Source organism: Pipistrellus kuhlii, unplaced genomic scaffold, assembly GCF_014108245.1.
Source record: "Pipistrellus kuhlii isolate mPipKuh1 unplaced genomic scaffold, mPipKuh1.p scaffold_m20_p_5, whole genome shotgun sequence".
Taxonomy (NCBI): domain Eukaryota; kingdom Metazoa; phylum Chordata; class Mammalia; order Chiroptera; family Vespertilionidae; genus Pipistrellus; species Pipistrellus kuhlii.
In genome coordinates, this window is record NW_023425551.1 from 70,574,466 (window position 1) to 70,798,494 (window position 224,029).

At 41.3% G+C, this 224,029-nt stretch overlaps 4 protein-coding genes across 13 annotated transcripts in view; 2 read left to right on the forward strand and 2 right to left on the reverse strand.

Annotated features, from left to right (window-relative positions):
• Positions 1-430, forward strand: part of ADGRF1 (adhesion G protein-coupled receptor F1) — a 45,188-nt gene extending 44,758 nt beyond the window's left edge. For all 5 annotated transcript variants that reach the window (XM_045573029.1, XM_045573030.1, XM_045573031.1 and 2 more), the window contains exon 16: positions 1-430. This exon is cut by the window's left edge and continues 87 nt beyond it. The gene's annotated coding sequence lies outside the window, so the exon portion shown is untranslated.
• A 29,885-nt stretch (positions 431-30,315) lies between these two features.
• On the forward strand, positions 30,316-130,727 carry ADGRF5 (adhesion G protein-coupled receptor F5). Of its 4 annotated transcripts, none has more exons than XM_036413555.2 (22): positions 30,316-30,553; positions 75,179-75,304; positions 81,856-81,910; positions 94,903-95,073; positions 97,203-97,379; positions 97,510-97,616; positions 99,320-99,378; positions 100,137-100,279; positions 103,197-103,418; positions 104,551-104,754; positions 112,081-112,251; positions 113,948-114,067; positions 114,217-114,426; positions 116,421-116,633; positions 118,279-118,437; positions 119,270-119,478; positions 121,491-121,670; positions 123,474-124,865; positions 126,148-126,189; positions 126,287-126,346; positions 126,968-127,052; positions 128,874-130,727. In XM_036413555.2, exons 2-22 carry the CDS (start codon positions 75,203-75,205, stop codon positions 128,951-128,953), a joined length of 4,161 nt encoding a protein of 1,386 aa, XP_036269448.1. In that variant the 5' UTR covers positions 30,316-30,553; positions 75,179-75,202; the 3' UTR covers positions 128,954-130,727. The 4 variants fall into 4 exon arrangements, with proteins under 4 accessions (XP_036269448.1, XP_036269447.1, XP_036269446.2 ...); XM_036413554.2 differs by lacking the exon at positions 30,316-30,553 and adding an exon at positions 59,764-60,076; XM_036413553.2 differs by lacking the exon at positions 30,316-30,553 and adding an exon at positions 128,182-128,248.
• A 10,846-nt stretch (positions 130,728-141,573) lies between these two features.
• MEP1A (meprin A subunit alpha) lies at positions 141,574-167,410 on the reverse strand. Of its 3 annotated transcripts, XM_036413558.2 has the most exons (15): positions 167,300-167,410; positions 167,193-167,217; positions 167,040-167,090; positions 163,349-163,389; positions 162,777-162,852; positions 159,845-159,962; positions 157,057-157,234; positions 156,053-156,056; positions 153,605-153,820; positions 151,710-151,859; positions 149,325-149,540; positions 147,489-147,956; positions 145,960-146,130; positions 145,154-145,451; positions 141,574-142,380 (listed from the first exon to the last, which is right to left on the reverse strand). In XM_036413558.2, exons 1-15 carry the CDS (start codon positions 167,366-167,368, stop codon positions 142,224-142,226), a joined length of 2,238 nt encoding a protein of 745 aa, XP_036269451.1. In that variant the 5' UTR covers positions 167,369-167,410; the 3' UTR covers positions 141,574-142,223. The 3 variants fall into 3 exon arrangements, with proteins under 3 accessions (XP_036269451.1, XP_036269450.1, XP_045428933.1); XM_036413557.2 differs by lacking the exon at positions 156,053-156,056 and having other exon boundaries at positions 153,605-153,826; positions 157,059-157,234; XM_045572977.1 differs by lacking the exons at positions 156,053-156,056; positions 167,193-167,217 and having other exon boundaries at positions 153,605-153,826; positions 157,059-157,234; positions 167,300-167,364.
• A 25,253-nt stretch (positions 167,411-192,663) lies between these two features.
• On the reverse strand, positions 192,664-199,219 carry ANKRD66 (ankyrin repeat domain 66). The gene is made up of 3 exons (XM_036413209.2): positions 199,052-199,219; positions 196,965-197,193; positions 192,664-193,595 (listed from the first exon to the last, which is right to left on the reverse strand). Exons 1-3 carry the CDS (start codon positions 199,212-199,214, stop codon positions 193,394-193,396), a joined length of 594 nt encoding a protein of 197 aa, XP_036269102.1. The 5' UTR covers positions 199,215-199,219; the 3' UTR covers positions 192,664-193,393.
• Between the last annotated feature and the right edge of the window lie 24,810 nt (positions 199,220-224,029).

Sequence of the window (224,029 nt, forward strand, 5' to 3'; positions counted from 1 at the left end):
ACAGATAAAGCATTGCCAACTGTGACATTTATGCCAACCAGATGGGAGGCAACACCCCTTTGGAATTCTGACCTGATGCTTGAAACCAGAGCCGAGGAGCGCCCCAGTGTGATGTGTTGTCAAGGGACACACTGCTTCTGTGGATAAGATTTCCTGGTTGTTAGATCTCAGCCATGTCCCCCAACAGGGCACGGGCAAGGCAGCTGTGGATTCCAGGACAGCACGAGCTGGGCACTGCCAAGGACAACGCTCTGTGGCCTGCAAACTTCGCCTGGCGCTGGCGATATGTGATTTTGTTTCCCTGAAGTCAGCTGGGCGGGGAAGCCAGCCCCACCTGTCCTCTATTTCACCTGATTGTGGAAAATATTACACAGCCCCCTCCTTTCTGTGAATTAAACAACAAATAAATAAGTTGCATTTGTGGAATCACTCCTAGACTTTGTTGACAATATTTTATACAGTAAAGTTTACAACACATGAAATGCTCATATCCCGCTTTCTCTTAAATTAAAGTAAGGACTCTCTAATGTACCTCCCTAACCCCCACCCTCAGCAGAATCAGGCTGACCTGGAACTTGTTAGAAATGCCAATTCTTGGACCCATCCCAGACCTCCTAAATCAGAAACGCAGGAATGAGGTTCAGGATCACCTGTTTTTTTTTGTTTTTTGTTGTTGTTGTTGTTTGTTTTTTTAATCTCACCTGAGAGTATGTTTTTATTGATTTTAGATAGAGGAAGGGATTTAGAGAGAAAAACATCGATGTGAGAAAGAAACAAAACCCATATGCCATGACTGGGGATGGCACCCTCAACCTAGGTGTGTGCCCTGACTGGGAATCGAACAAACCCTCCAGATGACCCTAACACAGCAATTTTCAACTTGGTGTACCACAAGAATTTTTGAAACATGTGATACCTGACTATTTAGTCAAGGGGATGGACCTCTTTTTCCTTGGATTGTCAAATTAAAAAAAAAAAAAATGACAACAGCCAACACAACAATAGCCATCTGGTGTGAATTGAACCAAATTATACCTTTTCTTTGGTGATATTGGAAAAAAAAAAAAAAAAAAAAAAAAAAAAAGCATCTTACATATTAATAAACATGTAAATTGACTGTACCTCTGCTATACCACCAGCCAATCAGGAGTGATATTCAAACTAACCCAACAAAGATGGCAATTAGTTTGCATACACAGGTGAAGAGTGAAGTGGGGAGAGGGGAGAGAGTTCTGCCCTCCTCACCGCCCCCTCCCCAAGGCTCTCAGGGCCTCTGGGCAGTGTTAGAAGGCAGGGCCGGAGTGGAAAGGCGGTGTAATCTTTGTGCATTAGGCTTCTAGTAATTATATATAAATATATTTTTATTGATTTCAGAGAGGAAGGGAGAGGAAGAGGGAGGGAGAGAGAGAAACATCAATAATGAGAGAGAATCATCGACTGGCTGCCTCCTGCACACACCTCACTGGGGATGGAGCCCACAATCTGAGCATTAGTCTTGACCGGGAATCAAACTGGAGCCTCCTGGTTCATAGGTCAATGCTCAACCACTGAGCCATGCCACTGGGCGCATAATATATTTTTTGGTGTCCGGCGGAATTTTAGTAATTAGGTTATGTGTACCATGAGATAACTAAGTTTGAAAATCGCTGCTCTGATGCCTGCTCAAATTTGGGAACCACTGACTTTGAGAACTCAGAGAGGGAACTTTGCGACAGGCTCCCATCCTCCCCTTAAGCAGGAGGGCGAGGAGTGGTGGGAGTGAGGACCTCCTGCAGGTTCATTTTCTGTTGCCAACACTTCTGTGAGCCTCAGGAGTGAAGCAAGTCTATGGAATGGTGAGAGCGAGCTGTGTTTAGAGCTGATGGCAGTGCTCTGGGTGCTGTACTATAACTGTTAGGAAGAACTACGTGCATCAACTTGGTTACATGACCAAACCTTAGCCACTCCATCTGTCAGCGAAGTCACTGTTGGGAGATCATGAGAGAAGCCTGAACATTACTAGCACACTGCGTGGTATTTGGGAAGCATCTAACAAATGGTGGCCAATAATAATATTCAGAATGTTAATAATGAAGGATAGAACATTGGTACTTGTTTCAAAGCAGTGAGCTTAGAGAAAAGATCCAGTTTTCAGGGACCATAGACAAAGGTTCAAATTTCAGTTCTGCTACTGACACTTGGATGGGCTACCTCAGTGGTCAGCAAACTGTGGCTCTCGAGCCACATGTGGCTCTTTGGCCCCTTGAGTTTTTAGCAAAGGCCAGCTTAGGAGTGCCCTAATTAAGTTAATAACAATGTACCTACCTATATAGTTTAAGTTGAAAAAATTTGGCTCTCAAAAGTACTTTCAATCATGGTACTATTGATATTTGGCTCTGTTGACTAACGAGCTTGCTAACCATTGAGCTACCTGATCTCCCTCACTTGGTAAAATGGGACAGCTGACATTTCCCTTGCAGGTTTCACTGGGAGACTTCGGTGGGGAAGGAAGAAAAGCAGCCTGAATACTAGTGATGCTGGATGCCTTTTCTCTTCCTCTTTTTTACTGTGGGAAAATACACCCAAATGTTTAGGAGTATGAAGGTCAGCATGTCAGGGATTTACTTAAGCAAAACACATTGGGGCATTCTATCCAAATGGCTTAGAAAATACCCATTAAAAGGCGAGGGAAAGACTGGAGGGGGCTGTGAAAGAGGCAGGAACCCCTTTGTATATTGCTCTTTCTTGTTCATTATCCTATAGGAAAATTCAATGACCCCTGACAAGAGGAAAGAAAATTAGCCCAGGAAAAGAAGTTTGTACGAGGAAGAATGCTGAAGTCCGACTAACCATAAGACATTTCTAATTATTTTTCCTTGTTAACATACCATAGAACTTAAAGTATATCCAAGCGCATGGCTGTAGCTTCTAAAGAGGGCATTTCCAACTGAGCAGTGCTCCAAGGTTCCTGAACGTCAACCCCTTTCTGGCCCCTCTCTTCCTCTGCCCTTTGTTTTTTACTTGAAGGAAGACCAGCCACCAGCCTGAGATGTCCTTTTCCGGCCTCTCTTCCTTCCGCCCCGCCCTGCCATCGGTGTGTACACGTGGCCTCATCCTGGCCCTGCAGCTGTTGGGAGGGGCTGTGGAGTACAGCAATATTCATTTGATTGAGGGTTTAAATGAACCAGAGTTTATATGCAAGCATAAGCACAAGATGTATAGGAGGTGTGACTATGAGGTGGTGAGACTGACACTTTGTTTCTGCAAAAGGAATCTTAAGTTTTATTTTTTTTATTCATTGAGGAGGTGTGGTAGAGTGGCCAGGCGTATAGGATCTGGGCTCCACATTTGCGTTATAGCCTTACACTTAGCCTAACATCCTCTGGCCCTCCAAGGCCTCGGTTTCCTCAATGGTAAAATTGAGACAGTGGTGGAACTTACCCTTGGGGTTGTTATGAAAATTAAATGCAATAGTGTATGGAGCAAAATTCATAGAACATAGTTTGTGTTCAATAAATCTTAGCTATTATTACTTTTCACATTTATTTTATTATAAATATAATAAAATAAAGAAAGAAAGAAAATAAAAATGATTTTCCTATCCTAGCTGGTTTGGCTCAGTGGATAGAGCATCAGACTTTGGACTAAAGGGTCCTGGGTTTGATTCTTGCCAAGGGCACATGCCCGGCTTGTGGGCTCAATCCCAGTAGGGGGTGTACAGGACACAGCTGGCCACTGATTCTCTCTCATTATTAATGTTTATATCTCCCTCTCTCTTCCTCTCTGAAATAAAAAATATTAATAAAAAAAATTATTTTTCTTATTATATTTTGTCTCCCTAATTATCCCCTACTATCAAATAATCATCATTAAACATTAGAAATACAAAAGAAAAATAAAAAACAAAAGAAAAACTCTTTTAAGAGTTTATCCTGCCACATAAATGAGATCCACTTTATACAAGTACGTGTTCTGCCTTGTAAACTTATATTTGCTGTTTATTTCAAAAATTCACAAAAGAAATTTGTAAATTTTCTCTGAGACTGAACCGTGTATGAAATACAAAGGGAACAGATCTCTGAACTTTAGAGAATTTATACCTAATTTTCAAAATAAAATCTGCCTTATTCCATATGGTCACTGCTATTTATACACACACAAGAAGTGGGTCTGGATGGATTTTATTTTGTCAAAAACTTCACAGCCCTCCCAAAGCTACTGATAGTGTGATCATAGCTGATATGCAGAAGACTGTGATGCTGGCCCTGAAGGGAAGTGTTAAGTATGCACACACCACGCTCTTCCCCATGTCCCTGCCAGCTCAGAAGTGCTATAATGCCCCATATGTCTGTGTTAACTCTGGGGTTCCCCCCCACAGTGCAGCCAATCACCCACTTCATGTGCAAAGACACACAGCAGACACAATACGGGCAATGAGCAACTCAGTTAAGGATCTGGCATTATCTGCCCCTTGGTAGGGATCAGCAGCTTCTATTGCCTAGAGGTGAAACTTCACCATTGAATTCCAGCTTTGCCTTTAAAAATGCCTCTTCCTGATAAACAAAAGTATAACATATGGTTCCTACACAGGCTCAGTTACCATAAAATTTTCCCAGGAGGAGGAATTGTCTTGAAGAATCTGGGAGTTAGAGTCCATCCACATCTGTCACTCTAAGACACAGCCTGGGCTCCTGGTTGAGTGCTGACATAGGTACAGGTACCCTTTCCTGGTACCATGCTGACTGAATGCTCAAGCAGATCCACCTTGTTCAGAGTCCACTCAAAGCACACCTTACTGAAGATCAGTGCCTGTTACAGATCTCTGTGTCCCAGCTACTGTCTCAAAACTAGATTCTTTACACAGAGAATGTCACTCTATCTTCTTTATAATTTCCCTCTCAGGTCTACTGAGATGGAAAGAGAGGCCAAGTTCACCTAAAAAGTGACAAAAGTGAGTAAACCCCGGTATCTCTCACTCCAAAGCCTGTATTATTTCTGCTCCAAAAACTACTCAAGACCTCAGAAGTGATGGTGAGGGAGTGGAAGTTACCAAGATGCTCCTTGATATCTATAACATTATTTTACTTTAATTTCTTCCTATCCCCCTGTTAATTTAGTCCTACCAGGAAATGTCATCATTTAGCCTCTAAAATACAGGTTATAGAATTCATGATTGACAGGTCTTTTTTAATTTTTTAATTTTTTAATTGATTTTTTATAGAGAGAGAGAGAGAGGGAAAGAGAGGGAGACAGAGAGGGAGAGATAAAAACATCAATGTAATTCATTGATTGGCTGCCTCCTGTATGTTCCCCACTGGGGATCATGCCTGTAACCCAGGCATGTGCCCTGACCGGGAATCGAATTGGTGACCTCTTGATTTCTGGGAAGAGATCTACTGCTGGGTCTACCTATGTCCTTTGCAGGTGGTGTAGCTATTTCAGGAGTCAGAGGCTGTAATCTTCGCTTCCCCAGCCATAACTTCCACAATCTATGGACAATGAGAATGTCAGGAATGTCTAACAGCCTCCCGGGAGACTTCCTAGGAGGGTCAGTGAGTACACTCTCAGGAAGCCCAGCTTCCAGGCTGAATTTCTTGAATGGGAAGATAACTTCTCTCTCCCACAGTGCAGAAGTCAAAAGTCACGTCACATGAGAAGTCCCTCAGAAAGCCTCCGTGTTCATTCTTAGCCCATCTTCAGGGGAGCAGGGGGCAGGAAGACCTGTCCAATAAACAAGCAAGAGAACAAACAAATAAGTAAATAAATAAACAAACAACTTTATTGGATGTTAGAAAGCATGAAGGCATGAGGGGGGGGGGAAAGTAAAAAGAAAGAGAAAAAGAAATATGTTATATTTCTACTGCTACTGAAAGCATTCTTGTGGAGAAATTACAAAGGGTTTTATATTCCTAGAAGGCAAAAAAAGTACAGGCAGAAAAGGTTACTGTCTGAGAGACATTGACCTTCTTATTATTTTCCTGAAGGGCTTATGAGACCACACAAGGAAAAAAGAGATGCCTACTGAGTTGGATCTCTTTAATTTATTCTATTTGTCTGAAATCAAGGTCAAGGTGGAAGAGGTGGAAAGCAGGGGAGGAAAGGGCCATTTTCAGACAAAAGTGACATGTCATAGTTACCCCCAATTTATAGGATAAAGAATAAAATGTATTTTGCTTTCTATTTTCATCATATGAAATGACATCTTAACTCATTCCCTTTTTCTTAGTTGGAGCATGTTCTTTCTTTGTATGTAGTTGAAACTAAATCAGGGGATTTGACTGGATTTGAAGCAATTACGCACAAGAAACTCTACCACACCTAGTCACTCTTCAGCCTGCACAGATGAGACAAGAAAAATAAATATCTGGCTTGTTTGTAAAGGGCTGAACACGGTGACCTTTAACCTTGGTAGTACGGCAAACTTTGGAATGAGCAAGCACACTTCAGGCTTCTAGGCAGGCAACAGCTGGGCTTAGAAAGAACCTGACCCTCGCACACTTCTGAGGGGAAGAGAGCATTCCTGGAGTTCTTTCACCTTTACTCCGATGGGGAAACGGGCTTGTATTTATAGCAAACACCATTAAACTCAGCTCTGCACGTCTCTGAAATGGTTCTGCTGGGAAGTGTGTGAGCCTGGGTCTCACTTGGAGCCTTTCCAAGCTTCATTCATCAGCTCAACAAAAGTCCGGGCACATTCTAGGTATTGGGGACACAGTGGCGAACAGGAGGAACAAGACAGATGAGGTTCCTGCCCATATGGAACCCACATGTCTCTCACCCATCATGTGTGTGGTAATAAACCCATCACAAGTCTACAATTTTCAGCTTGCCTGGTTGGTTTCTTCTTCCTCTCTCCTAACTTCTGCTATCTTGCAAGGTGGAATTTTTATTTCTTTGGAGGACTTAGGTCCTGTCAATAAATAACTTGGTATTCAATGACTTTTATGCTCCAGTTCAAAAGAAAAAGAAAAGAAGAAAAAAGAAACCACTCACTATATTGTTTCATTCACCTTGAAAGCCCACCACACTCTTTTCCACCTTTGCAAATCTCCCTGGTTATTCAAGGTTCCATGGGCATCTTATGTCCTGCATTAAAGACATTCTTGCCTGCTCCCTCTTCCATCAACCCCCCTCTCTCCTCTGAACCTTGTGGTGCTTAAGTAGCTACTAAGATGTTACAGGAGGGTATTTACTGCCCATTTTTCCCTATCATTTGCTGTTTTTCATTTCCATTAATCTTGTTTCACCTGCTAGATTATGCATTTCTTGCTAGTGAGGACTGTACTTTAGTCTTTGATGATAGAGCTAGCTTATTGGCATTCAATTTGAATATGAATTGTGTACATTTGAAATGCACCTTTTCATATATTACTTTAAATGCTTTTAATCATTGAGATGTTCTGACTATATATATATATATATATATATATATATATATATTGTGGGTGCCTTATATTTAAACTATATATAACACATTCTGAGTTCCTATTATGTCCAAAACAATGTGGTGCTGTGGTGGATAGGAAGGAAGTTGAAAACACAATATATGCCTTTGAGGTGTGCATGTTCTCCTAAATGAACCAAGAAAGGCCAATACATAATTCAATGGTTTTGAAATTAAAAATAACACCATGCTGTAATTCTTGGCTTCAGTAACTATAAATTGCTTGTGTGTATGAATGTGTGTAAGTGCATCCAGGAGTGTGTGTGGTATATATCACATTTGGTTTGTAAGCGGAAAGGTAGTCTTTGCCATATTTCAGAGAACTTTTATATTATGCTGACATTGTCCACAGAGGAGCCAGATGATTGAGTAAAAGCTAGAAAAGATTCAGTTGACCATCCGATGTTGAAATGTAGAGGAGAAACCACCAGAAGATTAACCTGCATTTTCTCAACAATTACCAATTAATTTGTGAACTAGTTCTAATGCATCAGGTTGCTAACAGACATTTCCTCTTCGTGCAATTTGAAACATGGGCATGGCTCTGCTCCAAACAATTTTGCCTTCTCTATTATTCATTTGTTAATCTGGTGTAAGAAAAAAGTAGCTGTGGATGTGATAGAGAAAATGTGGTTGGAGGAGATGAGGACTGGAAGGCCCATTCATTTAATATGGACCTCAACACACCATGATCCAGAACCACTTCTGGATCATTTTTCTTTTTTTTCTTTTCTTTTTTAAAAATTATTTTTAAAATATATTTTATTGATTTTTACAGAGAGAAAGGGAGAAGGATAGAGAGACGGAAACCATCGACCAGCTGCCTCCTGCACACCCCCCACTGAGGATGTGCCCACAACCAAGGTATATGCCCTTGACCAGAATCAAACCTGACACTCTATCCAATGAGCCAAACCAGTGTCGGCCCTGTTTTTCTTTTAAACAGACAAATAAACACATAATTAGCTTCTTGGTATTTCCCCATCTCAGTTCTTTCCATTGTTTGCCAAGCCCTTCAGTACAAGCCACAACTACATGCATTTCCTTCTTGGTGGTTGTTTGGTCTGTGGGCCTGTGTGCGTGTGCTTGCGTGTATACTGCCCGGCTGGCAGGTGGACAGATTCTCTACGCCCTGGGTTTGAAAGGAGCAGAAAGTGAGCATGTTTTTTGACTTGGTAATAACAATGCTGACTAATGGAGTGCTTGAGAAAATACCAAAAGTTGCACTGAAAACAGCTGACGTACATGTTATACATAGTGGTTGCAAGTGTCATTAAAATGGGGGGAAATCAATTTTTATGGGTCCTAGGACCAAATAACATTGGGGGATTTGAGGCAGATTCAGGGTGCGAGGGGATGGGAAGTGACATTTTTTTCTTAAGTGAGATGTGCTGACTTTGTTCCTGTGTTTCTATAGTCTTTTTTCCTGATGCACAGTCTTCCGCTTTGTGTGTATGTATGTACACCTGTATAAAGAAGGTGTCCCAAAAATATATGCACACACTTCGAATAATTATTAATACAGTGTTTATTAAAATACATTTCATTTTCAAAATTGAGTTATCAGCTATTAAAGTGTGTATACATTTTGGGGAGGAGCGCCTTGTATTTAAAAATATTTATAATTTATTCTTTCACTCTATCAATTCTTTATTTTGTTGGAAAATAGCTCATGCTTTATTTTGTCCTCATTCATTTTGTTTATTTTGCTCTACAATAAGTGACAAAGCCAGAAATAGTTCCAGGTAAATTACTGTGAAATCACTAAAGATTAAGTGTGGAAATGTTGGAATCATTTGAGGCGTTTCCTGTAGGTGTTGGCCTGCTATTCTAATGTCTTGAATAGCAAAGTAATGTGCCTTTATGTATGAGAGTTGAAAGGGGAGCAAGAGGTCAAATTTCAAAGTAAATAGAAGAAAGAAAAGATAATTGGATTCTGAGTCCATCTGGTGGCAGATACCCGAGTCCCCAACCTAATACCACACCCCAGGATCTGTCTGTGACCTAGAAGGAGAGAGGGTCTGTGTTAAGTGCCTCACCTGTATGCTCCAGCTAGAGTAGAACTCTCCATTGGTTTTCTGAGTTTCTATATGGGAACATGCTGAAACACTTGGGTTTTCATGGGGTTAGAGGACACCTTTATCATATATGGTAGCTTACCCTTTATATGTTTTGTTTTGTCACTAGATTCCCAGCACTTTGAGTATAAGACCATATGGCTCATTCATTTATATGGTCCCAATGCTAGCATTTCTAGCACAGATTCTATCAAGTTTGTTCAATGAATGAAAGAATGAAAGAATAAATTCAATAGGCAGAGAAATGAGAGAGTTCTTAGGGAGAAAAACTATTCTCTCAACAACTGACTTTCCAAGGTGAATTTTCCTCTTTGATGTTAAACATTATCACCACAGACCTGCTTGGGAATAAAGGTAATAAAAGGTAGGAGAAGCCCCTGATATTCTGTCAGAAAATGCAGAACTTGAATGGGGAATAAAAACTGCATTTCATGGAAATTACATGTGGACAACTGAAAAAAAATCATTAAAGCAGAATAATGAAATTGTATTATTGCTTAGCTAAAAGACGTCTCTCACACACAGGTACACACACACAATGTAAAAGATATGCATAAGACTATGTTCTGCACAATTCACCAGAGAATAAGTAAGTTTCAAAACAATTGTAATGAGCGGCATGCTCTTCCATCATGGTGTTGTAGTTTCAATCGGGGAGCTCTGTAGTAAAAAAATTAACCATATTCAAAGAAAGGGTTGGCTTCTGACTTTGGCTCCTGGGAGGTTTTTCTCTTAGCTTTTGGGATGTCATTTACTTTAGAATCGCATGCCGCACTGGACAGTTGAACAATGAGATTTATGACAGGGCTAGGCCATGCAGCACCTACTCTACTTCCAGAGTGGCGATAACTAGGTAGGATGTGACAGTCAACCGTGTCTACATGATGGAACCCCAATCACACTCTGAACACCCAAGAACCTGGTGGCCTTCTCAGGTTGACAGTACTCTGTGCGTATTGTCACATATCATTGCCAGAGGACCTCATGCTATCCATGATTCTATTGGGTGAGGACAAAGGGAAGCTCCACATTTGAAATTTTCTGTGGCTCTGCCCTATGCACATCTTCCCTTGGCTGATTTTACCTGTGTTCTTTCACTTAATAAACTATAACTGAAAATATAATAGTTTTCGTGAGTTCTCAAGTCCTTTTAGTGAATTATCAAACCAAGGGGGACCTTGAGAATCCCCAAACTCTGCAGCTGGTGGTAGAAGTCAGGTTGGTTTCATGAACTCTGCTCCTTAACTTCACAGGAGCGTTAATTAAGTTCCCTTTATTCTAAGTTGTAAATGATTTTTAAAAAAGAAGGTGAAGGGATCAGCCAAAGAACATATATGCATAACTCATAGACACAGACAACAGTGTGGTGATGGCCAGAGGAAAGCGGGGTAGGGGCTGGGTAGAGGGGAGCAAAGGGGAGAAATGGGAATACCTATAATAAAAATACAGCATGGAGGGACCTGGAGAATATTATGCTAAGCAAAATATGGTAAGTCAGTCAGAGAAAGATAAGTATCACATAATCTTACTCAAATGTGGAATCTAATGAACAAAATAAAGTCATGAACAAAATAGATCTAGAGACATAGAAGTATGGAACAGAAGAGGGAAGGCAGAGGGGTGAGTGGGTGGGTAGGGAGAGATTAACCAAAGAATTTATATGCACATACCCATAAGGAATGGTCACAGACAATAGTGTGTTAAAGGCATAGGGGGTGGGTGTGGAGGCAGGTGCAGGATGGATGGGATCAATGGGGGAAAAGTATCTGTGATACTTGCAACAATAAAGATCAATCTAAATATATAAAAGCCTAAGCGACCGTCACAACTGAAACAACTAAATGGACGACTGAACAGGCTGGGTGGGGTGACCAAGCTGGCAGGGGGGTTAGTGAGGGGCAACCAAATGACCTAACAGCAGGATGCCTGGGGCAACTAGGCCCATAGGAGGGACAATTGAGGGTAACCAGGCTAACAGGGGAGTTAGTGAGGGGTGACCAAATGACCAAACAGTAAGCTGTATGGGGTGACCAGGCCCACAGCGGGAGCAGTTGAGGGTGACCAGACTGGCATTCAGGGGCAGTGAGGGGTGACCAAATGACTGAGAAGCAGGCTGTGTGGGGAGTTGGGATTGTGGGTGGCAGTTGGGATTGACTAGACTAGCAGGGGGCGGGGGCAGTGAGGGATGACCAGGCTGTTGTGTTGGGGCGGGGGGTGGGGGGAGTAGCTGGGGTTGACTTCGCCAGCAAGGGGGGGACAGTTGGGGGTGACCAGGCCAGGAGAGGGGCAGTTAGGGGTGATTAGGCAGGCAGGCAGGTGAGCAGTTAGGAGCCAGTGGTCCCGGATTATGAGAGGGACGTCTGACTGCCACAGGATTGGGCCTAAACCTATAGTCAGACATTCCTCGAGAGGTACCAGATTGGGGAAGGTGCAGACTGGGCTGAGGAGACGACCCCCCCACGCCCCCGCACGAATTTTATGTTCCGAATCTCTAGTTAAAAAATAAAAAAATAAAGATAAAAATAACATTTTCTAAAATAAAGAAAATGTTACATTCAATGTTCATTATTTATAATATGCATTAGAAAGATTAAATGTGCTAAAGCATGGCTCTTAATATTAAATAAGGCAAAGTAATTCAATTTTTATAATGTAAATAATATAGTAATATGTAGTATACACATGTATATATAACTTTGATCATTTCCTTTTATTAAATTAATAAAAGTAGGGTTAATGGGTTAAAAGACCTGGACATCAGGCTTGAAGGATGTGCAGCCTTTGTGTGCATTGAATGAGATAAGGCAGTGGTCGGCAAACTGCTCTGTTGACTAATGAGCTTGCTGACCACTGAGATAAGGGAAGGGAGGGAAGAGCCTTACTGGGGGCCACAGAGAAGAGTCAATTGCATTGAGGCAGGGAGGCATATATTTTTCTGGAGGTCAGTGAGAATGATCTGTGCTAAACAGTGAAATCTTGGACAAGAGAGTATTTGAGGAAATGGATCATTTACATACATTTTATTACTAAAAGTGAAATCATCCAAGATACTTAAAGGCCTGCAAGGCAGGGGATATTGCCTTCTATAAAGCTAGATGTCATTGAACCTCAGTCCACAAAAATTACAAAAGAGCTTATACTCCTATAAAAGGCTGAATTTAAAAGTTAGACATTTCAGAACATCCAGAGGAAATAGGTAGCAAGCCGATCATATGTCATATGGGCAGAAGGTAGGCTCAGAGGCTTCTTAATACAAGGGTAATTCCTAAAAATTAAAAGATTTTATTGTTCTTACACACTATCTGAAACAAAGATAGGCTCTCTTCTGAAAGTGATATAAGAAATTGGTTCTAAAACTTTGCTAGGAGGAGTATTAACACTTTGAATATAAGCTGCCAGCTGGCTCCCCAGCTCCCAGGAAAGACTCTTGAGCATAGTGCATTCTTGATAAAATGCTATATTAAATAACAAATAGATGGCTGGATGGAAGCTAGTACCCAAATTATAGACCTAGTATGACCTTCCAAAAGCATAGTGTGGGATGGGAAAAAGATGTGTGACTTTCCAACAATTTGGTTCATCCTCACTCAAGGTAGGTGTAGCCCAAGAGACAATTTGGGTGCTCTCTGGGTGCTCCTACCTGGGCCAGCTTCACAGGTGTGGGCACTGTGAGGTGCACAGGGTCCTGCATCCAGAAAAACGCATGCTCAGTGTAATGCTCTACTGTCACTGTCTTGAAGTTCTTTGAACAAGGAGCTGACTTTTTCTGTTTGCACTGGGCTCAGAAGTTATGCACCAGGCCCTGGCTCCTACTGAGAGGTGATCCTCCAAAGGTTTTACTGATTAGAGCAGCTGAAAGCTGTCAACAGTGCTAAATTGTTAATAACTATTTCAAAGTTGCTATAATCACATAAAGAAATAGGACCTTAACAAAGAAGTTTTCTTTATTTAGATTAATATCGATACTTCAAAACCTACTAAAGGTTTTGTTTGTTTGTTTTTTGTTTTTTGTGTTGTTGTTTTTCCAGACTCCTTCCTGCCATGTCTTAATATCTGAATGATTTTCACTCCCTGCTTATCTAGGTCTGTCTTCCATTTCTTTATTCTTACATTTTTTAGTTTTCTTTTCCTTTTCTCTATATTTCTTCTTTCAGGATTCATTCTTGCCTTTACTATACTGAAAAAAACAACAACAACAACACACACCCCAAAACCACACACAGCTATATTTAAAACCAAATTTGAATTTATTTAAAGAGATTATTAACATTTCTCATTTTATTTTTTAAAGAAGTAAGTTAGTATCCTATATTTTTACAATTCCACAAAAATTTTAATTATAATATTTTATTGTATGGCACTTAGCTATATTTTTTACCCTTTAAATTTGGGATTTGAACTAAAGCAAAACCAAAACTAACAAGTGTGAGAAACACTAGTTTCAACAACAGAAATGTTTTGAGCAAAACTTACCAGGACAAAATGTATTTTATCCCATTGGATTATTTGGAGAGAAAGACTCCCTCCCCCCGCTTCCCCCACTGTTAATAATATGGGGGAAAAGCTCATTCAACTGAGTTTCTCAGAACAGACTCAGTAAATACTTCCCCACCTGACGAGACAGAGAATAAAAATGTCATTAGAAGATTGCACTCTTCCTGGACGTTGCAATCTTGAGAACCAGGAAGAGACAGCCGGAAGCACATTTGTTACCTTGGTCAAGTTTAAAGTGCTTTTACTCTGTGCTCCTATGTAGCCAGGGAGAAACACATCATCTTCTCAAGCATGTGTGACCCTTAGCCAAGATCTCAGTCTCAAAGGAAGATCCTGTCTCCTCTGTCATTTTCATGATCATTTCACTGTCACTTGAATGTATCAGTATTTAAAAGGATTTGAGAAGTGATAGCTACAATACATGAGGGTTGTGTGCGGAACACAACTGTACAGGAAGGTGACATAGCCTCATGGTTCCCAGTTTTCATAAGAGCAACAGCATTGTTCAAATACCAGTTTTGTCACTAACTGTGTGACTGACTTTGAGCAAGTATTTATTTTCTCTAAGTCTCAATAAAAAATGCACATATTCACTTCCATCTTAAAAAATCATTATTAACTCAAAATAAGAACATGTATTAGTATGTGAAGTACTTATCACATTGCTTGGTACACAATATATTACAACCGTTATAATTGTAATAATATTAATACATGGAGCATGATTTTTCAATTTTTGTTCAAAAATATGCTATTCCACCCTGCAGGCAACCTATTCTTATATATGTTTCACAAAAACTAAGTACTGTCTCTAAGTCTATTTAAAAAGTAAATAATAAGAATAATAACGATACTAAAATATATAGAGCACTTACTATGTGCTAAAAACTGATTTAAGTACTTTACATATATTAACTCATTTAACCCTCACAGTAGCTCCATAGAGAGGGATACAATGTTAATCCCCATTTTATAGATGAGGAAACTGAGGCATAGAGAGATTGAGAAACTTACTCAATATATCACATGCAGAGGTATGGTTCCCCTGATAGGTTCCTTCTTTATTTCTGTTTGCACAACTCAGTCCAGAGTCCGGGTTTACATTCTTTCCAGGTGGAAAAAACTTTCTGAAGTCAAGGCCTGTGTCTTACACATATCTTACCTCTTACACAGTCACAGGTGCAGTGGAGGGTTCTTGAATAATTGACCTTTTCTTGATGCTATGTTTACATTTTAGTTTAGGAGAAAGTTTTGATTTTTGAAGAAATATATGTAGTATTCCAAATAAGTCATTATCTAGCCTAAGATTGAAAATCTTTAAAGTCTCCCTCTCATACTTTGTCCATGTATTTCCCATGACCTCACTCTACTATAATTCTAGTTTATTTCACCTTTGAACATTGCTCACCATTATGATATGCATGCCTCTCTTTTTCATTGATTTTTTTTTCATGGTTTCATTACTGTTAACTTTGGCTTTTCTTTTCTTTTCTTTTTTTTTTTTTAAATATATTTTATTGATTTTTTACAGAGAGGAGGAGAGAGGGATAGAGAGCTAGAAACGTCGATGAGAGAGAAACATCGACCAGCTGCCTCTTGCACACCCCCCACCGGGGATGTGCCCGTAACCAAGGTACATGCCCTTGACCGGAATCGAACCCGGGACCTTTCAGTCCGCAGACTGACGCTCTACCACTGAGCCAAACCGGTTTCGGCTAACTTTGGCTTTTCTATATCAGTTGAGCCAGATCATCAGCAGCACCCAAACAACAGCTGACATTTCTTCGGAAATAAAAGCATCTGAATGCATCCTTCCGACAGAAAAGACAGTTCGTATGTTTTCGATTATATGTGACTAGTCTTAGAATGAAGACCTCATGCTCTTTGAGTGTTTGCTGCTCTATTTTTCAAATCTCCCCCAGAAAATCTCAATCACTGGCAGTGTCCTCATTCTTAAAGCATCTCCGCTTTTCCTAGTCCTTAAAAATTAGCTCTTGTAGACCTTGCAGCACTCTCTTCCTCCCTAACAGTGAGGTGCCAGGAGACTGGCTATAGAGCACCAGAATAATCCAGCTTCATCGGAAGTGGCATGGCCTCCTAGGACGCAGGGGCTATATTGCTGGGTTTAAGATTGTGTATGGGGGTTCTTTTGTGACTTTTTAACCAAACAGCAGAGGACCCAGTTTTTATAATGGGATTTTAAGACTTGACTTTTTGTCATATTTTCTTCTCCTTCTCTATAAATATTATTATTTATCTTATGTTCAAAGCACTTGCTTGTCTGCACTAATCAATCAACTTGAAATTAAGTAAATAAGAGGGTTGTTAATGGATGCCCTTGTCATTCTCAAATACCTGGCAAAGAAATAAAATGTCTACTTTATCCCATGCCTCTGATTTTTCTTCCAATTGAGATCAGACCTAAATAATCTCACACTTTTCCCCTTCATAGTTCAATGACCAGCATAAGGCCTGGAAGTGTTTTTTTTTTTTTTTAGTTTTTTTTTTTTTAAATCAATATGTACATGTGAATAGAGTGAAAATAAAATATAGTGAAAATTAACCTTGAAAAATCCCTTCATAAGGTATAGATAGCTATGTAAGCGCCCATACTGACAGGTCAGGCTGGAGACAGACATGACATATGTCAATAAGACCGGTGATTTCTCAGGGGTGGAAGTGATCTACTTGGTATCAGATGGCAAAGCTGACTTGCATTTAGGGACAATGTGATACAAGTAATGGGCATCCCAATCCTAAAAACATACCCAGTGTGGCAAGAGTCACTCTCAGTGTGAGTGCAGGATGGGCACTAAGCATAACTGAGGAAATAACTGACTCAAATCTCTCTTCTCCAGACTCTACCCTGAGTATTTGTGGAACTTGGAACAAAAACACAGATAAAGGCGCATAGAGTCTACATATTTTGAAGTTATAAACCAAGAAAACAAACTGTTAAATAAAATGTATTTCATCTTTTTCTCCTTGACCAATAGATGTTCATAGTGGCCTGGAAGGGCAGTTTCAAATTATGATTTTTTCAGACTCCTGTAATTTTGTGCCAGATTATGGCAGTGCTTAGAGAGTTCACCCTCCAACTATACTTCTCCCAGGGCCAAAGGGGCAAACCCATGTTCCCTACCCATTAGACTTTACCTAGCAGCTAACTCCTTGCTGAAGATCCTAATCTAGTTTTCTGAGACTGTATAGGCTTCTTCCTTGGAATGGACTGTACCAGTGGTGTGCACACCTCTAACCCCAAAGGATGACCCAAGCCTTATAGTTAGAGTTTGATGTGCTGACCCTACCTAGAGGCAGGAGGGGCCAGGAGTGGATATATTTCATGTGAGAGATTGGCCAAGGCTCTTCCTGTTCATATCTAGATATGGTCATCTCTGACTTAGTAGGAGGCCTATTTTGATTGAGTAAGATGGCAGGCAGAATCCCCTCAACTGTTTAAATTATTTCTCCCTCTTTATTTTTCTGATAGATGGTGTATAGCTGAATCAGTTTAACTTCAGCAGTTAAATGACCCATCTGGTTAGGATGAGGGCACAGGAAGTGATGCAGGTGCAATGTGACATATTGGGAAGGGTAGAGAGCTCACCTTATTTCCAGATTCTGTGCTACTGTCTTTCACCCTCACCCCCTATGGAGGAAGCCTTTAGTAGTGAGTGGAAGCATCTGTGATTCTTTTCTGATCTTAAACACCCAACAGGATCCTCTTTTTATTTTTCCTGTGTCAGGAAATGTCCCCATCATTGATCTTCTCAGCCCCTCTAAACAACTAAATCACAGTCTTTAACTCCTTCTTCTTTTAAATTATACATTCTCCCAACAGTCTAACAGCAAGTCTTCTTTACCTCCTAAATATTTCTCACATCTGTCCCCTCCTCCTTACCCCCAGTTCAGAGGACACTGGAGGTTAGTGGTATAAAGCCTGACATAGTTTAAGCTCAAGGTTCTCAAACTGAGGGCTAGTGATTACTGAGGTGGTCAAGAATTGAACAACAGTTCAAGGTTATACTGTTCTTGCTTTGTTCCATTGGTTTTTACAGGTGTGTTATACTGTTGTTTCTGCAAATATTTTTGTATTATGTCAGAACTGTGATTGATGGAGTCAAGTATAAATCATGCAAGATAATAAATGGCCATGGATATTTACAGTTTTCATTTTTTATTTAAAATTTTATACCATACTGTTTGAAAACCTCCTTCCTTCAAATTAAGAATGCTGTGTAAGAAAAAAAATCTTTTCTTTCCAAATTTTTACAGAATCCTCAAAATACCCAAGATTTTGCTCTTTTATAACTGTCCTTTCTAAGACTGATATGTATGTGAAAAATCAATTTTGTGTTGGTCACAATTATATTTCCTGATGGCTTGGATAAATATTTGCCTTAATGTTTCAGAAGGATAGGAGCAAAGTGTTGAAATAAATGTATCATTTACCTTCAATGTGAATTTCCCTAGTAAATCTCAAAATATTTGCTTTCTTAAGTCAGGGACTTCTCAGTTATGTCAGGTGACCCACAACTTATCAGGAGGTGTCTATACTTTGGGGACAAATAAGAGGTTTGGAGAAAATACCCACATTAGTGAAATAAGAATTGTATTATGAGGAATGAATTAATTATCTTCCATTAACAACATGTCACATTTATGGCTTGACAAGAAGATTAGCTTTAGGGAAAAAGATACTTCCATTTTTCCCAGGCTCAAGCATTGTTCTTTCCTTTCTCCTTCCAGAGGACAGAATGTGCCGCATCATGGAAACAAGCAGACCAGGTAGCCAAAATATCTTAGAACATTCTCATTTAAACAAACAGGAACAAATATGTTTAGAAAGAGTTTCTCCTGTTTGGTGCTGTGGTTCCTGTTAAGATTTTTCAAACAAAAGTTTTGAAAACAGATGTATTTCTCAATCTTCCACCCCCGAAAAGCAAGGCCATTCTTTTTCTATAGGCATTTTTCACCCATAAAAATTGAAGGATCATTTCCTGAATCAGCAGATTGTTAGTCCTGAGTGTGTCTTCTTTAGGAGTCATTGTCTCTCCAAACTGGACAGTCTGATTGTCAGTGGCATCAGGCATGACTGTATATGCAAATCTGAGCTCCCTGAAGTAGAGATGGACCTTCTCTGTACATCCAAAATGCTGAATTCTTGTTCAGTTTACACGCTCAGTGAGCTAAGTGTCTTAAAAACAGTTATTCCCATTTTATGAGGAACCCTCATCTATGAGACAAGAAGGGTAGAGCTGGATTTAGTTCATCAAGTGTACTGTGCACATGTTTCTTCTCTTCTTCTTCTTCTTCTTCTTCTTCTTCTTCTTCTTCTTCTTCTTCTAAAAAAAATATATTTTATTGATTTTGTACAGAGAGGAAGAGAGAGGGATAGAGAGTTGGAAACATCAATGAGAGAGAGTCATTGATCAGCTGCCTCCTGCACACCCCCTACGGGGATATGCCCGCAACCAAGGTACATGCCCTTGACCGGAATTGAACCAGGGATCCTTCAGTCCCCAAGCCGACGCTCTATCCATTGAGCCAAACCGGTTTCGGCACTTCTTCTTCTTCTTCTCCTTCTTCTTCTCCTTCTTCTTCTCCTTCTTCTTCTCCTTCTTCTTCTTCTTCTTCTTCTTCTTCTTCTTCTTCTTCTTCTTCTTCTTCTTCTTCTTCTTCTTCTTCTTCTTCTTCTTCTTCTTCTCCTTTCTCCTATGTCATTGGCAGATATAATTAATCCATCACTCTCTCTTACTGTTGAATTTTTACCTCAATATTTCTCTATTAAATGGTTTAGGCAGATTTTACCAACTGAGTAATTGAGTAGTCTTGGTATGCTTAAGATGTAACCCATTTATCACTTCAACGCTAGATATTAATTATCAAAGGGACTTAACAGTTCAAAAATTTTTATTATTATTATTGATTTTTATATTTTATTGAAAGAAAGAGACATTTGTTGTTTACTTTTGTATGCATTCAGTGGTTGATTATTGTATGTACCCTGACTGGAGATTGAATCTACAGCCTTGGTGTATAAGCACAATACTTTAACCAACTGAACCCCAATCAGGGCCTTCAGTTGAGGGTTCTTTTTTTTCATCATTGTTGTTGTTAATAGAATAAATCTTTGGAAAAAGTTTAGTACTATATTCTATGGAGTTTTTAGTGTATTCCTTAAATTTAAGGAATTGTACACAATGGGGAGGCATTCAAAACCCTTTCAACTACTTTATTACATTAAACTAAAAAGAGTTTGTCAACAGATCTAGAATTTCACTCATTACATACAATGGGGAGCTGTAAAAAAAGATTGCCTTTAATTCCACAGAGAAAATTCTATTAGAGTCATATATTTCTGGGTATTCAAGACAAAGAATTTTTTTAATGAAAAATTCAATCTGATTAGATATTAAAATTAACTCATTTATAGAGGAGGCATCCATATATCCTTGTTTAAAATAGTTCAGCAAAATTTTGGTGATATTGTCTGTTTGTATGGTATCATGTTAGGGATACAAGGGAGATAAAGAATAGTGAGACCAAAACTTGGCATACCAGAAGCACACCGTTTAGTAAGGAGAATAAGAGAAGTAATCCAAAAACAAAGTAAGAATATTCTTCCCAGAGAGGAATAGGGGATCCAAAGAGGAAGGTATCTTCTGATTGGGAGTGTTGGGTAAAGCAACATGGAAGAGGAAGCAACTGAGCTTGACTTTAAAGAATGTGTAGGATGCCCACAAATGAAAGTCAGACTGAGACTTTGGAGAATGAAAGTGGTATCAGTGGGTGGTTTGACTTAAGCAGGAGAGTGCCTAAGAAGATAGTGCTTACTTTGGAAGCCTATTTTAACATCTAGGCATGAAGCCTATTTTAAAATCTAGGCATAATAGAGACTAAAAAGCAGAGGACAAACAGGAGATACATTGATGAACTAAGTCCACCAGGACTTGGAAGCTGACACCCATCTTGAAGTGAAGGAGAATGAGTCAAAGAACTAAGTATGCAGCCCAAGAACTGGAGGAATGGCTCATGCTATTAGGAAAAGGGCTTCATGATCACATTTGAAATAGGCTGGAATTCTAGCATCGCAGGCAAAATAATTTCTAAAAAGAACCTCTAATCTTTGTAAATAAACAGAACTACCACTGCAAAAACATAACTTCTACCTCAGTCCTTGATAATTTGAATGGTATAATAAAATGGTTTTTGTCTTCTAAATATACTTATTTGCATATCTAAACTATGGGCTGGATTTTAATGCATCCAATTAGAAGTGCCCTTTAAACTTTTATTTACAGTCAACATTGCAGGACAGTTTCTGGGTATTTAAAAAACAAATAAAACCTTTGCCTTCTAACCATCTGATTGGTTTTTATATCATAAGTTAGAAGACCTAGTGTTTTGATACTACTGGTGCATGTTTTACAATCCATTTTCAAGATCAGCTTTGGTCAATAAAGATATTTGTGATTGGAAACACTTAGGCTTTTGATAAAAAGAGCATAAATGATGCACCAAAAAAAAGTAAATCATAACGAGCAATTATTAGAACTGAAAAGAAAAAAAAAAGACTGAGTAAATAGACAACAATTGATATATTTAATTACTTAAATAGAACACTGGGCATTGGGTGATATTGTTAGAAAAATAATATTATGTCCAATAGTTATCTGAGCATAATGTTGTTTTTAGTGGCAATAACAGGACAATATTTACAGAAAACAATGGAAAATTTCTAGGTTAATAAGAAAGGATTTTAAAATTTGTTGCTAAAATGGCCAAACACAGATAAAAAGCACAGATAAAGAAATAATGAAACAAATGATTGCTCCCTACCTAGAATGGAAAAATTTAAAGGGGATTTTTAATCATGAGTAACAAAATAAAAATATTTAATACATAAAAATTTTAAGTGTTCATATCTCAGTGCAACTGGATTATACTAGTGACAACAGTCTTGTAAACCTGCATTTATCATACAAATTATTGAAAACTACTAAATGAAGAAACAAGTCAAAATGTATAAATGTTTTGTTATTCTTAACATCTTTTGCAAAGAGTATGAGGTTTGACATTTATGGAAAGCTGAAGAACAACTTTCAGTTTTAGGCACTAATTTAAAATTTCGTTGATAATTGTGCTCAGGTAAAGGAAAAACAAATAAACAAATATAATCAACATAGTTGAATTTGCTTCCAGGAAACAAAGTGTCAATTTGTGGATAACAATGGCATTCTCTGGAACTATTTAAAGATTATATATGTTATTGTCTGTACTTATCAAAAGATATAAAATCGAAGAAACCAATATAAAATTTGGCCATGTGACTATTCTGAGACATGCCATAACAGTGCTGACTGAATGCTGTTTAGAGCAATAATGTTTAATTTAGGAAAGATATCAGCTTTATAGGACAATTAAGTAAAGCCCCCCAAAAGCTTCAAATGAACAGCCAACTGTGATGTTCAGCAGACAAATTAATTTTGAACATGAGCTGCCCACTTATTTTGTTATTTGAAATGCACATTGTTTATTTGGTATAAATAGGCAAAATATAAAAAGAAAAGATCAGAGTTTGACCATTTCACTTATAAAGGAGTATAAATGCTTTTAAAATTTTAAAAGAAAAAGTGTTTTTGTAAATCAAAAGAAACTGCACATACCTGTACAGCACAATTACATATTAATAAAGTACACATTAATTAGAACAAGGAAACGAAAATGTATGCATGAATATAAAGAAGACTAATTCCAAAAGAAATTTCTGTAAGAATGATTTTCTGGTCATTATGAGTCACCGTATGTTCTCTATTAAAGAGATATTTGAATAAATACAGAAACACAGTGCTATTTTCAGGGTTTTTAAATAACTATCTTTAATTTGGAAAATTTAAAACAACAGATTTAAAAATACCATATGGCCTGAGTAAAATGGGTCAGTGGTTGAGCGTCAGACCAGGCTGTCACGGTCGGATTCCCAGTCAGGGCATATGTCCAAGTTGTGGCTCAATCCCTAGGGTGGGGTGTGTAGGAGGCAGCTGATTAATGATTTTCTCTCATTATTGATGTTTCTATCTCTCTCTCCTTCTCACTTCCTCTCTGAAATCAATAAAAATATATTTAAAAAAATACCATATGGACCTAAATTTGCTTTAAGTGATAGCTAAAATCATAATATAATTTATAGATAGGATTAAAATATCTTTTAGTATTTTCTATGATAAGTCTAATTTATCAATTGTGATTGTATTATAATATTTGAACAAGATATGTAAATTCATGCTAATTTCTTATCTAAATATTTCTTTAAGATACTTATTGATAAATCTAGTTGACACTTTTACTACAGAGCAAAATGTCTCCTAATTCAAATCACTTTATAAAACTACCTACAAATAATGACTCAAGAAAGGGTGTCTAGCCAAAACCGATGTGGCTCAGTGGTAGAGCATCGGCCTGCAGACTGAAAGGTCACAGGTTCGATTCCTGTCAGGGGCATGTACATTGGTTGAGGGCACATCCCCGGGAGGGGGTGTGCAAGAGGCAGCTGGTCGATGTTTCTCTCTCATCGACGTTTCTAGCTCTCTATCCCTCTCCCTTCCTCTCTGTAAAAAAATCAATAAAATATATTTAAAAAAAGAAAAAAAAGAAAGGGTGTCTAAATTGACATTACATCAACAGAATAAATTTGGATTATAACAACATAATTAGTAAATTTGTTAAAATTAAGGCAAGAAAAATAAATTTTATGAAATAAACATAAAATTTATAAATTTAATATTTATTTATTTTATTAATCATCCCAACTTCACTGACTGGGCAAGAGAACACCCAGAAATGGACAATAAAAATTACTTTAAGCCATTTTGTTTCATATGACAGATGAAATTTGTCATGATGGTAGAAGTAAAAGTAATGAAGAAAAATACTAGTATCAAGGAACAGTGAAGCAAAAGTTTTTGAATAAAATTCCAAAGTGATTAGAATTATCTACCCAAAATGTTCATATCCTCCCTCTGTTTAAACCAGTTCCCCTCAAACTTCAGACTTCAAAGTAAAATATCTTTTTTTATCCAAATTACTTATTTTCTGCATAATATTATCACTAAGGTTACTATTTTTGTGTGCTTATTTTTTTTTTGCATATGGAGAATTATATTTTTCCCAGAAGTGACTGGTTTATATAGTTAATCACTGTTTCTCTCATTCATTTATTCGGTATTTACTATGAAAGCCAAAAAGTCACTCTATATTTTTATGGCCCAGCTAAGTGACCATGACAAAGGTACGTAACCACTCTGAGCTTCCATTTCCTATGAAAAATGGAAGTCCTCATACCCATCTTTCAGAATTGTTATCAGAATACTAGAAGGAGACTTGACTAGCGATGGTGAACACACAATGCAATATACAGATGATGTATTATAGAATTGTACACCCCAAACCTATACAACTTTATTAATCAATGTTGCCCGAATAAATTTAATAAAAACTGTAAGAATTGAATGAGATATCTTTCAACCTATTGCATTGTATCTAGTACATAAGTACTCAATAAATGACAACCATTGTTTTTATTATTTTAGAACATTTTTTTTTCTTAAAAATACTGCATTCCCAAATAAATGACTATGTTTTGGAACAGAACCTTTCTGGAGTTTCTAAATTACCGGATCCACATTTCTATCCTATTTCCATCAGATATGGGGTTATGGGGAGGGCAGTAGAGATAATAGGTCAACCTTCTGAGTGTTTCTAAATTTAAGTAGTTATGAAGCTCAACATTCTGAGTGTTTCTAAATTTAAATAGTTATGAAATTATGAAGTGCTTGAACAGTGAGTTGCTTGGGTCTCTAGTGCTGGGAACAAAGCCTGAGACACAGACTGGAACAGGACAGTTGATCCTGGGTGGTGCTGGCAGGTTTTCTCCCTAAAGTAGCTGGGGGAGACTGGGAACAAAGCATGCTAAATGAAGAGACTTGGTGATTGTCAGAGAGGAATAAAAAAACATGATTTTGTAAATTCCAGTTGACCTGAAGAATTAATAGCTGGGAAAATGACTGTTTCTGTGAGAACAAATGACAGCTTATTGAGACAAAGAGAATGGTAGTCATCCTTTGGGAATGAGCAATGATAAACCAGAGGAAGTGGTTCAACTGAGCACTGCCCACGCCCTGGCCCAAAGGTTCAGTCCAGGGAGACCTCGTGGCAGCTTATTTTTCCCACATTTTTCATTGTAGAGAAAAGGAGTTGAGGGAGCATGCCTAAGATGTCATTTCCTAAGATGTCAATATTTACAGAATACATTTTGTAATCTAGGTCCAAGTAAAGAGGCAGTGCACTCTGGAAAGATGAATACAGAGTTTTCAAGACCTTGCTGAATTCCCCTTCTGTGTACTTTTATATCTCCAGCTTTGGGTCATCAGCAACTATGGGAACAAGGTCTTCTAAGTTTTCCCAATCATTGATGAAATCAGTCTTCCTTTCTCTTTATCCATCTTAAAAGTCCTTGTCTTCATGCTTTCTATCATTTTTTAAATTAATGTATTTATTCAACAAGTATGCAGCACAAAGAGAGATACAAAGCTGAAATATAAAAGGTACAGTCAAGATGCTTAGAATATAGTACACAAATAAAACATGCCTATATCAGGAAGATAAGATATACACAGATGAGGAAGAAAAATAAAACATTGCTATTTAAACGCACAAAGGTATTACAGCCTTCGAAGGGGGTGGCATAAAGATGGTAAAGATGGATGCTTACAGCTCACTTGGGTCATTTTGGAGGTGAAAGCTGAAACCTACTGGCTATTTGGATGAGCAGGTACAAAACCAGGAGAGAGATGGATTTCTCTGCAGCATGCAGTGAGAATTAAGAATTTACACCGTGATGAGAAGGTGGGGCCCAGGAGAGAGAGAGAGAGGAGGGAGACATCAGGCTCTGGGAAGGACGCAGAGCCCAAGTATCTGATGTAGGTGGAGGCTTCAAGGGAACACTGGCTGGAAAACTTCCCTGTGGGTGGTGGCAGAGGGGCTTTAGGGCAATGACCTCAGTGATCAACATAAATTGTTTTTTTGAGCTTTTGATGCATTACCCTCTCCCTTTTCTTGGACCTCATAAAAACAACTATTTCACCCAACAAAATGCTGCTAGTAGGGTTTGGGAAATTGAAGGATGTAGGGTTCAAAGGCAGAAATCAAGAGTAAGAACTTGGCAAAAGCCATTTGATGCTGGTTCAAGTGCAGCATCCAGTGAGGATGGCTCAGAAGATGTCAACTCTTCTCCACCTCACCTTCTCTGGGATCCCAGAAAAATGAAGGGTGGGAGGGTTGGGCTCCGATGAATTTCCCATAACACCTGGGGTGAAAACTCCAGCCACTTCTTTTGCTTGGCTCCACCACATTAGACATGGACTTATAGAAAAGGCTAAAGTCATCCCATAGAATTGTTTGTTGGGAGAATGCATCCCTTGACTTGGGATGCAGGCAACACTCAATGAGTTTTTGGTATTATTTGTATTAGTGTCTGCTGAGCTATGAAATTATAAAGATAGATAATATTGATACATAAGACACAAAAGAGCTGCTGAAGTGATATAAACAATATGTGTCCTAGGATTTTAGAACTCCAGAGAGATTCTGGTATCATTTACCAGAGAAAGATTTGGGTGGAGATAGACTCCATGCTAAGCATGGGAATCCATTTGAGACTCTGGTGGGTGACTCCAGCCCAAAGCCCAGCTCTTTGCAAAAAGGAAAAAGACAAGGCTTGTTGGAAGGAGAGAAGGAGACTCATTTGGATCTGGAGCCAGAGCTAAGTACAGAAGAGCAGAAGTTAAACTGGAAAGGTAGGTGGAGTATAGACTGGGAGGGCTTTGAGCAATAATCTAAAGAGAGAGTAAGGCCTCCTTTCAGGCAGTGTGTGCCTGCAGTGCAGGTGTCAGGGAAGAATTTTTGAGAAGGGAGTATCACCATCATAGCAGTGCTTAAAGGAAATTAACCTGACAGCGAATTAACCTGGGTGATGGTCAAGTACGGGAGGAATGGAGGGGTAACAGGGACAGGGGTGAATTAAGAAATGTTCACATTATGTAGGACCATTATCATGTGCTATCTTGGAAAATGAAGGTGCCAGAAAAATTTTAAGAAGCAGGAGAGAGAGAGAGAGAGAGAGAGAGAGAGAGAGAGAGAGAGAGCGAGAGAGAACAGAGGGAGGGATTGTGGGAGGGAGGGAAAGAGAGAGGCATAAGTCCACCTCTAATGTGGTGGAACCAAGCTGGTATGACTGACTCTCCCCTCCTGAGGCATGGGCTCCCTCAGAGGGGTTCTATGTTTGTGGTAAGTACTGCATGTGTGTGGGAGGTGATCTCTGAGCATCTAACAGGTCATTGTCCTGTCTCTTGTCATTGATCCTTTTTATGTCTCACAATTCCTTCAAGAGCAGAAATCGTTATTCTCAGGAAAGCATCCAAAGCAAATGACATGACTGCCTCTGCTGTATAGGGTATTAGGTGTGTTACTATGCTGCCTCCAAATGAAATTAGTTACAATTTTCATTTCAACAGCAAAAACAACAACAACAACAAAAGACTTTGTTTTCCTTCTTGTCTGGTCCTAAGAGCTTAGGGAACAGATTGAACTGTTGACCAGACTATCCATTAAAGATAAATCACTTTATGTGCTTGATATTAAAAATATATGCTGCAAGACACATCAGGTAACAATGGAAACATATTGACATTAAAGAGAAACCAAACTACCCAAGTATGTTGATATACTCTGGTTCCTTCCTGACAAAGTGCCACTGTCCCAGTTGTTGAAGTGTTTGCTGTTGCTGGTTGTTAGTAAGGTATTCCCAGTTGGTTGTCTGTGCAGCTAGGATCCCCAAAAATGCTGTTTTAGAGAACTATTAAACACTTGAAATACCATCCCTTTTGCTTATCAAGCTCCTCTCCCTCCAAGGTAGTAGTTTCAAAAGAGCCTCAGCACTTTTGCCCACCTGGTAACTCCGTGTTCAGTTACGGTTTTGCACACTTTGGGCTTTGCCTGTACTTCTGCCTAATGGAAACCTGTACCCTACACAGCAGAGGCAGTTTTGTCATTTGCTTTGATCATCATCATGCTTCACTCATTTCCCTTTTATATTTTATGTACTCAGAGAATTTAGAAAACTAAGCAAAACAGTGAAGAAAACAGTCTGCCCCTACAAATTGCCACTACAATGTCCTATAGTCACCGTTTTCTTGCCTGACTTCTGTTTAGAAACCATTTTTCCAAAAGGTGAAATCATCACTCTCATACAAATATCAATGAACAGGAGCTGGAAATTTTATTTAGCTCACTAATTAATGAAGGGATGGTAAGATGTTAAAAACAATTTCCAAGGGAAATCTCAAGAGTAGACATTTATATAAGCAATCAGGAATGTTGAATTGAATTTGTTAAAATGCAAATATAGGGTGTCCCAAAAATGCATGCACATTTTAAATGGTTATTAATTCCAATGGTTTAAATCTGAAAAATAAGAAACAGCAATTGGACTATCTGCTGTAAAGTGTATATTCATTTTTTTTTGGGGGGGGCACTCTATCTAGAGAGCCTACTATCATGTGGGGCACTGAAATGTCATGTCTGAGATAATCATTTCTACAGGGTGGAAATCAATGATGTATCTCCACTGGGGGAAATTAATTTATATTTCTATGGATAAGAACTGTTTGCAATATTGCCTGTGTAATTGCTTCACTCTGGTGGCCAGAGTTAAACTGTGATAAAACCATAACAACAATCTTGTTTTCCTGAGTTATATGATTTCCCTTGATCAAAAAGGGGATAACTGTAATTAATTCTCCTGCTACTAACACTAACCTCACATGCATCACACCCTCCTGGTCCTCGACCTAGGGCCATCCTGTTGAACCAGACATGGTCCTTGCCTTCTCAGAGTGTACAGCCCTGCAGGCAACAAGGGCAAGTGGACTGGTTTCCACTGCTTTGTGTTAATGAGTGTTGAGAGAGAGCGAGCAGGGTTTGCTACGGAGATACACCCAAGGGGCTCAGGAATCTGACAATTATTTTCTGGAGGATGTGAGATTTGAAGGACAGGGGGTTGAGGGAGAGCATGATTCACAGAGCGATCCCGCAGAGAGAGAAAGGTGGGGAAGGAGGGAGGGAGAAGGGGTCGAGGAGAAAGCAGGTGAGGTGGGCTGTGAAGTAACATGGGAAAAGCAAGCCAGTGCCATGTCCTGAGGGGCTGAAAGCCACGTTAAAGTGTTCAGCCTTTATGCTGATGTTACTGGAAGGTTTTAATCAGGCGAATCATGTCATTGCTCTGACTGTGGAGAGGAGAATGAAATGGAGGTGAGGGGGAAATCAGCAAGGAAACCACTGATCCTTTAAGTCAGCTGTGAACTTTGCCCACTCACACGCCCAAGCCAGCATTCCTCCCTTGCTTCTCATTCCTCCACTGCTTCTCAGGCCTGTCACCCAGCAGAGCACAATGCAACAGTCTTGGCCTCTTGATAACACAGCTGCTTAAAACCAACACATCCATAGTTCTACCTTTCTTCCCCAGCCAGGACTGACTCCATGGATGCACAAATCAAACAGTTGCATACAGTCCCATACTCAGGGCAGAAGGGGCCCCACTATTGGTTTCATTATCTGCTGTCACCATCTTGAATTCCTTAATTTTTTGAATGGCTTCATATTTTTCATCTCATTCCGAGTCCCACTGATGACACAGGGAGTCCTGCTTCCAGCAATCCATAGATAGTAGCCCTGACAGTGATTCTTTAAACCGCAGGGTAAAATGGCCTGAGGACTTTAGGAGCTGTTCTAAGATAAGACAGAATGTCATCGGCAGTTCCAAAGACAGAACCCCACAGGTCTTGCTCCATGCTGCGTATAGACTCTGCTCAGACCTGTGACTGGCTCTCACTAGCACCTCTGGGGCAGGACTTCTGGACAGCAGCCAGGCAATGTTTCAGGTCCAAGAAGGAAGATGAGGGTGTTCTTGACTTTAGCAGAGTCAAACACTTGGGGAAACTTCAGGAAGCGAGCACTTGGTAAAAGGTAAAGCTAGCTGGCCCGTCAGCTCCCTGCCTGCTGCCCCGCTCATTCTCATTTTCATGGTTCTTAGCATGTTTATTCTCTTCTTTCCAGTGGCCAAAGGACAAGTTTGAATTTCTTATTTCCTCTAGGGAGCCTGGAGAGAGGCAATAGGCACCAAATACAGGAAGTCATGTGGAGAGGATCTCTTATTTATTACGGCTCCCATATTACTTCCCTTCCCCCAGCCTCCGCCCCCACCCCCAGCCACACTGAGTCTCCCAGCTCTTTCCTGCAGCAGAGAACAGAAGGCAGTCCACCTCTGCTCCCTCAGGTCTGTGGGCGCCCTGAGGATCTGGAGGCTGCTCTGGGAATCCCACCCTGTGTGGCTGTGTGATTGAATGGGAGGCCCTCACATTTCCTCTCACATAGGAGGGCCTTAGGAAGACCCCTGGGACAGGGATCAGTTTCAGGAGCCTGAACACCACAGAGGAGAAAGGTAGGTCCCTGGGTTACTGTGTTTTGTCCTGCTGCCTGTGATTTGAGCTGTTCTGAAGTAGATGTGACTGTCCACCTAGCTTTTTGATTAGGCTGCAAACCTTCCACCTGGGTCTTATGACGTGGACTGATTTACAGGACTGTGAGCAAAAGGGCGAGAGGGGAGGTCGCATCTTTTTTTTTTTTTTTTTTAATTTGTACATCTTGGATAAAGAATGCCCACTTGCATAGTACATAGAGCATGATGCTGATTATTATTCTTTTTGGAGGGCCAATCTCATTAGAAGTTGCTTTTCTTTTCTTTCTTTTTTTTGGCTTTTGCTGAAGGGAAAAAGGTTTTCTTCCCCTCCTCTTCCCCCCCACCCCCCAATAATGTAGACCGACTTACTTATCTATTTATTTATTTATTTGTTTATTTTACTCTTTTCTGAGTTTTTCCTTTTGATTAAAGGTATACTCAAGCTGACGGGGTTTTCTAACAGGGATAGAAACAGGTGTTTCTAATGTTGGGGACCTGTGGGTTGTGAATAAATGAGTAAGAATTTTGCTCAGGATCCTGTGGACTTCCATGTTTACTTTCCAGATTTTTCTGTGAAACAATTGCTCTTCCTGAAGTTTCCTGAAATTGAATGCAAGTAGTGGCCACATATGTCAAAGGGTATCTGTGAAGAATGGCTTATTTACTCTGCTGTGATCATGCGCTTCAGGGATGGTGCTCACCCCATAGCGGGCTGCTTTTTGGGGTTAGTGGGGTTCAAGATAATGTGTCCACTGAGACTTGGAGCGGGGTCAAGACATTCATATAACATCACCTGTTCTCTGAAATTCTTCCTCTTCTTCTTATGGTTTTTTGTTTATTTAATTTTTGTCCTCATAGTCTTCTTCTCAGGGAAATATTTTATAGTGACTTCATAGAATATCAGCCTATTTACATTAGGCTTATTGAACATAGACTATTCTTCCTTAGCTTATTTAGTTCAGTTGTTCAAAATTTCTTGCCACTCATGGTTTTAATTTCAACACAGTCTCCCTCCATTCTGTACTCCATGTCTTACCATAGGGTTCTTGAGAAAATGCAGTTCTGACAAGGTCACTCTCCACAGTGAACTAGTTCCATTGTGTGCCTGCTGCCTAAAGGGCCCTGTGGAGTCAGAAGCATCAGCATCGCTTGGGCTGTCCGAGGGGCAGGCCCTCCACCCCCTCCTCAGACTTCCCTAATCTGCATTCTAACCAGGTCCCTGCACATTAAACTTTGAGAAACCCCAACTTAAAGAAGGTAAATAAGACCTTTAAGGTCTGATCCTTATCATTGTGTCCAGCCTCTCCTCTCTGCACCTGAGCTTCCAGCTGTACTAAATACCTTTCATCTCCTCAGGACAAGAGAGCTCTCTGCTCACCTATGTCTATGGGTACTGTTCTCCCTGGCCAGGTCACTGCCAGTCATCTTCTCCACCCAGCTATCCACTGCAGCTTGACTTCTTTCCCTCCTTCCCCTGTATCCAATCCACCTCACCCTGAGTGTCCCTTAGGGCTGTGGTTTGATGGCACTTTGTGAAATGTGCTGCTTAGCCCTTAGCACATTAAACAGTGGTTGCTATGCTTATTTTGTTCCTTGCGGAGTTACCAGTCTTTGATTTCTGAATCCATAGCACTTGAAACAATGCCAGGTGCACAGCTTTTGCTTAATCAATGTTTATTGAAGTTGTGAGCACATGAATGAATTCGTTGTCTGAAGAACCCAAATTTATTACCAGATCAATAGCTTAAAGCTTTCTAAGGAAATTGCTGATCCCTATAACATGTTTCTGCCCTCTCCTTTATGAGACTTGGCTAGATTCATTTTTTCACCAATTATTTTGAGTACCTACCTTGTACCATACCCTTTTAGAATTGATTTCTTTATGTCTCTGGGGATAGCCTCTCCCATTAGGTATTTCTTTATCAGTGCCCTTCACTCTCCACACCTCCAAGTTAGAGACTTACGTATTTATTTTATTTTTAATTTTTATTTATTGATTGAGCGGGAGAGAAACACTGATTTGTTTTTGTTCCACTTATTTATGCATCCATTGGTCAATTCTTATGTGTCCTCTGACTATGGACTTACACATTTTTAGCAAATACATGTTTACTGAGCACTTTCCATGGAAACTCCAGGTTCTGTTCTAGGGATACAATGGCAAGTGACACAGATTGACACAGATGTGAGTCCTGCCTCCATCCCAGTCTCCTTATAGAGGACTTACATTTTCTCATCCTCTGTCCTGTTTCTCCCTAAAAAGCATTAAAGAAAACTCAAAGTCTGATCTCTAATACATGTTGGCACATCCAAGTACATATATCAGGAGCTTGAAGTCTGATTTAGTAAAAAGCTTTGGGGCCTTGACTTAGTCCTGCACTGTAACTCCCTTGTCATAGTAATGTGGGTGAGTCCACATTCATTCTCTGAACCTTGATTTTTCTCAAGTGGTAAAGTAAGACAGGAGCAACAAGGAAGACGAGCCTCGGCCTTCATGTGTGCACGTAAAAGACGGTATCTGAGGAGACTCTGCACTCACCTTCTCTCATGCAGCTTGATTATTTGAAGGGCATTATCATGTAGTTTTCTGAGCCAAACTGCCAAAGAGACCTTAAGGGAGTCATTTTACTACTATGCCCAGGTGCTCAGCCACAGACGTTAACGCTGTCTATTGGTACCTTCTATGGAGCACAATGTGGCAGTGGCCTCGGTAGGGAGCAGTGGCCTACAGCTTACTTTAATCCACTGGGCTTTAGTTGTTGTATGTAGAACTACTTTGAAGAGGGGCAGCTGAGGGCAGAGGCAGTGACATCCTCAGGCAAGCTCTGCTTTTGGGAAGCAGCCAGGAGAAAGGAAGGAAGTAACCCTACCAAGTGGTTTGGGCAAAAGGTAGAAGCCTATAGACATAGAGCCAGTCCCTGACCCTCATTGTGGCAGAGCTGCAAGGACTCTCTTTCTGACTACTTGCAGGCATTTTTTTTTTTCCACCTAAAGGTGTGGCTTACCCAGATTTCACCTAGAATCAGATGTTGGACATAGTATCCTTTGTCCCCAAACTTTGCACTCCCTAGAGTGCATGATCAGCTGGGGGAAAAACAAATATTTTATATTTATTCTGTAGACACAACCATGGGGCTCGGGCTAAAGCAAACTGTTTAGGCAGTCCCATGCAACCACCTCCCCTCTCTTTGAGCCCTGTTGTCTTGTTCTCTTACCACCTGAAGTTTCCATAACAAGGTGCCTCCTGGGCCTCCTAAATTCCTTGCTTCCTGTTGCGCATGTGTCTCTTGATCTCTATTCCAACTGCACACCCACCTTGTCTATAGTTGCCCTTTAGCAGCCAAAGTGTTTTTTTCCCCCTGGTCACTTCCTAACTATTCAAATTAACATTAATTTCTGGCTTTTATTAAAAAAAAAGACAAAAGCTAACAAGTGTTGGTGAGGATGTGGAGAAGAGGGAACCCTTGTGCACTGTTGGTGGAAGTGTAAATTGGTGCAGCCACTTTGGAAAACAGTATGGAAGCTCCTCAAACAACTGAAAATGAAACTATCTTATGACCTGTCAATTCTACTACTAGGTATTTATCCAAAGAAAACAAAAACACTTCTTTGAAAAGATATATGCACTTGTATGTTCATTGCAGCTTTATTTGTAATAGCCAAGGTATGGAAGCACCTTGCATGTCCATCAATAGACGAGTGGATAAAGAAGATATGGTACATATATACAGTGGGATATACTCAGCCATAGAAAGGAATGAAATCTTGCCATTTGTGACAACATGAATGGACCTTGAGGGAATTATGCTAACTGAAATAAATCAGAGATAGATAAATACCATGTGATTTCACTTATTTGTGGAATCTAAAACAAAAAAACAAAAGTACCCTCACAAAACTCATAGATACAGAGAAAAGACAAGTGATTGCTAGAGGGGAGGAAGTTAGAGGGTCCGGGCAAAATGGGTAAAGGGGTCAAGAGGTAGAAGCTTCCAATTATAAAACAAAGAAATTATGGGGATGTAATGTACACCATAGTCTGTAGTCAATAATATTGTAATGCATAGTTGAAAGTTACCAAGGGTAAGTCCTAAAAGTTCTCAACACAAGGAAAAAAAGAGTTTTGTAATTTTGTATAATGTATGGTAGCTAGGCTTATTGTGATGATCACATCCCAATATATACCAACATCGAATCATTACATTGTACCCTGAAACTAATATAATATTACATGTCATTTATACCTCAATAAAAATGAAAAGAAACACTCCCATTAATCTCTATTGGTAAATACAACTTGTAGCAACAAGAGGAATGTTAATATGTATAGGAGGATTCTAGCAGCCACAGATCTCAGAAAGTAACTGAGATCAACGTTGGCTATCCCTGGTTCAACATTTCTTTTTTAATCAGAGACGTGTGGTGGGCTAGAAAGAGGTAGATCTGGTTTTGAATCCCCCACCTGCCATTTCTTTGGGTTAGTAATTGTATCTTGCCAAACGTTAGTTTTGTGTCTGAAAATGCAGATCATATTTAGCTCACAAGATTATAGAGAAGATTAATTAGCTAAAGTACTTAACATGTTGCTTCAAGAAATACAACAGATCTTAAAAGAGGAGGCTGGTTAGCACGATGAAAATGAGAAAATTGTCATTTGCAGACCAGTTGAAGGAACCAGGGGGCATTTGAAGTAAGAAGTTGGTCTTGTGGCACATGAAGGCTACCCTCAAATATTTAAAGATTGACCTGTGTGGGGAAAGAGGTCGACAGAGGATTGATGAGTGGAAATTATAGGGTAACAGGTTTTAGCTCAATGCGCGGAAGGATTTGCCCACCATCAGAATTGTCTAAAACGAGTGGTTTGGTGAACGTCCTGTTCTGGGCGGTGAGCCAGCACCCTGGAAGCTCATGGCCGGGGTATTCCCAAAGGAATGCCGTGCTGGGTGGGGTCCGGGTGATGACCTGAAGGTCCTTCCCGCTCAAAGCCACCGAGAGTCTTGTGATGGCAGGCCCCCAACCCAAAGCTACCAAACGAAGGTCTGAAAAAAAAAAAAAATCATCAGGCTAGAGAGCGACGGTAGCTGTCCTTTGGTTAACTAACTCTGCCTATCTGCTTGACCATTTAAAACTAGGGTCTTTCCAACAACAATAGAGTTAGGTTGGACTTCCAGGAAAAAGCAAAGAAGGAATGAGAACAATGAGGCAGCAAAAGTTCACTCGAAACCACTCTTCTTTGGTTACTCTTCAACTAGATTGTGGGTTACTTGTGCTGCAAACACATTCTGATTTGACAGAAAACGGACACAATTTGGCCCATTTTCAGCCAAACCAGGGACAGGCAAGCAACAGCAAGACTCAGAGCTATGCCCCTGCTAGCTGTTCTATTTATAAAATGCAAACACCACTATATGGATATGTATGCTTAGCCATTAAAAAATCTAATTGTAAGGAGTGCAATGTAAATGGTTCTACCAACTTCTAAATTGTAGGGACTGTGAATAAGATATTTGCCTTTTGGGGAGAGAAGAGAGCTGGTTGGAGCTATCTGCCTGCTCTGAGTCAAGTTCATGGTCCACTGTTGACTTACCTTTCTTTTTCTTCTAAATGAGCCACGTTAATAACAGCCTCTCTGCCAGCTAAGTACCTGGAGACTTAGGGAAGAATTCTGTTACAGGAGGTCCCACACAGGTCACACACTGCTCTGGGCCAGCCCAGGGTTCTTTGCTAATACTTTATCCTTCCTGCACTGAGAAGAATTGGCTGGTCTTGTGGTTTGGGATGCTCCCATCTTCCTGCAATTGCTTGGACAGCATCCCAGCATGCCTTTGCTTTCTTGAACCTTGTTTTGAAATCCTCAGGCAAAAAAAAAACAATTATCGCCCATTCAAAGAAATGGGTATCAGCAAGCGGTACATTTTGTCAAATCGCAAGGAAGCCATGATGTATTTTATTCTCCATGTTCACCTAGGCTTGCTTTCTTAAAAACACTTTTAAAACTCCCTTTGAAATGTAATCCACTGTGCAGGGCAAAAGCATAGAACCCCATGCAGACCAGCATGTATATTTTTAGGCGCACATCAGCCTGCCCGGCATAGCAAAGCAACTGCCTCACGTCCAAACTCTGGCCCTGGGAATTTCCTCTCACAAGCCCGCGTTTCCGAGCATTGTTACAGTACAAAGGGCAGAGGGAGGACTGAGTGGAAGGCTCATGGTAACCCCGCCCAGAGTGAAATCTGCAACCTGTCATTGCCTCAGTCTATGGGGTCCGAGCCTGGGGTCATGATGGAGGTCACCCACCAGCTCTCGGCAGATGCAAATGAGTAGACATGTATGATTATTTCATCTAAAAATATCCGAGACCAGTGATGGCATTTCAGAAATAAAGGCTCAGCTTTCTATTGATAGTTGAGGATCTAACCCTCGCTCGTGCTGTGAAGTGGACTCTGGTCTGGCCCAGAAACAGGAATTTGAAGATCCTGGGTTAGACTGCAATTAGTAAAGAGTGGTTAAGCATTTTATAGTAACAAAAGCACACATATACATGCACACAGCCCTGACACGCACACCACCATACCACACACACACTACACACCACATCACACACTACATACCACACACGCACACACACACACACACACGCCACACGCCACACACCACACAACGCACATACTGCACACATTCTACACACACACCACTCCACATATGCACCCACATATACACATGAGCAGCTACCAGAAACATGAATCACCCAGATCTTTGCTATTAATGTTTCTTAGGCCAGTTTTTGATCCTTGATTTATTCATCTACAGAATGGCTGCAATAATGCTCATGTCCTAATAGTTTGGGCATAAATAAGGTACATTATTACCAATAATCTGACCCACACTTGATTTTTGCATTTTGTTTCTCAAATACTTTGGATTCCTTATGAGAAATTACTGTATATGTATTTACCAAAACTTCAGAGATTTTTGTTGCTGTTTGGGTTTGCTGTTTTTGTTCTTGTTCTGGTGAGTGGTGTGTGTGTGTGTGTGTGTGTGTGTGTGTGTGTGTATGTGTTGTTTCTTGCCATTACAGAAAAAGAAGCCTAATGTTTTATGTAATCAACACACTTTATTAGCTGGGTTTTCACACCTTTGCCAAGCCCTCCCACTCCTGGGGAAGGCCATTGCATTACTACTCAAGGCTGTAAAGTTCAAGGTTATGTCTGAGAGTTATCCCAGAAGATGCTAAGGAGGGTCTCCGGAATGCATGCAGGGTCCATATCCAACCTGAAAGGGATCCGCAGTCTACATTCCAGTGGCCCCATGTGAGCATGGGGCTCCCACACAATCCCAAGAGGCAAAGAAACCTGCACCCACAGACGCCATACAAAGGGCGGAGGGAGTGGCAGAAAGCCCTGAGCTGGGGCGGGATTGTTGGGCTCTGCCAGCAGGTGGATGTGCAGGCCCCCTCCAGGTCCACAGAGGCAGGAAAATGTGCCCCAGCCCTTGGGTGAAAATGCGAGAACACTAGTAAAAATGCTTTTATGGATTGTTTTGTTTGCAAGTGTTTATCATCAGACACTCCTCCGGGGTTCACAGGGCAGGTTGCGAATGTCCGAAGTGGGGCCTGGGAATTTCCTTCCACAAAGGCTGTGCTTCCTCTCTTTGTTACTCCTTGGAGAGCAAGTGGAAGCATTGCTAGAGATCCTTAGTTAACCCTTTCTCCTGTCCAGCGCTCATGTGTCCTCCCATCACACAAAAATCATGTTTCTGGCCTTCTAAGAAGTAGAAAGATTTTGGACTTGGGTTGAGCGCATGCACCAGCAGGTGTGTGTGTGTGTGTGTGTGTGTGTGTGTGTGTGTGTGTTGTTTCTTGCCACTACAGAAAAAAAAAATCCTAATCTGTTACATAATCAACACACTTTTGTGGGTGTATGAGTGTGAGTGTGAACGGGTGCGTGTGTGTGAGAGTGTGTATATGTGAGTGTGTGTGTGTGTGTGTGTGTGTGTGTGTGTGTGGAGAGGAAATAGATAGTAAAGTGTTAAGTTCAATATCATAACATGCATTAAACTTCCGCATTGTTTACTATTATATGCTTTCCTACTAAAAATGCTAATCAGTTTCAGTTCCCTGTCCCCAGGACAGGACACACCTAGAATGATAGCTGCTTGTCCCCATTGGCATCTGCTTTTACTGGCTAAGCAGGGACACGACCAATTGAAGATCTTTCAATCAATGAAATTATGTACCGAGCGTGTGCTGCATGTGGCCTACCAGACACTGAGAGAAAGCCTGAGAGAAACTTTAAGAACATGTGAAATATTTAAATGCACACACACTCATGCATTGTAAGTGAGAGTGCACAGAAGCCAGATAACTGTGTGTTCTAATCCCAGGCAGATCAGAAGAGGCACATGAGCCCTCACCTAGCCGGAGACTAATTATATGTAGAGACAGTTCCAGGGGGTCTCCAGTGTTCTCACATGTCCAAGCACTAGTGTGTCCAAGTGCATGCACACACATGAACACACACATGCACACACATATACACATACCTCATCTCAGGAGGCAGTTTTGCCTTCTCAAAGGACAGGGCTCTCTTGGCCTCTCACCGCCATCTCCATAAAAGTATCTGCTTCAACACCCATCTCTCTCCTCCTTTCCGGTCTCCAAGGAAGTGACAGCCCTTTCCTGCATCCAGAGCTCAGCTCTCTCCTCCTCCCACCCTCCCAATGGCCTCACTCCACTCCTCTCTGATTGACTCTTTCCCGTTATCTTTTCGTTCTATTTAGGTCCTGCTCATCTCACACAATATTTTACCTTCACTCAAAATCAAAATCACAATTCTAACACTTCCGATTTGAGTTTTCTATCCCTGTTTAAAAGCAACAAATAAAAATAAATGACAACGTGGACTTCACAGTGAATTTAAATTACCCTTCAGGGAGAATTTCTGAATGTATCACCAATGACACTGTGTTTTCATGCACCCCCGTGGGGTCACCACTGCGGAGCAGAACTAATGTTTTGTCAAGGTCACCACCTAATGGTGGAGCTAGCATTGCATAAACTACCCATGCCTGCGCCTGCAGCTCTTCTGAAGCCTCAGAGGTAGATTTGCTGAGTTGTTTGAAGGAGACCTGGGGAGACATAGGAGGATGAGCCTGAACAGGGAGTCAGTACAAAATCCACAGCCTCCTGCCTCCCAGCAGTGTGCAGGCAGGGCTGGGCCTTTAAGGGTAGGGCCAGAGGCTCACCCAACCCGGGGTGGTAACAGTGCGCTGCATCCTCTCTTGAGTGAAGAGGAGAAAATATATGAACAGTTATTTATTTTGAAACATCTCATCTCTCTACAGTGTCTTTTTTGGGTTTTTGCAATAATGTAGGTAAAATATTAGTGCAAGAGAACAGTAAAATGACACTCAAAATACTGGCGATACAGAGCACGGTTGATCCACGTGTGGTCTAGAGATCACCCGTGGACAACCTCGCTGGAGTGCTGGTCAAATTCAGATTGCCAGGCCATACCTGCCCTATAAAATCAGAATGTGCACGTGTGAAGGTGGGAATGGGGTCAGGGAAGGGAGCCGTACGTACACACTTTTCACCAGCACCTTAGATGTTTCTCCCAAAGTCTGATGCACATTTAATTATGTATAAGTAATAATAGTTAAAAAACGTCGGCCAGTTTGTGTTTAGAAAAGTGTTTACACTGGTGGCTGAAGGGGCTCCTCCCTGCATTCCTCTGGGTAGGTTAATGATCTTGCCAGCTGGCTCCTCGCTGCAGGGACATCCTTCCTGCTGAATCTGTAACCCTCTCTGGGCCGCAAGTTTGGAAGAGAACCCTACCCTGCTTTGTACCATCAGGTGCTGACCTTTTTGTTCGCTTATGTCTTGGCAGCCTATCTTATTTAGGCCAAACAGCATAGTGGTAAGAGCTGGGTTTGGGGTTCAGAATCTGACTTAAGTTGTTTGACCTCCAATCTAGAGAGTTTTCAATCGAGGCTTGGAAGGTTGTTAAACCTTTCTAAGCTTCCCTCTCTAAAAAGGGAACAGCTAACTAATTCATAGAAGACTGAAAATTTAGTGACGTTGTACATAAGCAAGTTTTTAAAAATCACTCGACACGAACCCTGTGATAGAATTGTTTCTGGTCAAGAGACAGGAATTAATAGCAATAACAGATTATTGCTATTGTATTATCTTCACCACCAACAATAGTAACAATAAACTTGGTGAGTTTGGGAAGTGCATGGATGATTTACAAAACCTGAAACAATATTCTGTGTAAAAGAGGCCCAAAAAATTCATCCAGTAAGTGAATATGTTGTAATTTATTGGTAAAAATAGTATTTTAGAAAAGTAAATATATAAGCAAACTGCTGATGTAATTAGACATGTGACTGGAAATTAGACTTGGTTTGCTCTTGATACAATTCGAATAATTTTGCACAAAAATAATCTGCTTTCACACATGTTGTCTGCAACTTCTCCTAACTTTATCAGACAATTCTGTCTACTGCTGGTATATTTAAATTCCATATCTGCTATAAACTAAGTCTGTTTCCCCCCTCTTTTTACTTGAGCCACACCTTATTTCAGTAATTTCATAAATGATAACTTTCAAGAGCATGTAGGTTTTATTTATTGTTACGAATTATCCTTCATAATTTTTTGGAATTGGTTAATGCCTATTTTCTAATTGCTGATACACTTTAGTTCTGTTTCTAACTTCAGAAACTAAATCAATAAACTATGTCTATACACACACACACACAAACAGACCCATACTTCTAATGGCTATAAATGTGGAATGTTGTATTTTTAGAGAGCATTGTATCAAAGAAAGAAGAGAAAGGAGAAAGAAATATTGGCAGCCTAGAGAAGAAATATGGAAATTTGGAGAAAGAAGGGGGAGTGCCTTTCTAGCTACTGAAGTATCTTAGGACCCTCGTTGATCCTTTTTGTTGCTAACAGGAAGCATCAAGGCTTTAATACGCATCAGGTCGTGCTCTAAGCATTTGAAACAACAATCCTGTGAGGTAATTGCACTCCTATCTCAATTTTATACAAGAGAACACTGAGGAAAGAGAGGTTACGCAACTTCCACAAACATGCATAGCTAGAAAATGGTAGAACTAAGGCTTGAACCCATGCAATCTGGTGTCATAGCCCATGCCCTTCACCTCATAGCACTCTAATAATGTGCCATCTTGAGAACTTTATAATAATCATTGATTGAGTACCTGTACCTGACTTGAGACTAGGGTACAGGGCAAAGAAGAGTAGACAGATGAGGTTCTGCTTTCAGGGTGTGTGTGGAGAGTGGGGGGAATCATGGGATAACAGAAGGACTTACAAATAGACCATTATGATGCATTTCAGTAGGTGCTTTGACAGAGGAAAGTGAGGGGTGGAAGTGTACGCACAACTAGAGTGAGTCAAAGGCAGCTTCTTGAAGGAAGTGACCTTGACTTGGGCCCTGAGGGACAATGGAGTTAGACACATGACAATAAAGGAAGGGCACAGTTCCAGGCAGAGGCTGGAGAACACTGTGTTTGCAGGGCATGAGGGGTTTCAGAGAGGGAAGAGTGAAATGAGAAGAAAGTGGGAGAGAGAAGTGAAGTTGGATGTATAGGCAGTTGCCATAATGATTTAAGGTTTTATCTTGAAGAGAGTTGTGCCATTTTGGGGATAGGACAGACTCCCCATGAAGAAACCCAGTAGCCAGGGTTTCTTTTAAATGTATGAGGAGCTTCTGATTCAACTGGTGGGTTTTCAATGTGAGAACCCTATGTTAACATATAATCATACTATATAAATCTCAGTGATTATTCAACTCTGTGCCCATCATAATCTGCTCTGGAGAGCTGTTTAAACACTGATTACTGGGCCCAGCCCCCCTAGTTCTAAATTCCAGAGGTCCGGGTGGGCTCAGGAACCTGAGTTTCTCTCAAGTTCCAGGTGGTGCTAGCACTGGTTTGCAGCCCTCTAGAGAGCAGAATCCCTGAGTGTGAAGCCAGGGACTTAGGCAAAATGATTTAGGTCAGTGGTTGGCAAACTCATTAGTCAACAGAGCCAAATATCAACAGTACAATGATTGAAATTTCTTTTGAGAGCCAAATTTTTTAACTTAAACTTCTTCTAATGCCACTTCTTCAAAATAGACTCTCCCAGGCCATGGTATTTTGTGGAAGAGCCACACTCAAGGGGCCAAAGAGTTGCTTGTGGCTTGCGATCTGGAGTTTGCTGACCACAGATTAAGGTGATTCCTTGGGGGAGCGGGAAGAGAGGAGGGATTAAATCTCTTATCTTCTTTGCAGTAATACTCCTTTGATTTTTAAATATTTATGTAGTTTAAGAAAACCTAATCCAAATATTCCTGATAATCTGTTTCACTTTGGCCTGTAAATTGTCAAAATGTGACTTATAAGGTTCCTTGGAATTTTAAAAATCAGCCCTCTGACACTCCTGTTTGCGAAGCAGGAAGTCACTTGTTACCCAGAGCAAACACACTCAAGTCAAGGATTTGCCCTTCTGGAGGGCTTTCAAGCTGGTGGTTTTTGAGCAGGTTTCTCTGCATTTTGGAGCAATTTGAATCCAAGCTTTTAGAGAACGGACTGTGAATGTGGAGATGTGAGATTGGTGTCTCTGAGTGTGGCTAAGTAGAGAAGGCCAAACTGTATCCTAGGTTGTTAATTCCTCTTGGATAGATGAAACAAGAAGAAGCTGGAAATCCAAGAGCACCTTGAACAAGGACAGCGTCAAAGGATGGGTGGAAAGAAAAGTTCCTGGGTTCTTCATGTTTCCCTTTGCTTAAAAAAAAATCTACTGTTTTTTATGTCATGGTCACAAATTAAATTTCTCACACCAAAGACTCATAACAAAATGGTTCAGTGGCCAAAAACAGTAAGTGGCCAAAACAACAACATTCTTTAACATGTAGCTGATGAGCAGAAAAATTATAAATCATAAAAAAACTTAGTTTCTATGTGGGGAACTTACATTCCAGTGTCTATAGCTTTGAAATGCAAGTGCCCATTCTAAGTATCTAGAAGCATCTGGAAATCCTTATTTATCCAAAATAGATTCAGTTCCATTAACTGTCTGTACCATATAGAAAAAATGGGCTGAATATATTACTCTTGAGGATTTTTCAATACCACACAATTGGTTGTCTTACTTTACCAGTGAAATTAGTTAGGAGAGCCCCTCATTCTGTATACTGGGGACAAAGTTCAACTTTACTGAAAGTGACTTTTGAGTTTTGAAACAATGGGTTTAAAGGGAAGTTGCTAAAAATAATTGAAATTAACAGTGATTGCACCAAAGGGAAATAAGCAGAAAACGACTTTCATTGAACAATTGACTTTTATTAACTTGCTCTTTCCCCTCGTTTGGTTAATTTTCTCATAGGGATTTTAGTTGAAGTCCTGCATTATACCAACTGGCTGTCTTAATTTATTGTGTGCCTCCACCAGTTCATGGGGCAGCCAGTGCCCTCCCATTTCCTGATGTTTCCTCCACCCCCACCTTTGAGCCCACTAGATCCAACCTCAGCTCAACCTTGCCCCCGCACTCAAGTCAGATACTTTGAACTTGATCACTCAACTGACCATATTAAAGCAAGATTCCCTCACCTACAGATAGAAAAGAATCAAGTAAAGGAGGAAGTGATGAGTCCCTTCCTGAAGAAAGTTCTTTATGAAGGCTACTCTTATCACGTAAAACTTATGTTAAACAAATATGCATGCTTCTCTCCTGTTAATCTCATTCTGTCAGCCTAACTCTCAGATCCTACCAGGGACTCTAATATGGTGGCAGGAACACTTTTTCCTTCCCTTCCCCTCCAGCCATGGTTGAATCCTTGCAGCCCATCTGCTCTTCTCACCCTAGGAGAGACTAGACCTGTGATTCTCACGGACAGGGTGCTTATAAGCCCTGGGTGTCCACTGACCAGGACTTTCAGGTCCTGCCTGTGACCTTATCACAGAGTCGCAGGGAGGATTTTAGTTGAAGTCCTGCATTGCACCAACTGGTTGTCTATTAATTTACTGTGTGTCTCCACAAGCTCAGGGGCAGCCAGTTCCCTTCCATTTCCTGATGTTTCCCCACCCCACTTTTGAGCCCACTAGATTTCAACCCCAGCTCAACACTGCCCTCACTCAAGTCAGATACTTGAGTGAAGGCAGGGCTGAGCTGCGAAGAATTTGCAGAGCAAGCATTGGACTTGTGCTGCAGGCTTTTGGCGGTTAATGAGTATTCATGCTTGCTAAACACACAAAATTCAACTGTCATTCATGTTTCTTCACCGACTATGTGTAATGGAAAATATTCCTGGTTGTCGATGACTGCTAATATCACCTTGCAGTGAAGATGAGCATAGAAAGCACTCTGCCTGGGAGACGGAGATACACATTCAAGGCAGGAGCCGTGATTGGCTTTCAATGCTCTGTTTAATGCAGATAAGAAAAATTGAGAACCCAGTGGAACACCCAAGAACATGAGATCTGAGCTAGTGAGGCAGGGAGGGGCTAGATAAGGGTCAGAAAGGGGATTTTCAGTAACATGAAAGAAAGAGGGATGTGAGGCCACCTCGCTAACATATGCACTCCTGTAGCCCTGACTATGCTTTATGTTGCTATATAGCATTTCTGCTCATCTGATATATAACTTAGTTGTCTATGTTACTGTATCAGTGGAAGCCCTGGCAGAAAAGAAAAAACTCTCTCCAAGATTAACTAAAACGATGTAGGCAGCCAAGTCAACAGGAGATTGGCAGGACTGAGAAGCCCTTGATTGCCTTCCTCAGGGCAGAAAGAGACAAAAGGTTTGGGCGGGGTGTCAGAGGAGCCTGGCAAGATCTGTGGATGTAGGAGAGGGTGTTCCCCAGAATCTGTGGCTGAGGATGGAGGAACACAGCCACTGCCCAAACTGTAGCCCGGACCCCCTTTCCTCCGACCTTCAGTCTCCTGCCGGGCTCTCCCCTTGCCCTTTCTTCCTATTGTCCTCCCATATGACAAGGATGTGGGTTTGGGTCGCCTCCCCGGGCACAGAGCAAGAGCGGAGACAAATCTGGAGGTGAGACAGCACTCTCCCCCAACTAGAATGTAAACTTCTAGGGGACAGTGTTAGTTATCGCTTATCTCCAGGGTCCAGATGCATAGATTTTCAACAAATATTTGGTGAGAAAAAATGAATGATGCATGACTCAATGAAGAGACATATTGTTGTGTCATGTCTTCTAACTGTAGGTGGGTGACATGATACAAACTCGCCCACTGACCCTATGATTGTATTTAGCTAAATTCACCTTCTCCTAAGGCTTTCCTGAGGAGGGCTTATTTTGAAGGGCAGGCACAACAGGCAGACCTGGATAAGAAGAATGAGGAGATACCTGGCATTTGATTACACATAAATTATACTGATAAGTTTTCTAGACATTCACACCACACATTTCTGATTCTTGCTCTGTGGGCAGCTAGACTGAATTAGCCAGAGATGGACCCCAACACCCTACATCCAGCAGCATGACCGCAATGGTGAAGGTTAAGCCTCTGGTATCTACAGGTGCTACTGTCACGGGAGGGCTCCTTCCCAGCCAGCCCACCCAGGAGGGACAAAAGGCCCAGACACCAGGCAGTCCCAGGTTCCATCCTCCCACGTCAGCTGCTCAGAGATGGAGTTTCCTGTCTGTGTAGTAGGGATGGCAGGGCTTCCTATCACACACAGTTGCGAGGCTCGGTCAGTGTGAACACTTAGCAGTAGCCATCGGGACTGTTTCTTGTACTGGACGAGGTCGCTAATCTTGAGAGGGGTGTGGAAAGTGCTGCGGGGCTCTGCCTTCTGCAATTTGCTCCGTGTTCTCGATTAGGGAGGGTCAAGAGGTAATAGCACAGCCAGTCCCCAAGCAGGCTTCCTGCTTCCTTCCTTCAGGGTCAAGTGCAGGAGAGGCTGGTTTTCCTCTGACCCCTGCTCAGTACCACACATCACACAGTATTTTTCTTTCAGGTGGCCTGGTGGTCCTAGAACTGCACGCGCGCGCGCGTACACACACACACACACACACACACACACACACACACACACAGAGAGCTATGCAGCTCTTCCTTCCTCCAGTCAAGGAGATGTTTCCAGAAGTAGCAGGAATGAGGGGCAGGTGGGGACCTGGGAAGGAGAAGGTAAGATCCAGCTCCCTTGGTGAAGATGGGAAATGCATTAGAGAGTCTTGGCATTCATGTGGCCTCCCTTTGCAAAGAACACACCTCCACTCCAGCTTGTTGGTGGCAAGTCCTTCCCCCACTTTGGGTCTATAGCCCTGAAGGATGGCTCTGAGTTAAAAAGGATGGGCTGATGTAAAGAGAAATGGGTGACCCTCTCTGTGCCTGAGTGACAGCTTAGTAGATAATGGAATCGGTGGCTCCAAGGGTGGAATGTGAGGAGAGGTCCCCCCTGGGTGCAGGCAATAAGTGGTACTTGTCTGTAGAAAACTTAAAATCACTAACTAAATAATTAACAATTCTTTCTAAAAAATTATTATGTGTAGCCATCCCAAACAATGTCAGTGATAATATACTCTTCCTAAACATAGTTTTGTTGATCTAAGTACTAAACATTTATTGCCCTCACTGGTGAATTTCTGTAATACAACATAATCTCATACTTAATATTTGTATTACTTACCTTTTAATGGATATTGCACTCTACATAGAAGTTAAGTCAGAAAAAAACCCTCAGTTGTATACTGAATCCTGACACAGAGGGACTTGGCTATGTGTGCTTGCTTTAAGATTAAGTTCTTAATGGCTTGCAAACGTTTGCCATGTTTTATATGTGTCCAGGCCCTAGGTATGATGGCATGTCCTTGGTCTTGAACAGTATATTGACAGTGAGCAATGTGGGCAGATGATTGTAAAGACAAAGAAACTAAATAGGAGTTGCTTAAATTCTGTCATTCTGTGGGAACATACAGAGTTTTTATTTGTGTTTAAAAGTTAAAACAGTGAAGGACAGTGCAACCTGCAAAGTGTAATCTTTTTCTTGACAAATACACGTTTTGGTTTACAATGAAATGTTTACTGCATTTTAGTAATAAAATGTTTTATTTTTTCATTGTTTTAAACATAAAGATTAATCAAGAAAATAAGGATTATTAATGAAAATAGTGTTTTTATTTAAAAGAGGGGGAAGTTAATAAAAGACGTGGTTCAGGTGTCAAAAACACTGGTCCAGAATTACGTGTGCTGATTGCTGCTTTCTTTACCCCTCTGGTACTGCAATGCAGAGAAGTATAAGCGTGTGTGTGTGGTGTGTTGTTATAGGTATACACATGCATGTGTGTGTGTATGTGTGTGTGTATTTGTAGGTTTAAAAGACCAGTTTTCTCTCTTTAAATCATTACACAATTCCTAGAAAATTCTATGATTTTAGACATAGAAGTATACTTATATGTTGGTCTTGTTAGTTCATGGAAATAATCACAGGGCACCTGATGTGTAAGGTGAACCTGGCACTTAGAAAGGGACCATTTCTAATTTCTAATTTGGACTAGTAAGTGATCCAAGGATGAGAGGTCACCTACATGGGTGCCCATATTTAGATTCCAATAAAGGGTCCCAATCAGAGATTATATACTAAGAGTGTGTACATATTAACACAGGCCAGATTTCAGTGGCCCTAAATAAAATGGAAAATGGAAGGACATTTGAGGAATTCAGGAAGAGACTAAAAATATATGTGGTTTTCCTCTCAGTGTTTCAGGTCAGATGAGGCAAACTGGAGGGGTGTGGTCCTGGGATAATCCTGTATTGTTGATATGTAGCTGTGTTTTGTGTATTATGTCTCAGCTCTAAAAATAGTTTCAAGGTCCTGAGAGGTAAACTTTGAATTATAGAAGGCAATGTTGTCTGGAGAGGTCTTGAACTTGAAAAACGGGATAGGCCCTCTGGGGGAGCTATGGAGGGCTGGGCAATTCCATGCACCAAGGCGAGAGTCTGCGGGATGCTGGGCCATATCCAAGGGCAGTAGCAGCCACTGTGAACATGTTTCCCTAATCTCTTTATCTATTTCTGGAAAACTCAAAAAGTACAGAACCCAGAGAAACCAGCCTTAGGGTTTATCAACTTCATCACCAGGTGACTAGATGCTCAGATAGACTCTTAGAGTTGACCATTGTCATATGAAACGACAGACTAGTGGATAAAGAAGAAGCCAAAGCAATGCCTTATCCAAGGCTCAGGTTTGGGGAGATGGAGAATTCAATACATCTACAGGTAAGCCATCCAAAGTGAACAATGAATGCTTCTCCCCAATAATAAAGCAGGCAAGTTGTTTTGAATAGGAGCCAGTTTACCAAGTAATATCTATGTTATTCAGAAATTTTGTGCCCTTCCATTTTCTTTAAAAGTTACTTACTATAGGTAAAATAAAAAGTGGTGTTTGAGGTCTAGCAAGATCTTGCTAACTATCAAATATTTAAATTTAATTTCCTTCAAGCCGTCACAAGCTCTGTTGTTTTTCAGCATTCTATATCTCCATGCTTTTAAAAAGCGAATTCTTCCTTCTCCCTAAGGAGCTGAACTTTGGGAATTTTGATTAATTTTCACTTGTGCTTCACTTTCCATTCTCACCACCACTTCCCCAACTTTATTGTTTGATTCTCATAGACCCAGGCGTCAGCCAGTCTTTTTCCGATTTCATTCTCAAGCAAACATTGTCATTGTCCTTGACATATTATGTATTCTTGAAAGGGTATTTAAAAAAGAATACATCATTCCTCTGAAGAACTTGGAGAAATGTTAGTCCAGGGAAATATCTATTAGATTTGTAGCAGAGACTCTGCAGGGACATGGAATGAATACTGTGGGGGATGACAATTTTTACCATAGGGGTGGCCTTCTCTGGTTGACCAGATGGTAATATTGACTTATTAGTATTACCTTCACATTGTAGAGCTTGCAAAATGTATTGAGCATCTATTATGTCCGGGGAATAGCTAGCTCTACTTCAAAAACTACTTCCACTCTTAGGCTAAGATGGTGGAGTACCTTCCCATACATGTGGGGACTTCCTGTAACTCTATGATTAACAAGAATGCAGGAACATCAGTGTTCAGTGTGTTAGCAATCAAAGCCATGCTGTGCTTTTGGAAGTACTGGGTTCCCTTGATGGTGTATATAACTTAGCCAACTGGAAAAAAAATGAGAGGTAAAAAAAAATCTCCCCTTGATTAAGTTATTCATTAAAAAAAAGTATTCATTGCCAAAACCGGTTTGGCTCAGTGGATAGAGCGTTGGCCTGAAGACTGAAAGGTCCCGGGTTCGATTCTGGTCAAGGGCATGTACCTTGGTTGCAGGCACATCACAAGTAGGGGGTGTGCAAGAGGCAGCTGATCGATGATTCTCTCTCATCGATGTTTCTAACTCTCTATCCTTCTCTCTTCCTCTCTGTAAAAAAAATCAATAATAAAATATATATATATATATATATATATATATATATAAAAGTATTCATTGAGCACCTATTATGTTCCTTTTCACAGTTACTTAGTATTTTAGCTCACATTTTCTCTTATAATCCCACCTTCAAATTAATCATCTTAAATAATAATTTAAAATATAATAGTTAAAGAATAGTTTTTAAATGATCGGTTCTCATGTTTAATTTTCTTCTTTCTCAAATATTCTTTAACCTAAGTTAATGTGTACCATATGAATAAAATTCAGGAGGTCCATAAAATTTAGAATTTCCTTTCATTAGGAACACAGGTAATAAACCACAGCAGTATTAGCAGTACCTATGATTTGTTACTAATAGAAATCACAAATATTTTTCTATCACATTTACTATGTTGCAGATCCTAAAAATATCTAATTTTTCCCCATCATCACTTAAAACTTGTGATAATCATTAGACCTGTCTCATTAAGTATTTTAGTTGAATAAATTGATAAAGTAGTAAATACTCCATTACACTATGTTTTAATATTTCAATAAGTATATTTCAATGGAGTGTAATCCTATGTATTGGGTCGGCAAGTAAGTAATTGCGGGTTTCACACATATATGGCTTCAGTTGAATTTTTAGGTTTGCAGACGTAGTAAAAATGTAAAACACATTTTGTTATTTGATAGTTGGCTATTCAGCTGTTAATCAGTAAAAAAAGTTTTTTGATCTGTTTTGTAGTTTTCGTTTGGCGTTCATTGAAAAATGGAAAATCAAAAGGAACATTTTCGTCATATTTTGATTTTTTATTTCCACAAAGGGAAAAACGCATCGCAAGCTCATAAAAAGTTATGTGCTGTTTATGGTGACGAAGCCTTAAAAGAACGGCAGTGTCAAAATTGGTTTGCCAAATTTCGTTCTGGTGATTTTTCACTCAAAGATGAAAAACGCTCTGGTTGTCCAGTTGAAGTTGATGACGCCCTAATCAAAGCAATAATCAATTCGGACTGTCACAGTACAACACGTGAGATTGCAGAGAAGCTTCATGTATCACATACATGCATTGAAAATCACTTAAAACAACTTGGCTATGTTCAAAAACTCGATACATGGGTTCCTCACGAACTGAAAGAATCACAGTTAACGCAACACATTAGCAGCTGCGATTTGCTAAAGAAACGTAATGAAAATGATCCATTTTTAAAACGACTGATAACTGGCGATGAAAAATGGGTTGTTTACAACAATATCAAGTGGAAAAGATCATGGAGCAGGCCAGGTGAACCAACTCAAACAACATCAAAAGCTGATATTCATCAAAAGAAGGTTTTGTTATCAGTTTGGTGGGATTACAAAGGAATTGTCTACTTTGAACTCTTACCACCCAACCGAACGATCAATTCTGATGTCTACATTGAACAACTAATGAAATTAAACAATGCAGTTGAAGAAAAGCGGCCCAAATTGACAAATCGAAAAGGTGTTGTATTCCATCATGACAATGCAAGGCCACACACATCTTTGGTCACTCGGCAAAAATTAATGGAGCTTGGTTGGGATGTTTTGCCACATCCACCATATAGTCCTGACCTTGCACCATCTGATTACTTTTTGTTTCAATCTTTACAAAACTCCTTGAATGGTAAAAATTTCAATAATGATGATGATGTCAAATCGTACCTGATTCAGTTTTTTGCTAATAAAAACCAGAAGTTTTTTGAACGTGGGATTATGATGCTGCCTGAAAGATGGCAAAAGGTCATTGATCAAAATGGGCAATACATTACAGAATAAAGTTATTTAGTTCCATGAAAAAATTGTCTTTGATTTTCTTTAAAAAATCCGCAATTACTTACTTGCCGACCCAATATTTTACATTATGCATTTAAAAACACTGTTCTGAGAAGGAGTCAATAGGATCTACCAGATGGCCAAAGAAATCCATGGCACAAAAGTTTTTTTTTTACTAGTTCTTTGAGCCAGGACCAATGAGGTACAAATCATCACAGTCTTCATATCCTAAAAATATCTTTATTTTGCTCTCATCCATGAATTTTCTTTGAAGTATGGAACCAGAGGAGTTCACCCTGGAATAAAACAGGTCCAATGGACAGTGGGACCCTAGACCAAACCTGGGACACACACATTTAGGGATCAAGTAGAGGAAGAAAGACACCAAGAGACTAAGAGAAGGGATGGGTGGGGAAGGAGGAACATCAGAAAAGTGGGTGCCACAGAAGCCAGAAGAAATGAGGTTTTAGGGAGGAGGAAGTGGCTGCAGGGTCAAAGAAGATGAAAACAGACAATGTACCATTGACCATGATGACATGGAAGCATGGTGACCAGCAAAAGAGCCACTTTGTGCAATACTAGGGAAGGAACACTGATCTGATTGACTCTGGGGCCAGAGAAGAGGACTGAGGAAGTGGAGACAAATGTATTCAGCTCTTTGTTCAAGACTTATGGGAGCAAAAAAACTTGTAGTCAATGGGAAGAGAGAAAGGCATAAGTCCCAGAAAGGCATTTAAAGAGACATTCTAGAACATGTTTGTGTGCAGATGGGACTGATCCAGTGCTGAGGAAGTAAGAGGAAACAAGACCCAGAGACAAGTGGAGGAAGAGGCAAGCCATCAGGAGGAGTAGGGACATGTCCTCCTCTCAAACCAGAAGGAAGGCAGACTCTGTTTTCTCAATGCAGTATGAGGCAAGACTGCTGGTAAGACCGAGAAAACTAAAATAATGTGGTTGTTGGCTATGAGATTGTAGCAATTCCATCAACAATTAGCAGGATGATTTTATTTTCATTTTTTTTTAGTTCTTTTTGTCGTTGTTGTTGCTGTTGCTGTTAGCAGGATAATTTTAATGAATGAGCTGAATGCCCTCAAACAGAAATGCTCTCTGCAATACCACCCCCTCTTTAGTATTCCTCACCTTTCTCTAACTTTACCGCCTTCCAATTGTCTCTACTCTTTCCCATATAAAAGCATCTCTTTGGTGTCTTAAACTAATTCATGCTTATGTTCAGCTCATTGGAAATGGAAACTATGTCAACCTGCCAAATATATTTGAGTCAGAGTAGAGTCTGTTACTTAACTTACAGTAATTTGTTTCTAAAAGTGTAATTTCATGAATTAAAGATGGACATGCTTTTTTGTTGTTGCTTCTCAAATCCTGTCACAGAGTGACAGCTAATATTACTAATGTCACGTGGTATCATATTTTGTAGACTACCATGGTGCCATTCACCACAATTTTATTTCAACTGAATTCTAATATGTTGAAAATAATTGTTTAACATTCTTCCATTTAGGTGCTGGGGGAAAATGGGTATCATTTCTGGCACTAATTAAGTTTTGAACCAAGCATCATTTAAAAGAAATAAAATAAGCATAAGTTTAACACAAGTTTAACATTGTTTCTACTGAGAAATTATTGCACCATCTTAGACATTAGGTGTAGAGATAAACTCCCTATCTGTACCTGTAGAATTACCCCATTTTAGAGTTGAAAGGAAAAGTATGTTAACAATATCCTGGGAGCACAGGGGGGCAGAGAGGCAGGCACCAGAGCACAATGTTAAGAGGACTTCCTGCCAGATGAGCCAGTAGGCCACCTGGCAGCCCAAACAAAGACAGAAGACCTAAATTCTAATTCTCTGACACTAATGGTATTGTGACCTTGGTTAAGCCTCTCAACTCCCCTCTAACAGAAGGTAGATGGAATGAATGAGTAGAGGCCTTCTTTAACTCTTTGATTCTGATATCTCCTGGCCTGGATGACTCTTCAGCTCAAATTTGCCCAGTGGTTTTGGTATCATAGTTGCTCACTAATTGACTTGAAATATTCTGATGAAATTACCTCTATAATCAGAAGCAGAAATGCAGCAAGAAGGGCGGGGAGACCTTTCTTTTGAAGTCAAAGGAAATGCTGGGAAGCTGAAAACAGTAGAGAACAATGGACTCTAACTGAAAGGTGGCTCTAAACTAGGGTCTGCCAGATGCCTGCAGATACACTCTCACTGTCAGAGGTACACAACATCTGCCAGTGCAGAGCACCTGCACCAGGACGAACAATTAGGGAGAGAGGTTAGAATAGGAGTGACTATCCAGAGTTCATGGACAGAAGAACACCTGTCCTTTAGAGGAAATGCAGCTTCATTCTAAATATATTCCTTCTCAAACCAAGATAAGAAGGAATGCTCATGTCTTCAAATATCTTGCTTTTCTCCATAAGGGAGTGAGGAAGGAGAAATCATTGACACATTTTGTCAATTAATAACTCTGATATCAAATGCATCTCAGCTGCAGCCTGAGGATGACATATATCATGCTGTGGGCATCAGTAGGCACATCTGCTGCATGGATGGCATGTCACCTGTAAGAACTAAAGGTGGGCCCTGGAGGCTGGGAATGGCTCTGTGCTTTCTCTTCTGGACAAAGGCAGGGAAGGTAGTGCTGGGAGTGGCGTCCAAATAAGCAGAATTCCACTTGGAAGGTGCTTTGGGTTTCCGCCAGAAGCAGGGACCATCACTGCGAGCTTAGGAAGGTGAGTAGAACGGGGCTGTCAACTGTATCCAATGGGTTCAAAAGATAGAAGCTTTGGTGTCTTTCATAGCAAAATAAGTTATGTACACAAAGAAGGTGTAATAGCTCTGTCTGTGGGTGGAATGAGTCCAGTAACAGCAAGTACAAATATAACTTGAGAGGCTGCAGCTGAGCACAAGTACAACCAACTCCAATTAACAGAGACTCTGCCAAGGTATACACACAAAAGATAAGAACAAGACCATTTGTATACTATAAAACTGCCCAATTATTTTTTGGTTCCTTCCTTGCATAAAGACAGGTTAGTGCCAGAGGGCAATGTTGCTGGCCGCGAAATAGAAATGCCAAACAAGAGCTGTCCCTGGGCCATACTAAGTCAAAAGGGTTACCAACATCTTGTTGTAAATTAAAAAAACAAACCAAGACTTAATCTGCCAATACATGGAGATCAGGGTGCTTCAAAAGGTGAAGTGTTGTATACTTTTGCATATACTTCTGCTATGTATATACTAATGCTTTGGCATTAGTAACTTTGCTTGTGTGTTACACTTCCAAATATTCTTCTTTAGTGAATGAAACAGGCATCTCTGCCCTCAGAGAGCTTACATTCTAGTTGGGGATGGAAGGTGGAGACAGCCAATAAACAAAATTAATAAGTACATTATCGTATGTTAGAAGTGGTATATAATATGGAAAAAAATAATCAGGGAAATAGGAGTGGGAGAGCTGAAATGTGAAATATGGCAGTCAGCTAAGTCTTTACTAAGAAAATAATGATTGGACAAAGATGGGAAGGGAATGGGGAGAGAGACATGAGGGTATCTGGACAAAGATAATTCCAGAGAGAAGAGCAAAATAGGAAGACTCTGAGCTGGAATTGTATCTGGCTCACAAGGAGGTCGGCATGCTGGAGCAATGTGAGTGATGGGAAGAGAAGTAAAAGAGGAAATAAATGGTGGGAGGAGCAGGGATGCTGATGGGGTGGTGCAGGGTTTACAGGCCATTGAAAGGACTTTCACCTTGACTGTGTGAAATGGGAGTGCCTGAGGGTTGGGCATAGGTGATGGATATTATATAGCATATGTTTTATGAGGACCATCTAACTGCAGTCTTGCACTGAGACCAAGTAGAAGCAATAATATCCAATCAAGAGACAGTGATGGCTTGAACGAGAATGATAGCAGTGGAAGAGGTAAGAGCTGCTTAACTATGCATGTATTTTGAAGGTAGAGTTGACAGGACTTGATGGAAAAGTAAACATTAGGTGTGCAAGGGAAGACTCAAGGATGACTCTTAGGGTTTTGGTCTGAGTTAAGTAGAAGGATGAAGATACCCTTTACTAAGATGGAAGAAACTATTGGGATAGTTAGTTTGGGAGGGAAAACTCAGAAGTTTAGCTTTGGGCATGTTCACTGTGCGATCCTACCCAGCATCTAAATGGGGATATTAAGTAGGCAGTTGGATATATGGGTCAGGAATTCAGGTGAAATATCCCTGATAAAGATACACATATGGAGGCCATCAGCCCAAGGATTTAAACCAGCAATTTTCAACCGGTGTGCTGCAAGAACTTTTAAAACATGCAATACCTGACCTCTTTTCCCTTAGATTATCAAATAAGAAATATGACAACAGCCAACACAACAATAGCCACCTGGTGTGAATGAATCAAAATTATACCTATTTTTTTTTTATCAGATTGGCAAAAAATGTAACATTTTTTTGTGTGTTAAAGAATTTAAATAATTAGTTTATGTGTGCCATGAGATGAAAAAGGTTGAAATTCACTGATTTAAATCCTGAAATTCGTGGACATCACCTTGGGAATAAGCATCAACAGAGAAGAGTCCCAATGACTGAACCACAGTGCATTGTAATGTTGAGAGGAAATCAGCAATGGAGTGAGACTAATCAGTTTCATGTTGTCTGCTTTTGTTGATGAACTGCAAAATGCCGGCACTATGCTAGGAGCTGGGCAAACAATAAATGAGATCAGCCCCTGCCATCAAGGAGCTTACAGTCAATGCAGGAAAAGAGACATCTCAATGCAGTGTGGTGACTGCAAAAGACGCACCTGGTAGTGTGGGACCAGGGAGACGGAACTCTTGGCCCAGGCTGGAAGGGCTACGAGGGTCTTTGGAAGACATAACACCTGTAGCTTAAAGTGTCACCAAAAGTGAGCGGAGTGACAAAGGAGAAAGGGCAGAAGGGCGAGACAGCCTGGAACATGCTGAGAAATACACACTTATTTGGTGCCGACATCTCTGCCTCTGAAAATAGCTCTGTCTCTAATGAGGTTAGGCCCTCAAGTGCTAAGAGACACTTTATACGAACACAAACATAGATAACACAGCGGGAAAGTTAGTTACTCTGTCTACACCGCTGCGTCCGTTGAAGTCTGGGGTCAACTTGCAACCAGCTTCAATATCTTAAAATGCAGGAGAAGGGCAGGGCTCCTGTCACAGACCACACATCTGTAGCTGCAGCGGGGCAAAGTCTCCCCATCAGCAGTTAATCCTGGGTTGCAGCTGAGGCCATATGGTGGTTCCATTTATTTGTCTTTGTTTTCATTGTAAAGTGAGTGTGACAAGCACAGAGTGTTCCTAGCAACAAACGGACTGTGGGTGAGAGAGGAATTGCTCCTAGGGGAAGTGCCTGGACAGCCACTTGGACGACGCCCCTTTCCATGTCAGAGAGCCAACTGCTACTGACAACCCAATGCAAGCCTGGGTGTGTGTGTGTGTGTGTGTGTGTGTGTGTGTGTGTGTGAAAGAGAAGTTGGAAAAGAAGCCCCCTTACCTGCAGCTTGCTCTGACAGCAGGTGTTTGCTAAGACAAGAAATGTCCAAGTCAATTGCCCCCACATTGTGTACCTTTTTTTTTGTAAATATCAAGGTCTGCAGCCTCCCTTTCTCCAGCTCTAGGCGAACTCTGCCCCCAGACATTTACTTCCCAAACCTGTCAGCCTGCTGAGTTCTCTTTGTGTCCTTTCCCATCGTGTCCATGCCCAGTGTCCTCCTATGTTTTCTTCATTCTTCCCCAACACAGCTGCCATCAGGTATCTACATTTATACCAAGCCACTCAGCTTACTCTCAGAGGAGCCAAATCTCACGACAGAGACAATAGGATATATTTCGGAAGCATCTGGAAAGGGCAGATCAATCCACGTTGCACCTGAGGCAAAGCTAGCATAAAGCAAAGGCAAAGACAATACCCAAACCATATGCTACTATTATTACAACAGAAATTTCTTCCCTGCAAAAATAACAGTAGCTAACACACTTGATCACTATGTGCCATACCCTGTTCTAAGCATTTTTATGGATATTTAATCTTGACAACAACCCAAAGTAGGTAATATTATTTTACAGAAAAGGAAACTGAGGCCCAGAAAGATTCAATAATCTGAATTTTCTAGGAGCTACTATTTGGCAGATGTGGAGTTTTGGGCTACTTTTAAGCTCTGGCTATTCTGGGTTTTTAAGACCCAGGGGATTTTCCAGGACTTACATTTCATATTAAAGATTTTTAGTATAAGAAAAAATCTGGAGTATTTTAGTCCATTTCTATAGAATAAGTCAATGCCACACATATTTAGCATAAGAAGTTGAGTTGGAATATTTTAGAATATGATTTAAGTCATTTGGTTCTGTATACGTTTTGATTTTCCCCATGTTACTTAGGTCTAGGTTAGTATTTTATATGGAATCAAAAGATTTATTTTTTAATAGTGATTCACCACTTTATTATAATGGCTTTTAGCTACAAAAATCAGAAAACGCAATTAGAGCCAGAATAATAACAAGAACCTTTATTATGCCACTATCAATAAATGCAGAGGTAAATGTGATTCCACGATCAGCCAAATATCCAACCTCCCCAAGGAGAATGAGGTCATCTTGCTTAGACCAATCTCCATTCACTCCCTGAGCTCACCTACTAGTTATGTGTGAGTTCCCCAGCGAAGAGGGTCAGCTGTGGGTGGACAGGCACCATAGTCTCCCTCCCAGGAGACTGCAGGGAGTAGTCTGGAGAATACAATTGAGAATCAGTGCCAAGAAATAAAGGAATGATATTTCAAAGGTTCATTCTCCTTTTCTCGAAATAAACTTGTGTCTCAAGCCTGAGTTCCTTTGGTGGTGGCTGACAGCCAGGAGGGAAGACAGGCAAGGCGAGGGGGTGACAGACTGTGTACAGCAGGGAAGACGTATGAGCTTAGAAGACTAGATCCCAGCTCTCCAGATAGTAATGGACAGTTCTTGAGCCCCTCCTCTGTCTCAGGCTCTCGCTGGTGCTCAGCAGTATTATTACCCACTTGCATACATAATAAAACTGAGTCTCAGTGAGGAGAAGTTGGTGGGACTATGGCTTGACTCTCTGCAGTCTGACTCCGGTGTCCTTGCTTTGACACTACACTGGTTTCTCTACCTACGGTCTGGGATTACCTACATCAGGCTCACCTGGAGCATTTCCTTGCAATGCAAATTCCCTGCTCCAGGCCAGGCCTCATTCAGCAAGCCATCTGTGCCCAAGGCTCATGGGCAGGCAGCTGAGCAGCATTCCCAGTGCTAAAGCTGAAGATGGGTGGGTGATAATCTATTTCCCTGATCAGACCTTGGACAAACCCTTGTTTCCCATTGGGCCTCATTTGCCTCACGTGTAAATTCAGGATGGGTAGGTCACTTCTAGATCAAAAACTGATTAGAACTCATCTTTAAACCCAACAACCTGATTACAGCCAGCCGACTGGCCCTTTTCTGTGGATCTTCTTCTCTTTGTATAGTCATGTTATCAAAATGATATTTGAAGTGTCACAGAGTTTAAACTTTGAGGCACAAATTTTCGTAGAGCTTCCCTGGAAATCTGGAAGAACCAGCTGTCCCTTCTTGCAGTATTTTGGAAGTTCCTGACCCTGAAGCTCTGGGAGGGGACTGAATTTCCTCAAGTCTTCTCATTCTCTAACTTTTAGGCACTGCCGGGGAAGGAAATCATCGATAATTTTAATTTTTTTTCCCCTCTGAAATCACAGTGAACATCTTTCCGAGGTTTAAACCAGGACATCCTACACCCGTCATTAGCTCCAACCCATTTGGGTTTGCTTTGGTTTCAGTTTTCTGACTTTTTTTCTTTGGAGAAAGGAAAACAAGAGCTGGGGGCATTGGCCAAACAAGCCTGGCCACTCGGCGGTGAGGTTTCCAGATAAGAAGGATCTGAAGGACTTCCTATGGGCGTGAGGGAAATCGCGCACGCCATCCGGGGAAGGGGACCAGGAAATTACTTGTTTTTGAAACAGCAGCAGGCTCTGCGGAATGGCTCTGTGAAGCTCGGAGCCCAGGGCAGGGAGGCACCGGCAGGAGGGACGCTGAGCTTGGAGGCAGCTGCCTGAGCCTCGCAATGAGTCCTGTTCGGCTCTTTCTTCAGCCGTGAGGCCTTCGAGGCGGCCGAAGGGCAGATGGCCTCCTAGTGGAAACCGGGAAGCGTTGAGGCGTCTGGTGCAGCAGGAGCGGGTCTGGGGACTTCGGTGCTGGACAGGTAACAGGCATTTCTCCTTCTGGGGTCTGTCTCCCTTTGCAGCAAGACCTAAGTGACATTCCTCTTAAGGCATCTTCCAGCTATGAATCTCTTTGCCTAATTTTCTCTTTTGTAGGATATGTGCAGCTTGTGGCGTGTATGTTGGGTATGTGCAGCTGTGGCATGTACATTGGATATGTACAGCTGTGGCATGTATGTTTGGTATGCACAGCTGTGGCATGTATATACATGTGGCATGCATAGCTGTGGCATGTATGTTGGGAGCATAAAGCATATGTGGTCAAGAGCATGGTACAGCCCGTCAATTAAGTTGAAACTGGGCTTAGGGAGACTGAGTATCAGACAATTAGCTGGGATCTTTTCAGGATTTTCTCTATAATGGAATTCTCTTCCCCATCACCTCTTTTTTGGTTAATTAAATTTCCTGTCTCTGCTCTAGAAAATACCATAAAGGCCAGGGCATTAATGAATCAGTACTGAGCGTGTCCATGGCTGGGCAGCCATGTTGTGGTTGTGCTGACCAAGGCAGCAGCTGCAGCCGTGTGTAGCCAGAGCATGGACATTCTGTCAGCTCAGTCCGGACAAGGGTGATCTCTGAAATGTTAAGAGTAAGTGCTACCGCCCACCCATTGACTGAGGGGACAGGGGTTTGCAGGCAGGCCTGGGAAGGAAGTCAGGCAGAGTGCTGGGATTAAGAGCTGGCAGACTTGCCTGGAGCATTCGAGCAGGGAGGAAAAGTTCTCTGACATGTGGTTGCTTGAACCTTGTTATATACTGTAGAAAGCCAGGTCACGCCACTATTGCAGCTCAGTTTTTTCTGACATAAAAGTTTTGGTCATTTGTTTTGAATTATACACCTACTACATGAATATTTGTACTGTTACAGAATATTTCCAACCCCCAATATGCATTGTTTCTTCCCTTCTCCCGAATTAGATTATCAATAGTTTGCCATGTATCTTACTAGTTAGAAGACTTATTTTCTCCCTTCCTTACTCTTAGAACAAGCCAGGGCACACAAATGTTCAGTAAATTTTCTTTGTCAAATCCATGTATTGATACTTAAAAACATCTTCCCACTGGAAACATAAAATAATACATGGGGAGTGTAAACATCTCTTTTAACACTTAAAAAAGTTTGAAAGAGTTTTAGTCACTTTTACCATTACTATTTTTTTGTCGGCTTTGGCTTTAGCAATTGATGATATTAAAAACAACTTCCCATGGATTAAACTCTATATTTGCAAACTTGAGGTTTTTTTTCTTGAAGACTATCAAAGGCAGCCTTGTCCTGGCAATGAAAGGGGGAGAAAAGCAAAGAAAGGAAAATTAGCTGGAGAACAGAATGACCCCTAGATTACATGGTTGGCTCAGGGAATATAGGTGAGTGTGGGAGACACTCAATTTTTCATTTCATGGATAATAACTGTGTTTAACAGGGGTTTATTTTAATCTCTTTCAGCCTTCTGTTTAAAAAAATGGTGGCCATTGATCCCTTATTTCCCCCTTACAATATTATGAGACACATGAATAAGAAAAACAGTCACTGTTAGCAAGCCCATGTGGCTCATGGAAAGAAAGTACAAATAAGCAATGTCAAATCCAAGAATAATCGCAAAATACTTAACAGTTGCTATTTGGTATTTTCTTGTTTTTATCAATGTTTCTCCACTCCAAACTCGAGAGTCATTGTCCTTGCTGATTTGGGACAATTGGTGCTGCCTTCTTGACCATCCTGCCTTGATGCTTCTCCCCATCCCTGGCTAATAGGATTGATCACTCCTCCTTACTGGATAGATCCACCCCAGACCAAGACTTCCCCTTCTCTCACCATGTCACAGGTGCAGCAGGTATCTTGTTCCCATTTTATGGACTAAAAAAAGAGATGATCAGAGGCTGTTTGCCCGGGAACATACAAGGAATCTTTTTGGGGCCCTAAGATGAAAAGAAACCCAGCTGTTTGGCTTTGGTCAGCGATAGGAGAATAAAAATCAGGTAGGACAGAGAATTAAAGTGATAGAATTCTGGCAGCTTTGTAGCAACACGGACTCCAGTTTTGCTGGGAACTGTAACTAGATCAAGCTATTGTGTGGTCCAGGCTTGAGCCAATGTTAACACCTGCTATCTAGTCGTATCTCTGCAGAAACCTAACCCCCACCCCACCTCACCCGCCAAAAAGAACAATGACCCAACACCTCCCAGGAGCAACTGAATCAGAATCTCTGGGGAGAGGGCATGGGCATGGAAATGGAATTATTATGTATTTTGCTCTCTGAAGTGATTCATTTACGCAGCTAGGGTTGAGAATCCCTGAGTCCTAACTGTGGGAGAGAAAATGGCTAACCTGGGCAGCAAAAACAATCCCCATTCCTGTGCCTGCAAGTTGGGCCAGAAGTGCCCACCACTGAGAGCATCATGGAGAGCAGTGGCTCTCAACCTTTCTAATGCCGAGGCCCTTTAATAGAGTTCCCCATGTTGTGGTGACCCCCAATCATAAAATTATTTTCATTGCTACCTCATAACTGTAATTTTGCTACTGTTATGAATCATAATGTAAATATCTGTGTTTTCAGATGGTCTTAGGCTCTACAGCAGTGGTTCTCAATCTGTGGTTGGGGTCACCACAACATGAGGAACTGTATTAAAGGGTCGTGGCATTTGAAAAGTTAAGAACCACTGATGTAGAGGGTTCTGCTGCTGAGAGTGAGGAGTTCACAGCTGCCTATGAGAGTTTCCCAGCTCCCAGCCAGCGCCCCGCCTTTCGCGTTTAGATTGAAACAACCCCCCCCCCCCCCCCCGGACTTCACTGCAGATACTGTGGCTCCTGTGACTTGCAGATTTTACAAAATCAGATGAAATGTTCTAGGTAAACAGGATGTGCTCTCCCAGGGCCAAGTGACCGTGGGAGGTTATAGATTTTACGCAGTGTTGCTTTAACACGTTTTGTCCTGATTCCAAGAAAAAAAAGGGGAAAGAAATACTAATTATGCTTTGCTGATCTGCCACTTTCTCTATTGACCTAAATATGGATAGACAATAAATCAGGGCTGCTTTTGAGTCATAAAATGTGGCCCTAGAACCTCTCCACCCCGACATTTCTTGATATAATTTAAGTTCATTAGTGTAATTGTTGCCTCCTCTACAAAGGCACTGGGAGGTCCCTCTCCGCTTCTCTGAGTCCTCCTAACCCCCCATGCCTGTGAGTTTGGGCATAGATTCTGCAAGAAAGGCTTGTTGGGTGAAAAGCATGTGTTGGCCATGGGTACATTGTGAATTCACGAGTTTGTTACCAGCTCAGCATTTCAGCCCACATTGTATGACTCTGGTTGTGATGGTTAAAATAATTAGAACATTGCCTATTTCTTAAAGGTAATACAACAGTAAAAAATTTTAAATCACAGAATAGTGCAGGAATCTCCATAGGAGAGACTTGCTATCAAATTAAAAAGACAAACAATCCTTTCCTTTAAGCTTATACTCTTAATGGGAGGAAAGGCTCAGGCATTGGAAAATTTTGTAACAGGCAATAATTACTGAGTGTGCTCAGTGCTCAGTGCTCTATAAAGATTAACTCATTTAGTTGTTCCAATCATCTTATACCTCAGCTGCTATTCTAATCCCTGTTTTTTTTAGAGGAAGGGACACAATTCTAAGTAAAGTGCCCGAGACACACACAGCTAGCAAGTAAAAGAATCAGGGATCTAGCTCAGACAGTCTGACTTCAGTCCATGCACTCATTACCATGCTGTGCTGGAAATCCACAACAGTTCTGTAGAAAGACCTGCGAGGCAGGGGCAGAGGAGTATCTGAGGAGGGAAACGCAGTATATTCTGAAGAAAGATGTATCGCTGGGAAAGAAAAGAGGCAGCATGCTCTAGAGGTGAGGAGTTCAGACTTTGGCAGCAGACTCAACTACCTACTGTGAGACCTGCATATGTTCTTTCATTTACCCAAACCCAGTGTCTTCACCTGTAAAGTGGGGATAATGTAGCTCTAACAATAAAGGGTTGGAAGAATTAAATGAGCTTAGTGTGTCCACTGTGCTGAGCCTAATGCTTGGACTTGATAAATGATAGTAATCATTGTTACGATGTAAGGTAAGACTCAAAAAGGAAAGAGTAGTATAGAAGAAGCTGAGAGATAGCAATCCACTCAAACAGTAGTTATTATTAATATGTATGGCATATTTTACAAAGGAAGGTACACTATAAGCTTGTAAGCAAGTCAGCCTGCCCTGTATCCAAGTGCTATGGAGGAAGATGTGGCCCATCTGGGTTTACATGAGGTTGTGGTGATCATGTTTGCCAGGTGAATTGGCTCAAATATTCTCTGGGCATTTGAGATGTAATGTAGTATAGTAGCAATCTATGAAAAATAGTGCTGTGCACAAATTAATCAGCTTGTGCTATGATCGGTTATAGGGCAGAGAAGAAAGGAGGGAGGGGGCCCATTGAGGAGATTCCTGCAGTCATCCAGGTGTGAGATGACAATGACCAAACCAGTGTTGTGGCCAAGGAAAAGCAAACATCAGCAGTGAGTCATGAACAGGACTTAGTGACTGGTTGACTTAGTGCCCCCACTCGTGCCCTCAATTCTTGTGTCTAAGGACACCTGTGGAGGTTGTGAGCCAGGAAACTGGGAAGAAGTCAGCCATTGGTAAATCAGAGTACTTCTTTCATTTTGAGTAGTGCACACACATCAATCTTAAAGTCAAACAAAATCCCTAAGAGCAAAATGAAAATTTCAGAGACATTAAGTCAGTGGTCAAGGGATACCAACTCCTGGTCTCGAGGCGTGGAGTGGACGAGGGCTGTGAAAGGAAGAAACAGAGAGCTAAGATGGCCCTACTAATTATTAAACAATTGGGATATTTTAAACCATGCAGTAACTCCTGCCCTGAGCCTGGAGGATTCCCTCCACACACCGAGGAACTTCCCACAGACCTCTCCACTGTCTAGCCCCAGGCCTCTGCTCCTGCACAAAGACAGCTCTGATTGGTCCATTATGATTATTGTGAAAATACTCCAGAGTTATTTTGAATCTCATCTAATGAAGAACCATCAAACTGTAGGGCTTGGCCTCACACCCAAGCCCTCTGATGCTCTTTGCAGCACTGCAGCCAGCCATAGGCTCCCCACCGCGGCAACTGGAAGGCACCCCAGCATTGTTTGACCGGGGCTGAGGGGGACCCCTCCATGGTAAACGAAAGTAGCAAGACACATGAGATAAGATCACAGTAAGGAACTCAGTGTTTTCATAAAGATGGCAATCTCTGCTTAAAGGTTAAAATCTTCCAGAGACTTACAACAAGGACAGAAGGATAAAAGGTTATCAAGGCTGCACACATGTGTGGTGTGTTTTGGAAAACTTGACCCCATTGTGTACAAACAAATGTCCCTCTGTAATCTGATAGCACTGAGCCACCCAACACAATGCTGCTGCAGGACCTTATTTCAAGGCAAAGGAAAATGAAATAGAAAAAACATTTCAAGGAAGGTCTTTAATTGGTATTGTGTTTCGGGTTTGTGTTAAATAAATGTTTAGCTTATAGTTCTGCATGTGTGAGGGATGAATCATCTAATTCAATAAGGTCCGCAAAGATAAGTCTATTACCTCTGCGGTTGAAAATACAGAGCTATGAAGGCAGGCTCTTAAAGCTATACTTGAGCATTTTTCATCTTTACATCTACAATTCAGAAGGGTGGCTATTGATGACACTCTGTCCTTATTGCAACCCTGTGCCTCATGGAGATGAACAAAGAATAATAATCACCCTAAATTTTGCAATGAAAATCCTCTTGAAATTTGGTATTACCATCCATCATTGAGAGAAACTCTGCTTTAAATTATCCTCTAGTAGTAGAATGGTATATATGCATATCTATTTGCAATTTCTCCATTAATCTCTATTTTGATTCAGAAATACCTGTTTAAAACATAACCACGAGTATACATTTATACCTTTGAACATAGGGAAATATGCCTTTGGCTTGTTTCAAAGAATATAATAACTTGTCTAGATAGCCAGCCACAGGCCAACGTTTAGTAAGAAGCACAGCTCCTTTTGATATTGTCCTAGCATGCAATGCAGTTAGTTCTTCTCTAAAAGGAAAGCCATGCGTATAATGTGTGGCATCAAGGTTAAGCAGCTTATACCTGGGATGAGCCTCACTCTTTCTCTCTTCCACCTTGCCACCAGATTTCTTGAGTTTTATGTGCTCATCACCTTCAAATTCTCACCTCCTACACTCTGCAACTTTCCCCAATATAATGTCCTTCCCTCTCACCCTAATAAGATCCCTCTTACTAAACATAGTATCTTTCCAAATCCAATGGAAAGTCTCAGTCCTCCCCTTAGCAGACCTCTCAGCACTGTCGGACATAGTCTACCACACTCTGCTCCTTGAAAACTTGCCCTTCCCTGGTTCCAGCCTTTCTTCTAGCCTTGTTTCCCTCCAGCCTCTCTGGGCTCTCATTCCCAAACATCCGGACTCAATCATCTTCCTTGAACAGACCTTTGATGGTTGAAATTCTGTGGGCCTTGGCTGTAGGTCTTCTTCACTGTTCTCTCTATGTCTTCCTAATCAATCTTACCCACTCCTGTGATTACAAGTACAAGGCTTGTCTGCCTCACTTCTGCTCACCTCACCAGTCTGATCTCATATCCAGCTCTGCTTCCTTTTGAAATCCTACCCACTCTGACCTGCTTACAGCAACTTGATTGTGCCATGTGTTTTCCCACTGCAGGTCCTTTGCACATGATCTTTCTGCCTGGAATCTTCTCCCTCTTCTCCCTCCAACCACTCGTTTTGTTTTTAGCTCACTCCAACTCCTGTTTTGTCCCAACCCTCGGGGCAACAACGGGGTACGCAGGAACCACCTAAGAGAATGAAACAAACAAGGAACGCGGAAGAATGGAGGCAAGACAAGGTTCTGATCAAGCCTCAACTTTATTCTTTGAAATGGCTGTATTTATACAGCAGAAACAAAGGGGGGCAGGGTTGCCTATGCAAAGGGGTCTTTGGCAGTGTATAATTGGTTTAGGCACTGAGTGGCACGGTGGTAAGGTATCTGGCAACACAGGATTGGCTAATTGCCAGGGCGGTATAACATTCCAAGGTGTGACATTCCAAGGCTGGGCTATCTAGGGGGGGGGGGGGGGAAAGGATCAGGAAGGGGAAGTTGCAAAGATGCTAAGCAGCAGGTTAATCTTATCTTCTGGCCAAACCCTCAGGGCACCGCATAACTTCTACTAGAAGGAACTTAATTCTATTTTCTTAAGACTGAGTTGCTTGTCTCAACTCTGATGGCTCCCAACACTGTTTCTGATTTCAGCTCAATTAAATACTTCCTCTGGAATACTTCCACAAGTTCCCAAGGCTGTGTCATATTCTTCTCTTAATAGGATTGTTAGACAGTTGAGCACAGCGGTTAAAATGATGGCTTCTAGAGTTAAAATTCCAAGGTTCAAATTCTGGCTTTGCCCCTTACCAGCTGTGCAATTTAGGGAAGTTAACCACTCTGTGGCTCAGTTAATTTGACATAATATTATAAATTAGATATTATCCTACAATCACTTCTAGGAATTGTTGTGAGAATTAAAAATGTTGCCCTAGCTAGTTTGGCTCAGTTGATAGAGCATCAGCCTATGGACTAAAGGTTCCCACGTTCAATTCTGGTCTAGGGCACATGCCCGGATTGTGGGCTCAGTCCTCAGTGATGTCGAGTAGGAGGTAGCTGATCAATGATTCTCATCATTGATGTTTTTATCTCTCTCTCCTTCTCCCTTCCTCTCTGAAATCAATAAAAGATGTATATATATTTTTTATAATTTCACACAGTCAGTGCTCTGATGAGTGTCTGGTACATAGTGAATGTTAAGCAAATGTTAGTATTATGATTATCTTTTTTGGTAGCACTTTCACAATCATAATTACACAATAAACTGAGTAATTTATAGTGTGGCTCTCTGGTCTTTAATAAAGCTCATCTACTTAATTAGACTAAGTTTCATGGGGACAGGGACCATTCTCTTGTTTTCTGCTGTTCCCCATGAACTTAGCAAAGCAACTTGGCACTTAGTAGGATTTTATAAATGTTTGTCCAGTGAATACTTGGGTGAGCGGATACATAGACTTGCTTCATATAATACTTTACAACAATAAATATAATGTGAGGAGGAAGGGTGAAAGCCTAGATAAAGTGGGTGCTTAGAGGAAGTGGGTACTGTTTATAGCTGAGCAGATGATGGGATTTATTGCCTGGACATTAAAGAGTGGATAGAATTTGAGTATGCAGTGATTATTCTGGGGCTATGGAGCAGGGAAAGGTGGAGATTAACAAATCATGTAAATTATTTTGTTTTTGCCAAACACTGAGAAATACTTTGACAATAATAATTACTAGCCCCCACTGTGACCCAAATTAATTCTCGAGTATTAGTTTTTGTAATTTTACTTTGCATGAACACTTGAACATTTCTTGCATTATTTTATATTATGGAAAAACAACCTGCTTCAGTAATTAAAATATGACAGATGCTTTTTAAACATACCAGCTATGAAAAATAAAATTCAGGCCATGGGGGGCCTTGATATGAGTGAAAGTGATTGTCTTTATTCTGAAGGCAATGGGGAGATAAATAGAAGGTAAAAGGAGATCTGGAAAATCAACCTTGTGCTCTTGTAGACAATAGGGCAGAGAGGAAAGGAATGGAAGCCATTGCAATGGTGTGCATGACAGGCAGTGAGGGCCTGGACCTTGTAGTCAGAGGTAGGTTGTCAAAGGTGGTTGGATAAAAATAACAGTTATGATTAGCTAAGTTCAGAAGCCTAAGTGAGGTTACACTAGTTTTGAAAAATTATAATTTTGGACTCTTTGAACAGTAATAGGGCCTTCAGAGGCCAACTCTTACATCCCAATTTTGAAATCACTGAGTGCAGTCAACTCCCTGAATTTGCAGGTAACAAAACAGAGAGGTAAAGTGACTTGCCCTAAGTCACACAGTAAGTTAGTGGCAAAATGGGGCTAGAACTCATGTTTCCAGTTGCCTGGTCTAGTGTCCATTTAGAGAAAGTTTTCCATTTATTCTTATTGCTACACCACCAGGAAGATCTCATAGCCCAAATGGTACCTGTCCCCAGAAGTATAGACTGCTTGCTTTTTAATTTTGCCACTACACATCTCAGCTATGTGGCCTTGTAGAGTTATTCTTCCTTCCAACCTTCCATTTCCATATCTGAATAGTAGTGATGATTTAGTGGTGCCATGGGATCACTGACAGGGTTAAATGATATAAGCCTTGGAGAGAGCTGAGCACCATGCCTGGAGCATAGTGAGCTCCCAGTAAATGATAGGGATCATTATCATCAATAACAATTACTATCCACAATCCTATTATAAATAGCTTGCCTGACTCCATAATAATAGTATTGTCTAGAATTTTTAAAATCCTTGATTGATCTCTTGAGTCCTGACTGATTCAACCCCCAGTTGCATTTGAGACACAACGATCTTGCTAGGCCTTAGTTTTCTCATCTCAAAAACTAAAGTATGTGTCAGGGGGTTGGGAAGCTTGAACTAGAGATGAATTCTAATTTGTCTTCCAATTCTGATGGTTTTTATGCTCTGACCAGACATACCAAGAATACATTTTTCAATTTTCATAAAACATATCCAGAATAAACAATAAATGTTAAGCAACAGACCAGAGTAAGTGACTGTGGTCACTCCAAAACTCACCAAACATCTCCCTAGTCCCCTGTTTAGCATTTTTAAAAATTAAAAGAGGTAATTTAAAAAAATTCTATGAGTATGCTAGACTGTGAGAAATTAATTTTCACACCATTCTGGATCTTAGAATTCTAAAATCAAGGTGTTGGCAGGATTGATTTCTTCAGAGGCCTCTTTCCTTGGCTCATAGATGGCCATCTTCCTCTGGTGTTTTCACATGGTCCTTCTGTGTTTATCTGTATCTTAATCTCCTCTTATAAGGTCACTAGTCATATTGGATTAGGGTCCACCCTAATGACCTCATTTTAGTTAATTACCTCTTTAAAGACCCTGTCTCTAAAGAAGGTCACATTCTGGGGCATTGGGATCTAGGATTTCAACACATCAATTTTGGAGAGACACAACTCAGCCCATATCAAATTTCAACTATGACCAAGCCCTTTTGTGCTTCCTGGGCATGATCGCTAATTTTTATGACAATTATGCAAAATGGGTACTGTGACCCTCGTTATTCACATCAGGAAACTCTCATCATTCAAGCCAGGAAACTGAAGCTCAGTGGGGTTAAATGCCTGGACCCTAGTTATTAAGTGGTGGAGCTGAAATCAGAACACAAGCCTGTTTGGCGTCAAAGCTGCTGTTCTTTCCAGTACAGGAAAGAGGGAATAACTTGAGCCCAAGACCATCAAATTCATCCTCTTTCCAAGTTAGAGCTGCAATTGCTCTGCTCAGGAGAACAATGTCCTCCTGAGGACCACACTGAGTCCATGTCACAAGCTACTCAAGGGAACTTGCCCAAGTGGCTCACAAGTCTGCTAAGCACCACCCTTTGGGCTGTTTTGTTCCCTTTGAAACAGAGCTGTTTCTGCTTCTGCTGCTCCTTTTCTGTCTGGAATTCTTTCTTTCTCCATTAGACATTAAAGTATTGTCCACCCTTCAGGATCTGGTTAGTGACCCTGGTCACTCCAAAGCTCATCCAAGGTCCCCCTATCCTCAATTCCTGTCATGTTTATCACGTGCACATTACAAATCATTTTGGCCAAAGGCCAACTTGGGGGTGCATCTGACTCTGCTATCTCCTAGCTGTGTGGCCCAAGTAGGTTCTGTAACCTGTCTGGGTCTTTAATATTTTCTCATCTCTGGATTAGGATTAAAATGCCTACCTCACAGAGTTATTGGGAGAGATAAATAAATGAGTTGACATATTTATTGTACTTAGCTCTGTGCCTGATATATAGTAGGCATTTAATAAAAATGTGTCTTTCAATCAAGCTTGCTTCCTTTTAGTTTATATTTCTTTAACCGTATTTTTCATGTCTTCCCAAGATTAAGAGCTTCTCAGGGGCAAGGACCAGGAGTCATTTGAATTTGTGACTGCATAGCATAATTTTGGGCCAATAAAAAGTAGCCTGTATTCTTTGGTCCAGAAGTGCCAAACACATTTAACACTATTTGAGATATAGAAGACAAGCTCACAAAAGAGGATTTCAGGCAGAGAGCAGCATAAGCAGAGGCAGCCATCTCCATTTCAAAGGGAACAAAGCAGCCCAAAGGGTGATAATTACCAGTCCCATGAGCCACTGGTGGCTTCTGTTATATATCTCATATAGTTTGTTGGATTGCATCAAAACTGTTATGTGGATCACCTCTGAGTTTGTACTCCCATTCATCCATCCATTCATCCACTGCTAATTGACTGCCTCTTAAATGCATCCCCCTGAAGATTCTGTTTCTACATAGTTTCTTTAGTAGAGGGAGAGCTATAGGTTGGTGATGGGAAGGACCAGGGGATGATGATGGGAAGAGACACCAACTCTCAGCTCCCATTCCCCAGAAATTCTGATTTAATTGCTCTGGGATGATACTGAAACAAACAAAGGAAGAAACGCCCTAAGTATTGGTTCTGATGCACAGCCAGGGATAAAAACCACTGAAGCAGATGCTACACAAATAGTCCAAGAAACTTCCTTCTAGGGTGGTGGTACCTGGCAAAGATCTAGGAGTGTCCGTGTGCTGGCCTGGAGCTAGGAGCAGAGCCCTGGGCTGGAGGAAAAGGGAGGCACCAGGCAGAGGCTGATCAAACATGGGCTCTCTTTCACCTCTTACCTACCTAGTTCCCAAGAGGAAAGTAACTAGATTGGACTCCCCAGGGAGAGGGGCCAAGGATTGCAGGAGAGCCCAAAAGGCAGAGCTGTGTAGAGCTTAGGAAATAAATCATTACCAGGGAGAATCCCACTATTGCCCTATTTAGATATAGCTTGGAGTCACAATTTGATGATGACCTTACAGATGTGATCATTTTGTGAACAGGCTTTGACAAACCCATTTACTCCTCTTCCTACTCCAAATCTGGGTAGGTCAAGGCTGATGAAGTGTTTCCAAAAGAGCAGTTGATCTTAAGTACTGGCTGTTTCAAAGATTTGGGATAGCTGTTTCCTGGCGTGTTTCAGGCCCATTTCACAATGGCAGCTCCTGCAGGAGAATGTCCTTAGAGACTGCTCCAAGGAACCCAGACTCTCATCCTCCCAATGCCGGCTGCTGAGAATCCTGATGACCTATTCCTGGCATCTGATGTCAGGGTGCTTGACTCCCCTCTCCCTAACTCCAAGGACAGGAAAATAGAGTCAGAGGAGGCCAGGAAGTTGGTCATCACCATAGGGTTAGATCATATTTCCCAGTTTTTTCTAAGACACAGCCGGCTCACATAGGTTGGTGAGTTTTAGTACAGAATGTTCAGGATTTATCATTTTAAAAGAGAAAGAAATTGGGGGTGATATCAGATCATTTTCTCTCTCTTGCTGTTCATCTCCGTATTTCTTAGTGGTCATCTGTCCTTACCTCCAGGAATTTGGAATAAACAAGAACCTCTAGGGGATTTATGACTAAGGGAACGCTACAAAAGACACATCGCCTTGGATGTGGGATAATGCTCTTTACTTTTCACTGGATAAATTTTGATTTTTGCCTCCATTAGCCAAGTGAAAGATTTTCTACTGCCTTTCTCACAGACAAGAATAGCTTTGAGCTGGAGGGTTAGGTAAGACATGTGCATCTTCAGGTTTCCCCTCACATGTCATAGCAATCTCAAAAGCTGACCTGATCTTCAGCCGGTATCACTGTTCTTATTGGTCATGCCCATGACATACTGGTTGTCACATATTTTGAAATTACCTCTCTCTCAAAGGAGTGGCATTCTCCTTACAGGTGGCGAACCCCTCACCTGCGCAGAGTGACTGATGACTGCACACAGCGGTCATCACTCTTCTGCATCCAGGGAACCCCCTCCCCACAGTGGGTTCTGCCTACTTCTCTATTTCTATTGACCTGTGATTTTGTTGTCACCAAATACTTCCTTTGAGTAAAGAATGTTGATTTAGTCAAGAGCTGTCCTGGGGAAGGCTGAGGAAGATGGGGACAGTGGACAGTAGTGGATGGTGGCCTATTCAGTAGGACAAGATGTAGCCACTTAGGAACATTATAATTCTTGCTAATTCAATGAAAGGCCAACATTGGAGAATGGTGGAAAGATATGGAGTCAGCGTGGGTCCTTCTAATACCTGAGTCCCTCCATGAAAGTTGCAAATCAAGGGAGGGTCATTAACCATTTATGTACTAAGTCTCATCCCCTGATTAACTGCCTTAGTATGGAACCAGCCAACACTAAGTTGGGGCATGAAAAACATTAAGTTGCTGCCTACATACTCCATTCATCCTGGTAATGGTTGCTATCACCACACTGAACCAGCCTGCCCAATATCTACAGAAACCCACATTCTTTCAACGAGGAAAAAAAAACCTCAGGTAGAGAACTGACAATGAGTTGCTATGAGCAGATGCATCTGATCTCAAATATCTGTTCCTGTAACCCAAATTGCAAAGCATTTTCCAAAAACCATCCAGTTGCAGAATTTTAAAAATGTATTTGATTGTCATGTTTGCCAATTGGGTCAGTTTACCAAGGCCTTATACTTCCCCCTTTTCGACTGGGGGAAAGGAAAAGGAGACAGCTGGCAGCTGGTGATTGAAACAGAATTCTCTCCGGCATGTAAGTGTTAGCAGTCATTTCTGTGTTATCTTGGCCACGGCCGCCTGGCACTCTCTGCAGTGCCTGGGCCAAGGACTGCCCTTCCTGATGGTTGCCCTCTGGATTCCACTAGCAGTCAGGGTGAAAACCACAGCAGATTGAGGCCCTGGAGCTCTTCATGGCTTTTAGTTGCCTTTGAGTCTCAGAAAAGTCTGTGAGAGCATCAGAGGTAATTATCTCCCTATGGCAGATGCGGGAACTGAGACTCAGATAACCAACTTATTCGAGGAAACACAGCTAGTTTATAGTAATTCTGGACTTTAATCCCTACCCATTTCTTAGTCTTGTGCTCTTTTCAGAACACATGGGCATAGGAAAAGTTTCCACAAGGTGCTTTCTCCTGGTCCTCAGATCCATGAGGTTTGGGATTCTTTCATCTGATAGTCTACTTTTTAATTGCCATAGTAAGTAATCTGGTCACCTAAAAACTTTGTTTTCATTACCATCATTATAAAAAGATAGTTATCAAAAATCAATACATAGGCATAGGCCATGGACAATAGTTTGGGGAAGGTCTGGGAGGGGGCAGGAGTGAGATGGAAGGGGCAGTCACTACTTTTAACAATAAAGATAAATTTAAAAATGATAATAAAATAAAATTATAAGGAAGAGAACAAATAATAAAATGAAAGTAATAGAAAATTTGCAAAGGGCAACAAAAATCAATACACAGGATTGGGCATATTATAATGTTAATATTCTACACTACATACTATAGGACTATAAAATACAACTTTAATTTTATGGTTTAAGTCTAAGATTTTCCACACTATGGGTCATGAAGTCAATTTAATAAAAAATTAAATTAAAATAAAAAATAAGGAGAGACTAGAATTGAAAATATTAGTGTTGCATATAGCAAAGGTTAAATATTAATCTCTAATCCTTTTGTTCATATATTATGTGTACTGAATTCCAAGATTAAAATTATTTCATACTATATAGTCTTTTCCTTTTTCTTATTTTCCCTCGTTTTCCTTTCTCTTTTGTTGTTCCTTATCTCCCTCTTTCACAATGTATAAAGAAAACTTACCCCAAAGTCCGTCACCTTTGTCCTATTTACAGGTACCATCGCCCATCCTCCCCAACCCTCATCTTGTCTCACATTTCCTCGCCCAAGGGTCTGGAGCAGAGGCTGTTCTCAAGTGTAGATACCTCAACACACCTCCTTTCTCTGCTGAAAATGTCCTTATGTAGTGTGACCTTTGAGATAGAGGTTTTTAAGTTCTCTCCATGTTTTATAAATACCTTGCTCTATCTTTAAATCACCACATTTCCATTTTCAGGCAAAGCAACTCAAACTTGAAGAAATGAAACATCCAAGGAGAACCACACTGTGCTTCGTGATCCTTGTGATTTATTCTTTCCAAGTCACAGCGACTTGGAATATAGAACCTACTGTTCATCCTTTGGTGAGTAAATCCATGTCTGCTATATTTTTCCTTGTCACATTTTTCTGATATCCTGGGAATATCACAGATGGAAATGTCTTTAAAATTTTTTTTAAGATCTTTGAGAAAATGGGGGTAGGAGAGGTAAACCTAAATGGACAGTAGTGTATCTACTCATGGGTGACAACTTGCTCTGAAATCCCCCAGTCTTCGCTTTTTAACAAAACTGCCACCACTAGGCCTGAAGCTGTACAAAAAGAGACATCTCCAATGCTAATGGAGATGCTATGAAAATGACAACGGTGACTGTAAGGCAGATTTTGAGGATTGAAAAGAATGGGTGTTCTCAAAGGATTCATTTTAACTTGATCATCAGACATTTCAAAAGATGTTCATTGTGTGTGATCATCACAGACTGGCATAGCTGAGGGGGCAGAGATATCATCAAGCTTTTTGTGTGACAAATTATCCAGGTAGTTTTGTCTTTAGGAAGTTAATGGGAGTTTTTCTTAACTTAATAAGTGCTGTCTTATTATTATTTTTTTCTTTTGGACATTATTGGGTTATTTCTTCCTTAGCTTACTCCAGGTACCAGAGTTAGAGTAAGTTAGGGGCTATGAATCTTGGGAGATTAATGTAATTCTCTCTGTGTTTCAGCTTCTTCCCCAACAAAACAATGATAATGGTGGCACTAATTTCCTATGACTGCTTGGAGAATTAAATTAATTAATATTTATAAGTTGCCTTAGAATAGTGCCTGATACATATTAAATACTGTAGCACTGTTTGCTATTATTATTTCTCCTACTATAAAGTGTGTTTTTTTCATGTTGATTTTTAAAGAAGCTATTTTAGTGCTACTCTATTTAGTCTGTCAGCATTGTTATGGCTTTATTGGTTGATTTTAGCATTGGAGATGTCTCTTTTTGCCATGCTTTTAATTCGTTATTCATCCTGTCTTTGTATTATGTTCACCTGATCTTTGTCCTTTGTTTTTTGTTTAACTTTTAATATATCACTTTGCTTTACTAGTTCTTTTATAAACAACATGTTTGAGGCTTTTTTTCCTCCCATTTAAATCAAATCTGAGTAAACCTGATTTTGATTGTGGTATATAATTTATTCACGTTAATGTCATATTTAAAATGCTTGGTCCTACTTTGAGGATTTTGTTTTATGACTTTATGTACTTCATCTTTTCTGTTTTCATCATTTCACCTAGGTTTTTTTTGTCTGCTTTTTTTGTTTTGTTTTGTTTTGTTTTTATGTCTTTCATTACTTGGGCGGTATACTTTGTGTGCAGAGTGTGACCCTGATGATTTTGTGCAGCAGTGTGCACATATATGGTGCAGAGGGAGATGCTTACATTTCCTGTGGATTCACAGGGTCAGTGCAGAGCTCTAGTTACCCCAGGCACATGGAGAGCCAAAGGGTGAGGGGATCACAGTCATGGGATTAGCTTTTCCTCTGCTCCAGGGTCCTAGTGCCCTCCCGGTGTGCCAGGTTGACCCTCATTGCAGAGGCCCTAAGAAAGCCTCTCCATCTGCCTGGTGGCACAGGCTGTCAGGGCATAAGCCTCTGATCTCCAAGAGCTGCTAGTAGAATTTGAACTTGATTTTTCTGGAAGGTCCCCTCCTTTCAAAAGCCCCTCCATCCCATTTTCCACTAGATCTGCAATCAAGATATAATATTTCATACAGCCCAAAGACCAAAGACCCCCATAGGAGAGGTACACTTGAGCCCTTCTTATCAGCTTACATTGCTCTAAGCTGCCACCCAGCTTCCACGGCTGGCCTTCTATCATGGTAAATGCGTAGTGATGAGCTTTAAAAAAAAACAATTATAGCTTTTGAAATAAAATTCACCATTTTGACAATTGTTAAGTGTGTAGTTCAGTACTGTTACATATACTCACATGGACATGCAACCAATCTGAAGAACTTTTTCATCTTGCAAAACTGAAGATCTATACCTTATAATTATTATATTATACATGGCAGCTCCCCATTGTCCCCTTCCCTTAGCGCCTGGCAACCACTATTCTACTTCCTGTCTATAATTTTGACTATTCTAAGCACTTCCTATAAGTGGAATTGCACAGTATTTGTCTTTTGGTAACTGGCTTATTTCACCTAGCATAATGTCCTAAAAATATATCTATGTGATTACATGCATCAGAATTTCCTTCCTTTCTTAAGACCGAATAATTGATCCACTCCCAACTGTGGCCTCATCCCTGAATCTGAAGCCCAGCTCAGACCCTCATTAGCTTTGGAAAGAGTCACCTTTCTTTATCTCCCTTAACCTGTTTCCCCTACATGACATGGGAATAAATAGTATCTCCTTATCAGTGGGTTGGGGGAATTAAATGTCGCACACATGTATGCCTTAGCACAGTGATAAACACAGAGCAAGTACTTAAGATTTAGTAGTTATTTTTACTATTTTAGTACAAATAAACCTGTGTTAATTAATATGCTTGTGTGAGGAGACATTCCAACAGGATCCTGGTTAAGATAATTATTTAATACTATGTCTGGGTGCACGAATTCATGCACATTGAAAGGAAATTAATTAGAAGGTGGCCAGAGGGGCAGGACTGACCCAGACGGGCCAGACACTCACTGGAGTCAACCTTCCATGGACCCTCCCTGGCCAGCCACACCTGGGGTGTGCCATGGCTCAGCTCGAAGGTCGTCTGCTGAGTGAGTGGGGTCCCTCTAGGAGGTGGGGTCTCTCGGCCTGGCCTGGGGGGTTAAGGCCAAAACTGGCTCTCTGACATCCCCATGGGGTCCCAGATTGTGAGAGGGTGGTTCTTGGGTGACACACCCTGGAATAGGGTTCCTTCCTCTCTGGTTCTGGATGTGTCACCCAAGAACCGCAGCTGCCAAGTCACTGCAGCTCAACAGCTCCTGCGTTGAGTGTCTGCCCCCTGGTGTCAGTGCACATCATAGCTACTGGTCAGACAGTCACTTAGCAATATATATATATATATATATATATATATATATATATATATATATATATATATAGAGAGAGAGAGAGAGAGAGAGAGAGAGAGAGAGAGAGAGAGAGAGAGAGACAGGCAAAGATCTTAAATCTGGGATTCCAGGTCAAGTCAAAAAGGAGTGAGGAACAGGGCCTTGACAAGGAGAAGAGAGATCTGTCTACAGCAGTGACCTTTGAGGACCCCTTATCATCAGGTTCCATGGGAATTTTCTTTCTACACATAAATTTCACCTCTTATTTCTGAATGACTGTCTACACCCTCTTCAGGCACTGCCCCACCTCCATGGTTGTTTGTAAAGTCATGCGGAACAGGTGGGGTGTTTCCTGGAATCACTGATCTTGTGTCTGCTGGCTGAAGACCAGGAGATCCCCCTGGAGGAGCTGGCCAGTGTTGCTCAGACACTCCTCTGGATACTTCTAGGAGGGCAAGCCAAGGGAGGCCCGGTTGGAGGCTCTGTTATCGCTTCCGAAGTAAACATTCATCTCAGCAGTGGGAGCCCCTGGCAGGATCTATGTTCCCTCGTGAGTCCTCGGCACCCAAAGTTCTGGAGTCTCAGAGGTCCTAGAACTAGAGTGACATGAGCACTCAGGAAGACAAAGCTGCCCCCACCCCTCATGAGCCCCAGCCAGCTGGACACACGGACACACACCACAGCTAGAGATTTCACACGCATCTGGTGTGCCCCAGCCCAATGTCTTCCGCAGCGTAAGAAGCCGAGGCTTAGAGTGAGCATGGCTTTTCCCACCAGGAAGAGCAGCAGTGGTGGGATTCAGTTCCTGGTGAGATTCCAGCATCTGCCTCATTGAAGCCCAGGCCCCGAGACCTGGCAGCCAGTCCTCTGCTCCTTCTCAAACCTGGGAGAGCGACCACTACCACCGGGGAGCTCCTGGGTGGTTTTATTGCTTTCAGTATGTTTTCCCAGTTCTTCCCAATGATTGCAGGGCTCACAATAAAACGTAGGCTGTTCTCACAGAACGTTGTGAATCCTCATTGGACAGTAGAGAGGCAGGAGGTGACAGAGCTGTGGGAGCAGCACTGCAAACATGTTCCTTGAAAGTTCCTGATCATCACCACAGACTCAGGAGCTAGTTCAGAAGCAGCGTTTCTCAAAGGGTGGCCTCACTGAAGGAGATAGGTGGTGAAAAAGGCAGGTTCTTTCACACACACACACACACACACACACACACACACACACCCAGACCTGCTAACTCAGATGGCAGAGAGCAGAGGCAAGTTACCCTTGTGCTCACAAAGGTTTCAAATTCTTTGCATGAGAGCTTTGAAATGTATCTTCGTTTTAGCAGAAGGCTGCCAGCACTAATCTTTAGCCCCACTGGGCAATGAGAAAATAACATCTCCACCGGGGACAGCTGACCAAAGGTCACCTTCTCTCGGGCTGAATCTCCCAACTGCAGCCAGTGAAGTGTGGATCGAGAGAGCCTCTGATGGCCCCCACACTCCACGCCCACGGCCAGGCCCCAGGGAGGAGGGAGGCAGGAATGCAGCGGAAGACCCTTCCCCTCTGCCTGGGCACAGGGCCAATGCAGGCTCCAGGGGAAGCCGGCAGGAACCAGCCCTGGGTGTGGACGCTCCTCCTTCTCGGGCTGGTTCCTCATATTCAGTGCAGCTGAAATAACCTCACCAAAGGAGTATCTGGGCTTCTAAAATTCCAGTTGCCTCCCATCACTGCTCTAGTCACTCTTCAAGAACATTTATGAACTGTCAGGTACAGGTTCTCCCTAGCACCCATGGATGTTAACACTCATCCTCAGAAAGAAAGGGGATGGGAAGAGGCAGTAGAGAAAAAGATGCAAGGAAAAGACAGCGGGTCCCTGAGACAAACCAACAGTTTTGTGGAGAATCTCCTGATTAAGTGATGCTTGTGTGGACAGCTGCAGACTTGGAGTCAGGCTAGCTGGGTTCAAACCCTGACTCTGCTATTTAAGGGCTTTGTGACCTTCACCAAGTTATTGACCTCTCTGTGCCTGTATTGTCTCATCAGTGAAATGTGGGGTGTGGCAGTACCAGAGGCTGTCGTGAGAATTAAATAAGTCAGCATACGACTGCTTAATAGTGTCTGGCATGGGGTGTGGGACATATCTTAGGAATTAGTACTTTTGTTACCATTCTGATGTGAGATAACTAGAAAATAACAGTAGACAACGCAGTTAGCAGAATGAGCTCTGTCTCAGGTGAGGTTCCTAGGTGTGTAGCATTCACAGGAAAGGACACACCTCTGTGGGCAGGAGTTGTCTGGGAGATCTCATAAAGGCAGGACTCTTTTATGGACCTTAAAGTGGTTTGGAAGAGCATCCACAAGGAAATTCTCCTGGAGGCAGGGGTGAGCTAAGAGACCTGTTTCAGGTCAAGGTGTGGTGACCAGCTGTAGAGCTGGCATTGATCCCAACAGGAAAGCCAATCAATGTCAGTTCTTAAACCAGAAGCCGCATGATGACAGGAAATGAGCTTTACAGAGACGCAGCAAGAGGCAGCGTGCAGAAGGAGAGTTCCGTGGTCCAAGGGAAAGGTGCCCCCAGAACAATGTGAATCCCTGTCTCAGAATAGCATTTGCTATGTCACCAAAACCTGTTCCAGTGCGGTCGATTTATTAAGCATTTGACAATCTCCTGACGCAAGCTATTTTTATCCCTATATTATAGGTGAGTACTTTTATCCCTATATTATAGGTGAGGCACAGAGAGGTTAAGTAACTTGCCCAAGGTCACACAGCCATTTTATGGCAGGGCTCAGATTTGAAGTCAATGTCTGCAGAGTCCTTATGTTTTTAACTATTGTGCTTTGTCATGTAATTAACATTTATTAAGCGCTTACTGTGTGCCATAGTATAGTTCACTTAACTCTCATAACAATTCTATAAGGTCAGTACCATCGTTATTCTGTTTTACAGAAAAGAAAACTGAGGCTCAGGGAGAGCAAATAAGTTCCTCAAAGTCACAAATAAATTCCTCAAGGTCACATAGCTAGTCAGTGGCAAGGCTTTGTACCCAGGCGCTCTGACTCTGGAGCTTGCTTTTGGGGCCCTGCCACAGAAAGCGACCATCGGGAGAAAAAGGAGCCAGTAGGGAGAGAATAACTCCTAAGCATGGATGACCCAAATGGCCCTAATGCTGCAGTAATACTCCGTGGGGACAGGCAAAGTGCCAGGAAGAGGCCGTGAGACTTGTCAAAAAAGGCCAAAGGAATGAGTCAGGGTTCCAGGCCTGGGCAAGTAGCACAAGTTGGGAACACCACGATTTATATTTCTTGACAGGACTCAAACTGCAGAACACTGAAAAACTCAAACATGATAATGTCTTCCACTCCTGGAGCTAGAGACTGGTCTATAGAAAGTGAATCCCCAGGTCACAGTACAGACTCGAGTCCATGGCATTTTCCCGACCCCTGAGTTGCTGTTCGCCCCGCACTCACTCACTGGGCACAAGGTGCTCACTTCGAATCTGCAGCTCAAACTCAGCTCTAACACATGGGGCATGGGAGCAGAACACCATAGTGGAAAGACGTCTCTACCACTAATTGACGATTTTCTAAAATGCTCTTTCAGAGTCTCCAGGAGCATGAACTAGCAGAGGAGGAGCCACTGAGGCAGAAACGAGCGGGTATGTGAACTCTTTCTTGTCAATCAATTCTAGTGATTCCATTAAATGATATTGGCTCTAACTTTTCCAAACAGTGTGATCTACAATTCACTCTCAATATCTAGAAGTAATTACAAAACACACACAAACACACACACACACACACACAAAAACTCCTTTCTTGCCAAAACCGGTTTGGCTCAGTGGATAGAGTGTTAGCCTGCGGACTGAAAGGTCCTGGGTTCAATTCCGGTCAAGGGCATGTACCTTGGTTATGGGCACATCCCCAGTGGGGGGTGTGCAGGAGGCAGCTGATCGATGTTTCTCTCTCATCGATGTTTCTAACTTTCTATTCCTCTCCTTCCCTCTCTGTAAAAAATCAATAAAATATATTTTTTTAAAACCTCCATTCTCTACCAAATGGCATTAAAGGAATCTTAGCAACATTCCGATGCCCCTTCCTCCTCCCACCGCCTGTGCCCGTCTCCCCAGCTGCCCTCCACCTCCAAAAGTCTGCTTCTTCACTCTCAACCTGCAGCCTTTCCTTTTGCCTTTTTTTTTTTTAATTTTTTTTATTTAAACCTCTTTGACTCTCACTTATCACTTTATTTTCTGGATTCACTTAACCACTAGACTCAAGTCCTTCTCCTCTGTCTCCCACTGTAATTTTTTCACTAAATTTCAAAAGCTGGTCTGGAAAATAGAGGGCTCTATCCCTTGCAGGGTTGAGAGCAGTGAGAGCTGCAAACACCTACATGGACATGATCCTTGGGGCCCTGTCCCACCTGCAGGACTTGGGCGAGTGTCAGTGTACATCTGCAGGCTGTTTTTTTCTCTAACCAGATTCTCCTACTTTTCTCATTGGAACCTTTCAAAAGCATTATCCTGACACTTTTCTTTCCATGCATAAAATTCTTCATGGGCTCCCAATTGAAGATAAAATCCAATTACCTGCTTGAGTCCTACTGGAGGGACCCTGCCTGCCTTTCCCACATGTTCTATTCCTGTTCCTTTTCACCAGCCAGTGCCCTGCCCACCCCTCCTCTCCCCCACTTGCTTGTCCAAGGGACTCTGACTTAAGTCTCAATTCACAGAGGTTCCTGCCATGTAAGGTCTTCCATCAAGTCCCAGACAGGGTGGGGCTGCTTTCTGGGTTCCCACTGCCCTTGATACCTTCCCGTAGCACAACAGTGTCCCAGTGCTTTGTCATTCTGCTTCCTGTTTGTCATCCCTAGTAGACAAGAGTGCCCCTGAACTCTGAGAAACTCAAACACGGGGATGTCTTCCGCTCTGTCTCTGTATAGCTGCCCCTGTGTGAGTTCCGAGGATCCGTTCCTATTGTTGAGTCTGCCGGCCTGGGGTGTGTAGAAGGCGGAACTTCTTCCCTCCAGCATTGTGAGGGGATAATTTCCCAGACGTGCTGTGACTCGCTCTGCTCAGTCTAGTGGTTTGAAAGACTGGCTGTGCTTCAGAAAGGAGGAAGCTTGTTAGAGGTCAGGCGGAGTTGTCTGTTAGAGCCCTCACAGCGCAGCAGCCAGACGCCACTGCTGTGAAACTAGAACTTGACCACATTTTATCAAGCTCTTAAAACCCTCATTGGAAGGTCATACCAATAACTTTCTTTTCCTTCCCTTATTTTTCTTTTATTTTCTCTTCTCTTTCTGCTTCTGTTTTAGCCCCGTGTCCTTTCCCTATGGGATCCCCATTCCCCCTTCATGCCCTCCGTGCTTGAAGTGGTCTGCAGCGCAGATGGTACTTTCTGTGTTTTAAAAAGAGTATCATTATGGCTCTAGCCTAGGGGTGTCGAACTCAATCAGAGAAGGGGCCAAAATCTAAAATCCAGCCTAAATCGCGGGCCGAATGGTTTACTGAACAGTCATAAACTGTCATTGTGATGGAAACGCAGCGGAGTGCAGTGATGACAGGGCGGTGCGGGCCACATTGCAAGGCCTGGCGGGACGGATTTGGCCCACGGGCCTTGTGTTTGACACATGTGCTCTAGCCCGTTAGGCTCCGTGGATAGAGCATGGTTCCCAGGTTTGATTCTGGTCAAAGGCACGTACCGCCTTTGCAGACTTGATCCCTAGCCCTGGTTCAGGCATGTGCAGGAGGCAACCAATCGATATCTCTCTCTCATCAATGTTTCTCTCTCTGTCTCTCCCCCTCCCTTCCACTCTCTCTACAAGTCAATGGGAAAATATCCTCAGGTGAGGATTAACGAAAAATTAAAATTAAAAAAAAAATAGTAAAATAAAAAGAGCATCGTTATGTCTACCCCCACTTCCTGTCCCCTGTGACAGTCCCAGGGCCACAGGTGCCCCATGCAGCGTTTTGAAAGACTCTTCTTTTTAAAATCAAACTATTGGAGGGTGAGTTCTAGCTCCAGGTTCCTGCCAGCTTCTTCTAGGTCTTGGCTTCCCGCTTCCCCAAGGGCAGTGGGGGACCCACAGCTGCAAAAGTAACATCTTCCTGCACTTCCTGTGGCTGTCCGTGACCCATGGCAACGGCACGAGAGGTTAGCCCTTGGGGAGGAAACTGCTTCCACATCTAAAGGTTTGACATTCCACAATTTTTCCAGACGTGCTTTCAGTAAAAACTCTCATGATGATGATAAATCACCATGAAAACCTCTTTTCCTTTATGACATGTGGTTCTCTGTGCTCTCACGCCTCCAGAGTCCTTTGGGATTTGTTAATCACTCAACTAGCCATTTGCAGGAGATGGATTGGCCTCGGTACTTTTACTAAATTATTGAAATAAGAAATGGCCATGGAGCCCTGGCCGGTTTGACTCAGTGGATAGAGTGTCAGCCCGCTGACTGAAGGGTCTCAGGTTCCATTCCTGGCCAACAGCATGTATCTTGGTTATAGGCTCCCATCGATGTTTTTCTGTCTCTCCCCCTCCTGCCACTCTCTCTAAAAATCAATGGGAAAAATATTCTAGGGTGAGGATTAACAGGAAAGAGGAAGGAAGGAAGGAAGGAAGGAAGGAAGGAAGGAAGGAAGGAAGGAAGGAAGGAAGGAAGGAAGGAAGGAAGAAAGGAAAAAAAGAAGGAAGGGCCATGGAGAGGCTCAGGCACAATGCAACAGATGCTTGAAATGTGAGTTGCAATTAAGAATGTGACTATGAGAGGAAGCAATAGGAGGGTTACATGCAGCACATGCCACACGGAGGTGTTGGTTCTGCTTGGTGTGCGAAGTTAGTGGGCTTAAAGCACCTACGCTCCAATTCTCAGAGTGGTATTCTCCTTCATGTATACGCTCAGCACCCTTTCTGGAGCCTTAATGCCAGAAAGACTGAAACAATGTTTCTGAGAGAAAGAAAATTCTCAAAAGAAATTTTCTTTTGAGACACTGGACCAAGTTTTTAGAGCTTGGGATAGAATTGTCTTTAAAGATTGGATCAATACTAATATTTATTCTGAGAACACTGTGGACTTTTTCCTGTCATTTTGTTCTGTTATATAACTTCTTGAGCCCTTGATATATATATATATTTATATCACACATATACACACATACACACACACCACACACACACACACACACACACATCAGATCACATCTATCACACAAAACCACATATATACATAGAAATAGATATGTATACCAACTAATGTATTACATAATAGTACTATATGTATCACATATATCACACACACACACGTTATCTATATATATATAAGCCTAATATGCTAAATGTCTGACTGTTCAACCATTCGACCAGTTGCTATGATGTATATTGACCACCAGGGGGCAGACACTTCAACCAGTAGATTAGCTTGCTGCTGGGGTCTGGCCAATCAGGACTGGGAGAGATGGCTTGGACATACCCTGGAGCCAAACTCCCATGGTCCCTCTCTGGCCTCTAAAATAGTTCTTCTAATTAATTTCCTTTCAATGTGCACAAATTCTTGCACTGGGCCTCTAGGATATATTATTATATTATATTATATTATATTATATTATATTATATTATATTATACTAGAGGCCCAGTGCATGGAATTCATGCATGGGGGGTATGTCCAGCCTCACCTGCACCCTCTCCAATCTGGGACCCTTCAGGGGATGTTCAACTGTTGGGCCTAAACAGGCAGTCGGACATCCCTCTCACAATCCTGGACTGCTGGCTCCCAACTGCTCACCCCCTGCCTGATTGCCCCTAACCGCTTCTGCCTGTCAGCATAATCACCCCCTAACCACTTCCCTGCCAGCCTGATTGATGCCTAACTGCTCTCCTGCTGACCTGATTGTTCCCAACTTTCCTCCCCTGCATATTCCTTCTTTATTAGATAGAGTTTTTTTCTTTAACATATTGGACAGCCCTAACTGTTTGGATCAGTGGATGGAGCAATGGCCTGCATACTTAAGGGTCCCAGGTTCGATTCCAGTCAAGGCCATGTACATTGGTTGGGGGCACATACTCAGTGGGGACTATGCAGAAGGTAGCTGATTGATGTTTCTCTCTCATAGATGTTTCTAGCTCTCTATCCTTTTCCCTTCCTCTCTATAAAACATCAATAAAATATATATGTAAAAATGAAACATTTAAGATTCCTCTCTGCCTGGCTGGTGTGACTCAGTGTCTAAGAACCCAGGCTGGGCCTGGAGGGGATCTCTGCATGGGTACGGGCACTGCTGATGGCCTGAGACCCCAGGCTGGGGGCATGGACCCAAACCACCACTTGGTGCTGGAGCATTCCCAAGTGGCTGCAGGTGGGGCAGGAACATTCCTGCCCCACCACAGCCACTTGGTGCCTGCACTCATAAGCTCCGAGTGGCCAGGGGGCATTCTGGAACCCCTGCCGCTCAGGGCCTATGGGTCTACAGGCTAGAAGCAGCCTAGGTCCAAAAGATGTTCCTGTTGCCTGGGAAACCCAAGCCTCTCTCCTGCTCTCTGTGGCCATAGCCATCTTGGTTGGGTTTATTTGCATACTCACTCTGATTGGCTGGTGGGTGGAGTAATAGTTAATTTGCATAGTACTCTTTTATTAGGTAAGATTATATTATATTATATTATTATATTATATTATTATTATATTATATTTATTATATTATATTATATTATATTATATTATATTATATTATATTATATTAATTATATCATTATACTAGATGCCCCTTGCAGGAAGATTCCTGCAATAAGGCTTCCTTCTGTGGTCGCTGCCCCACCTGCTTTCCTCCCTTCTCCCTGCCCCCCTGCTTTCCTCCCTTCTCCCTGCCACATCGGCTTTTCTCCTTTCTCCCTTGCCCTGCTTGTTTGCTTCTCCACAATGCTTGGCTTCTTTCTGTGTGTCTTCAGTCTTCACTCTGGTCTGGATATGCAAATTGACCACCATCTTGGTTGGGTTAATTTGCATACTTTCCCTGATTGGCTGGTGGGCGGTGCTTCTGGGTATAGTGGAGGTGCAGTCAATTGGCATGTTTCTCTTTTATTAGGTAGGATTATATTATTATATTATATTATATTATATTATATTATATTATATTATATATTATAGTATATTATATTATATTATATTATATTATATTATATTATATTATATTATATTAGAGTTGTGGAGGGGAATAAATAATATTGTGTAGAAAATATTTTTAAAAATGTTAATGGTCCATGCTCAGAGTTAAGAGTTGTAGTTCTCAATCTATGTTTCTGACCTGTAAGATTACATCCCATGATTCTTGGTGTCGCTTTGTAAAGCAAAGAGCAGTGGGACCACTGTCTTCCCTGCATTCAGGAAAGAACTTTATATGGGGCTGACTTTTTTTTTTTTTTTTTTTTTTTTTTTTTTTTTTTTTTTTTTTTTTTTTTTTACCCATGCCAGCCTTACACATTTATTATTATTCATGAATGGTCAAAATTTTACAAGGCCAATTATTATCAGTATAACCATACATATGAAATATCACTTAGTGATATGGAGTGACAACAGCTTTATATATATTTAAAAATACAGACACATACACATATTCTCTTTCAAGTGTTCACCATACACTGCTATTACAGGCATAAAGCTGCAGGAGTTACAATATACATGACATATGGAAATATCTCAAGCAAAAAAAACACACTTAAGTTGCAAAAATAAAGTTTTTTTCTTCAAACATTTTGATCTGGGCTCAAGCAAAGCAAATAATGAACACCAATGATTTTCATCGATTAGAGGAATGAACAATGCATTTCATCCCCACCCATTAAAAAAAAAAAAGTCTCCAGCAGATCTATTTCATCCTTTGGAGATATGATGAGTTAGTAGAATGGATTCTTTTCCCCAGACTGCACAGCCCAGTGTTTTATGACACAATGCCTCCCTCTCTCCTCCATCCACACCTGCCAAGTAAGCCAGACCCAGCATATGAGCCCAAACCTTTCTAAAATCTAAAGACTACAATACTGCCAAATTCCTTGACAAATATGTCAAGAAAACAGAAAAACAGCCCTTGCTTAGTATTTACCTGCTACAGAACTATGGGGAAGAAACAAGAGAGCCAACCCCAGTGATAAAGATGCACTGTTCACTTTGATCAAAAGAAAGCCATACCCAACTCCATGTCTCCTGGGTGAAGTTAGCAGCCTTCATTCTTTTGCAGAAGGGAGATTAATTTATGGCTGTATTTTGGCCCTGACTTTTGAGAAGCCATAATTCCTATTAGAGTTGCCAGGCAAAAGTAGTATTGTTTGCTTTAACAGCTGTGATTAAGACAGAACTGCTTGTCTTAGTTTGTAGCCAACTTTCCAGAAAGGTCTCTTTAAGATAAGTGCCCTGTGGGGGGTTGTGATTTATGGGGAAGGAGAGGGGAAATCCTGGCTGGTTTGTGCCTCCTGGGCCTGCAGATAGGCCTCCATTTGTGACACGGGTGACACCTGGAATGTGCTACCTTCCACTGGGGCATCGTTGAGTCAGAAAAATTCAGACAAACAACACCGGGACACAGGAGCCAAGAAAAGGAAAACACATTAAACTGTCTGGAATCAGATGGCCCAGGGGCAGCAGAGGAGTGTGGAAGCCACTTAACACACCCACAGAGAGGTGGGGAAACAGCCCTGTGTTTCTCCTGGTTCCTTGTAGCTGAGGCAGGACAGAAGAATCACTTTCCTGGAAGTCCACAGGAAAGTTTGGGATCTATGTTTGGGACAGGGGAGGAGGCAGAGATTGGTATTTCTATTCAAACTGTAGGCCTGTATGAGGCTGTGAGCAGAATATGTCCTGTGTCCCCAACACCAAGCACAGAGCCTGGGAGGTAGCCACTTAATATATAGTCAAGTTACTTATAAACTAGAGGCATTGAAAAGTAACTAATTTGAAGAAATATTTTAGAGGCCAGGCAAGGCTTCTGGGAGGTTGGCTCCAGAGTGTGTCTGGCCTATCTCGCCCAGTCCCGATCAGCCAGACCCCAGCAGCAAACTAACCTACTAGTAGGAGCGTCTGCTCCCTGATGGTCAGTGCATGTCATAGCAACTGATCGAATGGTTGAATACTTAGCATATTAGGTCTTTATATAAATAGATAAACCAAGGAACAAGCCAACTGAGCAAGAGTCAGTGTCAAAATCCACAAATGTCAATGGCAGTGAGTCATTGTGTTTTTCCTCACCATGGATTTCTATGACATTTATTATGCTGACTCAAATGGAACAGAGTTTTAGCTAATTCTTCCATTTATCATTAATAATTTTTCTTTAATTTTATTTCAAAACGTACTTTAGGAATTGCACACCATGTTCCAAAGACACATTTAAAAATAATACCTCATATTTTATGGTTATTTAGGATTTATTATACAAAGTGGTCACTTTCATTATCTTTTCCTGTTTGAGTCATGGCAGGTTACAGTTAAAATAAAATGGACTTTGGAATCAGAAAAATGTAGCTTCAAATCCCAGTTCTAAGATTTGCTTTCCATATGGCTTCAGTTTGGCCATCTGCAAAATGGGACTTTGCATACTGTTCTCATGGCCCTTGAACCTATCAGGTTAATGGATAAATGGCAGCTGCTGTTATTATTGTTACTTTCATCATGATCACCTGGGATCTATTCAGTATCACCAAAGAAAGAGGTAAGCAAGTATCAGTTCTCTCAAAGCAAAAGAGGAAAAATAAGAGTAAGCAGATATGCTTGGAAACTGCATGATTGTTCCCCCATTGGAGCACCACCAGACTGTGTTGAAAACAAAATTCCATGCTTAAGCCAAGAATAAACTTATGGGCATATATTGGTTCTCCAAGATCACCTTCTCAGTTTCCTCATTTGGATTCGAATGTTAGATCCCAAATGTGCTTGGTCACCAGAAGCACCTGTGGGAATTAGGGGAAAAAATACACATTTCTGGGCATCCCTCATCAAGATTCTACTTTAGCTCACATAGACTGAAGCTCCAAAATATCTGTGTGTGTAGAATTCACTAGGTGGGTGTAATTATCAGTCAAGTGAAGGTGACACTGGAATAGGGTGCTTTTGTGTTTGTTTGTTTGTTTTTGTGTTTTTTTTTTTTTTTTTTTTTTTGTGTGTGTGTGTGTGTGTGTGTGTTCGTTGTTGTTGTTGTTTTTTTAGCCTATTTAGAAGAACTGACCATTTTAAGGAGAAGATGTTTCCTTCTCTTTTAGAGATCCCCATATTTACCAGTCTTTGATCAGGGAGAAGTGATCTGCAGGCCAAGGGTTACTCTGAGACTCCTTTAGAAGTTACTGAACATAAAAGGTGGATAAGGGATAGAGGGCCTTAGAGGCTGGTGCTCTGATTAGTAGTTGCACAGATCCCATAGACTTGGACTTGCTAGAGGCATGGGAACTTTCCTCTTAGTATTTTAAGTTTTGGGCTCAACTCCCAAAACTTTGGGAGATGTTCCTTTGAGGGATGTCCGACTGTTGGTTTAGGCCCGATCCTTCTTTTCAGCAGAACTCACTGCGCTGGTTTCAGTGGGGAGTGAAGACACCCATGAATCACCACGTGCTTTCCAGACCAATGCTTGTTCTGCAACTAAGTCTGCAAAAAGCACTGAGTGGTGGGCTCACGGGTGGGAGGTAGACAGGGCCCTCAGGCAGACATTAATATTATGCTACGATCAGACCCTGGGATGCAACACTGCAGATGACGAAGTGGGGGATATGGATTGTTATAGCCCTCATTCATCTCAAAAGCAGCTCCCGCCCAGGAAATCCTGTTTACATTCATGGGAGGAGAGTCGCCTGACCACAGCAAAGAGGATCCCGTAGCTAAGAATCCTCTCGAGGGTATGAATAGTGCTGCATTACTTTTCAGGAAAAAGAATGTGCTCTAAGGCACACCTGCCCTGCTTGCAAATATTCCCAGGGACAACATACTGTGTCTAGAGTTCAGAGCACATAAATTAAGATAAGCAGTCCCCCAAACCAACACCCCGAAGCTTGTTTTCATCTCAAAACCATTTGAAAATCAGAAAGAAAAAAAGAAAAAAAGAAAACCAGGAAATTTTAGACAACAGCCTCCTTGAGAGAAACATAGTATCATGACAGACTGAGATTGGGTTTTAAAAGTCACCTGTTCTGCAGGAAATATATCTTTGTAAGGAGAAAATGCACCTTAAAGTGTATTCTTTTGCAGAAACTGGTTTGGTTCAGAGGATAGAGTATCGGCCTTCGGACTAAAAGGTCCCAGGTTCTATTCCGGTCAAGGGCATGTACCTTGGTTGCAGGCACATCCCCAGTAGGGGGGTGTGCAAAAGGCAGCTGGTCGATGTTTTTCTCTCATTGATGTTTCTAACTCTCTATCCCTCTCTCTTCCTCTCTGTAAAAAATCAATTTTATATATAAGTATATATATTTTAAAGTGCATTCTTTTTTGTGGTTGTTTTCATCCTCACCTGAGGATATTTATTCCATTGCTTTTCAGAGAGAGTGAGTGGAAGGGAAGGAGGAGGAGAGAGAGAAACATCAATGTAAGAAAGACACATTGACTGGTTGCCTCTGGCACACACCCCAACTTGGGATGGTTGAGGAGTGAACCCACAACCCAGGTATGTGCGCTTGACTGGGAATCCAACCAAATACCCTTTGTTATGTGTGCCAATGTTCTAACCCACATGTGTCAAACACAAGGCCTGCGGGCCAAATCCATCCCGCCAGGCCTTGCAATGTGGCCCGCACTGCGCTGTCATCACTGCACTCCGCTGCGTTTCCATCACAATGACAGTTTATGACTGTTCAGTAAACCATTCGGCCCGCGATTTAGGCTGGATTTTAGATTTTGGCTCCTTCTCTGATTGAGTTCAACACCCCTATCTAACCTCTGAGCAAGGACAAAATGCATTCTTAATTTTAAGAAAATCTGTTTTTTTCAGCTTGTGTTAATTATATTAAGTTGAATGATGCCAAAAAATGAAATAATTCTCAACAAGTTTGGCAAGTTAAACCAACATGCTAAGACAAACATAGTTTGCAACTGTAAGAAAACAAACATTTTCTACCATAAACATTTATCAACTGGAATTTCCCATAGTAAATTTACTCTACTTTAGTGTTTCACATAAATTATCCTTGGAACATTGAGAGCAAATCTTGCAATTTTATGGGAGACATTCATTGCCCTTTTAGAAAATAGACAAAATTTTTTATTGTATGGTAAAATATGCATCATAGGTCCAGATTTTACTTAAAATTTAAGGTAATTGTTTTGTAAGTATTTACTTATCTTTTTCTTACTTAACTGACAAAATAAAATAAGCTGCAACTTGTCTTCTCAATGTATCTATAAATTTTTTTCTTAATTTTTGAAGGTTGTTCATTAGCTTCTAACCTAGTCCATGGCTTCCGCTCCAGTTATATATTTCAGCCAAGAATGAGCCAATGATTCCAGTGATGACAGAGAGGTGGATCTGTGACTCAACTCAGAGTCACAGGTTAAACTTACTATGTAGTAACTTCAGGCTAGATAGAGTGAGTAAGGCTATGAGAAATGAAACAGTTCCTGCCCTAGAGGAGCTTACATCTAGTGTGCCAGACATGATGTCATATAGGAAACTATATGACACCTATGTACTGTATTTTTCGGACCATAAGACGCTCCGGACCATAAGACGCACCAGTTTTTAGAGAAGAAAAATGAAGAAAAAAAGATTCTGAAACAAATAGTGTCCTAAAATATTTTATGTGCAGTAAAACCCAACATCACAGTCATAAACACATGTAATCAACCCTGTAAAGTAAACAGCAGCATTTAGAACCATTTTAGAGCCGGGCAAGCACACAGAGACCACACAGAGCCGGGCAAGTAAAAAAACTTTTTTTTTAAAGTATATGTGTAGGCTATATTTGGACCATAAGACGTAGGGACTTTTTCCCCCCACTTCTGGGGGAAAAAAGGTGCGTCTTATGGTTCAAAAAATACAGTATATACTAGAGGCCCGATACATAAAAATTCATGCAAGAGTAGGCCTTCCTTACCCCAACTGCCAGCACTGGCTTCCCTCTGGCACCTGGGACCCAGGTGGCTTTGCTCCAGTCCCAGCTTTATCTGGAAGGACATCTGGTCTAATTAGCATATTACTCTTTTATTATTATAGATATACTACAGGCTTTGTGCATGGGGAGGGGGTGTCCCTCAGCCAAGCCTGCACCCTCTCCAATCTGGGACCCTTTGGGGATGTACAACTGCTGGTTTAGGCCTGATCTTAAACCAGCAGTTGGACATCTCTCTCACAATCCAGGACTGCTGGCTCCTAACTGCTTACCTCCTAACCACTCCCCTGCTGGCCTGGTTGATGCCTAACTGCTCCCCTGCTGGCCAGATCACCCCAAACTGCTCAACCCTGATGGCTCAATCACCCCCCACTTCCCTCCCCAGCAGTCCTGGTTGTCCCCAACTGCCCTCCCCTACTGGCCTGTTTGCCCCCAACTGCCCTCCCCTGCCAACCATTTTGTGGTAGCCATGTTGTGGTGACCATTTTGTGACAATGTGGGGGCAGCCATCTGTGGTGGCCATCTTGTGATAATGCCATGCATGACACCACCTAGGCTTTATTATAAAGGATACACATACACTGTCTGCTCTGCCTGTAGTGGGCATGTATGTGTTGGAGGCCAGATGCATCTAGAATGATAGCCAGTCAGCCAGCCTGAAGACAATTTGGAAAAAAAATGAAGAGCTAAAGATCACTTTCATTTTACTTTACAACTTGCCAACTTTGCTTTTGTGGAACACCTATCATATTCTGAAATACAGAGTAAAAACCAAGAGCCATGCCAGTCTAGGAGCAAAGGTAATTAAGTAGATGACTTTCCCCAGAGGTCTCAAGTTTGCATAATTCATCTCTAAAAATACATGCATGTCAATTGAATGATGTTTGAAACATATTGAGTCATCCTGGTGAGTCAGAACTTGTATTGGTATTTATTGTCTAGACTGTTGCCAAGGCCTGCATGCTAGGTCTCTCTGTTTTTATTCTTGTCCTATTACAGTCTATTCTCCACACGGAAGGCCTTGGCCTTGGACACGAAGAAGGATGTGGGAATGGAGAGGAAGGACAAGTCCTGAGCTTAGCCTGTGAATCTCTTAAATGGCCAGAAACCACTGCTCTGGGACCAAATAGATCAGTTGCCTTCTTGGTTTAAATAGTAAAATTGTAGAGAGGATGTGCAATAGGGGGGCTTGGTGGTGGTCAGTATCCAAATTCTTCTTTTCTTCTAAAAATTTTATTAGAAATTCTTTTGTTGTTGTTGTTAATTTTTACCCAAGGATAGTTTTCCATTGATATTTAGAGAGAGTGGAAGGGAGAGGGAGATACAGAGAAAGAGAAACATTGGCCACCTCCTGCATGCTGTGCCCTTGACAGGAATTGATCCTAAGACCCTTCAGTCCATGGGCCAACACTCTATCCACTGAGCCAAACCAGCCAGGGCTTTGCTAGAAATTCTTAAAGGCTGATGTGGCCCAGCATCCACATGTTCCAGTCATCACCTTTAAGTGCTAAAATGTCTATGGTGTTCTCTCTCCACCACCCACAGTAAATTCTCACAGCCTCCTTATGTTTCATTTCAGTTGCCACAAGTCATCCTACAGCTCAAGAATACACTGTTGATATTGAGATGAGTTTTGAAAATGCCTCCTTCCTGGAACCTGTCAAAGCTTACCTGAACAGCCTCAGTTTCCCAATTCAAGGCAATGACACTGACGTCACTGCCAACATTCTGAGCATAGAGGTGACAACAGGTAAGTAAAAGCCCCTTTGCTTCAGAAGGGAGGATTGGGCATATCAAGAGTAAGGCTCTCTGAGCTCCTTCCCATTAGAACAAATTATACTGAGTAGGCAAGTACAATGACCCAACGAGCTTGACCTGTGGTTTTGTTGCTTCATTGCCTTCCAGATGAAATCTCTATTGGTAAACTCTGCATCCAGTTTGCTTATTTTAAATGGTGACCACATGTTTACTTGGTGGTTTGTTGGTTGGTTGTCACAAAGTGGTCCCAAGATATGGCCATGAAAACTACTGGATCCTCTTACTCTGGGCAATCAGTGGATATGGAAAGTATAAGTTCAGGAGACTGATAAGCAGAAGTTTCCTTCTTTTTTGGCATCATAGGTCAGGAAATAGGAACCAGGTACATGCCCAGGTCAGAACTAAGGCATTAAGCAGGACCTCCCAGACTTGGGACTTTCTAGCAAACAAAACTAAGGGCCAGACAGTGTATGTAAAGTACCAAATAATACCTGGAATGTGGTAACTGGTCTGGTTATGATTGCTTTTGTCATCCTCTTAAAGCAAGTTTGTATTTTACATGAGAGTCAAAAGTTCTTCAAATACTACCCCCATATTCTTCTCAAAAGAAACAAAAACAAAACAAAAAATGCTTTAGCAGTGGGATTTCAGGTCAGTAAAAGAGAGATTTTGACAAAGGGGGTCTTTTTGGCTCCCTTCAAATTCCCCCACCAATGATCCCCACCCTCACCAGCAGGCTGGACACCCTCTGCTCCCTAAGCTTCTGCCCAGCTCTCACCAACTTCCAGAGCACGGGCCTACATCAGCATCCAAGGACTCACTGGGACTCAGTTGTTTCTCCTATTTCAGGAGCAATTATTTCATGGCTTTCTTTTGGAAAGTCACTCTGTTGAGCCTTTGCCCAGGTGCCCATCTGCAGAAAAAAATAGCTCCTAGTGATTTGACTTTGGTCCAGTTTTAGAAATAAATTCAGCACTCTGTTTTCAGAGCATGTTCAGTGTCCCCTTAGTATCAGAGTCTGTTTGGGCTGCTCACATTTGACATGAAATGTAAAAGGCACAATTTTGCTTGTACTCTTCATTTGTTATCTATTGCTGTATAACAAATTACCCCAAAACTTAGCATTCAAACAACAAACTTGCCAAAGCCGGTTTGGCTCAGTGGTAGAGCATCAGTCTGTGGACTGAAAGGTCCCAGGTTCGATTCCAGGCAGGGGCATGTACATTAGTTGCGAACACATCCCCAGTAGGGGGTGTGCAGGAAGCAGCTGTTCGATGTTTCTCTCTCATCGACGTTTCTAGCTCTCTATCTCTCTCCCTTCCTTTCTGTAAAAAAAATAAAATAAAAAATAAAAAAATCAATAAAAATATATTTAAAAACAAACAAACAAACAACAACAAACATGTCACAGTTTCTGAAGGCTCTGACTCAGGATTTGGGAAAAGCTTAGCAGGCTCTGACTCAGGATCTCTCATGAGGTTGTCAAGCTGTCCACCAGAAGAGCAGTCATCTGAAGGCTCAACTGGGGGTGGAAAATTCTCTTTCAAGCTCACTCATGTGATTCCCAGCAGGCCTCATTTCCTCACTAGCTATTGGCTGGAGACCTCAGTTCCTCACTCTGTAGTTTTGTGAAATGTCATGACATGTTCTCATGTGATGATAGCTGGCTTCCCCCAGAGCAAGTGATGCAAGAGAGAATGAGAGAGAGCCTCCAAAGTGAAAGCCAGAGTGTCTTTATAACCTAATCTCAGAAGTAATACTTCTGTTATAATATAGTTATTGGTCAAACAGACCAAGCTCGGTACAATCTGAGAGAGAACTACATAAGAGTGTGAATGCCCAGAGGTAGGGATAGTAAGGGCCCATCTTGGAGGCTGGCTACTGTATGTCAGAAATCTCTCATATTATCATTGTAGGCATGCCCTGGGCTAGTTGGATAGTCATCTTTTAGATGCCCATGTCTAATAGCATGGTGTTACATACAGGAGTCATGGGAATCTCATGCAGTACTCTTGAACTTATCAGAAGGCCAATATGGAGTGGAGTTAGACTATATTTGCAGTCTATAAATGCAAAAGTGGTGATCACTTTCTCTCTCCTCACTGTTTTGGTTGATGATAGTCTGCAGGCCTACTGGAAATGAAATCTGGTGCTCCTGTGAGACAGGCTATAGGTGGCCTCAGGAACAGTGCCTTCACAATCTCACGTGTCAAGAGCAGGACAATGCCCCTGCTGGGCATCATTGCAATTGCCTTAAAGGACTGCCTCCCAGTGGACCTTTTTGTCAGCTCTGGAGAGGTAAGTAACTGCTCATCAGATATTCATTTTGCTGAGTGGCTATTTGGTGTAAGATCAAGTAAATGTTTCTGTGTCCTGTGTGATCTTAAAGGCTAACATGAAATTTTAAAATATTTCCCCCTTTTTTCAGACATAACCCTGAGAATGTCAGTCAGACTCAATGTGGGCTTTCAAGAAGATCTCAAGAACACTTCCTCTGCCCTCTATAGGTCCTACAAGACTGACTTGGAAACAGCGGTAGGTTTTGGTCTCACAGGCCTCTGGACCAAACAAACTTTGGGCTGCACTAAATCTATTACATTGACTATGGATAGTTTGCTTGGATCTTTCAGAATTTATGAATGTGGATGTTAAAACTATTCCTGTACTTCTGGGATGATGAATTCATAAGAGCTTGAATCAGTGTTCAGGGGATGATTGGACATCATCTTGACCTTTAGATGGGACTTCTTTCCAGGATAGAGTTGATTCAGATATTTGGAACCCTCTGTTCCAAATCACTCTATGCTAATAGTTCATAGGCATTCACTCTTAAACCAGATTTAAGTTTACTCCTGTGAAAATAGATACTATTCCCTGAGTGTTAACTGTGTGCCAGACACTATTGTCAGTGAATTATAGTGGATGACTTCATCTAAACTTAAATGCTTTACTTTTCCAAATTATCTTATTTGGAATAAACCATCCCCACTGGTGTCGCACAAATTATTACAGGTAGCCTGAGATCATGACTTCCCTAACTCTCTGGGCAGATGAGCTCCTACCTCAAGCCAGGAGCAGGCTAGGAGCAAACTTGAGTGTGCCACATAAATATTATCATTTTCCATGGTGCCATGTTAGAGTCCTGATGCTATAGAGCTCTTGGACATCTGATTTATATATGTGGCATGTAATATTTCTATACATCATGAGAGTCCTTCTTATATACCCACCCACATGCAAAATCACGTATGTTTGAGGAAAGAGAGTCACATACTAAAATCTGGATCCCACCCATGCAGGTACCTGGTACAGAGTGCTTTGCACATTGCATCTGTCCTATTTATGTGACTTAAATTAAATTGAATTTCCTATAGGGTTGATATTCAGAGGAACGAACTGGAGTAAAAACATCATCATAAACCACATTGGCTCAAACAGTGCTGCAATATGTTAAGTGAAGCATGAGACAGTGCAGTGGCCTTAAGTGTACCTCCTAGATCTCCAACTATCGGGAATGTAATTGACCATGCCCCTCAGCTGCTGCCTCTGGTGGTCATGACAGTGCTTATTGCTCACTGCTAATGAATGAGCTCGGCAGGTCTGCAATTTCCAGATTCAGACTCATTTGAAGGCCTTCCCAAACCTTCCCAGGCTCAGTCTAGGATGGTTTCATCCAACCTTCATTCCCAATCTCTTCCACTTGTGGTCAAATGTCTCACTCTGCCTTCCTGCTGCCTCTCCCATTTTTTTTTTCTTGAATACATACATTTTTGTTGATTTTAGAGAGAAGAGGAGAGAGGGAAAGAGATAGAAGCATCAATAATGAAAGAAAATAGTTGATCTGCTGCCTCCTGCACACCCTCTACTAGGGATTGAGCCCGCAATCTGGGCATTCGCCCTGATCAGAAATCCAACCATGATCTCCTGGCTCATGAGCCAACGCTCAACCAATGAGCCACACTGCAAGGCTTCCCATATTCTTTCCTAGTTGCTTTCCTGAGTAGTAGTAAATGTTTCTACATTTAACCTGGTGTTTGCTTCTTAGAGAACATAGACATTCCGAAGTAGATAATAGGAGTGACTTCTTCAGAGATCAGCTGATGCCAGAGCTAACAAAATACACAGGAGGAGATTTCACTCAGGGTGAAAAAGGAAGATGGGCTTTTTACCCTGTTTCTAATCTCTGAGATCTCTTTCAATGAACCTTGCTACATGACACTGTCTGCTTTATTTTTCAGTTCTGGAAAGGTTACAGTATTTTACCTGGCTTCAAATTGGTGACCGTGACAGGGTTCAGGTAAGAATGCTGTAATTGGGTCGTTTCTATCACAGGTCAACACATCAGTGAAGGAGGAAAAGCCCGTTAGAGGAGGGTCTTCTGGGACACTCAACATGGGCAGAATGCTGGGGCTGAAAGTGGCCGAAATATTGAGAATTGTAGCTCACTCCTTACAGAGGCACCTACTTAGAAGGAAGGTGAAAAAAGACTCGTGTTCATTCTATGCACATAAGAATTTTACAAAGATATGGGCTAAGTTTGTAGTTTAGGAAGTTCAGAAATATAAAAGTGAAATAATGTCACACAATGATGCATTTATTCAAGAAAAGGTGGCCAGCCAGGACGACAGGTGCCCCCTAGAGTTGGGCGCCCTGGCCGACCTGAGAAGGTTTGCACAGTTTTTCAAACAGTTAGTTGCCAATGTTAAGAATGTGTACAGAGACAGTGAGGATTTTGGCTTCACTTGACATTAAGCTTCTCTGGTAACCCCGGGCCAGCATGGCTGTAGGACAACTCTCTGCATTGTGGCTGCCAGCCTATGGCCAGCTTATGTGATTTGTTCACTCACCCCTGCCTGGCTATTTTGTTATTTATGTTACCTGTTGGTATACAGTGGAGTGTCCATGCCTCGCCTCAGGCTTTCAACTAGAGCTTGAAAACACATTGAGTTTAGTGAACCCTTCCTACCATTTTGTTTTCTCATACAAATAAACCATAAGGATCTAGATTCTTCCAGGTCAGTTATTGCTTTACTGAACTGCATGGTCTCCATCCAGGCCCGGAAGTGTGGTTGTGGCGTATGAAATCAGAACTACAACGCCATCCCCTGCAGTAATGCACAGAGCGAATGAGCTGGTCACACAGAACCTCAACCAGACCTACAAAATGGACTACACTTCTTTCCAAGCAGTGATTAGTAGTGAGTAGACATTGCTACATTTCTTTTTTCCTGTGCAATGATTCCATTTAGATATGATAAGGGTGTTTATTGTTATGCTGAAATCTATGAAATTACATTGCGCTGTCCCCTATAGAGAGAGTCTCCGGTCCCCCAGCATAGAGGTCTATGCGCCATCTCTCTGCCTTAGGCTGGTGCAGAGACTTCTCAAAAAGGCTAATTCACTGTAGTTGGGGGAGAGGGTGCCAGGAAAGGGATTTTGTAAGGGGGCCACAGAGCCATCTGGGTTTATGGATTTTAAAAATTACTGTAACAGGTCCAAGATATCCAAAAAAAATACAACCAACATTGTGGTGCAGGTTGGGATATTCATGAAGTGCCCTGGTATTAAATAGGGGGCCCTGTTATTTTAGAGCAGTAGCTGCAAAGTGTGGTGCGAGACCAACAGCATCTGCACTGCAGAAGAACTTGTTGGAAATGCAAATTCTTAGGGCCACCCCAGACCAAGCAGGGCCAATCTGTTTCAACAAGCCCTCCAGGTGATTTGATGCCCAGAAAAGTCTGAGAACTCCTGCTTTGGATCACGTCCAGCAGTGGTGAGAGTCCTGGGATTTTAGATGTTCTCCTACATCTTACAAATGGAGTAGTGCTGGGCTCTATTGTGTTAGGAGGTGGGTGGACCTATGTTGTTGTCCAAAGGGTGCCAAGGGGAGCTGGCTGGGCAGAGATTTGGCAGGCTGGAGTTTGGCTCACAGACATCCTGGATAACACAGGCCCATGGTTCCCAAGTAAAGGTAGTTCTTCTTTGGCATAGCGTGGTCCACCTTGGGGCAGGACAGTGCAGACAGGGCCAAGGGCACAATTGGGAGGGAAGGTGACCTTCTCAGCAGCTAGGCTTCCTCACAGCAGGTTTGTGGTCTTTCTCTTTACATTCTCTGCTGGTATTTTTAACAGCAGATCTTTTTCTTTTAAATAAAATATTGAAAGAGAGATACACAATGGTAAGAAAGTGCTGCAACATAAGCAAGATAAAATAACAAAACAAAATTTCAGAAGAAATAAGGGAAATTTTCAGAACAAACTGATGAAACCTGGAAAGCTATAAAAAAAAAAGGGGGGGGGGGAATAAGTAGCCTAAAAATATGGACTCACACAGAAGAAATTTTAACAATGCCACATCTTCACCCCTAATATCACCCTTAAAATTTATTTTTATTTACTGTTCTAAGGGCATAAATGAGTAGTTTCTTGCATAGGCATTCTTCAATTATTATTTTTTCCCAAAAAAATTTCAGTTGTGCTGAGAATAATCAGACATTTAAATGAATAAGATGCAGCAGCCTTACTGATCAGTGGCTGTCAGTCCAGAAATAATGGTGGTTTAGTACCCATGGCTTATTCTTCCAAAGAACAAGGAAGTCATTGGGAATAGTACTCAACTCCCCTGTCTGCAGAGGATCTACATCCATCCTTTCCTCCTTCAAAGACCAGAATGGGAGCCTGTGATGTACTCAGCCTTAGACCACGAAACATGAACTTATGTTTTGTGCCATTCCATGGGGCGCACAGACACTGCCCTGCTCTCCGTAGTATTGGTGGTGTCTACCCAGACTACAAATATCAAAAAATTCAAGTGACTGTGTGCTTTTAGAAAATTATATTTGAGGGACAGGGCAGAGGAAAAGAACAGGAAAGAAAAATGCTGAGTGAATGAGTTGGTATCAGGAACCTGTTTTTAAATCTGTCTTTATGAAGCACAAAAAGTTCTTGGCAATCTTTAGAACAGTGCCATTGGTTTTGTCACGTATAAACCCTCTGGTGATCCTCAATTAATCAGCAGGGTCCCTTAACTAGATATCTCTTTATTTAATTACTTTCAATAAATCTATGATCAGTTCTATGCAACCATATGATCCTGGCAGTTTTACTAGTTATAGTTATTAGCAACAATAGTAATGAAAAGAGGGCACTATTATTGTATATTTTTTATGAAAAGCCTGGTGTGTCCCACATATTTCATCTTCACATATTCCCTGAGGCAAATATTACTATCTTCATTTTACAGGTGAGGAAATGGAGGCTTAGAGAGGGCAAATAATTTGCTCCAGGACGTATAGCAAGTAACACAAGAGTGTGTGACTTCAAAGCTAGTCCACTGTGTTAATTATTTATAAATGGCGCTGATTCCTAATGGTTGAATGTGCTTTTTAAAAATCTTAAACCTAAATAGGAACCTAAAAAAAAAAAGGTAAGAAACATTTAGATATCTTGACTTTTTTTTATCAGAACCTCAGACCACCCGAAATGAATTGTATGGTGTTTGAGTTCCATGTTTATAGTGTGCAGAAGTCTGGTCTGAGCAGGAAGCCCACACACAAGAGGCTCAGAGTGCCTCCTTGCCCAGCTCCTCCCATCCCTCCCACATGGACTGCAGGAAGGACATGCACAAGACACAGCTTAGAGGGAGAACTGCCTGTTGTATAAAATCACCACCTTAGAAGGACACACAAAAATAACAAATTATATGTTTCTATCCGGGGGATTACTTCATGCACTGGTTCTCCAGAGTTTTACTGTGAAAACAATAACAATAGCAACTATTCCCCTAAGTCACCTCCCAATTTTCTGCTAGACTATTTGAAATATTAAAAATATACTTGGGATCCCCATTACTGCCACGGGGCACTCTTAAGTGTGCACAGACCCCACACTGGAGGTCATGTCCCTAGTATACAAAACTGGCGGGCTCTCACTCGTTGGGCCTCAGGTAACAGCTGCCCAGGGATGGAGGGAGGAGGACGTGTTGCCAGATGAGATGCTGTGGCGACTCCTGAGACCCTGTGGAGTGGCGTCTGGTGAGTAGTAGTAGTTGCCTCTATTTGCTTTGGAACCCTACTAATTCTTTTTTTTTTTTTTTTTTTTTTTTTTGCGTTTCCAGATGAAACCAGATTCTCTGTCACACCAGAAATCATCTTTGAAGGGGATACGGTAACTCTGGTGTGTGAAACCGACATTCCTTCCTCCAACGTGTCCTGGCACCACGTGGGGAAGCACTCTGACATCCAAAACGGCAGCCGGTTCTGGGTGTACACCACCGTGCTCAACAACCTGACCTCCGTGTCACGCCTCACCGTGTTCAACATCACTCTGGGGGACGCGGGTAGGTGTCTGCCCAGTAACCCACTGGTGGGAGGGAAGGGATGAAGGGCTCAGAGAGAACAGACGTGTAGAGAGCATCTCATCTCCAAAAAGGAGTCACCAGGCTCCACTTTTCCAAATTGAAAATCAAGCCCATGGCATTTCAAGCCAAGCAAATTAGTCTTGGGAGACAAATACAATTTTCCACGTTTACTGAAGCTTAGGAGTTTGGAACCTAACACAAAAAACAGATTTATGCTCTTAATTTTTTAAAATTTAAAATAGCTCTGTTGAGGTAGAATCGACATGTAATAACTGTGCATATTTAAAGTGAACAATTTAATAAGTTTTGATTTATGTGTACCACTGAAACTATCATCCTAATAAGTAGAGTACACATTTCCATCACCTCCCCTCAAAATTTCCTTGTCTTCCATTGCAATCCTTTCTATCTGCCCCTCCTTGCCCCTTTCCCCAGCAACCTCAGAGCACAAGTCTTTTTTATTTTATTTTATTGATTTTTTACAGAGAGGAAGGGAGAGGGAGAGAAAGTCAGAAACATGGATCAGCTGCCTCCTACACACCCCCTACTGGGGATGTGCCCGCAACCAAGTTACATGCCCTTGACTGGAATTGAACCTGGGACCCCTCAGTCAGCAGGCTGACACTCTTTCCACTGAGTCAAACTGTAGGGCTCAGAGTACAAGTCTTAAACCTGACATTCTATAATTGAATAAGTCCAGGAGAGTCCAGAGGCTAACAGGGGATCATTTTCTGTAAATAAAGTTGGGTTGCATTCACCTAGGTCCTACCACATCTTTGTGGATTCTGATTTTGCCAGGGTTCAGTAGAATGCCAGAATTATCCAGTCTTTTCCAAGGCTTTCCAGCTTTTTCCTTCCCACCTCTGTCACCCCCTCACACTTGTTACTTACCAGTAAGTAACAAGTGTGAGATGGCCTTGTGGCATCAGAAGTACCTTCATTGGCCTTCACATCTCCTGAACGTTTCTTCAAGGCTGTTAGACCAAGTCTCAGATGCGTTTGAAAATGATGTTTCTCAAAACACTGTCATGACACATGCCACGAGGCTGTCATTCTAAGTATCAATAGTAATCAACTCCTAGTAACGAATGCTTCCGTGTGTTCCATGCAGGCGAATATATTTGCAAACTGACCATAGATATTTTTGAATATGAGTCCAGAAAAAAGATTAATGTGACCCCCATCCGAATCTTTATCCATGGTGACACGGAGGTGACGTGTGACAACAGCCCCGTGTCTCTGAACTGCTGCAGTGAGATCATTGTGAACTGGAGTAGCGTGGAATGGAAGCAGGAAGGGGAGATAACCATTCCAGGTAAGAATGTCGGGTGCCCTTTCGTGGCCAAGGAAATATGGGCATGCCGTGGGTGGGAAATGCCCAATGGATTTTTTCTTTCTAGACTTCAGACTGTGAAAAATACTAGGTTTGATGCCAGCTCCCGCTTAGCCATTCTAGAACAAAATTCCAAAAATGTATGTGTCATGCTTGGATCATCAAGGCCCTGGTAGAGAAGATCCAAGAGGGAGTGACATGATGACGTAGGTCCATGGAGGCTGCTGCCTAAGGAAAAGCCTTTCCATCTTCAGCACAGAGCGAAGGGTGAGGTCAGCACCTTTGCTTCGGAGTCTGACCTGGAACTTCTCATTTCCATGTCTCTTCTCACTTCTCTGCCTTTGTATCCACAGTTTCTCCCATGTTATCCAATTCTGTGTCTCTGGTTTGTTTGTTTTTTATTTGTTATCTCCCTGTGTAGACCTATTTACCTCTCAGTTGTCTCATGTCCATTTCTGATCCATTTGCTTTCATTTTAGATCTGAGATCTACCTGATGTTCCCCACCCCCCAGTTTACACTGGTGAATGACAATGCTACTACTAATAAATTAAAATAGCAAAACTAACTCTGTTTGCCATAACAGTTTGTGATAAACCAATTAAAACAACAACAACAAACATGTTATTACTTCTAAGCACATTTTAAACTTCAACCACAAGTTGAAAGCTGGAGGGTTTTTTTCCATCCAGTTTTCAAAAAGAAATTGGGGTCCAAATTAAATGACTTAATCACAGTTGTCACAATAGGAAAAGGCAAAGGATTGGGACTCACTTCTAGCCTCCTGTCACAAGACGGGTGTTTATCTGGGCCAAACTCTCTCCCCAGGCCTGGGGGGCCAGCGCTGGGGCGCGCTGACCCGGCAGTTTGCACAGAGGCAGAGATTGCCTTCTGTCTAAAGCCCTCATATAACAATACCCAACCCTCCCCTTCGCAAATGACAGTATTAAGAGTCCATACTCACCCTAAAAAATCATTCCAGTAAAGTGTGGCTTCCCTCATGAAATACATTCGTGATGGTGGAGACTTTATTTTACAAAGCTTTTGCTATCCCTACCCGACTATATTACATTATGAGATATAAAATAACGATTGATTGGCACACACCTCTTCCTGAGCACACCTCTTATGTAAAACCCATCTCAGCTGGTGTTTGTATTTGACTTTAAAGCCCCCAGAAGAATGGGAAAGGCATCTGGTAAGTGCTGAAATGTTGACACTGGTATGCGTAGTCACTTCCTTGATTGTTAAGGAAGAGGAGGTGTGGGCATCCTGAAGGAACTGCCAGCTGGGAGAAAGCGCATGAGCTTTCCAGGATGAGAGGTGAAAAGCGTCGCCCTCTGGCAGACCAGCCAGGAAGTCTGCAGTGCAGATGCTCAGAGACCCCTCCGTGGCCACCACTTCTTCAGACAGTCCCCATGCCCAGTGCAGGCTCAGCCGGCCTCAGAACAATGGGTTTCCTGTCACAGGGCTGGCCGCCTGGGGAGCTGCAGAAATCAGTTCTCTGATGAGTTTAGCCTCTGCTCTGGGTACCCTGCCCTTCCTCCCCCACCCCTCTCTGCAGCAATTTTGCTCCAAGTTCTACAGGTGATTCAGAAGCCATTTTTCCAGGCCAGTAAGAAACAATCTGGCTGACTAATTTCATTCCGAACATTTGGAACAGAATGTGTTACCTCTTCTCAGAAACACACAGTGTTATTTTCAAAACACTCTGGATGAGATAGAAAGAAGTAATCAGCAAAGGAAGGGTTTCTAGCTTTAAGGGGAGAGGGTCTGTTGAATAGGGAGGGATTTCTGTAGTTTTTCAAATCTACAGACATTAACTATGATATTAATAATAATGGTAGCAGAAGTAATACAGTAGCCCCCTTTATCCAAGGGTATACGTCCTAAGACTCCCCCATGGATGCCTGAAACTATGGATAGTACCAAACCCTAGATGTACTGTTTTTCCTTGACATACATATTTACAATAAAGTTTGATTTATAAATTAGGCACAGTAAGAGATTTACAATAATAACTAACAATAGAACAATTATAATACATCGTAATAAAAATTATATAAATATGGTTTCTCTCTAAATATTTAATTGTATTATTACATACAGCATGCATAAGATTTCATCATGTTACTGAGAATGACATGCAATAAAAATTTATGAATTGTTTACTTCTGGATTTTTCCAAAATATTTCTTAATATTTTCAGGCCATGGTTGTCTGCAGGTAACTGAAATAACAGAAAACAAACTACAGATAAGGAGGGACTACTGTAGTATTAATGCTGCTACTACTAGTAGTAATAGCAGAGGTAACAATAGTTATTATTAGCGTGGCTTCCCGTTTTTCTATATCCAACACTAGCTTTGACTGTGTAGGAATGTATTGACAAGTTGGGGAATTGAAGGGCAGCAGAGTTGATAGTGTTACCATAGCTCTTCTTAGGTGGCATGATGGTAAAAAATAGTGAAGTCTAATTCCCTTTGCCCACAAGCTAGAATGGTTCCCAAATGAGTTCATAAACTTCTTCTTGGCCTTGCCTACCCTATTTCCTGGCTCATCTCATGCAGATTACTCATAAAGCAATTGAATCTTTACTAGAGGGTGTCAGCCCCTTCTTGGCTGACTGGCAGACTTGTGACAGCAGGGAGCTCTATCCACTGAGCCAAACAGGTCAGGGCAACAAATCCAATTTTAAATAGTGACTCCTCTTCTTGAAGGAATGCCCACCAAACAGGATTTTTAAAAAAGAAAAAGAAAGAACTTGTGCCAAGTCTTCAATCCTGGAATAATTAGCCCACACCCTGTGCTTTTCAGTAGGACAGTGACTGGTCTCGGGAAGCAGTGATCCCAGTTCAGCCACATGCCCTTGTCCTGCTGCAGGGCAAGTGGGGTGCCTTGTGGACTCCCAGGCCTTTGTCCATTTAATAGTGGTAATGGTACCTACTTTACAAGAGAGGAGAAACACTGAGATGATCAATGTAAAAATTTAAAATAGACTTGAAGTCTACCATAGTAGGTATTTTCTGATCATGACAATAGCTTTAAAAACCAGCCCCTCACTTTTCCTCAGTGTGGTTGGTGGGCAATTTTCATTGAATATGATCTAATCTCGAGCAGCGAATTTGTAATTGCATACCATCTCTTCTCCAGAAAGCACAATACCAACTCATCAGCTGCACTCAGTACCCTCCAGGCAGGATCCCGAGGTGCACAGCCCCAGGGTGTTGTATGAAATACAATGGGAACACTGCCAGTTCAGAGTTCCCACCTTTGTTTTCTGAGTTTGCCATCTCTCTCTCTCTCTCTCTCTCTCTCTCTCTCTCTCTCTCTCTCTCTCGCCTTATCTCCACTTTTTCCCTACAGGGTTCAGCCTCACAGGACTTCTGGTTTTTCCTGAGCAGGCATGCTGCTCATGAGACCAGCATGCTGCTGCTTTTGTGCTTTGGATTCCACCTGTAATGTCTGATTTAACTGTAGAATATTTTCTTGAAGCAAAATCCCTGTGTTTGTCTAACTTGGGGTCTCCCCACCTCAGCACTAGTAACATTTTGGGTCAAAGCATTCTCAGCTGAGAGTATCTGTCCTGTACATTGAAGGGTGTTTAAATACACACTAGATGCCAGGAGAACACCCCAGTTGTGACAGCCGAAAATGTCCCCTAATATTGTCAAGTGTCCCTCCAAAAAGGCAAAATCACCTCTGGTTGAGACCAAATGTCTAATGCATAAAGTAGACCTGAATGGAGCTGCTTGAGTTAGAGAAAGTGTTGGCAGGGGAGGATGCTAGAGACCACATGGCTTATTACCCCCAACTCAGCCCCAACACCTACAGCAGGTTCAGAGAACACCACGTTTTCCAAAGAGTACTGACTCATACACACCTCCAACACACCCTCACTGCACACACCAGAACACCACAGCCACCATTTCCATCCATGTCTTTCAAGGCCTAAAGAAAATCTTCCCGCTCCTCTGAAATCTTCCAAATAAAACTTCCCTCCTTTAATCTTCATACTGTAATTACTTCTCTCTTATGAAACCTATCTACTGGATGTTATAATTATTTCTGTACATATCTTTATATGCCCCATAGTTCATAGCTCATTTTCTTGCACATTAGTTTGGTGAGAAAGCTGGGCTTGAAGGATGAGTAAGAGTCAACAGGAGGAGGGAAGGACAATATTACAGGTGTGAACACACAGGGTATGAAGCCACAGGCATGTTGAAGGACTTGGCCTAGTTTTTAAGAAAGTGATGTAGAATCAGATAAAGAGTGCAGAGGCAGATTGAAAGCATATGTGAATAAACACATATATCACAAGATAAGAATATTTTAGTTTGTAAGATTTAAAGGTAAAAGGAGAGAAGTCAGATGATAGGGGCTGAACTGTAGAAAAATAAAATTTAAAAACTAAAAATAAATTTTGAGGTAGTGTAGCCAATAGATTGAAGGACCAAATAACCAAAAATAAAGATACACTTACAACAGCATGCAGTTGGCAGATAACTGATAATGGGGCCCAGGATAGTGACCATGAGTTGGAGTGGATAAGACAGTTACGAGATGATTTAGTAGTACAACTAATTTTTTTTTACAACTGGTTGGAAGTAGAATATGAGAAAATGCAAGCAACTAAAAATAACCTTAAGATTTTTAATTTTGTGAACTGCCATTGGCAAAGAAAAGACACATGAGAAGATATACAGGCTTTGTCTGGGGAGGAGAAAGATGAGTTCCAGTTGGACACGTTGAATTGGATATACTTCAAATATCCAATTGACACTTGGGAATTCGCTTCTAGAGGTTCCAACAGGAGTGTTTCTCTTTTAAAATGTGTTTAAATTGATTTTTTAGAGAGAGAGGAAGGGAGAGGGAGAGAAAAACATCAGTGTGAGAACAGAATACCAATTGACTGCCTCCTGCACACAACCTACTGGGGATCAGGCTGACAATTCGGATATGTATCTTGACTTGGAATCAGACTCACAACTCGTCGGTGCACGGGAAGACACTCAACCAACTGAGCCACCCTGGCCAGGCTAAGAGTGTTTCTCTTAGAACTAGAGTGGAGAGTCATCCAAATATAGGATATAATAGGAGCCAAGGTGTGGGTGACATTCCCCGGTGAAACAGCAGAGATAAAGATAAGAAAGGGTCAATATCAGAGTGCTTGGGCAAGGCCAATATCCTTGTAAACACCAAGATTTACAAAGGAAACAAAGGCAAGAAGCCTGGGAAGGAAACCCAGAAGGAGGGATGAAGAGAGAAGAGAAGCAGGAGAGGCTGTGGAATTGAGTAGCCACATCACAGAGAAGGTGGTCAGCAGAATGGGTAGCATGAGAAGAAGCCCCTGAGTGTGGGAAAGAGGAAATCACAGGGGGCCTTACAGGAGCACTTTAAGTGGAGAATAAGGGAAAGAAGGGAAATCACCGTGGTTTGATAAAAAGTAGGAGTTGGATGCTAAAGGTGGCAAATGCAGAAGCCTTGTGGGTACGAAGAGAGAATGAAAATGCAGTAATAGCCAGAGAAGCGTCTAGATTAGGAAAGTTATTTTAGAAAGGGAAGACAAGAGCTGGTGCTTAGCATGAAAAGAGCCCAAAGAAAGATTAAAGACATAAGGAAAAGGAGAGTTAAAGGATGGCATAGGGCCTGGGGGAATTGGAAGACACTGATTTGCACAAAAGAAATGGAAGGGTGAGCCATAGAGATAAGTAGGGACACTTGTACCTATGAGCTAGGAGGTAATTTAGTCAAGTGGGTGAAGAGGTCAATTTTGTATTTTGAACAACCATGTGGGAGACAGGAGCAAAGCTGGTTACATATCAATCAAAGTATTTCAAATATCACTGATTACCCAGCCTGGGCTGAACAAGATGCATGTATGCTGGAGCTAATCAGAAGGTTTATTCTTTTTCTTTAATTTTTGGAGGATTGACAGTGTTTGAAGGATGCTTTAGGAGTTCATGACAGTAGGTAATGTCAGAAGAGGAAGAGGGTGTAATAGAAAATATTCACCAGGAGGGTTACAGAGCCATAGGCAAGAAGTAAAGAGGGCTTGGAGGGCATAGCATCTGGGAATGAAAATCAGGGATTGAAGAGGATCTATTTTGAAGGGGAAACAGCTGCTAAGCTGAGAAAGCATGAAGTTAAAGCTTCCAATAAAGCATCTAGACTAATAAGGTGGAAAAAACTATGAAAATGTTTCTCAAACGAGATGAACATCAACTGTTCCAGTCTTGTTTCTTTCTCCTTTCAATAATAATAGTAGTAGTAATAATAATAATAATAATAATAACAACAGTCTAAATAACCTGATTTTTTCTTTCCATTGGAAATCATGTTCAAAGACCTTAATTCTCTTTTTTTATTTTCCACATTCTAACGACTGTCACTAATGGGGCAGGCCCCAGTCAGGCACCATTCTAAATGTGTGTGTGTGTTTTTATTTAAATACTTTATTTTTTAAAAAAATATATATTTTATTGATTTTGTACAGAGAGGAAGGGAGAGAGATAGAGAGTTAGAAACATCGATGAGAGAGAGTCATCGATCAGCTGCCTCTTGCACACCCCCCACTGGGGATATGCCCACAACCAAGGTACATGCTCTTGACCGGAATCGAACCCGGGACCCTTCAGTCCCCAAGCCGACGCTCTATCCATTGAGCCAAACCAGTTTTGGCTAAATACTTTATTGTTTAAAGTATTAATGAGTCTCCTTCTTCCCCCATTGACCTCTCCTCGGCCTGCTTCCACCCCCCAGCACATGCCCTCACCCCCCTACTGTCTGTGCCCATTGGTTATGCTCATCTGCATACATACAAGTCCTTTGGTTGATCTCTTACATCCTCACCCCCCAATCTTCCCTCATAGGTTGGACAGTCTGTTTGATGCTTCTATGTCTCAGGTTCTATTTTTGTTCATCAGTTTATGTTGTTCATTATATTCCACAAATGAGTGAGATCAAGTGTTTTTTATATTAACTTCATTGTACCTAACTGCAATCCTGATCTGTGGTTATTATTATTTCTCCTTAGTTTACATTTGGAGAACCCGAGGCACAGAGCAGTGTCTTGACTTTCTCAACAATGCCCTGCCAGTAATTGCTTGAGGTTGGGATCTGTAGCCAGGCAACCTGGTTCCCAAGTCTACAGGTCTAACCACTACACATCCCTGTCACCTCTCAACTCAAAGAGAAAAAAAAACTAACTTAATGAATAACTCTTTTTCACTGACTCGACCTCCCTGCTACTGACTCAGAGAATCAGCCAACTGTGACAACAAAAGAACTGCTTGTGTCATTGCAGGGAACTCTGAAGCAGACTCAGGTTCCAGCTGCAGCAGGTACACCCTCAGGGCCGATGGGAGTCAGTGTCCCAGCGGGTCCGCCGGGAGGAAAGTCATCTACACGTGTGAGTTCACCAGCTTCCACGGAGCCCGAGGCAGTAAAAGCATAGAAGTGACGTTCACGTCTGTAGGTAAGGACTCTTACTAGCATTTCACCTCAAACCCAGGGCTGCCAATCAACTGAGAATATCCATGAGCCATAAAGCAGGGCCTTCCCTCCCTGGTGGTGGGAGTGCGGTTGGGGCAGAACGGCGAACAGGAGAGGATTTCCCTCTGTGTCATTTCAATTCACACAAAATCTTTAGCATAGGGAAGGGTAGGGGGTGCTGCTGGCTGCAGAGAGGGAACAGCATGCCCTGTGCTGGTGCAGAAAGTGGACCAGGAACTAGTTTCACACTTAGATTAGTTCTATTTAATCTTGAGTTTGCAATGAGTCTAATGCCACTAGTTCCTGCCTTTCCCTTCCATAGTTTCATCCTCCCTCTCTTGAATTCTCCTTCCCTTAGCCTGGCTCATTCTCCACTGCCTTTCCCTCCCTTGACACCTAATCTAGGACGCATGCTTCAGAAAGCTTAACAACCTGATACTTTGAGGGTATTTTATAGTTGTAACAATTTCTTTTCAAAATTTCAATTAATCCAACTTATTTAGGCCCCTTCAAAATATCATTTCTTCTCATATCATAACTTCAGCCCTATCGGCACTAAGAGGGCAGTCCAACTTGTTTTTCCACTCATCTTAGAAAAACGAGCTATGGAGCTAAGTCATGAACAAGTTGGAGAAGGACTTATTTATCAATGGACTTGTTACTCTTGTTCACATTTCCTTTTGTTATGACCTAGCGTTTTTACAAAGAGAGAGGTTAGGTTTATCTGAAAACATGATTGACATGCGTGTATGGGTCTTTTGAGCAAAGTGCAGTTAGTTGTCTGTCGTGAGCTCACTGGTACATGGCACGTCTTCACGCTGGGCCTGTGTCCTTAGGTGAGCTTTGGTTGTCTCAGGGACATGGTTAGCCTCCACTGAAAACCACGGGCCTGGTATTTTGACCTCATCTGAGGATCAAGAGAATGGGATTCAAAGGTCCAGGGGCCTTTTCTGTCTCGTAGAAGCCACTCCCCCTCAGAAAGCTATCCTGAGGTCACTGCAGCCAGGGAGGCACTGCCAGGGACACTTGAATCCCAGCTTCTAAAGGGGACTATGGAGACCCCTGGTTTTTATGATGTGACTGAGGATAAGATTAGACACCAGTTGGAAGAGCAGGCAGCCTCCGTGAGCTCCAGGCACGAACTGTTCATCTAAAGAAGACAGACATGAATGGCATTTTGAAATGTCAACTGTGTAAAAGAATTGCTCCAAGAGCCAGAGGCAAAACTAGTGGGAAGTTTTTATATTTGTAAAGGTCTTGTTAACATCCTCGGTGAATAACTCCTCATGAACCTATGAGGACATTCTCAGAAAGAGGAGTAAATGTAGAGATTTATGGTTAGACTGCCTGTATGGCCCCATTAGCCAGAGACAGTCCTGGGATCCCTTATGCTACTTAACATGTAGCTTCAGAAATCGCTTCTGTTTAGTATGTAGACTCAGTGGTAGGTCTAGGGGTAAAGTGCTGGGGATGCAAAGCCAAAGAAGAGAGTCCTGTTCTTGCGGGGCTCGCGTTTTTATGGAGGACAAATATAGAAAGAAAGAAATAAAAATACAATATGGTGTAACTCAGACACCTGGTGTCCCTTGAGATGTCGTGGAAGAGGTTGGAGGGGAGCTCGGGTTAAGTTAACATCGCTAAGTGCTAAGTTTGCAACCTTTTGCCCTGCTGATCATCAGGACATACATCCAGCCACAAAGGGGAAGTGCGCGAGCACCTAAGGCATGTGATGGAAATGAGTACAGTTCAGAGCACCACCGGGATCAGCCTAGAAACACATAAAGCCCAGGAGCAGCAAGGTACCAATCCCGCATTGACACAGTAGCCAGGACGGTCCACGCTTCCTGTCTCTATCTTAAATTTAACTCGTGTGTTGATGTCACCAGAAAGACTAAACATTGTGCTTGTTGTCGGTTTTCTCTTGTCTGTTTTGTTTGTATTCTTTCAGCCAACTTAACAATAACCCCGGACCCAATTTCTGTTTCTGAGGGACAAAACTTTTCTATAAAGTGCATCAGTGATGTGAGTAACTATGATGAGGTGTATTGGAAAACTTCTGCTGGAATTAAAATATACCAAAGGTTTTACACCGCAAGGAGGTATCCTGATAGAGCGGAGTCAGTGCTGACTGTGAGGAGCTCCACGAGGGAGTGGAACGGTGAGTGAAAAGCCAGTACTACTCTGCTGCCCTGGAAAACATGCTACAGTAGTTCCCATTCCCATTTCATGCAACAGCCCTTCTGGGGAAGATGTCATTATACCCATTTTACAGATATAGAGACTGAGGCTCAGAAAGGATCATAATTATGCCTAAGCCCCTATAGCTTATGTTGTCAAGCTAGGACTGGGACTTGTCTCTCATTTTAGAGCCTGTGCTCTTGCCATGAAGTTAAGAGGATTCTTATTAAAGGTACTTTTATCAAACTTTTGGCAGTGTTTCACCCAATTGTGGCTTTAAAATCTAGGAAAAGGATTTATAGGTCTGGATCCAAAGGAAGGAACATTTTTATTTCCTCTACTTCTCTGTACAATATTCATGTTGGAAAGGTATGCAAATCTTTGGGTGAAAGAGAGAATTGATTAAACTACTGTAATAAAAGCTGACATTTATTGAGCCCTTACTATGTGATAGACACTGTTCTAAGTGTTAAAGTGTATTAATTCACTTAAAACAATAAACTGAGAGGTAATGCTATTATTATCTCCATTTTGCAGATGGAAAAGCTGAGGCTCAGTGAGGTTAACTAAGTTGTCTAAGATTATGCATCTTATAAATAGCAGTGCCAGGGTGAAACTCTGGCTAGTGGCTAATTCTGAACCACTCCACTCTGACGTCTTTCACTAATTATAAGGTTAATCAGCCTAGATTCTGTGAGTCCCCAGTCTTCTTCATTTTTTTTATGAAGACCAGGAAACATTGTAGAAATAGTTATTGCTTGGATGTAGTAAAACATCAGGAAATGAGAGTATTTCTCTCCTATGGTGAACTCACACCTAGTTCTGTCCAAAGTGTTCTTTCCTTCTACAGGGGAATAGCTTAGGAGGAGCCATAGCTTTCCCAGTTACAGTCATTTATTAAACATTCTCATATTCAAGTGCTAAAAAAAACCTAGTCTCACCTAACTCAACTACACTTTCATTTTAATGGAATTTAAATTTTCCTTCCCTCCCAACAGAATTGAAAGGAGTTTCTTCTTGATTTTTGTTCTGCCTGATTTCCCTCCAGTTAGTTGCTTTTCTGGCTTCTCTAAAGATGGGTAAAAGAGAATAAATGTAAAATAAAAACTAAAATAAAATAAAGGATCTTACTAAATTGAAGGTGCTCTTTTTATCTTCCTGTACTGTCCCCATGATAGGTGCTCAAATGGTGGCTCATCCTCTGATGAGCCCTAATACTCAGTGGGAAAGGGTCCTTTCAAGAAATTCAACCCCAGTACTATCCACAGTCCACTCTGCCACTAAAAACTGGGCATGCAGGCTGCTCCCGCTGATGCCTCCCTTTTTACTCCAGCAAGGTCAGCCAGCACCTTACTTCCTTACTTTTAGACTTTTTTAGGTAAGAATGAGACATCAGACATTTAATTCCAGAGTACAGAGGCTGAGCTCTACCAAGAAATATTTCCCTTTCTCTCTCTTTCTCTCTCTCTCTCTCTCTCTCTCTCTCTCTCTCTCTCTCTCTCTCTCTCTCTCTCTCTCTCTCTCTCTCTCTCTCTCTCGTCATGGGCTCCTGGAAACTGAGGAGCCTACTCAGAGATGGAATGAAGGGGCATCACAGTATCACAGTGTTCCATCTGGGTAACAACTCTCTTCAAAGAACTTGCCACCCCAGCACACACCAAATTTCCCATTCATTCTCTGGTTAATGAAAGAGTCTTGGAGTAGGTATTGGGAACCTGTTTTGAAACCTGATTCCCCCAAACAGAGTGTATGGCTTTGGATAAGCCACTTAATTTTATTTGAAAGTAAGCAAATATTTAGGTGGCGCTCAGTTAGTCCTTCAAATACATAGAGAACTCAGGAGAGGAGTCTATCAAGCATTTCCTTACCCACTGTCCAGGAAAGCTTGGCAGGACAGCTAAGTCTCTTCTTAATCTTCTCAGCAAACACCCCTTGGGACTGAATTCCATCTCATTCTTGATTCCTTTCATCCAGGAACCTATCAGTGTGTATTTAGATATATGAATTCATTCAGTGTCGCCACCAAAGATGTCACTGTTCACCCGCTACCTCAAGAGCTGGACATCATGGTTGATCCTTTGGAAGCTTCAATCCCATGCACAGGTTCCCATCCCTTCATGTGCTGCGTGGAGGAGGATGAAGACTACAAAGTCACTTTCCAAGTGGACGCCCTGTCCTTTCCTGCTAGTAAGATGCCAGTTGCTGGGTTGTTAGGACATAATATTTCCTACATGGGGAGTCCAATAGCTTACATTTAAAGTAGACATGGGGATTGCTTCAGAGACCGAACATAACAGAGTGAATTCCAAAAGCCATTATTACCTCCTATTTTGATTTATTATTCTTGGTTTGTGGTAAAATCTCGAGGGTGGAGAGTCTATTTTTGGAGGGAGCCATTGAAGACAGTATTAAGGGACCTTCACAGGTCTTCCACCTCCTCATCATAGCTGACCAGACAATCTGATAGGCACTCCCTCCAAGCTATTAATCAACATACCATAAAAGTACCACAAATCCCCTTAAATGCACAGCTGAGCATGCAAAAAAGGAAGAGATAACCAAGTGCCAAACATAGAGAAAAACTAGAGGTAATGTTTTAGCTAAAGTGGGCTTCCTTGAGAGCATCTGCCAATATAAGAAACCCAGAAACGTGGCTTTGAAGGCTCTGGAGGCCATGGAAGGAAAGGTCTTCCTCCCTATGCAGTAGCTAAGGCACCTTAGCCCACCAGCCCAATGCCAGGCCCTTAAAAGGCGATTTGTGCATTAAAAAAAATAAACTAGAAAAGCAAAATTCACCTGCCAGAGTTAAGAACTTAGCCTCCTCTCTAGGCAAGTAAAAACTTTCCCTGAGAATTATAACTGCCTTGCCCTCATTTGGTTTGAATTTATACTACCTATGTGGTACTGAAGAGGTGAAATGGTCCTTTGGTAGCACCCTATGGCGCTTGGTAAAAAAAATAAATAAAATAAAATAAAATAAAAGAAATCAAATCCTCTCTAGTAGAATGTACCATCACTCAAGATCCCTCAGGACTCCTACAAATGAAGGTCAAGCAAATATGAACTCACACCCCCAAATGTCAAAACACAGACACCATCATTAGCAATTTATATTTACTCTTTCAAGAATTATTCTTGAAGACTTGCTCAATGCAAAACATTTAAGTAGGCCATGAAAAGGAGAAAACATAGTTAGGGTACATGCATTAATATGTAAACAAGCTCAGGTCATAAAAGGTAATGCATATAACATTAAATATCCAAATGAACAATATAGATCAAAAGAACACTGGAAGTTCAGAAAAGCAGGGACCAAGAGAATCTGGAAAGTTTAGAGAAGGTTGCATGGTATCCATCTGGAATCAATCTGGATATTTAAACATTCTGTGTTTCACATGCTTATATCCAGTGCTCTCTCAATGTGCCAAACACTGCACCAGACCCTGGCAGGGATGTGGAAAGAAAAATAAAACCAGCTACCTTCTCTTCAAGACCTCATGGTCTAATGGAGGAGACAGATCCATAAAAAGGCAGCTCTCAACCAACATGGTGAAGGCAAGACAGGATAAAGGCTCAGGACCTGCTGAGATTTATATAAGGCATTCTGAAAGGCATTCTACTTCTCCCAAACTGTATGGGCACAGAATGGTGAGGTTTGGCTGGCATGCATGCAAATGTGGGCTTGCTTACTTGTAGGCTGGAGGCATTTAAAAAAACACATTAAAAACCAATATGGCACATTCCTGGGGAAATGTTGCACAAGTCATTTTAACAAAATGTGTGCTCTGGAGATTCATGTTGTGACTTAATTCTTTCAATCATTCTGCCTTAGCAAAAGAAGTTCATGGAAAGCAAGTGTGTTACAAATTCAATTTCATGGCAAAATCAATAGTTTCCTGGTGCCCAAAACATGTTGACGTGTTCTGTCACTTCACCAATGCCGCTAATAATTCAGTCCGGAGTCGGTCTATGAAGCTGAATCTGGTGCCTGGTGAGAGCATTTTCAATTATTTTAAAGTGTTATACTCATGAGCAGGAATTTATTGATTTATTCATTCCCTCATTCATCCATTCAATAATATATGTTGAGCATCTTCCTATGGCAAGCCTTAAGCTAAGCAAAAGGGATTTAAAAAGAAATAAACCACGTTTTCTAGCTCCATGCTTGGGGAGAAGAGAGATGTGGTCAAGAATGTAAGTTCTAAACTTGACTGTGTGGTGGCCAGAAAAGGCTGCCTGGTGAGACAGGTGGGAAGGATGTGATTAAGAAAATCTTGCAGATGAAGTCATATTTCAGCTGAGTCTGGGAGGCTACACATTGCAGAGGACAGATACGTGCCTGAATTCCAGCCGGAGAGATTCTCATTTACTTGGGCTGTAGTGAGCCTGGACATTGGTATTTTCTGAGCTCTCCAGGTGATTTTAAGAGGCCAGAATTGAGAATCCCTTGGGTGAAGGCATTATATTCCTAAGGCGCCTAGAAATTTGAATATCTCTTATTAGATGAGCCCCTATGAAGCTGTCATTATTTCCCATGGCCTAGGTAGTCAAGGTAGCAGAGAGAAGTTTCCCGGGGACTGGAGGTGGGAAATAAATTCTGTTAGGAAAAGCAAGGGAAGATTAAACTCATATGTGTACAGAAAGCACTAAGAGGCTTTGGAAAGCCAGGGACAAAATAAAGACCTGGCTACCTGCAAAAAAATCACTGAAAGTAAAGGGAAAAATGAATTCAAACATCAAAATTCTACCTGAGCCAGACCCCATTTCCACTTTCTTTTCTCCTCCTTTCAGTTGTCCATTTTGTCTCCATGTTTCCAATGCAGGAGAGAGCATCACATGTCGAGATCCCATAATAGGTGTGGGGGAGCCTGGGAAAGTGATCCCGAAGCTCTGCCGGTTCTCGAACCTGTCCATTAGCTCTGCTAGTCCTGTTGGAGGGATCAAGATCTACAAATGCGTGGGCTCCCGTTGGGAGGTGAAGAAAAGTGACTGCATCTCTGCCCCAATAAACAGTCTGCTCCAGTTGGCCAAGGTGATCCTCAAACCTTTAACTCTGAGCTCTTAGTGGGGTCATCTGTCTAGCTTATGTCTCAGCACTAAGGAAAATGGGCTTTGGGCTGGTTTGTGTTGCTCTCAAAACTACTTGTATTTGTTTCTTAAAAAAAAAAAAAAAAAAAAAAAAAAAAAAAAAGACAAATCCAGAAGTGCTTACAAATTGTTTTAAATACAAATTTCAAGGTAACAAAATATGTGTTTTGCCTTAAAATCAGCTATATACCTTTACCTTGTCTTCTCAGTACCTTTTGTTCATTGCCTGCAAGGGATAGGTAGTATTATCCTCACTACCTGCTTTCCTTTAAATAATTTCTATAGTAAGCAAATAGTCCTGATATTTTAAGAAAGAGGAGCAACATAAACAAGTAAAATTGACCACTGCAAAAAAAAAAAAAAAAAAAAAAAAAAAAAAAAAAGTTGGGCTTTATACTTTATAGGTCTGAGATTTTCTCAATCCTTAGAGGTAACCAGTAGTTACAGAAGAAGGGACTAGCCTGTCTCTCTTACCTAGAATAGAGGTTACTGTCACGTGGTAAGGGAAAATTCCTTTCTTTCCATCAAAATAGATAAACACCACCTCATACTTAAGTCATTGAGAGTTAGAGACTGCCAAAATTCCATGAATTACAATAAATAAATACTGATGAGGCAACTAGTAGGGTTATAGCAGATGATGACATCTTCAGACAATTGGTTCCAAAATCCTCTCAACCTTAGAGGGAGAATTAAGAAAAAGAGGTGATATTGACTTATGTTTTATCTAATTTTATCTGTTTCTCCTCTTGTCTTATACCAAATTCATTAAAAATGCCTACTATGTATAAAACATTCTTATAGATGCTATCAGGGTGAAGAGGCCAAATGTGACTTGATAGATAATATGACAATAAATATATATTAATTTTGGGTAGGAGAATCAGGAAGTGCTGCTTGAAAAACTTGGCATCTGACTTGGCCTGTGATGGACAAAGCATTGGAGATATAAAGTATCCTAATTGAGAAAGATAGAAAGTATAATTTGAACTTGACATTGGGCCATGTCGAGTTCAAATTATACTCGACATGGCCTAATCTACCAATTCTAGATACCTGGATACATTGTCAATGGAAAAGAGGCATGCTGACCTATCATGTTCCATTGATTTATCCATTCAACATATACCGTTGAAAACCTACTGTGTGCCAATTCAGATGACTGTACTATGTTAGATATTATGGGATATGAGAAGAACAAGAAGAAATATAACTTATTTTTCACATTGTTACGGAGCTTATAATTCAATTGGAGACATTGAAATTAGAATACAAGATGACATTCATAGAGATATCACAAATGTAAAGTATACTAAGATGAATACTGATGCATTCAAAGGAATAAATTTCCATGTTGTAACACTCATCCAAGTTCTTCATAGAGAAGATCTAACCTGAGTTAATTCTTTAATTTTAAGTATGAGTTAGATAGAAAACACAAGTGTGATGATTGCAGATAGGGTGACAATATCGTTTATCATAGAGACCTGGACACTTTTAGAAAATAAAAGAGGGTCTGTTAGTAATTACATGGTTACAGAAGATATATGCCAGAACTATTGCAGGAAAATTGTGACAGTCACCCAACAGAGGAAATGATTATAAAAAGGAGAGCACAGCCAATGTGCTTCCATTCGGGCCATCTAAGTATCCGTTTTATTCAACTTTAATCTAGTTCTTTAACACTCACACCTGTTTTTCCTTCCCCCCAATCAGTCATCAGGTTGACATATGTTTTTCTGTTCTCCTATGTGTGAGGTCTTATGTAATATCCCATTCTGAAGGGCACACACAATTTAAGAGAAAGTACGTTATTTTATGAGATATACTCATGGGAATGGATAAAAAAGAAAATTATGAATAGGAAAGATTTTGTCATGGATGGATCAGCACAATTTAATGACCAAATTGATTGACAAGTGTTTTGTTGGTTTGTGTTGGCTTTTGTGTTGCCAGGCTTTGAGCAAGAGCCCCTCTCAGGACAAGAAGCTGCCTACATACCTGAAGGACCTTTCTGTCAGCACAGACAAGGTGGCACATGAAGTCAGCTCATTTCCGGGGAACCTGGGAGCAGTTGTTAACATCCTTGATTTGCTCTCAACAGTTCCAATCCAAGTGAATTCAGAAATGATGATGGTGAGTTTGTTTAAACCTTGCAAGTGTTTGGGGGTCTTATCTTTTCACCCCTCAGGACTGTGGTCAAGAAAGATAACACCTCTCCATTATAGCTTCTTCTCCAGCATTTCCAGAGCAGTGTCCTAGTTATGAGAGTCACATAACATGCTCTGCTACCTATGGCTTTTAGGGTAGCAGGGGTATTTCCTATATTCATTTTGGTACATTAGGAAGATTTCTTTAGTGAATCTCTTTAATATCTTCATTAAAATAGAATGAATTGTTATCTTCTTTCTAGGAAAAGTAGGAATTAAAGGCTTTCAGTATAGGATGCTCAAAGGTCTAGCACTAAACTTTGAAGCAGTCAGGGTTCTGGGAGGAAAGAGAATTCACCTGCAAAAATGGTGATGAAGACACTTGAATGAAAGATTGTTTCAAGACATAAAGCCAGGATTTAAAAAAAGAAAAAGAAAAAAGGGGGGGGGGGTGTGGTTTGAGATATTCAGGGACCAGCAACATTTAGGAGCCTTTACTACCCCTGGGACTGAAGGAGAAAGAGGAAACAGTGTACCCACAGCTGACTGAGAGCTGAATCCCTGGAGGAGGGCTCACTCAGCAAAAGCTATAGTCTCAGAGGGACATAGCTATTGCCAAAGATGTGCTTAGATGGTGTGGATGGGGGAGTGGGGTACAGTGGGTAGTAGAAAAATCTATTTTAACTTTTTCCTTCTCCCACCATCCTGTCCGCTGCTAGTGCTTCCCACTGGCCAACTGGCAAGCAGTTTGGGTAATAAGAGTTTAAGGAGATTATACAGATTTCCTAGGGCTGCTATTCCAAATTGCCACAAACTTGGATGGCTTACAATGACAGAAATTTTTTATTCCAGGGTTTTTAAGGGTAGAAGTCCAAACTCACTGTGTCTGCAGGGCCATGTTCTCTCCAAATGCTCTAGGGGAGGAGAGAGAGTCTTCCCTTGCCTCTTCCAGATTTAGTAGCACTAGGCTATCTTTGGCTTGTGGCTCCCTCCTCCTAATCTCTGACTTGCTCTTCACAAAACCTTCTCTGCTCCATTTATCTTCTCCTTTTCTATCTCTTATATGGATAATTGTCATTGGATTTAGGGCTCACCTAGGTAATTCAGGATGATTTCCTATCAAGATCCTTATCTGAATTATATCTATGAAGACCCTTTCTCTAGCTAAGGTCACATCCTATACACAGGGTCTGTGTATAGAACATGTCACTTTTGGGGCCACTAGCCGACTAACTATAGGGGGCTCATAGTTTCAGAGAACAAAAAGCAAAAGAGCGTAGAGAAATTACATTGAGAGAAGGCATACACGGAAAATGACAAGCCCAAGTTTACAAGAGAATCAAAATGTTTAGCAAAAACAGAAAGATGCTTTTGACAACAACAGCATTGCTCATTTGATGCTCAGCATTTGAGAGGGTCTTTTGTGACTACCTTGTGGGTGAAATACCAGCCATCAAAAAGCCTTTAGAAGCCTGAGGTTAAAGATAAAATAAATTAATTAATGAAGATCTCTGGTAGCCTACTAAATTGGCCTTAGGGAGTGGTTGAGGGTGGTTCTCACTGTCACTATTGCTGAATGCTTACATCTCAGTCTTGGAGACCAACCCATCCTTTGCTAACTCCCTGCCATAGGAAGGGGGTTCCCAGGTCTCCACAGCCTGTGATGCCTCCTTTTCCTCTTCTTGTTTCCTCTTACTCATACCCACTCCATCAGTTTCCAAAGATACTTTTTTCTCTTGTATAATTGAAATAATTTGTTTGATTTGATCCCATGTCATGTCAATTACAGGACATTCTCTCTACACTCAATGTCATCCTTGACAAGCCCATTCTCAGTACGTGGAAGGTGTTACAACAGCAACAGACCAACCACAGCTCACAGCTACTAGATTCTGTGGAGAGATTTTCCCGAGCATTACGGTCAAAAGATAGCACCGTCTTGTCCATCTTGCACACTAACGTGCAGATGAGGGGCATGGTAATAAAATCTGGCTCTCCACAACCTTACGAACAGAAGTTCATTTTCTCAGACTCTGGCCTCTGGGGCAATGTGGCTATTAACGAGCGCCACGTGGAGAATCTGCAGCCAGACACATCTATTGTCACCGTGGCTTTCCCAACTCTCAAAACCATCCTCGCTCAGGATACTCAGGGCAAGCATTCTGCAAACAGCTTAGTGATGACAACCACTGTCAGCCATAAAATAACCGCTCCATTCAGGATTTCAATGGCTTTTAAGAACAACAACTTCTTAGGTGGGAAACCACAATGTGTCTTCTGGAACTTCAGCCTCGCCAACTATACAGGAGGGTGGGATAGCAGTGGGTGCTATATGGAAGTCGATGGGGACAGTGTCAACTGCACCTGTGACCACCTGACGTCATTCTCCATCCTCATGTCTCCTGACTCCCCAGACCCTGATTCTCTCCTGAAAGTACTGTTGGATATCATTTCCTACATTGGCTTGTGCTTTTCCATCCTGAGCTTAGCAGCCTGTCTAGTTGTGGAAGCTGTGGTATGGAAGTCCGTGACCAAGAATCGGACTTCCTATATGCGTCACATCTGCATAGTGAACATTGCAGCATCCCTTCTGGTTGCTGACATCTGGTTCATTGTGGCCTCCACCATCCGGGACCATCACTACGTACTCAACGAGACAGCCTGTGTGGCTGCCACCTTCTTCATCCACTTCTTCTACCTCAGCGTCTTTTTCTGGATGCTGACTCTGGGCCTCATGCTCTTCTACCGCCTGGTTTTCATCCTGCATGATTCAAGCAAATCCATTCAGAAGACTATTGCATTTTCTCTCGGCTATGGATGCCCTCTTATCATCTCAGTCATCACAGTGGGTGCCACTCAGCCTAGGGAAGTCTACACGAGGAAGAATGCCTGTTGGCTCAACTGGGAGGACACCAAGGCTCTGCTGGCCTTTGTCATCCCAGCCCTGATCATCGTGGTGGTGAACATGACCATCACCGTTGTGGTCATCACCAAGATCCTGAGACCTTCCATTGGAGACAAGCCCAACAAGCAGGAGAAGAACAGCTTATTTCAGATCACCAAGAGCATTGGGGTCCTCACACCACTCTTGGGGCTCACCTGGGGTTTTGGCCTCGCCACTGTGTTCGAGGGAAGCAATGCTGTGTTCCATATTGTGTTTACCCTCCTCAATGCCTTCCAGGTAAGTTCTGAAGTGCCAGTCTCACAGGAAGTATCTAGGCAGGTGGGACAAGTTAATGACAGAAACACAAACAGAAGTGGGAATGGGGAAGGATTTTAGTTCAGAGGAAGACCTAGCCCTAAAGAGCAGCAATCACAAGAACTCAATAAGGTAGAAAGGACACGTTCCTCTGTTCCCATGGAACCTCATACCTCTTATCACCTGAATTATAATTGAGTTGCACATGTGACTCTCTTAGAAATGTCCTGGTAGTACAAGTAGGAGGAGAGTCCCTTCCCTACACTGGATTTTGCTATTTACCCAACATTATCTTGATGCTATCTATTATCTTCTAAAAGAAAAAATCCTCTATTAAACCAAGTAATCACTGCAGTTAATTTCCATAAACATTAAATGAGATTGCTCTTTGAGAGGTCAGGGACAGCATTTGACTTATCTATCATTATATCCCTGGTGCCTAAAAATGACCTTGGCCCAAATTATGTGCTCAAATTAACCAGTTGACAAATGAAATGAATGCTATGTACCACATAGAATGTTCTCTGGAAGCACTTGCTGAAGAACAAAAGAAATAATGTCTTATGTAAGGTGGACATTCTATTCTATTATACTAAAATGGAAAAAGATGCCCTCTTCCTCTCCTGCAGTGCATAACTCATTATAATACAAGCCGATGGGTTAGCAAAGCTTCAGCCAAGGTACAGATAACAAGCCTTTGAAGCACAAGGAAGGAAATACTTCATTCTGATCTCACATGTGGGTGGGTAGGAAACACAGGCCCCCATGAGCTGGTGAGGAGGTCGGAGGTCTGGAGGGGAAGTTGAGACAACACCCCCAGATGCTTATACCAGGACTATGCAAATTCTAATTTCTGCTATTGGGCCCAAGGCTTCAAATTATAAAGCTCATGTCTGCTGACATTTGTAATATGCCTTGACTAGAAGGAACTGATTATTTCACTCCATGGCCCAGGTCCTCGTCGTAACTATGTGAGGGCTACTGTAGCATAAGAGATATGTCTAATAGCGTAACCAGCAGGACCTCCACTTCACAATGGAGGGGAAGTAAGGAAATAGAAAATACCCTGATAACATAAAAGCATTTAAAGTCCCTGGTGTGGACCTACTGCATCTCTCTTAATGTCATCTACTGGGCTCACTCCATAAACCCAGGTGTGGGAAGAGGTAGTACAAATTCAATTTCAGGTTAGCAATACTTTCTATTTTGTGGGACAATAAAATATAATTGAAATGCACTTCCTCCCAATTTTTTTTTTTTTCAGGGATTATTCATTTTGCTCTTTGGATGCCTCTGGGACCAGAAGGTAAGAACATGACAATTTCATGCTCCTGGAAAAGTCCAAGGTGCTCGTGGCAAGTAGAATTTATGGTGGCTTTTTGTTGTTGTTATGAAAAATGCAGGTACAGGAAGCTTTGCTGAAAAAGTTTTCTCTGTCAAGATGGTCTTCACAGCACTCAAAGGTAACTCTTTCCTTTGTAGAGACTTTTGAAAAACCCTCTCCACAACTCGTTTTAGCATAGATGATCCCAATGTTTTTGGTTCTCTCCTGATTCAACCTATTACACACACTATGAACCATCATTAAGAAACTGTCCTCACATCTTTAAATGGGGACAAATAGCACAGATAATGTCAACTGAAAGTTAAAATCAAATTTTTATTTTCAATGAGAAATAAACAGGGAGAGTCTGATGAGAGGGCAGTGGAAAACACAATTTGAGAAATAATAATAAATAGAATTTTCTGTAATTCGTTTTGGAAAATAACAATTGCACTTAAATATATTTCTCTGTTTCCACCTGTCAGAAGATACCAAACTCTATAACAATAAAATTTTTTGAAAGTTATTTTCCTAATACCGGTGATGATATTCCAGTGTCTCATGGTGCTCCTGCTTGACTGGTTTTAAGGAGAAATGCATGCTTATCCGCTTATCCCTGCTCTCACCTTGAAGTGGCATGAGAGATATTCAGACAGTGACCACTAGAGGGCAGCAAGTGAATCCTACTAGAGATACAGGAGGGCCTTGGTCTAACACATTTGCATGTAATTGTCTTTTTTTTTTCTTTCCTCATTTCTAGTCAACATCCCTAGGTTCGTCAACACCTGTGTTTTCTATGAGTTCTCCAATATCAAGAAGATTTAACAATTTGTTTGGTAAAACAGGTACGTAGTGACCCCTAGATGCTCCCTGGGTTGATCCAAACAAAGTGCTCTGATGGGGAGACTCAAACCCCTGCTTTCCCAGTCCCTACACATGGCATTTACTATACAATGGCCTCATTGTGGGTAGAGGTTAAACACAGGAACTTGTTTAGATTTTCCCAAACCACCAGGAGGCTGGTGAAGGGTAACTTCCTTCAGTGGGAAAACTAATAACTTATGAGGAGTAAGATTGGGAGAATGTAGAAAAGTCTGCAGACAGCTGTCTGTCAAAAGGGTATCAACCCTACCAATGGGGACTGTGAACTGCCCACCTTGTCAAACACAGACCACTCTTCTATTCCTGTGAAATGCAACTAGGTGGATCATATTTCTAGGCTGTGGTCCAGCAGAGACTATGTTCAGAAAAGCATATTATAGAAGCCCATGCACTGGGTTCCTTTTTGCTTTTTTGCTTTTTTTCTTTTGGAAAGTGCATGTTTTACACATTGACCTTTATGAAAGTACACATACATGTAAGAGGGATCCCCAAGTCAGCTATGCTATCAGAAACATGCACAGGTAAGTGTCCACCTTGGAGGCTCACAATAAACAATATTCACGGCTTTGGGCAATGAGCCTCAGCTATTTGGCAAGTTGAAACTCTGTGCCATGCCACGACGGTCTCCATGAACATTAGCAGCACAATTCCTTCCAGCTTCTTGTAACCAACCAGTTCTCACAAATGTGGTGTTTCAGATTTCAGTTTGAGGCGTTACACGAAACGGGAGGGCGTTCCCTTTTGATTTTGAAGGTTCATGAACTGGACCTGCTGAGAAGGGACGAGGCCCTCAGGGGGTGTTAGCACTGTTGCACTTGACCATCACTGTCGCCAGAATGTGTTTGCCCTTTGCTTTAAAGTGAAACTAGTGAAAAGTCTATGCAATGATTCCACGTAACATGGAAGGCCAAGAAAAGCTGTCGGTTGTTTCTGAATCACACAGACCAAACTTGGACTTGGAGCTGTTCCCGAGGTCCCGGGGCCTTGGATTCCCCATCATTGCCACTTGGTAGCCTCTCGGGACAGAAATGCAGCTCCCGATGACCTCATGGAGGGGTTCATAATCACTGTGACTTTGGTTTATGTTGCCAGCAGCCCCACAGGGGCCCCCAAGCAGTGATGGAAACCTTGTTAGCAGTGGCAGTTCACCAAACTGATGGTAGGGTGGCCACTGTGTCCCTTCCCTTGCTCGACACTTGTCCCCTCCTCTCCCCATGCTTAGTCCCAGCTTCCTGCTGACACAGCCTGTGTGGTGGCTCCTGGTGCCCTCCCTGCTGCACTCGCTCTCCGCACTTCCGGTAGCATCCCCTGGCGTCTCCTCTTTCCTGGTCTTGCTTCTTCTTCCCCTGCAGTTTTCTCTTTTCTTCCCATCTCTCACTTTCCCCCATCTCCTTCAACTCAGCTTCCAGGCCCTTCCCAAGAGCTTCCCAAGTCACCCCAATCCAAGGGGACCAGGAGGTTTCCTCCCAGGGATGTCCCATGCATGTGGTGGCATGTGGAGGGCTGCCCATGTGGAGACGGCTCTGTCCTCTGTAGAAATCTGGCTGCTGGTGTGATGGGAAGTAGTTAGTGCTTGTCTTGTCGGCTGCCACGCACGCTTGAGAATGACAGTTTTGTCTGTTCTCGGGCACTGAGGAGGGCGGCACGGGTTTGATTCTGGCACGGCGAGCTTACCTGGCTCTTGGACTAGAGCTCCCCCTCGGGCCTTTAGAAAAGGCCCTCTTCTCCCGCCACGTGACCACCCAGGCCGGGCTTTTGGGCTGAGCTGCTGTTCTTTGTTTCAGGAACCTACAATGTTTCCACCCCGGAAACAACCAGCTCATCCTTGGAAAACACGTCCAGTGCTTATTCGTTGCTCAACTAAGAACAGGAGAATCCAACCCATGTGACTCTCGGGGAACAGTGACTGCGCTCCGAAAAAGAGATCCTTTCCAAGCCCTGAGTAATGCATCCCTCGCAGGCTTCTGGGAGCTGATGCCCAAGAGACTGTTCCAGTAGGGAAGAGCCTTTCTTTTGTAAAGACGGACGAAAAGTAATTGTTCCATTTATTTTTGCTGCCCCACCCCCACCCACCCTTTGTGTGATACCAAATGTGTATAGTATTTAAGTGAAACTCAGTTTTCCCAAAGCCCAGCTATCTGTCTATATTGTAAAATAGAATTTCAAAGAGACATTCTCACTTTTCACATGTTGGTCACAAAGATAAGCTTTCATTAAAATAATAAGTAAAAATGCTAGTACCTAGGAAATACTTCAGTGAATTCAAGCAAGGAAGGAAGGAAGGAAGGAAGGAAGGAAGGGAGGGAGGAAGGAAGGGAGGAAGGAAGGAAGGGAGGAAGGAAGGAAGGGAGGGAGGGAGGAAGGGAGGGAGGGAGGAAGGGAGGGAGGGAGGGAGGGAGGGAGGGAGGGAGGGAGGAAAGGAGGAAGGAAGGGAGGGAGGGAGTGAGGGAGGAAGAAAGGGAGGATAAAAACAACATTAAGAGCCACATTTTAATATTTCCATGTTCATGATCTAAAACAATTACTAGACAATGCAACATTGAGAATTAAAAAGTGGCTCAAAAATGCAAACTGAAAGAAAGTCATAGGGAAAGTTTAATTCCTCTTTGGTATTTTCTTAGCAAAGTGGGGGGCGCAGGGAGAGAATTAAGGGCAAAAAATAAAGAGAAAATTACATCATCAGGATGCTTTCAAGTGGATAATAATATTGACCAGAAATTGTATAGAAGGAGATATGATCCTACACATCTATTTTTTAATATATTTTTTGCATTTAAGGTTTGAGCTAAGTGGAATGAATATGCAAAGAAATTGTAATAACCATCCTTTATCTGATCCAAGCAAGTCCAACTGCTGATTACATTTTTATAGTTTATAGTTTTTTAATAGCTTATCAGAAAAGTCTTATGTTTTGGTTTTGTTCCACATCTTGAAAGCAAAAATAAAAAAGCGTATTTTTTATGCATTAATTGCCAAATGTGATATATTGCACTGAAAACAGATCCCAACTGTCCTATATTATATGTATAACAGCTTCCAGGTACTTCTCTGTGCATTATAGACTAGATCTTAATAATCTACAGCACTGTTTATTACTGTTATTGTTACTGTGGATCTATTGGGCTTTGGTGTATTGTGTAGCTCTCTTTGTATTAACTCTCTCAGTCTTTAAGTCTCCAGACCAATATACGTGTAGAGTTTTGTACAGTGTAACTTGTGTTCATTCCAACCACTTGGAAACCTTCCGGAAAGTTCTACAGCTGGCTAGTCCAAGCTCTCACTGACACTTCCTCTTGATGAACAGATGGTGGAGGTTTTCCAAAGAATTTGTTTATTGTGATTTGTGAGTGTGTGTGTGCCTTTCTTACAAATACAAATATTTATTAAATTTGCATCCATATTAAAGTCAACCATGTGCTGCAGCTACAGCAACCATGTATTCCAACCAAAGTCATAATGAGTCAATAAAACGTGGGACTCCCTGGGAAATAGGGCCCAGGGGCTCCTCATTCGGACCAAGGACCTGCCCACCAGAAAGATAGGACAAAAGGGGCTGAGAAACAACAACCATTAGTTTATCAAGGTTCAAAAGAGTTTTCTTTTAATATTTTAACTCATTAAAAATATCTTCCTTTTAATTCTAAAGTTTATCCTGGCTTTCTTTTCTTCATGGGGAGTGGGGGCAGGTGGAATAGATAAAAATATTAACATTGTTCAAAGTAAATGAACTCTTTATTTCTACATATTCACAAATGGCCTAGACATCGAGTCCCACGTTTGTTGAATGTTGTCACCTCATTATTGCAATGGAATAATTCATTATTTAAAGCCCCTAAGGGAAATGACCATCAATCAGGCTACACCATTCTCCAGAGCACGATCAACTGTGGGCAGGGCTCAGTCCTGACAAGTTGGAGGACCTGCTGAAGTAGAATGAGACATTAGGGAAAGACCGGCTTTGGCTGATCGGGTGCCTGGGGTTTTATCAGGGAGAACAGAGGCAGAGGTACCACTGTATTAGCAAGGCCATCTTGACACGACCAGCCAAGGAAAGCAGAGAGCTGGCGAGGAGGCTGTGGTTCACATGTTCAAAAACACAATGGGGCCAGAAACACTGAGTTCCAGCCACTTCTGCAGGGCTCCTTTGGGAATCATTGAGTTCGATGTTGTGAAAGGAACCTCTGTAATGGCAGGAACCTTTGGCAGCGTTCCATAGAATGTGCATCTGGCCATCTGCCCACATTCGTTAACTGAGGCACGTTCCCTCACCACACACACACACACACACACACACACACACACACACACTCCCAAGGCGTGCATGTGCCTCCCACCTCATGAGCCACAGCACTGGATGCAAATTCCAGAAAAGCCATGTAAATAAAAAGTTGGAGAAATAAATTTTGGTTTTCTCTCCCACCTGCAAGATACATAGTTCAAGCCCTGCTCTTGGCCAAGAGTATCCTAAACTGACCAGTAGAATTCAAAGCTATAAAGGAGCGCACCCATGAATCTGTAACTGTATGAATGTGAGTAATTAATATAAACTACAGAAATATTCTTTGGGAAGATTGTAAGTCCAGTGTGACACATCGTATCTCTTTTTATCTTTTCTATGAAATGTATTGGGGTGACACTGGTTAACAAAATTATGCAGGTTTCAGGTGCACAATTCCACAACACATCATCTGTACACTGTATTTATTGTGTGTTCACCACTCAAGTCAAGTCTCTGTCCATCACCATGTATCTTCCCATACCCTCCTTCACCTCCCCCATCCCCATCACGTCACCTCTTGAATGAGTCACATGTTCACCATCCTTTTCCCTGTTTCTTATTGTTTGTGTGGACAAAGAAAGGAATGAAGCATTCATGGATTGTTTAGGAGTTGGTTGCTCTGGCCAGAAATGAAGTAACACAGTGGGAAATCACAACCTTTGTGGTTTGTGTAAAGAACTTCAGAGGGGCTTGTGTTGGAAGGTTAAAGAAAAGGCTGTGAAGAGAAGAGAAAGATGATAGCAACCAGTACGTGCAGATGCAGGGGCGGAGTTACTCTGAGGGAAGTAGAACAGGAAGTCACAACCATTTGAGAAGAGGAAATAGGGGTGGTCGTGGAAATGCCATGTGGGTGGAATGCATTTCATGTGAGGCGTGTGATGGTAATGTCACATGACTTCAGCATCCCGAAGGGACAGTCAATGACTCAGGCCAACAGGAACCGGATTCCCCGAGTGTGCAAAATAGATGAGGGGCTTACGTTCTCTCTTATGTATTTTCTTTTAAGTCAATGAATATTGTCTCATCATTTCAAAGATGTTAGCTTTGAAATGAGGTGCTATAGATTTATAAAATTGGAATTTAGGATTTAAAATCTTGTCTTAGTATGCCAGCACACAGTTCTGTTTTCCTTTCATGCTTATAACAATAAAATATTTTACAAGAGCTGGTAAAATACATAAGTTGTCTGCTCTTTTTAAAAAAATATATTTTATTGATTTTGTACAGGGAGGAAGTGAGAGAGATAGAGTTAGAAACATTGATGAGAGAGAGTTATTGATCAGCTGCCTCTTGCACATCCCCCACTGGAGATATGCCTGCAACCAAGGTACATGCCCTTGACCGGAATCGAACCCGGGACCCTTCAGTCCCCAAGCCGATGCTCTATCCATTGAGCCAAACCGGTTTCAGCAGTTATCTGCTCTTTTGCAACGTTTACTTTTGCTGTTGCTGTTTCAGGCATTGTCCGCCATGTCAGCCACAATTTAACTCCATTATCCGCACAATGAATGATCCCTTCCATTTCCCAGGCAGGGGAGGAACAGGAGGATGTGGTGCCTGAAGCTCAACCACTGAGCTCAGCTGACGGGCAGTGCTGATGCTTCTCCTCGCACCATCCACACCTCCACTCAGCATGTGGAGCCCAGAAGCTTACAGAGGGTTTAAACAGGGGTCCTTGAAGTACAGCTTTTTTAGGACCTAACTTTGTGGGAAACAAACAAACAAATGTTTGTGGTAACTTTTGTGTGTGGTCTGGCTGGAGCCCTCATGGACAGCTGAAACAGAACCCTGGGAGTTGTTGGCCATAGATATTTCCCCGTATCTCCCGTATTCACTGTTTTCTATTACTGTGTAGCATATTACCACAAATTTACAGGCTTACAATACTCATTTGTCATTGCACAGTGTCTGTGGGTCAGAAACCTGCGCATGGCATAACTGGGTCTTTTGCTCAGGATCTTACCTGGGGGTCTTCCTCCAAGCTCACTGCTTTTGGGCAGAATTCCATTCCTTGGGGTTGTAGGACGGAGGCCCTCAGCATGCCCTCAGCATGCCCTCAGCTCCTACAGGTGTCCTGCTGTCTCCTGCCAGGGGCCCTTCTCCACAGTGAGACAGTTTGCTTCTTTAAAGCCAGTAGGAGAGTTTCTGATTTAACGCTCTCTGATCTCTAGGTTCTTTAAAAGGGTCACCTGATTAGGTCAGGATCATCTCCCTTGTGATTAATTCTAGTCAGGTGATTAGGGACCTTTTAATTACCATCTGCAAAATCCCTTCATCTTTGCTATGTAATATAGTTTACCCTGGGGAATGATATCATATACATAGGTCCTACCCATAGTCGAGGGGAGGTTACGCAGAATATTTCATCAGATTGTTTAAACAAACCAACAAAGCGAAGGATCTACGCTGCTCTGCAGAATCTGTGAGAGGCGTTGGCTGTGACCTGTGAACATGCATTTATCCATGAAGGTCATCACACCCACAAGGGTTGCTCCTGCAGCATCAGTAAGGAAGCTCTCCTGCTGAAAACATTCCATTTGCTGAATATGCAAATGTGAAGGATGTCAACTTTCCCAAAGAGGTGGCTTGGAAAGGCTCAGTTTAACCAGATGAGAAGGGGCACACCCACTCAGGAGCTGACAGCCTTCCTCAGAAGGCTGTGTGTCTGGTGGCCAGGTAGAGTGATCCCAGGAGCTAATGTGCCCTTGACAGTGAGGCCGGCAGATCAGAGACCGACCTACACAGGTGCCAGCCAGGCTCTGAGCTTTTATACACCTGACCTCCCAGTCCTTAGAAATGAAGTCCAAATGCCCCTCTCCCCATGGGCACTTCTCACCCTTCAGACCTCCCCAGGAAATGCTGCCACCTGCAGCCCACATTGCATGCCCACAACTGGCCATGCACCTCTCAAGGGGTTAAACCTTGGCCATCATATATTTGCATGGGCCAAGGCACCTCGTCTGGAGTTCCCTGCTCATTTGAACGGATTTTTCTTTTCTTTTCTTTTTTAAGATAATGTTACATCATTTACAAGGAAGATGTGCATTTTTTGTGTTTGGAAGACTTCCCCCCTCCCTCTAGCTTTATGACTTTATTAATATAGACAGGGAGCGAAGCATGCTTCCTATAAACACTTTATAGGAGAATGACTGCAGCTTGCTTTGAACTTCTCAGGAAGGCCTTGAGAGCTGCACTGCCTAATGGAACTATTATAGAATTGAGTCACGTGCATTTTCATTTTCAGTAGCCACATTTTTAAAAGTAGGTAAAATCAATTTCAATGATTCATTTTATTTAACCCAATATTTCCAAATCATTATTCCAAGATGCAATGAATACGCTGATTCATGAGAGAATTTACTTTTATTTTGGTACTAAATCCATACTGTGCTTTACACTTATGGCACACCTCAGCCTTGTTTCCATTGCTTAATAGTCACACGATCCAGAAGCTACTGCATGGGGCAACCAGCTTCAAAGTATTAATACAAACCAGGAACAAAGGCTTTGTGCTACTCACAACCGCTGCCTGCCGCACACCGCCAGCAGGGTGGGGAAATACAGTGAGAATAGGCCTGCATCACATCACCGGGGCTGGGCTATGTATGTGCAGGTTCTGTGCATAGAACCCCAGCCCCTCCGAGCCTGCCTGAGAGCCACACTGACAGAAATGTTCCTTGGGGATTGCTGACACACATAGGGCCTTGGCCCCAGAAAGTCACAGCTTCACATCTTCCCCAGGAAGGAGGAACTGCCTGGGGATCCCCACAGGCCTTCTGTCCTGGAGGACAAGCTGACTGTGTCATTCCTGTGTCGAGGCACAAAGAGCAGGGCTCCCGCACCAGGCAGATGGCTTTACTTGCTCTTGGAACCCTTCTCTAAACTCCCGTGACCCTTGGTTTGCTCGTCTGAAAAATAAGGAGCATTCTCATCATCCCTCAAGGCCATTGTCAGGCTCAAAAAGCAGAGTTTGTTCAAAGATGTTTTGTAAACGATCAAGTGTTGTGCAAATAACAGATTATTTCCACATCTCTGTGAAAGCAGACAGAGGCTGACCCCAGGGGAGCCATGGGGCAGGGACAGTAACCCCCCTGCCTGTAATGAGATTCCAGGACAGTTTAAGGCCAGTGCCTCGGGGCCTTCAGAAGGGCACTGGATCCAAAGGGCACTGGATCTGGCACTCAGGAGGGAGTGAAAGGGTGCTGGAGAAATTGCTGACTTTGAAGATTTCCTTCAAGCTAATTCTGTATGTGATGAGCTGACTTTTCTTACAAGGCCCCAAAGCACACATGTAAATAGGCAGAGTTTTAATAATGTTCCCCAAAGACTTGCCTTCACACTGACCTTTTCTGCTTCCCTCTTTCTTGCCTCAGAATGCTGAGTCACCATCATAACTCAGCTTCTAGCTACCCCACCCAAAGGGCACATATCAGATTCCTGTTGCCCAACAGTATAGTCTGAGGCCCAGGCCTGTCCCCACCCCAGGTGCCTTCAGTACCCCTCTAATGGGTGGGGGTGGGGGTGGGGCTGTAACTACATCAGTGCCCTTCAAGCTCAGGCCTGGAAACCAGATGGCCCCAGAGGATGAAAGTGTGGGGAAGCAGGAAAGCCTCACTGTTGTGATTAGTGAGTTCCCAGGGGATGTCTGCTCTGAGTGATGCCTCTCCAGCACCAAATGGGTCCACATGCAGACTTCCTGGTGCCCCTTTCTTCCAGTGTACTAGCAGTGGCGTCATTCAAACCCCTCTCTGCCCTCAGAGACTCTGATCAAATTATCCCTCATCCCTGTAGATGCCAGGAGACTGGAATTGGCCCCCTGGACTGGGCTAGTGACCTCTTCACCCTCTCTCTGCCCCCATTGGTGGTACTGAAGGCATGGTGCAGCCTGCAGCACCCAAGACTTTCTATCCCCCAATCTCAGAGGCTAGGGTTCCCCCCACCCCAATCTTTCCTCTTCCATGCATGAACAGCTATCCAAGTTTATCCTCAAGCACATTCTAGAGAGGAAACAATTCCCATAAGCCTCCTACTCTTAGTGAATATAGTGCAGACAGAGAAAGAAGCAAAGATGGGCTCCATGCCAGAGCCCCTATGCCAGAGCCCTGGTATTTATCTCCAAATCCCCCTTTCCTATGTGGGCCGGACATGGCTTCCTAGAATAGAGATATAGTCCTCGTGGGTACTTTAAAACTGATTTTCTAGATTCTTTCATGTCCCTTTTACCCATAAACTTTGAGATGAAGAGTTCAAAGGTCACGAGTATTCCCACTGCACAATGGCCATGGCTAGGGGATATGTGAGCCCTTTCGCACCCCAGCGTTCTTATTCTTTAATACAGAGCCAAGTCCCAAATGAAGTATGCTGGTGACTATTCAAATCTAAACAGACAAACCCAGGGGCCCAGAAAAAAAAAAAAAAATCAAAAAAAGGCTTTTTCTCAGCATGAAAAGCAACAGGAACTGATTGGGGAGGTCATGGGAAGACTGCAATTGCAGCCCATGTCCTACGGTCAACAGCACAATCCCAGAATGACTTGGGGCCTTTTTTTGTAACCAGTGTTGATTGGTACCATCCTCTGTCCTCCACCCTGCCAAACAGTCCCCACTCCCGGTAGTGGTGGAAAGATGTGTTTGGTTTTGATTATCCGAGGAAAATTGTACATTCATTTACTGCTCTTCTGGAACTGGGAGCGTTTCCCACGCCCAGAGGAGCTCTCTCACAGCTGTCCTAGTCAGAGTGGCCCTAACCAGCTGGGCTAAGGAGTGACAGCTGGCCTCCAGCCCTGAGTGGCAACATCCACAGGCTTTTCCTGAGGCTTGATCGCCACCTGCTGGTCATTAGGAGAGGCACCTCCTCTGGGTCCTCCTGGGTAGAACCTCAAAGGCATACAACTTCAGGCCTGTGGGCCACATGCCCAATGAGAAATGTGCAGAGAAGTAATTTGGGGCCTGTGAACAGAGTGAAGGTGGAATCAAGGCCTGTGAGATGATGGAAACAAGGAATGAAAGAATCTCTTTTGCTCCCGACCTCTTATCCCTTTTACATTATGGTCCTTGGAAAAGGAAAGGAAGTCATAAAAGGGAGGCTAAAGGTATGGGGTGGGCAAGCATGCCAGTTACATAGTTTTGGTGAACAAGATGGCTCTCCAGCCACATGTTCATTTCTGAAATATACCAGCCAGGATACCTCCTCCTTCTGCCTCTTTCCTCCCTCTCTGACTGAGTCTTTTTTATGGAACCAAAGGCACTGCTAAAAACAGCTGCAGAAATCACCTGATCCCTTTTACAGGTGGTCTGAGGGAGCAAAATGGGTGCCTTCCATGTTTCATGGGACTTCTACTCTTTTTCCACCAGTGCAACTTCAAAAGGCGGAAGTAGGATGGTCTGGTTCCTTTTCTAATTCACTCATAGAAAACTACAGCTGGGCTGGGTTTTCTTTTGCAATCCATGTTGAATCTGCAGCTGTCCTGGGGCTATCTGACACACCAGCCCCCAGCTGAGGCCAGCTGGTAAGTCTGGCCTTGGGACACGCATGCCTGCCAAAGTGTGATCCAAGAACCCAGGAGAAGCAAACTGCTGAGAAGGCCGCCCTTAGGGAAGAGGGACAAGCTGACCTGATCTGGGGTAATGAGACAGGCAACTTCTGACTGGGAGAATATCATGTGCCTTTGGATATTTGCTCCTAACCTCTCAAAATCTCTCTCACACCGTTTCCCTTATGTTGGACATTCCTCTAACAGAGGACAAAATCTCAATTTGATATGGAGCTAAACATACAGGAACTTCTGGGAGAGGTGCATGGCAAATGAAATGCAATTTATCTGCCGATGATACCTATTTAACTACGTTCACTACCATCTATAGTGTTCTTACCATGTGTTTGATGTTGTCCTCAGCTCTTCATGAATGTAATCTCATTTAAGCCTTACAGCAACCCTGGGTTGAGTAAATTTGCTTTTTCTCTTTATTTAAAGGTGAACAAATTAAGCACAGAGAGATGAATAACTTGCCAAGGTCACACAGTTCAAGAGTGTTAGAGCCACATGTTGAATGCAGGGTGTCTGATCTAGAATATGCATGTCACCACCACACTCTACTGCTTCTCCATGTAACTTGATGCACATAGAGCCGAGGTTTCCGAGGACACAAAATCACCGAGGGAGAACAATGGTGATGGGAAGGGTGGAGAAATTATGGCATCTCCAACCTTCATTTCTCGTTATAATATCTCTTAGGGGGTAGCCCCGAACATGACGACCAGTGTTCTGGGTAAACTGTGGCATCAGCTCACTTCCTCTTGTCATTTCTGATGGAGCATGAAAGGTCTACTGCTGTGTTGCCTTATTGAAAGCAGATCTCACATCAGCCACCCAGTTCAGTCCCCAAATGGAGCAGCTTGACGTCCATGCTATTTTCATCTTTAGTCTTCATCCAAGTGAGCTTCCATGAGGCCCCAGTGGCTGGGGGTGTTATGTTTGTTCTTGCCAGAGATCTACCGAGCATTCTCAGACTGTTGGATGTCATTTAGCCACAAATGAGGAAAATATGACTTCTCAGAAAGGCAGTGTTTCAAAGGCTGTGTTTAAACACAAGTGAAGAATTGAGACATTTGTCCTAATAAACTTGGCTGTGTCGTGATTTTCCTTGTAATGCAGACTGAAGCAGTAGCTGATTGGCTACTTGAATTGTCTGGAGTTCCTGCTTCACCTTGTGGCCACCTGGGTGTGACTTTAGTACTGATTGACAGCCAGTTAGTGAATATACTGTACAGAGCATGGGATCTAGAGCCAACGCCTTGTGCTTTCCAATTGTTACTCACCACTTCTTGTTTTGTGACCTTGGATGAAGTAACTCTCTTGAGACTCGATTTCCATAATGTAAAAGGGGGTGAAAATGATACAGGTTGCTATGAAGAGTTGTCTTTATAAAAAGCCCCAGTAATTATTGAATGAAGTTATCCTTTCTTATGTTCTATCACAGATCCCAGGTTTAAACACAGTCACTTACTGGCCAAACCAGTTTGGCTCAGTGGATAGAGTGTTGGCATGCAGATTCAAAGGTCCAAGGTTCGATTCTGGTCAAGGGCATGTACCTTGGCTGAAGGCACATCCCCAATAGAGAATGTGCAGGAGGCAGCTGATTGATGTTTCTCTCTCATCAACGTGTTTAACTCTCTCTTCTTTTCCCTTCCTCTCTGTAAAAAAAATCAATAAAATATATTTAAAAAAATAAAAAAATAAACACAGTCACTACTCAGAATCACAATACATACACCCTCCACCTTCTTGCGTTTAATTCATGGTTAGGTGTCTTGGAAAGGAATCCTGAAGATACATGACATCCTAAATCATAATTTTACTAAGGCTTGAGTTTAACTCTGCCCATTATGAAGCCAGAAGTCATTTAACAAATGAGTGAGCCTGGGTAACTTCCCGGTGTCTGCATCTCAATTTGGCTTTGGTAATCTTAAGGAACATACATTTTTTTCTTAAAAGAATCTCATTATTTCCCTTGCTAATGAGCCAACTAGGTGCTACAGCAGTAGAGTCAGCTGTTATTGGAAACAGAACCATAGATCAAACTAGTTTAAGCAAGGATGGACATTTATTAGCTCATGTACCTAGAAAAGATACTAAATTGGCACACCTTTGGGTAGAGTTGGATGCAGGAGTTCATTGTTCTCCAGTTCTCCCTCTCTCTTTTGAGGTTCTGCCTCCCTCTCTGAGTTTATTTCATTCCATGACAGATCTTTGAGGGAAGAAATCTATGAGGCCTTTTAGATTAAGATCTAAAAGGAAGAACAGCTGCTTTCTTCCCCATTTGCCTGTGTTCCATGACAGTGTAAGGCATCGTGACTGATTGAGTCTGAGTCACGTGCTGACCTTGTGGAAACCATCATATCAGTGAGGAGTATGTTTTCTGTGAGCTACAAAGATGCAAAATAACAGAGGCTTAAACTGCAAGTTCATTACTTTAGCACATAAGTGTATGGATAAGCAGTCCAAGACTGGTATGGTAGACTTGGCTCCATAGAGTTCTCAGGGACCAGGTCATTTATTTTTGTTCTGCTTTTCCCAGGGTCACCTCTCAGCCCCACAAGGCAGTTCCCACTCTGAAAATCCTGTCCCCTTATCAGCCATCAGAACAGAAGAAGGAACTAAAGGTGTATGCACCAAGGCTTCTTAAAGAAAGCTTTCAGAAGCTGTCATTCAACATTTCTGCTCCCATTCTTGGCCAGAACTTGGTCACACAGCCCCACCTACCTGCCAGGGAAGGGGAGAGTATAAACCATATTCTCGGTGACCATTTGACCTGCTGGGATTTGAAGATTCTATTGTAAAGATTGGATAGAGAGCGAATGGATATTGGTGACCATTTTTGCCTGGGGCTAATTTGAATGTCTTACCTGCCTCTCACTCTCTCCTATCTTCCTCATAATCCCACTTTCCTACTCTCTTTTATTCTCTTGACCAGATAGAAATCTTTAAATGTTACTAATGATTTCCACAAGCTGTTGAGTCACATATGAGTCAAAGTCTAGGCCCTGAGGGAAGCTGTGACCCACATGAGGCCATGACCAATCTATTTCTGTATTTCAGGACCAGAGTTTGGCAAATGTGAAAGATGAGAGAGATAAGTCTTGTCTTCACTATCTTGATGAGATGGCTCACCTTTAATCTCATGTCTTACACATTCACTTGTATACACACACACACACACACACACACACACACACACACACATTTTTTGGGCTTTCCAACCCATGTTAAATCTTTCCATCATTTTTCCCCATGTCAGTACTCATTAGAGGGGACCAACATTCCACTCTACTATTTCCCATCCCCTGTTTACTAAGGTTTGGGATAGTTCACTAAACAGTACTCATAACTATATATATATACATATATATATATATATATATATATATATATATATATATATATATATATATAAAACACCAAGTGACCTGATCTATCTGGGAACTTTCTAGACTATTATCTTCTTAGTCACCATGGAAAGGAAGTATTCTAAAAAGACTTCTTTAAATTTTTTTTTCTACTTGGTACTTTCTGTTTGTTAATTTAATAATCTTATACATGAATAACATATAAAATATACTTTAAAATTTAAAAGGATCTGAGAAAGGGTTTTGGGCCATCTCTCCCCCATCCACTCCACACACAAACACACAATGCCGAACACAGAGAAGGAACTGACCAAATATTTATTGAATTTGTTAAAACCTGTTCTTAGATTCAGAGGAGGAAAGCAAGTGCATTGGGGCCCTGATGCTGGGAGGACTCTCTATTTGAAATCCTTTAGCACAAGAGGCCTTGGAAGAGTAATAATCCTGTTGTGTCCAGTGAAAAGTATGTATTTGAGCATTTGATTCTGATGCAAACGAGGTACAAATTTTATTGTAGGTATTTCATCTACAGAAGAAATGAGAGTTCATATATCTTAGTTATTCATTTATCCATTTTCACTGAAGGCCCACAATGGGCTAGGCTATCTCGCTTCCAGGCATTGGCACTGGCATGATATGAGGGTCTGCCTGCATGGAGCTTACAGTCTGTGGGAAAGACAATCAATTAAGCAAGTGATTTACAAAGAAGTGTAGTGAGTGCTGTCACAGACACAGTAGATACATTCAGAGCACATAGCAGGGTAACAGAATCATGTGAGGGTTGGGGACAGAAAAACCATATCCGTCACACGGGGGGCTGGAGGTCTTGGTCCTCAGAGGCCTATTCAAAACAAGGCTGACAAAACCCACCCCAAACAGCGTTCAGCACGTGAGCAGAGGTGTGGGTAGAGGAGGAGCTTCTTCGGTCTGGCTGATGTCAGCAGGCAGGTCACTGCCTCGACTTTTTGGGAAACATGTAGAAGATGGTGAAGGTCAAGAAGATCATACCGGCGGTACCTCCGATGATCAGGCCCAGGATGCTGCCGTGCACCTGCATGGCCTGACAGCGCTCTCCCGTGTAGAAGAAGGCATGATCGGAGACACACCTGGGAACAGGACACAGGGGTTCATGTGGAAGCCACCAGAGCCCCCGCACCCCCCCAGTGACAAGCGCCAACTCATCAGAAATGGCAGTGAGCGCTTACTGAGTGGTTCCACGGGCCTGGCCCCATTCGAAGGGCTTTGTGTGCACCAATGCACTGTAACGGTCCTTGGTTATAATCAGGCCATTCTCATCAACCTCATTTATAGAAAGGTTAAATAACTTGCTCAAGGTCATGAGGTCAGTGTTTCACACATGAAGTCTCATCCCAGAGATTGGTCTCCAGACTCAGGATTCAGCCCGCACATGCAAAGTTCAGGAGGAAGGCTTGGGGTACTTAAAGAATATGTTGCCTGACTCTGACTTAGACTGTAAACTACAGGGTGAATTCTCCAGATAGAGTCTCAGTGCATTAATGTTGGACCCTGTAAATTTCTAGAAAATATCCTCCAAAGTGCTACTGTAAGGTGAGATGTCTGGCACATAGTAGGCACATAATGGCTATGCCATCCTTGATGTTCTTTAAAAATAAAAATGTTATTTGTTATAAAGATCAACTAATCTCAGAACCACGGTGTTAGGGGCAGTGTTTCATCTCTTCCATGAGAACAGTGTGTCAAACGACATTCCCATCACAAAGTCTCCCCCCAGAGCAAAGTGGCAGGATAGAAGTTAAGGCTTCCTTTATTCATCTGGAATTGGCCTCTTAAAAATCAGTGAATAATAGCAAGTTTTCTCTGGCCCATTTCCCTCCAAATATAGCTGATTGCCTTAGAGGAGCTTTCTCCACAAAAACTCCAAGCCACAGGCTTGAGAGAGAGGAATAATTTGGCTGATAAAAGGTTGGCACACAAGTGGAAACCCTTGACTTCCTAACTCTGAGAAGCATGAAGCCCACTGGGCACATATTGAAATCTGGTATCCAAGGACTTATCAGCAAAGAGGTGCCATGCCACCCCGTGGCCTTGGAAACCCCAAGAAACAAGGTGGGCATTCTCCAATGAAACCCTGGCACTTTGGAAAAGTGATTGACTCCAGGGCTGGGGCAGGGCAAGTAAAAGATGAGTCCGGGACTTCCTGTGATGCCAGGAAGTAACATCAAGTTCCTGAAAGAATGAGCTTGTGTGGGAGAGGGCATAGGAGCCATTCTGGAAGAGCTCCCCAAGGCCAAAGCTGGAACAATGTGAGCAACAAGGTAAGTGCTGGCATATTAAAATGTAGCTCAGAGAATAAAATTAATATTTTTGAATCCTTAGGAATATAAGTAAATAATTGTAGAAATAAATGAATGAGGAGGAGAAGGGAGTTATTCTTCATAGAAGAATTTCACTTCATTAATGCAGACAGCAAATAGAAAATCACCATTAAAATATTAGAATGGCGATTCTTCCAGGAGGATCCACCAATAGATTCTGAAATTAGTGGGTGAGAATTTGAAGAGAAGCAGGATGTCAGCATGGTCTCCGAGTGTCTTCTCCCAAGGCATCCGTCCACTACAGAGTGAGGAATGCTAAGAAGCCTGGTGGACATCCGTTTGGCAGGTGAGCAAGGTTAGCATCACCAGTAGCAACACATATTAAGACCAGGTACCCCTCACATGACACACCGAGAAGAGTGTATCTCATTTTTGCTCTTCTTGCCCAAAATGTACAACCTCAATATAATCATGAGAAAGCACCAGATAAGCCCAAATTGAGGAACAGTGCAAAATAACTGACCCCCACTCCTCAAAAATATCAAGATAATGAAAGGCAAAGAAAGACTGAGGACTTGTGCCAGATTAAAGGAGGCGAAGGAGACATGAAAGTCACATGTAATGTGAGATCCTGAATTGGATCCTGAAGAGAAAGAGGACATTAGTGAGAAAACTGGAAAATCAGGGTAAGACCTTTAGTTTAGTTAATCATATTGGTCATAGTATTTAGTTTTATTCTTTTTCATTTATTTCCTTGCTATGCTCATTGTTCCATGGTTATATAAGATAAGATGTTAACATTAGGGTATAGGGGCCTATAGGGTATTTTTGCAATGTATTTGTAAGTCTAAAATTATTTCAAAATAAAAGCCAAAAATAGAAGAAGCAATTGGCAATCATAAAGAACTAAGAAGAAATGTAAATATTTTGAGCCAAGCAGAACAGTTCCTACATCTGCTACTATTCTGTCAACTGAAACTGATACTTCTGGCATCAATAAATCCTTTCATGAAATAATTTAATGCAAATAACAAACATCACAAAAAGAACTATTAAATAGAGCAAACCGTGCAATCAGACAGACCTGAAGGCAAGTCCAGCTGCAGTATTTACCGTCTGGGTGTTTTAAACAAATCACTTAATCTCTCTAAGCTTTCACTTCGTTATGCACTACCTGGAGATGACAGGGCCTGTGTGTTGCAGGCTGACTTTAGATGATGCATGTATACTGCTCAGGAGAGCATATGGCACACAACAAGCAGTCCATCGATCTCAGGTACCCTTACTACTATTAGTAAAAAACTACAATAATAGTACAGCAGAACTCATAGACAATAAAAATAATAATGAGAATTAATAAAGAATAAGAGCATTGGCAGACAGGGGAGTTGGGAGCTTGGTCCTGAGTCCCGCTGTGGCAGCACCCACAGATTCAGGCACAGCACTGAGTCAAGGACAGTTACGTCCAGTTGACCACCTGATGTAGTCCTTGTCCTAACCCACGAACAGTGCCTTTTACCAGGTTAAGCACAAGGTTCCCCTCTGCTGACCCACCACCCGCCTCCCCAGCCACAAAGCCTACCTGCAGCTGGCCATGCCCTTCACGTTCACACAGATGCCCTCATTTTGGCAAGGGTTCGGGTCACATGGGTCTCTGAAGTACGGTGGCCAGTTGTGGTCCTCCAAGGGGCCCGTGCTCTCAGCTGACCGCTTCTTTCGCCTGGGCTGCCCGTTGCCATGGCTGCCGGGGAAGATCTCTAAGGAGGCCTGCGCTGAGTCTTCTTTTGAGGCTTGCTGCTCCTGGCCTTGGAGAACAAGGCCTTGAAGGGTCAGCCTTGTATTTCTAGGTGAGACTTCAGTCTTGTTGAGGTGGGTGATGTCTAAAGAGGAAGAAGGATGGTTTATATCTGACCACACTTGTCAGCACTCCTGGACAAAGTTCCCTGGGTGGCCTCTATTCCTTGTGGACATCATCTTTAGTGACATGAAATGTGGCTTTGGACCCAGCTGACTCTCCTAATGCTACTTATTTTTATTTTCAAAGTAGTCCAATCACAATTTTATTTAACTTGAAGAAGAAATATAAAGTTAACATTGATAGGCTGACCTAAACAAAATTGAAGTCAGTGAGAACTGTCATATTTGATAAATTCTCACAAAAGATGAACACTAAAAATCTAGTTTCTCTCGAGGACAGGTGAACTGCTTCTCTACCCTTTCCCCCTTCCAATTCCGAGTTTTGCAACATGTGGTTTTCTCAGAACATATCTCTTTCATTTTTACCTAGCCCTAAAAAAAGAAAAAAAATCCCACCCTCCATGAGATGCTTAACAATCAGTTAACACCCAGAGGATAGGGTTATTCTTCCAGGAAGATCAGCACAAGTACCTTCAAAATCCACAAACATGATAAGGTCATCGTTTTTAAGGTAACTCCTCCTCTTCAGAATGCTGTGGGAGATTGTGCCCCGGTTCCAGTCAATGCTTCTGTAACAATTACAGTTCTCATCATAAGTTCCCACGATGGTTGGTCTGTCCCAAATGACTGAGCCGTTTATTGCTGCAAAGTTATAGGTATCACAAAATCACATTGAGAAGGCTAACCCCCATTTTGTAAAACTACTGTTTGGAATTCTCTGCTATTTTCTTTTTTTAAGACTGCCTCTTATTCTAAAAAAAAATAACTTTGCTTTCTATCCTGCTTGAATAATGAGGAAGATAAACTTAGCTATCTGACCTTATAGGCCAGAGACTAACTATGCCCATACTTTCAATGCCATGCCAGATGCATTTTTTTTTAATTGGATAGAACTGTGTTGTTTTCAAGGCCAGCAGCAAGATAATCACTAAGCGTACATAGGGCTGGCTCTTTATTTATTTATTTATTTATTTATTTATTATTATTATTATATATTTTATTGATTTTTTTTTATAGAGAGGAAGGGAGAGGGATAGAGAGTTAGAAACATCGATGAGAGAGAATCATCAATCAGCTGCCTCTTGCACACCCCTTACCAAGGATGTGCCCACAACCAAAGCACATGCCATTGACCGAAATCGAACCCGGGATCTTTCAGTCCGCAGGCCCGACGCTCTATCCACTGAGCCAAACCCGGCTGGGCTGGCTCTTTAATAAAAAGGGAAGTTCTGCTTGTAGCTTTGCTTAGAATTTGAATTCATTTTCTCTAAGCTCACCGGTGAATAAAGTGTGACTTCAAACTCTCTGAGCATTGCTTGATTTATTCTGGTTCTCTGTAACAACATGACCTCTTTATACTTCACTTTCCAAAATGTCTTTAATGAGTAATGTGGAGCTTTGCTACTAATCAGAAAAAAATTTCATCGAAGCAAATCAGTTTATCTACTCTTTCTAGGAGAATTAAAACTCAGAATTGAAAGGGGGGAAGGGCAGAGAAGCACAGCTCTGAACGGTCAATTGTCCACTATTGAGTGGCTTCCTCAGTGAATTGGGAGGAGCAGCTATAACCTCTTCCTCTTAAGGCTTAAACACTCTTCATTTGAAAAAAACATAAACAGTTTGCTTATTTATGTATTGGTGCAAGTTTGTGTCATGAGTATACTGATGATCAGTGCATTGGTCCTGAGCATCTGGTAAATGATTAATAGTATCTGTCTTCTCATTTAGACTGAGCTCCACAGAGCAAGAACTGGCTGATTTGCTTTTTATTCCTAGGACTTAGCCTAGAGTTTGGCACTTTGCAAGCCCTTACTTGAAGGGTGAATTCAGAAAAGAGGAAGACAGAATAACGTTGACAATTTTAACTTAATACTCAAACATGACTATGTTATTGATATGCCCCAAAAGGAAATGTGAGAGGAATGTTAATCTCTGATACACAGATGAGAATCACATTTGTTGTCCCTTCAGGTTGAGGGGCAGCTCCTAGAACCACTTACCTGAAGATGTATGGGACTTAGAGGTCGTGAACACCATGCTTGAGGACATTCTATTCCTGGCATCGGGATCCTGGTCCAGGATTGTCATGATCACCTGTCTGTTTTCCACCGGCCACTCCAGGATAGCATCATTCTCCCCGCTGCACAGGTGGAAAGCAAGTGCTAAGTAGTCAGAGCTCATGGAGTTCATTCTACCATGAGGGTATAAGGTCAGCCCAAAACCATATCCCTCAGAATTGTAGAATCGAGGGCTCTGGATCTTGCTCCCTTTAACCGTGTTCTGAAGGACTTGGGAGAAGTTATGTACTGTCCAAACTCCTGTAGGGCACGGAGTTTCTGTTAGGGTGATGTCATCCAGGTAAATTCCCCCATTCGAGTTCTGGGGGTCACCTTTTATGCCCTGGAAAAGGTAGCGAAATTTCTTCTCCTCTCTGAGTGTCACATGGGCTATTTTCCAGTTTTGGTTACCTGAGGACAGAGAATAAGATGGGTGACAACTGTGGCCAGCACTTGCTGAGCACCAATTATGACTCTGGTACTATGCCAATTACTTTATATGAATTATCTTATTGAAACATCACAACAACCCTATGAGATAGATACTGTTATGAACTGGCTAAAGATCTTTTCCAAAATTACATCTCTAGGGAAAGTAGCTGTACAAAGACACACTGTGCTCTACTTAAAAATTCATATTCAAATCTTAATCACAAAATTATTTTCCATTACCATTCAGTTTCACAGGTTCTGGGTTCCCCCCTGGGTTTGATGGTATAAACACCCCCCCCCAACCTCCTATTATTAGCACTGAATTTTCAAGTATTAGGCTGAGCCTTATACAAGAATCATTTTGTAATCCAAAATTCTCATAATGGCAATTTCATATGGCCCCACCTGTGAATTGATGCCAGAGAGCATGGAAAGCTCTAAAGAAGATGATAACTTGCAGGGTTAGCTGGATCTCCTGTATGCAAAACTGACTCACTCGCTAACACCCAGTGTCCCCCCCACCCCTTCTTTCTCATAGTACATGAAATTCCACAAAGTAGGGAAGCTATTCTCTTTTAAAAAGAATTACCACTATCCACACTATCCAGATACCCACATTCTAGTAAAATTGGGTCTACTTCTTTTTTCTGAGCTTGAACTTGAAGTGATAACTTTGAATAAAGACCTGAGGTAAGAAGTGAGAAGGCTGTTCTAGAAAATGGGGATCTGGCCCAGCAGCATAAGAAGCCAGAGAAGAGTTTGAGGGTCTAGGGAGAGGAAACTGCCAGGGTAGAACAATTCAGAATTCTCCAAAGTTCTGTCCCTGCTTTCACATTGTGCCCAGGGTGTACCCTAGCATTGGGATTAAAGAGAAGTCAAATGCTACATTACAAGTGGAAATCAAGTTGCTAAAATGAATTCATACAGGTGAGTGCTACAGAAGTTTAACCTATTACCTTCCAATCCCCATCTCTGAATCACAAAATTTCTCTGCCCAGGCTTTCTCCAATGTTCTAGTGAAAATTGGATTTATATACTCTGATTAGCTTCTTATAGAGTGTATTTAAGTTTCACCTAACCCCTCATTGCTGCATATAATTTCTGAGTGCTTAAAACATGTATTGTGTGGTGCAAATATACCAGACACTGGACTAAACATTGTGGGGGAGGGAGGTATGGAGGAAAAATGAAGAAGAAGAGAAAGAGAAGGAAAAAGAAAAGGAGGAGGAGAAATGAAGAGAGGGGAGGAAGAGTGAAAATGGAGGGTGGAAGGAAAGGGAAAGGAAAAAAGAATTAGAATCCCACATTGTAAGCCAGATCAGTCCTTGCATGACTGTTTCCAGATACCTTGAAAGGTCTCCATCTTGACCAGCTTGCGAACGTTGCCTGTGCCATCATCTCTCCTGACCCAGATGGTGAGTCTGTCTGAAGGGCTTCCAGTCATCTTATAGAAAAACTGCAGGCACTGCTGTTTCCTCTTTGGGTAAAGAATCCGAGACTCCAGCAAGGCTGCCTCTTCTGCCAACCCTGAGCTGGTGTTGAAGAACATGAAGTAGCCAGCACCTGTGGAGAGAGCACCCAACATCTCATCTCTGGCTGCCCATACCTCAGGGCGCCCTGGACCCCACCAAGTGAAATAGTGAGCAACAGCCAACACAAGCTAGAACTCTGCTGGAGAAAATAAAAAGAAGGTTGTTTGTCAGTATATATATTCTATTTGTCTCCATGAACAGACTAACAGGCTAAACCGCAGCTCTGCACAGCTTCTTTTGATTGACTTTATTCCCAAGTTGGTGAAACATAGACTTCTGACTTAAGAAAATATGGGCTTTAAGCAAAGTTTGATAGAATTTAATGTCTGTGAGGGGAACTTTATTCCCCACACAAATAGGAGGCAAAGAGTTGGCCTCCTAATTGTATAAGAAACGGTGGGATTCAAAGGTATAGCGAATGGAATTTAAATATTCACATTGTTAAGGGTTCAGTTTCACCTGTGTCTAGCCCAATGACTGGGTGTGTTTGCTGCGGTAAAGAATCATCCTTACTGTGTCATAAAAGGGGCATTCAAAGTATAGTATGAACTATTAAGTATGTCTCTTATATATAAAGAAACCTTTGCAAGAACACTGAAAAAAATGGGAGAGTGTCTATATTTGTGCCAAAACTGGGGTTGGCCCAGGTCAAATATCCCAAAATTCTCTCCCCAAAGGGAAAATGTTACTTTAAAAACTAGCACTTTTCAAAGTAAGGCTCAAGGAACAATTCTTGCATATAAAGAAGTCATTTAAACTGTACTCCAGATTCAACCTCTTACTGAATGCTCCACTCAAAACATCCCACAAAGTACAAATGAAGAAAACATCTAGAAGAGGTTTGGGCATTGTGATAGTAGGGTTCCCTGCTTTATCCTGCCTCCTACATGAGGTGTGAGCCTTTCAGATGGTCATTGGATGGGTAGTGCACATGGATGTTTAAATAAGATTTCCACCTGGCTTAAAAGTTTCATGATGGCTTTAATATTACACCAGGAAAAAATATGTTTTCTCGTGTATTCTCAATACTAGAACTTAACCTGAGGCCTCTGAATTATGTATGAATTACTGAAGGTTCCTTGTTTAGGAATTCTGCTCAGATGTATAGAAGTGTGAGGTAAAAGTCCAGTAACTGGGAATCAGGAGGCCTGAATTCTTGCCCTAGCTCTGCCACTAAGAGGGATTCATTCACATGTCTGGGTTTTAAATGGGATATGGCTTCTATCTTTCAAGTTATTTGAGTCCATGCATCTATCTGAACAATGCCAGTGCTCACCGGCAGAGGGAACATGGTCCCATGAGGTGCTTCCTGTGGAAGAAGCAGAATAGCTGGTCAAGTTAACCTGATAAAGCTTTCCTATATTTTTCTTCTGGGGTGTGATCCTTTCCTTTCCTATTAAGATGCCAGAACATTCTCTCAGCAGGTTCTTCTCACATGAAGATCACCTTTTTGTTTATCTGGAAATTGTATATTAGCCCAGCAGCTAGCCCACAGTAGAGATTGGATTAGAATCCATGAAGGAAATGTAAAGAGAATTTTAGACTTCGATAACCCTTCGGATACTTGAGATTATATGTTTAATAATCTGATGTGGGCAGAGACTTTTGCCTTTTGCCAAGGCCAGAGGAAACATAGCAATAGTTTACAACCTCTGGCTTTCTCCCTAGTGGCCTGGAATCTGGATGACCTCCTGGGTTCCTTTTGTGAAGGAAATCTAACCAACTCACGCACAGGCATGGACTAAGGGACTTTATAATAGCTCAGTCTTTATAAAGTGATTATGACCTATAACCCCACCTGCTTTCAAACAGGGTTGAGATTATTTCAATGACTAGCATTTAATAAAAGGATGCTAGATTAGGAATATGTGACTGTGAGAAAATTTTACATTATATATGTAGCTCACATTACAGTCCTATTGGTGGACACTGCTCTAGGGACATTGCCCTTATGTACAAAAGCATGTCTTATCAACCACATCAGTTTTGTCATCACTTAAATGCATCTTCCTTTTGCACGCCCAGAACCTCGGTGCTTTTTATTAGGTTAATAATAAAGAGAAGTGTGTGTATTTTTTCCCCCACGTTTAGAATTCCAGGTTTGATAACTAACATTCCCACTGAGGCAAAACATGCTGGCTGCCATTACCAATTGAACCTGATGAACCACCCCAGGTGGTCATTATCTGCCTTCACCCACCTGTGCATTGTCCTACCAAGGTGTGATCCACTTGTCCAGGCCGAGTGCTGTCCTCATGGTGCCAGTCGGCATCATCTCTGGTACCCTGAATCATCCCACAGATGTTTGCTTTTTCAAAAGCACAGTGGTCCAAAAGGGTGTGAGTTGAGGCTGCAAATGACATTTTTGTCACCTGGTTAAAAATTAAAGGCACCTCATCCCAAATACCTAATGTCTTAGGTTACTAAGATCTCGTTGTTCAGATATAGCAGGATCATGAGGCTTGCATTTTCTTGACTTTTCTCAGATGCAAATCCTACTGTCCCCCATCAGAATTTATAACTTGCCAGTATTCATGCAGTCCTACCCACCACCCAGAATCATAGAGTTAAATAATAAAAAAGGCCTCTCATTGTGCAAAAACCAAACCTGACTTCTTGAGATCAAGAAGGAGGTACCTACAATACTCGACTCTGTACTTGGTATATCCTCTCTATATACCCTGTTTCCCCGAAAATAAGACAGTGACTTGTATTAATTTTTGCTCCCAAAGATGCGCTAGGTCTTATTTTCAGGGGATGTCTTATTTTTCCATGAAGAAGAATACGGTACACATTTATTGTTAAATGAAAATAAAGGAAATTTATTACCTGTATTCAGTAAGGTAGTATGGTAGTTGTCAACACAAACCAGACAAACTGTGAATCCTATAGTATCAAGAATTTACTCATGCCAAAGCCGGTTTGGCTCAGTGGTAGAGCATCGGTTTGCGGACTGAAAGGTCCCAGGTTCGATTCCGGTCAAGGACAAGTACATTTGTTGTGGGCACATCCCCGGTAGGGGGTGTGCAGGAGGCAGCTGGTCGATGTTTCTCTCTCATCAATGTTTCTAGCTCTCTATCTCTCTCTCCCTTCCTCTCTGTAAAAAAATCAATAAAATATATTTTTTCAAAAAAGAATTTACTCATTTATTCAATGACAATCATGTCATCATCTTCTGGAACATCATCATAACAATCCAATTTCTGAATTTCCTGATGAATTTCTTGTGACTCCATTTCTTTCAGAATCAGTGGACCAAATTTCTCATGTTTAGCCTGGGGGAGGGGGGGCTTATTTTCAGGAGTATGCCTTATATTTCACTCAGAAGGAAACCTATAAGTAGGTCTTATTTTCGGAGGATGTCTTATTTTTGGGGAAACATGGTATGTGTGAAAGAGAATGAAAGAATGTGTCTCCAAAGACAAGTATGGTCATTTAAAAAAATATCCCAAATCCAAGCATTGGATTACTCTAGGAACAACTACCCTGGAAAAATAGTTTTACAGGATACAAAATACTTTCAAGGATACAAAATACTTTCAATACTGTCTTGAACATTACATAATGATGCACCCTTCAGAAAGAAGCTAAAGAAGCTGGACAATCACAGCTTCTTAAATTGCCCCAATACTTTCATTTTATAAAACACAAGCACATAATTGATTTTCACAACCATCTTGTGATATAGGTGTTACAATTTTCCCACTCTAGAGATGGGAGAAATGTAGTTTGTCCATTTTATCCTATATAATAAAAGCCTACATGCAAATCAACCAAATGGCAGAATGACCAGCCAAACGACCAGTAGCTATGATGTGCACTGACTACCAGGGCACAGGTGCTCAATGCAGGTACTGCCCCCAGCCCATAAGCTCCAAATTATCCAAGGTGGGCACCAGTGGGGGCCCCCAATTGCCCTGCCAGTCACAATTGATTGCCGGCCAGGCCTAGGGACCCTATCCATGCACAAATTTCATGCACAAGGCATCTAGTTTAGCTAGATCATAAAAGAAGACTAGAGAAAAATATATAGGAAACCTGCCGGGTGGGGAATCTCTGTTGGGGATCATTGACCTCAGCCCCAAAGGTACTCACTGCAATTGTACATTCGGTTGAGTCTCTCCAAATCAATGGCACTGAAATCCAGGCGCTGCCCAATGATGGAGTTAAACTCAGGGATCTTGGCTGTGATGGTAGGAACACTTTCATTCTTGTTAAATGAGAAAGGCGCATAGTGCATCAGAGACTCATAATCATAGGGTGTGTTGAGGTCTGTGATGAAGCTGTCATCATAAGTGTTAAAGTTGTGCTCCTTATCTGTCAGTGAGAGAATCCACAAGTCCTGTTTGGTCATCTCATTTTCCCATCCTACCCACTTTGACTAAATACTCAACCAAAGACAAAGAAAGAAAAGGGAAATAGTGTGTGTGTGTGTGTGTGTGTGTGTGTGTGTGTGTAAAATACCTACTATTAATTATTAATAGCTAATAATCATATCCTATATAATAAAAGCATAATATGCTAAGTGCCTGACCCATCAATCAACCACTCGACTAGTTGCTATTATGCACATTGACTTCCAGGGGCATATGCTCCAACCAGTAGGTTAGCTTGCTGCTGAGGTCTGGCCCATAGGGACTGGGCAAGATGCCCCAATAGCCCCGATGGCCAACCAGGCTGAAGGACCCCACCCATGCACAAATTCATGCACCAGACCTCAAGTACTATATAATAATAATATGTAAAATTATATTAATGACTATTAAATACATAATTAAAATCCACACATGATTATAAATTATTAACTATATGTATATATTTAAATCAAAGGATCTTTTTATAAATGAATGTGTATTTATATGCATAAGGTTTTAAGAAAGAGAAGATAAGCTCTGGCCAGTGTTTCCCAGTGGTTAGAATTTCAGACCTCGTATGGAAGGATTGATTCCTGGTCAATAGCACATACCTGGGCTGCAGATTCAATCCCAGCTCAGTCAAAAAGTGGGCAGAGAAGTCAAAAAATATACGTAAAGATGTTCAACCTAACTGGCAATTATGGAAATGCAAATCAAAGCTACAATCAGATACCACCTTATGTCTGTTAGAGTGGCCATTATTAACAAAGCAATAACAAGTGTTGGAGAGGTTGTGGAAAAAGGGAGCCCCCATTCACTGCTGGTGGGAATATAGACTGGTACAACCACTATAGAAAGCAGTCTGGCGATTCCTCAAAAAATTAACAATAGAGCTACCATACAACCCAGCAAACCCTCTCCTGGGTATATATCCAAAAAACTCTAAATCATGAATTTGCAAAGATATAATCACCCCTATGTTCATTTCAGCATTATTCATGTTGGCCAAGACATGGAAACAACCAAACAACACTGGAGAAGGGGAAAGAGTGATAGAGGACTAGATAAAGAAGATGTGGTACATAACTACAATGGAATACTTAGCCATAGAAAGAATGAAATAGCTGAAACCTGTTTGGCTCAGTGGATAGAGCGTCGGCCTGCAGACTGAAAGGTCCCAGGTTGGATTCTGGTCAAGGGCATGTACCTTGGTTGCGGAAACATCCCCAGTGGGGGGTGTGAGGAGGCAGCTGATTGATGTTTCTCTCTCATCGATGTTTCTGGCTCTCTATCCCTCTCTCTTCCTCTCTGTAAAAAATCAATAAGATATATATATATATATATATATATATATATATATATATATATATATATATATATATTTTAAAGAATGAAATAGCACCATTTGCAACAACATGGATAGACTTTGAGAACAATATGCTAACTAAAATAAGTCAGAAAAAGTTAAGAACTATATTATTTCACTCATTTGTGGGATATAAAACTGAAACTCATAAACGCAAATAGCAGTGTGGTGATTGCCAGAGGGAAGGGTGTAAGAAGGAAGGGAGTTCCCATATAAGGTGACAGGAGAAGATTTGATTTTGGGTGATGAGCACATGATGCAATATACAGACCTTGTAATATAGAAACATATATATATGTGTGTGTGTGTGTGTGTGTGTGTGTGTGTGTATTCATGCTGACCAATGTCACCCCAATCAATTTAATGAATATTTTTTAAATTCGTTTTCAATACATTAAAGTCTCATTAATCCATTATTTTCAAAAATAATGCTTTCCCACTCCCTGAACTAATTCCTAATTTAAAAATTGATGGTTTTGGAAACACAGTATTGACTCTTTTTCTCAAGAGCATTTAATAAACTGTAGTTTAGTAAACTCAAAACCACTCTACTCAGTTGTCTCAAACAATTAAGGAAGGTAGTGTCCAAGGAAGCCTAACAAAATTAAATTACATTGAAACTGTTAGAATAACATAACTGTGATAATATTGAAGTAAAACAGTGTTGTCCCGGGTATAGATAGTATGAGTTAGGGGCAAAGGCAAAGAAGAATGATTCTTATAAAGGAAAAGGAAAAGACCAGTAAATTTTGATTAACCAGAACTCAGACTACTAGCCAGAATTAATAGGATTGAAGGTGCAATTTAAAAAAAAAAAAAAAAGGTACTCATTTTTGTTGTTGTTTTGCATTATTTTTAGACACATATTATTGATTTGTAAAGCAGCAAAAATAAAAAATAAAAAATTATTGAGTATGTCTTAGGGTCATCATGTTCAACTAAATCTTATGGAGGCTCTTAGAAGTACATGAGATTTCCCATCTAGAAAAATAACCCTGATATCCTCAAAGACCAAATTTACTTTACTCACTAAAACAGAAAAATAACATTTTAGATAGATTTTCAACTGAAATTAAGCAAAGGCTTCTGATCAAATTTCAATTAACCCCTGCTTAAAGTTATTCAACATACACCATTCCCTTGTGTAGGACCATTTATGATTAGAACAGCACAGTCCATAGGATAGGTCAACACATCATGCCTGCTTTAAAAAAAATATATATATATATATATAAATTTAATATATATATTTTAGAGAGGAAAGGAGAGAGAGAGAGAGAGAAATGGAAACATCAAGGATGAGAGATAATCATTGATTGTCTGCCTCTTGCACACTGTCCACTGGGGATAGAACCCACAACCCACAACCCAGGCATGTGCTTTGAACAGGAATTAAATCTTGACCTTCTGGTTCATAGGTTGAAGTTCAACCACTGAGCCGTGCCAGCTGTTCCTTCCTCTTCTTCTTCTTTTCTTTTCTTTTTTTTTTTTTTTTTTTTAAGATTTTTAAATTGACTTTTAGAGAGAAAGAGAGAAAAACATTGATGCCAGAGCTGAACATTGATTGGTTGCCTCCTGCTGATCCCACCAGCAACCACAACATGTGACTTGACTAGGAATCTAATAGGCAACCTTTCAGTTCATGGGACAATGCCCAACCAACTGAGCTACACTGGCCAGGAAGTGCCCTCTTTATATTTTGTGTTCCCACTGTAGAATCTGAAGCACCTGCCCCACAAATTTGGCCTGGGTATCCCAGGATTGCTTTCAGCAAGTGATAAAGACAATAATTGCACATCCCACCCATCCACCTTGGTTTCATACACACCTGGAATGATTTCATCCCACCAGATTTTCACATAATCATCCCGGTCAGTTCTTGACTGCTCATGGTAAAATCCCAAAGCATGGAGGATCTCGTGTTGGATAATGGCCTTATAGTCACACCCCCGCCCAATGGAAAGGTTCTGTCCTACGTGTTGATCACCAACCTCAGACCAGCACCTTTAAAGAAAAGATGAGAATTTTCTCCTAGATAATGCTTAAATGGCTACAATTCATAGGATTACAGAACACAAATTAGAAAGAAGTTACATTTGATTTTTAAAAGAAATTATCAGTAGTGTTCTCATACTGTTGGTGAGAACAATGGTAAGAGATGTTGATGGTTCAATGATAAGAGACTGGTTAAATAAGAAACATTTCCTGGAGGGATGTTATGCAGGCTTTAAAAACAATGATCCATTATAAAAGGGCCCAATTAATCTTAACAACGCATCAGAAAGAAGTAAAAATGGCTTTCTTCCTCACCTCCACAAACCAAAGAATAATATAGCTTTCATACCAAAATATTGTCGCTGAGTGATGGCTGTGGTTGACTTTAATTTTCTCCTTTATCCTATGTAATAAAAAGCCAATATGCAAATCCACCTAACGACAGGTCGGCTATGATGCGCACTGGCCATGAGGGGGCAGAGGCTTGATACAGGAGCTGCCTCTTGGTGGTCAGCGTGCTCCCACAGAGGGAGCATCCCTCAGCCAGAAGCTGGACTCACAGCTGGCGAGTGCAGCAGTAGTGGCAGGAACAGCAAGCTGAGCAGTAAAGAGCAGCAAGCAGGTGGGTGATAAGAAGCAAGGGGTCCCAGACTGTGAGAAGGCACAAGCTGGGCTGAGGGGAACCCCTCACCCTCCACCGCAGTGCACAATTTTTGTGCACCAGGCCTCTAGTATTCTAATGAATTTTCAAATTTCCTATAATAAGCAGGAATTTATTATCACAAAAGAGAGCCTCATTACTGACAACATAACTAGGCTTTGGTACTATCCTGAAGCTCTGAAGTTGCCAAGGGACAAGATGAAGACATCAAAAGCAGAGAACTTCTAAAATCTGAGCTCTTGGCAAGGTTGGATGTATATTTAAAATTTTTCCCTTCACACAGAAAGAAACTATCCAGGTAAGTATTGTTATTTCTATTTCTATGGCCTACAACGCCTCAAACAATAAACTTCATCTCCAGAAACAAATTTGCTCTCCTATCCCTTCTTCAGTTCTACTGTTCATACCCTCATTCTCAGTGAATCAGGTTACCACCCGCCAGTCATCCAAATAAAAACCTTGATCATCCTTGATTTTTCTCTTTTCACATCAGCTCATCACTAGGCTCTGATAAGTGCACCTCTTTACCTATTTCTGAAATCCATTCTTTTCTCTATTTCAAACTGCCCTTTTTTAGTATAGGTCCCTTTCATTTATTTCCTGGAGGATTGGGGCATCCTTTAATTGATGTCCTGCCACCAGTCTTGCCCCACTTCAATTTTTTACCCACTGTTGCTGGAATAATCTTTCTTAAATGGAAAATTGAACACATAATATGACCAGGCACCTGTTTATGTTCCTAGATCATCATTCATCACTTGGCCCTTTACAGACACAGCTTCAGACATTCTGAACTTACTGAGTTCTCCAGGTAAGCCAGATTTTTAGTCACGCTTGCTTTCCTCTTTCTCTCTACCCTTTCTTCTTTTCTTTCTTCCTCTCTCCTTTCTCTCTCATTCTTACTCTCTTCCCACACGCTATTTGTCCTCCCCTCTTCTCTGCCTCTATGCCTTCCTTCTTCATCTCTCTAACACTCAGCCTAGCTCTCCCTGAGGTATTACATTTCACTATATTAGAAGTTCTGCTTAAGTGCCCCTATAGCCCATGGCATTCACTACAGCATATTAGAACCATTTACCTGTTGTGACTCCACCATCCCCACCTGCAACTGCAAACTTTGTGAAGCCTGAGACTGTCTCATACTTCTTTCTACCTTCAGACTAGCATACTTCCTGGTACATAATGAGGGCTCATATCTATTTTTTAAAGTAAAAGCATGAGCTAAGAAAACAACCACTCAAGTATGTATGTTACTTAACTTGTATCTAAGTAGTCATCAGAATTTTACTGTTTTTAACTGCTGATTTTGCAGACTTTTTTCATAAAAGGCAAAATCATGTGCTAATTTCCTTCTTCATCTCTGTTATCCACCCATGATTATTAACAAAAACCCCACCATCAGAATAAGACAACCAAATTCAGGTGGCACCTAAAGGCAATGATGGGAACTGCAGCATGTACTACCGGTAGTACCACCTTGATGGGCTTGAAGACACAAACACAGAGTCACAGCACTTGGCAGCTTTGCTTCCCATGTTGGTTGACATAAATACTCCTGAAGAAAGTGTTTACACCATTTATTTCTTCTTATAAACATGTAAGAAGAGCAAATTTATATCTAGAATTTTTCAACAGAGCACCATCATTTAAAATAGTACTATAACAAGGGTATAATTTATACTTTAATAAACTTGACTTCAAAAAAAGTAATGTCATTTAAAACATAACCTAAGATAATAATTAAGATACATCTCCCTTAGGCCCAGAGGTATTCAAACAGCTCATTTTCTACATAATATGTTAAAAATGCTATTTAATTTAAAAAATCACAAGTTTTAAAGATTTGAATTTGCTTTAGTTTCTTACCAATTTCTTCTTTTCGCCTTTGAGAGAGAGATCTCACTTTTATAAACCAGAATATACATAATTTTCACACTCTGTAAAATTTTCATACTAACCCATCAAACTGCTGAAAGATGATATATGAGCTCTCCCCTTCATAGGGCTTGAAGTCCACGCAGGACCTGAGGCGGAACATTTCAAAGGCATAGAGAATGGCTCCTTTAGCATTCAGCTCTGCAGAAATCAGTAAAAATATCAGTAAGCATTACTGAGATCCTAGATGATGTACACAATAGCATTTAGAGAAAATCATGCCACCACATGAAATCCACAGATGTCCATCATAGATTGTTGAGGTGGCAAATAGATGCCTTGAAAACTGAAACTGAAAAATCAGTTAGGGACATATCAAGCACATACTTTAAACACATTATAATGCAAATATAACTACAAAATAAGAATACATGTATGTATGTGTATGTGGCTAAACCAGAAAAATTCCCCACTTTCCTTTCCCCATTCCAGCAGAGATTCTGGGTTCATTGCCTCAGGAGAGTTCCATGGCAGAGCAGAAAACAGAAGTGACTGGAAGCCATGTGTGTCCTCTCTGTCTGGATGAATCAAGCTTCTTGGAAAGAAACAAAGAATGGTGTTCCTTACCCCAATCTAAAGAACCATCCCTCTCTCTGGAGGAAGAAAGCAGAGTGTGGAGAGGTTTGTGGGTTCAGAAAGCATAAGTACATATTGTACCTCCCTGCAAAACCCCTGAGGAAATGGCAAATTGAGACAGGCAGCCCTGCAGACAGCCTTAAAAATGATTGCTGTAACCCAAGTTTGGATCTTAGATGATGTACTAAATCATTTCTACTAAAGGTCAAGTCTACTAAATCATTTCTACAGGTCAAGTCTACTAAACCTGACCAGGCAAGAACAATAGGCGCCTGCCAGTAACTTGTGTGGATCAATAGCCAAAGATCAAATGCCTTTCCTTTTACCTAACTTAAATAGTTGCAACGTATTCATACAAAGAAATATTACTGAGTAATAAAAAAAGAATTAACTACTGATGTACATTATATGGAAAAACTTTAAAAACATGCTAAACAAAAGAAGCAAATACAATAGATGACCAGCTATGTTATTCCATTTATCTATAAATCAGTTGTAAATCAGGTAAACTAATCTATAGGAATGGCAGTTATCTCTTGGGGGTGTGAGGATGGGATTGGCTGGAAATGAGCACACCGAACTTTCTGGAGTTATGGACGTGTGGGTTACATAAGCTTAATGTATTTTTCAAGTCATTGACTTGTACACTGATTTGTGTATTTCAAGCCATGTAAATTTAATGAAGGGACCGGGTACAAATATTGAACTATGAGTAGCATGTTCACTTTTCCCAATGGTAAAGGTGATTCTCCTGTGGTGCTGTTTGAGAACTACCTCTGTACCCTTACTGCTGCTATTGTATTTCAGGCTACCTGTCTTCAGTCTTGCTCTCCACTAAACTGTCACCTACCTTGCAGCTAAAGAGTCCTTGCTACTCAAGTTGTGGCCAACAGACCAAGAGCATCACCTCAGCAGCGGAGTGTTAGACATGCAGAATCCTGGGCCCCAGCTGTCCCCGTTCTACATTTTAACCAGCTCCTCAGGAAACCCTAACTCTAAAGTCTGAGAAACACTAATACCTCAGAGGCATCGTGAAGGGCAAATATCACGTGAAGGCAGCAGTGCCTGGCACGTAATTGAGATTCAATAAGTAGGTCTATGTTTTGATGGGAGGAGGGTAGCTCAGGTGTGGTAAGAAAATTGTCACGGGAGGAAAAAATCCTTTAAAGTTGCAGTTTCTTTTTTTCCTTTCCTTCCTTCCTTCTTTCCCTCCTTCCTTCCTTCCTTCTTCCCCCCCCCCCCCCCAAAGTTGCTGTTTCTTAAATCAAGTTCCAATAAATACAAATGCTCCAAGATTTTGCAAGTGTGCTGGCAAACCCTGGGGAAAAACAACTCAGCTCACTTTTCCATAAAATAACAGTCGTTGTTTATATCCAGCTCTTCTCCAGAAAAGTGATGGAGGCAGCCCTGGTGATAGTGGTGGAAAACTCAGAAACATAGTAACATCTCCTGAGAGTGGAGGCAGCCTGACAGCCCATTAGGGCTGAGCAAGCTTGTCCTGGCTTGCCCTCTCTCTGAACTCCCTCCACCTACCCCATGGGCTTCAGGGCATTGCATCACCTCGGTGCTCAGATATCAGTCAGCTGCCTGAGGTCAGCCAGTGTCCACACGTGGCTTCTAATACTTGCTTATTTCCACCAAGTATTATTTTCAACAATGAATAAAATATAACTTAGTCTTTTATCTTAAGAGAGAAAAAAGAATACCATGTACTAATACTGAGGAATAGGGACTTCAGTTGTGGAATACAGACTTTTCTTGCTTCAAAAATGTGGCATGTGTGTCTTGCAATAAAAAGTGACGATCAATATGTTGAAAATAGTATTCTTACTCCATATTTAGATTCACCTGAGCAAACTATTTTTTTAATTTCTTTATTGATTAAGGTATCATATTTGTCCTCAACCACCCATTCCAATCCTCCAACCCTCCCCACTCATGCCTCTACCCTCTTATTGTCCTTGACCACTGGTTAAGCTCATATGTATGTGCACAAGTCCTTTGGTTGATCTCTCCCTTTTATCCCCACCCTTTCTTTGAGGTGCAGCAGTAGTCTGTTATTTAAAGTGCAAGTTTTTATTGCGGTGACGGCAAATTGCATTTCATTGTGTTGTCTTTCCTGGTGGTACTTCTGGTATTACTAACATGTTAATGTTTCCTGCCTTTTAAAAATCATTTTGGTGCTCTATATCTTGGCCTCACATTACATCGATGCATTATCATGCCTCTCCTCCCAGGAGATAAGAATTGGCAGTCTTAGGAAGCCTCTGACACAGGGCTGCTTTCCCCCATCTGATGTGGAGGAACAGAAGGAGATGGGGGGTAAGGGGGAGAGAAAAGGCAGGCCCAGAGCTCCTAATAAAGAACAGTTAGTATTACCCAGATTGTCCGCCAAGATGTAAGGAATGGGGAACTTCCACCTGGTGCTGGGGTCTCTCAGACCATTTCTGGAGTTCTGTGAAATAGCAAGGTACAGGTCACTGGGAAGTCTCATCCCCTGGTCCCCTCTTCCACCAAACCCTCACACCGCAAATCATCTGTCACACAAGTCAACAATTTAGTAGCGTTTGTCTTCTGATTATAAACGTGATAGTTCATTACAGACAATTTGGAAAAGTCAGAGAAATGATTAATAACAAAATAAGGGTTCTCCCCAAACTGAAATAGATGCTTTAAACGTATCGGTGCATGTTCTTCTCTCTCATTCTTCACTTACTAGGATAATTGATGGGCTAAAGCAAGTTCAATAATTACAGACTCTTTGGTGATATTTGCTATTTTTTAAATCTGTTTTTGTCACCACTGACCACAGTGTAAGTGCTTGTGGATATTAATTACAGATTAGATTATTTCATGTCCCCCTCGGTACCGTCCCAGGGCTTGCAGAGCAGAGGTGGCACCCATCACAGCCACTTCCGAGGGACATTGTTGTGTCATGGGCAGGTACTCACCTTCAGGAGGATGTCCCCTTGAAAGAGATCCAACCCTGCAGCTAGAGGTGGGTTGAAAAAAAAAAGAAAGAAAAATTTGAATGAGCTTTACTAAAAGGCATCACTCATCATACAATCCATCTTTTCCATTGTAAATCTGTAATTATTCACCTTTATGTGGTGAAAGTCTTTCTGAAACAATGCAAAAATTCCCTCTAATGGAGCATATGTAAATAGCCAATGGGTATCATATATTCTTAATCCTATGTTTTCATTTTTGAGACAAGAAACTTTTGTCCAAGAATTTTAAAATGACAGATGAGTTGGAAGAGATCTTTTTGATGATTGACTCCACACCTCTCACACTTCCGTGGATGAAATGGATTCCTGAGACAGGAAGGGATGTGCGAGGTGTTCAGCACTGACTGAGCTTTAATACTCCTGACTTCCCACCCAGGGCCACTTCCCTTAGTATACCATCCTTCTTCCTACCCTAGGTAGTGGGTTGATTTTGTTCTTTCCCATGAAAAGACAATGGTACCCTCCAACACCAAGCAACTAAGGCTGTCACTGCACCATCCCTTTTCTCATTTCTCTACAATTTCTTAACCTCCATAACCTAACCTATGAATATGATAGCAGCAATGCTAACAACAGGTAGCATTGACACCACTGCCCCACCAGCAGTAGGACCCACATTTTTTATTGCCCTTTTAGTAGGGGTACTGTGTGCTGGTCTAGCCATACTCTTTTTAAGGTTTGTCATGAAGAACAGTATGCATTTCCTGACACCTGGCCTGGATGGAGGAAGGTTAGGGGAGTCATACGAATGGAGACCAACTCCAGTTGTTGGTCAGCATAGATGGGTTGAGGAGGGTGAAAGAGTGTGGCAAGAGGAACACTTCGCAAAGAAGTACATATCCATTGAGAGCCAGCCTCCATCAATTCAGTAGCCAATTTGTTCATCGTAGCACATACTTATTACGTACCTAGTGTATCCCAAGTATTGTTCTAGGTTCTATGGGTATAGCAGAGAAGAAAGCAAAATCCTTGGGAAGATGGCATTCTTGTTTGGGGATAGAGGGAGACAAACAAAAATGTAGAGTATGGCAGATGGTGAAAAGGGAAATAGGAAAAACATAAGAAGGAGTAAGGGGAGAAAGAGTGCTGAAGTAGGGGAGTTGATATTTTATAAAGAGTGCTCAGGAAGTGGCATTTAAGCAGAAATCTGATGGAGTGGGGAGTGAAGGAAGAGTACTAAAGGTAAAGGCAGGAAAGCCTTGATGTCTTAGAACAGTGCTTTCCAAATGCCAGGGTTGCTGACTCCCACCCTTAGGGTTGCTGACCAATAAGTCTGGGGTAAGGCCTGAGAATTTTCATTCCTAAAAAGTTCCCTGTGACTCTGATGCTACTGATTGGGTGACCACACACTGAGAACCACTCTTGTAGAGAAATAGCTATAAGGTTAGGAAGATTGAAGAGCTCAAGTAAGTAAGGCAGCTAGGGAGGGGGTGTGTATTAAGTAATGGGTGAGAAAACTGGCCAGAGTCAGGTCATCTCAAGCTTTACTCTGTCTAGGGATCATCTGGGACTTGCCAAAATGGAGCTGCTGATTCTGTAGGTCTGGGGTAGAGCCCAGGATACAGCATTTCTAAGAAAGCTTTTAGATAGTACAAGTAGTATTGGCTTGTGAACCACACTTTGATAATCAAGACCCCAGAATCTTTATTTTGTGTTGGATGGGATATCGCCAACGCTAGTCAGTGCTGGAAGATTGAAAGATTGAAATCTTGTGATTGGAAGACTGAATGGGAGAAGTGGCATGGCCTGGTTGGCACTGAGAGCTCTGTCACCTGGTGGAGAACAGCCTGGATGGGAGGGGGGCACAAAGGGAAGAGCAGTGAGTAGGCCACGGCAAGGACCAGGCCAGAGATGAGATGGCTTAGACCAGGATGGGAAAAGAAAAAAGTGCTGAACAGTCACAATTTGTGACATGATTTGATGATAGATCTAACAGCCTTTACTGACAGGTAATGTGTAAGGTGTGAGAGAAAGACAAGAGTTAGGGAAACTCTGAGATAGAGCCTGAACATCTAGAAGGAGGAAAATGCAGTAAGTGGTCATGGACAACAGGGGTGTGGGGGCATATGTGTGGAGGGGTTTGGGGAAGGATGGGGGGGATGAGGACAATTATATGATAACATAATAAAGAAATTTTAAAAAATGAAAATGCATTAAGTGAAATGAAAAAGACAGAGAAGATCTTGGGGTAAAAAAAAAAAGTTATATCAGCATCATGGGGCATGGAGAGAAGACTGTAAAAAGGTGACAATTTTCTCTATGTGATTTTCCCCAACATTTTTGGTTTCTGGCTATGTGGCAAACTCAATCAATCTTGATAGCATTTGGAATGACTTTAAAAAAAAAAAAAAGGACACACGTGGGAAAATTTCTTCTTGGGACCATAGTTCAGAGGTGGTTGTGGAGATGAAGAGTAAGAAGTGGCTCTAAGTAAAACAAGTATTTTTTACTAGTTAAAGAAGGATGAGATTAGGAAGTTCTAATTCTAAGTTAACCTGTTTTAAACTAGAGCAGATCCTCTCAATCACTACACCTTGACTACCTGACCTAAGGAGAGGTCATCTGTTGCCTGACTCAAGTCTGAGGACCCACTCACCCATTGACCTCACTAAACTATTTCTACCCCCGCCACCTCACAACACACACACACACACACACACACACACACACACACACACACACCTGTTGTCATTCTCAAGCTTTACCAATTAAATATCAACTAGCCTGCCTTTTTTGTAAATGGGACAACGTCAGAGCAATTTAACCACCAGGTATTTTAATTTTGTGGTTTTGAAATAGCACTGAGCTATGAGTCAGAAGACCTGGAAGTGATCCACATCGCTTGCATTGTGACCTTGGACAAGTCACCCCAACCCCAAGGAGCTGCTGTCCCTTCCTGCAAGATGAAAATAGCACTTTATTCCACTATAGGATCTGACTATGAAATGTGCAATTAGGTACAAAAGCTTTTGTAAACTATAGTTGTATATGTCCATGATACCTCTATTTCCTACCAGTCCTAAACAAAAAACACCCAGAATGTAGAGGCTTCTCCTAAATTTTAGAAGCAGGACAAAAAAAGAAAAAAGAGAGATGATAACTCAGCTTCTCTCTCTCCTCTTAGTAACCATAAGACATAAATTTCTTCAAGAAATACGTTTGTGGACAAGATGTTGAAATAGAAACACCTTTGTACTTTTCTCGAAGTCCTAAGTAAACAGTTGTTAGTGAATATGATGGTCCATGAAGGGCTGGGTTTCTCTTCCTGCTAAATATAACCATGTGTATACTCCTTATATTTTTCTTTAGCAAGCAGAATAATCATCTATTTTTCTTTCCCATTTTTCAAAATGGAAATTGGCAAAGTGACATAGTTATAAACAACTATCTTGTTACGTATTTGTAGACTCACTAAACACATACTATGTCTCCTAGAAAATTTGATCTTACCATCATTCTCTTTCCATATTTCCATTTTACAGAAACTCTACAAATTCTAACAATGTATTAATAAGTAATTCTCCCCCCAAAATTACCCAATAATGTAGTATGAAGGTAATAGCTTTTCAGTAATTATACTACAGGATTTGAAATTATTTCAAGGCATTAATAATATGGAAATTGAACCCACCTAAGTTGATTTCTGAAATATCCTTCTGTTCACTAAACTCTGCATCATGTACTGTTAAAAAAAAAAAAAAGTGGGAGAAAAGTTGTTACTAGTCTTGCTGAACAAAAGAGAGAAAGTCAGAAACATTCTCTATGCATTTCAATTGGGCCTTACCATTTCCTTTAGAATGATGCTTAATCTGAAAGAAAATATACAGAAAGTGGATGACAAATACTAGAGTTGATATCTCTAAATATTCAGAAGAGCAGAATTTGACTTACCGATACAGCTGCTATGTGAACAAAAAACAAGATGAAAGAGAGAATGCAAGTGGCCCTAGTCCACACCATTGTTGCAAGTGAACAAATGTTAGCAAAGACACCTTGTGATAAATGCCTCTTGGACCTTGCCCTGGCTGTCATATTGGAAACTTTGACCCTTTTATATGCACTACAGTGCTAAAAAAGTAGTCAATGAAAATGTCATTGACACTTTGGAGGGCAGATACTAAGTTAAACATAAAGATTCAAGCTTCAGAGACCAGGGAAAATTTTGAAAAAATTAATAGTGAGATGAGCATATAAACACCAATAACATTCTTATTATGCCAGCAATAACTGTTCATAAAATATAACAGGTAAAAGGTCAATTTCATGATAGAAATAAAAACAATCTATAAAATTATTTTAAAGTATATAAATATAATAAAAATGAGATTTTTATGGAAATGTTATACAACAATTATCAAAGGACATAAAAAAGAACTATCCATCTATTCATATGCAACAGATACATGTATATTTACCCATATAAATGTTCATAGATTAGAAGACTCAGAATAATAAAGATGGTCATTTTGATAATAGTCTATAAATTCAATGTTATTCCAATAAAAATATTAACAGAGTCTTGACAAACTGACTAACTTTCTGAAGTTCACGAGAAAGAGTGAACCTCCAAGTACGGTTAAGAAAATACTGAAGAGGCAGAATGAGAAAGGAACTGCTCAAGAATTTTTATAAAGTTATGACAGAGAATGTGATGTTGTCAAAAAGAACAATGGATCCACAGAATGGAATAGAGTATCAAAACAGAAGCAAACACATATGGAGATTTCATATATGAGAGAAACAACAACAAAAATCAATACTAAAAATTTGTTTTTTTAACAATGACTTTGGGACAATAGCATTTCTCTATGAAAAATAAAATTCTCACATTCACAAAAAATAAATTCTGAATGGATTAAAGATGTCTTATCAAAATCTAAACTTTTCTTTAAAAAGAAAGTATAGGAACCTACCTTTAATCTTGAGGTCAGAAAAGAAGTTTTAAACATGAAAACACACACACACATAGAAATCATAATAAGTTTAACTATATCAAAATTTAAACTTCCTTATGACAAAAACACAATAACATAGTTAAACCACAAATCACAGGAGAAAGAAGATATTGATACTGCATATAACTGAACAAGGGTAAGTTAGCCAAGGTACATAAAGGAATTCCTACAAATCAATAAGAAAAAAAAGAAAAAGAAAAAAAAGGAGAGGTTATCTAAAAAAAAAAAAACAATGAGGAAAAATATACACACAAAATTCACAAAAGAGAAAACTCAAATGGACAATGAACACATAAAAAGATGTTCAATCACACAAGCAATAAGAAATATATCAACTGAAATGACAATGAAACATCCTTTTTTATTTTTTATTGCTTTATTGATTATGGTATCACATACCATAATCGTCCTCGTTCCCCCATTCCCATCCCAAACCCCTCCCTACATATGCCCCAAGCCCCCTGTTGTCCATGGCCACTGGCTAGGCCCATATGCATGTACACAAGTCCTTTGGTTGATCTCTTCTCCTTATTCCCTCCCTCCCTTACTTTCCCTCTGAGGTTTGAGTGTCTGATCCCTGCTTCTCTTTCTCTGGGTCTGTTTTTGTCCATCAGTTTATGTTGTTCATCATTTCCTCTAGATGTGTGAGATCATGTGATCCAATGAAACATCCTTAACCTCAAATTGGCATAAATGAAAAAGGCTAATAATGCCAAGTGTTTACATGAATGTAAGAAAACAGGAAATCTTAGACTGATAGGACAAAATTCAAAACTATCTAATAAATTGAAATGTGTATAGTTTATAAGCAAGAAATTCCACTTCCAGGTACATACCCTAAAGAAATTCACACAGAGGTGCATAAAATACCTTTGGTATTTTATTGTGTAATAGTAAAGAACTGGAAAAATATATTTATACTAAAAAAATGTAATGGGGTATATTCAATTATGTGCAGATGAATGTTTAACAACCAGCTCTCTGAGAAAACAGCCCTATAGTTGTTTGTGGATTTCCAGGGTGTAAACACTCCCACCATAGTCCATTGCAAGCTGCCAACACTATGCCACTGAATGCAGTGTTGGGAAGAGATGTGCACCATGGGCTCTGCGTGCCCCAGCACACAGTACTCCATGTAATCACACACACTCATGCTCTTGCATAGGTGAAGTATAAAAATCTTTCTGTCAGAGCAATCCTTAAGGTCTAGAGCTGCACGTTTCCACCTCAGACTTATTACGGGAGCAGGTGGGCCTCTTGTCAGAAGAGCTCTTCCTGTCAGAAAAGCATTTGTGGGGGCAGAGAGTATGGTTTCCTGAGCTAACATAGGAGGCCTGACAGAGGAGGCCCAACTTCCAATGGGCAGAGAAGGGCTATGACTGACTTTTACTTTATCACAGCTCTTGTTTGCGAGGCTGTGGAAGAGGGTGCAGCCTCTCTAACCACTGGAAGCCGCCAGTGTTTTCCAAATCCGAAGTTGCTTGACAGTTAAAATGGCTTAGGTTTTGGTTAGCAAATACAATCTTTATGATTTGAAAAATTGTTAGGGAGATACTTGAGAAACATAAATTTTAATGAAATAATTGAAAAACAGAAAAACACAAAAGAATTTCATTTCCTGAATGCATTATTTACTTTTTCCCCCAAAATTCTGAAATAATCCTGACTGACATGAATATCTGTTAACTCCGGAGACCAGGAAATAGGGTTTAAGACTCTGTTATGTTGTTTTCTAAAGAAAAAGGCAATATTCTTGTGTGGAAATTCAGGAAAGTCTTCCCCAAAATGTACTGTTTTGGCAGGTGAATTATTTTGAGCTGAAGGCAACTGAGACCCTGCAAGTTCATGAGAAACTTTTTCCTCTCCCTTAAAGAATGTGAATCGGGGACCTTGCCCATTTTAAGGATGATCATGTTGTATCATAAGTCAGAGAGCTAGATACAAGATGCCTGAACAAGCCAATTAATCAGGAATCTTTATTATGCATGGGCTCAGAGCAGAATATCTCTGTCAAATTCTGAGCAAAGGAAGAGCATTCTCTTTTTATATCTTTTCAGGTCTTTGTGTATGTTACTTTTGCAGATAACTTAACTTTGAGTACATATCATATCTATACAGATAACTTGTAACCTTTAGTACATATCATATCTAATAAACACCTGGCATGAGATATTATCAGTATCAGCCCCTTTTGTTAAAGGCTAGCTTGCAAGGTCAGACAGTTAAGTTTATCTTTTTTAAGCTAAAAAACAAAGTTATTTCACAGAATAAGAGACTGTCTAAAAATGACAAGAGTTTACAATGACAGAGTTTACAGAACAAGGGACTATCTAACCATAGCAGAGAATTTTAAACAGCAGTTTGCGTGTTTGTTTGTTTGTTTGTTTTGTGTATGTTTTGTTTTGCTTTTAAATATATTTTATTGATTTTAATAGAGAGCCAGAAAAATCAATAAGAGAGAAACATTGATCAGCTGCCTCCTGCACACTCCCCTTTGGGGATGTGCCCGCAACCAAGGTACATGCCCTTGACCAGAATCGAACCTGGGACCCCTCAGTCTGCAGGCCGATGCTCCATCCACTGAGCCAAACCTGTCCAGGCTCAAACAGCAGTTTTTATACACGATGGGGGTTACTATGCTTCAATCAGAGGTACCTTTTTTGACCTATCTATATGGCAAGGAAATCAGCTAATTAAACATCTGTGCCCTTAGCTCAGGATGTATGTAGACCTCACTTCCGTTTTTGTCTTGGCACCTCTCATGTCTGTGTGTCTTTGACTTGCTCATGTGTGCAGGGTTCCCATGTGTACGTATGTAATTAAATTTCACTGTCCTATTAATCTGTATCCCGTCGATTTAATGATTGGACCAGCCGAAAGAACCCAGGAGAGTAGAGGAACACTTCTCCCACCCACACACTTGCTCTCTACTACATACATCTCAGGTGTCAGAATCTCAAACAGGCAGTAGTGGGGCTGTTTCATCCTCTCCACTCTCCCTCCCTCCAGATCTGCTTTTATCTTTTTCTTCTAAAACAGATCGGAACAATACACTGTGTTGATGGCTTTGAAGTCAGATGTCAGGAACTGAAATCTCACCTCTACCATTGGCTAGCTGTGGCATTTTGAACATCTGCTTTCCATGTGTAAAATGGAGAGTGGTGCTTACATCATGGGACTCATGTAAGGATTCACTGAGATAACCTACGTGCAGCACAGGTCCCAGAAACAAAGGAAGCGCTCAGGAAATGTAGCTTTTTTTACCCACACCTACTGCCTCCTGGCAAAGGACAGGCAACAAGCGCACGGAGCTCCACTGTACACACCATTGCTCAGCGAACCTGTGAATCTCTGCTGCTGGGAGCATAGGTCTTCAGCAGGCACAGCTTGCCCCTGGTGATTCTCTTTTGTGATCTTGATTGTTAATTAGTTACCAGTTATTTGCAATCTTAAGCACTTCCGGGACATCAATCATCTAATGAGACCAGAGCTTTAAATCCTAGGTTTGAAGGGCTTATGGCTTTGCAGATAAAAGGCAGATTATGCATTCTGCAGGGCAAGGTTCACATTTAATTTTGTTTTCTGTATTTGCCCCAGTGTGGCCATCTTTCATGGTGTGGGGAAGAATCCTGGTTTTTTTTGTTGTTGGGTTTTTTTTTGTTGTTGTTGTTTTGTTTTGTTTTTGCCAATCCTTTTTCTACTTATTGAATCCTCCTAGAACAGTGGTCGGCAAGCTGCGGCTCTGTTGACTAATGAGTTTGCCGACCACTGACCTAGAGCACTTGAAATGGAAGCTGATTCAATTGCAACCTGAGAGCTGCAAGATCACCTTCTGATTTCAGGCTAACCTCTGCTAATTACAAGGGTCAATGTCCAAGATGCCAAGTTGGACCAGAGCATCTGGGGAGGAAAAGGAGGAAAGGGATTGGTGAGTGAAGGGATGGAATTTTCTCCCAAAGGAAATGTGATTCTAAAGAGGAAGAAGTCTTTATTATCAAATGACAAAACTAACACAGTGGAATAATGAGAGGAAACAATCCATGGACTGGGGAGTGAAGAACTCTGTCCACGGGGGTGTGGATGAGTTTTATAGAGTGTTAGAAGCAGCAACATAGTACAGGACATGATTAGCTGGGGTTGTAGATTTAGTCTTATTTAGATAGACGAAGAAACAAGGAAATAAGTACAGTATAAATCCCGGAGTTGTCTTGGCATTTGCGAATTGGCTGACTGGGCATGCTTCCTTTCTGATCAAGTTGAGCATTTACAGGATCATAAAACCTCGTTTGCTGATGTGGCACCCTGAGCAGGCGTAGCTCCATTTTGGGTCTAGAAATGTATCTCAACACTATTGTCCCTGAAATAAGGGTATGAAGAAAACAGTTTAAATTGCAAAAGCGATGTTTAATTGTTAGATATAAAGACTTTCCTGGTCATCTAAGGATTTTGGGATTCTAAAAGTGTTTTAAGGAGGGAGACGGTGTTAGTCATAGAGAATAATGCCAAAGCTACAGCTGGGGTTGATGGTGAGGCAAGCTTGGACAGATGAAATTCTTCAAAAAGAAGTGGTATTGAAGAATGAGTGTTGCTTGTTTTGGGGATTTTTCCTTGTCCTGGGAGAAGTTTTGAGGTCATTTAATGGAAGCAAGATGATGGTAAGTCACACATGTAATTTGATCCAAAGTAATAGAAGCTTAGCCTTCTTAGGAAACAAAAGGGAATTGTAATCCATTTCCCTTTGAAAACTGCAGAATTGTTTTTGCTATAGCTGATTCTTTTATGCAAGTGGCCAGCAGCTCCATTCGGGACCAGCTACATTGTCTGACACTTTGACAGGACTGTGAGTTAGCATAAGGACAGAGTAATAGGACAGCTAGTGTGGGGTCACTATTGGGAACTCTAGGGGTAATCAGTGAAAGTAAATAGACTAGACAAGGCTTTCTGAATTAATAACAGGTCTGTTTACAGTCATTTACATGATGAGTCAGATTTTTAAACATAAATTCTTCTTCCAATAGTAATGGTGGGAGTGGGTAGACAAATGTGGCAGCCACTTCCCAAAACCATGCCACATATCACACAGTAATGAGGACAGCTTGGCAGGAACATGCAAGCAAGAATGTCAGTCACTGATGACCTGTTCTATGTATCCATACCTCTGTTTCTATTTTGTTCCTCAGTTCTTTGGTTCATCAGATTATACATATAAGTGAGATCATGTGGTATTTGTCTTTCTCTGACTGGCTTATTTCACTTAGCGTAATTATCTTCAGCTCTGTCTATGCTATCACAAAGGTTAAGAACTCCATCTTTTTCATGATAGTATTCCATTGTGTAAATGTACCACAGCTTTTTTATCCATTCATCTACTGGTGGGCTTTTGGGCTGTTTCCAATGAATTTTGCTCTTGACATTCATTGATTCCTTCCATTTTTTATTTATATATGCATATTTTATAGTAATGTAAATTTTTATCCACTGAAATTATGACTTCTAGAGCTTTCATGGAGCCACTGAGGTGAAATGTTATTTATTTTTTCCTACATTATTCCTCTTGAGGATGCTCATCAGTTCTCAACCCTCCCCAACAGGCTTTCACCAATGTGCAACCCCACCAAAAAAAGTATGGGTCTTTGGAAGCCTCATCTTAAAAAATATATGTAATGTTTATTAAGTTTTTCTATATTCACAATTAATTGTTATTTGATACAAAACAGAAAAAAGAAAAAAAGCATTGGAGAAAACAGCAGGAAAATGCTAACTTTAATCCTACTACCCAAAATAACCACTGCTAACAAATTGGGCATATGTCCTAGATTTTCCTCAATGTCTGTTTTTTTGTTTTTTTGTTTTTCATAAAAATGTTGGTTACATTTGGTTTATAGGCTCACTTGCAAATGTTTTTCCATGTTGTTAGATATTCATCAACAACATGCTTATCAGTGATGACATATAATTTAAGTCAATGAGTACACTGGGTTTAACTATTAGATATAATAGTTATATTATGGATTGTAGAGTATTGTAGATTGTAGAGTTGATTTCGGTTGACTTTGCTTAGCACAGGCAATGCTTCAGTAAACATATCGCATTTGCAATTATATATGTCTCAGGTTATTGCTTTAGAACAAATTCCAATAAGAAGAATTGCTGAGTCAAAATGTATTGAGTTGGCCTGGCCAGTATGGTTCAGTAGTTGAGTACTGACCCATGAGGTCATGGTTCCATTTCCAGTCAGGGCACATGCCCAGGTTGTGGGCTCAACCCTCAGTAGGAGGTGTGCAGGAGACAGTTGATTAGTGTTCTCTCATTGATATTTTTCCATCCCTCTATCATTCTCCCTTCTTGTCTCACTAAAAAAAAAAAAAAAAACAATAAAAACATATATTTTTTTTTAAATTTACTGAGTTGTTTTGCTATTTTTTAAAGAAATACTATTACAAAAGATCTTCAATTTCCCCTCCACCACCACCCCACCACTATCTGAAAGCATGTCACAGAAACATAAAGCAGTTTGAACTCCTTTAGCCAAGGACAGTAATAATGTAGGAATTAATTATTTAAAAAGGAAAAAAAAATACTATAGTTTTGGTGGTTTACAAAAGGCAAAACAACACAAAAATGAGGAATATTTGGACTAATCACATGCACAAAGCAATGTCCATTCTTTCATCTTTTGTTAGATGCTATGATATAAATAATAATACATGTAGCAAGAGTGGCAAATATGAGTTTCCTATAGTGGATCCTTTGAATCAAATAATGCTTATGAACACAGTAGACATGACAGGTCTCTTAAGGAAGTCCACTTTTTTTGTCTTTTGCTACAAGCAGACAGAGCCTGTTTTTAGCATCATTATGTTGCTTCATCTTTACTAAAGCCCTTTGTTTTATATTATGAATTGAACGTGTTGTCCCCCACCATCCCACCGCTGCCACCACAACCACCACCAAATTTCATGTGTTGAAGCCCTAATCACCAGACTGGCTCCATTTGAGAACTGGGCCTCTAAATAAATAATTAGGATTAAATGAAATCATTAGGATGGGGCCTTTGATCCTTAGGACGAGAGACATTAAAGAATTCATTCTCTCTTTCCACATGCACGTGTCCGGGAAAAACCATATGAGGCAGTAGCAAGGGGCAGCCATCTACCAGCCAGAAATTTGCCAACATCTTGGTCTTAGCCTTCCCAGGCTCCAGAACTGTGAGAAAATAAATGCCTGTTATATATGCCATCCAGTCTGTGGTATTTTGTTATAGTAGCTCAAGCAGGCTAATACCATATGGGTAACATCACCATCATCTATGCTATAGATGAGAAAACTGTGATGATTAATAATTTGTACAAATGGTAATTAACATTTAAATTGATCTGTCTTCTGACATAGCCTATTTTATAACAGTTTTATCTCCCTGATTCCACAGGAGGGTAAACTGGTGGTTGTCTTTCAAGTGTGACTTGAGATGCTCCATTCAGCCCTTCTAGGCCCTACGGCATGTCCTTTATCATCTGTTTCAGTTCCTGAAAACCCAGCATCGAAGAATATTTGACCAATGTTCTAAAGTCTTCTCTCTTTGTTGGATTCCCCTAGGAAGAATAATATTTTAAACCAAGGAATTTGGCATGGCGCCCCCTTCCCAAAGGTATAGCCCACCTGAAATTTTCAGAACATGAGTCTAATTACCTAGATTATGAATAAAGAGACCAGCCAGGCCTCATCAGTTATTCACCAATGCAATTATGTTATAAACAAGGAACCAATAAGTGGTCATAATTAAACTAAATGTACTTATTATATAATATAGAGCTACATAATTATCTTGTAATTATGTCTTAACACTGGGACATTATGAACGTTTGCTGGCAAAAATAAGACAGGGAAGAAAAAGTTCCATTATGTCTTTGAATTTTTCATTTTTAAATCTCACCAACATTTATGAGTCAGGCATGGACTCTCTCTAATCCCCTTGCTATCAAATAAATACCTATGTGGAAAGAAAGAGAGAGAGAGAGAATCACAGGAGTTCAACTATGTGTCCCAATAATGTCAAAAAAGCCAACAACATGTAGATAGCCCAGCTATGAACTTTTTTGGCCATCATTTATTCATTCAAGCTTGCTCTTCACTCATATCACCTGTCCCAAACCAGATAATTGGGAACCAGTCTTGCTTCTTCCCTCTCATCACAATCAATCTCAATAAGTTATTGGATTCACCTTCATAAACAACTCTCAAAAACCCTTCACTTCCCAATAGCCCCTATCTTATCCCAGATCAGTATCACCATTCCCTTCTGGGACTGCATCAGCCTCCCGACTAATCTCCCCACCAATTCTAGGGTGAGAAACTTCAAGAATGTTTAAGGAAAGCACAACAGTAAGGGGTAACTAGACATTTTAAAAATATTTTTTTGATTTTTTACAGAGAGGAAGGGAGAGGGCTAGAGAGTTAGAAACATCAATCAGAGAGAAACATTGATCAGCTGCCTCCTCCACACCCCCTACTTGGAATGTGCCCAAAACTAAGGTACATGCCCTTGACTGAAATTGAACCTAGGACTCTTTAGTCTGAGGGCTGACACTCTATCCACTGAGCCAAACCAATCACGGCTAGACGTTTTTATATTTGCCATACTACATGTACGTATTTCTCTTGACATGTATCTCTACATGGTCTTTTATAGACAATCAGCATGTTAATGCTGTTTTTATAAAAGATCTTAAATTTATAGTCAGATCTCAGCTTTGTGATGTTTGATGATTTGGACAACTTACTTCTTTGAGCTTTGGTTTCCTTAGCTGTAAAATGATGTCACACCTTGTCGATGTAACATCTCAAATTCTAAAGTTCCCTGATGTCTTATATAAACATACCATCCAATTTTAAGATTTTATTTGTTTTCATAATTCAAAGCTAGAGATTTAGTGTGCATATTGATGAGTGTTATTGTTTTCCAACTGAAATCTCTTTGGTATTATATGGTCCACAAGAGGGCGCCACTTTCTAGCGAATTGGACACCAGAGCCTTTGTGCCACAGAAATGATTCTCTTAAATCTCAGGGAAATTCCAGCCAGCACCTGTAACTTATTTAGATGTTTCAAACAACAATTGTTAGTACAAATTTGATTCTATTTTTAAAGAAGTATCTCCACAAAGAGTTAATTAGGATTTTACCCATGATATTGGAGTGATGGAATATATGAAATTTGAATGGAGCTACACTTGAGATTCTATTCACTGCTATAGAAAATCCTTCATTACTTAACTTACCAAATTCCGATTTTATCCCTTGTACAATTACTTCTGCTACAATTGATTTACCTCAGGGGCTTCATGGAAATAAAAGTAAAGTATATTAAAGTGATCTGAAACACTATCTAAATGCAATCTATTGTTATTAAACAAAAGTTTGTTGCTGAAAAATCAGGACTCAGGATGTGTATTAATTATAATTAAATATTTTTAAGAGAAAAGGGGTAAAATGAAATCATAAAAGATACACCTTTCTCTTTGAAATGTATTTGTTTGAAATTTCCATCAAATAGAAGAAATATACCCATATAAATAGTCTGCACTCTGCTGCCTTATTCCTTTTATGCTACATGGTGACTTAACCAAAATAAAACCACTGAATCAAATATTTTCATTATAAAAATTATTCTGGGTACAATTCTGTACCAAAAAAAAGTACTTTGGAGAGCAAATAAGTAGTACTGAGAGAAGATTCTTCTAGCCACTGACTGAGAGAAGTTGATCCAAGGATGTCCATTTATTGGCTTTGGGTAAACTATAATGGGGCTTCATGATGGAGATGGTGGAGTTGAAATGAGTGGGACAAGTTTAATAGAGATATAGAAAAGGTATAAAAAGAATTGGGAGTTAGTGGAGGGTCATAGAGAAGAAAAAAACAAATTGATAGTCAAAGAGACCCTGTAGGTTAGCACTTCAGACACCAGAGAGCATCTGCTGAGCAAAGTGGACCCCAGGAGGACTCAGAAAGTCTCATGAAGGGCAAAGCAGCCATACAGATGCTGGTCAGGGCACCAGGAGAAGATGTGAGAGATGATGTCCATGAGAAGGACTTCTTATATGAGTTTGTTGGATTCATAGAAGGAGCACATGGGTCTTTTCAATATGGGTGTGAATGACTGTGAGAACTTTAATTAACTTCTCTGAGCCTCAGTTTCTTCTACTGCGAAATGAGGAAAATACTACCTACCTCTGTGCTCTGTATAAGGGTATAATAAATCAACACTCATAAAGCTGCCATGGTAAGTACTACAAAAACATAACCATCATCATGATTGTCTATCCTGCTCCTTTCATCCTCTTTATCTTCATCATTATCACCAAATGTTGCTTTCCTTATACAGTCCAATGATGAAAGTCTTTAAGTGGACAAACCTAGCTAAAGGTTTTTGCATGAAAACTAACTTGAAAACAAAACTCTGATAAAGTGTAACTTAGACCTACCCTGTGACTAAGCAATTCCACTCCTTAGTACTGACCAAAGAGAAATCAAAAATATGTGTAAAGACTAAGTCATGTACTCAATGTTCATTACAGGTTTTTATTATAATAATAAAATTTAACATTAGAGCTACACTTTTAACAAAATACAGTATTGTAAACTATAGTTGTGATATACTACAGATATCTCAAATTTATTCATTTTGCATAAATGAAACTTTACTTCCAGTGAATAGCAACTTCCCATTTTCTCCTCTCATCCACTGACAACCACCATTCCATTTTTTTGCTTCTATGAGTCTGGGTCTCTTAAATATCTCATATAAGAAAAGGCTGTGGGTTTGGGGATTGGTAAGGTATGTACACATATAATATCTTAATAAAAAATTTAAAAAAGAAGATAAAAAAAGAAAAGGCTAATATGCAAATCAATGACAGAACAACTGGTTGCTATGATGTTCACTGACCACCAGAGGGAAGATGCTCAATGCAGGAGCTGCTCCCTGGTGGTCAGTGGGCTCCCACAGGGGAAACAGTTCAGTAGAGGTGATGGGAGCCTCTCTCACCTCCGCAGCAGTGCTAAGGATGGCTTAGGCCTGCTCTAGGTGGGAAGCAGACCTAAGCCATTAGTCGGACATTCCCCAAGGGCTCCTGGACTGCAAGAGAGCACAGGCAGGACTGAATAATCCTCCACACCCGAGTGCATGAATTTTGTGCACCAGGCCTCTAGTCTCATATTAGTGGGACTTCTGCTGTACTTGTCTTCCTGTGACTGGCTTATTTCCCTTAACACAATATCCTCCATGTTCATCCATGATGTTGGATATGGCAGGTTTTCCTTCCTTTTTAAGATGGAATACTATTCCATTGTGTGTATATACCATGTTTCATGTATCTATTCATCTGTTGATGGACATTTAGGTTGTTTACACATCTTGGATATTGTAAACAATGCTTCATTGCAGTTTTAATCATAATGGCCTCAAAATGGAAGCAACCCAAATGTCTATTAAGTAGTGAATTAACGAACAAATTATGCTGTATTCATCCAGGGAACAAACTACTGACACAGTCTCAAACATATTATGTTGAATGAAACAGACCAGAAACTTAGGAATTCACAGTAACAATTTCCTTACATGAAGTTGAAGAAGAGGCCAAACTAAATCAGGTGACAGAAATCAAAACACAGGTTGGGTGGGACAGGGATAGGAGAGATTGACTGGAGAGAGGCCTGGGGGAACTTTCTTGAATTATGGGTATAGATTTCACAGGTATACAAATGAAACTTTTCGCTTAAGCTTTTGTGCATTTGGCTTATGTAAATTATGCCCCAATAACATTTTAGTTATTAAAAAAAAAGTAAGACAAAACAAAAAAAATACATATATGATATTAACTAGCCAAAAAGAGCTCCCAAAGCAAAGCAGAGCTACCAAAATATGATAAAGGCAGTGTATACAGAGACAGCTTCCCAGGCAATCAGACAGATGCATATGGTGACTCACAAAGCAAGAGCAATGTTCCAGAGTGTAGACACATCCATAACCATTCAGAAAGCAGTTAGCTGACAGGGGCCACCCAGCAGAAGGTTTCCCTCTGTGAAAGCTGAATTGTCATAAAATATAACCAAGGTCTGTATAAAGGGATGGTGGGGCACATCCAGAGCATTTGTCTATTTTCTACTAATGTACCTATCAATCTGTCCATTTGCCCTACAACCAGGTCTTCCACTTTCTCCAAAGTATGTCCACAAGCAGCCACTTCCAACCTCTTTCATGGCAGCCACCACAGCCCAAGCCAGCGTCATCTCTAGCCTGGTTATAGCAATAAGCTCAGTCATGGGTGTCCCCGCACACACCCTTGCCCCAATTCAGCCTATCTACAGCACAGTAGTCAGAGATGTGGTCAAAACTCCAGTCATTTTATTTATTTTATGGCATGTAAATTGTACCTCAATGAATTGGTTTATAAAAGAAGAATCCATCTGATGTCTGCTGGCTACTTGCCATCGGGTCCCAGAGGGTTCTCTGATGGTAGAAAAAACATCTCAAAATCTATATAGTCGCTTAACATTTTTATAAAAGCAGTAATATCTGGACTCCCAAGGCCACTCCCTGTATAGGAAAGCCTTTAGATTTCTCCCCAACCTTGTATATAGAAAACTAAACATAAAGAAAAATTGAAAGGATTTTACAGTGAACAGTTTTATACCTGTCTACTGGACCTTACTGCTTGCTTTGTCACATAGTGTGTCAGTTGGCCATGTCTCTGTTACTCCATCAACCCGCCTTATTTTTTGCAGAATCACTTGGTTTTAATTAATCTTGAGAAAGCTTTCTCCCATCAAGACTTCTCAATCCTTCCTCGTGGCCACATGTCATTTAATCATCTCATGCACCAAAGTAGTACGTGGGATCCTCCCGTATGGATGAAGAAATAGGGTCACAAAGGCTAGCAGCTGGCTTAGTGTCTCTTAGCTGGGAAGCACGTCTCTCTCGGGCTAAAGCCTAGAATCTTACTCCTGTTCCCACATGTCCTCTGACATGGCACTTTTTCAAAGCATAGCAATCATGCCTTCACTTTACCCAAGCTTCCTCCTCCTCTTCCTCTACCTTCTCCTCCTTTAAAAAAAAAAAAATTTTTTTTTTCAGAGAAAAAGCTAGTAAAGGCTGAAACCAGTTTAGCTCAATGGATAGAGCGTTGGCCTGCAGACTAAAGGGTCCCAGGTTAGATTCCGGTCAAGGGCATGTACCTTGGTTGCAGGTACATCCCCAGTATGAGGTGTGCAGGAGGCAGCTGATCGATGTTTCTCTCTCATCGATGTTTCTAACTCTCTATCCCTCTCTCTTCCTCTCTGTAAAAAATCAATAAAATATATTTTTAAAAAAAGAAAGAAAGAAAGAAAGAAAGAAAGAAAGAAAGAAAGAAAGAAAGAAAGCGAGTAAAGGAGAGGGAGAGTAAGCATCGATGAGAGAGAAACATCAGTTGCCTGCTGCATGCCCCCTACCAGGAATCCAACATGCAACCCAGGCGCATACCTAGACCAGAAGTCCTTAATTTCTGCTAGCATTTTTACTATTTTTACATCTTTTATAGCCAAATGAAACAAAACGAAAACAGCTCAGGGTTTATCACTTTGCTATGACCAGAATGTCAAATATGACCAGAGAATACTTAAATTATGTGGTCCTTCTCCCACAGAGCTTAACACTTACAGTTTGGTTTTATGCATGTGTGTGTGTGTGTGTGTGTGTACTTGTGTGTATTCCATAATATCTGTTGCTTTTACAGCAAAATTTGATGCTTTAACTAGTTAAGTCAGTCTTATTTATAAGAACAATTGATTTCTGTTAGTTGTTTTGGAAAAATTACTGTTTTAATGTCCTCATTGCATGTTTGCAATCCAGTGACCTAATCAGCTCAATAGCTTTTTTCCATATTCTTTGAGATTTCCTAAATAAACAGTCATGTCAACTATGAATGCCATCTTTATAAAAGAGAAAACTGAGATCAGAAATGTCAAGTAGTTTATCAAGCAGGCTAAAAACCAAGAACTTAGCTAAATCCAAATAAATGACAGCTGGGAGAACTAGAAAAGAATGGGCATGAGATTCAAGTGCAACAGATAACAATTCACAACTCTGCATTAGTAACTTATTGATTGTTTGATTTAGACAAATTGCTTTCCTAAATGTTCATTTCTTTATCACTAACAAAACTTAGTGAGTCAGTATGATGTTATGAAGAGATTGATACAAAACACCTGGTATATGACCCCTGCCCACAAAATAGAAGCTTCTATTCTTTTATTATTTGCATGGCAACCAGCTCAGTAATGTGGATTAAAATTAAACTTGTGCCAGTTTCTAAACATTAGGCTTAAAAGATAGAAAGGGCAAGTTCCTCTACCATCCTTAATTTCTTACATAGTCCAGCATAGGTCCTTTGATGTTATTTTTGGTGTTTGTGAGGGAAATTCCTTTTCATCCTGATCTAGAACATGCTGGTGACTCCAATTTAGTCAAGAAATGTGTATTGAGCCCTATATGTAAATAGCATTGTGTTTAGGCCTATGGGGGAACCAAATAAGTATATGCAGAGCCCTTGCTTTTTAGAGTTTAAAATAGAAACACGCTTAAAGTAAAGAGAGTGGTATCCATGAACCAATTAAGACAAAAATAAAACTATATTATTAAAAATTCAATTGAAACTCAAAGCAAGATAGTGTGGCCCTTGTAATCTGAGAAGGTTTCCTGGTGGAGGTGGACATTGAAGGAAGAATAAGATTTGGAGAGTCAGGAGGGAAAGTGGAGAGTATCCAGCAGAGACCACAGGAAGCAGGGCCTCCTGCAGAGAGGCAGGATACCTAGTGGGGAGGAGGCCAGGCTGTAAATTACATTGCTTAAGTCCCTGACTCCTGCTAGCTGTGTGACCTGGACATGTAACCTAACCTCTCTCAACCTCTGTGTCCTCACTTAATAATAACATCTCCATCGAAGAATTATTGAGTGTACATAGCAACATGCCTGGGCCATGGCTTAGTGCATAGAGTCCATACCAGGCAGCAAGCAGCCCCGCTGGGCAGGCCAGGAGGATACAAGTATAATCTGACAAACATTGGGTCCCTGCTGCCTGCCACTACTCCCGCCAGTGAAGCAGAGATGAACATTTACTCCAATACTGCCTGCAGAATGGGAGAGCATCAGGCTACCCACAAAGGTCTGCTCTGAGCCCCTTGCCAGTTGGCTGGTTATACACACACAAGGGAGAAGATAGCTACATGCAGCTGTGAGCCACAAATCTCACATGGACAGGGGAGGGGAGGGTCTGCAGTCCAGCCTTCATGAGCTCAAGGTCTGAAAACAAGGCGGTTCTATGATGTTACAAACAGCCCATTCCTGAGACATGAGAGTGGTCAGTTTTCCAGAGGAAAACTCCAGGAGGGGGGCAGGGACAATGTTTGGGTGCAGCAACCAAATCAAAATGTGTCATCGGTCTGTTTTCTCAAAATGTTTTTCTTTTCTTTGAATAATGGGCCCATCTAGGCCCTGTGGTGTCTGGTCTTTTACAGGCCTGTTTTATCCTCCAGTTTCCAGGTTCTATAAGAAAACTTCTCACCTATTATTAGTAAGGTAAATAATCTTCAGACAACTGTAGCTCTATTCTTATTACATGCCCTTTCCCCTTAACATAGGGGTGTCGAACTCAATCAGAGAAGGGGCCAAAATCTAAAATCCAGCCTAAATCGCGGCCGAATGGTTTACTGAATAGTCATAAACTGTCATTGTGATGGAAACGCAGCAGAGTGCAGTGATGACAGCGCGTTGCGGGCCACATTGCAAGGCCTGGCGGGACGGATTTGGCCCACGGGCCTTGTGTTTGACACATGTGCCTTAACACAAGGAGGATTCAGAAGTGAGATTAGATTAGGGTCTTGGGTTCAGATAATTAACATTCTATTATTTTTCATAATTTTGATTTCTGTATTAATACCATCTAAAAAGCATTTTCTCTGAAAATTGTAGTTTCATATGAATATTATTATTCTTGATTAAAGTGACTTTAAGAGTCTCTTTCCTAAGAGGTTTTTAATCCACACTTTAGTCACTTTTCCTTCCCAATTTGCTATCTCTTCACTTAATTAAAAACATGTGAGGAGAGAAATTTAGAAGTCAAGATATTACTGTCTCCCAGCCATAATAAAAAAAGATGAACTTATTGATCATTTTATTATTATAGGACTAGAGGCATGGTGCAAGAAATTTGTGCATTGGGGGTCCCCCTCAGTCCAGCCTGTACCCTATCCAATTTGGGACCCCTCGGGGATAGGCCTAAACAGGCAGTTGGACATCCCTCTCACAATCTGGGTCTCACCTGCCTGCTGGCCGATCACCCCTAACTGCCCCCCTCCCTGCCAGCCAGGTCACCCCCAACTGTCCCCCCTGCCAGCCTTATTGCTCCTTACTGCCCTCCCCTGCTGGCCTGATTGCCCCCAACTGCCTCCCTCTGCCATCCTAGTCACCCTAACTGCCTCCCCTTGCCAGCCTGGTCACCCTTACTGACTCCCCCCAACCCCACCAGCCTGATCATTTTTACTTCCCACCCTGCCAATCTGGTCGCCCCTAACTGCCCCCACACTGGCCTGGTTGCCTCCAACTGTTCCCCACCTGCTGGCCTGGTCATCCCTTATTGCGCCCCCTGCTGGCCTGGTTGCCCCTCATTGCCCTCCCCCTGCCAGCCTGATCACCTCCAATTGCCCCCCTGCCAGCTGGTTGCCTGCTGTTTGGTCCTTACTGTGACTGCATCCTGGATAATTTTCATATTCCTCTATTATTAGTATAGATAAGTCAGTGTGAAATATGGGACCTAGTTAACACATTTTGTTGTTAGATAGTTTTTTTCTTCTTTACCTATAAAGTTTCTCTTCCCATAGCTTTTAAGGAGACATTGCCCGCCAATGGAGTATGCAGGTCAAAAACAAAACACAGAGTGTCAAGGATGAAAGTCCAAATGTGAATCTAACAAAGTAAAGTGCTGAGTACCTCTGACTCTACTGGTACCTTGTGCAAGCCTGTTTTATTCCCTTGGCCTTTAGGCTAATAGCTTCTGCTTAGCCTTACACACACACATGCAAATCATCAGAGGAATTTACTTGAGGCTGAGTTTTACAAAAACAGCTCCTCCCATTTCCCCTTCTGTTAACATAAAAAAAAAAAAAAAAAAAAAAAAAAAAAATAGCCTGAACTCTTGCTTTGTTAAGATGGATTTAAGGTAATACTAAGTCTCCTCCTATTTTGTCCATTAGCACCTTCTTGACCAATAAACCTTCACATACTCTTTGATGTTTTGAGTTTTGGTCTTTGGAAGCCCTGGGCCCACAAACTTTGAATGAATAACAGGAACATTTGAAATCAAACACACACACACACACACACACACACACACACACACACACACAGCTTTAACAATGTTTTTGGCAGAAACCAAGCTATTTGGGATTCTCAAACAATACCAGATAATGTATGCTATTAAATAATAAATCCTTCCAACTTCTTTGCTATCATAAATACCAAACAATAAGATTCTTTATTGCATATCTAATTAGTTGCTTTTATCTCATGGAGATACACTCTGAATGCTCTATTCTGTGGTGCAGCTTTTAGAATCTATTCAATAAAATAAGATATAAAATTTTCCATAGCCAGAGAAGATTTCCATGTACTTCAAATAGTCATTGGCCAAAATAAAAACCTAACAGCCATGCTGAAGGGCATTGAAATATACAATGTTATTTATCCTTTTGATGTATTGGAAAGATCTCTGAACTAGGAGTTGTTATGCCCAGACTTCGTGATCCCCAAGGACCACCAGGGAGCCGAGTCCGATGCAATAAACAAAAGAGCCTGTACCATGCTAGCAATGGGCTCCTCCCACTCATGCCGGCAGCATGGTGGAAGAGAGCGAATTTCTCCCAGTCCAGGGGTTTTGAGGGCTAGGGATAACTCCGCCCTACGGGGCGGAGTTGGGAGCTCATCCTCGCCCCGCCCTGCCCTTTCAGAGTCAAAAACTCTGAGTTATAATATTGATTCTAACCTTCAAAATGCACAGTGTTTAGTAGTGCCATTGAAGAAACACTTGTTAAGTCCTTCTAATATGCTAAGTAACTATGCTCAGAGACATGACAGTGAATAATCAGAAAGTGTCCCCATTCTGTGACCAATATGATTAGGGTTCTCCAGAGAAACAGAAGCACATACGTGTATATGGAGATTTATTATGAGATTTATTATAAAGAATTGGCTCATGTGATTACAGAGGAGGATACTATCTGCCTGTAGCCAACTGGAGACCCAGGAAAACAGCAGGTGGTCTATTTCTAGTCCAAGTCCAAAGGCTCGAGAACCAGGGTCAGAGAGGGGGTAAATACCATCTCAACGGCAGAAGAAACTGATGTCTCAGTATTGCTGATGGCCAGCACAGCTCCAAGTGTTAGACTAGTGGGGTCATACCAGACCTGGGTTCAGCAATGTCAGGATTGGAGTTCTGGCTAGGAAAGAATTCAGAGCCAAGTCTCAAACCACAAAGCACATTTATTTAGAAAACCATGGAGGTAGGAGAAGTAATTGGTAGAAGAAATGGACTGAGAAAATAAGTTATAGGGCAAAGGAAGAGCTCTTGAATCTTATAAGTGAGGAAGATAAAGGTGACTCACCTGGGGAGATGGGGAGGGGACATGGGAAGGAAAGGAAAAGGTGCAGATGTGCTTCCAAAAGGGAGAGCAAGATGGGTCCTCTGTCCTAAGGATTTTAAGGGTGGAGATTTTAGAAGTCCCAGGGGAAGATCTCAATAAAATATCAGAAACTTCCCAGGTATATCTTTTCAGGATGGTGGTTTCCACCTGGTTGACTGGCTGGCACCGGGGCAGGGGGTCATTTGCCAAAAGCCAGTTCCAGCAAGTCATAATTGCAAAAGTTTCATCAAAAGGTTGATGGAACTTGGGGACTCAACTCACATATGTTATTGCCTGCTGGAATGGCTAAAGGCATTTCCACAAACCTGAAAAGAATTCATTAAATTGATTGTTCAAGGCATCAACACCTGAACAGCCTTAAGCTATTCCCCAACCTGACAATGGACTCTTATAGACTAACCCTGGCCTTTGAAGTGTATATCTCCACCTTGTCTTAGGACAAATTGTGTTAATAAAAAGCAAGGGGTCCTGAGACAAGGAGAACTTGGTTTCTTCAGCCAGGCTCCTCTGACCCTCAGTGCCTTTCAAAATTACCTTTCATCTCTGGACTCTTACTTCAGTACACACAGCCTCCAGATTGCTGAACTCTTCCTAATGTCGAAACAAGAATCCTGGCAGTCATTATTCAATGCAGTTGGTCCTGAGGTCAGCCATGGTGTAACTTGTCTGGTTTTCCTGCTTTTCTGGGCCTGGACCTAAAATATAACTGAGGCCTAGATGTTATCTCTAGGGAGGAAAGATCAGGGAGTCTAAATAGAATGGCCAGAGATATGAAAGGTCAAGGGGGTCCAAAAAACATGACAGTTGATATTCTAAGAGAGGAAAGGTCCCCCTGGGGATGAGATCCACCTTATAATTGTCCTTTGCTAGGCACCCAAGGCTTTCTACCCTTGTGACCTTCTGTACCTGGCCCATCATCCTTGTTCTGCTCATGTCTGTATATCTACCACATCAGCTCAAGCAAACCATCAGAAAGACAACAGGGTGACTTCCTCCCTCCTCTATCTGATGTTTGATTCAGGCCCTCAGTGAATTGGTTGATGCCTGTTAACCTTGGGGAAGGCAGTATGCTTTCCTGAGTCCACTGATTCAGATTCCAATCTCACTCAAAAGAACACTCCAGACGCAGCAAGAAAGAATGAATAGCCAGATATCTGTGCATTCCTTAATCCAGTCAAGTTGACACACAGAATTAACTATCACGAATGCTGTCATTTAAAAATACTTCTGTATTAGTTTGCAGAGCTTGCAGGAGCTTTCATAACAAAATACCAGAAACTGGGGAGCTTTAACAAAAGAAATGTATTGTTTCACAGTTCTGGAGAGTTGAAGTCTGAAATCCAGGTGTCAGCAGAGTTGATGCCTTCTGAAGGCTGTGAATTGCTAAAGAGGAAACCACAGGCCTAAAATTTGCATTACGTGTGCTAAATCCCTTGATACTAAGTCTAGATTTAATACCTGGCCTACTTGCTATTTCAACCTTTCCCAGAAATATAATCTAAAGCAATCAATCTGGGATTTTCTGGTCAACACCAATGAATTAGTCTGTCCCACGGGCCTTCTCCATTTCCCTTATTCATCATTTGATTCTCAGAACAAAACATAATGCTAGGCCCAAAATATAGGGTCTACAAATATTTGAAAAATGGCAAAAAGAAAGAAAGGAAAAAAGGAGAGATGGAAGGAGGGATGACTGTGCCTGCTTAAGATCTTCCCTGGAGACAAAAAAAAAGGCATTGCTTGCCAATTCCTTAGTTTAAAGCTTTGTATAAGTCCAAAACAAGTGATTCTAAAAAATGTGGAAATCTTAATTTAAATATCCAGATTAGATGTCTGGTATAAATTCATCAGGTTGTGGACCAAAAAGGAGCCATATATTAAATCTGAAACTTTAGGGGAAGCCTACATGATGGCCTTACAAATTCAGAGAGTGAAATAACCACATACTATAGCCTGAACATAAAAATTCCTAACTAAAAGCAGGTCATGGAGGGTAGTCATGTCCTAAGCTTGCGGCTTTCTTTTCAAAAGTCAATCCTTAAGTGATATGGTCAGTTGTTTTTTTGCATCTAAGATAATATCAGAGTAACCTTCTTTTCCCTGACCCCTCCAGGCACAGCCAAGAGCACCAGAGCAGGAAACCACAGAATCCTTCATTGTTATCTTTAAAAAAATTATTTTATTTTTCAATTACAATTTACATTCAGTATTATTTTGTATTACAAGTGTACAGCATAGTGATTAGACAATCATATACTTTATAAAGTAGTCCCTGATATTTCAAGGACATCCTGTGAGAGCTCACAGACTGTGAAGAGGGTCAGGCTGGGCTGAAGGACCCCCTCTGCCATGCATGAATTTTTGTGCACCGGGCCCTAGACATGATATAAAGAAGACAATGGAAGAAGAGAGAAGCCACTCTAGGCCTGGATTATCAGGGAACTGGCTATGTGACTGTGAGCAGTGGTTTTGGAACAGAATTCCTTATCTGTAAAATATCAGGGTAGACTAGATCTTCAAGATCACATTTAATGCATGTAAATGAAAGGTCCACAGGGCTCTTCTGAGCAATCAAACCAAGTTTTATTCTGATATAATTTGTAAGTGAAAGAATGTGGCCTTCAGCATGAACTGAAAATGCTCTTTGAGGTAAGGCAAGGATTTAAAAAGCAAAAGTCAAAAGGGTTGGGTTGCTAGACAACAAGAACCTGAACTTACATAATTCATTTTCTGATGGTGGTGTTCAGCCCCTCACTTCTCAGCTGAATGTACAGCCACCTCAGATTCCAAATGGGGCTGTTTTCAAGTGACTAAAGCACTGGAAATCCACAGCTCCCAGCCTCTCCCCCTGGGTTTCCTCCTTGGGTCAGTTGCGAAGTTCACCAAGACACCGAAGCAGCTGTGTGCTGGGGGGGAGTACGGTAGGTGGAGGGGAGATGCATGTAAGCAGTGCCACGTTCCAGGTCAGGGACACAGGCAGACAGTGACACATCCCTGGTCAGGGATGCAGGCAGGCAGCTTCACCTCAGCTGAGCAGGCCTGGGTGTGCTTCTGCTGGGGGCAGAAGTCCTCGCCCCCCAGCTCCTATGCGTGTGCAACCCGTTGACTGGTCATGACTCGGACACCGTAATGGACAAATAGCATATTACCTCTTTATTATATAGGATGTTGTCTCTGCAACTCACACAATAAGGGTTGGAGAGAGCAGATGAATACCCCCAATACCAGACCCTGCCAATGTTGCAAATCCTCATACAGGCCTCACTAAAATGGGGTGGGGGTGGGAAGTGAAGCCAGTGGTCATTGTGAAGTAATCTTAGCCACGAGGCTACTTGGTTGTGATCTTAAACTCATGGGACAGAAAATAGGTGGGTATCTTCATCCGTGGCTTTGATATACTTAGAATACTTTCTCCAAATTACCCCTCTGGGTTGATGCTAATGCTTGCCAGCAAGTCCTTCTTCTTCTTTTAAATATATATATTTTTTATTGATTTCAGAGAAGAAGGAAGAGGAAGAGAGTGATAGAAACATAATGATGAGAGAGAATCATTGATTGGCTGCCTCCTGCATACCGCACATTGGGGATCAAGCCTGCAACCCAGGCACGTGCTCTGACTGAGAATCCAACCGTGACCTACTGGTTCATAGGTCTACTATCAATCACTGAGCCATGCCACTGGGCAAGCCATTCTTCTTTGTTACCTATCTAAGACAGTGAAGGCTGTGATAACAATGACCATCCCAACAATTGACATTACCATGTAGAAGGTATTGTACTAAATGCTTGACGTGCATTATTTCATTAGGTTCTCACCACAAGGCCACCACAACATTACTGCTATTCTCCCCTACTTACAGATGGGAAAACTAGAGAAATTAAGCATCTCGCCCACCCAAGGTCCCACAGCCAGAAGAACTAGAGTTCCATCCAATCCATTCTGGTTTTAAAGACTGTACAAGCATCTGCCAGGCGGCCTAGCACAAGTCACTTACCTCTCAGAACTTCAGTTTGTGATATTAACTGGGGAGAATCATACCTGCCTTGCAGGTGTGTCATCCAGATTAAATATAATATATGTAAAGTCTCCAGTGCAACAAATTCTTCATACAAGAAAGCAATTTTAGTGTCCTCTTCCTGTTGTTCTTTTTTATTATACAAAAACTCATGGGAGAAAGAATATATTCCTTCTTTTAATGCTTCAATGAGAATAAGAATGAAAGGAGGACTTAGTGAGGACACTGGGGAGCCATGAGTTTATGAGCACAGTAGAGAACCCTCTGAATATTATACTTACCACAGTTTAGTCCAAGTCTGATGGTCAATGCTAGCAGGCCATTATCCATGTCATAAAACTAGGCAGAGGATACTTATGGACTGAACAATGGAGAGTCTCACTTGATTAGTAAAAGGAATTATTTCTGGACCCCTTTGGGATTCCTAGGGGGAAAGTAAGCTCATTTATAGAATGATATAACAGCCATTTCATAGGCCTGTTATAGAACACCAATGCCAGCATTTTACACACATCCTTCCACCTCATCCTCACAGCAACCCCAGGCGTTAAAGATTCTTTTGCCTATTTTATAGAAGAAAATACAAACCTAAGTCATTTTGACTCATAAGCCCATGATCTTAAAACTGTACTTATTAGAAAAGACTGGTTGCGGGGGAAGGGGTGTGTGTGTGTATGTGTGTGTGTGTGTGTGTGTGTGTGTGTGTAGAGTGTCAAAAGAGGAAATAATAGTATGAAAGTAGTATTTCAGAGACTTCTGGATTAAGGAATCAAAACTGAAACTAGAAAGTTGTTCTCTTTAGCTCTCTATCTCTATCTCCATCTTTGCCTTCAGTCTTCTCTATCTTTTTGGGACAGGGATCTACTTCCTCAGTCCAATTGTAGACTGAGGTTATATGCTACTGATCCATCTTCTTATGAAGACCCTTTTCAAGTTCCCAGGAGAGTAATATTGGTCCAGGTGACTCATGTTGAGTCAGGTGTCTTCTGATGTTCACACTGGTTGCGGACCGGGACAAACATGGCAAGCAGGAACCACCCCTGAAAGCTGCAGGGCATAGAGGAAGGGGATGAATGCTCAGGGTGGATAAACACTGGAAAGGTATTCTCCTAGCTATACTACATTCCTATAAGCATTTATCATTTCAGAAATTTCAAATTTAACATAACATGCATTAACATAAGCTTTAATTGAGGAATGTCTAATAAAGATGTTAGGTGACCCAAAACAATTGCTTTAGGCAGAGAAATTAGTAGACCTAGCATGTGGGGTAGCCAATTAAAATGCACCAGGCCAGTTGCCTAATTTAAATATTTTTTTAGTTTCTATGGCAGTGTTATCTGATGGTGGGGAGTGTGTGTGGAAGGGAGTGATTCACATACATAATTTTAAACTTTTCTTAAGTGAAAGGAACAAGGTAAATTCATGTTAATAGTATCTTTTATTTAACTCAGTATCCAAAATATTATTTCAGCATGTAATCAACATTAAATAGTATTAATGAGCTATTTTACATTTTTGTACTATGTCTTAAAAAATCTGATATTTCACATTTACAGCCTATCTTACTTTGAATATAATATTTTCATTGAAAATACTTGATTTGTATCAGAAGTCCTAAAATATATAATTAAATAAATAGAGCTATAATCACACATTACATTATTTTATTCTCTCTCTCATTGATTATATAGAATTTCCAGTCAGGTCCCATTGAGCTGGTCTCTTGCCTAGACTGCTCCTCCTGGGTAGAGGTGATCATGAGTAAGATGGCCAAGAGGAGATGGTGGCCCTCTATCCCACAACTGCAACAAAAATGGCTGGAAACTGGATCATGCATTCGTTTATCTCTTTGCTTAGCCTCTGTGACAACAAATAATGTTTTCATAGATTGACTAAATAGTATTTTTGTGATTATTATTATTATTATTGTATTTAAACAATCTAGTTTCCTTAGGAGACACTCTTGAAATTCTATAATTGCATGTGGAGGTCAGGAGAAGCTGATGAGTCCAAATCACTGGTAATGCAAGCAGCTGACCCTTGTCTCCGCTGATAATTCTGTGGACAGCAGGCATTAGTGAGGAGACAGTAGCAAGGACAGCCTCAGGGCAAGACTTCTGGGTTGAATGACAGGTCTTGAGCTACCAATAGAAGCCATTTGGATAATGACCTATGGGTAAAATCAGGTACAGACAGCACACGCCTGAGAAGCTCTACTCTGATGCTAGGAAAAGCCTTCCCCCAGAAAACATAGGTTCCAGAATCTTGGGCCCAGCCTTCTCACACTTTCCTCTCCTTGGTATTGCTGAGCTTGGTGGGGCCTCGACTTTTCTTAAGCTTTTGCTTTTTAGTGTTTTGATTCAAGGAAGGAAGAGATAGCTCCATCTCCCTTTTCTTGGCATCCCAGTCTGGATCCCGCTGATCCAGCAGCAGCCCCTTCTGCCTGGCGGTGAGGCGATGGTCCCGGCACTCAGGCTCGGCCCTAGGAGATGGGAAGACAGTGGTTCTCAGAGAGAGCAGGTGAGCCTGGCCCAGCTTTGAAAGGCCTGTGTACACACCCTGGGCACCTCAGGGGTCCATCCTAAAGGAAAGAGGGCACATTCAAGCATTTCCAAGTATACACTTAGAGAGGTCTCAGAAGCTAAAAAAACTAGTTGGAGGTGGAGAAAACTGGTGCACCAGGAGTAAGGTGTTGGCAGAATCAGTTAGCACTTAGCTTGAGGAAGGCCCTGCTAATTCTTAAAGTATACACTGTTTACACAGTAACAGAACCTTATTATGAGGCTGGTTTTCCCCCCCTAATTATGGAAGCCATGTCTATTCACTGTAAAAAGTTTAAAAGTACAAAAGCATATAAGGAAGAAAATAAAAATTACTCATAATAGCATATGTACTGTATGTGTAGATGGATTCATGTGAAGAACTAGTTATAGATGATAGATAGGGAGGTAGATAGATAAGTAGATAGGTGGATACACTGCCTCGCACACAAAGAAAATGGAACGTATCCATATTATGTACCATTTTGTATATGAGGCCAAAGGTCAGTGTGTGACTCACTTAAAGGAATTGGTAAAAACCACTTCACAGAGATAAGACTTGAGCCAATATGAGGATCAATAGAATTTGAGAGGAAAGATGATGGTACAGGCAGGGCAAACAGTATTTTAAGTCCAAAACATCATACAAAGCACAGTTCATTCAGAGGATAGCAAGTCTGCTTGCCCTTCAGCCCCCATTCTTTTATCAAGCTGGGAATGATCTCCCAGTAATTAGACCACATTAATTGTGCTCCTCTCAACCTTCGCTGAATCTCCTCTGCCCTGCTCTTAGGATACCAATCTTGTTAATTATGCAAACAAGTTATCTCCTCTCCCAGACAAGGAAATACTTGATCTCCCAGTGCTGTAACTGATTTATCTTTCTATCCTTCTTAGTATCTAGCTCAATTCCATGCACATACTAGGTCTCCAAAGTATTTGTTGAATGAGAGATGTACTGCTTAGTGAGGTTGGAGCAAAAAATTGAATTGTTTTGCTAGGGTCCTGAGAATGTTCAGAAAATGGTCAAATACCGTCTAGGCTTCTTTAAAAAACTCTCTCTTACATCATTTCTCTTCATCATCCTTGCCCAGGAGCTCACCTACTTATAAGATGAATTTTTTTAATTTTATTTTTATTGATTTCAGAGGAAGGAAGAGGGAAAGAGAGAGAGAGAGAGAGAGAGAGAGAGAGAGAGAGAGAGAGGGAGGGAAATGTCAATGATGAGAGAGAATCTATGATTGGCTGCCTCTTGCTTGGGATTGATCTGGCAACCTGGACATGTGCCCTATACTGGAATCAAACCCTGGACCATTCAGTCCGCAGGCCAACACTCTATCCACTGAGCCAAACCATCTAGGGTGAATGATATTTTTAAGGGATTTTTAAGAAATTCCTTAAGTGATCTTCTTGCCTGGAATCTAAGTGCCTCCAGTCCTATCTGCACAATAACACTGTCTCTTCTACTACAGGAGTGGCTCTGCTGATGAGTCCTTAATGAGCTCACACTCATATGCTTGCCCATCTCACTAAGGTCACCCACACATCCACCCAACTTTGTACTACACTTCTCTCTAGAGGTGTGATGCTCTATTAGCCAGGCTCCTCATTTCTCCACTACCCCTCTACCTTCTCACATGAACACACATTCTATGAATACTTCCACCTTGGTGTCTTTCCTCCCAATCAAAAATCTTTCTCCTCCTCCATTAGCCAGCTCTTAGCCATCTTTTAAGGTCCAGATTAATTGCCTCTTAACCAAGATTCCTTCTCTCTAAACCCCATGACTGTCAGAAGGAAGTTCCCCATGGGAGACAATGACAAGTAGCGATGACTTACACATGATGCATTTTTCTGTCTGCTCAGCACTGTGTGCCAAGCTTTCCTGGTAATGGCACTGCTGACTATTTGGAGGAACCACTCCTCCCCCACTCAGTTATTCTGAGGTGTCTTTCATGCGCCCCTTTCCTCCCCCAACCCCTGTCCACTGGTAACTCAGAGAAAGTCAGTGAGGAGAGCCAAGGGCAAGACCTAAGGAATTTCTGCATCTAAAAAGCATGCAAAAATAAGAGCTTAGACAAAATTATGAGAATAGTCAAATAGGTAAAAAGAGAATTAGAAAAGATTAGCATCAGATAAAAAAGGAGAGAAGAGTTTGAAAAATATCAGATATCAAATTAAGTGGAGGTAAGGTGTGAATTGAGAAGAGGCCATTGATAGAGCAATAAGTCTCCCTGGCAACTTGGTTGAGAGCCAATTCAACACAATGATATTACACCATGTCCCATTTTCAAACCTGGTGTCCCACCTCTCTTATCTGAGATCATTTTTGCATAATCTACAACAATAATTATAATAATTATATATTACTAGAGGCCCAGTGCATGAAATTTGTGCACGAGAAAGGGGTGTCCCTCAGTCCAGCTTGCACCCTCTCCATTATGGGACCCCTCAGGGGTTGTCCCAGGATTGGGCCTAAACTGGCAATGGGACATCTCTCTCACAATCCAGGACTGCTGGCTCCTAACAACTCACTTGTCTGCTTGTCTGCCTGCCTGCCTGCCTGCCTGATTGCCCCTAACCACTTTGCCTGCTAGCCTGATAGTCCCTAACTGTTCCCCTGCCAGCCTGATTGATGCCTAACTGCTCCCCTGCTGGCCTAAGCACCTCCAACTGTCCTCCCCTGTGCGGCTGAGGAGACTGGGGGACTGAGGCTGGATGAGGCAAGGCTGAGGGAACTAGGTGCCACCATCTTGTGGCTGTGGGTACAGTCATCTTGTGAGGGTGTAGCAGTCAATTAGCATATTCCCTTTTTATTAAATAGGATGATATTAAAATTATAATAATGTATAATTATAAAAATTATAATTTAAAAATCATCAATTTTACATAATGTAGCACATTTCAGTTTCCACACCAAATTAGTCACTTCAGTGAAAAATTAATTAAAAAATAACTCAAATATGCCTTGGCCAGTTTGGCTCAGTGAATAGAGCGTCAACCTATGGACTGAAGGGTCCCAGGTTTGATTCCAGCCAAGGGAACATGCTTGAATTGCAGGCCCGATCCCCAATACGGGTCGTGCAGGAGGCAGCCCATCATGATTCTCTCTCATCATTAATGTTTCTATCTCTCTCTCCTTTCCCTCCTCTCTGAAATCAATAAAACATATTTTTTAAAAACCTCAAACAATAATTGCCTGGATTTCCTCATTTCATTCTCATAGACCTGAGATCACTGAGTCAGCAAAGACTTAATCACAGGCTCCTGTTTCTCTGCCCTTCCTAGAGTTGGAAAGAAATGGAACTTACTTCTCCAGGAATGCGACACAGGCTTCCTGCCCGTAGATCTGCGCGATCCTCTTCGGCGTGTCTCCAAAGAAGTCGGAGGCGTCGATGGCGGAGTGCAATGCATGGAGCATTTTGAGCACGTTCAGATGGCCTGATTCAGCTGCAAAATGAGCTGGGGTCCAGCCCACATCAGTTACCAGACAGGGTCTGGCTCCGTACTGTATGAGGAGCTTCATCACCTCCATGTGCCCTTAGATGCACCAAGAAGAAATACGTAGAAGGTCAAAATGAAAAATGTCTCCGCTGGCCCAAGGCCAGGGTTCGTCTAGATAGCACAAAAGAGGGAAGACGTTGGCTTTGAGGCCCCTCCAGCTGCCCAGGATTATTCCCTCCCCCCTTTTTCCTCTCAGTACCCCACCCTTACCACCAGGAACCAAGCTCTCTCACCCAGGGGCTGAGACCCTCTAAATATTCCCTCTACTCCCTCACAGACCTTCCCCTCCCAGTCCTGCCTAGAAATCTTGCTTTCTCTTCCAAGTCACTCTACCCCTGCCTATGTTGGCACTGGCAAGCTCCCTGCTTTTGGCAGTCTCCAGGCTGATTTCAAAAACAAATATTTTGCTACAGCATGGATGGACCTTGAGGGCATTAAGTTAACCCAGATAGAGAAAGACATGTCAGACAGAGAGAGACAGATATTGTATAATCTCACTTATATATGGAATCTAAGTAAAAAAAATTAAGTTAATAGGTATAGAGAATAGTTTATATTGATGGGTTCTAGTGGTGGGGGATGAGTGAAATGGGTTAAGGTAGTCAAAAGGTACAAGCTTTCAGTTATAAAAGACAAGGTCATGGGGATGTAATGTACAGCATAGTGACTGTAGTTAATAGTTCTACTTGAACTATTTGAAAATTGCTGCCTACTTGAAAGTTGCTAAGATAGTAGACCTTCAAAGTTATGACAAGAAAAATATCATTTATAACCAAGGATGGTGATGGATGTTAATTAGACTTTTTGTGGTGATCATTTCCCAATATATATAAAAATCAAATTATTATGTTGCACACCTGAAACTGATATAATGTTATAAGTCAATTATACCTCAATTAAAAATATTTGAAGTTTCACTTACAATACAGCCAGCAAAAATTAATTGCACAGGCTTTCTAGCCAGATAGATGGGGATTCATACCTGACCATAAATACCACCTACTAACTATGGCACCCTGGACAAGCAACAGATGTCTAAGGCTCAGTTTTCTCATTTGTAAATTAAGGATATTATTACTTACCTCATTGAGTTCTAGTGAAGTAGAAATGAAATCATAGATCTAAAGAGCGTAGCATAGTACTCAGCCTATGGCAAATGTTTGTTAAAAGGTGCCCTAGTATAGCTACTGTGACATTGTACTTAAATTTCTACAAAATCCTCCCACCTGATTTCTCTGCAGCCAGTCTTGCTTCCTACCAACCCATTCTGCATTTAGGAACAAAACATATTTTTAGAAAGCAAAGTGTACTATAACATTTTCTGACTTAACACTCTTCAATGATACTCTATTGCCAAAGGCCTCAACAAGGCCGCTAGTTGAATTTTTTGCCATTTTCCTTTTCCAATTCTATAACTAAGCCATCGTTAGGCACAGGGGATACAGCAATGAACAGACAAAGTCCCTGTCCTACTACAGGAATAATGCTCCCATCCTGTTAGCGGTCAAGAGGGCAGAGGATTAATATTAATTGAGAGTAGACTACGTGCTGGGCACTGTACACCCATTATTTCACTGAATCCTCACTACAAGACTCCAAGGTAGCATTATGGTTCCCATTATGTATTAGGCCTAGAGACATTGAATAATTTATCAAGGTGCTACAACTAGTTAGCAGTGGTGCTGGGATTGAAAAATTCTCCCTCTCTCTCACTCACTGCCCCCTCTTCCTCTCTCTCTAAAAATCAATCAATAAAACAAATAAAAATGATATCCTTGACTGAGAATTAAAAGGAAAAAAATGTCTGTTTTTCTTGCTACCCACATAGATGCTGATTGGTACCTTCACGAACTATAGACTGCAGGGAATCGACTCTGCTTGCATTGCCACTCACCTTTGATTGCAGCCCAGTGAAGTGGTGTTCGGTCATTCCAGTCCACATCCTTGTAGTTTGGGTCACAGAGACCTTTCTTCAAAATCTTTTTCACCAGAGTGTAGTCCCCCGCAGCCACAGCTTGATGGAGCTTTGTCATGTCTGACATTCTCCTCAATTCCATGACAAGAAACTGTGGGGAAAACATGCCACTTAGGAAATTATCCACAACCCTTTATTCCTAGTGAGGATTCTGTATCCTAAATTTGCATCCAGGGTTGCTTCATGGGTGTGCTCTGCTGAGTGTACACTTAAATCTCAGCTATTGTGGTTAGTGCATGCCAGTCACCTGCCCAAAACTATCAGTGGCTGTCCTCTGCCTACAGAACTCCAGGCTAACGTCATGGGCTGGAATTTGGTTTTTGGTCTCAAATCACCTTTTAGGGCTAGTAGTGTGACTCCTATCTGATTGTGTATTCTGTGCCTTAAGTTTCTCATCTGTAGAATGGGTCTAATTTGCCAGGGTTGCTGTGAGAATACAGCGACAATCCTGGTGAAAAGCTTATTCTGGACACAGAACATATACGCTGTGGAAATTAAATACAATTACTCCATCAATTCAGGAGGTAGACAAAATATAAACACACAAATAAAATAGCTAAGTTAATTACAGCATTAAGACATAAACCAACCATTCTCCAACTATAGTCTGTAATAGTAGATGATGAAGGAATCCCTGAGAGTTTCTTAGGAAGTCCATAAGGTCAAAACTACTTTCATTATAATATTACAATGTAAATGGCCTTGTACACTGTAATGAATATTGCCCCGATGTTCACCAGGGAAGGTGTAGAAAACTGCAGGCGCCTTAGCACCGAGAGGGCAGCAGTGGGCAGTGGCCCAGACTGGACTAGCAGTCATTGTATTCTTCACCACCGCACACGCGCAGTTTAAAGAATTAAAAAGCTAGTTTCAGTGAAGAATTATTCGTTTTTATCAAATTTTTACTCTTGATTACATGATTTAGTAAAAGGGATTAAAAATAATGAAATGTATCAATGGTTGGAATGTCTGTAGAACTCCATCAACCAATATTTTCTGTAGGACAAGTGTATGATGTTAGCAAGTGCATGGGTAAAGAGATTCATTCAAAACAGGCCAATGGATTTCAGTGTAATGAATTTTAATTTAAAGCATGGAAAAAACACAAACCATTTCAGATTTCAACTAACATTTAAAGCACTATCACTTGTCTGGTTTGGTGTAGTACCAAAGAAAAATATTCACAATATTTGAAAAGGATATATAATAAAATACTCCTCCCTTTTTCTACTTTATAAATGTGTGAAACCGTATTTTCTTTATGTATTTCAGAACAACAAGCTAACTGCAGAAGCAGTTAGAATACAGGTGTCTTCTATTAAACCAAATATTAAAGAGATTTGACCATAGAAAGTAAAACAATGCCATTCTTCTCACACTGTTTGTTTTAGGAACTCAGCTGATCGTCATCCCATGCACTGAGAGTGTTAGAGAGTGGGAATTTTTGAGCATGCTTCCAGAGAGGCTGTGGACTATGCCCCAGATAGAGTTGTCAGTGCTAACACCAGGCCAAGCCTTAAGATATGGTCTCATGGCCCCTTCCCAGCACGTAGGCCTTCTTTCATAGAACACTGTCAGCTTTCTGAAGAACAGAATGACCCTGTGAACAACATGGTCATCAATGGAATAATCCTACGTAGCTTAGGAAAAACTGTTTTGTCTCAGGTTGCTTGCTCTGCAAGAACGGGATGTGGTTAACGTGCTTAAAAGCGGTCCTACACAAAGGGTCGCTGCTGCCCTCTTGTCTCCCTGCATGGAGAATGGCAGAACAGTTGCCCAGCTAGTTGCCTGGCCAGCCAGCTAATAAAGTCTCCCTAAATTTTAATTTGGTCTCCAGTAGTCATTTACTTGCCTTCGCTCCACAAGAAGAGATCACTGGTTTGATTCCCAGTCAGGGCACGTGCCCAGGTTTCTGGCTCCATCCCCAGTAGCTGGTGTGTAGGAAGCAGTCGACTATTGTTTCTTTCTCTCCCTCCCTCTCCCTTTTTCTCTCTCTCTTTCTAAATTAATAACAAAAACATTTTAAAAAACAAACAAAAAACTTCTCTCTGGAATTCTCAGTAATTTTTAAGGGTGTAAGAGAGTCCTGGGATGCGAAAGTATGATAATTACTGATATAACAGAAAGAGGGTTGAGATAAAGGAAAAAAAGAAGAGAAGAGAATCCCTAGAGAAGGGGCTGTTAGAAGTGTATCTTCCATCTCAACATTGAAGTGAGACCTTGAGAAGCTAGAGTTAATCGCACAAATGGTGTCCAGCAGCAGCACTCAGGGCCTTTTAGAAATGCAAATGATTGGGCCCCAAATCAAACCTAATGGGTCAGAAACTGGGGTGGGAGGAGCAATCAGTGTCTGAGTGGGTCCTCAGGTGAGTCTCATGTGCGTGGACATATGAGGGCCATTCCAGAGTGGGAGAGAAGAGAAGGGAGTACCATAATCCACAAGCAAGCCCAAAGTGTTAGGATGGCGATGACTTTCTGGGGACAGAGGAAAGGACCTTCCACCAACACTAGGAAGTAAAAGGCACTTCTCTCTGAAAACAACCTAAGCCGGGTCCCTGAATGATGAATAAGAGTCATTATGGGCACTGTCAGTGGTGGAGGGTCCCAGCTCAGGCACATTCAGCAAAGTGCAAGTAGCTCCACCTTTAATGTATAGTCCACAAACTTCTCTTGAAAAAGGTGGGATAGGACATGTTATAGGTTCTGTAAACCACCAGGCAAAATCAAGACTATAAGGTAATAAGAAAAACTCCTGCCCCGTATATGGGGGAGGAGCCATCCAGGGGGAGGAAGAGTTGGTGCTGGTGAGTGAGCATGCTTAATGACCGCCAGCCCGCAGCCTGAGACATTCTCAGGGAAACCTGCCAGAATGAGAGGGGCCTGGCCCATGGAAAGGTCACTCACTGTGCTAGGGTGATGCCCAGATGCCAGCATGCTCTCTCTCCTCTCCAGGAACCTGACTGTCACAAGTTGACAGCTGGCAGGAGGTAAGGCAACTCGACTGGATTATGATTCCACTCAGTGCTCTGTAGTTGCAAGAGCAGAGTCCCCAAGTGTAGGTGGTGACCAGCGGGGTCCTGAGCAGTGGCCAGCACAGCAGTGGGCTCAGTGGGCTGGGAGTAAAAGGGGTATGGGGGGCACAGAGAGTGACCTCAGCTGGCTCTCCGAGGCTCACAGTGCTTGCGCAGTGAGCCCACCTCCACAGGTGGTGACCATGTGCCTACAGAAACAGGGAGGGAGCCAGATTTGGCCTGTAGATTACAGTTACTGACCTCTGGTGTATGTGAAGCATCTGGGATCTTGTTAAAATGCAGATCCTGACTCAGCTGGACCAGGATGGGCCTGAGATCCTGCTTTTATAACAAGTCTTCAGAGCATCTATCTAGTAGTTCACAGATCACATTTGAGTAGCAATGTCTCTGCATCGACAAGGCATTGGCGGGACCTAAAATAAGGCAGAGGCAGTCTGGCTGGATCACTGGTGGGTGTAAACAACAGATGCCTGGGCCTCAGCCCAAAGTGGTTCAGCCTTTTTGCATGAAGTGGGTGCTGAGGTAATAGAAGATGAAACAGGATTTTATTTTCTTGGCTTGTTTGTCTTAGTAGAAAACCCTTCTACTGGATCATTAGATCAATGATAAGATAACGTGGTGAACAGAGATACTAGACAGTTTCTACCCTGCAGGTGTTACAGAAAGCTAAGCCATTTTTTGAATCAGTGTGTGGGAACCTCTTTCTTTGCTTGGCATTCACACAAACCTGTCAGCAGGTTTACACTTAAATTAGGCCCATTTGTTCCACATTTGAGTTCACACCAAAGGAATTCCACAACTTCCCATAGATAAATTATAATTTAAGTAGACATTCTCAATGAGTAGGTAGCTAAATTTATTTGCAGAGAAATTAACAAACTGACCCTAAAAGCTGAAATGCAAGGGACTCAGAATTGCCAAAGCAATCTTGAAAAAAAAAAAAAAATAGAACAAAGTAGGATTCACACTTCCTGATTTCTAAACTTACTACAAAGATACAATAATCATGATAGTGTGGGACAAAGTATGCTGTGTGGCAAAGAAATAGGCATAGAGAGCAATGGAATAGAACTGAGAGTCCGGAAATAAACCTTTATGTTTATGGTCAATTAACTGATTTTCAACAAAAGTGCCAGGAAAATTCAGTGGGGATTAGTCTCTAAAAGGTACTAACACAATAGGATATCCAAAAAAGTGAAGTTGGCCATCTACCTCTTGCCATATACAAAACTTAACTTAAAATATACCACAGACCTAAATATATGTCCTAAAATAAAAACTGTTAGGAGAGAACATGGCAGTAACTCTTTGTTGGGAGCTGAGTCCCCTACCGACCTCAGAATCGGGGGATGGAGCAAGGGTAGGTAGCCCTGCCTGCTCTCCCCAAGAAGTCGGGTCACTTGGGGATGTGGCAAGCAACAGTGTCCCTTCGTTCTGCTGTGCATGCAAGATTGGAATCTGCAAACATGTCCTTGATTTAACATAGCAGAGTACAGCTGGATGAACTTTCCGGCCAGATATCTTCCTGCGTAGGTCTTAAGGAACTGGAACATAGCATCATGTCCTTGGAGAAAGCCATTTGGAGGATTGCCCAGCTTTAGTGTTTAAAAGAGATTGCGCCCTTAATAAACTTGCTGCAGTGCCATTGAGCATCCCAGCCCTCCTGAAGCCCCGCTGTTCCTGTCTTTTCTTTTTCTCAGCCTCCTAGCCATACCTTCAAGACCTGTAATACAGACTGGATCCGGTAACTCTTCATCACATTGGGTTAAGCCAGGAGTGGGGAACTTTTTTTCTGCCAAGGGCCATTTGGATATGTATCGCATAATTCCCTGGCCATACAAAATTATTGAGTTAAAAATTAGTCTGCTAGATTGGGTCAAACATTTAATTAACTCACCCCTAATGTCATGGAAGGGCCAAACCAAATGATTATGCAGGCCTCACACAGCCCTTGGGCTGGATGTTCCCACCCCTGGGTTAGGCAATGGTCCATAGATAGGACAATAAAAGCACAAGCAACAACAACAACAAAATTTAATTAATTGTATGCCACTAAAATTAAAAACTTTTGTTCTGTAAATGATACATTTGAGAAAGTATAAGCAACCACCAAATGGGAGAAAATCTTTTCAAATCATGTATTTGATAAGAAATTTGTATCCAAAGTATATAAAGAACCATTAGAATTTAACAATAAAATAAGTCAATTAAAAATGTTCAAAGAATATAAACAGAAGTTTCTCCAAAACAAATATGCACACAGCCTATAAACATATGAAAAGGTGCTCAACCCCATTAGTCATTAGGGAAATGCAAATCAAAACCATATTGAGACACCACTCCACACCTACTACAACTATAATAAAAAAGGCAAGTAGTAACAAGTGTTGGTAAGAATTTAGAGCAATTGAGACCCTCATTAATGTGGTGGAAATATGAAACGGAGAAGCCACTTTGGAAAACAATTTGGTAGTTCTTTAAAAGGTAAACATAGAACAATTATATATGATCAATTATATATGATCCAATCCTAGGTATATATCTAAAGGAAATGAAAGCATGTGTCCACATCAAAGTTTGTACATAAATGTTCACAGCAGCATTATTATTAATAGTAGCCCTATAGTGCAAATAACCCAAATGTCCATGAATGGATAAATGCATAAATAAAATGTGGGATATTCATACAAGGAATATTAATTGACAATAAAAAGAATGAGATGCAGAAACACACAACAACAAAGATGACACTTGAAAAGAGGCTAAGTGAAAGAAGCCAGTCACAAAAGATAGCATGGTTGTATGACTCCATTTATGAGAAATGTCCAGAATAGGCATTTCTATATTGAATGTCCATTATTGGTTGTTTAGGGCTGGGAACGAGGTGGGGTGAGGAAGTGACTGGGAAGGAGTACAAGATTTTTCTTTGTGGTGATGAAATGTTCTAAAATTAAATAATGGAGGGTGATACTTTTATAACTTTGAATACATTAAAAATCACTGAATTGTGTGCTTTAAAATGGTGAATTTTATGGTACATAAATTATAACTCAACAAAACTGTTTAAAAAAAGAAAGGATGCTAGCCCTTACTGGTTTGGGTCAGTGGATAAAGCATTGGCCTGAGGACTGAAGGGTCCCAGGTTCAATTCCAGTCAAGGGCATGTACCTTGGTTGTGGTCACATCCCCAGAAGGGAGTGTGCAGGAGGCAGCTGATCGATGTTTCTCTCTCATCGATCTTTCTAAATCTCTATCTCTTTCCCTTTCTCTGTATAAAAATTTAATAAAATATATCTTTAATAAAGAAAAACTAACAGTCTGTGTGGTGTGGGAGAAGAGGAAAAATATAGGAAAAAGATATGTTTCCAAGAAAACATACAATTCACTAGCCTACCACTGACTACTAAACTTTAGCAAAATTTCCTTCACACGAATCCCTATATATTTAAGTGCACTTGAATTTCTATCTTCCTGGTTCAGGTGTCTCAATGTAAAAAAGTAGCCAGTAATTATAAGCTCTAATAAATACGAATGACCTACAGTAACTGCAGTAAACATCTGAAGACAAGGGTAATATACAAATACTTACTGTTTGGTTTGAAACTGAGGTGCTCAGTGCTGGCAGGGAGTCTTGGCTGCCAAAGTCTTGTTGTTTCACTCCATGGAAACTGACCCCTCCTTCCTCATTAAAGTCAGTCAATCAACCTCAGCTTCACTAGCGGTGATTGTCCAGTGGATGGGGGCTGCCCCTCTGCTGTGCACTGAAACTGGTCAGCAATTCCAGTCTGCTTCTGTAGTCCAAGGGTGGCTCCTCACAGGTTAATTTCAAATACCATTTTATAAAGAAATATGAAAGTTAAAGATATGATTGACAGTCCACATGACACTGGAGTAGTGGGGACAAGGTGGCCTCCTCACATTCAGAACCAGCTGGGAGATCTTGGGCAAAGCCCTTGACTTTGCTGAGCCTTTTTTTTTTCCTCACCAATAAAATGAAGTATTTACACTTTTCCCTGGAGCTGTGAAAGGAGAGTAGTTGAAATAATTTATGACCTACCTGGCATAAGATAGAGAAGGAGAGAGGAAGGGAGAGAGGAAAGGAAGAAAACTTTGGGTACTTTCTCCTTGCCTCCTCTTCTGCTCTAATTACTCTAAGCATCTATCTTTATGATGATGCTGGTCTAAAAGACCTTCCTCCCTCCTCTCTCCTCTTTCCTCTATTTCTCTTTCATCCATCTATCCCATTTTTTCTCTCCTCTACCTTCTTCTCCTCTTCCTCTTCCTCCCTCTCCTCTTTCTTTTCTCTCTCTCTCTTTTTCTTTCCCCTTCCTTTCTACATGTTTTTCTGTATTTATCTTCTTTCTATCTTTCTCCCCACATGTATTTATTGAATGCCTTATATCTGCCAGACACTATACTGGGCCGCATGAAGAACAAGGTACTACTCATAATTCCTCCCTTTGAGCTTAGAGTCCAGTGAAAAAGCAGGCAATAAGAAAACAAATCAATGTTTACATGTAAAATTACAACTTCTACTAGTGTCATGAACAAATAACGGTCAATGTTGGAGAATAATGGAAAAGGAGGGTGATCCTGGATATCCTGAAATGCTGACATTTGAGTTGAGACCTGGCATGAGAGGGACCAGGCATCTGAGGAGCAAGGGAAGGTGTCCAGGCAGAGGGAGGGAAACAGCTTGGCTTACGTGAGAAACAAAGAGGAGGAGGATGTGGGTAGTCTGTGTGGTGTAGGGCAAGAGGAAAAAGATAGGTAAAGGCTAGATCATTCAGGGTCTACTAGGATATAGCAAGGATGTTGGATTTTATTCTAAGTACAAGGAGAAGTCATTGAAAGATTTTAAGCAAATTTATATATATATATATATATATATATATATATATATATATATATATATATATATATGGTGACTTTGGCTTGTAGATGGGATAGAGACTAAAGAGAAACAAAATAAAAAGCAGAATGATCACCAAGAAGCCTATTGCTAAAGTCCAGACAGGAAAGAGCAATGGCTTGTTGTATTTGGCAGTGAGTTGTACAGAAATGATTGAAATCAAGAACTATTTAGGGCCCTGTCTGGGTAGATCAGTTGGTTAGAGCTTTGTCCTGATATGCCAAGGTTGTGGGTTCAATCCCCAGTCAGAGCATATACGTACTAGTACAAGAATCAACCAATGAATGCATAAGTAAGCAATGTTTCTCTCTTTCAAATAAATCATTAAAATTTATTTTAAAAATAATTATTTAGGGGGGACTATTAACAGCACCTGTCAATGGGTTCTATATGAGTGGCCAGGGGGAAATGGAGGGATCAAGGATGATCATTGGACTTCTGGTTTGACCACTTTGGTGTGAAGGTGATGACATTTGATGGCATAGCGATGACTCAAGGGGGCCAGGTTTGGGTAGCAGAAGGCTAATTTAAATTAAATATTCTGTTTTAAATGTGCTGGGGAAGATCAATGGGAGAAAAAGGAGATATATGTACTACTATATGTAATACTTTAAACAATAAAAAAATAAAATAAAAAAGAATATAAAAAATAAATCAATGTGTTGTTTTGAGGTGCCTATAAGGCATCCAAATTATCAAATAGGAGACCAAATTCTGTGGCTTTTGAGCTAAAGATACACATTTGGAGTGTCAGTCAGCATAGGTAAAGGTGGCATTTAAAGGTAGCAGGTACAGAGAGGAGGGAGACCCAAGCCCTGAGGCCTGCCATCATTCAGAAATCCAATAGCAAAGGACAAATTATCAAAGAAGATTCAGAAGCACTGTAAGGGAGATAGGAGGGAAACCAGCAGAATACAGCCCCACAGAAACTAGAGGTTAAGAAGAGTAATGGTCAACCATGTCAAAGAAGGTGGGGTTTAATGAATGCCTATGACAGGCAGTAAAAGATTCACATGAGACACGATACCCAACCCCAAGAGACTCAGTGTCTTATAAGCTTTCTAAGCACCAGAACAGTTCCAATTCAGCTTGATTTTATTCAATAAATACATATTTTATAATCAATTAGTAAGTGTGGAATGAGGCAAGGATCCAAGGACAGAACCCTCCCTTCAAGGAACCTGCAGTCTAATAAGGATCCCAAGTTAAGAGGTGGAGCTGTTGTCATTCACAAATTGCATGCATCTGGGGCCACATCCCCTACATGGTTCCTTCCCTAATACACCTGTCCCCCACTTTGCAAAAGTTAGCATTATGTCACTTTGCTCTTATGAAAGACCTATATTAGTACCTATTTTTCTATTTGAAAGAAATCCAAAAAGGATTTTTCACTTTTTCAAAAACAGTTCAGTGTTTGTTCTTGCAGAAGTTGTTATTAGAGGCAGCAGGCACCCCAAGCAGCGAGAGCAGCCCCATCAAACTCCTTCTCAGGAACTACACTTAGCATCTCAGCATCTAACCATCAGGGGTTTGAGCTGCATCTGTGAACATCTGTGCTTTATCTTGTGCTTCCTTAGCAAGATAAGTTGTAAGGTATCAGAGAAGCCTAAGTAAGCTTATTGTAAAACCAGATGTAATTAAGCATATTTGGCATAATTTGGTAGGTTCTTTTGGAGTCTGAGAACACTCAAAATGCTTCCATATAAATTAATGATAATTACATCTTTGCTTTATGCCATTCAGCTTACTAAAACTTTCATAGGCACCTCTAGTTTTGGATAATGGGGCAAACCTGTAATGTGTTTCTTAGCTCCAATTTTTTGATAAGCCATGAGCTGACTCCAAGATTTCTCATAAGTCAAGAATAGGGTGATGAAGAAATTCCTTAAAAAGGGTATGCTTTAATCTTAGGGGAAAAAAATTTTGACACAAAGCACACAAGGCCATATATAAATGAGATCAAGACAAATCCTGATCTTACAAAAATATTATTTTTTTTGTATTCAAGCAGTGAATCTGCTAATGGGAAACTGAATTTATGTGTCATCAATGTGACCTGATGAATAACTTCATCTGTGGTTAATGTCAAAAATCTACCCTCAACGGTTTCTCACCCATGTCATGATAGCCACTGAGATCACTGAGTACTATCTGTGGGCCAGCCATCAACCTGTGGTCACAGTGACTCAAGCACAGGGACTAAAATTTCTAAAAGATTTCTGTATTTTCCCCCATAGAATCAATGCCATTTTTAAATCAGAAAGGGACTCTAAAAATTATGAATTAAAAATCCACTTTATAGATGTGAACATTGAGACCTACTGACATTAACTTATTTCATAAAAGTCACACTACTACTAGGTCTTAATTCATCTCTTACAACCTTCCCCACCCTAGTTAAGCTCAGCATGCAGAGTTGATGTACAGTGACCACAAGTTCAAGTCTGGGCTGAGCAGCTTTGCCACTCCTTTGCATATTTACTGCTTACTATTGATCCCTGCTCAGGGCACTGTGCCTTCCTCCAAATACTAAATTTTTGGTCTGTGGGAAGCCGTGTTCCGAGGGGCCTGAGGGCAAGGATGGAGCATAGGGTAGGGACGCCTACCTGCTCTCCTACAGGGGATTGAGCACAGGGTAGGGACGCCTACCTGCTCTCCCCTAAGCCTTCAGGGTCAACTAGGGACAGGGCAGACCATAGCCCCATTGTTAGGGAGTGCGTGTGATGTATGACTTATCTGGATGTTCTCAGCTAAGCTGTTCTCAATGATAGATGCCTGCTCTATCTTTTTCCAAGAACGCCTTAAGGAGCTGATGGGCGGCCTTGTCCTGAGAAAGGGGTATTTGGAGAAACACCCAGAAAGGCCGCATAAATGTACGCCTGCAACTAATAAAGCTGCTGCAGTCTCACCATGGACTAGCAGTCCTCCTGAAGCCCCGCTTTCTCTTGTCTTTATTTCTCTTAAACCTTCTAGCCCTACCTTCAGGACCTGTGATACCGGCTGGATCCGGTATTGGTCAGTTTTATAAGATACTAATAAGAAGATACTAATAAGAGGCCATATAGATTTTGTTCTCAGTGTTCTAATATATATTAGTAAGTTTAATCATTTGAGACAAGTACAAGTATTATCTCTACTTTACAGAAGAGTGGACTAAGGCACGTAGGAATCAACTAAGGCCTAAGGTGACAAAGCTAGTCACCAGACAACCCAAGTAGTTTGTTACAGTAACTATAGTCTTACCTACTCTGCTGCCTTGTTTCCAGAGATGGCAAGTCAAAATCACATGCAAGAGTGCTGCATTTTCCATTTCAAACCAATCCTGAAAGAGGAAATACAGTGAGGTGGACAGAATGGTGACATGGCAACTGGGAGTGGCAAGAAGGAAAATGAAAGATTTGTGGAATGCCTTTGTGCATCAGGTATTGTTCTAGGTGTTTTATGGGCATTATCTCATCAGTCTAATAAGTCGGAGATATAGTTCACAAGCCAGGAAATGGAGGCGCAGAGGGCTTAAACATGCCCAGACCAGAGCTGCCTACTTCCTGTGGAGAGTGGGAGAGCAGATCAAACCCAGTCTCTGCCTCTGGGCCTGGGAAGGTGAGAGTCGGTTCCATTTGTGGTTTCCGAATCTTTTGTTCCCTTCTGCTTATATGCATATTGTAGAAGCTTTCACGGAGCTTCCTGATCAGGAAGGAGGACTTAGGTTAACATATTGGACTGTCCCTGGTATTAGACTAGAGAAGGGGGATGTGCTGGATCTGGAATTCCAGTATCGCTGCAGATCAGCACAACCTGGAGATGTGTGCCAAGCCAGCATGAGGCTTATGGAGCCTTGCTCTGGGGAGTTAGAATTTCCAGCTTGGCCATATTCACTAAGGTGTTACTTTATTATGTTGTATCCTTCAGAGGTATAGCTTGGTTCTCCTGTTAGCCTCACTGGGTGCTGCACACCCAAAATGTGGGTCTATGTAGCTCCCTCACATGTTGACTTTGTACCTAATACCCTTTCCATGAAGCAGCCCTTGTCCAGGCAATTCATCTTTTCTACTGTCTCCTGTGGACCTGTTGCTTCTGTCTCGACTATCCTGAGGAAGTCCCTTTGTAGGGGAAAATTTCAAAACAAATTTTCCCTGAGTTTCTGATCTCACATGCAAAAAAGCCATATTTCTCTTTAAAGATTTATGGATCTAATTGAGGAGGTAAGATCTTGCACAAATAAAACATAATTGAGGCTGTATTAAATGCCCTAAGAGAAGCACTAAAGCACGTGAAGATGTTACCTATAGGAATCTTTGAAGGACGCTGGAAATCTTCCATTTGTCTCATCAGAGCCATTCTCCACTATTCACCATGGCAGGCTCACCTATAGGTATAGTATCCATGGGCTCCAGTGCCCTCTGGCTTGAGCCTGGCTGATTTCCAGCTGGAGAGTTGAGGGTGGGTAGAAAGTATGGCTGGAATATTTAGTCCTTTGACTTCCTGCCTAGTTGTCAGGGCATTGCTGCAGATATCAGGTGGCCCTCTCCATGGAGTTATCCTCAGCAGGTCCCACTCGTCGCTTTCTCTTTCCTCTTGCTCCTTCTGGCCACTGGGTGGTAGGGGCTCACTGGTGTCGTTTGGCCAGAGGACTGCACTACGCCTTGTGCATTCCCTAAATTCTACTCTCACCTTGCTTAACAGTTATCAAAGAACAAATGCTCATTAAATAATCCAGTTTGAGGATGCCAGGTGCCTCCTGCCAGGACCTGGCCCAGTGAAGTAGGAATTCTACAGGCAAAGGGAATAATGCCCCAACATGAAGTCAGAATGGATGAGTATAAAGTAAGATGAACAGAGGAAACCTAAGTGAAAGGAAGGTTGAGGCCAGATCCTGGAAGGCCACAAATGCCAAGGCAAGATATCTGGACTTTATTGACCCCTGTGTACAATGGAAATATTGACTATTTCTGAATAGGGAAGTAAAATGATTACAATTCCATCATTTTTAAAGAAGTAATTTTGTCACAAGAAAGTAAAATGTATTCTGTGGTGAGGGAGACCCATGGAGGAGGGAAAAAGAGTAAGAAGGAAATAAAAATGCATATACTTGGACTCAGAAAATCCATCTCTAGAGATTCATCACAAATAAATAATTTAAAACATGCACAAAGATTTAACTGCAATGATATTCACTGAAGTGTTATTTCAAAAACTAAAAATTGTAAACAACCAAATTTATAATGAATAACACCAATTTTTTCTACAGAGGTAATATATAGAACCATTTGAAATGATACTGCACCTATGTACTTATTGGTTTAAAATATTAGTATTATATTGCTAAATTAAAGTAGAATCTTATAAAACTGACCAAAAATTTAGTATTTGTGAATTACTTGTTTATGTGGATAAAAGTTTAAAAGGACGCACATTAAAAAAATAAAAAATGAAAGGATGTACACTGAATTTGTATGAGCTAAATAGCATGTTTCCTACAATGAGCATAACTTGTCTAACAAAGGAAAGGTGTAGTTGTCAAGGGTAGAGCTTTTGCAGACCTTGATTAGCATGATAATAGTAGGCGTGGGAAGGAGGGGATTGATGACATTATGCATGTGGAATCAAATAACTTGGTGCCTGGATAAGGGAGCCAGGTGCCTGTGAATCACAGTGCCCCTGGGAAACACTGTGAGTCTTGGATGTAGCACAAAACCACTTCATCTTGATTAAAGTTAGTAGAGATGTTATCAATGACTTGAGCAAGAAAAAAACATCCTGAAGACAGGTTTGACAGGCCAGAACTTAGGAGCCCAGTTACTGAATGCATCCAAACACGTCGATTTGACATTCATAGTTCCAGAGTCTCCAGGAAAACCAAGTCTAAAAAGGGCATTAAGATGCTGCCACAGATGAAACTGGTTTGGCTCAGTGGATAGAGCGTCGGTCTGTGGACTGAAAGGTCCCAGGTTTGATTCTGGTCAAGGGCATGTACATTAGTTGCAGGCAAGGGGTGTGCAGGAGGCAGCTGGTCGATGTTTCTCTCTCATTGACGTTTCTAGCTCTCTATCCCTCTTCCTTCCTCTCTGTGGAAAATCAATAGAAAAATAAATTAAAAAGTATTAAAAAAAAAAAGAAAAAAAAAGACGCTGCCACAGAGGAATGAAGACTAAACCTGGCAGTGAACAATGCATTTTGGAATTGGCTAAAATGTTGAATAAAGAATTCCTTGGTTTCTCCCCACTTTAGAAACTTAGAGGCATGCCCATCTGGGGCCCGCTGTCTTCTGGAAGGGCTTCACCTCTGAAGTCTTGTACTTCAAATTCCACTCTCTGACATGACATTCCCCCCTCCCACTTTGTCACTCTGCCTAGGGTAGGTTCTGCCAACGCACTCAAATTACCAATATTTTTTTCAGCGCTTCCTGGTTATTGATGTTATGTATGTATGTGTGTATTCCTATGTATGTGAATTCTCTTTCCATATAAGTGTGTGTATGTATATCTCAAGTGTTCACTCTGCTTACCAACTATTGTTCTAATCAATTAGCATGCATGATCCTTTCAAGCCCTACTGCACCCCTGTGATATAGATGCTATTACCGTATTTTCAGGCGTATAAAACGACTTTTGAAACAAAAAAAAGTCAACCAAAAATCGGGGGCAAAAGGCCAAAATTGCACAAAAATTACCTGCAGATCTTGACGGCAAAGTAAGTCTTATCTTTGAAGTTGGGGGTAGTCTTATACAGTGAATATAGGCCTAAACCTATGTTTTAGCTGTAAAATTAGGGGGTCATTTTATACACTGGAAAATATGGGTATTATTTCTATTTTACAAATTAGGATACTGAGGGATGGAAAGGCTGTGTAACTTGTCCAAGGCCTTAGAGCTAGTACTGGATACAAACCCAGGTCTGTATGACTCAGCCCTTTTAATTAGTATTATACTTCAGCCTGGAGAAGTATCTAAAAGATATGTATCACATTGTTAAGTAAGTACCAAATGAGGCTGTGGTTATGGAGACACCCCCACTTTCTGTCTTTTGTTGATGTTGTTTTGTTCAGATTTCTAATATAAATATAAGACATTTTAACTAGAAAAAAATTACCATCAATTCCCTTATTTTCTTTGCAGTTGGCCAATCTACTCTCCTAATTTCCAAGCCCAGGTAACCCTCCTTTCTGGTCCTTGATATATAGTGGCAACCATACTTTGATAAAAACTGCTGTTTGAATTTTAACCCTGCTAAGTGTGGCTGTTGCATCTGATTAAAACACAGGGTACTTACCTCAGCTTCCAGGTGAAGACCTGGAGGCTAAGGCAGTTTTCCCTTGCCTGGGACCAGGACCACAGGAGATTGATTCCCACTGACTCAGTAGCTTCGGGGATAGAAACTGTAGATAACCTTTAGAGTCTAACCGCTGAGCTCTGCTTCTGTGTTATCGCTATCGCAAGATAGGGCCACATTTCAATGTCCAGCAGGATGTGACTGGGAACCAACCATGCAGGCTGTCCCCAGTCTTTAGAATTTAGTCTTTAGGATTTAGAAACAAAAGGAAAATTCTTGCGGTTTAAACCTTTAAAAGGAATTGCCTACCCCTGAAATGGTGCAGTCATTTGGAGTCCACTTGCGTGTGGTGCTCTTGTGGCTGTCCTGGCCAGTTCAATAAATCCTTGCCTGCTTTTTTTAATTAATTAATCAGCCTCTGGTGGTCTTATTTTGAACCCAGGGTTCGACCCAACAATAGTCCTGTTCCTGGACTTCCAAATGGAAAAGCACACCACCAGACAGACTGACTCCATGACTAATGAGTGAGTTCCAGCCACCTGGAGCTCAGAGGCTTCAGTCTTCCTCAGGCTGATCTCACACCTATCTCCCAGATTTTCACTCTTCCTCCTGCTTTTCCTCATCAAGCTACAGCCACGTGCCTTACCTTTTCTTCTCCATAAAATGTCTTCAAAGTAATATCCGCTCTGAAGTCTTTGTACCCTCATCTCTATCCCTGATAACCTCCCTGCCTTTATCCTTTGATTATACTAAAATTGGTTTTAGGGGTTAAAAATCAAAATTGGTGTCTGCCTTCCTAATTGCTAATCCCACAGCCTTTTATTTGATCTTCACCCATACTATTTAATCAACAGTATTGATCATACCTACATTTGAAAATCTCTTTCTCCCTTGATTTCCGTAGAGCTTCCATCTCCTATTCTCCATCATCACTTGGATCAACCTTTCACAGTTTCATTCACTGGCTCCTTTTTCTCCTACCTTCCCTGAACATGTCCTTTAGAATTCTATATTTTACTTCTGCTCTCTCTCAAAGCTTCTCAATGGCCAATCTCATGCAGTCTGGGCATTTTCACTTCCAAATAACGCCTGCTCAGGTTTCTAAATTGAGCTTCAAACTTTCATAACTAACTACCAATGAGATGGTTCCACCCAGAGGTGTCCTAGCTCACCACAGAGGGGGGGAAAAGCCCAATTTTCTAGTGTTTTCTGGTTTCTGTGGCATGAACTCCCCAACTCTAATTTCTAGCTCTCAATGTAAGTTTACTGAATAGAGCCAGAAAGAAGTTTATAGAGATGGCTCTCTCTCTCAAGCAGGTATAAGGCAACTCCACACACCACTTTTTTCACTTTGTATTCAAGGGCAGAGAATCTCAAACATTCCTTTTGACATATGTTGGAAGACACATTTTATACCAGTTACATACATACTTACATACATGCAAATGAAAGTTCTGTGAGACAACACTTAATCTTACTGCATATGATACACTTTAAAATCTATCATGTTCCATTTTATTATAAACTACTTGTCTAGGCTCACCAACTAGAATTTATAAGCCATTAATAATTCCAGACTCACCATTTTTAAAGCATCATCCCCAAATCTTTCAAACCCAATATACACAAAATTGCATTTATTAACTCAGTTCTCCAGCCTGTTTACTTTCCCTATTTTTATTTCTCAATTAATGAACCAGCATGTCCTTAGTTTCCCCAGCTAGAAATATCAGGGCCATGTTAGACTAATTCCCCTTTTTTGTCCTCTCACCCATTTCTGCCTTGCTAATATTTCTCAAGTAGGTCTTCCAATTTCAATTCCTACCGTCACTCTCCTGTCTTATATCATCCCCTTTCTCCTAATAGCCTCCTATGTCATCACCTGCTTTTGGCTTCTCTAATTTTAATTCATCTTTTTCAAGTACAAAATTATCTTCCAAAAATAAGAAATGCAACTGCTGTGCTTAAGAATGTTTGTGGTTTCCCATTGCCTTCAAGATATTTTTCATTCATTTGGAAAACATTTATTGGGCAACTACTGTGTTCCCAGCTCCTTATTGGATCCAGGTCAATAAACTTAAAGTAGTTCCTGTTCTCAAGCAACTCACAGTAAAAACTCTATTGCATCACTCACAAGACTATTATTATGGTCCCAGCTCATCTTCCCATCTTTCTTCTGCTCCATCCTACCTATGTACCCGATACTCTTGCCACATGGAGAACTGGACATTCCCAAAGTATATTGTTTGCTGCAGGCCCTTGTGCCTTTGCTCATGCAGTTGCACATTCTATCCAATTCCCTTCCTCCCTTCCTTCCAGATGAACTCTTACTCATTCTTGAACGCCATTGTCTTGGTGAAGGCTCTCTTTCACAAATATTTAATCATCCACTTACTCCAAATAGTTAAATAGTACCAAAGTACCAAGAGAGGAAAGCCAGAGTCTCCCACCGGAGCCCACCCCAATTTCAGTACAATTTCCTAAAGAGAGTAACTCTAATGGTTTCTGTTTTTAGATATCTGGTGGTGATCTCAATGTTTCCAAAATAATAGACTGTATTATGACTTCTTGGTGCATCATTTTAGGATCATCTCATTCCTAGCTCATGTATTCACTGGTCCTATCTTTTTTCTTTCCTGATCTTCTTATTAGAGTGACATCTCTACACTCAGGCCCTGCACAGTTCTCTCCTCTACAAACTTATTATGTATCCAGATCTTTATTAACTGTTTTATCAATTACAGACAGTATCTCTTGATTCTCCACTTTCTTAAATGAGACCCTTAGTAACCTAAAGTATATTCTGCTCCTACTGCACATCCTTTTAACATTTAAAAATTGCATTTAAAAATTAATCATATTCACATTTTATTGTATAGTGATAATCAATTCTTCTTTAGCTTGTTTACAAGGTAATTCCAAAAATTGAAAATCAATGAGCAATATTTCCATTATTAGACTATGAATCTTCTTTACAGTCTAGTGGAGATTTCTGATCATACTTTCTTCTCTGGGCCATTTGCAGAAGTGTATTCTTGGATTTCAGGTTTAAATGTAGTCTGAATTTTTAGATACCACCCAGTAAGAAACTCAAAAATCAATCCAGGAAAATCCTAGGTGGTACTAGAGTAGATGGAAACTATACTCACCTCCTCTCAGACCAAACTGTAATTACAATAAATTATAGAACAATTATCCTGAATAACCAACTGAAGACTAGTTGAAGAGAAGTCTTAAAACCAACCAAGGATTTGCAGCAGAAGCCACATTGATACTGGAAGGGCAGAAATGCAAAAAGGGCTGGCTCCACTCCCAGAGGAAGGGCTGAGGTTTCAGAGTGGTATGTCAGCTGCAGGGGTGCTCCCTGAGAAACATGGGGCCTAAGCCAAGCTCCCCAGCCCAGAGCACCAGAGCCAGGGAGAGGCAGCACATAGCATCTGGCTGTGAAAAGCAGTGGAGTTTCTGTTCACCATGGAGAGATGGATGTTGTGGAGCAAACTCAATTAAAAGAACACTGGAGTCCAAACCAAATTAAAATTTAGGGAGCCTTTTAATAACTGGCCCTCTGACTGCTCTTTCTCCATGCAGCCCTGAGAGCAGCCCCAACCCTTTGTGTCTGACCATATTTAAACCCATTCACTACCTCTTGTTTTTGCAGAGCAAACAATTTAAAACAATTTAAACAAAGTAGTTTTTCTTAGGTAAAGTCAGCATGTCATTTATAGGGTCCTGGCGCCTGGTGAAGTAAGTGACTGCATCCCGTTATCAGGAAAGTTGACAGTGATCTATCTTGTAAGGCTCTTTTGTTAGTTGCATCTGGGATTTATTGCCAAGTGGACTAAGAGAAAGCATGCTCAAAAATTCCCACTCTCTAACCATGCAGTTCGCTAGAGATACAGGCACCGTCTTAAAGGCCAACACACAGAATTTCATTCGCAGCCACTCACCCTGGACTCCTGCTGAAGGAAGTGGACAAACTGAAGTCAACATGGGAGTGGGGCTGGGGTTTGTGCTCTGAGCAGAGAGCTGAAGGGAGCAGGACCCTGTGCTGAGTCATTCTCCCAAGCTGGGGACGCTATCTTTTTTGGGTGGAGCATTCTCCTCCCTGTAGCATCAGCCCAGGGAGAAAGCAACAACCCCACCCTCTTATCTCCCTCTTGTCCCATCTTGTGGTGCTGACATCTTACCGTGAAGTATAGCTAGAGGCTTTTCAGTAACTGAGCCCCTAACAGGTAGCCTGCAGGTGGAGGCAGGTAGAGCTAGATCTTGGGGTGCCTTAGGACATCTACTGACCTGCCCTTAGGCTCTGTGCTGATAAAAGCCAGCCAGCTTGATCCTTTATGTGCACACCGAGGCCCAGCAGAGGGAGCCATAAGCTGTGGATCACTTGTAGCTCCAAAAAGTTTGCCAAGGACCAGTCATAGGCCAATCTTCTATTGGTCTGTACCAGAAACCCTCTTAAGAGGCCCAGAACCAACATACCTAGTGGCCAGTTTCAGACAACAACTGAACATGATCCAATAAGCTTCACAAGCAGCACCAAAGTCTGCTGAAGAGAATTCTGCTTCCTATGGTCAGCACCTGCACAGCAGCTCATATATCTTAGTTGGGGTTGAGTCTCACAGTCAGCCAGTATGAGGATCGTCAATTCCACATAAGAGCAGCCAATACCAGCCAAGACAATTACAACAGCAAGGCCCATACAAGGGAAACTCCTGGAGCACCCAGCTCAGGTGATCAAAGAGACCACACCACTGGACTCCACATGACACTTCCTACATAAGGCCAACCCACAAAGACCAGGAGTCATAGCAAATCTGTCATACAAAGAGGCAATTAAAATGAGGAGACAAAGAAACAGGCCCAAAATGACAGAATAGGAGAAATCTTCAGAAAAAGAGCTAAATGAGCCGTTAGGCATGGCTCAGTGGTTGAGCATCAACCTAACCTTGAGAAAGTAGAACAAAGTTGAAGGAATTGCACTACCAGATATCAAACTATGCTACAAGGCCATAGTAATCAAAATAGCATGGTATGGCAAAAAACAACACATAGAGACATATAGATCAATGAAACAGAATAGAGAGCCCAGAAATAAAAACCCTTTGTCAATTAATATTTGACAAAGGAGGCAAGAACATACAATGAGGTAAAGATAGTCTATTCAATAAATGGTGTTGGGGAATATTGGACAGATTCATGCAAGAGAGAGAGAGAGAGAGAGAGAGAGAGAGAGAGAGAGAGAGAGAGAGAATGGACCACCTTCAAACCCCATAAAAAATAAACTCAAAATGGATAAAACACTTAAATATTGGACTCAACACCATAAAAATCTTATAAGAAAACATAGGCATTAAAATCTCAGACATTTCTTATAGCAACATTTTTTCTGATATATCTCCTTGGGCAAGGGAAAAAAAATAAACAAATGGTATCCACAAATTACCTGAAAGATGGGGGAAAAATTTGATGCAAGAAAGACTTTTTTTTTGTGCCATTGAAGCAACATTTTACTGATGACTTTTTGGTTTTTCATTTGTCTTTCGTTCATTTGATGTGGCACCCACTTTCCTTCCTTTAGAATCTTTCCATTTCTTGTAAATGATTGGAAATTGTTTGCTGAGTAACATTTAAACTTTTTGCAAGTTGTTTTTGAGTTTGACAGGCATCTTCATCCTAATAATGCTTGTAATTGTTGGTCTTCAAACTTTTTCAGTTGACCTGGACATTCTTTGTCTTTCATATCAAAATCATCACCTTTCAAGCATTTAAACCAGTGTTCACAAGTATCTTGAGATGGAGCATGTTCACCATAAGCTTCCCAAAGTATATGATAACTTTCAGCAGCACTTTTCTTCAAAATAAAGTAATGAATAAAACTTCCAGCAAATGCTCTTTTTTTGGCACGAACTTCGACATCTTAAAGTGTAGAAATATCTGTTATGTTAATACCCTCAGAAAAATTGACATATGAAGTTTTGAAGCTTACTGTCAATACAACAAAAATAGCATACTTATCAAATTGCATATATATCAACAAATGTGTAACTCATCTATTGAAAAAAATCTTATTAACTGATACACCTGATATTTACAATAGCCAAGATTTGGAAGCAGCCCAAGTGCCCATCAGCAGATGAGTGGATAAAAAAGCTGTGGTAGATTTATACAGTGGAATACTATTCATAAGAAAGAAATCTTATGCTTTGTAACAGCATGCATAGACCTGGAGAGCATTATGCTAAGTGAAGTAAGCCAGTCAGAGAAAGACAAATGCCATATGATTTCACTCAACTATGGAATCTAATGAACAAAATGAACAATCAAAATAGAAACAGACTCATAGATCAAGATCAGGCTGACAGTTGGTGGTGGGGTGTGGTGAAGCTTGTGGAGGATTTGAACACAAAAGAAAAATTGAACACAAAAGAAAAACAAGAGAGCCAAGACCGGTTTGGCTCAATGGATAGAGCGTCGGCTTGGGGACTGAAAGGTCCCGGGTTCGATTCTGGTCAAGGGCATGTACCTTGGTTGCGGGCATATCCCCAGTAGGGGGTGTGCAAGAGGCAGCTGATCGATGACTCTCTCTCTCATCGATGTTTCTAACTCTCTATCTCTCTCCCTTCCTCTCTGTACAAAATCAATAAAATATGTTTAAAAAAAATAAATTTAAAAAAAAAAGAAAAAAAAAAGAAAAACAAGAGAAAGAACTCATGGACATGGACAACAGTGTGGTGATTGCTGGGGATGGGGGATTTAGAGGAAGGTATAGGGAGGATAAATGGTGATGAGAAGAGATGATTTCAGGTAGTGAACACACAATACCATGTACAGATGGTGTGCTGTAGAATTCTGTACCTGAAATCTGTGTAATTTTGTTAACTAGTGTCACCTTAATTTTTATTTTTAATAAAAAAATAAACATTTAAAAGAATCTATTTTAGGTTTCATCACACTTGAATAGTTGAATAGTATTCCACTGTATAAATCTACCACATTTCCCACATTTCCCCCCTTATAGTTTCTAGTTTTAACTTAATTTTTAAAATTTTAAAATTAGGTAATTTAAACTTGTATTTATTTATTTATTTATTTATTTATTTGCTAGAGGCCTGGTGCATGAAATTTGTGCATGGGGTCAGGGTGTCCCTCAGGTCAGCCAATCTTGGAGTTTTGCAGGCTGGCCACGCCCCCCAGGGACCCGAGCAGAAGCCCTGGTGTCTGGGATTTATTTATCTTCTACAATTGAAACTTTGTAGACTATAGCAGAGCCAAGCCTTCTGCTCATTCCAATGCAGCAGCCATTTCTGTTAGGATTTATTTATCTTCTATAATTGAAACTTTGTAGCCTTAAGCAGAGGCCTGGCCTGGCCGGGGTGTGCAGAAAGCTTGGCTTCCTCCATCTCTGAGGAAACCCAAGCCTCCCTCCTGCTCTCTCTGTGGCCACAGCAATCTTGGTTGGGTTATTTTGCATACTCGCTCTGAGTGGCTGGTGGGCGTGGCTTGTTGGTGTAGTGGAGTGGTGGTTAATTTGCATATTACTCTTTTATTAGATAGGATTTTTGTATTCTGTCACATTTAATAGTCTCCAGGTTCCCAATCATACCTACAGATTTATCAAATCCCATTTTCCCCTCCAGTTTAACCACTTCATCAGGATGGGTTCTCTCCAGGCCTAGGCACAGCTGTCATTCTGGATTGGAGCCATTTGATCTTGTGCATCGAGGGTAAGGGCAGCCCTGGCTCCCACTGTTTCCAAGGACAATCAGTAACTTCCTCTCTGAACTCCCACAATTATCTGCATTTACTTACATGGAGGAACACTGTGTTGTTATTTTATTATCCTTCAGGGCACAGGCTGTATCTTATTCATCTTTTAAATGGCATCTGACATTCAATTGGCCTTTAATAAAACTATTTGGAAACACTATTGAGCACATGATTTAGTCCAATATCTTGATTGAACGGGTGAGCCATCATTTTTGCTCATATTAAAGGGTAGGTAAGCGCTGCTCAGTTGGTGGGAAATGGGAGTGGGAATTAAAACACAAGAAATAGCTCAACAAAGAATCAACTTATAAACACAAGTACATTATTTCTTTTCTTCACTGAACATCACTGAAACAAAACCCACATCAGACCTACCTCATAATCAGTAGGTCTGTGTCAACTTGTTTGTTTTTTTTTTTGGCTGTGGGGCCCATTCTATATTCATTTCTCTGGACCAGCACAGCCAAATAAAACACAGAATGCCTAATTAAACTTGAATTTCAGAAAAACAACACATAATTTTTAGTACAAGTATGTTCCACATACTGCATGAAACATACTTATACTAAAATCTTTTGGTTGTTTATCTAAAATTCAAATTTAACCAGCTGCCCTGCGTTTAATTTGCTTAATCTGGCAACCCTACACTGGGTATTTTCTCCAGACAGGAATTTGCTAAATGCCAACCACTCTGATAGCCTCAGGGAATATGATCTGATGATGATGGAAGAGGCATGGCACTGGCATTGAGGGAGGTAAATAAAATACTTCATACTTGCCTTCAAGGCCTGCTTTCAAATCCCACCATCTTTTTCAGTGTGATGCAGTCTCATGCTGCATCTCAACGTAAGGCCAAAGGGAGGAGGGTCTTAGAGATCTCGTGGGTACCCTTTCAGGTTAACAATCTGGGGGCAGATGGTTACACAGGAGATTCTCTCGGGCTGTACAGAATGTCATTAGGCTAATGTAGTTTTATTTAATTTTTCATGCATTAGGTTCCTATGTCACTGGTTCTTTAAAGGTATTACTGTTAGATTAAGTGTTGAATGTTGCCCATGAGCCACAATCTCCCTAAGTATTTCACCTGCATTTGTGTTTTATTCCCACAAGGTGACTCTGACTGATGGACTTTGATTATCGCCCTGATAATGAGGAAGAAACTGAGAAGCAGAGAAAGAGTTTGCCCAAGGTCAAAGCACTCATAGGTGGGAAAGGAGCTAAAATCCATGAGTCCTCAGAATAAAAATAAAGTTCATTTACAGTTCCACCACCCACCCAAAAATCACTCTTTACGAAATGCAAACTTTAATAACACCAGACAACAATTTCAAACTATTGTATGTTCCCCGAGTCTCCAACGGAAAGGTTTAATAAATACGCTTTTATTAGCAAATGGGTTGAGGAAAAAGCATTGGGAAATGAGTAAGGGGATTTCAGTTTAAACTACAAACAACTGGCTGAAACCGGTTTGGCTCAGTGGTGGAGCGTAGGTCTGCGGACTGAAAGGTCCCAGGTTCGATTTCGGTCAAGAGCATGTACCTTGGTTGTGGGCACATCCCCGGTAGGGGGTGTGCAAGAGGCAGCTGGTCGATGTTTCTCCCTCATAGATGTTTCTAGCTCTCTATCTTTCTCCCTTCCGCTCTGTAAAAGATCAATTATATATATATATATATATATATATATATATATATATATATATATATATATATATATATATATATAATTTTTATTTATTTATTTATTTTTAAACTACAAACAACTGGGATAAACAGAGCTATGAGATGCCCCCTCTTAACACCATTTCCCCCTAAGCCACAAGCGCTCTTTCTGATCGCCTGGCATTGTACTCCCCCGGAGAAATGAAACCACCCCCATGGCAGGCTTTCCAATCCGCCGCATACTCTACCCAGTTTC

Bases quoted from the DNA above. Each gene is read 5' to 3' on its own strand.
- ADGRF5 (XM_036413555.2), top strand. From the start codon at position 75,203: ATGAAACATCCAAGGAGAACCACACTGTGCTTCGTGATCCTTGTGATT. The intron at 99,379-100,136 runs GTAAGAATGCTG...GTCTCCATCCAG, and splicing joins GTGACCGTGACAGGGTTCAG to GCCCGGAAGTGTGGTTGTGG. The intron at 118,438-119,269 runs GTGAGAGCATTT...TTTCCAATGCAG, and splicing joins GAAGCTGAATCTGGTGCCTG to GAGAGAGCATCACATGTCGA.
- MEP1A (XM_036413557.2), bottom strand. From the start codon at position 167,368: ATGGTGTGGACTAGGGCCACTTGCATTCTCTCTTTCATCTTGTTTTTT. The intron at 167,091-167,192 runs GTAAGGCCCAAT...TTTTTTTAACAG, and splicing joins GCATCATTCTAAAGGAAATG to TACATGATGCAGAGTTTAGT. The intron at 153,827-157,058 runs GTGTGTATGAAA...TCTCACTGACAG, and splicing joins GTGGGATGAAATCATTCCAG to ATAAGGAGCACAACTTTAAC.
- ANKRD66 (XM_036413209.2), bottom strand. From the start codon at position 199,214: ATGGAATTGAGGAGAATGTCAGACATGACAAAGCTCCATCAAGCTGTG. The intron at 197,194-199,051 runs GTGAGTGGCAAT...GGTGCATCTAAG, and splicing joins TCACTGGGCTGCAATCAAAG to GGCACATGGAGGTGATGAAG. The intron at 193,596-196,964 runs GTAAGTTCCATT...CCCATCTCCTAG, and splicing joins TGTGTCGCATTCCTGGAGAA to GGCCGAGCCTGAGTGCCGGG.